Source organism: Dermacentor silvarum, chromosome 7, assembly GCF_013339745.2.
Source record: "Dermacentor silvarum isolate Dsil-2018 chromosome 7, BIME_Dsil_1.4, whole genome shotgun sequence".
NCBI classification, from domain to species: domain Eukaryota; kingdom Metazoa; phylum Arthropoda; class Arachnida; order Ixodida; family Ixodidae; genus Dermacentor; species Dermacentor silvarum.
In genome coordinates this window covers 171,635,565-171,923,922 of record NC_051160.1, presented here as the reverse complement: position 1 = coordinate 171,923,922, position 288,358 = coordinate 171,635,565, and the positions used below count along the sequence as shown (strand labels likewise).

Genomic DNA, 288,358 nt, shown 5'->3' with positions numbered 1-288,358 from the left:
TCAGCAACCTAATTCCTTTTAGCATATTAAGTGTGGCATGTGCGTAACGTTCTGTCCGGGCGTAATTTGGCTTTTGTTATGTGTGGTTTGCGTTTGCATCACGAGTCCCACTCCTTTTCCTGCGTCCTTTTTCCTCATCGCGGGACACGGCAAACAAGTGTGACGAACGTCCTTCGTAATTATTACTTTACAGTACTCTACATCCGTTATTAACGCACGTAATAGTCACGGTCACTGAGAGCATCGTTGACTTCACGGATGTACTATCAGACTCGCTCTCACTTTGCGGTCAAAACTGTTGCGTGTGACTCACCCCCCAAAAAAAAAATAATCGAACAGAACGCTACACGTCTATGCATACCACACCAAAATCCTCCACCTTAACTGCAGATTGACCCTAAATATTTGATAATGAAAATGTCATATATTCGTACTCTGCATCCGTTATTAACGCACGTAATAGTGCCGTGCGTCATTGACTTCACGGATGTACTATCAGGCTCGCTGGCACTTTGCGGTCACAACTCTTGCGTGCGCCTCACGCATTAAACAAACAAAAACAAAAAACTTGCCCAAATTACGCGTTCAAGACTACGACAAGATTCGCGCTTATTTATAAGTACTTCCACCCACTAATTGAAACTGAAATGCTGCTGTCTTTTAAATACACGTGCGAGACACGCACAGCCTTAGACATACCCTTACATAATAAGTCGAAGAAAAAAGAAATCTGTAGAGTATGCCATTATTAAAAGCCACCCGCGCAGCCCGTTTCTAAGGCGCGGTACTCTCTACGTGCGTGCGGGAACAGCCATCCGGCGATTTCTAAAATCAGCTGAAGTATACTGCAGAATAACCACTATCTAAATTGATACAGCGTTATTTTCAGAACTCGCGAAATCCGAAAATAATGTCTTAGTTTAACGGAAACTCACGCGAACTATCTACATATCTCTGCGGAAAAAAAAAAACCGCTGACGCTATCCTTTCTCGAGCGTTCAACTATCACGTTTTCCTGAAAGCAAACATCAAATTAACTCGAAAATTTATCTGCCTCTACCACGATCAGAAGAGGCCAACACTGCCCTCTGCCGAACAGAAAGTTCCTAATGCTCAAAGTTGTTCCAAAGTATCCTTAGAGATATGAATAATAATGAATGCAACTTACCAATCGTGCCTCGAAAGAAAAGCACTACTGTCAAACAAAACACGACTTGTCACGGACGCGCGCAGAAGCGTCACTCATCAACTGGCGCAACTTGCCCGTGACCTTCCAATATAGTTGCCAGAAATTAACTTAGTTGCTGGTTGGTGGTTGCTTGTAACCTACCTGTGTCCGTCGACCTTTGTACGCACTGCAATTTAGCATGATTAGTAGAAAAAACCTGTGTGAGAACACAAGACTCGGAACAAGTAACCATTTATTCGTCGGGGCAACTAAGCTGATGTTTCGGCCATGATGTCGAGCTTCTTCTTCTTCTCGTTCTGCGGACGCGAAGCACACTGTCCACTACATGGCTCCCCCCCTAGCGATGAAGGCATTGCCGTCGAGCGGTTTATCTGCTTCAGATGGTGTTGCCAGCGTCTATGTGAGCTGGCTTCAAACGGTCTACAGATATCGTCTCTTCGCGTCCGTTAACAAGGAGAGTGAAGTACTTAGGATCGCGCTTCAGGACTTTAAAAGGACCGTCGTAAGGTGCTTGTAGTGGAGTGCGAGTGGCATCGTGGCGGATGAAGACATGGCTAGTGTGAAGTAATGCAGGGCTTATATACACGGTCTTTCGATCCTGACGAAGCGGTGGTGGTACGACAGTAGCCATAGTAGTTCGCAGGCGGTCGGCGTAAGAGTGTAGCTCAGCTGATATCGGTTCCGAGGCAAAGAACTCGCCGGGTACGCGAAGTGTCGTGCCGAAAACCAGCTCTGCGGATGAACACTGTGTGTCTTCTTTCACCGCGGTGCGAAGACCTAGTAGAACCAGAGGCAGGCGCTCTGTCCATGGAATTGTTGAGTCCTGCGCACGCAGTGATGCCTTCAGTTGACGGTGGAAGCGTTCCACCATGCCGTTTGAACTGGGGTGGTAAGCCGTAGTTCGTATGTGTGTTACGCCTAGAAGGCGGGAGAGAGTCCGAAAGAGGGACGATTCGAATTGTCTCCCTCGGTCTGTCGTTATGGTGTGTGGGACGCCATTACGAGCAATCCAGGTGTGCACAAGAGCCTGTGCAACAGATTCTGCAGCGATGTTGCTTAGCGGCGTTGCTTCCGGCCAGCGGGTAAATCTGTCGATACAAGTGAGTATGTAACGTTGGTTCGCGGACGGTGGTAGCGGACCCACAATGTCGACGTGAACATGGCCAAAACGAACGTCTGGTGGTGGAAAATGACCCGGCGCGCTTATGGTGTGTCTGTTTACCTTGGCACGCTGGCATTGGATACACGACCGCGCCCAGCAACGGACATCAGCATTCATACGGGGCCAAACCTAGCGGGAGGTGACAAGACGTTGCGTAGCTCGCACTCCTGGGTGCGATAAGGAGTGTAGAGCGTCGAAGACCTGTCGTCGGAATTCTTGTGGGACATACGGTCGTGGCCTACTTGTAGACACGTCGCAAATGACGGTATAGTCGCAGCCAGGTAGCAAGACCTCTTCGAAGCGCAGGGAGTTGTTCGCAGTTTGGAGTGTCGGAAGTTCGTGGTCGGTGCGCTGAGAAGTAGCTAGGCGCATGAAGTCGATGCCGGAACGAGCGACTTGAGTTGCGTTGATGTGAATCCGTGACAGGGCGTCAGCAACGGGATTGTTCGTACCACTGATATGTCGAATGTCGGTAGTGAACTCCGCAATATAGGCAAGCTGGCGAATTTCACGTGGCGTGTGTGAGGAACTGTTGGAAGTAATAGCATAAATCAGTGGCTTGTGGTCGGTGAGAATAAAGAACCGGCGACCTTCGAGGTTATGACGGAAGTGGCGGACTGAGAGGTAGATTGCCAGGAGTTCGCGGCCGAAAGTGCTGTAGCGAGTTTCTTGCACTGTTAGCTTCCTCGAGAAGAAATGTATGGGTTGCCAAGCATTGTCAACCAGCTGTTGAAGAACAGCGCCAACAGCTATGTCGGAGGCGTCCACCATAACTGAAATTGGCGCATCTGGCTTCGGGTGTGCTAGAAGAGTGGCGGAAGCGAGAGCATTTTTGGCGGTGGCAAAAGCACTTTCGGCAGCACTCGTCCATAGTAGAGGCGTGTTTGCTTGGGGCTGTCGGGTGGGGGAGTGAGCAAAGCGTCGCGGATCAAAGCTGTGGTGGTCGGGCTGAGCGCACTCACGACATAGTCGTACTTGGCCGTCTGCGATGCGATGCGGTGACGGCGGAACTGCGCTTCGATATGGAGAAACCAGCGCTCACTATCTGCGGGCCAGAACTCGGGAAGCTTGATTGCAGCGATGGAAGGTGTGGCATTGTCTTGGTAGTTCGATTCCATGGCGTCGAAGAGAAGCGGCGGACGAATAGTTGCGATGCGGGATCACGTCCGAGGTCACCAACTTGTGGGAACACAAGACTCGGAACAAGTAACCATTTATTCGTCGGGGCAACTAAGCTGATGTTTCGGCCATGATGTCGAGCTTCTTCTTCTTCTTCTCGTTCTGCGGACGCGAAGCACACTGTCCACGACACCTGCAACAAAAACAATACGGATTTTGAAATGGCCTACCCACTGTTCCTCAACTATTGGAGACGATACTCTGTTGCGCTGGCAATAGGCGATCAACAGATTGACATGATCTTCGTCAATATATCCTCCCGAGACCCGAATACAGCTATGGGACATAATCGCTCGTCAAGGTGTTTTTTATTGTCTGCTGTTATGTTACGAACGTAAAACAAATTTTTTCAAATTTAAATACCACGGTTAGATGGCAAAAGTTGCGTCTGCACGTAGGTGAAGGAAATAACTATCTCAAGTTTGCTATGGTAAAAACTGCAGTTCATTGCTTAAATACAGAGATGAAGATGGAACTATACGCGTAGTACATTGCCATGTTGGTGCCGCGTCCGTTATTTTCACGCAATCTCAATGATTTCAAGACGCACCTTAACGTTCCTTTCGGCCGTCTGGGACGACACAGAGGTGTAGATCAATTTAGTGTCAAATTTCTCCAAGGCGGATGAGAAGAATATGAGTAAACCACTTTTTTGCAGTTACACATGCACCGTACTTCTTACCCAGAATGAATATATCCCATAATCACTTCCGAGTGAATTCGAAAAAGTGTTGAAGGCAATGTGCAATGTACTGTACAACGGATCTTAGGAGGATGTGAAATGCTTTTTACCGTGTTGCTCATAATAAACTCCACAACACATTAAAAATTATTATTCTTTGATAAATAACTGGCTGACTGAATTAATGATTGTTGCGCTGATTTTCAATAGATCGTTTACGTGCACCGGCACACTGTTACAATATGCTTCAATCATATAAGTTCTTGCTTGGGCAGGAAGAGGTCCTGCGCTATGTGCAAATAAAATAAATTATGCAGATCGAAAGTACCGGTTGGAATATGTGTGAGCAAAGCTTTAGTAAAGTGTGAAATAAATGTTTTAAAACTAACGTCGATGCGTGTTATTTTGTTTACTTTTATCCTTTACGATGAGTATTGAATGTTATTGTTTATCCACTGCACCACTTTATTGTCATAAAATATTTACGTTTACGACTGCGTCGTTTCCAAGATATGCCGAATCACGGAAACTCCAATTCAGTGTATCAGCAGCCAAGAGAGAAGGCGATGCTTGTCAAGGGTGGTGATAGATACCACGGTTAGATGGCAAAAGTTGCGTCTGCACGTAGGTGAAGGAAATAACTATCTCAAGTTTGCTATGGTAAAAACTGCAGTTCATTGCTTAAATACAGAGATGAAGATGGAACTATACGCGTAGTACATTGCCATGTTGGTGCCGCGTCCGTTATTTTCACGCAATCTCAATGATTTCAAGACGCACCTTAACGTTCCTTTCGGCCGTCTGGGACGACACAGAGGTGTAGATCAATTTAGTGTCAAATTTCTCCAAGGCGGATGAGAAGAATATGAGTAAACCACTTTTTTTGCAGTTACACATGCACCGTACTTCTTACCCAGAATGAATATATCCCATAATCACTTCCGAGTGAATTCGAAAAAGTGTTGAAGGCAATGTGCAATGTACTGTACAACGGATCTTAGGAGGATGTGAAATGCTTTTTACCGTGTTGCTCATAATAAACTCCACAACACATTAAAAATTATTATTCTTTGATAAATAACTGGCTGACTGAATTAATGATTGTTGCGCTGATTTTCAATAGATCGTTTACGTGCACCGGCACACTGTTACAATATGCTTCAATCATATAGTTCTTGCTTGGGCAGGAAGAGGTCCTGCGGTATGTGCAAATAAAATAATTATGCAGATCGAAAGTACCGGTTGGAATATGTGTGAAGCAAAGCTTTAGTAAAGTGGTGAAATAAATGTTTTAAAACTAACGTCGATGCGTGCTATTTTGTTATCAGGTCACTCCTATTTTGTTATCAGGTCACTCCTGTGTCGCGTGCCCATTCTGTAAGAGTGGCCACGAAAGCGCACATTCCCTGCAACACATAGCGAATGGCTTAAGAAAAAACTCGTGGACATATTTACCGATTCTATTGAGACGTGTACTTATTTATCGTTTTCTGGGGGACTGTATTTAACCCACGAAAAACTTGTCGCTCAGCGCAAGACGCGCCTGCATGATCATTAGCTTTATAAGTGATAAGGAGCAATTGAACGAGAAAACAAAATTTGGTCACAGAGAATACCCTTTATAGGGACCGAGGTTAGCTCCACTATAACAATGCGTGAGTCGGCGAGCGAAAGAACAAGGACAGGATGACGGCGGGAGAAGAGAAGATGATGATGATGAACCTCTGTCATGGCTCATACCCACTAATGGGGATCAGCAGTCGGGCGGCAGTGGGCATGCTAAAGAAAATTCATATTTCAAAACAAGAAACGCAAGGTAAAAGACAAAAAGCAGATGTTGCAATAACTAGATTACCATGCGAGCGAGCACTCAGACCAACTGAAAAGGTGAAAGTTAAAAGCTGTTACAACCAAGAGGAGGTAATATTAACAAAACAATTTGGAGAAACCAATTTAGGTGATATGAATGCATCTGATGTGTAGAATACAAATACAATAATTATCAGGGTAATCGTTTTGTTTCAGGTAAAAAAGGAAATACTGAGCAATACACGTCTCTGTGACTGTAGCCTAGTGCTGAGGCCCCAAATGATAACAATACTGGTATGTTTAAACCTAATCCAATTTTGTAGAGTGGAGCTTCCACTAATAACCTTCTCTGGTGTTAATATTGTCTGCATGATAAAAAGTAGTGTTCCATTGATTATATTGTTACGCCAACAAAAGGCGTTTATTAATAAGCCAAGTAGAGTGAGTCGCGACGGCCTGGATCGGCTGAGTGCCGATTGAGATTCCGCTAGCTAGCGCACGTCGTCTTCTTTGTTCACCACTGTTGGATGCCCAAAATCCTTTTTAGGTGTAAACCCAGAACGCACGTAAGAGTGTCACATTGCCCTCCGCGCAGACGAAGCCCGCCGGGCAAATCAAACAGGTTGTCTATAGATAAAGGGCTTTAAACGGGCGACATGCGAAAGTTCAGTCTTAGCTGACCGACGGCCATTTGATGTGAGGCGTGCTATGCGGTAGGTCAATTCACTGATACGATCAGTAATAACATAGGGTCCAACATATTGGGCCAGCAGTTTTTCACATAAACCACGTTTTCTTGTTGGTTTCCACAGCCACACTAAGTCACCGGGGTCATATATCACGTGTCGGCGTCGGCGGTCGTAGCGTTCCTTCGAGCGTTCTTGGAAACAAGAGTGCGTAAAGAAGCAAGTCGTCGGGCCTCTTCAGCAAGAGAGACAGTCTCGGATATACAAAGATTATCGTGACTTGAAAACGGAAAGATAGTGTCTAGCGTGTAACGAGGCGGACGAGCATATAGAAGAAAGAAGGGACTGTAGCCCGTAGTTTCATGCTGTGAGGTATTAAATGCGTAAGTAATGAAAGGGAGCACGCTGTCCCAGTTCTTATGATCTGACGCAATATACATGGACAGCATGTTAGTAAGCGTTCTGTTGGTGCGTTCCGTCAGGCCATTTGTTTGGGGATGATACGGTGTGGGATGTCGAAAATCTGAGGCACATAGACGAAGCATCTCTTCGACCACGTCTGCAGTGAACTGCCGTCCACGATCGCTGATGATGACTCTGGGAGGTCCGTGTCGGAGAATGACGAAACGCAGCAGAAAAATGCACACTTCGGTTGCAGTAGCCGATGGTATAGCAGCTGTCTCACAGTATCGCGTCAAGTGATCGGTACACACGACAATCCAGCGATTCCCATCAGATGACCGCGGGAAAGGACCGAGAAGGTCGATGCCGACTTGCTCGAATGGAGTGCTTGGGGGTGGCACTGGATGTAGTCGGCCAGGAGGAGCGCTCGTCGGACGCTTGTGACGTTGACACTCGTTGCAGCTGGATGCGTACTGATCGGTCGTCTGACGCATTTTAGGCCAGTAGAACCTTTCTTGGACTCGGTAGAGCATTCGCGCAGATCCCAAATGACCAGACGTAGGGTCGTCATGCATAGCGCAAAAGATGGATACACGGAGGCTTTCCGGGACCACCAGGAGATATCGTGGGCCTGTAGTAGAATAGTTCTTTTTATACAGAACCCCATCACAAACACAGAAACGAGAGTATGGTGCTGACTTCCTTGCGGTAATGAGCAGTGGCTCTAAAGTTCTGTCCTTTCGCTGCTCGATCTTGAAGGTGTTAATATCAGGAAATCCTGGCTCCAACGATGCGATATAGCGATCGAAGTTGTCCTCGTCGCAGTCCGTTGTCGGAAGCGGCAGACGCGAGAGGCAGTCAGCGCCGGCGTGCCGTCGGCCGCTTTTATAAGAAACGGTAAAATCATACTCCTGTAAGCGAATTGTCCAACGCGCAAGCCGGCCTGATGGATCACGGAGGTTAACTAGCCAGCATAGAGAATGATGGTCTGTCACCACAGTGAAGGGGCGCCCGTACAGGTAAGACCGGAAGCGTTGTACCGCGAAAATCACTGCAAGACATTCTTGCTCTGTGACTGTGTAGTTGCGCTCAGACTTGCTTAAGGAGCGACTCGCATAGGCGACGACGTGTTCTTTGGTGTCGACGCGTTGACCAAGGACTGCGCCGATGCCAATACCGCTAGCGTCCGTATGAACTTCCGTGGGAGCCGCATGATCGAAGTGTCGGAGAATGGGATGGGACGTCAGAAGAAACTTCAGCTCACGAAAACTGGCTTCACATTCAGGGGTCCATTCGAAGGGACCGCCCTTCTGGAGGAGGCATGTCAATGGATACGCGATGTTGGCAAACCCTCGAATAAACCGGCGGAAGTAGGAGCAAAGGCCCGGGAAACTGCGTAGCTCTTTTACAGAGCGAGGTGGTTTGAAGGCTTCGACAGCAGCAGTCTTCGCGGGATCGGGTCGTATGCCGTCCTTGTCCACTAGATGGCCCAGAACCAGCGTTTAGCGCTCTCCAAAATGGCATTTCTTCGAGTTGAGCACCAAGCCTGCTTTTTCCAAGCAGTCTAACACAAGGTCGAGACGTGCGTTGTGCTGACTGAACGTGCGCCCGAAAATCACTACATCGTCGATAGCACATGCACACTTCCCACTTCAGAGCACGCAGGATGTTGTGCATGAAGCGCTCGAAAGTCGCAGGCGCATTACACAGCCCGAACGGCATCACATTAAATTCAAAAAGTCCGTCCGGTGTTACAAATGCCGTTTTCTCCTTGTCTGCCTCGTGCATAGGAATCTGCCAGTGCCCCGACCTCAAGTCGACAGACGAAAAGTAAGATGCTGATGAAAGGCAGTAGATGTCATCATTGATGCGTGGAAGTGGATACACGTCCTTTTTGGTGATGGTGTTTAGGCGACGGTAGTCAACACAAAATCGCCATGTACCATCTTTCTTTTTAACCAGGATCACTGGCGCTGCCCACGGGCTACATGATTCTTGGATAACATTCTTATTTAGCATTTCGCGGACTTGATCGTTGATCACCTTGCGTTCCGATGGTGAGACTCTGTACGGCTTCTGTCGCAATGGTTGGGCAGATCCAGTATCTATGCGATGGTGTATTTGAGAAAGGGGAAATGATGGTGGCCCCTGTTGCTGTGAAAAGTCAAACAGTCCGGCATGTTTTACCAGAATATTCGCCACTTCCTGACGCTGGTTAGTGCTGAGTGACTTGTTCACCATAGTTAGAGTGGAGGAGTCCGCTAGAGGGCATGCATTAACGAAGTGGCGTTCATCAGAAGAATCAGGGGCTTCTGTAAGAATGGCTAGTGACTGCACTTGATCTTCATGGTAGGCGGCAAGTTTCAGACCCTGTGGTAGTATTGCAGGTTCACTGGAACAGTTTGCGGTCCATAAGCCTGTGCGTCCGTAAACAACTGAGAGCGTGCAATACGGTATCAGCACATTCCTCTTGATGCAGCTCAGATGAATGGGCTCCACGATAGCGTCAAACGTTACGTCGGTGGTAGGGAAACAGGTGACCGAAACACATGCAGCACACAACGGAGGCACTACTGTATCACTGGATACACAAAGCACACTTTCGTGATTTTGTGGGCCTTCCGTAAACGCGGCCGAAAAGCTCGTATCTACACTAATTTCTCTTGTTCTGCAGTCGACAGTGGCACCACACAGTTTCAAAAAATCAAGGCCCAGGATTATGTCATGCGTAGAATGAGACAGAACTAAGAACTCCGCGTTAAATATTTGACCGCCCAAGATAACGTGCCCATTGCAAACCCCGACAGGATGTGACAACTCCCCAGTCACTCCACGAAACGTATCAGCCCGGTCCCAGCGAAACATCACTTTTCGTCCTAGGAGGCTTTTAAATGCAACACTCATCACTGAAACTGTTGCTCCCGTGTCCACTAAGGCGATTGTTGAAACTCCGTCAATCAGTACAGACACCTTATTCTTAAGCATACAAATAGGTGGAGGTATCTGTCGACATCGAAGATTGTTCAGCGACCTCACCTCCAACGGCCGCGCTGACTAGTTTTCCGGAGGTGGTGACGGGTAGCGACGCCGCAGAGACGGCGACCGGCTTACGCGAGGAGCGCGTGGTGGTGTCAGGCTGCGATCGGATGCTGGAGAACGGTTCCGCAGCGTCTCCGGGTGCTGGCGAGGGTTGCTTCCTGGATCTGTGTACGCGAGTGAGTACGTTTCATCAAGTGGATCGCGGTACCGCCTTGACATCGTAGATCGGTTTAACCTCGGTGGTTGGCGGCGATTTCAGTACCTGGCAATGTGGCCCAAGTCGCCGCAGCTGTAGCACACAGGTAAACGACGATCGATGAACGGCTCCTCGAAGCGCTCAGCCGTGGGGGGTCGTGTGACCGAGTGAAGTGGCTGAACCTGCTGAACAGGAGGAACAGTCGGGTCTGCTTGGAAACCTGCCGGGGCGAGGGTGTTCTCGTCGTTGTTCGGGCGTAAATGTGCCTTCACGAGGCCATGGAGCTCCTCTGTGAGTGGTGTCCGTGACACACACCGACGGTTGCCACGGAGCGCACGATGCTGCAGGCGCCGTGTGTTGCGGGGAATAGGCAGCAGGTTGTTGCATGACGCTGCACGCAAGTACCTCGTGTCGCCGCAGTTCTTCACACACGATCTGCCGTATAGTGGATGAAAGATCGGAGGACGGGCTCTCATCGACGCTGGCAGCGGTTGTCACATTCGCCAGTCGTCCAAATTTTGGCGCAATGCGACGAGTCTTCAATGTCTCAAACGTACGGCAGTGACGTACGACATCTGAGACGGAATCAACGTGTTCCCTGCCTATAAGGAAATTGTAGACATCTTCAGCAATTCCTTTAAGGAGATGTCCGACTCGGTCTTCCTCCGACATCTGTGAATTCACTATTTTGCACAGCTTGAGGATCTCTTCGATGTACGTAGTGCACGTTTCTCCAGGAGTCTGAGCTCTTTGAGCTAGGGTTCGCTCCGCGCGTTTCTGTTTGGCGTAGGAGTCTCCAAAACACTTCTTAATTTCTTCAACCAAGCGCTCCCACGTTGTCAGGGAGTCTTCGTGATTTTCAAACCGCATCAGCGCTGTTTCACTCAGAAACAGTACGACATACTCAAGCTGAGTGGCAGAGTCCCAACGGTTGTGGCGGCTCACCTGTGCGTAGTGTGTCAGCCACTCGTCGACATCTTCGCCCGCTTTTCCCGCGAACGAGCGTGGTTCCATGTAGTGCTGCAACGGTCGAACTGGCGTTGACCTTTGAGCTGATACACCTGGCGCTGGCGTTTGTCCACTTCCGTCCTGAGACATGATGAACGTCGTTGGCGAGAGACCGGCAAGACGGCGGCTCCGGCGAAGTTCCAGATGTTGCGGCTCCGTGGTACGTAGTGTCATACCCAACACACTCCACCACTCTGTTACGCCAACAAAAGGCGTTTATTAATAAGCCAAGTAGAGTGAGTCGCGACGGCCTGGATCAGCTGAGTGCCGATTGAGATTCCGCTAGCTAGCGCACGTCGTCTTCTTTCTTCACCACTTTTGGATGCCACAGATCCTTTTTAGGTGTAAACCCAGAACGCACGTAAGAGTGTCACAATATATTATTATTTTCTTCTTGTGACCTCGTAGCACGTAGCACGAGGAACGAGGCACATGCACCTGAGCGCGCCATAAGTAAAAGGCGGCCGATGACGATGGCCGCTAGACCCTTATTGTCACGTGGTAGTGACGGTCAAGAACACAGAAGCAAAACTGTCAACTTTTATTTGGCGAACATGTGCCCAGAAAAACAGGCTACACTCAAAGCACAACAATAGCGGCGAACACAGTCGGCGATCGTCAAAAATGTGATCTGCCGGTCAAGCACGTCGGCTTTTATACATGAGTCATCGAATGTTCTGGAGTAATCGCTGGTGCCCGGGTGTCTTCCAGAAATTATACTACACAATTCGCGTCGTGCATACCATCAGATAATATAAGCGTCGGTGACCACAGACAACGGATAGAGCCGTCGATAACATTCGAGACAGTTCCAATCTTACAGGCACGTCTTGCGCTGAGCGATAAGTCTTTAGTGGGTGAAATGGCGTCCCCGAGAAAAGGATAAGTACACGTGTCACTATTATGTGTGCTGTGAACCGAGCAAAAACGTTCATGTTTTAAGTAGCAATCGTAATGGAACATGCGTATTCTGTAGGATTTGCCAAGAACGGGCATACGCACATAATTAGTGGCTAAATCAAAGACAGTAAAGTAAAACCAAGAACGCATTAAAAAATAATTCACTATTCAATTAACGTAACGGCGTGCTTTAGAGGTGCCTTTAAGCCGACATTATATGTTCAGGTTTTATAAAGCAAGTTAACACAATAATGAATATAATTATTTTCGGCATACTCGGTCCGGATTTATGATGACGATGATGTGTGGAGTTTAATGGCGCAAGGGCCAGTGATGTCCACAGAGCGCCAAGAAATGGTGTGATGTGTTCGATGATGCGGTCAATCAAAAACGGTATTTGGGACATGGCTGTATAGTGACCTAAGAATATACGTTGTAAATAGTGCAGAATATGCTATTTCTGTATTAAAACTATGACGATGACACAGGAGGTGTGCTAGGAGTATAAAAGGTAAGCTATCAAGGCAGATAGATTAAAGAATGAGCGCCAGTAGCAATTCTGCCTACCCACAGCTCTTAAACGCAAGGGCATTGAACCACGTGCTATACTGTAATTTGTATAGACTAAAGGGAAGTGATTTTTACGTTGATGTTCCGTCTCCTGACATTCTATAAAAACATGGAGGACAGTCAGCCTCTCACCACAACTGCCACGTGTTGGAGGATCACCACTAGTAAGCATAAAATTGTGTGCCATAGGTATGCCCTATCCTGAGTCGACAAAATAGAACATCGGGGACAAAATGCTAACTGTGGGTTGACAACGTGGAGTTTATGAAGAGTTTCATTGTTCTACAAATGTTGCCAATAACCTCCCATTTTCTTGCGTATTAAAGGCTTCAAATCTACGGCAGGAAGAGCTATTAAAGAATTGCTTGCTTTTGTGTTTATTGATGTGGCGATATAGTCAGCAAGCATATTACCTTCGATGCCTCTATAGCAAGGCACCCAGAATGTTATGATGTGCTGATGACATGCATATATAGTGCACAAAAGTGAATAAAGATCAGTAAATACAGGATTTTCGTTCATTTGTAGATACATTAAAGCTTTGACGACGCTAATGTGTGGGTTAATATAGCTGTATTTCGTAGTTCTAATATTTTGGTGTGTTTTGGAGCCGTCAACAAAGCCGTGAATAGGCTTGTTTCTGGGTGCAGAACGTCGGATTCCGAGATGGATGGACCGACTGCAGCATAAGAAATGCCAACGTGTGACTTTGATGCATGAGTATAAAATTCTGGACATGGGTAGTTCGCTTGAAGTTCCCGGACATGCATGCGGAGTGTAGCTCAGGAGCACGCTTTGTGGCTTCTACAAAGGATGTGCCACATTCTACAAGTTGCCATTGTCATGGTGGTAGCAGCTTCTCTGGCCCCATTAGATAATGTTGGAAGATTGGGACACCCATTTCTTCAGAAAATTTTGTGAGCCGCATTGAAAACGGCTCTGTCACTGAGAGACGATTATAGAATAGATCAGCAGGGCTGGTATTTTATAGCGATGCCTTTCCGGTAGTAATGCCTTTTCGCGCTTATCGCGCTTTGTCAGTGGTCGGAGCGACGGTCCGCTCGCGTTATCAATGGGATCAGCCGGCAGTGAGCGGTGGATGATAAGACTAGTACAGAATAAGTCATAAGGCATTGCTACAAAATCGCGGCCCAGATGTTATACTGACATGTGTACTTATCTTTCTTGGGTTACCGCTTTCCGGCGTCTAATAAATGTTAGACGTTATCGCTGACCGCAGGACGCGCCTGCATGTATCGGAAGTTTCTCGAGTGTTATCGATCCTTCTATCTGTTGTCTGTCACCGAGCCTTGTGTAATTTGACTGTTTGACACGAATTGTGTAGTACTTTCTGGAAGACACGCGGGCACCGGCGAGTACGCTGGAATCTTCAACGAGTCATACAAATGCGATGCGCGTGACCCACTGATCATATTTAGACGATCGACGAGTGTGCTCGCCACTGTCATTGTGCTTGAGTGTTAATTGCATTCCTGGGGAGAAGTTTGCCCAATAAGAGTTAAATTTGTAACTTTCAGTTTTTACACGGCGTCGTTTTTCACCGTCCCTGCAATGTGGCAATATCGTTAACGGATGTGTAACAAGGATTTCGAGGGATAGACTGTACCTTGAGGAAATATGTGAAACTGCTGTATGTTCTTTGTAAGGGAAGGCACCATGGTGCCTTCCCTTACAAAGGGAGTCTATATTGAGAGTCTATACATAGAACCGAAAGAGTGCACTCGTTCGGTTCTATGTATCCACTCTCAATAGGGCCAGTTCTGAAAGCACCTTTGGCCAGACGGATAGCCAAATGGTGGACGGGACCCAGCATCTTTAACGCGCTCGGTGCGGCAGAGTGATTTATCACGGCACCATAATCCAAACTTAACTGAACAAGGCTGTTGTAGCTGTTGAATAAGCACTTCCTGTCACTTCCCTATGCTGTATGAGACATAATTTTCAATAAGTTCATTGTTTTATTTCATTTCGTCTTCAGATGTTTGATGTGTGGAATTAAGGTCAGTTTTGCGTCATGCACGAGGCCTAGAAACAAGTGCTCCGTGTTCACACGTGTTCGTTGCCCGTTCAGTTCGATACTGGGATTCAGAACCAGCCCCCTTTATCTTCAGAAAAGAAAACAGCAAATTTTTTCGGAGTTAAATTTGAATTTATTTTCTTCTGTTCAATTTAGATAGTTTGTGCAGGACATGTTGTATTTGTCGCTCGCACCACTGCGAGGTTACAAACTTCAAAAGCCAATTGCACATCGTCTACGAAGAGAGAATAGAGAATTGTTAGAGGTAGCAATGCACGAAGCGAGGTCATATTAACAGTGAAGAGCCTACAGCTGAGCACGCCTCCTTGGGGTATACCAGTTTACTGTGCCCCCGCAGGGACGTCTGCGTAACGAGGCGTTTGGTGTGTTGCGGCATCACAGAGCCGAGCACATGCGAGTTGGACCCTCCTGCGTGTAACCGTGTGCTGCTTAGGCGTGCCCGGGGATAAGGGGCCCTGGGGGGTTGAGCCGATTACCTCTTCTTTGTACTCCGTTAAACGAAAATTTAAAAACAAAATTGTTAGAAGAGCTGCTTTCTGGGATCTTTCTCTTTTTTTTTTTTTCCGCTTCCTTTTTTTTTGTAGGCGCATGTGTTTTCTAGTATTTTTGTAGCAGTTTCTACTATGTATAAGTTGCTTCACTCGTATTGTTTATATTGATTTTAAGCAAATACATTTGTGTTGTACTCTTTTAAGTTCTTGATAAACGATCTTGATAATCTGTCTTTATGCCTCTGTTAGCTTATCATAAGTAAACTTTTTATGAGCACAGTTCTTTATTTTATTGTTTTGTCTTGTTATTTTGTATTTATATAACATTCTGCTGTGTGTAATCACTTGTTGGATTTATCCTGCAGCTGTTCATACCACTATTTTGTCTGCATTGTGAAACAGGAGATGCCCCCGACAGTTATACTTTTGGACCTCCTAATGTATGGCTGGTGGTGAAGGTGTAATGGTGATGAAGTTAGGAAATTTGCAGGCGCAAGTTGGAATCAGCTAGCGCACGACAGGGGTATTTGGAGATCGGAGGGAGAGGCCTTCTCCTGCAGTGGACATAAATATGGGCTGATGATGATGATGAATGTACTGCTGAAGATGTGTGCTTGTTTTCTCTTGCGCTGCAAATAACCTTCAACTTGAACTCCAGTGCTTGGCCATCGCCGCGGCATTTGGTACCGAAGAAGGATCCGAATGACTGGCGTCCGTGTAGTCTCACTGTGGTCTGAATGCTCAAACCAATTGCATGACATCTACCCACTTTTCCATGACCAAGAGTGCACATCAAATCTGGATGGGTGTAAGGTCTTCAGCAAAGTCGATCTAGTGAAGACGTACCACCAGATACCAGTTGCGCCAAATGGCATTCCAAAAACTGACATCACGACGCCCTGCAGTTTAATCGAGTTTGTGCACTGCCTTTGGATTGTGCAGCGCCGGACAAACATTCCAGCGCTTAATCACTGAGGTGACACGAGGTTTTTCTGCAGTCTTCGCGTACATACACGATATTCTTACGGGGAGAAAAGACGCGCATACATACAACGGGCAGGAGATAGGCATACAACATGAATACCGTGCGTGCGACTATCGGCGATCGTCCTCTTCGTCAGTCCTGTCATCATCGTTCGCTACTGCAACGCCTCGTAACATGACCCCCGGTGGCGAAGGCGCTACGCCGGCGGCGTATATCCAAAATCTGGAAGCCACAGCCCCTTAGCAACCGCGGTTGAACGCGATTGGTTAAAACGCCGCTGGCGATGCTCTGACGTCATGCCGTGAGGATTATTGCCTTTGCGTGTCGCCCACGATAGGTTTGGTTAGGTTAAGTTAGCGTAAAAGGCGTTAGGTGGCACGGCGTAATGTCACAGCGGTTCCAAAGGGCGTCGAGCGTCGCCGGCGCCGTTTCAGCCAATCGCGTTCTATTGCGGTTGCTAAGGCCTTCTAGATTTTCAATATACGCGTACCGGCGCTTGGTAGGTTCGAGTGATATTGCTTCGGTCGAGCGATGTGAACGATATCAGAGGAGGATTCCGGTGTGGAGGTATGGAGAGGTTGTATCTCGTAGGTCACGTCTGTCACTTGACGCAAGACACAGTACGGGCCTGATTAGAGCGAAAGCAGCTTCTCACAAAGAACAACTCGCCGTGCTGGTTTCCAAAGAAGCACGATGTCGCCAGCGTTAAAGTGGGCATCGCGGTGACAAGCGTCATATATGCAAGACCGTAGAGGTTTGGGTTAGTCGGTACATACTCGAAAGGGAAAACAGCACGAAAAAACACGACAAGAAGACAAGAAGGGGGACACACACCAGCGCTGACTGACGACTGAATTCTTTATTCAGAAATGAACACATATATACCAAAAAAGAAAAAAAGCAAGGAAAAACAAGAAAAAGAAAAAAAGAAGAAAAAGGAAAAAGGAAGAAAAGAAGGTTATATCACTGCGCATGGGCAAAAAATAGACACTGATTAGATTTGGATTTCCCGCGAATTAGGACGGTTCCGGAGATATGTTAGTTCTGCCTCAGACAAGGCCACAGACGGAGTGCTGACGCAAGACGCACCATTCCTTGCAATGGCAGCAGCCTCAAAGATTTCTCGGGCACACGCGTCATGGTAGCGTCTGCGGATCATGCACTGCGAAAAGTCAAGTCCAGCATTACGGCACAGATCACAAACACTGTAGTGCAAGGCCAAGTTGCTGCCAGTACCGGAGCGAAAACTAGGCATGCTCTCTTAAGCGATCGTTTAGGCAACGACCAGTATGTCCAATCTAGAAGCGACCACAGGGGAGAGGCACCTCGTACACCACCCCTGCTTTGCACTGGACGAATGGTGTGGCATGGTTCTTTTTACACGCAGGTTGTCTGGGTTTCTCCTCGTTGACCTGGCGGCAAAGTCGACCTAGCTTGTTAGGCGCGGACAAAACTACACGAACACCTGCCCGCTGGGCCATTCGCTTTATGCTGTGGGAGACACCATGAATGTAGGGTATGATGGCATACCTGCTTCTGCCGCCGTCTGGCTGCTTCACAGGCGACAGTTTTGCACACTTTTCAAGAAGTTTTTCCGCAACGCCGGTGAGGAGTGGACACGGGTATCCTGCACTGAGCAGCCTCTCCACTTGGGAACAGAAGCTGGTGTGCACCTGGTGATAGCAGGAGCGCTGGAGAGCATTTCCCAGCGCGGCTGAGGCAACACCTCTCTTGATCAGCTTGCTGTGGGCCGAGCTGAACGGGAGAAGGCCCATATTTGAGCGAGGAGCATACTTCCAACAAACGTGATCCTGCTTCCACGTTAGCTTGAGGTCTAGGAAACGAAGGCTGTCATTCTCAGGATACTCCTTAGTCAGCGTGAAAACATTAAGGACTTCACATAACTTGGCGTAAACTTCCTGGAATTGAGTAGGGGCGTCGTTGTCATATGTAAGAGGCCGCCGGTTCCTGCGACCTTCCTGGCCGGCTCCGGGCCAGGAAGGTCGCATCTGCAGCTACGCTCTGGCGACGGGAGACTTGGGGGTTCTGTCTGAGTCCGTGACGTTGGCCGTCCAAGGTGTGGCCGTCGACCTCGACAAGTTCGAGCGAGGCTCCTGGACTGGCTGCAGCCTCTCGCGGCAGGACCGGGCACCCCAAAGAGGATCCCCCTTCTGCGGCAGACCGGCACGCTCGATTCTCCTCGGGACGCCACGTCGTCACTCACGAAGAGGTTGCGACGCATCCCGACGCTACGCCTATCCAGGTGGGCCTAAGCAACGACGAGCGCCATCGCTGACGAGCTGACGAGCTCATCACCGACGAGCCGACGACCTCTCCACCGACAAGAGACAACACGAGGCGTCGGCACCTACGGCATCCTCAACGCTTCGGACGAGCCCGACCCGGACGCGACAAGAACTTCAAGACGACGATCTGTAAGAGACGATCCCGTTTCCGCTTTACGACGCAGTTAGGCCGGGACCAAGGTGGCCAGACTTTGGCGAGCACAGGCTAGGACTGACCTAGAGACTTATAAGGCGGAGCTAGGCTCCGGAAATGAGATAGTTGTTTTCTAGTAGTGTTGTATTTAGTTAGAAATTTGGATTTTCTATTAGGTAAGCTTTTTCGTTGAGTTATGTCTAGTTTCGCGTGCCTTTAGGTTTGACTTTCGGTTTTAGTGTTGTGTGCCGCGTGCGTTCATCGTCCCTGTACATATTAAATCCTCGTTTGCTGTGCCGCCGGTCGTGTCTCTCCTCCATCGAGAGTAGCGCATGCACGCAACTCTCCACACTCCCAAGTGAAGGTGACAAAATATTGGCGAGCCTGCCAGGATTCATACGGCCCAGTCACCGATACTCGGGAGTTGTAAAGATGGAGTGGGAACGTTTGGCGGCGGTAGCGAAGGATTTAAATATGTCGAAGGAGGAGACGATGGCGTTTTTTGAATACACGCAGCAAGAAAAAGAACACGAACGAGAGCGCGAGAAGCACGAACGAGCACGCGTGGAGCAGGAACAACAGCACAAAAGTGAAAAGGAAATTTTGGAATTGAAGCTAAGGTTGGCGGAGATGAACGCCAGGTCTCGCGAGGGGTCGATTTCCCCCAGGTCGTCGTCATCCGACTTTACTTCGCCCAGACCAAAGCTGATTTGCCCCAGGAAGTTAATGGCTCCATTTGATGAGGGTAGAGACGATTTAGATGCGTATTTGCATCGCTTTGAGAGAATAGCGGTCGGGCAAGGCTGGACAAGGAACGAGTGGGCTAGCGCCTTAAGCCTGTGTCTAGTTGGTGAGGCTTTAAGTGTGTTTCGACGGATGCCCGCCGAAGAGAGTTTAGACTATGACAAGGTGAAAAACACTTTATTGCAAAGATTCCGGCTAACTGCTGAGGGTTTCCGCGAAAAGTTCAGGTCATGCAAGTCGGAAGACGCGGAAACTGGAAAACAGTTTGCATATAGATTGACAAACTACTTTGAGAGATGGATGGAGTTGTCAGAGGCCAACAAGACATATGAAGGGGTGCGAGGCAAGGTCGTAAGAGAGCAATTTCTCGCCAGGTGCAGCGACAGTCTGGCGATATTCCTCAAAGAGAGGAAATTAAAAACAGCAGAGGAAATGGCAGCGCATTCAGATCAGTTCGTAGAGGCGCAGGGACTAAGGAATTTAGGAAAGAGTGGCAAGGACGCGCCGATGGCAGCAGTAGGGGAGACGAGGAATCGGGGTCCGATGAACAGGCAACGGACGCCCCAAAGATGTTTTCTTTGTAACCGGCTGGGACATGTAGCAATGAACTGTCGGGTGAAGGATAGTCGACGTGGTCCACCAGTGGTTTGCCAGCTATGTCAAAAGAGAGGTCCTGGGGCGCACGAATGCAGATCAGGACACGTGGAAAAAGCTGCATGTATGATGAAAGGTAAAGAAGATGGGCCGAGAGAAAAGAACATGCCCGTGGTGGAGGGAGAAGTTCAAGGACGCAGGGCCACTGTACTGAGAGACACGGGAGTGAACACAGTCTTAGTAAGGGAGAGACTAGTACCATCCGAGAACATGACCGGCTATTTCAAACCAGTCATTTTGGCGCACAGGTCTGTCAAGTATTTGCCAGAGGCGCAAATTCAAGTTTCGACACCTTTTTTTGCGGGAATGGTCACAGCTAGGTGTGTAGAAGATCCTCTGTTTGACTTGATTTTGGGGAATGTATCAGGGGTGAGAAGGGCGGATGACCCAGACCCTAACTGGAAGAGGACGGATGATTTAGAGAAGAGGGAAAAGCCAGAAGCGCTAGAAGAGGAGACACCTGAAGTAGAGGTAGCAGCGGCAGTACAAACGCGAGCCAGGAGTAAGAGTACTAAACCCTTAAAACCATTACCGGTCACGAACATTAAGGGGTTGAGCATAACGGCCGCTGAATTCAAGGAATTACAGGAGAAAGACGAGTCGTTGCAGAAGTGCGTACAGAAGATAGGAGAAATAGTACGAAGGAAAAGAAGTCGAAACGTGGCGGAGTTTTTCAAGAAGAACGACATATTATACCAGAGGTGTGTGTTCAATTCGGGTAGAGAGGTTCAGCAGTTGATGGTCCCAAAGGAGCTGAGAGAGACAGTAATGAAGATAGGACATGACAGTGTGATGGCAGGACATCCAGGGTAGAGAGCACGTTGGCGAGAATTACAGAGGAGTTCTTCTGGATTGGGGTACAGAGCGATGTGAAGAGATACGTCAGGTCCTGTGATATATGTCAAAAGACGGTGGCGAAGGGTCGTGTAGGAAAGGCACCGCTAGGAAAGATGCCCATTGTTGAGCTACCATTCCACCGTGTAGCGATTGATATCGTAGGACCCATTAGTCCCACGTCCGGGAAAGGTAGCAGATATGTGCTCACGTTAGTGGATGTTGCCACTAGGTATCCTGACGCGGTACGACTTAAGACCGTAGACACGATTCAGGTGGCCGAAGCATTATTAGAGATGTTTTCCCGGTACGGCGTTCCAAAGGAGATTTTAAATGACAGGGGCTCTAACTTTACATCGGAAGTTATGAAGGAGATAAACTGGCTGCTATCCATAGATCAAAAGCTAACTACCCCATATTATCCAATGACCAATGGGTTAGTGGAAAGTTTTAACGGGACATTGAAAACAATGATCAGGAGGATGTGCCAGGAGAGGCCAAAAGACTGGGATAGATTCTTGCCAGCACTCTTGTTCGCGTACCGAGAGGTACCACAAGCCAGCATAGGGTTTTCTCCATTCGAGATGATTTATGGCAGAGCAGTCAGAGGGCCGACAACTATTCTTAAGGAGTTGTGGACTAAAGAAGAACTGGGTAGTGAGGAAAAGACAACCTACACCTATGTATTGGGGCTGAGGAACAGGTTGGAGGAGATATTTAAGTTGGCCCATGAGAAGTTAGCACAGGCTAAACAAATTCAGAAGAACTATTATCACCGCAAAGCAGTGTCTAGGAGATTAGAAGTATTATAAGATGTTAGTGCTGCTCCCCACAGACCATAATAAAATTTTGATGCAGTGGAAGGGACCTTTCATGGTGACGCAGAAGAAGAATGAGTTGGATTATGAAATTGAGGTGCAGGGTCATAGAAAGGTGTTTCATATTAACATGCTGACGAAATATGAAGATAGAGAAGAAACTGGAAAAGGGGAGAATGACGCAGGGGCTAGAGTTGGTAAGGTAATCGCAGAGGAGAATGACCATGGCGAGGTACAAACGTATGTTGATAAGAAGACTATGGGTGTGGAGAGCGTCAAGTTAAATCCAGCCCTAACAAACAAACAAACAAACAAACAAAAGAGCTGAAAGCACTAATACACAACGTTGAAGCAGTGTTTTCAGATTTACCGGGGCGGACGAATGTAGTACAGTGTGGGCTACAGTGTTCCACAGAAGAGCCAGTACATGTAAAGCAATACCCTCTACCGCTGGCAACGCAGGAAACTATAGAGAGGGAGGTTGAAGAGATGCTGAAACAAGGCATCATTGAAAGGGCAAATTCTCCCTATAACGCGCCTCTAGTGTTGGTCAAAAAAGCAGATGGCTCCAACAGAGTATGCGTGGATTTCAGGCGCCTGAATAACGTGCTAGAAACTGACGCGGAACCAATACCCAGAATAGATGTAGTGTTGGCAAGGGTAGCGAAGAAGAAATATTTCTCAAAGCTCGACCTGGCAAAAGGGTATTGGCAAATACCGATGGAAGAAACGTCCAAAAGGAAAACATCATTCTCGTGTTCGAAGGGATTATTCCAATTTAGATATATGCCGTTCGGATTGAAAACTGCAGCAGCTGTGTTTACGAGGTTGATGAGACAAGTGTTGAATAGTGTGCCGCATGTCGAGCATTACATTGACGACATTCTAGTTGCCACAGACACGTGGAAAGAGCATTTACTAGCCCTAGAACAGTTATTAATAAGAATAAAGAATGCAGGATTGACAATCAAACCCATCAAATGTGAGTTAGGTTATGCTGCTGTAGAATTCTTAGGGCACAAGTTAAGAATAGGCATGGTCGAACCTAGGGAGGATACGCTGGAGAAGATCCAAGCGGTGTGTAGACCCCGGACTAAGAAACAGGTGCAATCGTTTCTAGGATTGACAGGGTTCTATAGAGAGTTCATCCCACATTACGCTGAAGTGGCAGGCCCTCTGATAAAATTAAGAAAGAAGGGAGCGAGCAACATAGTAGAATGGGAAGGTAGACATCAGAAGGCCTTTGAGATGTTAAAGAACAGTTTGGCACATCCGCCTGTTCTTCTAGCACCGGATACACAGAAAGAGTTCGTGCTTCGCACAGACGCATCAGACAAGGCGTTAAGAGCAGTAGTCTTGCAAAAAAAAGAAGAAAAGCTCCATCCCGTGTTTTTTGCTTGTAGGCGACTAAATAAGGCTGAACGAAATTATTCTACAGTAGAAAAGGAATGCCTAGCTCTTGTTTGGGCTGTGAAAAAGTTTCACATATATCTATTCGGCAAACAATTTCGGGTGCAAACAGATCACCAACCCCTACAGTTTTTGAGCAAAGCTAAACTGACAAATGGTAGGTTAATGTGATGGAGCCTCACCTTACAAGAGTATTGCTTCCATATACAATATATCAAAGGCAGACAGAACGTGGGAGCGGACTTCATGAGTAGGGCGATTGAGAATTCAGACTGTGAAACATAACGCGGACGGGACTAAGGTGAATACATAGGTGAAATGTGCATAAAGTGAACTCTTAAACGTGGTGAACAGTGCAGCTGGTGAATTGTGCGTCACAGTGTGGTGTTGTGTAGTGCATCAAGTCTTCACACGAACCGGCACCAATGTCACTACGAGGAGTCACAGTCATCACCTGAACGTCACCCCCCTCCCCCCACAAATCGGGAGTAAGCAGTTTTTTTGAAAAAAAAAACTCTCAAAAAGGGGACCCATGTCATATGTAAGAGGCCGCCGGTGGCGCGAAAAAGAAGAGGAGCACGCGATGCCCGGTGTTTGGAACGGCACGAGCTCTCGAGACGCGTGAGCCGAGGCATAATCGAGGGATGAACGGCGCTGTCCGTTGATTATCGACGTCGCTCCGGGCCAGGAAGGTCGCATCTCCAGCTACGCTCTGGCGACGGGAGACTTGGGGATCTGGCTGAGTCCGTGACGTTGGCCGTCCAAGGTGTGGCCGTCGACCTCGGCAAGTTCGAGCGAGGCTCCTGGACTGGCTGCGGCCTCTCACGGCAGGACCAGGCACCCCAGAGAGGATCCCCCTTCTGCGGCAGACCGGCACGCTCGATTCTCCTCGGGACGCCACTTCGGCACTCACGAAGAGGTTGCGACGCATCCCGAGGCTAGGCCTATCCAGGTGGGCCTAAGCAACGCCGAGCGCCATCGCTGACGAGCTGACGAGCTCATCACCGACGAGCTGACGAGCTCACCGCCGACAAAAGAGACAACACGAAGCATCGGCACCTACGGCATCCTAAACGCTTCGGACGAGCCCGACACGGACGCGACAAGAACTTCAAGACGACGATCTGTAAGAGACGATCCCGTTTCCGCTTTACGACGCAGTTAGGCCGGGGCCAAGGTGGCCAGACTTTGGCGAGCACAGGCTAAGACTGACCTAGAGACTTATAAGGCGGAGCTAGGCTCCGGAAATGAGATAGTTTTCTAGTAGTGTATTTAGTTAGAGATTTGGATTTTCTATTAACTAAGCTTTTTCGTTGAGTTATGTCTAGTTTCGCGTGCCTTTAGGTTTGACTTTCGGTTTTAGTGTTGTGTGCCGCGTGCGTTCACCGTCCCTGTACATATTAAATCCTCGTTTGCTGTGCCGCCGGTCGTGTCTCTCCTCCATCGAGAGTAGCGCATGCACGCAACTCTCCACACTCCCAAGTAAAGGTGACAGTCGTGATGGCCTTGTTCAAGAACAATTAGAAAATCGTCCACATAACGAAAAACCTTCTGAACAGGCACCTGCAGAGACGATAGCGATGCGTGCAAATGCCGGTCAAGATTAGCCAAGACCAGATCACTGATTAAGGGCGCCTATGCAAACTCCCTTTTTCTGAATGTGCGGTTCGTCCCAAAGTTGATCACCGTCGAACATAAGTATAGTTTCAGGGCTTCGAGGAAGTCAGTTGAAGAAATGGCACATTCGTTTTGAAATCTCAGGACACCAAACGTGTCGATGGCGTCTTCAACGACCTGGCAGATCATGTCCTGGGGCAAAGAAAAATAGAGGTCCTTGATGTCGATCGAGAAGAAATTCAATGAACCAGCGTGCTGCTTAGCCAAGTAATCAGAGACGGTCAATGAGTGCCTTATCAGAAAAGGATCATCAACAGGAAGTACACCTAGGTGCTTCTGTAGAAAGTTTCCCAGCAACCGCTGCCAGGTGCCTCGCTCGGAGACGATAGCGCGAAAAGGGCAACCTTCTTTGTGAGTTTTTGCAGAAAAAAAAAGATGTTCAAGGTGAGGCGTTCGCTTTTCTTCAAAGGAGCTGCGAGCTTAGTCAACCCCACCCTGCTGCACAACGCTACACCTTCTGCAGAGTACGCGGTTGCAGAGTACGCGGTTGTTTTGAACCGAGTACTGATACGCTCATTGCCGGAGGACCTGGCGATCATGTACGGAAGCGCACGAAGTCCGACGCAGGCGTGGACTCTGCAGATCAATGAACAGAAGAAAAAGTGAAAGCAATCATGCGGTTCCTTCAAGTTGAAGTGGAGAGCCGAGAATAAGGTCGTCTGTCACGCGAGAAGGGCCCTTCTGCGAGGACGTCAGTAAACCACAAAGTAACGGACGTCACGACACCGCCTCATCTACCGTTCACCTCAGATCTAGCAGCAGCGTCTTCAGTACCAGGTGCCACTTCAATACCTGGACCGACTACGTCTCCCCTATGCGGTCTCCAAGGACATGTGAGGCGTGATTGTCGGGCTACACTATCTGCGGAAGAAAAGTGCCAGTGGATTTCCAGCCAGCGATGCTGCTTAAAGTGCGGAAAGCAGGGGCACGGTGGTCGCAGTTGCGTAACTGCAGCATGGCTCAAGTGTGACCGATGCTCAGGATGCCACCTTCCTACACTGTGTGAGAGTTAGAGCCGACATGTCACCCGCAGTCCGCAATCCACTGCTCCTGTCGGAGCTGAAAAGCGAGAGGCGTCCACGCGAGAAAGGCAGGTAACAACAGCTCCTGCGAGCAGCACGCGATGGTCGTCCGTGTTGCTCCAGACAGCCATAGTTTGAGCGTCCGGGAACCGGAACCGCCTGCCAGTACGGCTGATGCTTGACACCGGCAGCCAACGCACGTTTATAAGTAAAGACCTGTCGCAGCAGCTATCTCTTCCTTGCATCGGAAATGAAGAGTTATACCCGTGCCACATGGGCAAAGTAAAGTGCACTTTGAGCAAGTGCACTTCGCGGCTAGTGTCATTCGCAGGCTGCCACAAGGGAACGTTTAGTGACACTCACTGCAGAACGCACTCGGAGTGTTCGGTGAACTCACTTCGCGGCGGCGAAGGTGGACGCGCCCCGAAACGCGGTCAACGGACGCAATTCTCATCGTCTACGCCGATTTCTTGGCTTCACCCTGGACAGTGAGATCCTAGCGTACACTTATCAATGTCGCCGGCTTTCTAACGACGAGAGGAATCTAGAGACACCAACCAGAAGTACGTACGACGACGAATGACCTTTTTAAGGCCAACTTTTTCCGGCGACGACGCCGGACGCTTCGCTAGGCCTACCGCTTCGCGCCGAAGAGTACGGAGCTCCGCGTCGCAGCAGTGCGTTCTCCAGCTGCACCGCGTCGTCGACCGAGCCCGCACGCCGTAGTTCAGCATGAAGGTCGCCGTAGAGGGCATCCCAATTTCTCGGGAGTAATTAGCAGCCAGTGATTGGTTGACTAAAGTTAACAAGCTCCGGGTAGCACAAACAACACCAGGGCCAGCCGAACCCGATTTCTCCGGAGACAAAGCGGGACAGGATCAACCGCCCCAAAACAACAAAGGCCAGGCCTCGGGTGCACCTGCGAGGAAGAAGGCAGCTGAACCAACGCCTCGGCAGCGAGGACGCTTACTAGCCAAAAATTATGTAGCTTCGAACCAGCCTCGCTTACCCAGCAACGCCCTCAAGCTGATTGTGCGCCCACGCGGCGGACTCTACTCTCCAAGATCTCGACCTACCAACTACTGGAAGCGATCAGCATGGCTGCTCACTTCACCAGGGTCGCCGTGCGTCACCAAGACATAATACAAGCTAACCTGATTTCAGAACACGTTCGCGTACTGCACCCCAGATGTACAAAGTGCTGAACAGGTTCTACGACTCAAAGCGATCACCATCGACAACAAGGAGTATGAGGCCTCCGTCTACTGTGATGAGCAGGTTCTTTTGTGTTATATTTTCTGGCGGTTCTCTGAGGCGAAGCCTCCCAGAACCCAATCGAGGACAAAGCCGTTTGTTGAAAAACACACAAACTTTTAATAAAACTAAAAGGAAAAGAAAACCATAAACCAAACACACAACGATAACATGAAAACACGTAGCTGGAACGCTAATGATATGAGGCAAGTTCGGGCAGGCTGCGGGTGTGCGTATGCACTACAGTCTCGACGCGGCGAAGCGGAGACGAGACGACGAGAGAAGTGTTGTTGATCTCACCAAAAAACGTTGTGTCGGAACGTCGTACAGGCTGTCAGAGCGTGGCAGCTCTGGCTCGGAGGGAGAAGACAGGCGGCTCGGCAGCACGGACCGACGGTGGTGGCGTTCTAGTCGGGCAGCTGATCGTGGCACTCGGGCTCGTAGCCCGTCAGCTCACGTTCTGCCCACGGACGCAGACGCTCACCGGCCTCGGGCAGCAGCAGTTGATTATCGGGCAGGGTGGCGATGCCCGAGAAGGCAGGCGGCTTGGCAGCAGGGGTTGACGGCGGCGGCGTTCCGGCCGGGCAGCTGGTCGTAGAGCTCGGGCCCGTAGCCCGACAGCTCTCGTTCTGCCCACGGGCGCAGACGCTTGCCGGCCTCGGGCAGCAGTTCTCGAACGGATGGAGTGGCGGCGCCCAGGAATGGGTTGGCAGGAGGCCCCGGCCGCGTGAAGTCCTGGTGGCTCGGGTCCGGAACCCGACGGCCGTCTTCAACTCCCGATCCGGTGGCCGACCTTGTCCTGGTGCCGCTTCTGGAACTCCTCCCCCTACTGCCAGCGCGGGTCCTTCTTCTGCTGCTCTGGTCGATTCGTCGATTTCTCATTGGCTGCTCGAGGCTCCGTGTTCCTTTGTGATTGGATGCGCTTTCTTTTGGTGTTTTTCTTGTGCCGCGTGTTCACGCGCCGGACGGTCTTCGGCGTCGTCGTTTTCGGCGCGGCGCGGTAGAGCGGTGCGTGCTCTCCTTGTCGTCTGCTTCTTGTTTGAATGTACCGCACCTTGTCGCACACCACAAATATAACCGTCGCGCACGACACATCACATCTACTGTGCTCCAGACGATAGCTCGGGCCGCGGTGTAATTCGTGGCGTCGATCTTCGACTGGACCGAGATACAATTCAAGCAGAATTGCAAGATTACCGCAATCCAGCCATAGTGAAATTTCGGCGGCTCGGGAACACCAGCGCAGTACTCATCACGTTCGCTCAGCCCCAAGTGCCGACCTGGGTCTACTTTTGCAACAGTCGACACAGATGTAACTTATTCAAGAAAAATTACGATGTGTGCTATCACTGTGGCGAGCTCGGTCATCGAGCCGACGTCTGCGCTAGCCCCACGACCAAATGCAGAGGCTGCGGGCTATCAAATCCGCCAAACGACCACACGTGCAAACCAACATGTCGCCTGTGTGGCGAGGAACATTTCACGGGCGATAGTCACTGCAAGGAAATCTACGGGATCCCCTACACGGTTAAGCGCCGGCAGTGTAAGAATTACCGACAAGCCGAGGCGAATATACTGAAGGCCCAAGAGCCCGCCAAGCAGGTCACGCTTCAGCACCTAGCCTATGGGACCGTCATCGCTCCGGCAGCCGGCAGCTGCAGCCCCGGGACCGATCGAGCTCCTTTCCATCGCTCGAGTCTACCACTAACAGGGGCCGGTCTAGGACTCCCTCCCAGAGCCGACACCGGCCACCTGCAGTCATCCACCAGCCCCGAGCCTCTTCTCCTCCTCCACGGCGGAGATGGGCCACCGCCATCTCCGCCCGTCCAACAAGAACATCAACTACCGGTGAGTACGCAGGAATGGACTCCCAGTATCTCCAGACACACACAAAGCGATTGTAGAACTGACAGCAATCAACCAACAACTCATATTAGAGCATTTCGCGGGCCGATTTTTTAAGCCCGGGCCTGGCTTTTACGTTGGGCTGCACGCCCGAGCCCGAGCAAAAGTTTTATGGGGAGACCCGGGCCCGACCCGGGCCCGGAAATAATCTACACTACCCGCCCGGCTCAGCCCGCCACCCCTTTACCTTAGGCCCGAGCCCGGCCCGAGCCCGGCTCGAAACCGGCCCGAACCCCGCCCGAGACCGAAAACGACACGTTTTTCAAAGTCGAGACGCGTGAGAATAAGTCGCTGCACGTTACATGCACACCACCAGAAAGCCCGAGCCTGGCCCGGGCCCGGGTCAAAAAGCACATGTCCTGCCTGAGCCCGGCCTGAGGCCGTGAAAGAATTGCTCTACCCGGCCCGGCCCGGCCCGTGGGCTGGGCCGGGCCGGGCCGGGCCCAGCCCACGGGCTGAGTCTGTCGGGCTGAGTGCTCGGCTGGGCCGGGGCGAGTCTGTCGGGCCGAGTGCTCGAGTCTGTGGAGGCGTGCGTGCCAATCCTCAGAGGCACGTCCTCGACAGACTCGATTAAAAATACCAACTCAGTCACACTCACATCAGAGCTCTAGAGCACACATTGAACTCCACACAATCGGCTCACAGATCGCCCAACAAATTGAGACCCTGAGTAAAACTATAGAATCCCAGCGAAAACACGTAGCGGTAGCTGAACTCGCGGCCTCTGCGCCGGCACTCCCTCCAACCCCAGAACTTTCCTAGGCCAATCATGGCAGTCAGCTCGGGTAACACCACCGCCTGGCAGCGGAAATGTCGCGGGTTCGCACGTAAGCGTCCGGTCCTCCAACAGTTCCTCACCGCGAGTGATCGCCCCGAACTGATAACCCTTCAAGAAGGTGGCAAGAACACGTAACTTGCCGGTTTCAGTACATACCTATCGGAACGAGTAAAGCCTCAAGTAGTCGCTCTCGTCAAACGTAATCTCACTGTCCTCCAACACAATTTGGATCCTACTTTCCCCGAACACGTATTCTTAGAAATATTACCTTGACCTCCGCGCAAACGTCGCACTAGTCTGTTTGTGCGTAATGTTTACAGCCTTCCCCGGGCCCATAAAGACGTTTTCGGGCCCCATTTCCTCAAAGCCCAGCAGCTAGCACAAGGGTGGCCACTCCTCATCAGCGGTGACTTCAACGCGCATCACAGCGCTTGGGGCTGCCACTACGACTCGGCTAAAGGCAGACGCCTCTGGAATGACTGGCATACGCACCAACTCACCCTCATCACAGACGTCTCCTACCCCACTTGACTCGGTTCGGGCCTGCATCGAGATACAATGCCGGATCTCTTTACGTGCTCCGGAGTCAAAGCTACTTGTTGTCATACTCACGAAAATTTTGGAAGTGATCACTTCATGCTCGAGATCATGATACAAGAGCCCACGAGGCAACGTACGCGGCCGACTGAGGTGATTGACTCCTCCCGCCATTACCGACACCAAAGCATGGATAGCCGAAATCGTCAAACAAGTGGCTGACGCCACGCAAACCGTCGAGGTTGAGGACACAGTCCCACACTGCGACCGTTACTACGCCCATCTCTGGGAGCGCAAGAAGTCGCTCGAAGTTCTTCTCGCCACTCGAAAATTGGACCACAATATGTGCCGTCGGCTCGCGCGCGCCGACACGAACATTGACAACTATGCAATAGAACTCACCCGCCAGAGCTGGCACAACATTTGTGACCAGATGAACAAGACTCCTAACGCTCGTGACACGTGGAACCTTCTCCGACATCTAATGAACCCGACCGGAGGTCCTCTCCGAGCACGCCAACAGCTTGAGCGAATCTTCCATCAGTATCCTGGCACGCCAGATGAGCCCATATAAGAGCTTATTGACACCTACATCCGCCCCGAACCGTCAACCAGCCTCCCCCCCCCCCTATCAGGGCTCGGCCAACCCTGGCCTAGACGGCCCAATCGCTTTAGCGGAGGTCCGTGCAGAACTCAATCGCCTCAAGACCCAATTCGGCGGCCGGCCCCGACCGCATTTCTCACACGATGCTTAGGAATCTAGATGACGCCTCTATTCACGCCCACACCGACTACCTTCAAGAGTGTTGGGCCAGTGGTACCATCCCGTAGGAATGGAAATGCGCCAAGCTAGACTTCATCCCCAAGCCGGGAAAACCACCCACCTTGGCCAATCTTCGTCCCAGCCCTATTACATCCTGCGTTGGCAAGTTAATCTAACACGGTATTCAGTCCAGACTTCTTCGCTACCTCGAAGACAACCACCTCCTACCACACACGATGTTCGGTTTCCGTCCTCACTTAGTAGCCCCGGACATAATGCTTCTTCCTCATCACCAGGTAGTCATGCGTCGCACACTAGACACGAAAGTCATCGCCGGCCTCAATGTTGCCAAGGCCTTTGACAGTACCCTCCATGAAGCGATTCTTCAACAACTCCAGATTCTCGGCGTCGGACATCGCACGTATGCATACGTCCGAGGCTTCCTGACCTACCGCAAGAAACAACTCAGCGTCGGTACGGGACATTCCTCCACCATCTCTCCTGGCAACCGCGGCACGCCACAAGGCTCTGTGCTCTCGCCGCTGCTTTTCAACGTTGCACTGATAGGCCTGTCCAAGCTTCTGACTGACTTTCCCCACCTACACCACAGCCTTTATGCCGACGATCTTACTCTGTGGATCACACACGGCAGTGACGGCCACATCAAAGAGACTCTCCAGACCGCTATCGATCGGATCGGAGACTATCTGGATACAGTTGGCCTCAGCTGCTCGGCGACTAAGTCAGAGTATATAATCATCCCGTCCCCAGGACGACGCCCACCAAAGATACTTCCCGAGATCAACCTCCAGGTGCAATGCAACCCCATCCCTCGTACTGATCACATCAAGGTGCTGGGCCTATACCGAGCGAACTGATCGAGGCAAACGGCAGCAACAATATATCGCGCCAACGCATCGACCAGTCGGTGGTGCAGATCGGACGTCTTCTGAAGCGAGTCTCCAACAAGCACCGAGGTATGCGAGAGCACAACCTCCTGCGCCTCGTCCAAGCCTTCATCTGCTCCCGCATTACCTACTCCGCACCTTACGTCTCATCCACGCCGAAAGCGAACGGCTAGAGGCGTCACTTCGAAGACGGCCCTGGGTCTTCCCATGTCCACAGCTGCTCACAAGCTTAAGCTCTCGGCATCTCCAACACCGTGAGCGAACTGATCGAAGCTACCCTCACCGCCCAATACGAGCAGTTGTCACTCACACACGCTGGCCGCGCGGTACTGCAGCAAGTTGGGATCAAAATATTGTCAAAATATCCACATCCCTCCCATTCCCAAACGGATGCATCCGGAACACCACGCCGAGAGACGGGCCGATCATGCACGTCAATTCGAGAAATGCTTCAGCGGACGTCCGGATCTCACGTATACGGACGCCTCTTACCACCCCTCGAAACCGGCGATGATGGCGGCAGCCCTCGCCCCGCACCGTAGGTGGTACACAGCATGCAGCATTCACAACGCAGAAACAGTCACCGCAGCAGAGGAGGTTGCCATTGCGCTTGCGCTACCTGATCCTATTACCACAGTCGTCATAAGTGATTCTCAACAGGCGATCCGCAACTATGATGCCAGCCGTATCTCTCGCCCAGCATCACACATTCTACTTTCTACTCCCCCCTCCTTCACATCCCGCTTACTCTTGTGGGCTCCAGCCCACGAGTTGCTCAGCGGAAACGTCCAGGTGCATACACTTCCTCGAGGTCTTAGCTGCTGAGCCGAGTGTAGGATCCACCGCCCCGATTCCCCTGACACCACTATCTCACACTAGAGCACTGCACGGGCCGATTTTTGCGGCCCGTGCCCGTTTTTACATTGGGCGGCCCGCCCGAGCCCGATCAAAACTTTTATGGCGAGACCCGGGCCCGGCCTGGGCCCGGAAATAATATACGTTACCCGCCCGGCCCGGCCCGCCACCCCTTTACCTTAAGCCCGAGCCCGGCCCGAGCCCGGCTCGAAACCATCCCGAACCCGGCCCGAGACCGAAAAATACATGTTTTTCAGAGTTGAGAAGCCCGAGAATAACTCGCAGAAAGCCCGAGCCCGGCCCGGGCCCGCGTCAAAAAACCCGAGCCCGGCCCGGCCCCGGGTCAAAAAGCACACGCCGTGCCCGAGCCCGGCCCGAGCCCGTGAAAAAACTGCTCTACCCGGCCCGGCCCGGCCCACGGGCCGGGCCGGGCCCGGGCTTTCGGGTAAGCCCGAGCCCGTGCAGTGCTCTATCTCACACCACTTACACGGACATCCTCCAGTACTACCGACTCGAAAGATGCATATATCCTCCCGCACACCGTAATCTAACAAGGCGCGAGGCCGTCCAATGGCGCAAACTACAAACAGGCAGCTTCCCACGTCCCCTCTTATACAGTAAAATCTTTGCGCAACAAATAACGCCTAGGTGCAAACACTGCTCAGCTCCGGCCACTCTCATACACATGGCGGGGATATGCACGCATTACAACACACACAACGCAAACACCCCAGAGTCGTGGGAGTCCCTCCTACGTACCTCCGAGCCAGCAGACCAACGCCGGCTCATCCAGCGTGCGGTGGAGGCCGCGGAATCCCAAGGGATCCCCGCCGACCTCCTCTAAGCCAGCGCAACCGGTCCTTGGAATGGTCCCCTCTTTTTGGGCCAAATTAAAAATTCACCACCATCACCGGCGGCGAAGTGTGTAGCCTCGTTAGAAATGAGTAAGAAATAAGTAAAGTATGCTTGAAAGAAGAGTCAGGAGTAATTTTAATAACATTATTTTAAATTGCCAACGTTACAGGACGATAAAATGTGCCACACCGCAAGAAAACAAGAACAGCAAAAAACTACTCTCGCTCTCGGGCTGTTCACGACCACACCGGGTAATGGCTGCGCAGTTGTTTGGCGGGTCGAGTCGCTTTGACTATTGCTGGTCAAGCTGCCGTCGTTGCCGGCTCTTGTAAAGTAGGATTGTAAATGTTGTTTCTAACAGTAATAAACTGTGTTCGTGCACACGTTTTTATATTAACAAATATATGCTTTCCCATCTGACTCCCGATCACCATGGCCATCAATTTGAAAGAACACTTTTCTTTCTCGTGTAGCAGCGCGCCACCAAAGTTGCACTCAGTGTGCTGAAGTGTACTCGCTCAAAGTGCACTTTACTTTGCCCCTGTGGCACGGGTATTAGACGTGTGCACATTTGGCGGCTAGAGATACCAGGGGCGTAGCCAGAAATTTATTTCGGGGGGGGGGGGGGGGGGTTCACCGGCCCGACCAGGGGGGGGGGGGGGCAAGCTACTGCTTTCCTCTACGTCACGTGATCGATAATAAATATCGGTAGTTTAAGCAGACTCTAGACAAGTATATCAAAGACATGGGACCTCCCCCCCCCCCTCGCGTGTGCGTGTGCTTGTGAAGAAATTAAGTAAAAAGTAAAGTAAGCTCAATAAATACAGTAAGTACGACAGGTACAGTGGGCGTTTGGAGCAAGGGTCTCTCATCGCGCCACTGAATGGACCAGTCTTCGAAAACGCATCATTGAGACGACCCGTGCGATCGGAGAAGACATCATTATTTGTTAATTTCCGTTAAGCAGGGGCAGTGTGCTCACTGCCGTATCCCTGCGCCGCGTCGCCGCGGCGCACTCAGTGTCGACTGCTCCGGCGCCCGCCAGAGGCGCTGCCGCCAGTTTCTCCTGAAAACTTCCCTCGCTTGGTATGGAGTACGTTCTGTTGGATCGCGACGTTCACCGTTCTCCCTCAAGGGCTGCAGAAGATAGCGCCAATCTTTCCTTTATGAAAACTAACCACTTAATATCGACGTTGTCGGCTCTCGACTGCAAGTCCCGCCGGCGTTTTCAGCAGTATCCTCTCTGCTTGCTCTGTGCTTGACGCTTTACTCAATGTGCACTCTTAGTGAGTGAGAATGGCTAGCCGCCGTCGAAAATACTGCTTAGCACCCGAGTGCAGAACTGGCTACAGTCGTGTGAAAGATGCACCAAAGGCGTCTTTGCTCAGCGTTCCACGCGATGAAGAACGGCCAAAGGAATGGGAGAGGAACCTCAACCGTGCAGATAAGACACTGCAGGAATCTTGCGGGTACACTTCGAACCGCGATTCATAATTAGGGACATGTGCACCTTATAGAATGCAAAGAGGTGTGAATTCCTCGTGACAATTGCCACTGCTATCAGAAAACGCTGCTCCCACGATTCTTCCGAATTTACCACAGTACGTGACGAAGACGACACCGAAGCCCAGGCACAAAAGGAAAAGGTGTGAAAGGGACGAAGCACCCGCGAAAAAAAGCCGAAGCGCACTAGACAGTAGCTATTCGGAGTTTTCACCGGCTGCTCCCGTCGCTTCCGGGATCATTCTTTATTTCGTTGTAAATAAACATTGTTATTTCATAAATGTACACCCATGAGCAAAAGTATACGGACTAGGGATTGCGCGATAAAGCAGATTTTTTTTCAACTGCCTGCGAATGCAACTTGAAATTGAGGACTGCAGTCGAATCTTGGCATTGCGAGCTTTAAAGTGTACTCGTTAATTTCAGTTTATGCATGTTAATTACGCAGAAATTGAGTTTTTTTGGGTGACCCTGTTGTCTGTATACTTTTGCTCACGGGTGTACCTGGTATTTTCATCCTTTCGATTTCATGTCGCATTAACGTTACGAAAGATGTAATACATAAATAACCAGCTAACCAGCGTAAATTGTGCAGCAGTGATACCTAAATATTTAATTTCGTGAATAGATGGGGCAACGTGAAAATGTCTAAGGCGCTGCACGCCTTACCTGCGAAAAAAAAAAACGAAGTGGTGGTTAAATTCGGCGCGGTGGTGCTGGAAACGCGGATGCGCGGTCGTTGTGGCGAAACCACACTGACCATTTCATCGATCAGCTGCAGAAAAAATTCCAGTGCCTCTTGCTACCGTGACTGCAGCGGCCGTATCAAGCCTTTAACAGAACAGCATGAATAGCAAGGCTAGTTCATCCGTGCCTCCGGCTCAAAACATCGCCAACCCTCTGTAGATCAACCGCAACAATAGTAATTTATTTCACTGCACACTGCGAAGGTGCACCAAAAGAACTTTCGTGCGCTGCACGTCGTGCATTTTACTTTTATACGGTGAAAACAGCAACACGCGATAGCTGTTTTACCGCGACGCGTAGGAAAGTTTCAGGTGACGCTGCGAACCGCGCCACCTCTCGGCGGCGACACGAAGTGCGTCAAGCTCTGCCGCGGTGTGAGCCTACTACAACTCTTCTAGTACACTATAGTTAAGCGTAGATGGCGTCGTCCTCGTCGGGGCGAAGTGCGTTTCACAAGTCAAGGACGGCTATACGCGTGGAAACGCACGTGTTACCAGGCTATACCTACTCCCATAGCAATGGCTTGTTCGCTGCGTCTTTGCACTAGAAAACTTAAATACGCGCAAAAACGCGTAAGGCTTTTTTTTTTTTTTTGAAGCTTTCGTCGCCCTCCTCCCTCATACGAGAGGGTTGCATTTCGTGTGGCAAGTGCATGGGCCGCTGTGTCTTCTGCTGTGTGCGAGCGTGCAGCCGTCTTTTGCCTTTACGTCAACAGATTCAGAATTGTACAGAATATTTCACCGCACAGCATAGACATGGCATGTGTACGCTTTTTAAGTAGTGCGTGCAACTCATTTCTGCTTCACTTACGCCAGTGCAAACAGGAAGCGGCCTTGTACCTCACAGAATCTCGACTGATTGGTGTACTAGTGATGCAGGAATGAACTCCGGTCTTGTTCAGTGCATAGTGCACATAATAAATTTTTCAGGATGCGTGAACTCCGATGAGAACCGTCAGCGCCTGCAACAAGACTTTACTTACGCTGTACTGCGCACAGCAGTAATTCGTGCATGCTTGTCAGCTGTCTGTTTCGTGCATTGTGTTGCGAGTCGGTGGAATTTCACTGCTGTCATCTACCCCTTCGTGTGTACATTGCTGGTTTGGGATTCCACAACAAAACAGCAACTACCAGCCTTCCGTAATTGCTGGTTTGGGATTAAACAACACAACAGTAATTACCAGCCTTCCGTAGGGGCGCAATCGCAAACAAGAAACGTTTCTCGCGCAGACTACGTTCGCACTTGGGAAGCGGCAAGCGGGCGGAAAGGCCAAAGCGGGCGGAAAGGCCAAAGCGGTAGGAAAATTTTTTTTTTCCGCGCTTGTCCAAGTTGTTCACATTTGTTTTGCTACCGCCGCGGCCGCCGCTGCCGTTTTCGTCCAGATCCATCTCGTCTGCGTACGTTTGTCGGCGTGGTGGCGTTCATTATCGCATTATTTCGAGCGGTATTTTCATTCTTTGACCCACATACCGTCATCAAAAGTGATCATTTTACGCAACTTCACGTGTCAACTGGGACCTTCGGTAAATTCCTCGTTGGCGTTCCATAATTCTCCTCACACGGGCGCGGTATATATCTATAGCGCTGAGTCACAGGTTGGTGCCTAGGCGTGATAATATTTCTTTAAGAGCTTTTATTTACAAGTTGTAATAACATTTCGTCATTTCGTATTGTCGGCGCCTCCAGGACACCAAGGGGGCAACGGGAACACCACAGCTAAAACCTGGGCTGGCCCTTGTGTTGGGGCTCACCAAAGCCTGCGCCTCCTACGTGAGACCTACGCTTCCAATCTATCGTCACGACGAGAAAAGCACCCACGACTTCTGCAACATACCGTACACGTGCGAGGAGAATTATGGAGCGCCAACGAGAAATCTGCCTAACTATTGTCTGCCTTGGAAGTGGAAGAAGAAATGGCTTTTATACTTCTACCTACTTGTTTTCTAGAAATGGACAATGAATAAACGGAAGACGTGGACACCTCGAAAACGGCGGTGGTGGGTTCGCCAGGCTTTGCAAAAGTGCGAGAAGTTGGGTCACGCCAAGGCTTCGTTGCCGCACCTCCGGTCGCGCGACGTTGAATACTATCGCGAGTATTGCTGACAGTACGTTTTAGTGCCACTCTTGGCGTAGAGCAAGGGCTGGTTCTTGATAGCGTCGATCAGCATTACAGCCTACACTTTTGGTGCCATGTTCAATTTTACGAGCGGTTGTTTACATGCTAGTGTAGCTTCCAGTGAAAAAAAAAAAAAAAAAAAACATAACGACTTTCCGCCGCGTTTCCGCTTCGCCATGGCGAAAAAATCGGCCCGAGACGGATTTGTCTCGCTGCCCGTTTTTCTGCCTGTTTTGCCGCCTAGGCGGGCGGATTTTTGCAAGATTTTGCCGCTTCCGACAGCTTCGAGACCAAGTGTGAACGTAGCCTAAGATCCTGCGCGAGCGCGGCCTAACCGGCGCCTGAAGGGAAGCGGCAGAAATGTATACCGGATATTTCGACCACCTGGGGTCTTTAACGTGCACCTAAATTTAAGTAAACGGGCCTCGAGCGTTTTCGCCATCATCTAAAATGCGGCTGCATGCCGCATTTGTTGCTTCATTTCTTGCGCATTTGTTGCTTTAGAATGCGGCCGCCACATTCTCGCCCAAAACTTCACAGAGTTTCAAAGCCTTGACAAACACCGTGACAGGTTTTTCCATACGCATACATGATTCGCTGTAAAGTACCAACCCAAACGGAAGCGCCGAGGAATGAAATTGTGATAGTAGCACCGGTTCCATGAATTATGTCAGCGCTAAGCGACGAGAACTAAGGGTGGGTAAGTGGGGGGGGGGGGGTGCGGAAAAATTTCGGGGGGGGGGGTTCGAACCCCCCAACCCCCCCCCCCTGGCTACGCCCCTGAGAGATACACACGGCATTACCCATGTCGAAGGGTGAACGTCACGCTGTGCGGCCGCACAGAGTCCATTGAATTCAATGTAGACGTTCTGGAGGTTCCGGAGGTCTGTACCATAAAGAGTCCGGCCATAGATCGCACCGTTATCGACATGATTCGCGACCGCAATTTAGCCTTCGCGGATGAAGCTCCAGCGGACCAGCTTCGAGACTCGACGATCGGGTCAGACAACTATTGGAGAGCAGTGACCGGACCCTTCGAACGTTTCACCAACAACCTATGCGCAGTAAATACTATATTTGGCTGGGCTATTTAAAGAATGTAGGCTAGCACCTACCACCTGCTGTCACCGCGAAACACCAGTGCAACTGCCCTGTTTCTGACTTGCTCCGACTCCTGGCACACTGACACCATACCAGGAGAACAATCAGAGATGTGGCGTTTGGATGCCATTGGTATTACCGACATACAGGATGATCACGACGTCAGCAAGCACCCAGCGCTCATCCACTTTCGGAGCGCAGTGCACAAGAGCGCAGGACGCTATGTAGTGCTGTTGATGACCGAGACGCCATGTCTGACGTCATGCATGAACCGGACGGTAGCTGAAGGTAGGCTCAATCGTCAGCTTCAGCGGTTTCAGAATCAGCCAGAACTTCTACGGGAATACGATTCCGTCACCAGCGAGTACTTTAAGGAAGGCCATGCGGAGAGGCTAGTGCCGTCTGAACCGCTCGGACACTGTCCATTACTTACCTCATCATGCTGTAGTACGACGTGAAGCCGTGACTACAAAAGTGCGCGTCGTGTTCGACGCCTCATCTCATGAATACGGTGAACCATCTTTGAACGACATGCTCGATAAAGGCGTCAAGCTTGGTCCCGAACTACTGCAGCTGCTCTTGCAGTTTGGGCGAAACAAATTTGTTCTCACCGCTGACATCAAGAAGGCATTCCTCCAGATATATATCCCCTCGGAAGATAGAGATGCTCCCCGTTTTCTGTGGATTGACCGACTACCGACATGTGATCACCCCGTACCGACAATAGTCGCCTGGCGCATGACCCGGGTCCCCTTCGGAGCGTCTTCTAGCCTGATCTTGCTGTCAGCAACCCTGCAGCACTGCCTCGAAACATGGAAGACGAAACACCCGGACATTGCAGCTCGCCTACAGCGGTCATTCTACGTGGACGATTTAGCAATCGGCGCGTCTTCCGAAGAGGAGGATCTGGAGATATACCGGAAAGCGAATGCCATTATTACCAACGCAGGAATAGAACTCAGAAAATGGCGCTTGAAAAAAAAGTTCTTGAACGACGAACCAAGTCCAAGGTGCTTGGTCTGCTTTGGGACCGCTCATCCGACGACATCATACTGCATCACGCAAGCCGTCTTTTCGTACCTTTCAACTCAGCCATCAACGAAGCAGACCATTTTACATGCCTTCGCCAGGCTATACGACCCATTGGGCTACGTTGCTCCATTTCACGTGAGAGCTCGACTCCTATTTCAACAACTATGGCGGCACGGCATCGATGGGGACGAGCCTCTGCTACCGGACGTTGAGGATTTGTGGAAGAACTGGGTATCGGAACTGCCTGCCCTGTCTACCTTTCGCATTCAACGCTGCATCTCACTGGCATCGCTAAACCAAGGAAGCACGACAATACATTTCTTCGCTGACGCCAGCCCTCATGCATATGGAGTCGCAGTGTTTGTTCGTCAATGACTAGCCGACGGCGGGTTTACAGTCAGACTCCTTATTAGCAAGTCTCGCCTTGCACCACTGAAGACGATTTCTATACCTCGTTTAGAGCTGCTTGTTTTTCTTTTGGCGGCGGGATTATGGCGTTACATCCAGAAAATGCCACAGGTTTCGTCATGTATTGCTTCCTTCTGGAATGATAAAACGATAGCGTTGCATTGAATTTCTGGCAACGCCAACCGCTTGGAGACCTTCGTAAGGAACCATATTCACGAGATTCAGACTATGGCCCAAGAAGGTTACACTTGGCGCAATTGCGTGAGCGCAGACAACCCGGTAGACCTTTTGACGCGCGGAGTATCAGCAGCGCTTCAAACACGAGAGACAAAGTGGTGGACCAGGCCTCTGTGGTTATCCGAACCAGACAGTAACCTGTCCTTTGAACACTTGCACTATGCTGAAGGTGCAGAACCTGAACAGAGAACTTGCGTTTGTGTGCCCAGCCGCAGCATCAACGCAAGCCATACACGAACTGACACCACTCCGGGGCCTCGAAAATTACAGCTCACTCTCCAGAGTTCTCCGAGTAAGCGCCTGGAATTTGAGGTTTGTTTGCAACGCTTCCAGGAACCAGCCTTCCTTCTCTGGACCGCTGACATCAATGGAAATGAAGCACGCGGAGCAGTACTGGCTCAAGTTGGTTCAGAAAACTGCCTTCTCAGCGGAGGACGCCACCCGTCACGTTGGCTAGCCGTTGCCATCAGGTTCCAGTGTTCTGACCCTAGGACCGGATATCGGCCAGGACGGTTTCCTTAGAGTTGAAGGACATTTACAGGAACATTATGGGCCAGAGGAGCTCAAAACAACCGTCGTGCATAAGGAAGCTGCACTACGCTGCACACGCTAGCACAACGCGAAAGACGAAGCACGTAACTGACACACTAATACAACGCGCAAGACAAAGCACGTAACTGAATCGTCACCGAGTCAAATCAGCTCGTACAGCGCGTCGTAATTGCAGCCTCCGCGATCAACTTCAGAAACATTTTCAGAGCTAATTGCGGAGGCCACGCTCCGCTGTGCTGAGTACGGTGAACGCCACCTAGGTGGCGTCGGTAGCAGTTCTTGATGCCAGCGTCCCTTCGAATGCTGGCATCGAGGCGTCGTAGTGCTGAGACCACTGAAGCGTTCACTGTCGGTGCGCGTTAGTGTCATAATGCAGTACTTCTCTTTTATTGCGATAGCAATTATATGGACACTCAAAAGCAGATTTCTGCCGTCGGCGTCGCCGTCGCCGTGAGGTTCCGTATGACGTCATTTGGAGAAGAAATCGTCGCCGCGCGCCGAACGCTGTATGTGCGAGTGAAAGGGCGCGAGGGGCGCGTCTTTCACGGGGAGTGAACGCACGGCGGAGAACAAACGCGCGTTCTGCGCCGTGCTCGCTTAAGGGCTGCAGAAGTAGGCGTCTCTGTTCTCCTTCACAATCACCATGTATGTAGAGCAAACGCGCCTTCTTCCGACGACCGAGAGGCCGTGGGGGAGGGGGAGGGAATGGAGGCGACCTTTAGCTGCGGCACGCAGTGCCTGTTTATATCAGAGGCTCCGGCAACAGTCACCAACGCCGCACGAATTTTGAGCGAACGCGGGCAAAACGCCGATGGCGTCGACAACAGTTCTGCGTGTTGCCGATGCTGCTGCATGTCGAAGTTTATACAGCTGATAAAGCTAATATCATTACTCCGTATAGCTCTCTACAAGTTTGCTATCGCAATTGATGCTTCGCCTTTCAGGTGAAACTGCGACAACTTTTCTGCTCGTAGGCGGCGGCACCGCCCCGAGCAAGAGCGCGGGTACACGGAGGAGTGTTAGATATATAAGGCGCGTCAAAAACCCGATCCTATTACCAAGTGACCACTTGTTTACGCGGCTCTTGGTATCTGCCACACATGTCCGTCTTCTACATACCGGTGTTCAAACTACGCTTCTGGACTTCCGGTCAAGATTTTTGTTCCTAAAGGAAAGATGAACCGTTAAGAAGATCATTCAGTCATGCTTGCTGTGTCGTCGTCCACATTTAACTCCAGCGCGGCTTCCGGTGGCACCATTACTAAAGGACCGCATAGCAGAGACGCCACCAGTTGGGCGGTAGCGCGGCTCGTGAGCACGCAATAAAAAACATGCAGCAGCACTGGCAACACGCAGAACTGTTGTCGACGCCGTCGGCGTTTTGCCCGCGTTCGCTCAAAATGAGTGCGGCGTTGGTGACTGTTGCCGGAGCCTCTGATATAAATAGTCACTTGGTGCCGCAGCTAAACGTCGCCTCCCTTCCCTCCCCCTCCCCCCCTCCCCCACGGTCTCTCGCGCGTCGGAAGAAGGCGCGTTTGCTCTACATATATGGTGATTGTAAAGGAGGAAACAGACGCCTACTTCTGCAGCCCTTAAGGGAGCACGGCGCAGAACGCGCGTTTGTTCTCCGCCGTGCGTTCACTCCCCGTGAAAGCGCGCGCCCCTCGCGCCCTTTCACGCGCACATACAGGGTTCGGCGCGCGGCGACGATTTCATCTCCATTGACATCATACGGAACCTCACGGCGACGGCGACGGCGACGCCGACGGCAGAAATCTGCTTTTGAGTGTCCATATAATTGCTATCGCAATAAAATTACACCATCTTCCCGTAGGGGAACCCTGAGTAGTATGCGAAGCAGCCATGGATGGGGTCGACCACGGCGCTGACGCTGGCGCTGTCCGTGGCACTCATCGCGGCGTTGCGTACCAGCAAGGCGCAGAACTGTTGTCGACGCCGTCGGCGTTTTGCGCCCGTTCACACCGAACGCGCGCGGCGTTGGTGACTGTTGCCGGTGCCTCTGGGGCGCCTACCGTCGCGCCTCTAACCTAAGCTGCTTTGCATTATCGCGCGCGGAGCCGCAGGTGTTGCCATTCGTTGCGCAATTCGGAGAGGAGAAGAGCGTCGGAGAGGAGAGGAGGAATGCCGAGAGGAGAGGAGATGAGACAAGGAGAGGAGAGGAGGGGGAGGAGGATGCGCATGAATGCTGAGAGAAGGGGAGATGAGACAAGGAGAGGAGAGGAGGGGGAGGTGGATGCGCATGCGCAGTAGAGGTGTGGACGCACGGCGGTTGGATGGATGGAGGGAGGTAGGGAGGGACAGACAGACAGACAGACAGACAGACAAAGAACTTTATTGGTGGTCCTGAGGAACCGCTTTAGGGTACCCTCCCTTTTCAGGAAGTCCCCGTAGCCGTCGCGGGCCGCACCCACGTCGGGGTCGGAAGATCGTGGTCCTCCGCCCTGTCGCAGGCCCCCTGGACAGCCCGTAGTTGCTCTGAGAGGTCGCCGCTCTTAAGGGCTGCCTCCCAGTCCGTCAGTGGTAAGCGATGAGCTGCGTAACGCAGGGCATTGCCAGAGCACGGCCGCTGGATAAAAAAAAAGGTGCGGCGTGCCGCGTCGGGCGCGTTGCAATGGGAGCGAATATGACAGCCGTAGTTGCATTGTGGGCCGCTTGGCTGGGCCGAACGGCACTAGTCATGGGCGATGGAATGCGCCGTCGGCTGGCACGCGCGACGGCGTTCCAAGCGCGTTCCTGACGCATTTGCTATGCCGATGCCAGACGACAGCCCCCGACGTGTGGCGCCGCGGCGAATCACACCGTTTTCGATGCACGCGGCAGGCCGGACTTTTTTAGATGCGAAGCATCTTATGCTCGGGGCTATGTCACTCCCTCCCTCCCTCCGCCATGCGGCGTCCACACCCCTACTGCGCATGCGCCTCCTCCTCCCCCTCCTCTCCTCTCCGACGCTCCTCTCCTCTCCGGATTGCGCAATGAATGGCAACACCTGCGACTCCGCGCGCGATAATGCGAAGCAGCTTAGGTTAGAGACGCGACGGTAGGCGCCCCAGAGGCACCGGCAACAGTCACCAACGCCGCGCGCGTTCGGTGCCAACGCGGGCAAAACGCCGACGGCGTCGACAACAGTTATGCGCGTTGCTGGTGCTGCTGCATGTCCAAGTTTATACAGCTGATAAAACTACCTTGAGTCCACCCCATGGCTGCTTCACATACTACTCAGGGTTCCACTACGGGAAGATGGTGTAATTTTTTTTTATGCAGCGGCCGTGGCCAGAGCATATGAGAGAAAGAGTTTCGTCAACGAAACATGCAAGATTCGGAGTGGCCACAGCCACTTTTAATAGGGAACGAGCCCGGGCTACCCGGCGCCCTGCATTGTATTGAGGGTGGACGTTGCGTGGCAGGGGATATACCTTGAACGTATCTCGGACCATGGGTGATAGGGTCGCATTGCGCTCCGTGATTTCCTGGTGACCGCATCCAACGTATTCTAGAATGCGTCTCCCCGCTTGCGATGATGAGAGTCGTATTATTTGGGCCACTCGTTGGGCCTCGATCACCTCTGACAGGGTGTTGTGCATGTCTAGTTGCATGAGACGCTCGGTGCTGGTAGTGAGTGGTAAACCCAGCACGCGCTTGATGCTTTTGCGCATGATGGCGTCGATTTTGGCCTCTTCCCGTTTAGACCAGCGCAACGCGGAAGCTACATAGTTAACGTGGCTCATAAGAAACGCGTGGTAGAGTCTGAGGAGATTGCTTTCACTTAAACCCCCCGGCGGTTCGAGGCCCTGAGGATAAGCCTAAGCATGTTCTCCGTCTTGGTGGTGATGCGGGCTATAGTCTGTGAGTTGCCCCCGAACGATTCCAGCAAGAGTCCGAGGGCGCGGATGGTATCCACTCTGGGGATTTGTTCTCCGTCCCTCGTATAGAGGGCTATGGGAACTTGATCTAAGGAAGTGGAGCACCTAACCCCCCGTCGGGTGGGCCTATACAGTAGAAGCTCGGACTTGGTTGGTGACAGACTCAGGCTCGTGTCTAGTAGGAAGTGTTCTGTGATGTCGAGCCCCTCTTGCAGCGCACGCTCAACTGCAGCGTCAGACCCTCCCATGCACCACACGGTAATATCATCCGCGTAGAGGGTGTGACCAGTTCCTCTTACTGTGGCCAGTCTTTCCGAGAGACCCTTCATGGCGATGTTAAACAGTAGGGGAGAGATGACCGCCCCTTGCGTAGTGCCTCTCGCTCCCAATGTAAATTCCTTGGATTTGACCTGCCCTATTTTGACAGTGGCCTTGCGATCCCTGAGGAAGGAGCTAACATATGCATGGAATCGTGGCCCCAGGCCCAGTTCCGAGATCGCGTCTAGCACGAACTGGTGCGAGATGTTATCAAAAGCCTTGGACACGTCTAGAGCCAAGATGGCCCTAGTGTCTCTAGTGGAATCATCAAGGATTTGCCTCTTTATAAGTAGCATGGCGTCCTGTGTGGAGAGTGCCGGCCGAAAGCCGACCATGTTGTGAGGGAATAACTTATTATTTTCTATGTGCTTAGATATACGGTTGTGAATGGCATGTTCGGCCACCTTGCGTACGCAGGACGTGAGTGAGATGGGCCGCATGTTCTCTGGCGCAAGAGGTTTGCACCACTGAGGCTGTCTTCCAGGAGTCGGGGACGAGGCACGTTTCCCAGATTTTATTGACTTCCTCGGTGAGCAACGCTACTGAATGTCCGTCCAACTTTCGGAGGAGCTTATTGGAGATTCCATCCGGGCCCGGTGCAAAGCGACCGTTGAGCGTTTGGAGCACCTCCCAGATTTCGGATTCTGTGAAGGAGGCGTCGAGCTCCCCCACTGCGCCCCCCCCCCCCCCGGTAGCGAGGATAATCCGCGTCAGCGGAGCGGCCCAGCGGGAGATACTTTTCGGCCAATTCTTGCAGGAGGATGTGTTCAAATACGCCCGCCGCCTTTTGATTGTGAACTATGCGATCAATGGCTAGTCTTTGATTGCTTTTGCTCTGCGAATCGTCGAGTAAGTGTTTGAGGAGGTTCCATTTTCTCCCCGTTCTCATCTGCCCATCAACCGAGGAACACACTTCGTTCCATTGTTGTTTGGACAATTCGATGGAATGGGTTTCGATTGCACGATTGAGCTCCGCAGTTTCCTTGCGAAGTCGGCGATGCAGTCTGTGCGTTCTCCAGCGGCCCAGGATGGAGTTTTTGGCTTCTAGGAGGTGCGCAAGGCGCGCGTCCATCCGATCAACTTTTAGGTCGGTCTTAACCACCTTGGTCGCAGCTTGTACGTCCTTCTGTAGTCTTGTGAACAGACTATCGAGATTATCGTAGTTGGTCTGGTCCGCCTCCCGCAATTTCCGGAAGGCATCCCAGTCCGTCACTTTAAATTCCCTGGTAGGGGCTGCGCTAATTGTTAGGGTAAAATCCACAATGAAGTGGTCGCTACCCAGATTTTCTTGCAAGTTTTGCCATCGAACGCCAGGTCCGGAGTGGTGTCTCGGACTACCGACGTGCCGATTCGCGTCGAGTATTGAGGATCCGTAATCAGTTCCAGTGAGCAGTCAGAAACTGCCTGGACAAGGAGATTGCCCTTGGTGGAGTTGCGGGGGTATCCCCAGGAATCGTGGGGTGCATTGAAGTCACCCGCTATCACTATGGGGCCCCCCTTGGTCAGGGCCACCGCCTTTGTCATGATCGTGGCGAATGCCTGCCGTTGATCCGACGGCGAGCTGTATATGTTTAAAAGAAAGACACTGCTCTTAAGCCAATTGTTAGGGATAACTTCGATCATAATGATCTCCACCCTGGTTTTGCCAAGTGGTAATTTGTGTACTTGGAAGGAGCAGTTCCGTGCGACCAAGGTTGGTAAGCCCCGCTTTCCCTCCTCCCGTATCGATACGACCCGGTATCCCGGGAAAGTAGGCGTGTCATCGAGAGTTTCTTGTAAAAGAATGACGTGTGGTTTGACCACCTGTGCCAAAACGAATTGCTGCAGCGGAGCTTTGCGCCTTTGGAAACTAGCGCAGTTCCACTGCCATACAACCAGCTTATTGGAATTGACCGCCATGGTGATTGCCTTGGATTGACAATTCGACCGTATTGCTCACGGGGGAGGCGCTTGCGGGTAAAGGTGCCCGACTGGGCTCTCTCGAAGGCTGCCTAGCCGTAGCTAACGCGGCCTGTCCACTTTCCAGGGACGCCATCCTTTTAAGGAGGGCAGTCACGCTTTCAGTGAGCTGCTGGATTGCCCGCTGCATGCTTTCTAAGCCTTTGTTATTCGACTCGGTTTCCATAAAGTCAGCGTCCCCCTCTGGGGCCGTGGCCCTACGGTTACTCGAGCGCGCCTGTGGCTCCCCTGATGGGGGCACCTGTTGCTTCTCGGCTAGCGAGGGGTAAGAATTACGGAGCGACTCAAAGTCGGCCCTCATCTGCTGCATTTCTGCTTTGAGTCTAGCGTTCTAGCACTACCCTGTGGCTGGCGCATCATAGCCATAGTCGCTTTTGCGCCATAAAACCCTACCTAACTAACTAACTATCTTGCATGAGTTAAGCGACTCTGGGATCTACTTTAAGCTCCAGCAGTGCTACCTGCGTTACCTTTGGAGACGGCGTCGTCTGCTTCGGCTTGACACGATCGGCCCAGGTGGGCGTTTCCCGGACCCGCACCCGAGAGGCAACACTCCATTTGCTAGTAGATACAGCGTTCGACCGCTGGCGCCACGCTGCGCCGCTCGCGCATACCGCGTTTCTAGGTGGTTTCTTTCGCCGAGGGCGCTCGAACGCAATCATATTGTTCGCATGAATGCACCCCTTGGAAGCGTGGCTGTATGGCTGAGTGGTTACGGCGCTCGCTTCGGGATCATGCGTACGCGGGTGCGAATCCCGCCCTGGCTACAATTTTTTTCTTAATATCACGCTTTTCCTTTTTTTCCCTCTCTGTTTGTCAGCGCGGTCGGTTGAACCCCGCACCCGGGAGGTAGAGCGCCCTCGTAGGGTCTCTTGTTTTTTTTTTTCCTCACTTTCTTTTTTCGCTACTGGTTATTTGGGACTGAAGAACGCAGTGCTTCTTCTGGGGAGAGCGGCTATTGTGTACGTGGCAAGCGAAGCATTGTGATTTTCTCTATTCTCAGCAGATATCTTGCGGATCTCAGGTTGTTACGTTATATTGTTGCGACGGACTATACCACGCGTTATGCCATAACGCGGGCCCTCCCTACAAGCTGCGCAACTGATGTGGCTGATTTTCTCCTCCATGAAGTCATCCTACATCATGGTGCCCCACGTCAGCTACTCACCGATAGAGGCCCCTGTTTTCTTTCTAAGGTTGTCGACGACCTTATTCGTTCTTGCTCAACGTCCCACAAGTTCACGACGGCTTACCACCCACAGACAAACGGACTTACCGAGCGTCTCAACCGTACACTTACGTACATGCTCTCCATGTACGTGAGTGATGATCACCGGGATTGGGACTGCACCTTACCTTTCGTGACGTTTGCATACAATTCGTCGCGTCACGATATTACTGGTTATTCCCCGTTCTATCTACTATATGGCCGTCACCCTCTCCTGCCTCTTGACTCACTGCTCCATTCTGACGCCACCACTACCACGTTCTATGCTCACGACGCCATTGTTCGCGCGGCCGCAGCACGTCGTATTGCCCGTAACCGTCTTCTGGCATCTCAGACTATCCAGAAGCACCGTTACGACAGTCATCGTCGGGACGCTCATTTCAGCCCTGGGTCCCTTGTTCTGCTTTGGGTACCCTCCCGTCGCGTCGGCCTTTGCGAAAAACTGCTGCCACGATACGTCGGGCCACACCGAGTTCTTTGCCAAGTCACCAGCCTCACATATGAGATCTCACCTGTGAATTCAAAGTCTTCTACCACCCCAGGAACTGATATCGTGCACGTTTCGCGACTAAAGCCCTATAACTCGCACGCTGATTCGACACCCTAAGAAGCATCGAGACGATGCTTATTTTTTAGACTATTATATTTGTAGCATGGTGCTCGTAAGCCGATGGTCATTCGTGCTCATTCCCGATCGTAGTGGGTACTGTGACGGTCTTTAAATGCCTGTGCATGGTATGCCCAGGTGTAGTAGAGTTAAGGGGAATCATGGGACCAAAATGTTTCGGCGCTTTCTGGCATGGTGTCTGTTGTAGCCTGTGCATTTCTTCGAAACGTGTGAAGCGAGGTAATACAGCATTACTTCTGCGAAAATTTATTTTTAAGCACTGTAATGGGTTCTCTGTATTTACAAGGTAACTTTTCATATCAATAATCACTTTTGTTGTTTTACTTGTACTTAGAAACACTTTGAAGAGGACCAGTACGAGGGAAATCGACAGGATGGGCGCCGTCTGTTAAAGTCAACAGCCCTACATCATCATGGACTATATTTCTACTCTGCCAACAACCGCGCTCGTCGCTCACCCACACCGTCTCTTATCTCCACACGGCTCTGACCTTTATGCGCTGTGCATTCGCCGCCCAGTTTCCGTTGATCACTGATAGACCGCACGTACCTTCGCCCGCTGCGGCGTATGCGCTTGCTGCCAGCGTTTTGACAGTCGTTGTCTGCAGTCATTCAGTGTGATCTATTCATGTTTGTTTGTGCGCGCTCACACCACGCTTGTTCATTCAGTTAGTAATAGTCGGGCCACATTTTCCAACGCACGCTACACATGCAATGCTGCCCGGATCGGCAGTGCAGCGCTACAGGTGTGTCCCTTCGCACGCGCTGCCCACGGGAAGCGGTTCTCATCGACACCACCGTTTCACACGCGCCTTCTCGTGGTCATCGAGTCTCTCTTCATGTCGGTCTACTTACGCAGCAGCACACCTGCTTACTGAATCAGCTTACTACAATTTTTACTACAATTTTTACTACTACAGCAGTTTACTACAATTCATATTGCTACCAAAGCCGCTCACCTTTCTTCGTATGACATTGCTGTGTTGCTATCGCATTCATTGCTTCGCCCTTAGGGCGAAACTGTGACATTTTTTATCTCGTCTTTCAACATAATTTTCAGGCGCCACACAGTACATATAATTTTTCATGTACATATCTCTTTCATGATTGACTGTACTAGACATTACTAAGTAAATGTATTTTGTGCATCGTTTACTTTCTTGTGGGTACTACGCAAGATTGACACAGACAAGTTACGTTACATGTTTCTCTGCAGCACTAACTAAACCTTATTTTAACATCGCAGTTATTTTTACACCAGCTTAATCCTGTCGGCACACAGTTTTGTGGGCACAAAAAGCAAAATTGCGCCTAGATATCGTCAAACAATTGCAACGAACGCGAAGAGCACGCGCAACGCAAGGGAAACTAACCGCCGTGCGTGAGTGGCTGGCTACGGTAAAGGAGGCGTGACGTGTAAACCAAAATACAACAGCGAAAAAGAAAAACTTTCACACACAGGGGGTCGCAAACCTTATATACCAAGCATCGAAGCGCATAAAATAGTGCGTATTTCAAACATACACACGGCATATTAAATGTGATTGAATTAGGCAACTTGGGGCATGTTCCCGGCGCCATACATTTACGTCTTGGACCTTCGACGAGTTAACGGCTATTGGTTATAAAGATGTGCAGATCCGATACCGATAAAAAAAATCCTCATCAAGGCAAAGCACTTGCAAGTGCGCCGCGAGTAACACTATTTATGAACGCAAGCGTAGCTGAGTCTGTGCTCGTGTGATTCAATATGGCGGCGCCAGCAGGGTCGCCTCCACCCTGAACGGTGGCGCTGGGCATCGAGGCACCCTACGCGATGATGATGATGATGATGATGATGATTTATTGGCATCCCCTTTGAAACGGGGTGGCGACAAATAGTCACCTAGCCTGCTTGATTTAATCAGGTATACTACACATGTTCTTTATCTCGCATTTTTGTATACCTTTTTCAAAAATTTAGCTTGTACCGCTGCCTATGATTTTAAGAGATCAGGTCGTATCCATCTTTTCCCTGCTTTTTTTCCACCAGTACTCTAATCGTCTCTTGCTGATCTCTACGGCTGATCTGTTTATGTTTCCTTCCACTTTAAACCCAAGCGCTTCTGGGACTTGCACGTTACCTACGGTTCTCGCTGGTTGGATCCCGTCGCATTCCATTAGGATGTGCTGAGTGGTCTCTGGATCTTTACTGCAGCATACACATGTCTCATCTAGTTCCGAATATTTGTTCCGATATGTTTTCGTCCTTAGGCAACCGGCTCGAGCCTCAAATAGCAAGGCACTGCCCTTTGTGTTATCGTACAGATTTTCCCTTCTAATTTCTTTCTTCTCATTCTTGTAAATCTCCATTGTCCTTTTCGTTTCCATTCTTTGCATCCAATTCACGGTCTCTATTTCTCTCACTTTCTTTCTGATGACCCCTGGTTGTCTATTTACAGTTTCGATTATCCTGTACTTGGTTGCCAACTTCCTTGACCTCTTCCTCCATTCTGTGTCCACGCTTTTCATGTAGAGATACTTGTGCACTTTAGCCGCCCATTTATTTTCATCCATGTTCCTGAGCCTTTCTTCAAAACTAATTTTGCTTTGTGCTTCTCTGACTTCAAAAGAGGCCCAACCCATGTCTCCATGCACTGCCTCATTTGTCGTATTACCGTGTGCTCCCAAAGCCAACCGGCCTACTGATCTTTGGTTAACTTCTAAACCCGCCAATATATCCGATTTTAAGCATATAATGGCATTTGCGAATGTTAGCGCTGGCACCATTACTCCTTTCCAGATTCCACGCACCACCTCATACTTATTGTGGCCCCACAGTGCTCTGTGTTTCATTAATGCTGCATTCCGCTTCCCCTTTATTTTCAGATTATCTTGGTGGTTGCTTGAGTAATTCTTTCCTTCGTTTATGTGTACGCCGAGGTACTTATATTGCTTCACTATGGGTATTACTTGCTGTTGAATTGACACCACGAAGTTACTCGTGTGTTCATTAAAGATCATAATCCCTGATTTCTCTGTGCTAAACTTAAGGCCTAGATTTGTCGCTGCGTTCCCACAGATATTCGCAAGTATCTGTAAATCTTTTTATTGTCCGCTAGTAGCACAATGTCGTCTGCGTACATCAATCCAGGGACCTTCTGTTGCACCATTTGTCCATTACGCATGTAGGATAAATCAAAACCTAATTCGCTGTTTTCCAGTCGTCTTTCTATGCCCTTGACGTAAAGCGTGAACAACAATGGTGACAGAGGGCATTCTTGCTTCAATCCTTGGTGAATTCCCACCATTTCATTTCCTTTTCGACCTTCCCATGCCACTTGTACTTGGTTGTCTCGATATATCTCCCTCAGCAGCTCCACGAAATCGTCATCTATGCCTTCGTATTGAAGAATATCCCACAACAATTCCCTGTCTACGTTGTCATAAGCTCCTTTAATATCTAGAAATGCTACCCATAAAGGTCTTTTCTGAGCTACTGAAATCTCTATGCACTGAGTTAGTACAAACATATTGTCTTCTAAGAGTCTGCCTGGCCTGAAACCATTCTGTAGTTCCCCCAATACACCGTTTTCCTCCACCCACTTCGACAGTTCTAATTTTATGGCTTGCATTGCCATTCTATATATCACCGACGTTACTGTAACTGGCCTGTACGAGCTCGTCTTATCCTTATCTCCTTTGCCTTTGTACATGAGATTCATCTTGCTTTCACGCCATCCAACGGGAATATTCTTTGTTCTAATCACTTGCTCTATGGCATTAGTCAGCAGTGCCTTGCTTTTTGGACCGAGGTTTTTGATTAGCTGTATTGGGATTCCATCGGGTCCTGCTGCCGTGTTGTTAGGGACATTTTCTGCTGCCTTTTTCCAATAGAAGCTTTCTATGCTGAATTTTGATCTCTCAAGCCTCTCTGTTGTTGCTGGATCTGTTGTCTGAACTACACTTTTTCTCGTACCGAAGTTATGCCTGATAACGTCTGTGATGTACCGCAGCGCATCATCGCCTTCATAGATGTTACCGTCTTCATCCCTTATAGCCGTTTGCGAGTTTCTAGTTGGAGCTCCGAGGGCTTTTATATGGTTCCAGAATCTTTTTGGGGCGCCTTTGTCTCTTTTGTGAATGTTATGCACCCAACGTTCACTTGCGCATTTAAATTTTCTCTTGCACGAGCTCACTCGCAACCCTTTTCTTTTCTCTGTATGTATTCCATCTAAGGAGCACCTCTTCTTCTTGTAATCCCAACTTTTTGGCTTCTCGATGAACCCTAGATGCCTCTTTACGCTCTTCTATAGCTTGTTTAATTTCCTTGTTCCACCACTTACGTGGTTTCCTCTTTCCAATCCAACAATTGTATTGCCGTGTCCGCCTTATTTCATGCTGCATAACCTCCACCAGTTCCTTATATTCCCAGACTGCTGTAGGAAAAGCCTCAATTTTCTTCTCTATGTTGTTTGCGATCTCTGTTATTTGCTCGTCATTCATTTTTAAAAACTCTGAGGCTATTGGTTCATGTTCTGCGCTGGTATCTCTCCCAAACTTTAATGCTAAACGTCTATGATCGCTTCCCAGGCTATTTTTTCCATTTTCGTCTGTTATCATTTCTTCCAGTTGTTCGTAGACCATTTCTGAGACTAAGGCGTAGTCGATACATGACTGCCTGTTTCCGCATTGCCACGTTACCTGTCCATGACACTTATTTTCCCTGTTAACTACTATAAGGTTCTGTTCATCACACAAATCCAGCACTAGAGAGCCGTTGTAATCAGTATATCCGTCTAAATCGTCCATGTGCGCGTTCATATCTCCCACTAATATCACCTGGCCCGAGTTACTGAACTCATTAATATCGCTTCTAATGCAATCGACCAATTCCTTATTTTTTTCCTTGCTATCACTACCTGTCCATAGGTAAGCTACTCCCAGCCACGTCTTTTTACCTTGCCATGTACCACTAATCCATAAATGCTCTTTACATGTCTCGTTTACCCTTCGCCACTTCAGACCTCGCCTAATTAGTACGCCTACGCCTCCGCCTTTCCTTGACCCGGTCATTCTGTTGCACCCTTCCCATACAAAGTTGTCAATAACAGGCGGCTGCTCCAAATCTCGTAGATGCGTTTCGGTCAAGGCGTACACGCTTATCGCTTCATCATTCAGTTGCGTTTGAATTTCCAGCCATTTTTCCTGCTTACGGCCACCCTGCATGTTAATGTAGCAAATTTTACCTTCTCTATTCTTATCCTTTCTGCGTCTTTTCCTGACTCCTGCTCGCCTAATTCTGCCCTTTACTGGTGTTTCGCTATGTTCAATACTCAATCCTGCTTCCTGATTGCCTGGGGCCCACCTAAAAAAGCTACAGCTCGTGCCGCGAATCGACTTCCGACCGGTGTTGCTACACTTTCAGTAAAATGTATCCCGTCACGCACAAAAGCGCCTTCGCGGCCTGCTCGGTGCCCTTCTCGGTTGATGTCAATGACCGTAAAATTCATTGCTTTAGCTAGAGTCCAAATTTCCCTGTTTGCTGCAAGAACTGCCCTTTCAATTTTATAACCCTGCCTTTCAACCTCTGGCACCGTGCACACCGCGATTTGTACTTCTTTTGAAACATTCCGCAGGTCGGTGACCCCTTTGGCTATTTGCTTTGTGATTCCTGCTCCTCGTCCGTTCAGTACGTCAATCACTCCGCCCATTATCACCACTAGGTGTCTCTCCTCCATTGTGTCCCACATGCGTTCCTTGGCCTTCGCTATCACCTCTCTAATCGGCTTTCCGGGAAGCGCGCTAACCTGGACTCGTTCGTCTGCCCCTACCCTCTCTGCTATCGCCGGTTCTACTTTACGCATGTTGGAATCCCCAACAAAGACAACTCGACGCTTTCCTTCCCCCTCACCGCCGAAAGCTGCCCCCGAAGTCACAATGCCCTCCCCTCCTTTCTTATCCTTGCCCTTGGCTTTGTTTTCTTGCCCGGCCGCGTCAGTGGTATCCCCTTCGTGATTATCACTGACGTTTCCGCCACTGCTTCCCGGCGTGGCGGGTTCGGCTGTCTCTGCACTCGCATCGGAGCCAGCTCCGTTCGCGGTGCTCGCCTCGATGCGTTCATCATTGCTTTGCAGAATGGTGGCGCTCAGCTGGATTTCTGCGTTAGCTAGCTTTTCTTCTGCCTCCTTCCTCCGCTTCTGCTCGATTTCAAGTTCCTTTTCTAGCTTTCCAACCCGCTTAGCTAACTTATCTTTGTCTTGCTCTAGGCGGTCTAGCCGCGACCCTAGCACACACATCCTACAGATAAAATCTGCACCATTCGCTTCGCGTGCTGACTTAAACCGCGTTTCTTCCAGCGCGTAGGAACGCTCGCACTCAGAACAACGCACGCGTGGGTTCCCCCTAGTACCAACCATCATCTCGTACTAACAAGGCGTAGATGTGGGAAAAAAAAATTCCTACTTTTATCTAAGCGAGAAGACCAAGAAAGCGAGAAAGCCTTAAAATAATTTATAAAGATTGCTTGGCTAAGCTAATCCTCCAAAAAAAACGCTTTCGGGAACGAGAGCGCCCTCTGGAGAGGCTGCGTTGTCTACCAGTTTGCGTGACGGAGCGTTCCCTCCTGGGTCCTCCCGCCGCGCTGGAGTCACGTGGCCGGTTCCGCTTGCCCAGCTGTTGCTGCTGGGGCTAGGGAGCCTACATGCAACGCGTTGCATGTAGGATCCCTAGCTGGGGCATGTTCTTTTCGCGCTTGCGGCGCCGCCGGCGTCTTCGTACAATGTATGGGGCTTGAAAACGCTGCTTACACGTTTTGTCCGCCGTAAGATGCGGGCCCCCGCAGAGGGCGCACTCCGGCGAACACTGGTGGTCATCGTGTGGGGAGGCTAGTCCGCAGCCTCGGCAATCCTTATTGGTGGGATTGGGACAGACGTCCGCACGATGTCCCAAACCGCGTGCAGCGCAGAAGGCTGACGCCGCACATGACATAGTTAAGCACTTTCATGCCGTCGAAGAGGACGACCACTGTTGTGGTGTTCTTGATGCGCTTGATTTCCAGAGCCTTCGGGTTACGGTGGTTGACGATCATGCGCTGGAGTTGGGTCTTGCTGATGTCTGCGTCGACCTCTCGTATGATCCCTTTGCAGGTGTTGTCTGGGGCCGCGATGTATGCGGCCACCTTGTATAGTCCTTCGCTTATGCGGATTTGCTGGATCCCTGCATAAACGGAGGCGTTCTTCTTCTCCGGGGTGGAGACGACGCGAACGTTTCGCGTAAAATTAGGGCAAACTATATCGCCCTCGGTTTCTGTGGGGGCTAGTGCAGCCGCCATGGCCAAGGTTTGAGCCAGCCTGATTTGGCTTATTTTCTTGACGTTCAACTCGTCCCTTGGGCGGACAATAATTCTTATGTGCTCCCTCGGTAGCCTAGGGAGCCTCGACGAGGCTGCGAGGCGTTGCAGCACGCCTTGCGGGGCAGCCGTGCGGCAGCCGCCCTTCGAGCCACGTAGGATTTCTTGCTCGTTGACACTGGTGTTTCTTGCCGAGCTTTCTTATTCTTGCCCAACGCTGTCGTCCAGCCTGGGCTCTTGGCTTCTTCGGAGGAGATATCCTCTCCTACAACCATTTCTACTTCGGGCATAATGCCCCTCTTCGTCGGGTTAGGCCTAAGCCTACCCGCGCCTAGCTTCGAAGCGGAGTGATCAAACAAAAACTTCAACAATTTCCGCACAAGGGCCTCTCACCGAAGGAAGTCCTCAGAAGAAACCCTGACGAATGGCGTGCATGTCAGCGATAGGCGACACCAAAAACAGATCGAAAACATTAACGAAAGCGGGAGCCGATCTTTCCACGTGCGCACTAGTCGGCGCCTTCTTCTTCCGGGAGGGAGGGAGCGACATAGCCCCGAGCATAAGATGCTTCGCGTCTAAAAAAAAAGTGTTCGAGTAGGGAACCGCGTGTGTCGGTCTCTTCTCTGGCGCTAAAGAGCCCATAAGGTGTAATAAGCGTTGTCTTTTCACGATCCATGTCGTCAACTGCAATCTGTCAATAACGGAACGAAGGTGTACCAAGAAAACGCTTCGAACCACTGGGACAGTCAAGGGCATCATCCATCCGAGGTAAGGGGTACACGTCCTTTTTTGTTACTTGGTTAAGAATCTGGTAGTCGATACAGGCGCCAGCTGTTGTATTTCCTTCTAACGAGCACGACAGGAGATGCCCATGGGCACGAAGAAGGTTCGATGATATCACGGGCAAGCATTTTGTCAACTTCCTTCTGTATAACTTGGCGCTCAGCGGAGGAGACGGTGAATGGGTTTGGCATCGCCGGTGTTAATCCGATGCTTGACAACTGTTGTTTGGCCCAGTGGTCGGTGATTGAGATCAAAAATGACCTCGTAAGACATGAGCAGGCAACGAAGCGCGTCCACGTGTTCGACCGGAAGGTCGGCGGCGATCGTCTTCGTTATGTCGCCGCGTCGGCTTGTCTGAAAAGCTGATGCCGCGCTACACCGGGCCCTACACGATATTGCGTCAGCTTGACGATGTCACTTACGAGGTCGCCCCGCTGGACTCACCTGTACCGCTGCCGTTGTGCATGTGTGTCGAATGAAGCCTTACTTTCCCGCAAGTTCACTTGCCTTATAGTTAGCGCCTTTACAGGCGGCAGTTATGTTACGGCGCAACCGAGTGGCGCCAGTCAGAAGACGATTTGACGTGTGGCAGTGGAATCGCTATCGACAGCGATCTTGTTGTTTATCGTTGCCGATCTTGCACATATTGTAAATACATATTTATCTATGACATCCGCATCGTAAAAATATTTTGAAATCTTGGTGCGACTTCTGGACAGCTTCTACACACACACACACGCGCGCGCACACACGCGCACACAAACACACACACACACTAGAGCACTGCACGGGCTCGGGCTTACCCGAAAGCCCGGGACTGGCCCGGCCCGTGGGCCGGGCCGGGCCGGGTAGAGGAGTTTTTTCACGGGCTCGGGCCGGGCTCGGGCACGGCGTGTGCTTTTTGACTCGGGCCCAGGCCGGGCTCGGGTTGTTTGACGCGGGCCCGGGCCGGGCTCGGGCTTTCTGCGAGTTATTCTCGGGCTTTTCAACTCTGAAAAACAGTCCAGTACTGTCTGGTAAATAAACTGAATGAATGAATGAATGAATGTATTTTTTGGTCTCGGGCCGGGTTCGGACAGGTTTCGAGTCGGGCTCGGGCCGGGCTCGGGCTTAAGGTAAAGGGGTGGCGGTCCGGGCCGGGCGGGTAACGTAGATTATTTCCGGGCCCGGGCCGGGCCCGGGTCTCGCCATAAAAGTTTTGATCGGGCTCGGGCGGGCCGCCCAATGTAAAAACGGGCCCGGGCCCGGGCCGCAAAATCGGCCCGTGCAGTGCTCTAACACACACACACACACACACACACACACACACACACACACACACACACATATATATATATATATATATATATATATATATATATATATGTATATACACATACACACACGTGTGAGGTTCGGAAAGCTGGTCGGACCCCAGTTCACCCCCCTCCCGGAAAAATGAAAACTTTCCGCCTATGCTGCCCTGGGAGAACTGTGAACGCCACCGAGACCCAATTTAGTGAATATCGCAATGGGGGAGGGGGAGGGAGGGGTACATATGGTCAATGTTCTGGCGAAGTAAAACGTGTGTGTGGATGAATTACTGCCTTTGTACAAATTCCATAACAAGTGCTGTGAGGAGTGATGGCGGGCAAGGTTTCAAAAGCAGCAGTTTTATACGGGCAACGTTTTCAAGTATGACATAATTACAGGCAGCTGAAACTTTTATTGCCACTGCTCCAAATAAAAAGCTTCGCTGGGAATTGGGTTGTGACTCTACAAGGTCGCACAAGGGGATTATTAGTTTTGACAGAATTCTCAACTTTCTCCGGTTTGCTTTTAAATTCACACATAGGTAAAATTTTGCGTATTTCGTTCTGGCAACAGTAGATAGGATTCACATTTCACATCTCATCAACGTGGTGCAGCGATTGCCTGATGAGAGCTTTTATGCGTTTCTGATCTATTTGAGCGGGGGTAATCTCAGTCCGCTGATACCTAACCAGGCCCGTAGCCAGGCTTTTTTTTTCGGGGGGGGGGGGGGGGGCACTTGCTGAAAGCCTTGACTATGTAAGGAAAGCACCTATTTTTCTGTAATTATTTTCGGTAAAAATCGCCATGCGACTGAGTAATTATGTGCCAATGTGTGTCATTATGTGATTCTTTAAATACTATTTTCATGATTGTTTTACATTTCTAGTTTTGAGAGAAATATTCCCTAGTATAATATTTTTATACGAACGATTCGTCTCCATATATTTCGGAAATAAAACCAAGTTCATTATCACCTGCCTATATTTATTTCCACTGCAGGACGAAAGCCTCTCCCTGTGATCTCCAATAGATGCGACCCGTCTTGCGCTAGCTGATTACATCTTGCGCCTGTAAATTTCCTAACTTCATCACCCCACCTAGTTTTCTGGCGTCCTCGATTGTGCTTCCCTTCTCTTGGTATCCATTCTGTACGTCTAATGGTCCACCGGTTATCCATCCTACGCATTACATGGCCTGTCCAGCTCCATTTTTTCCGTTTAATGTCAACTAGAATATCGGTTATCCCCGTTTGTTCTCTGATCCACACCGCTCTCTTCCTGTTTCTTAATGTTAGGACTAACATTTTTCGTTCCATCGCTATTTGTGCGGTCCTTAACTTGTTCTCGAGCTTCTTTGTTAACCTCCGAGTTTCTGCCCCATATGTTAGTACCGGTAGAATGCAATGATTGTACTTTGTTTTTCAACGACAGTGGTAAACTCCCAGTCAAGATTTGGCAATGCTTGCCGTATGCACTTCAAGCCAATTTTATTATTCTGTAAATTTCTTTCTCGTGATCAGGATGCACTGTGAGTTTTTCACCTTGATAAACGTACTCCATTACAGACTCTAGAGGCTGACTGGCGAGCCTGAATTCTTGTACTCTTGCCCGACTATTTAGCATTTTCTTTGTCTTCTGCGTGTTAATCTTCAACCCCAATCTTACACTTTCTCGGTTAAGGTCCTCAATCATTAGCTGTAATTCGTCCCCATTGTTGCTGAATAGGACAATGTCATCTGCACACCGAAGGTTTTTGAGATATTCGCCATTGATTCTGACTGCTAAGTCTTCCCAGTCAAAGAGGTTGAATACTTTTTCTAAGCATGCAGTGAATAGCATTGGAGAGATTGTGTCTCCTTGCCTGACCCCTTTCTTGATAGGTATCGTTCTACTTTTTGTGTGGAGAACCAAGGTTGCTGTACAATCCTTGTAGAGATTTGCCAAGATATTCATGGACGCCTCCTGTACTTGATTTCGTAGTACCTCTATGACTACTGGTATATCTACTGAATCAAATGCTTTTTTCATAATCTATGAAAGCCATATAGAGAGGCTGATTGAATTCTGCAGAGTTCTCTATTACCTTAATGATGACATGAATATGATCCATCGTAGAATATCCCTTCCTGAAGCCAGCCGTTTCTCTTAGTTGGCTGAAGTCAAGTATTGCCCTGATTCTATTCGGAATTTTCTTGGTGAATATTTTATACAATACTGGAAGCAAGCTACTGGGTCTATAATTCTTCAATTCTTTAATGTCTCTATTCTTATGGATGAGTATAATGTTCGCGTTCTTCCAGCTTTCTGGTACACTTTAAGTCTTGAGGCATTGCGTATAAAGGGCCGCAAGCTTTTCAAGGATGATATCTCCTCCATCTTTGATTTAATCAACTGTTAATGCATCTTCTCCGGCAGCTTTTCCCCTGGTCATGTTCTTCAAGACCCTTCTAACTTCATCGCTAGTTATGGAAGGAGCCTCTGTATCCTGTTCATCACTACGTCGAATAAAAATAGCTTGGCTGCTCTGGTAACCGTACAGGTCACTATAGAATTCATCCGCTGCTTTTACTGTTAGTATGTCATCGAAATTGCTGATGATATTACCCTGCTTATCTTTCAGTGTACACATTTCGCCTTGCCCTATGCCAAGTTTTCTTCTCACTGATTTCATGCTGGGTCCATATTTTACTGCTTCCTCAATCTTCTCCACGTTATAATTTCGGATACCCCTTACTTTCTTCTTGTTGATCAGTTTCGACAGTTCAGCGAATTCTATCTGATCTCTCAAGTTTGACACTTTCTTGTTTTACCGCTTCTTTATTAGGTCCTTTGTTACTTGGGAGAGCTTATCTACTGGTTGCTTTGGTGCCTTACCTCCCACTTCAATTGCTGCTTCTGAGATCAGCCTAGTTACGGATTCATTCATTACCTCTGTGTTGTCTTCATCTTCCATTTCTAAAGCTGCATATTTGTTTGCGAGCACCAGCCTGAATTACTCTGATTTTACCCTTACTGCCTCTAGGTTGGCCCGTTTCTTCTTCACTAATTTGATTCTTTTTCTCTTCCAATAGATCGAAATCCTAGATCTTACTAACCTATGGTCACTGCACTTTACCTTACCTAACACTTCTACATCCTGGACTATGCTGGGATCGGCATAGAGTATGAAACCTATTTCATTCCTTGACTCTCCATTAGGGCTTTTCCAGGTCCACTTCCTATTGCTGCGCTTCCTGAAGAAGGTATTCATTGTCTGAGCCTATTCCTTTGCGCGATTTCTACCAACATCTCTCCTCTAGTGTTCCTAGAATCGATACCATAGTTGCCAATTGCTTGCTCACCAGCCTTCTTTTCCCCAACTTTTGCATTGAAGCCGCCCATTACTACAGTATACTGAGTTTGCACCTTCCTCATTGCTAATTCAACATCTTCATAAAACTGTTCTATTTCTTCATCATCGTGACTGGAGGTTAAGGCGTAGGCTTGTACTACCTTCGTTCTATACCTCGTAATAACCTTTATTACGACGACTGCTACCCTCTCATTTATGCTGTAGAATTCATCAATGTTTCCCGCTATGTTATTATGGACTAGAACTCCTACTCCGAATTCTCTCTTATCTGGCAGACTTCTGTAGCAGATGACGTGGCCGTTAGTCGGTACTGTATAAGACTCACCAGCTTTTCTAACCTCACTAAGGCCAATAGTATCCCAGGCCATACCTGATAATTCTTCAAATGGCTGCCCGGCTAAACTCTCCTCACTCGATAGGGTGCGAGTGTTGAACGTTGACAGGTTCAGTTGCCAGTGGCGGCCTGTCCGGACCCAGAGATTCTTAGCACCCTCTGCCACGTCGCAGGTCTGACCACCGCCATGGTCAGGTGCTCAGCAGCCGCTGGGGACTGAGGGCCATTGGTAAATTGTAGGAGTCATGAGGGAGGTAGTGGCCGAATACTGCACCAGGGAGGCCAATTCCTGTTCTGGTGAGGGAGTGACTTTGTTGAAGCTTAGTAGGCCTTCCTAATTCGGTTGCACCTTCACGATCCTGAATTCAAGATATTCAGAGGCAAAAATAAAAAGACGAAGAGTGGAACTATTTGTTTTATTCAGGCGCACTCAAGCAGAGCTTCACCCGGCGTCTGGCGTGGCACAGTGGGCACTGATCTCGTCAGGTCACGTGTGGCGTTCTCTGCTCTTTTGTGATGCTGTGGGTCGCTTATGCGGCGACCCGTTCGGCCGATGTACTCAGCGCCGTCGGGCATGGGCACAGAAAGATCAAAATTTCGGGGGGGGGGGGGGGGCATAGGCCTGGACCTAACACTTTTCTTGAGTCTTTAGAAGCCGCTGAACTGTATACGCCATGCACTGCATCATTTAGCTTCGAAACACGCCAAGGCGTCATAACAGATGCCTTTTGCCTCGTCAACGAGGGTAAAAATGGTGAAATGAAGTGCATTGTATTTTTAAATAATATATGCCGCCATTACACCTCCGTAATACGTATTTTTGCAAGAAAGTAAAAAGACAACAACCACTAAGCATAACACATATTAATAAAACAAGAACTGTTCAACCTATATAGGTGAATACACTGTCATATTTCCCACAAATTGGGCCAACGTTTTCCCCGTTCTTCCTTCGACCGAAATAATAATTGGCGGTGTTTTCATACATGCACGCATCAATTCTGTTACTGCAAACGGTAGATTCCTGCGTTGTCAATTAACAGGAATTTGTGATACGAATTTTTTGTGTGTTTCAGGTTCGAGCGCCCGTCTTCACACTCAACAGCGCAGGTAGGGCGCGTATTCTTTTTTTTTTGTATCCCTGTATTTTTATACTATCAACATTCGGTTATCTTTCATAGAAATTTATCTTATGGTCATATCTACACTATTTATTGTTGTCATGCTAATATTAATATTTATTTAAGCACAGAATGCTTATGTTCTGGTGTCTCAAGCAGGAGGACCGACATGAAATTGTTAGAGGGCCCCTCACAATGACCCTCCGGAAAGTTTGGCTATAGACGGTAACTTGTAAATTCCCGTCTAGGGGCTGTATTACCACCGCAATTTTCGAATTTGTTCATTATCGGAGAACTGCGATCGGGCTAGTTCATAAGGGTCCATAACTTCGGATAGTGCCAGAAGCTTGAATATTGCACAAAGCCTCATATATGAGTCACCGACAAGCTCAAACCAAGATTCTGCAAAAGAGACAAAGGGCGAAGCACGGCCAAAACTCAGTGGAACGGTTGCTGCACTTCACATTTGCTTGTCGTCGTTCACGCAACAATTAAAGCATATTAAGGTATGCTTTCATCGGTTCACCTAGCTCATGTCGGTCTACACACGGCTCCTTTATGTGTTGGTGTAATGCTAGCATTCATTGTTCGCATTCGTTTCTCGCTGCTTGTGGATTCGTGATAGAGAAATAGTCCACAAGAAATTTTTGGTTGCCACAAATGTGCAGTGACAAATGGTTCACATTTCATTCTCGTAATAAAGTACTTTTCTTCTTCTAGACTGTGGCGGGCACGTGAAATTCAGTGCAACAAAAAGCGGCTCTCCTGTGGCAAGAAGGTATCTGCCATGGATGGTAAGCGTTCAGAACGTCTGTGCACACTCGTGCTTTTTCATTGTTTATGTCGTGAATTGGGAAACACTACTCGCTCTGCCAAAAGAGAACTGAACGTGCTTGCTTCCCCTATGAATTTGTCCGTATACCTGGACGCTCCTCAAATTTATGACTTCAGTTGAGCTTGTTGAATGGACGTCTAACGGGCGAGGAGGACCCGTTGATATGTGGACAAAGGACAAAACGACTCGTAAGAACTGGAGCGCAAGCACTGTGCAACGGCCGCTCTGACAATGTCTTCCCTAGGACGTGCTCCAACTTGTATAACTGTAACTAAAAGAACTAACGGCAGTATAGGCGTACACGCCGAACAGAAAGTGTATATTGCCTTCCCAACAATCATAGCCTGCATGAGCAACAGTAAGTACAACAAAGTTACGTTTTTGCAAACACACATACTCACAGGCTCTCGCGCGCACAAACTCTGTAAAATAAATCGCAAGAGATGTAACCTTGTGGCTAAGTCTGCTACACATTTAAGGGGCCGTTATGTATAAATGACGGGGTCTCGACAACTCTGAGTTTGAAATTGCAATATATAATTGCAACTGTGTAGCTATCTACAATAAACATATTGCCGCAAGACCCTTCCAAGTGATGCCGGAACTGCAATGTTGCACGCAAGGACCATTGATGTAAGCACGGAGCATAGTGTAGTCGGGAAGATTGGAAAGTAATTTCACTGTGGTTTTATCCCGTCCCGATGCCGTTCCTCGCTTCATTTTTGCTAGGGCCGCCTTCAGGTCGTCTAGCTGGAACGGTTGATCCAGCTCCGCGTTCTCGATACCTGCATACGAGTACGCGGGCCCTCAGGGGTCCTGCTTTGTGCATAGGTATTGATGTCGGAGTTTATATGCGAATTTCGCCGTGTCTCCATCGAAACTGTGAATCGTTCGTTGGAGATGCTTTTGTGTCTCTGTTCGAGTTTGGGTCGGATCGATCAAGGCGCGGAAGAGGTGCCAGGTACTCCGGCAGGACATTTGTCGCGCGGCCGTGTTGCATCGGTCTACCCAGTTAGAGTCGGCGAGCTGGGCCGCGTACTCTGCCACTCGCTGGGTGAGCTCGGCGATGCGAATTTTGAGCTTCCGATTGTGTTTTTGCCGACGCCATCGGCGGACGAGGCTGTGCCGGGGCGCCCAGAGGTGGAGGAGTGGTTATCTACCTCCGGAGTCGCCTCCGAGAGTTGAATGTCGGTTTCTTTGAAGTGAAGTATGGAAATCAGTTGCTGGGACCAATCGTGGTACCCTTGCTCCTCAATGGGGGTCAAATTGGCGTATGTGTTTCCAAATTTAGTCCAACCGGGTAATTTTTCCTGCGCGTAGGGTCTTGCCATGTTTGGGTGCGAATGGTGGTGTCGAGTATGCAGTGGTCGCTGCTGAGGTTATCCTCGGTGTTGACCCAACCTGCATACTGGATGGTTTTGGTGAGGGTAAGGTCCGGACACGTCTCCCGGGTCACGGAGTTACCCACGCGAGTTGGGTAGGTACGGTCGGTGTGAAGAGTTAGGCCCAGCGTGGCCATAAGTTCCGCCAGCTTACGAGCACGTTTCTCTTCACGCGCATACCCCCAAAGTGTGCTGGGAGCGTTAAAATCACCCATGATCACCAGGGGGTCTGTGATGTGTGGTGCGCGACGGTGATATTTGTGGTGTGCGACAAGGTGCGGTGCATTCAAACAAGAAGCAGGCGACAAGGAGAGCGCGCACCAAGGCGAATTCCATTATGATGGAAAACGACAACGTCGAAGAGCGTCCGGCGCGTGGACACGCGGCGCAAGAAACAAAACAAATAAAAAGGCATCCAATCGCAAAAGACCACGGAGCTTCAAGCAGCCAATGAACAAATGACAAATCGGCCAGAGCGGCAGAAACGCGAGCCGCGCTGGCAGTAGGGGGGAAGAGTTCCAGAAGCGGCACCAGGAGAAGGTCGGCCACCGGATCGGGGGTTGAAGATGGCCGTCGGGTTCCGGACCCGAGCCACCAGGACTTCAGCCGGCCGGGGCCTCCTGCCAACCTATTCCTGGGCGTCGCTACTCCATCCGTTTGGGAACTGCTTCCCGAGGCCGGTGAGCGTCTGCGCCCGTGGGCAGAACGAGAGCTGTCGGGCTACGGACCCGAATTCCACGACCAGCTGCCGGGCCAGAACGCCGCCGCCGTCAACCCGTGCTGCCAAGCCGCCTGCTTTCCTGGGCATCGCCCTCTGCCCGATAGTCAACTGCTGCTGCCCGAGGCCGGTGAGCGTCTGCACCCGAGGGCAGAACGTGAGCTGTCGGGCTACGAGCCCGTGTGCCACGACCAGCTGCCCGGCCAGAACGCCACCGCCGTCTGCCCGTGCTGCCGAGCAACCTGTCTTCTCCCTCCGAGCCAGAGCTGCCACGCTCTGGCAGCCTGTACGACGGTCCGATACAACGACCTTTTGGTGAGACCAACACCGCTTCTCTCGTCGTCTCATCTCCTCTGCTCCTCGTCGAGACTAGTACGCACACATACCCGCTTCCTGTCCGAACTTACAGCCCGAACGTTTCGTGCCGTTGTAGTCTTATTGAGTGTTTGTTTTATGGGTTAATTTTCGCCTCAATTTTATTAAAAGTTTGTGTGTTTTTCAAGAAACGGCTTTGTCCTCGATTGGGTTCTGGGAGGCTTCGCCTCAGAGAACCATCAGAAAATATTAGACAAAAGAACCTGTCATCACAGGGTCTCTGCCTACAACCTTTAAGGCGTAGCTAAAAGGGTCTGCGAATGTTATGTTGGCTAGTCTCGGTGAGCAATAGATGTTTAGCACGTGTAGTGGCGAGTCCTGTTCGCGTAGCGGAAGGAGTGTCACCATCACGCACGAGAATTATGGCTTAAGGTCGAGGTCAACTAGGCTGGCCGTATAATTTTTGTGCACACAGATTTAGAATAAGGGATCCTGCTGAAACATAGTATAGTTTGCGAGTATGGCACCGCTCCCTGGCTCCTGGAGGGCAGCAAGAAGGTTTTCAAATGTTGCGAGAAAAAGTCAGAGGTCGGCCCGCTTGGTGCGGGCCTTAAAGCCCCGACAATTCCACTGGGTGATTTGGATGCGAGTGGCTGAATTGGATCGCGGGTATTTCCGAATTTCTTTCTTTATTGATACTGTTAACCCTCGCTTGAGGGTTGTTACAGGGAGGGAAAATAGCAGAACACAAGAAAATTTGACATTTCATAGCAACAGGTTGGGTGCCCACGATACAAAATACCAATCAAGCATTCAAATTTGTGCACATCTGTCTGATCTACAACAACATCAGGTAAGGCATTCCACATTTCAATTACATCCGGAAAAAAAGAGTAACGAAAAACATCAACGCGTGTGTTATAAGGCTTGACGGCTCTGCTGTAGTTTATTCTCTCGCTACGATTTGCAGGGAAGTGGGCGTATTTTTCCATTTTTATTGCGATAGTCATTATATTGACAATTCAACCAGATTTCTGCCGTCGGCGTCGCCGTCGCCGTCATCGTCGCCGTCATCGTCGCCGTGAGGTTCCGTATAGATAAAATCTTCGCCGCGCGCCGTATGCCCAAGCGGAAGCGTACGGGGATGCGCGCTATCACGGAGAGCGAACGCACTCAATCTCCCAAGCGCAAGCAAGGAAGCGGAAAGCCAGCGCCGGAGGGAGCGGGAGGGGGGGGGGGCGCAATTCTACTCTGCCAACAACCGCGCTCGTCGCTCACCCGTACCGTCTCTTATCTCCACATGGCTCTGACCTTTCTATGCGCTGTGCATTCGCCGCTCAGTTTCCGTTGAAGCGATAGACCGCACGTACCTTCGCGCGCTGCGGTGTATGCGCTTGCTGCCAGCGTTTTGACAGTCGTTGTCTGCAGTCATTCAGTGTGATCTATTCATGTTTGCTTGTGCGCGCTCACACCACGCTTGTTCATTCAGTTAGTAATAGTCGGGCCACATTTTCCAACGCACGTTACACATGCAATGCTGCCCGGATCGGCAGTGCAGCGCTACAGGTGTGTCCCTTCGCACGCGCTGCCCACGGGAAGCGCTTCTCATCAACACCACCGTTTCACACGCGCCTTCTCGTGGTCATCGAGTCTCTCTTCATGTCGGTCTACTTACGCCGCAGCACACCTGCTTACTTAATCAGCTCATGTTTACTACAATTCATATTGCTACCAAAGCCGCTCACCTTACTTCGTATGACATTGCTTTGTTGCTATCGCATTCATTGCTTCGCCCTTAGGGCGAAACTGTGACATTTTTTTTTCTTCGATAGCCTTTGAAGTATCTGAAAAAAAATCTTTCTGGCTTTTTTCCTTCGGGTTTCCAGCAACTCAAGCCCACACGAACGCAGAATTGTTGCTACCGAATCCACCCTTCGGTACCTTGAACCAATAAAACTAGCAGCCAATCTCGGAATTCTTTCTAGTTTGTCTATTAAAAATTTTTGGTGGGGGCTCCAGACAACACACGCGTATTATAAAACTCTCATTCGGTACCATTCGTTGCATGTTCCAGCTTTTTCTTCAGTGAATACAGTTTTCGCGACGCCATCGAGCATTTCCATGTCCCATTTCTCGCACCAAAGGTGAAGGGAATGAAGGACCCGGTTTATTCTAATTTGGTCGTCAATGTGTGTTACCGTAGAATAAATTAAACAATCGTCAGCAAAGAGCTTCAATTCCACATGAAACTCGACAATCTCTGTAAGTCATTAATATAAACCAAGAACAGCAACGGGGCCAAAACGGACCCCTGTGGGACACCAGAAAGCACTTCTAATGGAGAGGACAAGCACTCGTCCACACGCACAACCTGCCTACGATTGTGTAGGTAGGCTTCAATCCATTTTCGAATATTATCATTTATTCCTGCCTTATGTAACTTGAAAAGTAATTTATTGCGTGAAACTTTGTCGAAGGCTTTCGCAAAGTCTACGCAGATGACGTCAATTTGCTTTTGGGCGTCTATAGCTGAAGTAAAATCATGAGTAGTTTCTATGAGCTGGGTTACTGTAGACAGTCCCTTTCGGAAAACATGTTGGTGCTGATAAAAAAGTCGTTATTTTCATGAAAAACGAGAATATGCTTACTTATGAAATACTCTAATACTTTACAACAGACGCTAGTCAGGGAAACTGGGCAGTAGTTTATTAGCAATCGGTTACCGCTTTTAAAAGCAGGAGTTATGACTGCGCAACGCCAGTATTCTGGCAACGAGTGAGTTTGCAATGACTTCACCAATATTATATTTAGAAAAAATGACACCCATTCCGCGTATCGCTTTAGAAATTGGGTTGGTATTCGATCCGGCCCGCTAGCCTTCTTGGAACCTAAAAGTAGTAAGTAGTTGGTTAAACACGCCTGCTTGAGTGACGACAAGATCTTCCATCCCACATGAAAAGGATGACGGCAGACGGGCGTCTGCGCAATTGCTGCTAGGCGCTGCAAAACAGACTGGAAGAAATTATTAAAATGACTCACAATATTTGCTTTTTGCGTCACTGTTTCATTGTTAACTTCGATCTTGTTTATTTGTTCGTTTTTGTCATTCAGATGAAGCCAAATTTTTTGAGGTGATGTTTTCATAAAGGTATTGAGTGTTTGGCTAAAGAACCGCTCTTTCGATTCCTTCAGAGCCGTTTTCAATGCCCTCCGCAATTTCGACACCTCAGTGGAAATACCTTGCCTTTTGCGTAAGCGCTTAATTTTGCGCTTAATATGAATTATATGTCGATTAATCTAAGGGTTCCGTCGTTTTATATTTTTTTATTCGAGTGGGGATGAAACTGTCAACGCAATGTTTTATGATTTTCTTGAGGCGCTGCCATAGTTCGTCAACCGATTCACAATCGCAGACAAGTTCAAACTGGTCAAATGACAATTCTAAAAAATTCTAAAAAAAGATGTGTCGTCTGCGCGACTATAGTCCTTAACTTGAACAGGTATAAATGGCTGGGAACGAGTGCTTGCGCTAGTCACTATGTGCTCAAGAACCATCTTATGATCTGATAGACCATCTTCCACAGACACTATATAGTCACCTATTTTATTCCAAAGAAACACCATGTCTAACAATGACCGAGATTCAGGCGTTACCCTCGTGCTTTCTTTCACGATTTGCTTTAGATTGTGCGAGATCATTATTTGAAGCAGCTTTTCGCTACTAGAAATTTCTACGTGCCCAGGTAGTAAACTGTCCCAGTTAATATTAGGTAGATTAAAGTCCCCTTTCATTATTAGTCTGGTGTTACGATCTAAACGATTGCATAGGAAATCATTCAGCTTATCCAAAAACTCGGGTGCAGTGGCAGGTGGCCTATATACTGCGCCAACAAGATATACAGTGTTCGCGTAAGTAATTTCGCACCACAGTGTCTCAGGGATAGTACACTCAATCATTATAACATCAATGTGCTGTTTAACAATAATCGCAACGCCTCCACCGCGAGTGTGTCTATCCCATCTAAACATGCGGTAGTTTGGTGGCACTATACAGTGACTAGGTAAATTGCTGTTCAGCCATGTTTCGCTTACCACTAGCACATGAGGGTTCTCCGTCAGCAACACGTATTCCAACTCAGTTACCTTATTAACAATACCGCGTGCATTCAGCGACAAGATTCGGAGCTATGAAAGGGTTGAAGTACTCGGAGAATCGCTGAGACTGCCGGAAAAACCAGAATCATCACGCGTGTCATCTGTCCTTTGTGCGCGGTGCTTGTTCTTATCTGAGTGGTTTAGAAGGAGATGGCGTTCTTTTCGTGGTCCCATACGTAAAGCTTATCGTTTACCTTGAGCTTGTCGTCGATAAAAAATACCTTCGCGCCCTTCGCCCCTTCAGCAGAAGCGCTCGCCCACAACTTCCGTCACACATCTACTGTTTCCTTTGCATAATCATTGCTGATACTGACTGATTTTCCTTTTTTGCAGTTTTTTTGCAGTACTTCAATACCTGCTCCTTTTCTCTGGTATCATAAAACTTCATAATAACTGGTCTCGGTCGTTCTCTGTTTTTTTTTTCTTTTTGCCAATGCAAGGAATTCTTTCTACAGCTTTAACTTAAACGCCCAGTTTTTCATGAAACAGTTCATCAACGACAGCTGCCCTCAAGTTCACCTCTGAGTCACCGCATTCCTCCAAGATTCCAAAAACCAACAAATTGTTACGTCGGCTGCGGTTTTCATACTCGATCAATCTTTCAGCCTGGTGCCGACAGACTGGTGCCGACAGACTTCTTTCTCAAGATTTTCTTGTTCATTTCTTGTATCATGACAAGAAATTCAGTCAGTCGATCTGTTTTTGCGTTTAACTGCGCGACGTTCTCGCTTATTGAGGATAGTCGACGATAAGTCACCGCCTGACTCTCTAAAGGTGTTTGCAGCACCTCAACCGATTTAGGCCCGGGATTCTCTTCTATGTCTCCTGACACCAATAGCAACATCATGGACCAACAGTCCACGCAACAAAAACTGCGAGGGCACGGCACGATAACCAAAAATCCGTTGTCACTTCGGTAGGAACAATCAGTGCACTGAGGACCAACCTGCACAAAAAGCAGAAGCGGGTGAGCGATGCTGCCCGCAGGCCAGGTGCCATGCCCTCTGATACGGTCGTAGTCGCAAGGTAAATACACCTGGTAGCGAAGCTTCCATAGAAGCCCATACGTTCAAAACATGGCGGCTTATCGGCGGTTCATGGGGCTTAGCGCCATCTGTGTGAGGAGGGAGCACTTTCGGCGGAAGAAAATAATTTGACGTCGTATTCGTTAAAAACAGAAGTGACGTCACTTTGTTCTCATAGGCGCGAAATTTGTTTTTGGAGGCCTGCCATTAGAGCTGTATATTCAAATGTCCCGCCATTCAACTTGATGGGCGTTCCGAGCTTTCAGCGCAGAAAGCGATGCAGGAAAAGATCAGCCGTACGGGTGTCGAAATCGCATCGCTGCACAGAACATACTTTCTTTGGAGGCCGACGAACGCTTTGGGCGTAGATTGCGTAGAGTGCTCGTCCTTTCGTCGGACGCCAAGCTCCTCGGCCAACGCTGTCGCAAGAAAACAACTAAAGTAAACAAGTATCTGACGGTCGCAACCACGGTGTAAGATATATATACTGTTTAGGTGGGGACACTTCTCGGCTTGCTTGCTAGACGCGATCGACCAGATAAAGTAGCAAGGGTGCGCGTCTATCGGGGCGGTGACGGCAGCGGATACCTATCGGCGGAACGACGCAACTTTAGTTAGAACGCAGGCGAGAGCGTGCGCCGACAAGGCACGTGCGCTTGCCCTCTCCCCGGTGACCTACTTTCGTGCGTCACTCAATGATTTCGGATTTCCCGCGAACCGCCGGTTGCTATAACAACCGGAGATTAAACGAATAAAAAGCTTTCTGTGTTGAAGTTGCGCCGTACTGCCGATAGGTATCCGTTGCCGTCACCAGGCCGATCGGCGCGCGCCTTTGTAAACTTTATCTGGTCGATCGAGTCTGGTGAGTGTCCTCACCTAAAGAGTACATATCTTACACCGTGGTCGCAACTCACTACTTTTGATTGCACAGGTTAACAAACAATAAAACTACCCGCATCACCTAATTTAGAAAAAGCGTCGACATGTAAAACAACACGACATGTGAAGGGGGTGTATTGTAACAGGTGAACTTTGCGAGCGTGCCTTTCCACGCACTCCAAGAGCTCCACTGCATTGCAAGAGATAGCGGCGTCAACGCCCGCCGCTATCGATGGGTGCTCTCATGGTAGGCGCTGAAGAAAGGTATTTATTGATAATGATCAAGTAAAATAGAGTCGTATCTTCTTTTCTCGCCATGCGTATATAAAATTATCTAGGAATTTTATTTTAGTTGAATGAATACAACTGCGTCTCGCTTTAATTAAAAAGAAAACACCGCATATCCACGAAGTGAATGATGATGAGTGGGCGAAGCACCGGCCGGGAGATCATTCGGGCAAAACGCCGGAAGCATTCTCCGGATGCCGGACCGTGGCGTACATATACTATACATATACATATATATATAAGTACACATACATATATATATATACTTCGTACGCTCTGGTCTCGATTGCCAGCGCCGGAAATCTTCACCCCGCCTCTCGCCAGCTGGGCTGCAACCTTTACCTTGCCCCACCCGGCCCTTTGGGCGCGTTGGTATAGATTTGCACGGGCCTCTCCCCATGACCTCGGTTGGAAACCGCTGGGCTATTGTGGCAGTTGACCACCTTACGCGATACGCTGAAACTGCGGCGCTTCCGGCAGCCACTGCGCGCGACGTTGCCTCCTTCCTGCTTCGTCGGTTCATTCTGCGTCATGGTCCACCCCAGGAGCTGCTCAGTGACCGCGGACGTGTCTTCCTCTCGGAAGTAGTTGAAGCTGTTCTCAAAGAGTGCCACGTTGTTCATCGCACAACAACTGCGTACCATTCTCAAATGAATGGACTCACGGAACGCTTCAACTATACGCTCGGCGACATGCTCTCAATGTACGTCTCCTCCGACCACACGAACTGGGATGCCATTCTGCCCTTCGTCACCTACGCGTACAATACCGCTACGCACAGCACTACTGGTTTTTCGCCATATTTCTTATTGTACGGCCTGCACCCATCGCACACCATCGACACAATGCTACCATACCGGCCCGACACATCTGAATGTGCGCCCATTTCTGATACGGTGAGACATGCCGAAGAGTGCCGCGACCTCGCCCGGGCCTTTACCTCCAATCACCAAGAGCGCCAGAAGAACACTCGCGGTGACACCACCTCTGCGCCCACCTTTCTCCTTGGAGCGGCCTGCCGACTCTTCCTCCACGGAAGAATCCCTAGGATCGCCCTTAACATCTTGGGCGATCGACTAAGACAAGAACATCACATTGTATGGTGTCCGGGGCATGTTGGTGTCACTGGTAACACAGGGGCAGACGCTCTTGCTCGCGAGACTTCAATCCGAGCAAGGAATGACACCCCAATCGGAAATAACAATCAAATACTAGCATGCGATGTCTTAGAACATCAACGTCTTTCTCGCCAAGAACTCGCCGCGCCAAACCCGCAATTAACAGTAGAGGAGGTTCGGCTATACAGAAAAATCCAGACAAACACCTACCCACATCTGGGGCGATGGCATGCCATCTGGCCAACCAGATATGCCAGTCAATGCCCCTGGTGTGGGGGGAGGCCATCCTTGCCCCATGTGACATGGGAGTGCCAATCACGACCCCAAAATTCAATTTCACCCCGTTTAGCACAAAATTCCTTTAGTGAGCCTTGGGCAGCCATCCTCGCCCGGGCTGACCTGGAGACTCAATTGAGCCTCCTCGACCAGGCACGGCGTGTGGCGGTGGCCACTGGAGTCCTGGACTAAGGACCCACCCTCCGGCCCCCTTAACCCTATTTTTCCTAAATAAAGTTATTTCTCTCTCTCTCTCTCTCTCTCTCCTGGAGCGCTCGTCTGGCTCTCAGTTCCTTCCGCTGCACCTGTTCTGTCTTCCAAGTTAATGCCCAAGTATGAAGGTCCCTACCGCATCGTCAAGCGTGCATCACCGGTCAACTATGTGATTGAGCCCGTCGAACCATCTTCGGACATGTGCCGTCGCGGACGCGACATTGTCAACGTCGAGCGCCACAAGCCGTTTTATGATCCCCTAATAGTGACGAACTGTTAGGTCGCCGGACGGCTCCCTTTCTCGTCCCAGGGGTAATTGTAGTAAAGAAGAGGGACGATGCAGTGGGGCATCCTTACTAGTGCTGTCTAGTGGGGCAGTCTCTCCAGCACATCGCTCGCACTACGTCGCTCGCGCTTGCGGTTCCCTGAACTGATCGGACAGTCAGCCTTACGCTTGCGTGCAATAAACGCCTTTACAATATATATATATATATATATATATATATATATATATATATACATTTAGTGTGAGCATTATTCACACGCTTCATATTCTCATCTGTACATACTCATCATCACCATTCCGGGCCTGGTGGTGGGGCTCTCGCTTGAGAGAATAAAGAAGAGAGTGAACGCTTAAACGTTGTCTCGCAAGTGGTAGAGTGTGCTGTCCGGTTCCTCGGTCCTCTCGCCCCCGGTCTCGCTTCAGCTTCACCTACGCTACATCTCTGGAGCTCCGCTCGGGTCGCCGCCTCTTCCAACTGCACTCGACCATGTCCCAAGACCAGCAGGCCAATACCGCGACATCCGCGACATATATATATATATATATATATATATATATACTGTACATGTGTACAGTATATACAGCGATACCGCAGCGCCCCTAGCTACGGACGAGAGAGAGAGAGCGCGTGTCGGGAACGAAAGAGAAAGAGAGCACAGCTGCGTCTCTAGCGGGAGTGGCGAGTACTAGAGTCGCTACGACGGCGCGACAAGGGACAAGGCTCGACCCTAAGGAGTTTCGCACCTAAAACGCTTTTTTTCTTTCCCAGTATTTATTCCCTCCAAACATAGTCGCGCTCCAATCGCAGCTACCATAACCCCCTTGCTGATGTCGGTGATGATTGGTTCTGAACCACTTTTCGCCCGCAGCTTCGCGACCTATGTGGATCGACCTTGGTAGTCGCGTCGCTCCTTTAGTAGGTCTGTTGCTGCTGACGTCACGCCTTGCAGTGCGTATCCCATGAATGAACAGTTCGTTGTCACGTGCTCAGAGTGAGGCACCAAAAAAGGCATCATTCCAGCGCTAGTCGTCGTTATCTTGGCTGGCGCTTCATGCAAGATCCACGGCAGAAAAGAGAAGGGAGGAAGGCCCAAAGATTGGAAGAAGCCAATCTCCGAAAGCAGCATCAGTCTTCATACTTGTGACGGAGGGGTGATACCCCAGGTCGACGTCGTTCGGCTACTTGGCATGTTTGTCGAATTCAACGGCGGGAACGGAACGGCTCTCCGCAAGATCGTCGCAAAGATGGACAACGCTTTCCGCCTCGTTCGCAGAATCGTAAACAGACACAGAGGCATGAAGGAAGCCAATCTCCTCAGCCTGATCAACGCCTTCGTATTATGCCACTTCACGTACACGATTTCTATGCACAACTGGCTCAGAGCTAAGCGAGACAAGCTCAATGCTCTCATCCGCAAAGTAGTCAAAAGGCCTCTCGGGCTACCCATTAGGACCCATACCGAAGATCTCCTCAAGCTGGGGGTACATACACCGCCGAGGAGATTGCTGAAGCTCAAGAACGCGCGCAACTCGCTCGCCTGACCACCACAGCGGCAGGTAAACGCATCCTCGAAGAGCTGGGTTACCCTCCTGTGGTATCTTTGAGGGTCAGTACCCCGATCCCTAGGTGCATTCGAGAGAACTTCGAAGTGGCCCCCCTGCCTCGAAACTTCCATCCCGTCCACAACGAGGGCAGACGCAAGGCGAGAGCAGTAGCAATTCTCAAACAGATCAAGCAACAAGGCACCAGAGCACGCTTCGTCGACGCCGCGGAGTACAGCGATGGAAAGACCTTTGCCGTCGTCGTGGACGACTCCAGCGGCAAGCTTTCCAATAGCTCTTCAATTCGCACTTCAGACCCCGAAGTCGCCGAGGAAGCCACCATCGCCCTCGCCCTGGTAGACGGTCGTGGGCCTGAGATTTATAGCGATTCCAAAACGGCAGTTAGGGCTTTTCAGAAGGGTCGCATCGCCGAGCAAGCTGCTCGTCTTCTTAGCGTCTCCAATCCGGATGCTCTCACGCGTCTGTCGACTCACTGGTTTCTCGCTCACGTAGCGTCAGTCGAGGGTGCTCCCCCGAACCTCAATGAGTCTGCTCATGAGGCTGCGCGCGACCTCACCGACCGTGCTTCCTCTGTAAGGAGAGCCGATCACCCCTCCCCCCTACGGCCACAGGGATGCTCCCGTTACTCACAACGAGGTTACAAAATTCTTCTACATCTCTAGAAGGGTCTTTTCACCTCCTCACCCCAAATTGAATAGGGCGCAAGCCGGCACTTATCCGTGTCTGGCCGTTCTGCACGAAGTTGACCCAGGCGTATATCGCGACGACGCCTGCCCGTCCTGCGGGCAGACCTCCACTCTAGCACACATGCTCTGGGTATGCGGGTCGAGATACCCCAAGTTCAGCAAGGATGAGCGGGACTCGCTTCTGCGTAGCCCAGCTCTAGACAAGCAAATCCTGGCTGTCCGGAGTGCCCGCGACCGGGCGTGGGCTAGACCTGCCGTTCCCGACGTGGGAGTAGCCGGGTGCGCGACGAGTTCGCGTCCTCGCCAGACATCTAATAAAAGTTATTTCATTCACTCTATCAAGATCCACAGCAGTACCGGCACAAACAGCAGAAGCCGGTGAGCCATGCTATCCGCAGGCCAGGTGCCGTGCCGTCCGGTCGTAGTCGCGTCGCTCCTTTAGTAGGTCTGTTGCTGGTGACGTCACGCGTTGCAGTTCGTATCCCACGAATGAACAGTTCGTTGTCACGTGGTCAGAGTGGGACACCAAAAGCATCATTCCAGCGCTAGTCTTCGTTATCGTGGCTGGCGTTTCATGCAAGATCCATGGCAGTACCTGCACAAACAGCAGAAGCGGGTGAGCCATGCTGTCCGCAGGCCAGGTGCCGTACCCTCTAGGGGTGCCCGCCATGGTCGGTGAAGTTAACGAGTGATTGTGGTGACGGCGCTCCCGAGCTATCACTGGCGGGAAGGGGGGTGTCCTCAACTCCGAGGAGGGAGCAGCTGTCATCATCCTCAAAATCGATCTGTCGTCGAGACGTTTTACGGTGCCGACCGGACACGTCCTTAATTGGGCCGGCTCGTACGGTGGAACGCGTGACATGTTGGGCTATGAGGGTGGGGATGACCTTTGTCATTTTTGCGATCGCGGCGTTTACAGCCGCTGAGATATGGGTTTCAAGTACAGTTATCCGACTGTCGATACGGACCTCAAGGGCGTTCATACGAGCCTCGAGGGCGGCTGTAGTGTCCGTCGCCGCCGCCTCGGTCTCACTCTCCATTACCTCTACTGCGGGAAGAGGGGGAGGGGCGACTGGTTGAGTCTGTTTTGCCTCGGCTGCTGCTAGTCCTTTTTGCAGCGCTTCATTTTGTACCTGGAGGTTGGCAATCATATTTTGCTCGGCGCTGTGCGCCGCAAGAGTTGGATAAGGGGGGTCGAGGAGGCAGCCCCGCCCGTACCACTCACCTGGTTTCAGTTTTTGACAGAGTTGGGCCCAGGCCCGGGCCCCACCGCATGGTAGCGCTATCGGTACTTGGGTTGTCCGTAACGCGGAGGTGTATTGGGTGCATACAATATAAGCAGCGTAGAGTATAAACGAGAATTTGGTTCACAATCTTCGCTCTTAAAAGGCTCAGAGAAGGTAACCAAGAAGAAATGTGATAGTTTACTTAAAGTGAATTCGCCAAAATGAGTGGGCCAAAAGCCTTTGCACCAATGCCACTGTGCGAAATACATGCTGTGTTTGCGAACAGCCAACATAGAACTTTACACACGCGCCTGTATTCCGTCACTATGAAACGACGAGAAATTACATTCCATCACCTCTGGGAGTAACCTAAGTCTCTCTCTCAAAAAAAAAAGGCTGATTGCTTACGCGGAAACTGCTAAGACTGGCACTTGATAATTAACTTACAGACTTCAAGATGTCAAGTTTATGAGAATTGAGGGAGATTATCACAAGCGCGTGGCTTGTACTTAATGAGCATGCGCGAATAATACATAATACATAATACCACTTATCTACCTATATATTGCGGTTCATGCCTTCGCAAAATAAAGTACATAAAGAAAAAAAATGCTCGCAGTATTGAAACTTTGCAAAGATACAATAAGCACGCAATAAGAGTAAAATAGTTCCTTGGCTTCAGAAGTATCAGGCGCAAGGATCACACGCGCGCGCACACGCGCGCACACACACATACACGCACACACATACACGCACACACGCACGCACATACACAAACACGCACACACACACGCACACAACTACAAAATATTAGTTACAGGCATTAGCTCACAAATTACATACATTTGAAAACTAACGCACGCGCGAAAACACAAAAAGCTTTGTCACGGCTCGAAGAGTCAACGAAAATTTCAGCCGACTCACTTTAACAACGAAGTATGTGCTAAGTTATCGGTGCTCTGTATTAAACTGAACGAAGAGTCCGGCTATGCGAAGAGCATTAAAATCTCCATGCAACTTCATCCACAAATATGAGGAAAGCTGCAACATTCACCTCGCAAAGAACGGCGTGCTTAGAAGGGGCGAAATCCCTTCTCCCGATGTTATGGAGCCACTGCTTCCGACGCACGACATTCCGTTCACCTCGGGGGATATAAAATAAGGCTTGCCCTTTCTCTGGCCTGCTGCTGCATTGAAACGCGCGGCAGCAAGGCATTTTCACGGAGAAAGAATCTCAGATTCCTACGAAAGGATGGAAAAACTTCGGAAACACACGTTCGGAGCGGCAGGGCGACCACCACTTGGACTGCTCATGGCGAGCGGGAGAAACTAAAGGCGCGCGAAAGCAAGTTTCGCGCCGTTTTCGTGACGTCAGGGTCACCTGATGGGGTAGTCTCGAGCGCCGCAGCCATTCAGCGTGGCCGATGCGCTGCCTCCGCGAAAGAGGGCGAGAAAAAGAGGAGGTTGACCGCGCCGGCGAGGGTGTTGCGGCGTAGATCAAAGCGTGTCGCTACTTTCTAACATCAAGGGGCTTTACTTCCCGGTACCGCCGTGCGGTGCCGGGGGGGTCAACGGCTGCTTGCCGACTCCTCCGGTAGGGGGAGCTGGCTTGTCTTTCTTGGCGACATCCCGGCGCGGTGGCCCACCGGGAGGCTGAAGTTGGCGGCGTTTCTTGGCCGCCCCTATGGGCAGCTCCCTTAGATTTACGGTACTTGGCCGTACATGCACGTGAGTTTGTGACGTGTGCTCCGCCCCACACAGAACACACGGGTACACATTCATGAGGGGCCCGCACCCCCTCCTCCACAAGAGGAACCTGCTGTCCACACAGACCACACGTATCAGGTCTCGGGCTGGGACAAGCGTCCATCCGAAGGCCGACGACACCGCCCTTGCTGCAGGCCGGGATCGTGTGGTAGTAGGATTGGACTGGGATCAACATTGTGTTCTTGTGAACAAAGCTCTCCTTGCTGGCAAAGGTTAGACACGCCTTGTTCGATGTTCCAAATTTACGCACCTCGACAATGGTGCCTGATCTCCAGCCTACGCTGTCTCGGAGCGTCTCCGTCGTAGCTGTGTTGCGGACTACGATGACTCCGTGGCAAACATTGCCGCCATCTTGTCGCAGGTATCCGTGTAGCAGGACCTGCCCGCGCTCGATGTTTGCCGCGAAGTCCCCGATGACTTTGTCCGCCATATCGGGGTCCGGCGTGTGAATGACGATCAGATTTTGCTCTCTCGAGGGAAGAACTGTCAAAGACTTAGCAAAATCGGGCCCGAGGTACGCCTTTAACGTGTTCCCGTACCAGTTCTCTGAGAAAGCTTCATGCAATGAGATGCACTGACGTGGCTTTACGACTATTACATAGTCGTCCGGATTCGGTTTTGGGAACAGGCGAGGTTTCCATTTGGTCAGAACCTTGCGTTTGCTTCCCGCAGCGCGCAAGGCGGGAGGCTGCGTCTTGTCGGCCGGCTTTCCGGACGCCGGGGCGGCGGCCGTCTTCTTGACGTTGGCTTGCGAGCGGCATTCAACCGCGTCGTTGAGAGCTTGGTTCCGAAACCTCGGTGAAGAAGCAGATTTTGGTGTTTCGGAAGGCGTAACCGTCGACCACACCATTGCATGTGGCTCATATCCACGCTGGGTGAGCGTAGAGGCGCCCATATTGCCTCGGAAAGCCGGTTCCACGCCGCCGCGCGTTGGCGTTGCCGTTTGGCTTAACGGCGTCGCCCACGCATTCGGATGATAATCGGCGGTAAAGTTGTTAAACATTGGCCCACCTGGATGATACTGGTATCCACGTATTGCCTGTGAGTTGCCGAATCGATTGATGCCGGCCCTGATGGGGTACAGTGAACTTGCCCGCGTTTCCAGCCGAAAGTCGGCGGAGCCGAAGCGCAGCACGTCCTACTCCGTCGCGCGCTCGCAGCGCCCCCCTTATCATTACTGACGATATGAGCGTCTTCGGCATGTTCGTCAAAGACCTAGGACAGCGGCCTCTTGTTTTTGCCCGGCGCGATGGCCAAGCAGTGCGTTTGCTTGCCCAGGCCAGCTTGCCGCAACGACTGATTTAGGGAGCCCAGCTTATCGGTGAAAAATGGAACAGGTTTGCACTTGCCCTTCATGGTGCTTCGTGCGGCTGCGTGCCGCAGTTTGGGGAAACGCGTCTACTAGTTAAGAGCCGGGGATCGCTGACACATGAATTGTTTGAAGCGTTTTACATTAAAAAATAAAACGGCGACGTTTGTGCCAGCGTCCCGTCGGTCTCATTGCACAATAACGAGTACCAATTTTTATATTCACTGTGGAGATTAAAAAAAATTTTTCTGTCTGGATGGCATGTCTTTTTGGTTTGCACGAAGATAACTTTGCATTTCTTTTACACGTGCAGGGCACTTTATGGTTCTCCGCATGTCAATCCTGTTTGTACAAGATATGGGTGTTTCTGTGTAATAAATTCAGTTGCAAGCTGGCGCTTTCTGTCCCTTCTTTGCACTTAGTTTTGCTGCGCCAGAACCACATTTCAGAGAGACAAGTGGCGTTTCGGTTGTACCTCCTGGGCAATGAAGCAAGCTACCAGCGGCCGGAAATATCGTGCGATGTTCCGACGACTACTTGCACGAACTGAAAGACGTTTATCGGTTAGAGCTCACCGCAAAATACAAGCTGCATGTGTACTAGAAGCGGAACGAGCCGGCAGCTGTTATTCGGCCAGCCTACTCATCTGAAAATAATAGGTGGCAATATCTCTTCATATATACATAGTATTCGCTATAGGCACCAACTACGGGGAGGCTCCCCCCACCCCCTGGCGATCCGTAGCCTACTCTCTCACCCCCCCCGCCCCTAAAGTGTCATTACCGGAGTTGTGTTAACCACATAATTTCAGGATTTTTTTGCGTTGCCTCTATCTTTTCACTTTTGTTGTAGCTAAAAGCTTACGGCATCGTTGTTGGCGCGGACGTGCACGGGTTTTCATTTATACTTTCGTTTTATTTCGGCAAATTCTGACAATAGGACGACAAGCGCATCAGAACCACCAGCGGCGGCTACCTCATCCGTGTTTTCACACCTCAACCTTTTTTTAAGTTTCCGCTGATAACACCATGCACAAACACAATATATTTAAATATATTGGAACAACTATATTGCCGCGGGTATGATCCTGTTGGGATGAGGTCGAAGTAGCGCGGGCTTTTTAAGCGTGGAGAGGAAGAAGACGTTGTTGGTTTTGTTGACGACTGATAATTTACTATCATTAGGGGCCTCTACCCTTGGGCACAGCGACATGAAGGTTGTCGATGCCATCCAGAATTACATTACAGGGTCAGAAAGATTTAGACGACAAAATCAGGGCTTAGGGTTCCGAAATACTTTTACAAATTTGATGATTAGCTGTCTACTTCTTTTGTTAGTCATCATTTATTCCGTTATTCTATTCAAGTCATTTGATATATTCTAATTATTCATTCTCAGATGCGTATATATTCCCACATTTATGTTTGCATTATTTTACACATCTCCTTTCTCATTGTTATTTCAAACTACCCGGTTCTTGGCCAATCCCCCGGAGTGGGTATGTGCCAGTAACTACAAGGCTCTACCTCTACCTCTAGGTGTCCTTGTTGGTGCTGCTCCGCGTCCTCGTCGATCCCACATCGTTACACTGGTGGAGGTGCTGGGTAGTCTCCATCCTTCATGCTTGGCACCACTTCGCGGAGCCAACGATCGAGCCCGTAATCGCCAATGTGCATCGAAACACCGGTCTACCGGTTCAGTCGCCGCCTACTAGGCCTAGCGCCCGAGTCCGGTCCCCTGCAAGAAACCTCAAGAAATCGTTTGCCTCCTGCAACTACCATGGCCACCGCGGCTCCAACGCAAGTAACCCTGCAGAACCCCATGGTTCCGGAGAGCTTTCATGGTGATGCCTATGAAGAACTCCAAGATTGGCTAGACCAGTTCGAGCGCGTCTCCAAGTACAACCACATGACCAGCTCGGCGGACAAGCTCTCGAGCGTCTATTTCTATCTGAAGGACAATGCTCGTACGTGGTACGTCAACCGGGAGAGAAGCTTTGCCACCTGGGACGACATCTGCACACAGCTGCTGGATACTTTTACAAGCATCGACAGGAGGGAAAATGCGCAGCGTGTCCTTGAAATCCACATTCAAAAACCCAATGAGAGCGTTGCTATGTTCTCCGAAGATATGGCCCGTCTTTTCCGTAGAGTAGACCCTGACATGCCAGAGGAGCGAAAGCTGCGGTATCTCTTGCGGGGAGTGAAAGAACAACTGTTTTCCGGCCTTGTGAGAAATCCTCCGACAACAGTGATGGAGCTCACAAAAGAGGCCACAGCCATTGAATGGGCCCTGCAGCAACGATACCGCCAGCATGACATGAGTAACTCGGCGGCGAACACTTCCGTACTGGCTGCGAGTAACGAGAAGCCTCTGCGTGAAGTTATCCGAGAGGTTGTGCGAGAAGAGCTTCGGCAGCTCGGATTTGTTAGTACGGGTACGGAACCGGCACCAGCGGTATCTTTTGTAGTTGATGTGGTCCGGGAAGAAGTCCGGCAAGCTTTCTCATCGCCGGACTGTGGTAACGCGCCGCGGCGCCTTACTTATGCGGAGGATGTTCGCCGTCCAGTCAACGGAACTTCGCCGCCGTTGACACCCACAACTAGACCATCACCTACGCTACAAACAGAGTCGATATCGTCACCCCATCGACTCTACCAACCTCGCCGATAACGCCACCACAAACAATGCCGTATCTTCGACACACGCACGCCAATCCTTGGTTCCATGGAGAGTTGCCACCGAAATATCAGCGCCGGAAAACCGATTTGTGGCGCACCGTCGACCGCCGACCAGTGTGCTACCATTGTGGCGAAGCTGGACACGTCTATTGGTCGTTTCACATGGCGCGATTGGGGCGAAAAAAATCGTTCTGTCGTGCACGTCGCAGAGCGATTTTCGCTGGCAGATTTCACATGCGTCTTTGACCGCGCGATTTCCGTCGCAGCGACGCCCAAGGTTGCTCCCTGCTCACAAAGTATACATGCCTGCATCGTTAAGTAAAAACAACATGGAAACTAGCCAAATATTACAATGTCATATTATTTTTTTGAAAATAGAATAGTGCATCATTTTTCAGCCTTTAAACGCGTTGAGACTTTGCGATCGCTTAATCCGCAGCTGCGGCGAGTGAAAATGCTGCACAAACCGCATAAGCGTGCGGCGTGGTGGGGTGGTTTTGATTTGCACACTCTAGTTGTGTTGTTGCGGTACGATGGAAGCCACAACTCTTCTCCTGGAGGAGTATTTGCTTCTCCAAAAGAAGCTACTATTAAGTGTGCAAGTGCCTGCCACAATTTGTAGCAATGAAGACGTTGACGACGGTGACGATCATGAGGGTATGTGCCGTATGTTGAAGGCGGCGTCAGCTCCCGACCTGGATAGCATGCAGCTTCTCCTTTTAAATGAATTGTACCAGCTGGAGAAAACAAAAATTGTTGATGAAGCTCCTGAGCCACAGGCGCTGGTGTGTACGCTCTGTTAAAACATCATTGAAACTGGTGCGCGACATTGCTCCGTTGAGCTTCGAACATGCGGTAAAAAAGAAAAGCGCCTATTTCAACGGAGCTTGCTGTTACGTCACGTTGCGCCGCCCACATCACGCCGATCGCTGCGACTCAGCGACGGAAATTCCAACATGTGGGACTCCCGTCGCCGAGAGCCCGCGACGTCGCGGCGGTCGCTGAGCGACGGAATTCGCTGTGTCGCTGTGTGAAAATCGCGCCATGTGAAACGGCCTTATCGAGTTTGCCACGTCACTAGGAGCAGGTCCCCTAGCCCGCGACGGGGAAACTAGACGCAGCGACCTCCGGGGGTGAGGTTGCGAGTACTCGAAGTTCTCCATATCCCCAATTATCGACGTACGACGATGTAAAGACTCCGACGAATGCAACGACGAATAGGACGGACTCAACCACGAAAGACGTAACTGACGTCGTTAGCGCCGACCTCATCGTTCGCATTGACGGCCACCAAGTAGCCGCTCTTGTTGACACTGGCTCCCATTTTTCAATCATAAGCTTACAGTTCGCCAACAAACTAAGGAAGGTGAAGACGCCACGGCACGGACCCAACATAAGAACCGCCGGAGGTCAGTTGATGACACCTTTCGGGAAATGCACAACCCGACTCTTGATCGCCGGTTCAACCTTCGTCGCCACCCTCGTCATTCTTTTTGAGTGTTGGAAGGAACTTGTATTGGGAATGGATTTCCTGCGTGAGTACGGTGCCGTGATTAACATCCGCGACAGAAGCGTCACGTTTGCCACGAACTCGGATAATGTCACCCATGAGGAGCATCCACAACGTCGCTTCCGCATAGCTGCAGACGACGTGATACTTTTGCCGCGGAGTTGCTCTCTCGTATCCGTGCACTGTGACAGCCTGCACAATGGGACTGGAGTCGCTGAGCACATCAAGACGCTAGCACTGAATTGCGGCATCTCCATTGCCAGAGCACTTATCAATGTAATCGACGGAAGTGCCGAACTCTTGCTGACGAATTTTAGTAAGGAGCGTCGACACATCGTGAGAGGCACTGCTGTCGCTTATTTCGACGAAGTAATACCGATAGAAGACTGCCACTTAGCGCAGGAGACGACATCTACGATCCCCACAGCTGCGCCTATTGTAGACGTTAGTTCGACGTTAAAGGCCGTTGAGCGAGACCGTCTTCTTGACCTCATCAATCAGTACCAGGGCTGTTGTCTCATCTGCGTCAAAAGTTGGTCAAACGCCACTTACCAAACATCGCATGATTACTGATGTCGACGCCCGACCTATTCGACAAAACCCTTATCGCGTGGCCCCAAAGGAATGCGAGGCAATCCAAAGACAAGTGAAGACGATGCTGGAAGATGGCGTTATTCGATCATCTAATAGTCCTTAGGCGTCACCTGTATGTAGTTTTAGTGAAAAAGAAGGACGGTAGCCTGCGCTTCTGCGTCTACTATCGGAAGCTCAATCAGGTCACAAAGAAGGACGTTTATCCACTGCCACGTATTGATGATTCCTTGGACAGGTTGCAAAACGCGTGCTACTTTTCCTCAATGGACTTCAAAAGCGGTTATTGGCAGATCGAAGTGGATGAGAGAGACCGTGAGAAAACCGCCTTTGTGACGCCTGCCGGACTTTATGAATTTCAGGTCCTTCCCTTCGGTTCTAAGAGTACTGCTAAGTACTAGTGGGCACGGTGGCACGGCCAGGAGCAGTATGCTTCAATTCCCCCGCTTCTGCCTTTTACAGGCTTACCTGGCTTCTTTTCTGCCGCTGCAAGCGTCGTCGGTGCAAGCCTCGCCATGTTCCGCACGTGCATGGTCGTTCGCGCCCCGCAACTGCAGTTACTAACTGCCTGACTTTCAGCCGCACGGGAAATCAGGCCCAGATGGAAGCGCTATCGTCCCATCCTTCTGCGCATGGTCTCCTTGCACGATGACGTCACAGCCAGGAACGGACTTAAATGGATGGCGGTGCAACGGTCTCTTCAGTGGGCACGGAGGCACGGCCAGGAGCAGTATGCTTCAGTTCCCACGCTTCTGCCTTTTACAGGCTTACCTGGCTTCTTTTCTGCCGCTGCAAGCGTCGTCGGTGCAAGCCTCGCCATGTTCCGCACGTGCATGGTCGTTCCCGCCCCGCAACTGCAGTTACCAACTGCCTGACTTTCAGCCGCACGGGAGATCAGGCCCAGATGGAAGCGCTATCGTCCCATCCTTCTGCGCATGGTCTCCTTGCACGATGACGTCACAGCCAGGAACGGACTTAAATGGATGGCGGTGCAACGGTCTCTTCAGTGGGCACGGAGGCACGGCCAGGAGCAGTATGCTTCAGTTCCCACGCTTCTGCCTTTTACAGGCTTACCTGGCTTCTTTTCTGCCGCTGCAAGCGTCGTCGGTGCAAGCCTCGCCATGTTCCGCACGTGCATGGTCGTTCCCGCCCCGCAACTGCAGTTACCAACTGCCTGACTTTCAGCCGCACGGCCCAGATGGAAGCGCTATCGTCCCATCCTTCTGCGCATGGTCTCCTTGCACGATGACGTCACAGCCAGGAACGGACTTAAATGGATGGCGGTGCAACGGTCTCTTCAGTGGGCACGGAGGCACGGCCAGGAGCAGTATGCTTCAGTTCCCACGCTTCTGCCTTTTACAGGCTTACCTGGCTTCTTTTCTGCCGCTGCAAGCGTCGTCGGTGCAAGCCTCGCCATGTTCCGCACGTGCATGGTCGTTCCCGCCCCGCAACTGCAGTTACCAACTGCCTGACTTTCAGCCGCACGGGAGATCAGGCCCAGATGGAAGCGCTATCGTCCCATCCTTCTGCGCATGGTCTCCTTGCACGATGACGTCACAGCCAGGAACGGACTTAAATGGATGGCGGTGCAACGGTCTCTTCAGTGGGCACGGAGGCACGGCCAGGAGCAGTATGCTTCAGTTCCCACGCTTCTGCCTTTTACAGGTGTGTAAGCCATACTCCTTGTACGCTAAAAAAATGATAATCGTTGTTTGGTCCTGCTTCCGTGCCCGGAAGTGCTTGCTGACATTGCCTGTGATTGCTTTTCGATGCTTTTTTTGTTACTTCGTTCTGGTGATGTGGAAGCTAATCCGGGCCCTGACAGGCGTACTAAAGCCCTGCTCGATATGGATTCATTGCCTGATGATCCCTCCGAAAAGATGACAGCCATATTTACCCTCATTAAAGACCTTCATACGCGCTCAACTCATTCCGCAAAGGTCCAGAGCGAGTTGGCAACTGATGTTAAAGATATAAGGACAAGCCAAAAGAAAATCGAAGCTCAAATTACGTCAATCCAGAAGAGGCTTGATGAACTTGAAACAAAAACGAAATTGATTGAGCTCCTAGAACGTGCTGTTGATCACGTAGAGGACTCAGTCAAGTCGGTTGACACCCATCTTGGCCATTTAGAATCCCGTCTGAACGAGCAAGAGGACCGTTCCCGGCGCAACAACCTAATTCTTCGAGGCATTCCAGATTCTCAAGAATCGTGGGAACAATCCGAGTCCAAGATAAGGGCCATCTTAACAGGTGCGCTTGACGCCCTGTCAGACAACGGGATCGAACGCGCGCATCGCTTAGGATCATATTCGCAAAACAAATGCCGCCCTATGATTGTCAAATTTTCTGATCTCAAATCAAAAGAAAAAGTGCTTTCTGCAAGAGCAATACTGAAAGAGAAAAATATAAGCGTTAGCGAAGACGTTTGTGTAGCCACACGTGAAGTGAGGCGAAAACTATTCCAGTTTGCTAAAGATCAACCTGGCGCACCCGCCTACCAAGTGCGTTACAAAAAGTTAATTATAAATAAGAAGCAATATGTCTACGACCCGATACGTCAATGTGTCAAAGAAAACGAGTCGTCACAAACACGCAGAGCTGCAGGCAATACAGAGCATGCGCCTGGGCGCACACCTGTTACCGGGCAGTCGACGTCCACTGCTCGCTCTGTGAGATAGGAACGCGACAGGGTCAGCAAGCGCAACCTATCAAATACCTCCTTTCTTTTTACTAACATCCGAAGCATTGTCAACAAAGGCGTTGCACTGGAATCGGCCATTGACACATGCGGACCTGACATTATCGCGTTAACCGAAACATGGCTTCATCCACAAATCGGGAATCATGAATTATTCACTAACTCGTGCGATCTTTCTGTTTACCGCTGTGACCGCGATACACGCCAAGGTGGCGGTGTACTGCTGGCGATAAATAAAAGGTTATCTTCAGATCGCATTAAAATTACATCCAGTTTGGATATTGTATGGGCAGTCGTAAAACTAGCATACCAAAAAAATAATTTTGCGTGTCTTCTATCGCCCCCCAAATTTCACTGCAACATTTGTGAGCGATTTGCACGATGCCATTCATAGTGTTTGCTCTCGTCACACCACAGTGCCAATTTTCTTGCTTGGTGATTTTAATATGCCGAATATTATGAGGGAAAATGATCCCCCCACAGTGTATCCTAACTCCTCTATGGCACAAGATTTCTTGGAATTGTGCAATACCTTTTCACTGACCCAGATCGTTAAAGAACCAACAAGAATAACCACGTCTGTTTCCAATACACTTGACCTTGTTTTTAACACCCGACCCGATCTTATTTCCGACATAACATGCTTGCCAGGTATCAGTGATCATTGCCTACTTTCATTTAAAGTTTGCCTCGAGCAACCTAAACCGATTAAAAATATCAAGACATTAAGAAATTATAAGAAGGCTGACTTTCTCTCAATTAATAATGAACTCGCAGTATTCCTTGATGAATACTTGCGTGCATTTGAATGCCGTAATGTTCAGTCAAACTGGTGTATCTTTGTTAATAAAGTGACTGAATTAATAGATAGGCATATCCCTATTTACACAATCACCTCTAATCCAAAAAAACCATGGTATAATCGTCACCTAAAACGCTTGTCTAATAAAAAAAAGCGCCTGTTTAAATCAGCTAAACTAAGCCGTACCAATGCTCGTTGGTCAGCCTACAAACAGAGCGCCGATGAGTACGCGCAGGCCCTAAAAGACGCCAAAGATAACTTCCTAAGCAGCACATTACCTTCTATGCTTAAAACTAACCCTAAACAATTTTGGCGCATGGTTAATATTAAAGACGATAATGTAATAGCGCTCAGTGACCTTAATGGTGATGCTATACCGGCCAACCAGTGTCCCGGAGTACTAAATGAAGTCTTCGCAAAACATTTTTCGTTACCCAGCAATTCCACCCCGCCACACCTACGACCATATGACCATGACATAATGTTCCCTCTCATTATCAGCTATGATGGTGTCGCAAGCATTATTAGGTCCCTAAAACCGTCCTCTGCGCCGGGTTGTGATCAGATTAATGTGAAGTTCCTACAAAGCACAGTTTGCTACACATCAATCATCATAACTAAAATTTCCCAGCAATCATTGCACGATGGTATTCTTCCATCCGAGTGGAAGGTCGGGAAGGTAATTCCAATCCATAAATCAGGCAATAAACATTGCCCTCTAAATTACAGACCAATTTCGCTCACAAGTATACCTTGCAAGATACTAGAGCATATCTTGGCTTCTCACCTAGCTACGTTCTTCGAATCACATTCATTTTTCGCACCATCTCAGCATGGATTTCGCAAATCATACTCGCGTGAAACTCAATTAACACTTTTTGTACACAAACTAAACACCATTCTTGACAATAGGTCCTTGGCTGACTGCATTTTTTTTTTACTTTTCGAAAGCCTTTGACAAAGTGTGTCACAAACTGCTCATTTATAAATTACGACTGCTTAACCTCGACCCCTGCATTTTAATCTGGATTGAAAGTTTTCTTGCTAACCGTTCTCAGTTTGTTTCAGCTAACGGCGCCAATTCTGAAGAATGCACAGTCCATTCTGGTGTACCGCAGGGCTCAGTCCTCGGCCCTCTTCTTTTCCTCATTTATATTAACGATTTACCATCTTGCATTTCCTCATCCGTTCATTTGTTTGCCGATGACTGCGTAATTTTCCGAGAAATAACAGGTCCAAATGACGCCGCTATTCTTCAAGCTGACATTAACGCCGTCTTTGAGTGGTGTAACACCTGGGTTATGGAACTAAACACTAAAAAATGCAAATTCATGAGAGTGTCTAGAAAGATTACTAGTTTACCTATTTATCACCTAAATAATGTACTACTCGACAGCGTATCTTCATATAAGTACCTCGCAGTTCACATCAGTAGCAATCTAACATGGGATACTCCCATCTCTCATGTTGTCTGCAACGCTAATCGCATGCTCGGATATCTTCGTCGTAACTTTGCAAAGTCGCCTTCGTCTCTCAAACTGATGCTATATAAAACACTCATTCGTCCTAAGTTAGAATATGCCGCTTCGGTTTGGGATCCGCATCATAATAATTTGATACATTCGCTAGAAATGGTGCAAAATAATTCGGTCCGTTTTATACTCTCTAATTACAATCGAATCTCGAGCATCACGGTAATGAAAGCTAACCTTAAACTACCTACGCTTGCTTCTCGGCGTGCGATGCTTCGCTTAAGCCTTTTTCACAAACTGTATCATCATCCTTACCTGCGCGATTTACTAATACTTCCTCCCCATTACGTTTCGCACCGTCTGGATCATGCTCATAAAGTTGGTATTCCGCTGTGTAAAACAGAATCATTCCTACAGTCATACATACCACGCACATCAAATGATTGGAATTGCCTTCCCAAATTGTTAGTAACAATCTCAGATCATGAAAAATTTATGACTTCATTAACGAATGCATTGTAACATCTTGTTGTATCTTGCCTCTTCATAGCAATTATTGTATAATTAGAAACACTGGACTGCTTCTTTGTATTTATTGTATTTATAGTATTTTTGTAACATGTATTCTGCCTCTTCATAACCATTATCGTATAACTAGAAACATTGTGCTGCTTCTTGTAGTTGAAATTTTGTTGTTCTTTATTCTATACCACCCCCCTCTGTAATGTCTGTTGACCCTGAGGGTATCATAAACAAATAAATAAATAAACGCGTTCGTACTTTCCACAAAACGTAAGAACTTCACTTTATTACGCATTTATTCATTGTCACTTGCAATACTGCATCTCAGTTTGGGGAAACACGTATTGCTCGCACATAATACATCTACAACATTTAAAAAATTAAGCCTTGCGGATCATCAATTTCTCCAGTTACATGTCACATGCAGTACTAATCTTCAGTTCCCTAAAAATACTACCATTACGTTACATGCTCCAACTCAAATTGGTTTCACTAATAAACCGCACACTAAATAATGAAATCACTTTAGATACATTTAATAGGTCTGCTCTTACCAACACTAACAATACGAGATTTTCCGCTAACAACAATTTTTTACTCCCTCGAATAAACAGTAATTATGGAATGTTTACTGCTCTTTTTACGGCCATTAAATACTGGAACAAACTACCACCCCATTTTAAAGCCTGCCGCACAACATTAACATTCAAGAGAGATAGGAAGAAGTATTTACTAAAGACACTACTGGCTACAGACTCATTACTATGAGTCTACATTGTGTACAGAATTATATTCCAGTTTCCAATGTTTCTGTATTTATCTAATGTATTGATAGCTTTTATTTATTTTTTATTCTGTATCTCTCTTTGTCTTCTTTTTTTCTCCTTCTTTTTAGACGTCTTAAATTTTTTGTCGCAAAGTCTATATAACACTTGTACTTTGCGTATTGTGAGCATATATTTGTTTCAAATTATCTGTTACATTAACCTCGTGTTCTTTGATATGTGTCATTCGTATGTTTCCATAACGTGTCAATTACTACATATTTATTTATTCATACGCTGTATGTATTTCATTTGCTTGTATTTTGAACTTCAATTATTGTAAGCACCTTTCTTGTATTTGATTATTTGCTTCACTAGCTTCGTGTATTCTGATGTCTCTTGCTGTTATGTTGCCATAATGTATTAATTTCTGCATTGTTAAATTACTAATAGGAGGTCCCCCTGACAATTCTTCTAACTCCGGGACCTCCTTCTGTACTAATGATGAATGATGAAATAAAAAAAAATTGTACGGTTGGTCTTTCACGGTTATTAGCGAACACCATTCGCTCTGCTGGCTCATTAATTTGAAAGATCCTTCCGGCCGGCTCGCACGCTGGAGTCTTCGACTCCAAGAGTTCGACTTTACTGTCGCATACAAGTCAGGAAAACGGCACGCAGACGCCGACTGCCTTTCTCGGTCTCCTGTTGAGACGGCAGCACAAGACGATGACGAAACAGTCTTTCTGGACTCGTGGACCCGCTCCAGCCTCTGTCAGGATGATGCTGCCCGAAACGCGTACACTCGTAAGCCAAAGTTTTACGGTAAAATTATTTCCGCGCGCTCAGCGCAGCATGCCAATGGAAAGCCTGCAACAAGGCATTCGAGCTCTATCTGCAAGAAGGAATGCCAGCTGACTGAAGAAGCAACCAAGATTTTTTTTTTTTTTGCGCGAATCCGCAGCCCGCAAACTTTTGTTTATGACTTGCATTTCCCCAGCTTGACCAATTGACTGTCAAAATACGCCTTGGAAAGCGAGAGATATGACTCGGTGCTTTTAAATGGAGAGCTGAAGTCGCGGCAGTCTTGCATCTGTGTTAAATAAGCGAACTCATCGCGCGTCTTCCTGCACGAAGTATCAAGCTGCTTACCTGAGTCGAAAGCCACGGACAGACATTTTTCAGCAATTTTCTGAGCCATCAGTAAATAATTGAATGCCATGTTTGTATTCATGGCGAAATTACCAGCATAACACATTCACAATACCTACAATTTATTTGCGATAGCAAACACACAGCGCTTGAGCAATCGCAGTACTCCTTCAAACGCGGAGAACTTTTCGGCTCAGTGGCTTACTCATTAGTTTTTTGCGGTAAGCCGCTGTGTCCGTAACGACTGCGCCAATATTTAAGAGTAGGGGCTTTATAAATTTGCTTGCAATTCATGAAGAAATCGCTGATGCATGCTTTTCGTTTGCCTGGCAAGCAAAAAGAGGGCAGCTCTCTAAGTGAGGACAAATTAAAGCTCCACTGCTCCAGTTTCCTCCACTGGAAATGCGTGAAAACTTAGACCAAGCTTTTTCTTGGTGCTCGACGTGCAGCACGGCACGCAGCAGTACGGCATGTTTTTGAAAAATACAGTAAATTACACGCAGAATTTCAGGCGAGATTATAAAAACAAATCACTTGCCTCAATTCAATGTGGTACAACAATGTGAAATGCATATGAAAGCATATATGCTAGTTACACAGGGCCTTCAGCAGCAACATTTCCAAGTAACATATAGTAGTTCGAGGCTTGAAGGAAAAGCCGCTTCAGCACCACTGATGTATAGTGGGAACTTCACAATGTAAATGCGACGCGCATGCAAGGGCCCCGAATAATTAATTCGGCCGATACATCAGGCTGGAGAAAATGTACTGCAAAGTTATTATTACCGCCGTGATTTCTGTATATGAAGACTTCTGTGAACACAGCGCTCGACCCAAGAACGTAGCCATACAGTGACCACGATGATGAAATACGTTTCTTTTTGAAGGGAACAGCGAGCGCAAGAAAAGAATGACGAGCGTGGTCAGGGGAAGCACTTCGGCACAGTAGCAACTTACTCGCCAGAATACGTCTCAAGGCGCATGCAATGCGCCACACAAAGTCGCGTAAACAACCTGCCTATGCGTTAGCTGCATCTCTATCGTATTATGCTACAAAGAAAGACCCTCGCTGTGTAAAGCCGGCTTAAGAATCTATCACCCCGTGCCTTCATTCTCGTGGAGTTTCTTGCTGGACTCGTGGACACCGCCGATCTTTCACGCCAGGAACGGGATGACATTGAATTGCTGCCGCTGACTCATTACCTGGAAGGACGAACCAACAGCGTGCCGAGGGTATTTTCAAGAGGGCTGGCGTCATACTGCTTGCGCCGCAACGTACTCTACAAGACGAACTTCTCCCATAGCGGCAGCAACTACTTACTCGTGTTTCCCTCATCGCTACGACGTCAAATCTTAAATGCCTGCCACAACGAGCCGACCGCTGGGCACTTGGGCTACACTCGCACATTGGCACGGATTCGGCAGAATTACTACTGGCCGAGACTTGCTGCGGTCGTTAAACATTATGCTCAGACATGTCTGGATTGCCAGCGCCGCAAACCACCTTCCGCCAAGCCAGCCGGCCTTCTGCACCCTGTTTGCCGGCCTTCTGCCGCACCATTTGCACAAGTAGGCGTGGATTTTTTGAGCCCCTTCCCAACGTCTACTGCCGGCAATAGGTGGATGATTGTCGCCACGGATTATCTCACTAGATATGCCGAGACAGGTTCTCTGCGACGGGGAACAGCAGATGAAGCGGCGCAAATTTTTCTTGAATCCATCGTTTTAAGACATGGCGCTACCGCAGTAGTACACGGACAGAGGTACTGCGTTCATGGCCAAGTTTTTGGACATCGTTCTCCGTTTAAGTGGTACCGCCCACCGGAAGACTACGGCCTATCACCTTCAAACAAACGGGCTGACGGAACGACTCAACAGGACACTGGCTGACATGATAAGCATGTACGTCGATGTAGAGCACAAGAACTGGGACGAGATTTCACCCTATGTCACCTTCGCGTACAATACGGCTCGTCAAGAGACCACTCGCAAGACACCCTTCAGCCTCGTGTACAGCCGTGAGGTTACGACAACATTAGACGCAATGCTCCCTTATGAATTTGATGACAACGAGACGGGTGCTGAAGAGATCACACAGCGAGCAGAAGCAGCTAGGCAGCTTGCGCGTTGGCGAATCTACGAACAGGACTGTGACGCCAGACGCTACAATCTTCGGCACAGACCCCTAACATACAACATCGGCGACAAAGTGTGGGTCTGGACACCTATTCGTCGGCGTGGGCTCTCTGAAAAGCTCCTGCGCAGATACTTCGTGCCCTAGATAGTTCTTCGACGCATCAGTGACGTCACCTACGAAGTCGTTCAAAGCGCCAATGGCGCCAATGGCATTTACTTTCATTTACTGTTCAAAGCGCCAATGGCATTTACCCGAGGTCGTTCACGTGCTATATTACATTGCCGCGGGTATGAGCCAGTTGGGACGAGGTCGAAGTAGCGCGGGCTTTTAGGTTAAGCGTGGAGACGAAGAAGACGTTGTCGGTTTTGTTGATGACTGATAAGGTGTCCTTGTTGGTGCTGCTCCGCGTCCTCGTCGATCCCACGTCGTTACAATATATACACAGGACAAAGTTTGTTATATTTTTAAAGAGAAGGAGGTAGCCAGCTAAATGTATAGTCTATGCCTAGAGAATGAATATCTTGATGTATGTTCACCTCACTTCTAATTACTTTGCGTGCTTTTTTGACCCTAAAAAATCTGCAGATTTCAGTGACCCTCATATTGGCTAAGCCTATAGCGCAATTAAAAAAAGACAGGGACGTGACACAGACAAAGGACTGCGCTAACTTTCAACTGGCGTTTATTGAAACACAGAGGCAAATATATTGCGAAGTAGGTATGAAGGATACCAAAAAAAAACAAAAGATAAATCACACTCTACGCATGCGCACGTCAATGCCGTCCAGGAACACGATTTCTTTGTCAGAAAGGACATATGAAATACAAGGTAATATGAGGAAACCGCCCAAGAATCAGCCTTGTTGAACTTCAGTGACCCCTTCGTCAGAGTCTTCTATCAATGGCGTGTGAAAAGCACGTGAGTGATATGGGTCTCAATATTGATTCTCTTTCCAGTAGGCAATGCTAGCGACTGGCGACAAAAAAAGAAAAAAAGTAAGCTCTTCCAATTATTTAAAACATTTACGCATTAATGACGGAAACATCGCCTCTTGCATGCAGATGTCATAAGTACGGAGTGTTTCAGCAAACACTTTCAAAAAATATTTAAAGGTTGCCGGTGGCAGATCGCACAATTCTACTTCATGAGCTGGTCTACTCAAAGAGGCGGACATTACAGGCACAAAAAATTGAAATGCATGATTGACTATTTCACAAAAATTCACCAATTAGTTTTTAACATATTAACTTTTGGACCATGTTGCGACTTACAAATTCTAGCAGAGGAGTTCGCAGTATGGCACCAGTTTCGTGATATGAATTCCCAAACATTGCGGAGAAATGCATTGGCGTTCCAGTTACTTTTGTGGTTACCCGCCGTGGTTGCTCAGTGGCTATGGTGTTGGACTGCTTAGCATGAGGTCGCAGGATCAAATGACGGCCACGGCGGCTGCATTTCGATGGGGGCGAAATGCTGGAACACCTGTATACTTAGATTTAGGTGCACTTTAAAGAACCCCAGGTGGTCTAAATTATTCCAGAGTCCTCCACTACGGCGTGCCTCATAATCAAATTGCGGTTTTGGCACGTGAAACCCCATAATTTATATATCTATTCATACTTTTGTGCTTCGATGCTCAAAACGACGTTTTGTTAAGAAAGTGACTGGCACGCCAATGCATTTCTCCGCACAGTTAGAGAATTATTATCTCGACACTAGTGTCAGGATGAGAATGAGTTGTTCTAAGTGGATCCGAACTCTACGGCTAGAATTTGTAAATTGAAACATGGGTCATAAGGTAATTAGCTAAAAACTTCAATGGTTAATGTTGTTAATTAGTCGATTATGCATTTCAATTTTTTGTGGAAGTAATGTCTGCCTCTTCGAGCAGACAAGCTCATGAACTAGCATTGTGCTATCTGCCACAGGCAACCTATAAGAATTTTTGAAAGTGTTCGCTGAAAAACCTTGTAAATAGAATTCACTCAGTAACCAAAATGATGCCAAGCTTTATTCACTCGAAATCAGAATAAATAGAAGTCTAGAAGTCATGCGCAGCAGCACATTTATTGGAACTCAAATTCGGCGAAGCAGGGAAGGCGAAGCAGTATTAGTGATAGCAAAGTAGAAGACAATTACACGATGAAACATTCTTACCGTGTAAATTCGTGTAAGAATAGCACCCGTGTCACGGCCGCAAACCCAACTTGACAGCCAATATTTAAAAAAAGACACTGACATCCAACCGAGAAGCAATCGCGTTCCATGCGCTGATTCTGATCGGGCTCAACAGCGAATTGTCGCGCGCAGCGTACTTACGCGCGTCGCTACTGGATGTCGAGAGGAGGCGATCGCGGAGGTTAACAGCGGATTTCATACTCGTAGTTGGAAAAATGAAGCCGAATGGCCCGGCCCCATGAAAGGCCCGTCAAAATTGCGACAGAAAAGTGCGGCCCTTACAAAACTCTATACGTTAGTTATAGTGGCCATATAAACTGTAGTAAACATTCACCAAAAATTAAAATAGGAAGCATAGTGTAGTGCACGGACCATGTAAATCTGTAAGTACCTCACTGGACGACGTCGAGCACTCGGTTTCACAACGCAGGTATTATGAAGAACGCCGGCAGCGTCGGTGAATTGTTCGCACAGCCGCGTGATAAACCGCAACTCCGAAAATTAGATTCATCATCGTTATCTGCCTATTTTGATGTACATTACAGACGGCCTCTGTCAGTGATCTGCAATGACTTCTGTCTCTTAACTCTGCAACACTAGGGGCGCGGAAAGACAGCCCGGCAAGGAAGACAGCGTGCATGAAGTTAGCAGTCATCCCTGCTCGCCCTTTATGATTGCACCCACCAATGATCACCAACAATTAGATATGGCACGCGGGCCGCGTAAGCGTCAGCCGCGCACAGTCATTCACAGCTACGGCAGGGCTAGAGGAGAAGACGCGTGCTCTCCTTCCCATACGCGTTTGATTACGTGACCGACAACTAACCCGAACATTGAGCGCGTGCGAAGATAATGCCCATCAAGCCGCCATCCTTTATGGCTCACTGTTGCGTGCTTTCTCCCGCACCCACAGTGTATGAGTCGCTAATTATTATGGCGTTTGGATTTAATAGGGAGCATCACAGCGATGAAAACAGCGAAAATTTGCCGGGAGTGTCGACATAATTGACTGCGCCATAAAGCGAGAAATAGAATATTGTTAGCAAAGGGTCTTATATATATATATATATATATATATATATATATATATATATATACATGGGTAGGTTTTGGTACGCTGGTCTGGCCCCAGCCCCCATTCCCCCCCCCCCCCCCAGAAAAATGCAAGTTTTACACCTATGGCATGCGTTCAACGAACTTGCAACTTTGACCACCGGTTCCGGCATAACGACATCCAGCACCCGTATAGGCTATTGAGCGTGGTCGCCTATGGTTACTACCGCACTTGATCAAGGCCCCTTAAATATAAACGCCACTTTAGCCCGACTTCTGCCAGCACATTCATTGGAAGAGTGAAGTAAATTATGGAAATCCAACGCGTATCTATATGAAGCTAAGTTTCGTGAAAGGGGTAATCAAATGCTATAAATTTGCCTATTTTATTCTAGCGTGTGAGAGAAACTGGCCCGAGCGCATGCGCTCGCGTGCAACTGTGCTATGCAGCCTGACACACTCGGCGATCATTTGCATTGATATTTACCCGCCGTGGTTGCTCAGTGACTATGGTGTTGGGCTGCTGAGCACGAGGTCGCGGGATCGAATCCCGGCCACGGCGGCTGCATTTCGATGGGGGCGAAATGCGAAAACACCCGTGTACTTAGATTTAGGTGCACGTTAAAGAACCCCAGGTGGTCCAAATTTCCGGAGTCCCCCACTACGGCGTGCCTCATAATCAGAACTGGTTTTGGCACGTAAAACCCCATAATTTAATCTAATTTTTGAATTGATAGTTGGCGTTCGCATGATAGAAGTGCGATTGTGTCCTAATTATTAGAAAATCGGGCTGCTGTGCTTGGGTACTGCGGTTCACATCGCGCCATCGGGCTTGTAATTCAATTATTCAAGTATGATCCATTCGGCAAGACAGCATCAGGCCCCAGAAGTCGTGGACTGCAATTTCTAGGAGTGTTCGCAAAGAAAACACCGCTTTGAAGCTTTGCTGATTCCATCAATATTAGGAGTTACATTCGAAAATCTTATTTTACATATCTTTAAAGGTGCTGCTCGTCACCAGGACACTGTCGGGCGTTTACCGCTACTGCAGTGGAACAATTATCACCCGGAGGCACGTCTTGACGGCAGGCCACTGCACCTTTTACACGTAAGTCTCGACTGATTTCCACCAACACCTAGTGCCTGAAAAAGAAACAAAACATTTCGCTCCTATGTGGAGGCGGTACGCTGAGCAGACTTCACATGCCAGTACCTAATCTCAGCAAACTTTTTCCAGGTGGAGCAGGAATGGTCGTTTTTGTACGAGCAAGCATAAACATATTGCCGCGTTTTACCGATATCATAAAGGAAAATGGAAGCGAGCAACCGCCCAGCTAGCACAAAAGCGATAGAAAACTGCTTCCATACCGATTCGCCAAGACTAAATGAACGTCTGCCGTTTAGAAGGTGATAAACGGTCGTATATCGTTGCTAATGTCGGGCGGATATGACTATTGCAAGAAGTTCTAGAATCCTGCTTAAAGTAGTTTCGAAAAATCCTGTCCTGAAATGGGATTTTGTAAGACCATTAGAAGCATTTAAAAAATACAGATTGAATCCTGCTACAATCAGGATTTTGACATCCGTATTCTTTCACCCCCCCCCCCCCCTCTAGCGCCCCCCTCGTCTCCCTTTCCGTCCCTCTCCCCATGCCCCTGCGGCGTTTCGCCGGCCGGCGGCATGCAGGTTTGCGCTTGTGCAATACACGAAACACATACAGCAATAACATTTTTTATTGCAAAAAGTAAACACAACTAGACAAGCTAGCAATAAACATTAAATATGAGTGCCTCCGAGTAACGTCCATTACAGGTATCGACCGTGTTAAACCTGGTTTCGAACAGGCTGCTGGGCTGTAGCTCCTTAATTCAGCAGGTCTTCTTACTGCAAAAACATTAGGCATCTGTAAAACGTATGTTAATTGAATCACACTTTTCTTAGTGAACGTATAGCTTTTCAATGCATTGGCAATAAGCACTGCAATATATCTTGGCAATGGGCAGCACTACAATATATTGGTCCAAGCACAGTTTTCGAGCATTCCACCTTTATTATCATGGTTCTAACATTAACCGATCACAGGTGAAATTCCCTTCTGTTGCCTTGAAGACATACTTTACATCTAACTGAAGGTGTTGCATGTACAATCGCCAACCATTGTAAGTGTCGGCTATTTTGCTGGCTTTCAGGAGGCTGTTGTCTTGAGTTGGCGACTGGTAGATGACAGCAGCCTCCTAAACATGTGCGAAGTAGGTGCCAATTAGCTTTCAAAGAAAGGAATAGATAATGCATTTCTGATAATGTTGTACGAGAAAAGAGGTAAGTGCGGCTCTGCAAAGGCACAGCTTCAGTGTGACAGCATTATTACACCACCCCAATTTTATTTGCCACAGATCACATAGTTAATTCAGAAATGGCGCAGGCTTGAGCATATACCTAAACACCAGTCTATCAAACACATCGCATACTTCAAATTGAGCAAATATGTTGCGATTCCTTAAAAAATAAAAGACAGCAGACGAGTGCAACCTTGAGTAACAGCGACTATTTCACGGCTGCTTCAAGCATATCCAGTAAGAACTTCAGTTGCTTGTAATTAAACCATTAAAATGTTGCACGCCTATGACTTGCCTGTTTAAAAGCTCCACACAAGAACATTGCCAAGCACTTGTAAAGAATTTTTTTTTACAAAGACAGTGAGTCATCCACACACAAGGTGGGAACATAAGCCGTAATTTTCCACCCAGTTTCACTAACTTTGACCTTGGTGACATTTATAGTTACGCAATGGGTTAAAGGTTAAGGTCGTGCAGTTTATAAATCAATTATGATCTAGAGTGCTTGCATATGCAATTTATTGCTTACACCGAAATGAGCCCACACACTAAAACCCACACATGGCACGCGGCGACGATTTCATCGCCGTTGCACTTTATACGGAATATCACGGCGACGACGACCACGGCAAGAATGCGCTTGGAGTGCCCATATAATTTCTATCGCAATAAAAGTAAAAGAATCGCGGCGTAAATTTCTCTCTCTCGAATGGCAAGGTCGCCGTTACGTCGTCGCGCCGTAACACGCGTGTTCGAGTCGATGTCTCAACGCTGAGGCTGCGACGCAGAGGGAAGCAACGACGGAGGCCCAGTCCGGCCAACGAAACTGCTCACAACCGGCCAACGCTCGCTTCAGCGGCAGGAAAAGAAAGGGAGAGGGTTAAGCTGGCGCCGGGCCGGCGGCGGGCGCGCACGGAGACAGTCGAAGGTGGGGGAGCTACGACTCGAGGGAGTTGAGAGGGAGAGTGAGGGGAGCCACCGAAGCGACGGGGTCACCTCTGCTGAAGCCAAATCCGCTTCCCTGACGCCCTCCTCCCTCACCTTCGACGTGTCCGCGCGCGCCCGGCGCCGCCGTGCTGGCGCCGCCCACTCCCTACAGCATCGTTTTCTGCGAGCGTTGGCCGACGTGGGCAGTCTCGTGGCCCCGACTCGCCATCTGCTTGCGCGTCGTGATATATAACGACTCCGTTCGTACGTCGTGCTGTGGTGCACGAATACTTCAGAAATAAGTCCTTCCTTTAATTCGAACAAACTTTCGGGCTCCTTCGAGTTCGAATTATCAAGATACGACTGTATATGTGTCACGCTGAAAACTTAATTCGTACGACTTCAATCTGAAATAACAGTTACCTGGGTTCTTGGAGTTCAGGAGTTTCCTGGTGGCCCTTTGGGCGGCGGCGTTTTCGTCTGCCCCTTTCGGCACCTGTAGAGGGTACATGATCGGTGTCTTCACCCACACGCGCCTTCTCTCTTGCACGCAGGTATGTGCCTGCATAGTAAGTTACAAAAAAAACTCTTTATTGTTATGCTGATAAACTCGGAGTATCTATGTTTATAATGTAACAGCAGTGCCTACTACAACTGTATATTGGAATTTTTCTTTTTTTAACAGAATTTTGTTACTGCACAGACTTGCAAAAAGAAAACGCCAGTGCGACCTCAAAATTTATTTGTTCCATGACTGAAGCCAAAAATGTTAGGTATCCTAAAAAAAAGATTATGTAAATAGCTACACTGTCGGATTATGTTACAAAAAACAAGGCAACAGTGCGCTACATACAGGGTGTTTCATTTAACTTTAGCCAAACCTTAAAAATATGCAAGTGCCACGTACCAGGACAGAACCAAGGTAATGTTGGAGATACTCAGATTATTTTTTGCATTCTGCCTAGTTAGATAATTAGTTCTAATTAATTAATTAACTTCTGAATTACTATAGTTAGATGAAAAGTGTCAATGAGAAGATTGTAAAGCAACATGAGAAACCCCTGATACCGCTTTCTGTTTCTCAATATGAGCTACATAAAGTGTTTTTCCAAGTGTGAAAGATGCCTGCCAATACACGCAAACTGCCTCGAGCGGCCAGTCGTTCGGCAGTTTTGCGTGTATTCGCGGGCATCTTTCACGCTCGGAAAAACACACGAGTGATCTCGCACAAGAGCGTTGACGGAAGAATGCTGTGGCTACGCGAAGATCGTAGCACGTCTCATCATTCTGCGCCAAACGGGAATGTCATCGTCATCCTAACGATCAATGGTCAACGAAACGTCACAGCGGTAATTTTAGGCAGCTTTGGCAAACCTGAATACACACACAATAAAAGAAACGTACCCAGACGTAAACATGCCTCGTAAAAAATATTAGAGATTCCAGTTAAAATCAAGGCGCTTTCATTGCAAAACTTCATTACCGCCGAAAACTTCCATCTAACCCCCCCCCCCCCCTGAAAACCGTAAATAATTAAACACGACAGGTGTCAAAGTGGCAGTGACTACTTACGTGAGCAAAGAAGATGTGGAAGGCAGTCTGGCGCTTCCGCAGTTCATGAACGAATACGCGTCAGGAACTTAACGGCTGGTCCTGACAAAAATAACGGTGAATGTAACAGCGGGTTCAAAAGTTACGCAATCTGGAGGGAAGCTGCGCGGGGGTCTCAGTCTGCTCGGCTGCTCAGACTGCGTCGGCGCAAGCGATGACGCCTATGAGCCGTCGCGCCACTCCTCGCTTTGTCAGGTAGCCGCTATGGTACGTCGCGGCGCTGCATCCTCTTGCGACACACGCTGCTGCAATGCAGAAAAATACTCAGTGTGGCTTCGTACTCCTTACCTGAAGCACAGAAATGCTAGCTAATTTAACTAAGAGAATACAAAATGCGGCTGCTACCATAATGCTAGCTGCCACCTTACAAAGACAATTTGAAATAACAAAAGTCGAACTTTTTAATGCCTCATTCTTGGCACTTTTCGGTAGGTAGGTAGATTCCTAACTCGCTTTATAATACAAAAAAGTGATGTGCAACCTATAATGGAATTGAACCTCTGCCGTGGGGCACAGCAGCCGATTCTCTAGCAACTAGACTACGGTGTCTTTTTTTTTTCCTTTCGGTCAAAGTAAACCAGGTTAACCAAACAGACAAAACGAAAGCTGCGACAAACATTATCAAAACATTTTACAGTTTGAACCGTCAGTCCAACTTGGCTGACATTGTCATTTAAAATTCTCTCAGCGTTGTCAAGGGATCTACCCTCGACAGCCACTCAGGAACACAGCAATCATGCGTTCTAAATTTTCCTTCAAAGAAAAATGGCAATATTCGCCAGGAGGAACAGATCGCGTTGAAGTGTATCGATGACTGTTCAACAATGTCCTCGCGTAGATGACAAAATCAACGTCGAAAGTGGTGCTTAGTTTCCGGAAAAGTTCAGAAACTGCGACAAGCGGAATTCGGTGACTTGTAACCCATGATGCAAGCCATCCTTGAAATTCCACACATTTACGTGGACAAAGACTTGCCTGATTTTCTGCAGATGATGATGCATAGTCCGAAGAACCTCCATTTTCGATGCCCGCGCTCATAGGAGGGTCGTTTTGTGGAATAAAATATTCTCTAGAAATGTCTTGCGTATGTGCTTCTACATTTTCTTCTTTCAAGGCTAGGTCACTTTCGTGAAAACTGTCCTTGGATTGAGCATCCTCATGTGGCGAGGATACTTCACTAGAAGCATGGTTACTACTTTCATTAACCTACCATGATACTTATTGGACTGTACTCGTGGCAACAGGACTGGCAGATATCAGTTCGTCATTAACTCTACGCCTCTTCTGACGGTCTGAAAGGTCAGCGTAACTTTTCTTCTTTATTGTGGACTTTATTATGAGCATAAAGAGCAAGCGGCTGCCCCTTCAGTGCTCACTCACCACAATGCAAACACCCGCGCCTGGGTTGATTGCACTCTCTTCTAACAGGGCGAAGCAAAAACAAAAACCAACGTCCGTTTTTCCCGCCAAAAAGCAGAACAAAGAAAACAACAACAAAAAAATCAATAATCGCTAGAACAAGCGATTTTAAGCGTCTTCTAAAATCCGCCTTATAGCAAGATTTTTCCATCCCAATTGAATCCTTCTCGATGTTGACTTCTTCAATCTAGATTTTTGACGGTCAAAGCGAAATATCCATGAATAAGAATGATTATATCTCTTTTGTGCTAGCTGGGTTAGCTGGAACCACTAACCATTAGCCTAGGAGTGAAGACAAAGCTGGAACGTCGACTCCATGAACCTAGTGTCGGTCGTTGTAGCACCGTGATACTGACTACTATCTTATTATGTTGTGAGAATATCTTCCTCAATTTTATATAAATCCCAGTAGCTTTGAAAATCTCTGGATGCGTCAAGCTGTAGTAGGCGCTAGCTATATGAATTTATTACCTATATCAATCTATAGTTCCCACACACACACACAAAAAACACGAAAAACACGGAATGAAAGTTACGATTCTTATTTTATATTTGGTGCGACCGTACATCACGTTATACCAAGCAGATGAGGAACAAACTGAACTTCCAAAATCGGCAACGTCATCGAGCGCGTTCCTTGTAATTGCAAGCAAGGCAAAAGGCCCCGAGCTCAATCTTGACGACCGAGGTATTTTGAAGATCAATATGAAAAATGGGACTTCGAAAAGTGTTTTAGACATGTCGCAACTAACAATTCCATTGCAAATCACACGATCAAAAGCATAATTGGGCTTATGAAGTGGGTGTTGCAAGTTCAGTCGTCACAAACCAAGCAACAGGGCAAATTATTATCTTGGTGTGCTAACAGAGACTGCGGGCTACCGCTAGTCACAAGATTGACTTAATCAAACCAAACACATTCAATAGGGCGTCCTTTTTAGCAACAACTGGCGACAAAAACTGGATGACGTCGCATGACATGGTTCTGAATTCGTGGCGAGTTCTGCTGGTTGGTCTCGCGGAGTGCGCACGCACATCACATGGGCTCCGCATCTTTTCGAAAATTTCACCCCAACCGGGCCACCTATCACCATCAAACTTGCTGAAGAGCTCCGCTAACTCATCCATCATCCGATTTTAACAGTGGAACACAACTGCAAGCCACAACTTTTCGGCAGTAAGCCCTGTTATCCTGTGCGAGCCGGGACGCCACGCAGGCAACGTGCGCGTCACGACTCCAGCAGGGCCGCGTTGGTGGCGCGTGCCTGCCTCGCCGAGCGCAGCCATGGTGTACACCATAGAAGGCGAAGAAATTGACCCAGCCGAGCTGGCCGACGGGACTTAGAAGACGGACCTGGACATGCAGCAGAGCTATCGACGCCGAACCGGAGCCGCATCGAGGCCCGCCAACGGAGAGACCTCGCCGAAGGGTGAGACATCACCGACGCCGCAACGACGGGCGCGCCCGCCTCCGATCGTGCGCCGTCGACCCATGCCACGCTCACCAGAGGACGATTACAAGGTGGTCTTTCGACCGAAAGGCGCCGTCAACCTGACCGAAGTTGGGCCAGCTGTACTTGCGGACATGATATGCACCGCCGCCAACCCCGACGTTCGCCGAGCCCTCCCTGTTGACTAGGTGAGGATCCACCCCAGCAACAACACGATCACGCAGCGGCAGCACGCGCAGCATAAGCTTGATACGCCTGTGACAGCGTACATCCCGGCGCCCAAGAACTTGGTGCGAGGCGTGGCGCACAGGGCGTACAGCTACGAAACGGACCAAACGATCTACGCCGAGCTTTGCATCAGAAATCCCGACTTGCCTATTGTGAACGTACGGAGAACGGGCACGACTCGCCAATTCGTGATTACCTTCGCCGGAGTCAAGCTCCCAAAATTTGATCTGAAGTGAAGGCGCGAAAACGACGACGGACGAAGAGAGAGCACACACACACACACAGGGCGCCACTTCCAACAATGTTTAATTAGAAAAAACGTCCTAACTTCCCAAAATGTGTTCGTTGCCTGGCTTTCAGGCTTGAAGCCTTCCCGTTCCGAGAACGGCCGGAGGCCTGCTTCAACTGTAGGAAGCTGGAACATCGAGCAGACGTATGCCGTCAACCCCGAGGGAACGAACCGAGATGCCGGCGGTGTGGCGAGGAACATCCTCCGCCACCCAACGGTGAAAAAACCTACCTGCACTCCGTCCTGCGTCGTATGCGGCTGAGGCCACCCGACCGGCAGCAGGAGCTGCAAGTGTCGGTTTATCCAAAAAAATCACAGAATATGCACGGGGTGAATGATGATGAGTGGGGCGAAGCTCGGGAGGGAATCATCGCTAAACCGTGAAACTCTTCCGTGAAATTCGCCCAGTGCATCATATAAAGAGTGTGAAACACCGTGTATATATAAACATCACACTTTTATTGTACTGTTGGTTTACGTGGTCCCGCTGCCGTGCCGCTTCGGCCTCCTGTTCTAGCACTGCGGGGTTTTCCCGGCGTCGCCGAGCAGCCTGACGACACGCTTCGGCCTCTCGTTCTCGCACGGCCGGATTCTGTCTGCGAGCGCGCGCTGCCGCCGCCTTGCGCGCTCGTCGCTCCGCCGCCTTGTCTTCCATCCGGCGACTCCGAGCGAAAGAGAAAGCGCGCCAAGAGCGAGCGCCTTTTCTTATTATTAGTGATAATATTTCCAAGATGATGATGATGATGATTTATTGGCATCCCCTTTGAAAAGGGGTGGCGACAAATAGTCACCTAGCCTGCTTGATTTAATCAGGTATACTACACATGTTCTTTATCTAGCATTTTTGTATACCTTTTTCAAAAATTTATCTTGTACCGCTGCCTATGATTTTAAGAGATCAGGTTGTATCCATCTTTTCCCTGCTTTTTTTCCACCAGTACTCTAATCGTCTCTTGCTGATATCTACGGCTGATCTGTTTATGTTTCCTTCCACTTTAAACCCAAGCGCTTCTGGGAGTTGCACGTTACCTACGGTTCTCGCTGGGTAGATCCCGTCGCATTCCATTAGGATGTGCTGAGTGGTCTCTGGATCTTTACTGCAGCATACTCATGTCTCATCTAGTTCCGAATATTTGTTCCGATATGTTTTCGTCCTTAGGCAACCGGCTCGAGCCTCAAATAGCAAGGCACTGCCCTTTGTGTTATCGTACAGATTTTCCCTTCTAATTTCTTTCTTCTCATTCTTGTAAATCTCCATTGTCCTTTTCGTTTCCATTCTTTGCATCCAATTCACGGTCTCTATTTCTCTCACTTTCTTTCTGATGACCCCTGGTTGTCTATTTACAGTTTCGATTATCCTGTACTTGGTTGCCAACTTCCTTGACCTCTTCCTCCACATTCTGTGTCCACGCTTTTCATGTAGAGATACTTGTGCACTTTAGCCGCCCATTTATTTTCATCCATGTTCCTGAGCCTTTCTTCAAAACTAATTTTGCTTTGTGCTTCTCTGACTTCAAAAGAGGCCCAACCCATGTCTCCATGCACTGCCTCATTTGTCGTATTACCGTGTGCTCCCAAAGCCAACCGGCCTACTGATCTTTGGTTAACTTCCAAACCCGCCAATATATCCGATTTTAAGCATATAATGGCATTTGCGAATGTTAGCGCTGGCACCATTACTCCTTTCCAGATTCCACGCACCACCTCATACTTATTGTGGCCCCACAGTGCTCTGTGTTTCATTAATGCTGCATTCCGCTTCCCCTTTATTTTCAGATTATCTTGGTGGTTGCTTGAGTAATTCTTTCCTTCGTTTATGTGTACGCCGAGGAACTTATATTGCTTCACTATGGGTATTACTTGCTGTTGAATTGACACCACGAAGTTACTCGTGTGTTCATTAAAGATCATAATCCCTGATTTCTCTGTGCTAAACTTAAGGCCTACATTTGTCGCTGCGTTCCCACAGATATTCGCAAGTATCTGTAAATCTTTTTTATTGTCCGCTAGTAGCACAATGTCGTCTGCGTGCATCAGTCCAGGGACCTTCTGTTGCACCATTTGTATACATATACACCCAACGCCATCTATTGAGCAAGTCATAAACTAGAGGTAGCAGCCTGACGACACGCTTCGGCGTCTCTTTCACGTACGGACACACAACGCCATTTATTGAGCACTTCATAAACTAGAGGTGGCTACATGTCCACTCACTACTACTACAGAGGAGGGAACGACCCACACGCTAAGGAGCTTCGCCCCTAAAAAAAGCAGCCCGCCAAGCCGTCCAACGCCAACACTACGCCGTCGCCACGTGGAGGAGCAGAAAACGACAAGGAGGCGTCGACGAGAATGTCGAGACCAAAGGAGCGGGATCGAGTGAGCAGCCAGAGCCAATCTGAATCCTTTCCGCCTATGCACGGCAGGAGCGCGAGCGGGAAGGACCGGTCGGCGTCCCGGCCGCGTGGAGACTGCTCGAGCTCCAAGAGCACACAAGTCGCCTGGGGACCAGCCAAGCCTCAGCCGAAACCCCGGAGCAAGCTGCCCCAAAACCCACAGGTATGGGAGCTGGCGGAGCAGATTAAATTACTCCAACAACAATTAGCTGCGGCTAATGACAAAATTGGACAATTATAAAGTAGAGATATGTCTACTATCGCCCCCAGCACAAAAAACGCGAGTGAGATTGCCGCTTGTGTTAGGTGTGGAGCGGAGGCAGAAAATGACATGGGAGTAGATCGCACGAGCCGCACTAAGCAGAAGGTGGAAGGTCCCGCCGCAGCGCCAGCGGAGAGCACCGCCGAGCCTCACCCTAGAATTTCAATATTCGAACGCATGATCGAGACCATGGTTGCTGAGCAAGCCACCGAAAACAAACAACTGGTAGAGAGCGTTGCCGCTCTTAGCTTCGCGATGACCGTGGTTATGTCCCACATCGGATTAACCACCAACCATTTCAACTTCGTCCTCAACTTAAGTCTCAGGTGGTGACACCACCTACACCAACGCCACAACCGAACATTCTGCACAACTCGGTAGCTCAACGCGTAGCCGGACGGCCCACAATAACTCCTAGCGCGGGTTCACCGCGCAAGGAATCACACAAAAAAAGTGATGGCCAACGCACCAATCGTAATCTGGCAGTGGAATTGCAGAGGTTTCAGCCGTAAAGGCCGGTCTCTGGAATACACGCTTCAAGATCACCAAATCAATCCTGATATAATTGCCCTTCAGGAAACTGGGATAAAGGCAAAATTATCAGGTTTTGCTGCTTTTAACGAAATCACCTCTCTGACACTTTGCGGCGATCATGGTGAACAAAAACCTCACGGCGATCATGGTGAACAGAAACCTGACCGCCAACCAATTAGACCTAGAATTCACGGCGGTGTCATACACCTTCCATGAAATCATGCCAAAACGACGATCCTACCAAACGCTCTACATTCTGAACGTATATATTCCCCCTAGGGATAAAAGCCTAGCAGTATCTACACTCCTAGGCAAGGCATATAAAACTACAAAGCTTGCACAACTCGTGGTGCGTGGAGATTTTAATGCGCATCACTCTGCCTGGGGCTATCGAAAATGTGAAATGAAGGGCACTAAACTAAGGGAGGCCGCTCAAGGCTTCGGTTTTACCCTCCTAGTTGACCCTGAGAGACCAAACCGCATAGACAATAGCGTGAGTCAAAACACCTCGCCTGATTTAACCTTCACCAGGAACATAGACAATGCCATCTGGGAGAATAAGGAACTTAGCGTTAGGAGTGATCATTACATTCTCTTCATCACGATACCCTCCAGAGGCTACAAAGGGAGAAAGCTAAAAAATTAAGCACACTAAATGGGACGTTTTCCGGTATGTTCTGAATAGACGTGAACCAGCACCCATGACGAACCTTGAAGAGTGGCTATCCACTCTTCTGAAAGACGCAGCTAACTCAACCACGGATGTAGAGCAGTAGGAGGATGGCTCAGCTCCTGATGCTAAATTCGTCCACCTGTGGTTTGCGCAGCAGAGCTTGCAGAAACGCTGGCTCGAGCAGAAACACAACCGTGGCCTACGCAAACGCCTCGCGCAACTCGAAAGGGATATCGAGAAATACTCACGACAGCTCAGTCAGGAACAATGGCTATGTGACCGCCTTAATTGCCAGCTAGGATGCAAGAACACCTGGCTCCTTGTTAAACACCTTCTTCACCCCACTCAGAATAGAACAGCATCCCAAAAGAACCTTTAAAGGATCATACACTCCTTCCCGGGAGATAATGATGCCCTCTTTGAAGCTCTAAAAAACCGCTACTTTAATACAAGCACCGATGTTCCCCTGCCCGTAGCTTACACCCGAAAAGAAAACAGGGAATTGGACTGTGACATTGTGGAATCTGAATTACGTGCTGTCCTAAACAGCATCAAAACTACAGCGGCGGCTGGTGAGGGCCGTATCACTAATAAAATGCCACGTAACCTGGACGATCAGTCGGTTACCGAAATCACCAACCTTTTCAACCTCCACTGGAAAGAGGTACCTATACCGACCAGCTGGAAACATGCAAACGTGACCTTCATACCCAGACCAGGCAAGAGGCTGGAGCAGGAAAATCTCCGCCCCATCTCCCTAACCTCTTGCATTGGGAAGGTTATGGAGCACGTCATTCTTAACTGACTGAATGAGTACACTGAAACAAGAGGCTACTGCCCCATACGATGATTGGCTTCAGGCCAAATCTGTCCACCCAAGACATTATGTGACAGGTTCAGCAAGTTGTCTTATACCCGGGCCCTGTAAGAACCAGCCGTACCATTGTAGGGCTAGATGTGAGTAAAGCATTTGACAATGTGTCACACGCATCAATACTAACAAATCTATTCCAAATGAATGTCGCGGAGCGCACTTATATCTACATTACAAACTTCCTCAAGGGTCACACTGCGGAATCACACCTTGGGACATTAAAAGCGGACAATTTCAATTAGGAACAAGGGGCACCCCACAAGGTGCAGTCTTCTCCCCCTTCCTTTTCAACGTGACCATGCGAAACCTGCCCCCATTACTGGAAAGGATCCCGCATATCAAGCACTCCATATACGTTGATGATATCACCATCTGGACCAACAGCGGTTCGGATGGTGAAATCATGGACGCACTACAAGCTAGTGGGGCCACCGCACACAATTTTGTGCGACAAAAGGGTCTTGCGTGCTCCCCGACAAAATCCGTGCTTCTCGTCATCCGGGAAAAATCTACGAAACCCGCCATCGAAAGGGACGCCACTTCCCCTATCCGAGACAATATTGAAGACGGCCCAGTTCCGCCCCTATTGACAATAAGAGTCCTGGGCATGCTAATTCAGCATATTACTCACAATTCCGAGGCTATTTCACGATTAGATGACAGCCCGCCAAATCTCTGGCCTGCTCAGACTGATGAGCAGGCCACAGTGGCTGAGCAGCCTGCTGTGGCCTGCTCAGCCACACGACACCGCGGTATGAAGGAGGCCGATCTCTGTCGTCTGACGCAGGCTTTCCTAGTCAGTCGCATAATGTACTCCTTACCGTACTACCAGCTGCGCCTTTCCGACAAGGAAAAGATCATCAGTGTCATCCGTACAGCTCATACAGCAGCCATCGGGCTCCCTAGGTATGCGAACACTGAGCGATTACTTGAACTAGGGGTATACAACGCGCTAGACGAACTCACAGAAGCCCATAAAACGGCCCAACGTGAACGACTATCCAGCACCGCAACTGGCAGAGTCATTCTGGGTAAACTTGGGCTGAATCCCGTTATGAATTCAACATGACGAACCACACTACCCGGTGGGTCAAACGGCAGTTGGTTATCAAACCGTTACCCAAGAACATGCTTCCTGGGAAACACGACAAGAGGTGGTCTGCCAGAGCCAAGGCCTTTCAACAAAGGTACCAAAACAACCAGCACACTGCGTATGTCGATGCAGGAAATCAAAATCACCAAACTTACGTAGTGAGCGTCGTGACCGGAGAGGGACGTATCCTCAACGCCGCGACTATAAGAACGCCGTAAACCGTAGAAGCGGAAGAGACTGCCATTGCTTTGGCCATCGGCGAATCCCTCCGTGCAAACCGTGATATGCGACCCCAAAAAGGCAATTGCTAACTTTTCGAGAGGCAGCATAGGCGTCTGCGCGGCGCGAGTGTTGAGGGATTTCACAAGCGAAAAGGCTATTGAGCTCGTATGGGTCCCTGCCCATTTGGGGAACCAAGGGAATGACGAGGCGCACTGGGTAGCCCGAGGTCTAATCATTCGGGAGGTGTGCCCCTCGGACTGGGATCCTTTGGATGAGGCACCGACCACATACCACGAAATAACAAACTACTACAAGGAGAGCAGGTGAATCTATCCGCCTCCAAACGCAAGCCTCACGCGAGCACAAGCCTCGATCCTGCGTCGAATCTAAACTAATTCTTTCCCCAGCCCACATCCGCTGGCCATAATTACCAACGGGCAATGTAACCCAATATGTCAAAACTGCACAATCCAAACATTGGCTACCCAAAATCACATTCTTTGGAGCTGTGAGGGTTTACCCTCTCCCAAGTCGCTTCTGGCAGCTCCCTCACAACAGAAGTGGGAGGAGCTGCTGAGAACGTCAGATGAAAGACGACAGCAAGCCTTCGTCGCCTGGGTCGAAATGGTCGCTCCTCGAGAGGGGACATCCTAGAACTCGGGCCTGCCAGACCTTACCTGAACAGAATTTTAATAAAGTTACCACCCACCTGAATTTGTGGCTGTTGCTTACGCATAATTCCAAAAATAGTATAGGCTCTGGATACTGCACCACCAAGATGATGCGTGCGTTAAGCAGATTATTATTAGCCGAGGAGAGCATTAACAACGGAGGAGTTCGGCATACTGGACCATCAAGATGATGCGTGCGTTCAGCGGAAGATTTAAGCGAACCCAGTCGACCGATGGGACAGAGCTATTTTTGGGCAGCACTCTTGTTCGTTCATTTATGACTTTCAGGAGAAGATACGGCTTCTGCACTCAGCAGATCCTGCGTTTTCTAAATCATCTATTGGACCCTTAGTCATCCATGATATGACGAAGTGCCCTGTTCAGGTACCAAAAAATTGGGGCAGAAATCAACTGCGATGACTATCCAAGCATGCGAACAGCCGAAACACGCTGTTTTTGAGGCTTGCAATGCAGCCGAGCTCCTCTCATGCTTAAGGTCCCTGTATGTTCTAAAGGTAGCGCAAACCATTGTTCAAACAGGAAGGGAGAAATTCCTCCCCGCGTTGTACCCCTCTCCTGACTTCTTCGCTGTTTTCCGCTCTCCCATTGGACGAGGCTTGACTCGTGACGAATAACCCGCGCGGCTTTCGTTATCGCGGGAAAACGGCGCCATTAGTGAGCGTAGAAACACCAGGGGCGGTATTCTGTAAGAGTCTACCTAGTGGACTGTCCATTTCGCCATTTCGGCGACCGTTGATTCGCTGCTGCTTGACGTGGAAGAAGGTGCCAGCCTGTCTCCTTCCTGCACGTCAAGCGGCAGTGAATCAACGGTCGTCGAAATGGACAGTCCACGAGGTAGACTCTAGACTCTTACAAAATACCGCCCCAGGACACACGTGCGCTGTGCGTGAGCGTCAGCTTTTTACATTTTATTGCGATAGCAATTATATGGACACTCCAAAGCAGATTTCTGCCGTCGGCGTCGCCGTCATCGTCGCCGTCGCCGTTGCCGTGAGGTTCCGTATGATGTCAGTGGAGATGAAATCGTCGCCGCGCGCCGAACGCTGTATGTGCGAGTGAAAGGGCGCGAGGGACGCGCGCTTTCACGGGGAGTGAACGCACGGCGAAGAAAAAACGCGCGTTCTGCGCCGTGCTCCCTTAAGGGCTGCAGAAGTAGGCGTCTCTTTCCTCCTTTAGAATCACCATATATGTAGAACAAACGCGCCTTCTTCCGACGCGCGAAAGGCCTTGGGGGGGGGGGGGGGGTAGGAGGGGGAAGGGAGGCGACGTTTAGCTGCGGCATCAAGTGCCTATTTATATCAGAGGCTCCGGCAACAGTCACTAACGCCGTACGCATTTTGTGCGAACGCGGGCAAAACGCCGACGGCGTCGACAACAGTTCTGCGTGTTGCCGGTGCTGCTGCATGTCCAAGGTTATACACCTGATAAAGCTACTATCAATACTCCGTATAGCTCTCTACAAATTTGCTACCGCAAATGATGTTTCGCCTTTCAGGTGAAACTGCGACAGCTTTTTTTGAAGACGCGCTCAGCTGCAGCACGATGCCGACTTGCTGTGCTGTTGGATGTTGGAATAGCATTGCCAGGTGGGGGAGCAAGCTTTTTGCGGTTCCTCGTGGCAAACGAAACCTCAAACGGCGAGCGATATGGCTCCACCGTAACGGAAGAAAGAAATTTGACTGCCACCGAGGGAGGTCATTACCGAGGGAGGTTCTGATCGCTGTTCTCACGCGGGAACGCGGGAAGGTGATGAACGCGGGTAGGTGGGTGCGTTCGCGTGTTCACCATCAGCCAACGACTGAATAAAAAAAAAGTCCCGGTTTATGCTCTGCGGCAAACAAAAGGGCGCAGTTTGGCAATATGAATATGAGCATGACTTCTCATAATATGAGCATTAATGGAAGAGTCGCCAATTAAAGAGCAAAACGCAGAAAGCGCACGCACACACGGAAACCAAGGCATATAACTGAGGGGAAAAAAAGCACGCGGATTCATTTTGGAATAAAAAAAAACATGTTGAGGTTATTTAGCACATAAATGTTTCCACCGTGTTGTGTGTGCATAGCTTGATGAAGCTCTTTGTTTTCGTGAATGCGTCAGGTAAACAGAACAGCATTCGATTACTGAGAAACAATCAGCAGTAGTAAAGACTGCTTATGATTGCGTTTAACTTGTTCCACCTTTCGTTTGCCTCACCTGAGTGACGCAGATTGTATACTGATAATTGAAGGTACTACATATCTTACGTAGATATCTTACGTACGAACAGCCTTGTGAAAATGCGCCCAGAACAGTCGCGTTTCAAGCAAGCACTTCAACGCGCCGCATGCGATACGAAATGAGCCGGGTGGTAGCGGCAGGGATACAGGGACCTTGCTCGTGCTAGACATGCTGCGCCTTCTAGCGGCGCTGCCATGAAGCTGGTGTAGGGCCACATACCGAGCGTAAAAGAAGTTCATTGAAGAGTGGGGCATAACCCTGTGGGACCAGCGCGAACTGCTCACATATTATTGGCTTCGGTACTGGAGAACATTTTAAGGCTGCACCACCTTCAGGATTGGCTCACATTTTTAGTGGAATATCTAGAAAGCTACATAGGCGGAAATAAATCTATTCTGACAGTACCAAGAATACTATTCTCAATAACAGTTAGTCTAAGGCGGTAGAAAACCTGCACCTGAATGCCTGAAGAACGCTTACAAGGAAGCATTTTTGCGCACGCCAGAGTACAATAGAACATTCAACGAGAGCTCCTTCAGGATGCATGGAGACAGCCACGACAGAAGCCACACGAAGTGTATCTTTAGAGTGCTGGCCAAGCAACTAAGACATGAAGGAGCCAAAACTGAATGCACGTGGGTGAAAGGCACCACCTATGTAACCCAAATGTGGCGGTTTACCTGGTTCAGACAAACGCTCTACAGGCTTCATTGTTTATTACTGACAGATAAGTTATTATTTTAATAACGCACGGACTTAAGTAAGCCTAATTATTGTGATTATGATAACTAAGGCCTAGGTGCGGCAAGACAGAATAGTAATGCTTAATAAATAAGACTGGTCATCTCGAACACGGCGCACCTGGCCAAGAATGCTTAAGCACTTGACTGCTCAGGACTTTTAATACAAGCATACAAGCTCTGATTATGTCAAGTTTCAGGCAGTATTTTTAACACCTACATGAAAATGATGATGGTGCACGTTTTCGCGCAGAATGAGGTCACTTTGTGTCTCATTGTTTAAAGGGTCGAGACACCCCCGCAACCGAGGACAGCCAGATGCGCTAATTAGGTATGGACAATTGTTCCATAGCATGTGTTCCTTATACCACCGGCTACTTGAGTCCCTGAGCTGCAATTTGTATTTACTAACATAACTATTGTGTGAAAGACAGCGTCCAGGATATGCTATGAAACAAAATATTGAAAGAAACAGCAGTAGTGGCGACAGGATTTTTTTACTGAAGGGGGGGGGGGGGGTGAGGCGGGGAACATATGCGTTGTGGTTTGCCTATGTTTAACTCCCCCTTCCACGTTCTTCTCTTATTTCAAGAATGTCCACATTAATCGATCCGAAGCCCGAGATCATGAATGAAGGAAGACATAGGAGGGAGCATACCGCAACGCGATTGTCGCCGACTGTGGTGGCCCAACACGTGATGAAAACGTCACAGCACGGAGGGAACGTCAGAGCGCGCGGTAGGTTTTAGTACTCCCGGCTGTTTCTTTTTTTTTTTCGATACGCATTCGAAACCATTAGAAACGCTTGAAATAAACAAAAACAAAACCAAGGAAAAAAAACAACGTAAAAATCTCGTCGCTTCCTGCATATGTGCAGCTGCCGGCCGAGCGCGCACCGAATAACAACTACCAGTAACCAAACATCTCGGCAAATCTCGGATTCTCCGTCATCTCGACGCAAGAGGTCACGTGTTGGGCCACCACTGCTGGCGACACGAAGCGTTCGCTTGCCAAGGCTGGCTGCGTGACGTAATGCTCCCTCCTATATTTTTCTTCCTCCATGGCTGAGATAAATCTTATTACATGGCACCTACGCTTCAGTCGCTCAAGACTCCAATAAACATGCACGGTGTTCTGTTTAGGTAAGTGCAACGTAATAGATATCGAGGCTGCGCATGTTCAATAGATGTCAATCACTGCTCAACCCAACGCTCCTGTACATTACAATTTATCCCACTATTTGTGAACTTGTTTCTTGCGGTAGCTTATTGCGGCAGTTCGCGCTGTATCTCAGACATTGGACGCGCTATGCGCTCATAACTAATGTTTCGGGTGAGCTTAGAGAAAGTGAAAGCTCATTTCAATAGTTACTGGGGATCGGTGCGAGTGAGAACGTAGCCATCGCATCAAGTTCGACGCTTTGTGCACTCGCGATAGTGGCTTCTAAAGACTAAACTACACGTACGCGTGCCGGAGCGCGATCGCTCGTGCCCGCGCGCCTCACGCATGTGTAGACAGTGCAGAACATAGGTACGCGTAGATGCGCGGCTCGAGCACAGATTTGTAATGTTTACGCACGCTAAGAAATGGCGTTTTCCAGCATGGCGGCACCCATGGCTCCCGCTTCAGCGTGGAGGAATTCCAAATTCTCACTTAGTCGCCACTTATTGCCGACTTTCTGTCCACAAAAATTATCAATCGTAGAACACACTGTCAAGAGTTTAATGGCATTCCGTTGGGCCGTGGTCATCAACACATGGCAGGATCAGCTACTTACAACTTCTGCATAGCTGATCGTCCTATTTACGCGAGCAGTAAACACAAACACGCCAGACGGAGGATCTAGTTTCCGAGAGCTCCCTCATTGTTTAAAACCGGTGCTAACAGCTGTTGCTGTGAGTACTGAACAGCCACCCATAACATCACTGGAAATACTAAATATCTGTATATCAATGTAGTTTCAAACATGTCAACAAGCCACTCACTCAAAATATCAAAGATAAACGCTTAGGAACAAGAATGGCATGCGAATTAAGAAAAAGTAGTCAAGGTGGTGAGTTTCTGGCTGCTTCACAGGTCCGCTTGAATCCTTGGAGACACCTCTGAATCAAGCTTGTGGAGCCATGCACATATGCTTGAGTGTACACCTGCAACCGGTTCACAATTATATCACAATATAGTGCGGCTGTTTTCGATGCAGAGAACACTGCGAGTCAAATTGATGGCGGTTGGAAAATCTTACTGCCCTCGTACATTGAGCACAATCCACATTCCAGAGGTGAAAGAAATCCACTAGACCATGATTATATTGTGTGGTGACGGTAGCAGTTTTCGGCAGAAGTGATTGCGGCCGAATGACATGCCTGCCGGAATCAGTTGAGGAGAGGCGCTGAAGTTTAAAGTGGGAATGGAGACGCGATTGCCGGTTACAGTAACGAGCGTGTTAGGCACGGCGACGTTCTTGGCGAGCAGAACGTCTGTGATTATATTTTGAAGTCAGCGCTTTTATTTGTTCACATTACCAAAACGTACTGAAAAACCTGATTTACAGCTTTTAATGTCCTCCTCACCGAGGATTTAAGAATTTCCATAGCGTTACATTGATTTATTCGGTGTTCTCGCCTCCACAACTTGGACTGAACGCACCCAGTTTCAATTACATGGTCTACAATAGTTACAACACGCACAACTTTGAGAGATAGAGAGAGAAATGAACGTTTATTTCTGAACTAGCGAGAGAGAAAAAGATCTCTCCAAGACTTGAGAAAAATTAGAACGAAACACGCAAAGAAGCACTGATAATGGCGCTATTTCAAATTTTGTTAAACAAGCCCGCTTGTAAACGAAATGCGACAGGCATTACTCACTCTTTATAATTTCATGGAACAAGGAGAAGAGCTTGACGAGCTAAATATCTTTCAGAGCATTTGTGTTGCTAAATTACCTTCCCCGTAACACACTGGTGTTTAAAAATTACATCTTTTATGTGGGACTTTCTACAGATTAAAACACAACACAAGTGTGCTTACCGCTGTGAATGCCATGTTCCACTCCTTCCAAGCTGATCCAGCAATATAGTTGGTGGATGCCAGCGCGCGACTGTAAGGCGTACATATTTTGCGGCACTTTTCTAATTCTATAATTTTGTCTATCGCAGGGGAAAATGTCGTGAATATTTTGCCGCAGCGTTTTCAGTAGCACTGAGCACCGGCGAAGAGAGAAATGCAAGTAAGCGCTTCGTTTCAAAGCAGCGCTGATAGTCGGATACGATCTGCAGTGAAGCGCCGCCCACGCCATCATAACCGCGAGCCACTGCGCGAGGCTGCGAATAGTTCGTGCTTCAAACTTTCTCTGTTACCTAAAGGCGGTAGGCATAAAAATAAAATTATAAGCGCGTAATTTTATACGTTTTGACTCGTCTGTTATAGTGGAACGTACAAGCACGACAAGTACAGTGGTATCAAGTACGATGCCATTTTGAAAAAATCGCATGACGACGGATTCATTCATTCATTCATTCATTTCCGTTTTGCTTGCTTCGGTGATTGGCTGGCGGAGTAACACAACTCCGCGCGGTCCATGTGCCTTTGTTACCAACTGCTGTTTTTGAAATTTGTATCCTACTATAGCTTGAAAACTATCGAAAATGCAAAATGACTGTAGGCGGTGGAAGAAGAAGCAGGAGTCATCCCCTCTCCTCCGCAGCCGAGGTCCCTTCACATGCTCCTCGAAGAGAAGCGGAAAGTGAAAAGTGGCAGAAAGGAAAGCGCATCGGGCGCCCATCGTGTTCTTTGCAGAATGTGGCGCCTGGTCTTGCTTTTCATTTTGCTTTTTTCTTTGGCAAGGCGTTTTTGGTGCTCCCGTCTGCAATTGACACTGCGGATCAAAGCGCGCCGCCTTCTGTCCTCGCACCCACTCTCTGCCTGTTTCCCGCACCACGCGGACATCTTTACCTCGTGTGTCGGCCACGCGCATGTGGCAGCAATTATCTCCCGTAGAACCACTTCTGCCTTTTTCAAGCAAGATCACGCGGTCGATCACGCAGACTTTCATCCAGTTTTTCCGATGTTCCTCACAGCGAGACGGCTTTTTAACAAATGATGACATTTTCTCGGTACCCGCGTAAATAATCTAGCAGATATATTTCAGCGTTCTATGTGGCCGTTATTTCAATTGAAAAAGAACGCGTACAACCGGAATACGTACACACAAGAGTATGCCACGCTCATCCAATGCGGCATGTTTCTTTAGCGCTATAAATCAATGTATCCGTAGCATGAGTTGCCTGTGCTATAACGGATGCAACTGGGAAGGACCACAACAAATTGTGTGCAGGTATTGTTTCTTGTATTGAGGGGATGGGAACACATGAAAAAATGTAGTTCTGAATGTAAGGAAGTATCAAGTTCCTCAAGCGGCTTAGTCTGGAGACAAAACTTTATCAAATGATAACTTGCACACGCAGATCACTTATACGCGTTGTTCTGGTCAATGGCATGCTGAGACAGTGCTTAAAAATAAAGCACGTGCTAGAGAATTGGCATATCGATTGATAGCCGTTTACCATTGCGGTTTTCGGTTACAGCAATGAATGGCTGCTCGATTGCTCTTGAAAACGCCGATAACTGATTTGGCACGAAGATGCAACGATACCTTATTGTGCGGACATATATTACTAGCAGTTTGCGTACGAAATCGAAGTTGCCGCGAAGGTCACAAAATAAATTACTTCTGCTCAGCATTCGATGAGCGACGCTCGACGTGTCCCAGACAATCTTCCGCGTATACTGTGACAGGGTGAAAAGGAGCCCTAGCAGGATGTAATGAATGGAAAGAATGTAACCGTCCACTGTGCGAACTTGTGTCCGAAAACGAAAGTGACGTGCGAGTTAAAACGATATTATCACACAGGGTGTCGACGGTCATCGAAACATGAACGTCATACGGTGCCTGTAGATACGCGTACGTGTCATATATTTTGTAAGACGACGCCCGAGACGAAGGCAAAGCTCTGGGCGAAGAAGACGAAGTGATAGGAGAACAACGCTTTGCCTTCTGTGCTCCTGCAAATCTGTATTAGCCACCCATGTAAACTTCTTACGGCTTCGAGGACATCATCGGCTGCGATCACTAATACCGGTGAGCGGCGCGACGACACCAAGCGCTGATGTTCGACTGCCACCGTGGCGGAGGGCAGCAACGGAGATGTGCAAGCGTGGCAAGGGCCGCCATTGCCGCAGCATGGTTCCGGAACCGACGAGCCAGCCTGGAGCCTCTCCTACATTCGACCACCGACACTCGTCTTGGATGCGACGAGGAAAGCTGAGAGCATGTCGGACGAAGCAAGCAGTGCGAAAAAGTCAAAGATCAGAGCGAGTACATGAATGGGAAAACATCGACGTACTCCCTTCGCGACGAGTAGGAAGAAGATATTGAGATTGAATGTGATGAGGAGGCAGATCCGTTCACTCCTGTGACATATAAGAACAGAAGGTTCGAGGGTATACCTTTGGTATTTCAACCAATTGAAGAAACGAAAACGTTCTGGAAAGTAAACCCAAATGTTGTCGCCTCAGAAATCGTTACGCTAGCAAAGGAGAAAGTAAGTTCTTTCCGACTGAATCAAGACGGAAGTTTCTCAGTGACTGTGAGTTCTCTCGCCTCAGCGAAGAGTTTGTTGTCATGTGTGCAAGTAGCTGGCTTACTAGTGAAGCCGTTTATTCCGGAGTACACAGAAGAGCAATTAATAGAATATTTAAGAGAGGCAGTAGTGACGTCAGCTAGACGCCAGACCCGTTATATACGCCAAGAAGATGGCACTGTGGAATCGCGCCTAGTGAGAAGTGTGATTTTGCAATTCCGCAATGACCGACCAATTCCAGAGCGAGTGTATCTTGGCTTTACTAGTCATCCAGTCGAGGAATATCTGGGGCCAGCCAGGCGCTGCTATAACTGCCAGAGATTTGGTCACTTAGCGAAAAACTGCCGAGGAACAAGGCGCTGCAAAATATCTGCAGAAGACCACGATCACAAAGACTGCAAGTCTATAAGACAGCCTAAGTGTGCGAATTGCAACGGACCCCACACTGCATCAGTTTCTGGATGCCCGCAGAATAAAGCAGCATCTCTTCAACATCAACATGGCATTATCTATGGTCGCACCCAACAGCGTGGTGCACCGGAACCAAACAAGAATACGATGAAGCCAGCGCAACCACCGCGGCCGCAAGTGCCTAAGCATCAGGACACCTCTATGACATACGCGAAAGTCGCAAGGGGACCACAAAACAGCGGACAAAGTTTTGGGACATCACCAAGCCAACATCAAGCTCGACAAGAACCTCAGGAAGGATCTCGTCAGAAGACGACAGAATACAACAGAATACGAGCACACCGCAACCAGTAAGTGTAACAAAACAGGGGACCCCTTCAGCGTCTATTGCTGAACTTGTCATTCCAATGTTGTTTTCTGCTTTAAAAGCCATACTTGTCGCGCTTCCACACGCTAATAACCTACCGGAGATCAAGGCCGTATTGTCGATGGAAGAAGTGATATTACAAAACGCTACGTCAGCCACTGTGCAGACGTGGCATGAATAATTGTTATCAAAATGTCGCCATATTCCAGTGGAATTCGAATAGTCTTCGCTCTAAGTGTGTGGATTTTAGAAAACTGGTAGCTCAGTTCTCCTTTCCAGTGTTATGTATTACAGAGGCCGGTGTAGACAACGCTTTTCGGCTAGCTAACTACGTTGCTTATACATCCTCTCGACCTTCAGAATTGAGCAGAGCGATGATCTATGTTTGAAGAGACCTGCCGTCAGCGCTATTAAGTGCTACAGCGTCAGACATCCCAGAATACGTAGCATGCGAAGTTCGGTTTGGCCAAGTAAATATCACTATTCTCAGCGTTTACCTACAGCCTTCTACAAATATTTCACTTTCCACATTGATGGGCCTCTTTCAGAAATACACAAAAAATATAATATTTTGCAGAGATTTCAATGCACTCCATGTCATATGCGGAAGCGCCTACTGCGACCGTCGTGGAAATGAGCTAGAAAAGGCAATTCAGAAGAGTGGTCTGTGTTTGTTGAATGACGGCTCAGTGACCTTCCTACGGGATTTTAATTACTCCAGCTGCCTCGACCTCATGCTCTGCTCAAACGATATAGCATGTGGAGCAATATGGAGAACAGACATTGAAACAAGGGGTAGTGATCACTTTCCTATCCTAATACATGCAGCATCCTAGACTACGATTTTTGACTTATCGGCGCTCTGCAAAAATAACAAATTGGCAGGCATTTCGATATCACGTTACAACTGAAGCGGATTCTGTCAGTGATAACAGACAGTCTATTATTACTTATAGAAGAAAAATTAAACCTTTGTTCAAAATTTGTTAAGATTCCTGATGGTTACGCTGGTGTAGACTCTGAATACGAGAGGCTCAGAGCTATACGCCGCAGAGCTGAGCGAAAATATCGACGCACGGGCCTTCTTGAAGATTACCGAGAATGCCGAAAGGTGTATGATCGTATGGGTCTCGGCAGCTGGAGCGACTAGGTACAAAGCGCTGGCAGGAATTCTGCACTTCACTCACTCCCTTTACACTTGAATCAAAATTATGGAATGTTCTGAGCTCTTTAAGTGGACCAGTAACGCACCAACAGCCATTCAGAGTTCTAGCTTTAGTCCATAAAGTATCGGAAACAACTGTTGCAAACGAGTTTTGTCAGCTTATTACACGCCCAAGTGCAGCAGCAAACACATCTGAATACAGTAATTCTGTCGAAGAAGTCAAAGCATCAATTTTTCTATCAGAAGCGATCATCATGACCTAGATCAACCGTTTTCAATAAAATAATTAAAGAACGCACTTGTATCGTGCCGCCAGAGGACAGCAGCTGGACCTGACGGGGTCACATATGCTGCCCTGAAAAACCCGGGTCCTGTAGCCACAAACACTTTATTAAAATTGCTGAATGATGCGTGGATATCGGAATGTCTTTCTCCTTCTTGGAAAATTGCGCGAGTGGTTCTGATACTAAAACCGGGTAAAACTCCTTTATCGTTAGATTCTTTCCGCCCTGTAAGCCTAACAAGCTGCGTTTGTAAACTTATGGAAAACATGATTGATGCTAGGCTTCAGTGGTGGACAGAATGCACCAACGCACTGCCCGAAAATATGGCAGGCTTCCGCGGGCGCCGGTGTACGATGGATGCTATTTTAGATCTTGTTACATACGTAGATCATGAGAGGAGCTGTGGAAGAATCACCATTGCAGTGTTTCTAGACATAAAGCGTGCATTTGACACAGCCAGCCACACTGACGTACTGCATGGGTTAATTCAGTTGGGCATAGTTGGCCGAACACTGAGATGGATTGCGGAATTCTTAAGAGACAGGAAAATCTATATTGAAAGTGCTGATGGCAAACGCACATAGCAAAACATGAATCAAGTCGTTCCGCAAGGTAGTGTACTCAGTCCATTTTTATTTAACTGTGTCATGGCTGAATTACCCCATATCTTGCCTGCTACCTTGAATTATTCACTATATGCAGACGCCTTGTGCATATGGGCATCTGACACGAGTACTCAAGCCGTTCAGCAAAAGTTGCAAGCTGGCTTAACAGTGATTAACCATTTTTTGAAAAGTAGACGTATGATTATTTCCCTTGAGAAAACTGCTGTACTTCCTTTTGCAAGGAAATGCCTCAAGAGATTCCAGCTCGTGCTGGGCTCTCAACGTTTGCAACTTGTGCGACAACACAAGTTCTTGAGTATTATTATAGACAGACGACTGTCATGGGCTCCTCAAATAAAAACATTAGAGGAGAAAGTCAACTCCCAGTCAAATCAAATCAACATTCTTCGTCGATTTGTTGGAGTGAGATGGGGTAGTTCTACCTCTTCTTTATTAGGCATTCACTCGGCGATCATTAGACAAAGAATAGCATACTCTGCCCCTGTACTACATGGAATATTGCGTAATCTAGAGGAAACAATTCAAAGAATAATGGCCAGCAGCCTTCGCATATTAATTGGCGTTCCCCGTGCACCTGCCAGTGCTTTGGTAATTGCTGAGTCCCGCCAGCCAACTTTTCATGCACTAAGATTTACGGAAACTTGTCGTCACTTTTTTCGTTTGGCAACACACCATGCTAATTATCCACTATGCCAAGACCTTCAAGGTAGAACCACTGCACGCATACATGATGAAATACGGCGGTGCAAAAACTTACTACCTGCTTACGAATACTGGCCTGCATGCGCAGCTCATACACCATGGCGACTTGCAATTCTAGAAATAGTCACTTCAATTCCTGGAGTAGGTCGTAAATGTGATATGCCCGTAGTTGCGATAAAGCAATCAACTTTATCACATCTTTACACTAACTACGTAGATCAAATTCACGTATATACCAATGGATCATGCTGGAAACAAAGCTCTACATCAGCGTTTTATACACCTGCATACCAAGAGAAAAGAGCTTATAAGCTTTGCCACTTTACAACGTCCACAACGGCACAACTTTACGCAATACTTTCTGCTTTACGTTACATATGTGAGCATTCAGGAACTCTTCGCTGGGTAGTTCTGAGTGATTCGCAAGCCTCATTGCTGAGCCTAAATGAAATCAGCTTAAGAAAAACAAACAGCACCTTGACATACGAAATACAGAAGACATACGCCATAGCGAAAGATCTACAACACGACATAATTTTCCAGTGGATTCCAAGTCACTGTGAAATCATAGCAAATGTAACGGCTGACCACATTGCACATGCAGCTCATCAAAAGAATGAATTATCACCAGTGGTTTAGTGAACAAACTATGCGGTAAATTGTCCAAAGAAACTTGGTTCATAAATGATGCGCAGAACTCTCAATTATATAATATTGATCCTGGAATAGAGTTCAATATTCCGTTTAAAATTAACCGATCGGTTGAAACAACAGTACATAGGCTTCGGCTAGGCACTGCCTATACTAAAAGCTTCCTGTATAGGATAAGAAAAACTAATAGTGCTACATGCTCATGTGGAGAGGCTGAAGAAGACATAGAACACCTTCTTCTACGCTGTAAAAAACATGATGCTCCCCGTAAGAAGCTTTCAGAAAAACTACATAGCTTGGATAGACGACCACTATCCATAGGAAAAATATTGGGTCCATAGCCGACCGAAAAACTACAAAACACCGCTGCGCGCGCCTGAGTACAATTTTTGGAGGACTCAAAAATATCACAAAATTACTAAGTCAGATATCAGTTATTGCTAGCATTGTTATTATTAACAGGCACTCTTGATTACATGTTTATTTTGTCTTCGTGTTCATGTAGCATTTGTCTCTGCGCAAAAGACTGTTGTATTTAGAGCGCGGCATTCAAGAGGGACCTAATTTGCAAGCGCCCAACATCTTCTGTGTGAACATCTTGGTTTTGTGAACATTTATGCTTTGTGAACTCACGTGTTGCTTGTGGACACTTCCGTTTTGTGAGTATTTATGTTATGTGAACTCTTCTGTTGCGCGAACATTTATTTATATTTCAGTTAAGACTTAAAGCTAAACATTTCGACAGAAGTGCCTGTGTGGTTTGGAAAATTGATTAAAACTTAGAGATTGACACCAACCAAATAAGGAAATTTACTAGCCCGACGTTTCGGAACCAATTCGGCTCCTTCTTCAGGGGGTATTCTTCGGAGGTGGCGGTGTGCCGCTTTTAAAAGGTCCATCGTAAGAAAGGAGAGGAAGGGGGAGAGAGCGTAAGGTGCGGAGGCACTTGACAGGGCCGCTGTTCTAGACAGACAAAAGAGGTGGTGGGGGGGGGGGGGGGGGGGTTATAGACGACGCCTTGAGCTTTTTCTTTTGGTGGACGGTCTTTTGGTTTAGGAATGAGGATATTCAAAGTGTTCATCGGTTTATGCGCGACTTTGAGGCCTTCTTTTTTCAAGATTCGGCTGCGAGCTTCGCTGGTACCTTTGACGTATGGGATGGACACTCGTTTCTGTGGTCGAGGGGGAGTCAACTGTTGGAGGTCTCGTAGTTTGTTTTTTCTTTTTTGTTGTCGGGTTGTTTTTCGAATGAATTCCGTTGTATAGCGGTTCCTTTTGAGTTCGTTGAGAACCGTTCTCCTTTGTTTATTTTGATCTGATTCCAATGTGCAATGAGTTTCAACTCTTTTCAATAAAGAATTTACGACCGATGCCTTGTGGTTTGCCGGATGGTTGGATGCGAAGTGTAGGTAGCGGCCTGTGGGGGCTGGTTTTCGGTAGACTGAGAATTTTAGATTGCCGTTGGTTCGTGTAACTTTTACATCTAGGAATGGTAACGATCCGTTTTGTTCGCGCTCCGACGCTAACTGTATATCCGGGTCTATGGAATTTAAATGGCTCTGCAGGTTTTCGACTTGCGACTCCTTCACGATACAGAAGCAATCATCCATGTACCTGAGGAAAACTTTTGGCTTCGGGGAAAAAGTACTCAGAGCTCTGTCTTCGATATTTTCCATAGTTAGGTTAGCCATGGTGACGGAAATTGAGGCGCCCATGGGGGTTCCTTTCACCTGCTTGTAGTAGCTGCCTCGGAAGGTGAAGTAGGTATTTGATAGGCATAGCTCGAGAAGGCGGCAGATCTCGTCTACACTGAAGGGGGTTGTCTCGTCGAATGTGTCGTCGCGTTCCAGGGCATCCCTTGTTGCGGATATAGCTAACTGAATGGGTACTCTGGTAAACAAAGAGATCACATCAAAAGAGACCAGGCATTCATCATCTTCGAGGCGTACATTTGATATGAGCTTGATGAAATTTTCGGGGTTGCGCACGTGGGATGCTGTCCTTCCGGTGAAGGGTGATATAATCTGGTGCAAGTATGTGGATAGTGATCGAAGTGGGGAGCACGAAAAGTCTACGATTGGTCGTAAGGGGATTCCGGGTTTATGTAGTTTTGGCAAACCGTAAAAGGCTGGTCCGGACCCGTTCCTGCACATTCATTTTAGATAAAGATTTTGAGAATTTGGGTGGTTTCGGAAAATTTCGACCAGCGTCTTATTCAGTACTGATTGGGTCCTTGTGGTGAGGTCCTTTTTTTATTTTTCGTAGTCTTGGCTGTTAAGGAGAGTGAACGCCTTTTCCTCGTAGCCCTTCATGTTCAACACAACGGTTGAGTTGCCCTTGTCCGCTGGTAGAATTACAATGTCCTTATCTTCTTTCAGTAATCGCAGCGCTCTTATTTCGTCAGACGACAAGTTTCTTTCTCTTCGGCGGTTGTTATTGCACCTTATTATGCCTATTACTTTTATTCTGAGCGGTTCCCGCACTTTAGGGTCCACCTGCTGGATGCCGCTCTCGAGGGCGGCGACAATCTTGGGCAATCTTCCTCTCCTTTCTTACGATGGACCTTTTAAAAGCGGCACACCGACACCTCCGAAGAATACTCCCTGAAGAAGGAGCCGAATTGGTTCCGAAACGTCGGGCTAGTAAATTTCCTTATTTGGTTGGAGTCAATCTCTAAGTCTTAGTTAAGACTTAGTACGTGAATGTTCGCACTAGTGGTTATTAGTCCAGTTGTGTGATTTTTGACAACTTTCTGTGGACAACTATCATGTAAGAGAAGAGGAGTAGCCGGCGCCACATATAGGCACCAAGCTATCCTTAAATACATTGATTAAAGAAAAAGACAGAGCTCTGGTATTTTAACACAGCGCGAGACAGCCAACGAGCACCAACCCGACAAAATGATGATTATGAGGATGGGTATATACAGACAAAGACGATGATGAACTGCACAGTTAGCGCTCACACTAAGCCCCCCCCCTCACGAAAGCGGTCGGCAAAGCAGCAAGTCAGAAACGGTAAGAACGCCGAACATGCTGCTTCAGGAGAGAGACGTGAACGATTTCAGTGCTGCGGCAACGGCGGTCAGTAATCTCGGTAAGAGGAGCCACGCGATAGTTCACGGTAGATGTTCTTTCAAGCACAGTATATGTGCCGCGACACCTATGAAGAAATTTTTCACAGAGCCCCGGCACTCGAACAGGAGAACTTCGTCGCTTGGACGGAACAGAATGACACGGTGGGTCGCATCACAACGGACTTTCCTCTTGTGCTGAATGGTTGCAGTGTTAGCGCGCGCAATTTCGCGGCAGTGGGCGATGCGGGCGGTGAACTCCTCTGGTAGAGATGCGGATGGAACAGAAGGCGTAGAGAGAAAGGTGGTGTCCAAAACAAAAGACGGTGCACGGCCGTACACGAGGAAAAAGTGGCTGTAGTTTGCTGTGCGTTGAACGGCAGTATTATAAGCAAACGTGACGAAAGGAAGTATAGTGTCCCAGTTTGTGTGGTAGGGTTTAACATACATGGAAATCATGTCGGCAGAGTTGGATGGAAACGCTCGGTAAGACCATTGGTTTGGGGATGATACGGCGGCGACAATCCAGCGGTGACTCGTGGGTGTAAGCGCAAGGGTCCGTGTAAGTCAATGCCCACAAATTCGAAGGGAACTGACGGGCACGGCAATGGTTCTAAAGGGCCGGCGGGAAGAGAGGTCGAACGTTTTCGATGTTGGCATGACGCACACGAACTGACGTACTTGGAAACATTAGTAGATAGGCCTGGTCAAAAACAGCGAGTCTTAATGCGGTCGTAGGCTTTGTGAAATCCTAAGTGACCAGCTGTTGCGTCGTCGTGAAACGCCTGTAAAAGTTGCAGTCGAAGTGAGCGAGGGACGACTGGGACCCATCGGTGACCGGTAGGGTGGCAAGCATGCCGAAATAATGCTCCATCATGAAGTTGAAACGGTGCAAGTTGTGGTCTTAAGCGGCTGTTGGGAGGTCGGGGACAAGCCAGTGATCCGGTCGATATTTGTACGGCAGTATGCATCTGCATGTTGGAGGGAGGCGATGTCTCCTGATGACAGAATGTCTACCGAGGTCACAAACCGTACCGGGGTCATCGTTGTGGTCGGTTGGCTGCGCGGTGCCGAACGGGTGGAAGGTGAAACATGAGCATTTGGCGACAACGGGCAGCGAGATGAAGCGTCAGCATCTTGGTGTTGCCTGCCAGACCTATATGTGAGAGTGTAGTCGTACTCCTGCAAACGCAGCACCCAATGGCCGAGGCGTCCGGACAAATTCTTCAGGGAGGAAAACCAACACAGACCATGATGGCCAGTCATAATTGTGATTTGGTGGCCATATAAATAGGGCGAAGCTTTTGTATGGACCATACGATAGCAAGGCATTCTTGTTCAGTGATAGAATAGTGTCGCTCAGCAGGAGAAAAAGTACGACTCGCGTAGGCCACCACTTGCTCTTCAGACTTGCTCTTCTGAAAGGCGGCTTCAGATTCATCCGTCCAGGTAAAGGGTGAGGTCGTGGTCAGGAGTTTATGAAGAGGAGCTGCGATTAGAGCACTGCACGGGCCGATTTTTTTCATCCCGGGCCTTGCCCGGGCTCGTTATTGCGTTGGGCTGCCTGCCCGAGCCCGACCAAAAGTTTTATGGCGAGACCCGAGCCCGGCCCGGGCCCGGAAATAATTTACGTTACCCGCCCGGCCCGGCCCGCCTCCCCCTTAGCTTAGGCCCGAGCCCGGCCCGAGACCGAGAAAGATCACCGAGTGCTATTAAAAAAAATAAAATAAAGAAGAGAATAAAAGGAATTTATTTTTAAAGCATAAATACATGTCATATGCAATTATGAACACCATTTGAGCCGTCTGAACGCAAATACCAGCGCGCGAAGAAGTACGAATGACCGTGCCGAGCAGTATCGCCGTTTCCAACGGCGCGACCATAATGCGGCCCAGTACAATTCTATCGCAGCGCCACCACAGTATTTTGCCACGTCGGGAGCCTGACTGCAAAGCATGCGCCGCCCTAGCCGCCCGTCCCACTCAACCGTATTCTAGTACACTAGCCGAAGCGACGCCACGACCGGTCGTGAGCGCAGCGCATGATTGGAGTAAATGGAGAACGAAAGCTTCTCGTTCCTCCATGGTGCAGCGTAATGCGCTGCTGCTAGGCGGCTGGTTGAGAACATGCGTGCAATCATGGATGAACGCTGTGTCATATTTCAGCCGCGTGACGAATTATCTTATCTTGCCAGTCACCGTTTTACGAATTCGCCTTTGAAGAATCAGGAAGTCGCGAACGCGCTTATACCGTGCTGAAAGCATTAATTACATTGATTTAGGTAAAAAATGCAATGGCATCCTTTGGTCTGAGGCGACTTCGGTCTCTCTGGACTTTTACATTCTGTTCAAAGAGCGCAAAATACGACGGAAGAAGAAAAGGGAAGTACACAGGAGTAGCACTGCTAGCTTCCAGCTGCGCCGGGGCAACAGGTTTTTCAGAGTCGAGACGCGCGAGGATAACGCACTGCACGTTACGTACACACCACCAGAAAGTCCGAGCCCGGCCCGAGCCCGCGTCAAAGTACCCGAGCCCCGCCCGGGCCCGGGTCAAAAAGCACATGCCGTGCCCGAGCCCGGCCCGAGCCCGTGAAAGAACTGTCCTACCCGGCTTTCGGGTAAACCCGAGCTCGTGCAGTGCTCTAGCTGCGATAGTCAAGAAGCCACTGACAAAGCGGCGGAAGTACGACGCTAATCCGAAAAGGCTGCGAAGGTCTTTAGGTGTGGTTGGTGTTGGGAAATGCTGTACAGCAGCGACCTTCTCGGGACCTGGCTCAATGCCGTGCTTGCTGGCCACGTAACCTAATACTTTGATGCTGTGGCTCGCAAATCGACACTTCTTGGTATTGAACTGGAGACCGGCCTTAGCTAGACACGTGAGAACGTCGTGTAAATGTTCTAGGTGCTGGGAGAAGCTGGACGAAAAGATGGCAATGTCGTCCAGGTAACACAGGCAGGTTTTTCCATTTGAGGCCGCGCAGTACGGTATCGATCATTCGTTCAAATGCGGCTGGCGCATTGCACAGACCAAAAGGTATTACATTGAATTCTAAAAGGCCACCAGGTGTTACAAACGCCGTCTTCACTTTGTCGGGCTCATGCATCGGGATCGGCAATATCCAGAACGCAAGTCGAGGCTCGAAAAGTATTCGGCACCTTGTAGGGTAACCAAAGCATCGTCAATACGAGGCATAGGATAGACATCCTTACCGGTAATTTTGTTTGGTGCCATAAAATTGACGCAAAAGTGTACCGAACCGTCCTTTTTTAACCAGGACAACGGGAGACGATCAAGGGCTTGCTGAAGGCCTTATAACGTTCCGCGCTAGCATGTCGTTGACTTGGTCTTCGATAACCTTGCGTTCAGCAGACGATATACGGTAAGGGTGGCATGAATGACGCGGGATCCGTCCGTATCGATGCGATGAGCGGCCATGATTGTTTGACCCAAGCCATCCGAACAAACTTCAAAGCAAGTTTGGTGTTTCCTTAAGATGGTCAGCAAGGCATCAGTCTGGGTTGGGGTGAGATCTGAACTCACAGTCGCCTTGAGAGCACTGGGTGAGCCGTCCGTGGGCGTACACTGTGCGAAGGACGAAACAGGTGAACCAGTGACGACTCATACTGGTGCTGCGTGAATAAGAATGGCAACAGTGGAACCTTCCTGCAGCAGAAGTGGCTCTGGTGTCGTGATGTAGGCTGTCGGACTGGAGCAGCCGCGTGAGAATCGCACTAGACAAGAGGGGATGGCGATTCCCCGAAAAATGCAGCGCTGAGAAGGGGAGACCACTGCGTCTCCGTCGATATTTTCGCTTGATCTAATGGTAAGAATGCGGGCCTGGTCGGGTGGAAGGACAAAATCTGCCGCTGCGGCCCGGTGGGGTGGCGAGGAATTGGCAGCGTCAGAGAGCTCGGTGTCCGTAATTGGATAAGTGGTCGTCCGCACGAAATGACAGCAGATGCAGCTGTCAAGAAATCCCAGCCTAAGATGATCGGAAGAACGCACGACGAAAGCATGGTAAGGTGTATATCATGGCGAATTCCGTCGATGAGGACACGAGCGGAACACTGTCCGGTAGGATAAATCGGACCGTCATTGGCGCCACATAGGACCGGGCCAACATACGGAGTTCGCACTTTTCGTAGACAGAAGCATAGTTCGCGATGAATAACAGAGATGGCGGCGCGAGTGTCTATACGAGCGTCGACGGAAACATCTTCCACACAAACAGCGAGTAAATTTGTCGAGTGAGCAGGAGGAATCGGGACAGTTCGCGAACGAGCAGTTTCTCCTCTAAAAACTGCAGCGCGCAGTTTTCCGAATGGTTGTCGAAAGAATTGAAGGCAGGACGCAAGGGCAATGAAGTACGGCGGAACGGTGGCGGGCAACGACGACGGGGTGAGCGAGAAGACCGGGACATGCCTTGGGACAACGAAGGTGAGGGCGAGCGACGTGACGAGGATATATAGGGTCCCGGAACGTAGGCGTCAGATTTGGGCACATAGTCTCTCTCATGGGCGGAATAGCCACGTCGTTCATCGTGCTAGCGCTGGCGGCAGAAACGAGCGATATCACCACGTATGCCACTGTAGAAACATACTGGGCGCGAAGGGCGCCAGGTAGAGTCGTCTGGTTGCACGGGGACCTTCGCTGCCATCGAGGCCAGGTGGTCGCAGACAACGGCAGCAGGTGCAGATGGAACTGGTACTGCAGGCCCGAAGCAATTTTGCCGGAAGAAGGTGCACAAACAGGCGCAGGGGACCGGGCATGTGTGACACTTCTCATGGACGCCAGTTCATCTTTAATGATGTCGCACAAATTGGGAGGAGCATCGCGCAGCATGGCCGTGAAGCTCCTCTCGCACAATGATGCGGATGAGCGCTCATAATTCGTCGTTGTCGGTAAGGTGAGCGTTGCAGGAGGCGCGTGGAATACGAAAGGAGCATATCGTGGCAAGTCGTTGGCAAGTCGTGATGATGTCACTAACGGAAGTGGGGTTCTGAATAACAAGGGCGTTAAAGGCAACCGAGTTGATGCCTTTAAGGATATTGCGGATACCACTTCGGACATGTCACTCTGAGCGCGACGGCAGAGAGCCAGAACGTCTTCAATGTAAGAGGTATAAGATTCATCGGCTCCCTGTATGCGGGTAGCGAGCTTCTGTTTCGCTACTTCGGAGCGCCCAGCGGATGTGCCGAATATCCGACGCAGCTGCGCAGTAAATGCTGACAAATCAGGGAAGTGGCATTCATGGTTGAAAAACCAAGTTTGGACGACCTCCCTCAGGTAGAACGCAACATTGCGGAGCTTGTGTGCCTCGTCCCAATGGTTGCAAGCGCTCACCCTGTCGTAATGGTCGAGCCAGTCTTTCACGTCTTCGCCGCGAAGGCCAGAAAAAACCTGAGGGTCGCGTTGTGGTGCCGTGACGGACCAAATAGGCCCAGCTGGCGGAGCCGTGGTGGTGGCAGCAGTGAATGCGTTGGTTTGTGCCATGACTGCTGTTGGGGAGCAAAACCGTCGACCAGAGCGGTTGACACTATAGCGCGTGTTGACTGCGCACTCCTCACACTGATCTAGGTAATGCTTGAACCAAGCAACAACATAAAACTTGACGCTTAGTTGTACAGTGTATACGCATTTACTCAGGCTCTTTTGTAGTTAAACCATGTAGTGGCAGCCGAGCTCCACTCAGAAACGCCCTGCTTAAGAGCAGGCTTCAATTTCAGCTATCGAGATCAACTCTGATTTCCCTATTCATGCAAACTACATCTGTAACACGCGGAAATGCTTTGACGGGGCAAATGCTGGGCTTATTTGTATAAAATTTACTGCTTTTGAAAGAGAACGTTAAATACTAGCAACTTAAGGACGCGAAATTTTTATATAGGAGAGTTCACACTTTTGACAAAAATTGCCGAAAATCTTCAAGCTTAGAAAAATTGAAGCACGATGTTTACAAATACGTAACTCTGCACCAGAAACAGATATCTCTGTTCTGGAAATTGTTTCGTTAGAACACCTAAAGCAAAAAAGAATATGTGAGTTTACTACTTTCGTGTAATAGGTACAAAGTCTACAAGGTGTTTGCAAGAGCCCTACTCAATATTACTGCATGTTTTAGAACGTCGTACCATACATTAACTTAGCCCAATTTAAATATTTTAACAGGTGCCACTGATATCACTGTGATATGGATACTTTTCACTGTTTTACAGAACTGAAAACATAATACTCGAGGTTTTTTTTCAGTTTTGCAAAGTAGACCAATTTCTCTAAAAAAATGATGGACTGAATAAAAGGTCGTCTTTTGAAGTAACAGAATGGAAACTCGTTTTTAAATGCAGCAAATGTAATCAATTTTGGGGGATCTGGATGCTGAGGAAAGCGATTTGCCCATCGCCATGTATTTCTGTAGGAACTCCCGAGCTATAAATTCCATTTATGGTTGTCAAAAGCTGAAAACCCATTTGTGCCGATATATCCAGTGTACGAAGCAATGGCGCGGCGTTATTTGTGACTGGACAATATTTTCGCGCATATAACGTCGGCTGCCCGACATTGGAGAGCAGGTGATACTCACTGGGCGATACTGTCGGGCATATAACGTCGACTGCTCGACATTGGAGATGAGGGGATATTGAGTGGACAACATTGTCAGGCATATAACGTCGGCTGCCCGACATTGGAGAGCAGATTATACTTACTGGGCGATACTGTCGGGCATATAACGTCGACTGCCCGACATTGGAGATCAGGTTAATTGAGTGGACAACATTGTCGGGCATATAACGTCGGCTGCCAGACATTGGAGAGCACGTGAAAATGACTGGGCAATATATACTACTTGCCGTTCTCAGACTAACGTTGTCAATGCAATGAATAGGATGGCCCTTACTGCCGGCTGCGTTGTCTGGCAGTGCCATTTATGTAATTTGAATGGTAACAGCGGGCCATTGTAGGAGTCCTCATAGAACAGCACCCACAATGTTGTTATAGAGTTGGCACCACTGGTAAATTCTAGAGCCGTTGTTCGTCACCGCAAAAATATTGGCCCGGCATTCTGTGCTGCCTGGGCTGTTCTTTTTTTCCATTATCTTCGCGCTTTTCCAGTCGATGCCATAGCCCGTGGACACTGCGTGTTCATCCAGCGCGACTCTGTTGCCACGTGCTTGTTGAGTTCATAGTTAAGCTGTTTTAATCTTTTTATGAAATCGGCCATTTCACCGAGGTACACCTGTCCACAACAAGCGCAAGGAATCCTATACGCGACAACCGGGAACTTCTCCTTTGCATCCTTGTCATCCACCGTCACCATTGCGTGTCTGAGCTTGCGCGTAGGGACATGTGCGACATCGACATCGTACGACCGAAAGATTCGGGAAAGGATTCCACTTACGCCGGGGACGTATGGTATCGGAATCCTTTTGTTTTAGATGCGGAGCATCTTATAGCGGCGGCCTGTCCCGCGGCGTCGTTGGCGTCGGCGTCCGTCCGCACCTCTCCTCATTCTCTCCACGCCAGCTGTGCGATAACGCCTCTCTCCCCCTCTCCACGCCATCTGTTCGATAACGCGCTTTTCCCTCCGTGTCTTCATCCGCCACCTGTGCGATAGCGCGCGCATGCACGCCTCTCTCTCTCCTCCATGCGCCGCTGCCTCAGTTGCTGCTTCGGTTTAGTCACGCTGCGCCGTCCGATGCGCTGAATGGACGCCAACGAATCTGTCAACGAACTGTCTGGCACATCTTCAAACAGCAGCAGCTAGTTCATTAACAGAACCGCGAGCACCTCTGAAGACAAGGCTGCGCAGAGAAGAGCTCGTGACGCAGAACGTAAACGTCGGCGACGCGCAGCGGATCCAGATTCAGTTCGCCAACGCGAAGCCGCTTCGAAACGTCAGCGTCGAGCAGCGGATTCCACACTTCGAGAACGCGAAGCCGCTTCGAAACGTCAACGTTGAGCGGCGGAACCCGACCTTCGGCAACGTGAAGCAGTGTCGGTTCGAGAACGTCGAGCAGCAGAACCTGAGGTTCGGGACCGTGAAGTTCAACGTAAACGTACGAAGCGAGCGGCGGAACCCGAAGTTCGAGAACGGGAAGCCGCGTGTAAACGTCAACAACGAGAGGCTGCTCCCGATACACGCATCACACGACGACCGCAAACAACAGCCAACTACCATTCACGGAACATGCATCGATCACGTCTTCAGCAATTTCAAGATACAACCACTGCTACGAGATCCATTCACAGTTCATTTCACCGGCCACAAAGCCATCATACTCAAAGCAAGTGCACACCTCAAATAGACGCTGCTCCATAAAGACATTCGTTAACCATTTCACCTTCGTCTACGCAATTTCATTACTCTTCTTCAAATAAAATTACACATCTTCCCGAGGGGAACCATGGGCTGAAGCGGAGCATCGCGGTCGTTATAACGTCGTTCACGCGATGTGATGGTGACCAACGCAAGTTAACACGTAATAAAAACGCAATAACACCAAGTTAACAACGTTATTAACACCGTAATAACAACGTAATTAACGCCGTTATAACGACCGCGATGCTCCGCATCAGCCCATGGTTCCCCTCGGGAAGATAGTGTAATTTTTTTCTCTTCTATGTGGGGCTGTTGTGGCACTCGATGAGCTAAGTGATTTTCGATAGTTTGAATAAACGAACTGGGGTAGCCCGAAGACGACACGTCACGGCGTGTGGTAGCCAGATCAGCTGCTCGGTCCTCCGGGGTGGAGCAGAGTTTTTGTGCACGGCCTACAAGTGAGCCAACCACCGACTTCTTGTGACAGGTGGAGTGCATAGATCCAATGTTGAGGTACATGCCGGTGTTAGTGTCCTTTCTGAATACGCTGAACGAATTCTATTAGCGTCGCGTTTTACTAGGGGGTCTCGGAAAGGCAGAATGCCGTCGGCTTCTTCCTCGATCTTGAACTGTATGACCTGTTCTATGCTATTCCGAGGCAAAAGAAATGCGCTTAAAGGCGTTTTCTTAATCACGGGGAAGCAATCATCCACGTACCGCAGGAAGATCATTGGATGTGGTGTGAAGCTGGAGAGAGTGCGAGGCTCTTAGTGACTCCATTGTGAAGTTCGCTGCGGTGACTGAAATCGAAGCTCCCATTGCCGTTGGACCTGCTTAAGAATGTTGTTCTGAAACGTGAAATAGGTATTGCCCAGATAGAACTGCAGAAGTCCGCTGAGGTCTGGAACGTCGATCGGTGTTCTTTCCGGTTGAGTTGGGTATGACTCGAGCGCATCTGTGCCAACCTTGGCGTCGAGGTCTGTTGGCACGCTTGTGAAAAGGGATTGCGCATCGAAGGATGCCAGGATGACGTCGTCATCGAGAAACATGTCGCCAGCTTTTTCAATGAAGTCGTACGAGTTCTGTACGTGCCATCCACTTTTGCCGACCAAAGAGGAGATGGCGCGGTGAAGGTAATTCTACAGATTGTGCAGAGGCCAGCGGGTGAAGTCGACGATTGGGCGCCTCGGGACGCCTGCTTTGTGGATCTTGAGTAACCCATACAGAGCGGGCGCGGAACCATTGTTGCACAGAAGGCAAATGTAAAGGGACTTCATCTTTGGAGGAACAACACGGAACACATCAGCCAGTTTCTGAAAGTCTCTTTGTAGCTTTCAAGTGGGATCACCTTCCCTCATCCTAGAACATACTTCACATCGTGTTTTCATAGTCCCGTTTGTCCAAGACAACCGTGGCATTTCCCTTGTCCGTTAGGAGTATTAACGCCACGGTCGTCTCTCCATGTCATTTCATTGTTACCAGCCTAATAAGCCAGCGTGTTGAACGCTGCTCTATGACGGTGAAGCTTGTGAAAACTTTAGTCGAAAAGGCACCCGTTAGAAATAATGGTAAACAGCCATGCGCCTGTTGCTTAGCGAGTGCAAGTTGTGCGGTACCATAGCGTGAATGTTGATGTTACACTTTCGTTGTTAGTGCGTTTTGTGCGGTGGTGCGGCTCCGAGCTCCTTCAGGAGCTGTGACAAAGCTCTTCGTTTGCTGCTCATCATCCCACGAGGTAAGTGTGCGCAAATTTAAAAGAGAAGCTTGCGAACGTCTGTTTGGGCCGCCTGTTGTTCGTGGAAGTTGTGTGAGTGCCATTGTGCGTGTGAGCCCTTAGTTCTAAATCACGAATCAGTACTGCGTGTGTTGCGAGACCGGAATAATATACGCGCATTACAAAAACAGTAATATGGACACCCTTGATACGATCTGATCGCGCCAGGGCTCATTTATTCACGAGTGTGAAATAAATGGTTAGTCTCGTTTTTCGCGCTTGTGTTTTATTCCTCAACCATAGCGGCCTTCAAACGTAGATCATGATGATTCTTACGTCGTACCTGTTTGGCATTTCGTTTCGATTTGTAACAGCATTGCTTTATGTTTAATGACAGGCTCCAAGGAGCAAGTTTCTGACGGTTATTCGTCATCGACCAACGTCGGTCGGTTCTCGTGCTTTGCTAGAGACTTCAAGCGTTAGCTCTGTGATCTGGCGTTGGCAGACTGGCGATACTAGATACCACACGTCACCAGGCTGCTTGCGGATAAATTTGGTTCAAGTCCTTGCTACAGTGTCACACTTTGTTGAGAGTTGTCACTGCACATATAGTACCAGGCCCAGGCGGGGGTAGCGGTATCCAAGAGGTGACATACGCCGGTCTGTAAACATACGAATGCGACCTCGCAGTACGACGCAAACTGCGGCTCAAGAGCAACAGTGCGTCAAAATTTCAAACGAATTTTGCATGTTGTAAACGTCATTAGCCTATTTATATGTCCACTGCAGGGCAAAGCTCTCTCAGCTCTCCACTCTCTTAGTAATCACCTACGCTAGCCTGACCTACGCTAGCTGATTCCAAATTGTATGTGCAAATTTCGTAATTTCGTCAACCCACCTAATTTTCTGCTGTCCTCGACAGCACTTCCTTTTCCTTAGCAGCCACTTGTAACCATATTGCATCACCGATTATCGGCCTTACCAATATGGTGGCCTGCCGAGCTCCACTTTTTCCTCTTAATGTCAACTAGAATATCAGCTACCCCCTTTGCTCTCTGATCCACCCAGCTCTCGGCCCATCTATTAACGTTTCGCCTAACATTATTCCTTCCATGGCTCGTTGTGCGGTCCTTAACGTGTTCTCAAGTTTGTTAAGCTCCAAGTTTCTATACCCCATATGTTAGCACAGGTAGAATGCAATGATTGTAAACTTTTATATTCACCAACAGTGGTAAGCTCCCTGTCATGATTTAGTAATACCTGCCGTATGTACTCTGACCCAGGAATTTTTATGATCGGGCACCCTGTAAGTAATTGACCTAGATAAACGTACTCTTACGCAGATTCTAGAGGCAGACTGCTGAGCATTATTTCTTGTTTGCTTGACAGACTATTCAAGATTACCTTTGTCATCTTTAACCCTATTCCTACAGTTTCGCGGTTTCGCGGTAACCTTATTCCTACAGTCGCGCACACTGATGTACGCGACGCTCAGTCCTACACCACCGTTCGGCGCGTCAAGAGTTCCGAAAAACCATCTCACGGTTTAGGTCGTGACAATCGACTCGCTTGTCGTTGCCGCGGTACGGTCGCCGAGTCGAGCCGAGGCAGAGGTGGCACGGTTGCTGCTGCTGGAACCGTCTCCGGCACACGGCTTCGCTACCGTGTGCGGCGCCTGGCTATGTTGAGGACAACACCGCGATGTCCGGCCACAACTCACGAGGACCGCGACCCAGGGTCGGCCCACGCGGACAGCACCTGCGTAGGCCTCGACCAAGAACAGCCCTCAGCAACTGCGCCCGGGCAGGAGCCGCTCAGCAGGCCTCGTCCTTGGTCCCGGAACAGGCCTCCGCATCTGGCCTGGGTAGGCACGCCTTGGTCACTCGGCCGCAGCAGGAACCACGGCCCGAGCTTTTCTTCCCGAGCGTCGCACCCGATCTGCTGCCACCGTGGCTTCGCCGCTCGAGCTCCTCCGCACGTTCGCCACGTAGCGCTTCTTTTCCTTCGTTTTTTCTTTTATTGCGATAGCAATTATATGGACACTTCAACCGGATTTCTGCCGTCGGCGTGCCGTCGCCGTCGTCGTCGCCGTTGCCGTGAGGTTCCGTATAGATAAAATCTTCGCCGCGCGCCGTATGCCCGAGCGGAAGCGTGCGGGGACGCGCGCTATCACGGAGAGCGAACGCACTCAATCTCCCACGCGCAACCAAAGAAGCGGGAAGCCAGCGCCGGAGGGAGCGGGGGGGAGGGGGGGCACTTCTACTCTGCCAACAACCGCGCTCGTCGCTCGCCCGCACCGTCTCTTATCTCTCCCACGCGCAAGCAAGTAAGCGGGAAGCCAGCGCCGGAGGGAGCGGGGGGGGGGGGCACTTCTACTCTGCTAACAACCGCGCTCGTCACTCGCCCGCACCGTCTCTCCTCTCCACACGGCTCTGACCTTTATGCACTGTGCATTCGCCGCTCAGTTTCTGTTGAAGCGATAGACCGCACGTACCTTCGCCCGCTGCAGCCTATGCGCTTGCTGCCAGTGTTTTGACAGTCGTTGTCTGCAGTCATTCAGTGTGATCTATTCATGTCTGTTTGTGCGCGCTCACACCACGCTTGTTCATTCAGTTAGTAATAGTCGGGCCACATTTTCCAACGCACGCTACACATTTAATGCTGCCCGGATCGGCAGTGCAGCGCTACAGGTGTGTCCCTTCGCATGCGCTGCCCACGGGAAGCGCTTCTCATCAACACCACCGTTTCACACGCGCCTTCTCGTGGTCATCGAGTCTCTCTTCATGTCGGTCTACTTACGCCACAGCTCACCTGCTTACTTAATCAGCTCATATTTACTACAATTCATATTGCTACCAAAGCCGCTCACCTTACTTCGTATGAAATTGCTGTGTTGCTATCGCATTCATTGCTTTGCCCTTAGGGCGAAACTGTGACATTTTTTTCTTCCAGCTCCCGTGCCACCTGCCCTCAGCTCGCCTTCTTCACTTCGGTATGCACTTCTACTGAGTCCACAAGTCGCGGCGTACCCGAAAAAAATTATATAAAAAATATTGTGTCCTTTCCCCACAGTCTTCAATGATTTCTTTCAATGTGCCTCCAGCGCTGCTGAGCAGGACAATGTCATCTTCAAGCTAAAGGTCGTTGGATATTCACCGTTGACGCTCACTCCTCACCCTTCCCAGTCTATTAACTTGAAAACGCCTTTTAAGCATGCAGTGTAGAAATTCTGTCTCCTTGCCTGAAACCCTTTTGGATAAGTATGTTTACATATTTCCTTTTGTAGAATTAAAACACGTGAAGCCGGAACTATCACTGAGGCAGAGTCAAAGCGAGTCTGAGGAGTTACGGATACGTGCGCTGTGGATGAACCTAAATATGACAGTTCCATACAAATGAAGCAATTTTTCAGTTGTCACTTCCCATCTGGTTAACCTCCCTGCATTTCCCCTTTCTTCTGTCTCTCTCTCTTGAGTTGTCAAGCACCCCGGCCTTGATGTGAAGTTCGTTTAACCCTTCAGTACAACCCATACGTAATGGCCGTACACCGTCAACTACACAAAAATGTCGTAGCTTTCTCCTAGCGCACTCAATTAAGTGATCGAACTGTGTTCCGCCGGAAAAGCACAAAAGACAACGTAGTTTGAGTGACGCAAGTGCTGATACTGCTGACACGGCCCGTTTTAGTGACCAAGTTCAGCGTCATCCACGTTAACATCGCTCACATCGCGATACCAGGCCACTGTAGAAGCCTTTTGAACGCCGTCATCTTGACTTGACTTGAGCGCAGCAGACGTGGAACACCATAAGACGGTCGCTGGCTGGAATAAAAATCATGCGCCGAATTCACAAACGTCTAAGAAGGTTTTCTTAAATAAGAAGATAGAAAGAACATCGGACTAAGCGACTGAAAGATCGTGACTGACGCCATTTTGCCCAGAACTTACGTTAGTCTGTGGTTTAGAATTAACATGTCCAGCCAATCATAAGACAACGATGGCTGTCGTCTGCTGTCGCTTTTTTTTATGGTTTTCCTGTGGTCTGTTGCCTGTTACTCACTGGCTTTGCACATGCAAAACTAAAAACTAGTGCCCTTTTTATGAGTGGTAGGCTGCCTACTTTTCTCAGTAAAAACGATCTCTCCAAAGACACGCGTCACTGTTGTTATTTATACAAATGCGTTTGGTTTATGTGTGCGCATGAGTGCGCCTGCGTGTGTGCGTCTGTGTGCGTGTGTGTGTGTTTGTACATTTTCCTCTAGCCTATGGCTTCGACAGAACCGAAGCCTCAGTAAATTGATGGGACGTATATGTACATTCATTCCGTACGTGATAATGATAATAATTTTTATTTGCACAAAGACATGAACCCACGGTGACGTGCGAGGCGACACAGAAAGGATAGACCCTGACACTCGTGTGCCTGCTAGCCCACCACCGAAGGGTAAGAGATAGTCACAGAGAGAGAAGAGGAAGCAAGTGAGGCACAAAAACACATGGGGGAGAAGCGGAAGTGGAGTGGATATCGGCGAGGGGCTTTCACGGGTCATTGGATGTAGCTATATGACGACTGTACAGAGAGAAGAGGTGTTTCGAGTCTTCGCGAGTTTGTGCAGCGGTGCAGGAATACTCAGTGGAAGTGAGACGAATTCACGCACAGCGGCTGGGATGGCGGAGGACCCATGACATTTAGTCCGTAAATGGAGAAACTCAGGCTGGCCTGTTCGCTTATTCACACGTACTTCCGACGATAAGGGGTGCCAGACAGACTGCCATCGAGTAGGCGACAGAATAGCCGCATCCAGGCGAGCTCTCGACGCTGGCGGAGGGAACACCACTTGGCCATCTTCCGACCGGTTGCGTAGACCATCGTTGAGGGCCCTACGGGGCGACCATGAAGCTTGAGCGAGTCTCTTTTTTGTACGCTTTCCATGCGGGTGATTAGGCGTTGCAAAGTGGGAGACCACACAGCACAGCCGTATAACAAAACAGCGTTAAAGGGCCCCTAAACCACCCAGAGGTCGAAATTTAGTTGTGGTGTTGCAGTTGTGCACGAGTCTACAACGAACACGTAGCCGCGAGAATTTTTCGAAATGGTGCCGTAATAGCGGAGTTACACGGGTTTGATGATCGAAAAACAGCCCTCGCTCGTTTCGCTCTTTCCTTCGCTACGGCTGGTCTCTCCTCCTCGCCGATTGCTGCTCCAAATGTCACGTTACATACGTCATCGCCAACGCGCTTCTCAAAACACTCCCTACTTCCGGTTAAGGCACGTCCACGCTAGCCATGCTAGCGGCACATATGCGGACGACGATATAGCCTCCAGTCTGCCGCGCGAGAGGTGTCCGAAGTAGACGACAGTTCGGCCGGCGCTCCGCCCGCTGCACGATCAACGGGCCAATCGATGACCGCGAAGCTGCGCGCCTCTGCCACCGGCAACGAAAACATCGGCTGCAGCTGAGTGCACTGCTACCGACGGGAGACGACCGGCTCGGCTGTGCTCGCATCGTAGCCGACGGCGCCGCTAATATCAGCGTATTTTTCTTCTTTGTGTACAATTATTGCGAAGAGCGATAACAACGATAATAAAATATTACGGCTTGTGAGCGTCGGTAATTCATTTCGAAGCGCCGTCCGCTTTAGCTTTGAAGGGAACCGGAAAAGGCCTAGCGACGATATCTACGCCGTCGAGCGATCAGCGGCGGTGAGGCTGCCGCACAAATGAGTCCCGGTCTCATCCTCTCTACGTACGGCCAGGAAATCTCGTCGCGCCGCTGTCGAACGGCGGCCCGCGAATGGCAAACGGCGTGCGGCGGGTTAGCGTGCCGGTAACGTGGACGTGAACTCGGCGCTTCTCGGCTACCCGCTGTTGCTGCTGTGCCGGCGCGTGTTATTCGAAGCGTGCCGCTATAGACCCTGTGTTGCGCGCACGTCTGGAAAGGCCAACTCTGTCGCACTCTGTTCGCCCAGCTAATGAGACCGCTAAGCATGACTGTGTTGGAACACGAGCGATTTGGCACTTGCGTTGCCGGCTCTAATTACCTATGCGCAAGCGCGCACAAGCGACCAACACAGCGAAGACGAGCAGGGAACGCGCGTACCTGCTAGCAGACCAACCGGAAGTCGTAGGTTCTTGTTCGACCAATGGACATCGTTTCCGCCGTTGACATCACCAGATTCCCCCTGCTGACATCATGAGAGAGAGAGAGATTATAGTTGCAAATGGTGAAAAATTGGGTTAAAGTGCAGCGCGATAACTGTCTCTCAATAGAGGACACCTCAACCGCGCTGCACAGGGGGATGGGGACTGAAAGATAAGAGAAGGGAAAGAGGTCGCAGGCGCAGGAGCGGCCGCTGGGGTTACCGGAAAGGCGAGGAGAGGAGGACGGCATTGTTTTTTTTTTTTTTTTTTTGGCGCGCCCGCGGCGTGTAGCGCTGCAGCGTTTGGCATCGTTGGTCGTGACGGCATTCTGAACTCGATGCGCCTGTTTACTTGCAATGTTCAAAAAATATCTGAGGTGGTTTAACCACAACCTACAGGCATGGTGGAGTCAGATTGTAATTTGAATATACGAGAAAACATAATTCTCTTACGACGAAACTCAAACAGAAACCCCTTTTGCAGCATTTCTACCATACCAACAGTGGCGCGCTCGGGTAGGTAACTTGCGAAAATGATATCCAGACGGAGCTCGCAACCTCGGCAGGTTACTTAGCCTGCCTAATGCGTTTTGGACACGCGCGCGCTTCGGGGCAATAGCAAACAATTAATGAAATAATAACAAAGGTCTTGGACCTTCACATTTCAATATAAGACGACTTATATTGCCCCTGGAAAAACGTCTTCCCAGCAATGCATTCCTGTTTAAAGGTGAAGCCGACTTTAGGGAGCTCGGTGTAAGCTTGGTCTTTGTACGCTGGCTTTCCCGCGTTCGGTGTTGCAGTGAAGCCTACTTCTCATAAAGAAAAATGCGATCCGACTGGGGCTCGATGACGCTTACGCGTTTCACTCTTAAAGGCGAAGTTTAAGCGTCCTTTAATTTTTTTTTCATGTATAGGCAGGACAAGTGACTTGTACAGGAGGGAAAATGTTGCGGGGCCACGTGGTTTTGAGACCCAGAAGACAAAACCGAACACGCGACGATCCTTGGCGACGAGACTTGAAATCTGAAGGTCTAGAGCTCTTGCTTGTGAACGTGACTCCCAAACTTTTCAGTGACTCCTGCACATGGAGGGGGACGCCGCGCATAGAGTAGGAGGGCTTGGCTGGCATGTGGGCGCTCGACAATTTCAATACGCTGCTTTTAGCAGGGGTCAACTTCAGGTGGTTTGAAACCATCCAAGAGTCGATAACCGCGAGGTAATCCTAGAGATCGTGGGCTGTGTTACGACAGACAAGGGGGGCGAGCATGGACGTGTCGTCTGCGTACTGCATAATGGGGAGACGGTCATCCCGGGGCATGTCATTGACGTAGATCAGGAACAGGGTTGGCCCGAGGACAGAACCCTGAGGCACTCTTGACGGCACAGGTATACTCTTAGAGTGGGCACCGCACAAACAACACGTTGGCTGCGCCCGATCAGTAAGTTGGCCAGCCGCCTAAGCAGGCAGCCTCGAATTCCTGATGCTTTCGCTTTGTCCAGCAGGAGAGAAATGTTGAGGGTGTCGAAAGCATTGCTTAAGTCAAGCTGAATGAGGTCGGTTTCAGTGCGGTTGTCAAGATTACTACTCACGAGGTGGTTCAAGGTGGCCAGGGCTGTGTCACAGCTGTGGCCACGGCGGAAGCCGTGCTGTGAGTCAGAAAGAAACTTAGTGCGCTCGAGAAAATCGAAGAGTTGGCTGTTTAGAACGTGTCCAAACGTGCGGCATGTGACCGACGTTATGCAGATGGGGCGATAGTGCTGGCGGTCGTCAGAGTTTGGAACACAGTGCACAGGGATGCAAGCACGTGAGGCGCATGCTGCCGAAAGAAAGTAGGCGCCATGCCGTCGGCGCTGGGAGAGGGGTTGATAGCCGAAGACAGTGCGTCTGGTGAAAGCGTAACTGAGAGAAGGCACGAGACGCCGCGCGTGCCGTCAGGAGGCTGAGTGGGCTGCTCGCCTTCATCACGTGGCGAGCACTTTTCTAGTAGCCATCAGCGGAAGCTTGGAAGTACATGGAAGCAAATTGTTGAGTGAAGAGCGCGGCGACTTCCGCAAGGCAGTGAACCTGCTTTCCCTGGAAGTTGAAGCAGGGGTGGTGACATGATGATCGAAGACGACTCATGTAAAGCCAGAACACCTTGGGGCTCTCCTTAGCTTTCTCAACTAAGCCTGGCGGTATATCGCTGATGCGTTATGTAAATAGCTGCCGTAAGGGATCGCTGGTTGTCCATCGCCGGTTGGAAAGTGATCGGGCACCGTGTCCGGGAGGCTTTCCGACACAGCATCCGCTTTTGTCTCGCTGCGTTCATTATTTCTGGGGTTATCCACGGGCAGTTCTTACACTTGGACGATCGAGTGCAGGATGGCACACATTCGCGTTGAATTGCTAATGCCATGTCCCAGCAAAGTTCATAGCGATGCAGTCATCACCAGATGAGGTCATGTACCAAGAGGCAAGGTGCCCTAGGCGTGCTAAGTAACACTGGTCAGTTTGGTCAAATTTCCAGAGCTGAAAGGCGTGCTGCCCGCTTCCAGGTAACACTGCAGCGTAGCTGACTTCAATAGCTCGGTGATCGCTGTTAGACAGGCCCTCACTTGAAGTTGTTGTACAAGAGATGATGCGGGTTGGGTCTGCCACAAACACAAGGTCAAGAGAGGAGGGAGTTTCGTCAAGCGAAGAGTATGTGGTTTCAAAGCATGCTTGGACGAGATTAGCAGATGTCATGAAGTCGAAGAGTCGGTCGTCAGAACGGTCGAGGGGGATGGGGTGTGCGTGTAAAGTCTAGTCAATATGGGCATTGAAGTCACCGAAAACTAGGACGTTGGCGTACTGCTTGCACAAGGCAAGTGAGAGGGACGAGTCGAGGAGCTTAGACGACTCTTCCTTGAGTGAAGGCCGGCAGTATGCACAGCAAACTAGCAAGATACTGTGAAGTCAGATAACCTCGACGAAAAGGGCCTCACGATCTTGGTGTTCCAGGTATAGCCGGCGGTTCACTTTTGTAGACGACGGGAAAGCTATGAAGACGCCCCGGCCACACCTGTCCTATCGGATCACTCTATGTGTGCTTGTGTCGAAAAGTTCGCCGTCGGTCGCGCTTGCGTCAAGCCAAGTCTGTGTAACCAGCACGACGCGGCGCCTGGCGGGATCGAAGAAAGGTGGGCATGTAAGTCCACAGTTGTACCAGAACGAGGAAAGCTTCTTCGCGCTAGGCGGAGAGCTGTATGCAGATGGGGCGTACGTCGAATGGCTCGAACGCCAAGCCGCCGGGGAGGGAGGCCGACCGGGCGTTGAGGCGGGAGACGACGGGGCGATATGAAAGATGCCATCGAGGAACGGGGCAAAGAACACTGGAAGCATACCCTGCAAATGTCATCGCCACCGAGGTGACGGTATTGTCACGTAGTAGTGACGCTGAAGAAAACAGTCGTAAAACTGTGTACGACAAAACTGGTTGTTTATTGGGCGAACCTGTGCCCACAAAAGCAAGGTACACTCAAAGCACAACGATAGCGGCGAACACAGTCGGCGATCGTCGAAAATCTGATCAGCGGCGAAACGCGTCGGCTTTTATACCTGAGTCATCGAAGGTTCTAGATTAATCCCTGATGCCCGCGTGTCTTCCAGAAAGTTCTAGAGAATTCGCGTCAGTCATGCAATCAGATAACATAAGCGTCGGTGAAAACAGGCAATGGAAAGAAGCATCGATAACGTTCTAGAAACTTCCCATACAGGCGCGTCCTGCGCCGAGCGATAACGTTTAACATTTGTTAGCCGGTGGAAAGCGGCCACCGGTGAAAGATAAACATCTATACGTGTCAATACCCTCCCCTTAAAAAGCATCGTCCCGATGCTACAAACAAATGTGAAAGCGAAAACAAAACCACACGTAATAAAGAAAAAAATAAAGTAACAAAGTACCTAAGTTCGTCAGCGGGCGTAGAAAGGCTTAAGACGCACCACATGGACGACTTCGGGTCGTGCGCGGCGCCGCTGTGATTGCGAAATGCCGTCTGGCACGACCTCATAGTCCAGTGCGCCAATACGTCGGATGATCTTATATGGTCCGAAATAGCGACGTAAGAGTTTTTCGCTAAGTCCTCGTCGGCGTATCGGAGTCCAGACCCAAACACGGTCTCCGGGCTGGTACTCGACGTAGCGTCGTCGAAGATTGTAGTGTCGGCTGTCGGTCCTCTGCTGGTTCTTGATGCGCAGGCGGGCGAGCTGTCGACCTTCTTCGGCGCGCTGCAAATAGGTGGCAACGTCTAGATTTTCCTCATCGGTGACGTCCGGTAGCATGGCGTCAAGCGTCGTTGCCGGGTTCCTTCCGTAGACCAGGTTGAACGGCGCCATGTGCGTCGTTTCTTGCACGGCCGTGTTGTATGCGAAGGTCACGTACGGAAGGATGGCATCCCACGTCTTGTGTTCGACGTCAACGTACATTGCCAACATGTCGGCGATGGTCTTATTTAGGCGCTCGGTGAGGCCATTCGTCTGCGGGTGGTAGGCGGTGGTCCGGCGATGGCTTGTCTGGCTGTATCGCAGGATGGCTTGAGTTAGTTCTGCCGTAAAGGCCGTGCCTCTGTCGGTGATGAGGACTTCTGGAGCACCGTGACGCAGGAGAATGTTCTCAACGAAGAATCGGGCTACCTCGGCGGCACTGCCTTTGGGCAAGGCTTTTGTTTCGGCGTAGCGGGTGAGGTAGTCCGTAGCTACGACGATCCATTTATTCCCGGACGTCGACGTCGGAAAAGGCCCGAGTAAGTCCATCCCGATCTGCTGGAATGGTCGGCGAGGTGGTTCGATCGGCTGTAGAAGTCCGGCTGGTCTTGTCGGCGGTGTTTTGCGTCGCTGACAGTCTCGACATGTCCTTACGTAATGGGCGACGTCGGCAGAGAGGCGAGGCCAGTAGTATTTTTCTTGTATCCTCGCGAGCGTGCGGGAAAAACCGAGATGTCCAGCCGTTGGGTCGTCATGGAGAGCTTGCAGAACCTCTGGACGCAACGCTGAGGGCACCACGAGGAGGTAGTTGGCTCGGAGAGGCGAAAAGTTCTTCTTTAGGAGAATATCGTTTTGCAAGAAAAACGACGCCAATCCTCGCCTGAACACCTTCGGCACAGTGACGGTCTTGCCTTCTAGGTAGTCTACAAGACTCCTTAGTTCCGGGTCGGCTCGCTGTTGTTCAGCGAATTCGTCGGCACTGATGGGTCCCAAGAAAGTGTCGTCATCCTGGTCGTCCTGTGGCAGCGGTTCGACGGGGGCGCGAGACAAGCAGTCGGCGTCAGAATGCTTTCGGCCGGACTTGTAGACGACGGTGATGTCGAATGCTTGAAGTCTCAGACTCCATCGTGCGAGGCGACCTGAAGGATCCTTCAAGTTAGCTAGCCAACACAAGGCGTGGTGGTCGCTTACAACTTTGAAGGGCCTGCCATAGAGGTAGGGGCGAAACTTTGATGTAGCCCAGATGATGGCGAGGCACTCCTTTTCTGTTGTGGAATAATTTGATTCCGCCTTCGATAGCGACCGGCTAGCGTAACTTACAACCCTTTCTATTCCGTCAGTCCTCTGCACAAGCACGGCGCCGAGTCCTACGCTGCTTGCGTCGGTGTGGACTTCGGTATCGGCGTTTTCGTCGAAATGCGCAAGTATTGGCGGCGATTGCAGGCGTCGCTTCAGTTCTTCGAATGCTTCGACTTGCGGAGTCTCCCACTTGAACTCGACGTCGGCCTTCGTAAGGTATGTCAGTGGCTCGGCGATCCGTGAAAAGTCCTTGACGAAGCGCCTGTAATAGGCGCACAGGCCAAGAAATCTACGCACTGCCTTCTTGTCGGCGGGCGGAGGAAAGTCAGTGATGGCCGCCGTTTTCTGTGGGTCAGGGCACACTCCAGACTTGTTGATGACATGGCCCAAAAACAAGAGCTCCCCGTATGCGAAGCGGCACTTTTCTGGCTTCAACGTGAGTCCGGAGGTCTTGATAGCTTGAAGAACTGTTTCAAGGCGCCGGAGGTGTTCCTCGAAGCTTGAGGCAAACACAACGACGTCGTCCAAATAGACGAGGCAAGTCTGCCACTTCAAGCCTGCCAGTACTGTATCCATGACCCGTTGGAAAGTCGCAGGTGCCGAACAAAGACCAAACGGCATGACCTTGAACTCGAAGAGTCCGTCTGGTGTTATAAAGGCAGTCTTCTCCCGGTCTCTCTCGTCGACTTCGATTTGCCAGTAGCCGGTTTTGAGGTCCATCGACGAAAAATACTTTGCGTTGTAGAGTCGATCCAAGGCGTCGTCAATCCGTGGGAGAGGGTATACGTCCTTCTTCGTGATCTTGTTGAGGCGACGATAATCGACGCAGAAACGTAGGGTTCCATCCTTCTTCTTCACTAACACCACGGGGGACGCCCACGGACTCTTGGACGGCTGGACGATGTCGTCGCGTAGCATTTCGTCGACTTGTTGCCTTATGGCCTCGCGTTCGCGCGCCGAAACTCGGTACGGGCTCTGACGGAGTGGGCGGACATATTCGTCGGTTATGATGCGGTGCTTGGCGACCGGGGTTTGTCGAACTTTTGACGACGACGAGAAGCAGTCCTTGTATTGCAGGAGCAGAGCTTTTAGCTGTTCTTTCTTATGCCAAGGAAGGTTCTGATTGACGTCGAAAGTTGGTTCAAGTACTACAGTCTTCGTTGCAGGTGCACTAGAATCCGTGAAGGCAAAAGCACTGCCGGCTTGTACTATTTCGTCGATGTAGGCGACCGTTGTGCCTTTGTTAATGTGCTTGTATTCGTCGCTGAAGTTCGTGAGCATCACTCTTGCTTTCCCTTCACGTAGCTTAGCTATGCCTCTAGCGACGCAAATTTCACGATCGAGCAGTAAGTGATGATCGCCCTCGATGACGCCCTCCATATCTGCAGGCACTTCGGCACCGACGAAAATCATTACACTGGAGCGAGGCGGAACGGTGACTTGTTCTTCTAGCACATTCAAGGCATGGTAACTGATGTCTGTATCCGGTGGTATCGCGTTGTCCGTTGAAAGCGTTATTGACTTGGACCTTAAATCGATGACTGCACCATGTTGGTTTAGAAAGTCCATGCCTAGGATGACGTCCCTGGAGCAGTGCTGCATGATTACGAAGCTCGCCGGGTAAGTGCGATTGTTAACCGTGACTCGCGCTGTGCAGATTCCAGCCGGCGTTATTAGGTGGCCTCCCGCTGTCCGGATATCAGGTCCTTGCCAGGCCGTCCTCACCTTCTTCAACTTGGCGGCGAACGGGCCACTGAAGACGGAATAGTCAGCTCCAGTGTCGACGAGAGCGGTGACGCTATGACCATCGATTACCACGTCTAAGTCGGTAGACCGTCGTCTGGCGTTGCGGTTAAGTCGTGGCGTCGGATCACGGCTACGTCGGCTTGCTTCGCTGCTGCTACGTCGCGTCGGTAGGTCTTCTTTCGGCGGCGAAGTGTTGTCGTCAAGGCTCTTGCTAGGCGGTGTGCTGGTACCTCGTTGTGATGATGCGTGAGTTGTCGTCGTCGGTGGCGGCGGAGGATCTTCGGTATTGCGTCGTACAGCAACCGCACCTCCATCGGTTGCTGCCTTTAGTTTCCCGGATAGGGGCTCACGGACCGGCCCCGCGCTGGGCCAGTGTATGGTCGGCGCTGCGGCGACAGGAAACGTCCAGGTGACGGCGAGCGTGAGGGTCGTCGTGGTTGGAACTGGGCTCCGGTGAGGTAGTCAGCGATGTCGCGTGGTCGCTCGCCAAGCTGTGGACGTGGCACGTTGACGGCGAACCCTCGTAGGCCCATCTCGCGGTATGGGCATCGGCGGTAGACATGGCCGGCTTCCCCGCAGTGATAGCAGAGCGGGCGGTGGTCGGGGGCGCGCCAAATGTCCGTCTTCCGCTGGTAGCTGCGCTGGGCGACGGGCGGGCGTGCTGGCGGCGGCGGCGGTGGACGACGGAACTGCGGCGTTACGGTGCCCTGGCGCGAGCGCGGAGGGGGGCCTTCACGACGGGCGACGGCGGCGTAGGTCATTGCTTGCGGCTGTGGTTGAGGCGATGCCGGAACTTCTGGCACTTCCAGTGATCGCTGAACCTCTTCTTTAACTATGTCAGCGATTGAAGCCACCTGAGGCTGCGATCTTGGGAATAATTTCTGTAGCTCTTCCCGTACAACCGCTCTGATCGCCTCGTGCAGGTCGTTGGCGCCTAGAGCTTGAGCTTCGGCGTAGTTTGTCAGCGCACGGCGGTTGTATTGCCTGGCTCGCATTTCAAGCGTCTTCTCGATCGTTGTCGCCTCCGAAACAAATTCTGCCACAGTCTTGGGCGGGTTGCGCATCAATCCGGTGAATAGATGCTCCTTGACGCCCCGCATCAAGAACCTAACTTTCTTTTCTTCAGACATGTCGGGGTCGGCGTGGCGGAAGAGGCGAGTCATCTCCTCCGTGAAGATCGCGATGCTCTCGTTCGGCAATTGAACTCTGGTTTCCAGGAGAACTTCAGCCCTTTCTTTTCGTACGACACTCGTGAAGGTCCTCACGAAGTTCTCGCGAAATAGGTCCCAAGTCACCAGGGTGGTCCCTCTGTTCTCAAACCATGTCCGAGCAGCGTCATCCAACGAAAAATAGACATGGCGCAGCTTGTCTTCGTCGCTCCATTTGTTGAATGTCGCGGTCCTCTCGTACGTCTCCAGCCATGTTTCAGGGTCTTCAGCTGATGATCCACGGAAGGTAGGTGGCTCCCGAGGTTGCTGCAGCAGGATGGGGGACGCTGGGGCTGCCATTGTGGTCGTTGACTTGGCCTTGATCGCTGTGGTCTTCTCGGGAAGAAGTCCGTATTCTGGCAAAAGTCCTTGCTGCCTACGGCTAGCTCGCTGGTCCTTGGCGACGTTGGTCTCGTCGTCCGGTTTCGGGCTTGGGTCGCGGCTTTGCGGGGGCGTTCGCTGCATGAACGCACTAGCACCTCCACCAGATGTCACGTAGTAGTGACGCTGAAGAAAACAGTCGTAAAACTGTGTACGACAAAACTGGTTGTTTATTGGGCGAACCTGTGCCCACAAAAGCAAGGTACACTCAAAGCACAACGATAGCGGCGAACACAGTCGGCGATCGTCGAAAATCTGATCAGCGGCGAAACGCGTCGGCTTTTATACCTGAGTCATCGAAGGTTCTAGATTAATCCCTGATGCCCGCGTGTCTTCCAGAAAGTTCTAGAGAATTCGCGTCAGTCATGCAATCAGATAACATAAGCGTCGGTGAAAACAGGCAATGGAAAGAAGCATCGATAACGTTCTAGAAACTTCCCATACAGGCGCGTCCTGCGCCGAGCGATAACGTTTAACATTTGTTAGCCGGTGGAAAGCGGCCACCGGTGAAAGATAAACATCTATACGTGTCAGTATTCTTGAAGCGACATGTAGATGCACTGGCACCATCGGTCACGGTTATCACAGCGATCGTTATCACATGAGGCAATCGCGTTGTCAGTGCGGTGTTTTCACTGAACGGCCGATCGCACGTGGTGCGCCCGAAAGACTACCGGCAGACTGGTTTTCTTGCCGTCATCGACATCAAATCTTGTCACGCGCGACTACTCACGGTCGTCTATCGCAGGTGACCTTTCGTGCAATCGTTTGTGCAATGCAAGTATTCCCATTTCTTCAATAAATATTTTCCTCTGCCACCAAAGTAAAGCCTATATGCTCTAAGTACCACAGATTTGTCGTGATGCTAAACAGACCCGTGAGCGCGTTATTTATTACCAAGCAGTGCAAAGAAGCGGTGGCGGCATCATCGCGACCCTAAACGGCTATTGGAATGAGCCCATAACAGCTTACGCTGTAAAACAACAATCAGTCAGAGTGCAACGAAGCGGCGACCACAATCACCGATCGTCGAAATGTGATGAGCGGGTCACGCGCGTCGGCGATGCATACACATCTCGTCAGAGATTCCAGCGTAATTCTGTCTATATGGGTCTATATGTGGCAAGACGCATCTAAAGCCCGACGTCACCTGTCCGGTTTATGAAATTCCGCTCAGCTGCGGCCAGGTTTACATCGGCCAAACGGGCCGGTTAACGACAGAGCGAGAGAGCATGCACTTTCCTTTAAGAATAACCTCGCGACACATTTACTTGCACTGCAAATCCTGTAAATGTAAGGCAGGATTTAAGAAGATCAGAGTTCATGGTAGAAGCAACGAGGTTCTGGCACGAGAAATGTTGGAGGCATATTACATAAGAAGGAAAAAAGATATCTGCATTGGCGACACGTCAGTGGTGTTGCGCGGCGCTCAGTTGGAATTTTTTAGACGCTTTTTGAACTAGCAAATATTTGATATTGACTCATCTAGGGTGGTATGATGCGGGGAACCTTGCCGGGCATGTGTGGCTTGCTATAGACGATGTTATATTCGATTCATGGGCGCCACCATCTGGGACTCTTACACAAACAATTTCTAAGTTTTATGAGAAGTGAAGTCATGTAACATGGTCATAAAACAGTGAACGCATTTATACAACTATTTTCACGCTTGCAAATCGGCTGTAGTAACATACACTTCGTACAAGTGTTATCAATAGCCCAAGATGGCGGCACCTAAACGCTTCTGTGAAATCGTCTATACATGGCGATGTTCTCTCGGAATAAAGTTAGGTGCGAGTGATGCTCTTTCCTTTCGCCTGTCTTTTCCTTGGTGTGTTGCGTCTTTTCGTTGTATGAAGTAATTGCTGAAGCTCGCGTGCGTTCTAGAATGTACTGTTCGCGTCGCGCATGTAATACGATCGCACAAATTTCGGTGACGGCATAGACAACAGCTAACATCGGAGACAGCAGTCGAGAACGTTCCGATACATGGAGGCGCGTCTTGCGCCGAGCGATAACTTTAGCAGTTAGCAGGTGAAAAGTGGTTACGGCAAATAGCATAAAAAATGTACTTGCCTCAATATCTTGTACATATCTAAGTGTTGTTGGAACTGTATACACAAATTAATTGGTTGGGACTTTTGCCTGTAGTCCCAATTTCCTTGTGATTTGGCAGGCGTATTATATTGCAGATACGAAAATTGGGAATAATTTTTTTATTTCCCAAGGCAATTATTTTGCACTAACTTGCCTACGTTTTTGTCCTGGTACCTGAAGCTATTCATTCACTCAATCTATCTATCAATCAATTAATCAATCGGTTTTTAATCTTATGACATTTCAGGTTATGGCAGCGTGGAAAATATACACAAGAGGGTTCCAAAGTTTAATACTGCAACAAGGCCCTCGTAATTGTCGCTCTAGAGCTATATGTCATAAGTATACTGAACTATGCGTGCCGCTAAACGCAGGTTTCTTCTAACTTCCGGCAATGAAATAATTCAACATTAAAAATGCCCGCATACGTGAGACCCAACACACAATCCAGTCTCTGCTGCACTGGTATGGAAGCACCTCTGAAGTGTTTTCAGTGCATTGTCTACAGGTAGTACAAGCTTGTTGAATTGAGGGACAAACGGTAACAGTATCACTTGCGGGATTCACGCAGAACTCATGTTGTGACCGTATAGATCTCAATTTAATATTTTTAGAAAATATTAAAATATCATTCCTAAGAGGAGAGGTTTCTCCTAACGATGTTTGTACTGCAAAAAAAGGTAAAATAGCGTGAAAAACGTGGCACTAAAGTAGAACAGAACGAATCAAATGGACACATAACGCCTGTGTATCCCGTGTGATTCAATCAGTCCCTAGGGGTTGGCGCTGTTTGAACTCTTTAACGATTGACGAAATGTTACAAATATCTACCCTTTTTGCATTTCTGTAAGGTAGTGCTCATTGTTCTTTCACAGAAAGCAAGATCCAATTGCCAACGTGAAAGTCTACTACGGACATAAAGGCTTGCAAGGGCCCTATAGGCGAGTGGCCCGTTTCTTGAGACATCCCAAGTTCGACATGTCCACCCTCCACCACGACATTGCTATCCTAATGGTAACGTAGGCAAATGTTTGTTCCTTTATTAGACGGCGCTTGGGACGTCATAAAGGAGTATTATGCGTATGCCAAGTGAGGTAGACGAAATTACCAGCCTTGAATCAAAAGACGTGTGAGCCAAAGTTGACTACCAAGACGACAAGTCGACGTACATGGTATATGTGCAGAAATTGAGGCATTAAACATTATGCGTTGTTGCAAATTGCACATTTTTAGATTATATGTGCGCTATTGTTTTCATTCGATTGTCAGACCTTACATTTTATTGCCGGACCTTCTATTTTGTGTATTCATGTCGAGTTTTTAGATCCACTTTTTTGCGCACATGTACGTCTTCTTTCGCGTCGACTTTCGTTGACACGCCTTTATTTCTCGACACGCTACGACGCTCTGGTGGCGCGAAATATACATTTTTTAACAAGACGCCAAGTGGGCAGATCCCATTCAGTGCAGGCTAGGGTGAATAATGTGATTAATTTAACACTATAGTGGCACTACTTACGCCCGCACTGTTGCATACTGTGCGACTAATTATCGCTGTTTTTCTTGTTGAGACCTACATTTTGATGCCTTTTGAGACTCGTTACGACGCTCTGGAGGCGCGAAAGCGCTGCTTTTTTACCTGGAAGCCTGACACATACTGAGATCCTACGTCGCCAAACCCGCTAAATATGATAAATCTTCGTAAGAGGACGCTTTAGCTTGGCCGCTCCTTTCTTTAAATTCATGGGACAGGAAAAATTGGTTTTCTCGGCAGCCACTGCACCGAATTTGATCACGTTCGTTACTGATAAAATAAAATTTTAGATATCAGAGACTGTATGAAGCATATATTTTATTTAGACCGTTAGTGTGCTACAAAAATCGCTAAAAATTGCAAATGTAAAGAAGGAAATTATCACTCTAATTCTACGATGAAAAGCGATATCAAAATTTTGTGTACTGTGCCTAATACATCCAAAGGGGACAAGATTGATGAAATATAAATCACTCCTATGTTAACAATTGAATTGTAAGTAGGACTTTGCAAAACCTACGTAGGCATTGCGAACCTTTCATATAAGCTGCAAATACGTATACAAAATTTGTCGGCATTAGATCATCTAACGGCTGCATTTTACAGAACTGCGATATTTGGCGTTCGTGCTGAGGGGGCAATTTATGAACTTCATGATGCAATTTTCTGCTTTGTAAAAGCAGTAGTAAATTCAACAAAATTGATTAAAATTGACGCAGAAGTCTCATAAAATCATGTCTGTGTTTTACTAGAAACTATTTGAATAGCTGGCATCGAATTGGCCCCGAGCTAAAGCTTCCTCTTAAGCTCAAAGCTGTAGATCGCTAAGTTATTGAAAGCAGACAGACTCACTCGCGAAACAAATACTGCGTAGAGAACACTGGCGTATTCTGATTGAAGTCAGACACATGCTAACTTATCTACGTTCAAATTGACCTGGGATGGTATGTAGAAAGGTCCGAGTCTGGCGCCATTCGGAATCTCCCGGAGGAGACACGTGAATTAAATATAGTTATGGAAACACAGAGCTCAACCCTAGGCACGCCTCCAGTTCTATTGGGTTACGTGGATTCAGTCTGAGGTTATTATCACATGCGCTTTGCTTCATGCGCGGTTGACCAAGAAGCAGCCATGCGGTCAAACTGTCTTCTGAAGGCCTTAGGTGTAGCGCACCCGACATTGGACAAAGGAGCGACGCAGATCAACACAGATGATAAAAGGTTAGCAGTGATGCCTTACATTCATCGACTATCGCACCACCTGAGACAATGCCGCAACGTGGTAACCTTAGTGCCGTGTTCTCAGCACCAAACAAGTGAAGCTGTCTTTACAGGAAGACCAGACAAGGGCGCACTAAGGAAGCAAGCTGTGAGAAGAAACACAGAAAGCAGAAAGGCTTGCCCACTGTAAGACAGGTCGCGTTTACCACGTTTCAACGACATCTGGGGCTAGCTACAAGGGTCAAACTGGCACATGCACCTAATGGTAGACTACGTGAAGATAAATGCAAACTAAACAAGGCGCCACCCGAAAGGACATTTTTCACTTCACTGCAAGAAATGCACCCGCCAACCCCTCTCTAACGATACTGTGGTTCTCAGTATAAGCGCGAATGAGTTGACTACGCTAATCATGGAGGCACTACACATAGCCATCTAGGGTGACGCCTTGCATCAGCAAAGCATTTGGTATGAATGAAAGAGTGAGAATCCAGAATGTGACAATGACACACTTGTTGTGCACGTGCCCAGAACTTCATTTAAGTCGTCTTTGCCGCCTCCAGGCAACGGGCCTTCCGACCGTTAGATTCATGAGAGATTCCAGTGCTCACTTCCAGTGTTCGTGTACTTTTGACATGTCTTTGTTAAATCTTGAAGTTTCAGTTTATTCACACACAAAACACAAATACATAAATGCAATATACCGAAGAGAGTCCTAAAGTATTATTACTGAAAACGGTTAGAAAGTCCAAAAATTGTTTTATTGGTGACAGCGTACCAGAGGATCAAGTAATAATATATTAAATACAAGAAAAGCCAGCCAGAAGAACGAGACATGGGCTCAGGCGGAAAAGCAGGTCGCGTCGGTAAAGAAGCGTCCATTTAGGTGCATGAAATGCAACCGGTCGCACGAACGTAGTAGATGCCCGGCGTTCGGAAAGACGTGTTTTATATGTGGAGGCGCCAGTCATTTTGCAGCATGTTGCAAGAAAGGGTCTACAGTAGGCGAAGTGGTCAACGTGCAAGGACACCTTCGACAGTCTTGATGTAAAAACTTGCAGTGTGAGAAGCTCGACGGACTGGATCGTAAACGCTAAAGTGGCCGGCCAGGATGCCTTCTTGAAAGTGGACAGGCTCCCAAGCTAACTTGCTGCCTTACTCGGTCTATCGGAAGTTCAAGGGGATGCAAAGTTTCAAGTCCAGCAGTTCCAGTCAAGCAGACATTCAGGCTGAGCTCACTGGCGCTAAATATTTATCCCGCCTCAATGCGAATTCAGGTTTCCACTAAATTCCTTTGGATGACGCCACATAAAAAATCTACGCATTCGGCACGCCCTTTGGTCGCGACCGCTTTCAGAGGCTGCCATTCGGTATCGCCTCGGCTCCTGAAGTCTTTCAAAAAACTTTGAGCGAAATTTTTGACAGGGCTCTGGGGGTGCATGTAAATGTAGATGACGTCCTTGTCTAGGGCGTTACTAAAGAAGAACATCACACATTCCTGAGAAATGTATTGCAACTGGGAAAAACGCTCGCTTATCTTTTAACGCAAGCAAGTGCAAGTTCGGGCTTACTGAAGTTGACTTTTTGGGTGATGTCATCAGCCGAGACGGGATAAGGCCAAATGCCACACTGAGCATGTCCCTTAACGAAATATCGCAGCCAACAGACAAAGCTGCAGTGCACAAAATGTTAGGTGTTGCCAATCACGTTGGGAAATACATTCCGAATCCGGCAGAAAAGACCAAACTTTTGCGCAGTCTCATCCAAACGGACACCAAGTTTGAATGGTCGGCCAACCAAGCAAATGAATAGGCAGCCACCTGCACATGGCTCAGCAGCGCACCTGTGTAGGCCGTTTTCGATGCTGCCAGGAAAACTAAAATTTCTTCTGGCGCTTCTAAAAGTGAACTAGGCGCTGCACTTCTACAGCTTCACGGTGATAGCTGGCGGCCTGTTGCGTATGCATCACGCGTGATGAATGAGACTGAGCAACAATATTCGCAAATTGAAAAAGAGGCAATGGGCATAACGCTCGGGTGTTAAAAACTTCACCAAAGTATAATTGTCATAAAGACCGACCACCGACAACTGCTAGCCATTGCATGCGAAGGAATCGGTGACATGCCGCCGCGTCTTCAGCGTTTCATGCGCTTACTGAACAACGACTATGTGCTTGAATTTGTACCAGGGAAGCAACTGCTGCTGGCCGACATGCTCTGAAGGTTAACGCCATTCAACCGCCCAGGGGACACGAGTGGCTCGACAGAAGAAATAGAGGTTCACACAATTTGTGCGTTCTCGGACCTAGTAAGCAGAAAAACTCTTGACCGCGGAATTGTCGCAACTGCAAGTGACCCGGAGTTACAAAATGTTATGCGCTACATCAGCGGCAGCTGCAGTCTTGATGCCTGCATGAAATGTTTTGCTGCTGAGCTGTCACTAATAGAGGGAGTCGTGCTAAAAGGAACCAAAGTAGTTGTTCCAAAGTCGATGAGGGACGAAATGCTTCAACGTATACACGAAGGGCACTTGGGCATAAACAAATGCAAAGCACGAGCCCGACGATTGGTGCTTTGGCCCGGACTTAATGCAGGTATTGAAACTATGTTGAAAAGTTGCGCCGTCTGCCAAAAGTACGCATACAGTCAACCAAGCGAGCCTTTTATGCTCAGACCAACGCCGGATCACGCTTGGTACAGAGTCGGCGTTGATGTCTTTCAGCATGGGGGAAGTTCGTACTTGTGCGTGTTCGATGCGCAGTCAAACTTTCCGGAAGTGGAAAAACTGGGCGGCACCATGTCGAGCACGATCATTGCCAAATTGAGCTGCATTTTTGCGCTATATGGAATCCCAGTCGAGGTATGCAGTGACAACGGCCCCCAGTTTGCGTATGACGAGTTTGCCACCTTTGCGTCCAGGTACGACTTCAAGCATGTGACATCTAGCCCTGGCTTTCCACAGTCCAATATACTAGCGAAGAAAGGCGTCCAGATAGTAAAACAGATCATGAAAAAAAAACACAAGAAAATCACGACGACTTTTGCCTGGGCCTGCTCAGTTCCCGATCTACACCACTGGAGGACGGTCGTTCCCCGGGTGAGCAGTTGTTGCAAGGCAGGAGACTACGAACCAGGCTTCCAGACTTCAACTCGCAACCTAAAAATTTTGTGTTTAAGCATAGACAACTTGGCGCCCACAAAAAGGACCTACCAGTACTCCGAAAAGGGGAAAGGGTGAGGATCCGAGATAAAGCATGGACCTTAAAGCACTGGTCGTGGGATCGGCAGGACCGAGGTCCTATCGCATTGTTACTGAAGGTGACCAAGTGCTTCGTCAGAATCGGAAAGGCCTGATTCCAACGCGTTAGCCGTTTCGACACGATGACCTCGACAGCAATGAGCCAGAAAGCGATGACGACCAGCCGGTAACATCTCCAACTGGACTGCAGCAGAACTGATAGTTGGGCGAGTTGGTACGTATTAGTAGTGAAATAGCGCGCACAATAGACAAGGACATAGTGAAGGGCTCGTGTGCCCCCCTTCACTGTGTCCTTGTCTATTGTGCGCGCTAAATATTTCACTATGATCCCCAACTGGACTGAACGCAAACCCGACTCAACTTACAACACCGCTCCCAAGACGATCTAAGCGGATAACTCGTCAGCCAAGACGGCTGAGTACGACCACAATTTCCATCAAGTGCATCTTGTATTGCGGCTTTAACAAACTAATAAACAGAGGAAGATGCATCGTGCAGACTACGCATGCGTCGCACGTATCAGCTTGAACTGACTGACAGCACGAAGATTACAGCAAAACGTGCCCGTGAATGCCGACGACTATGTATACCCTGGGCGTTTCCTGAATAAAGGTTCTTTTAATTCTTCGATTCTGTCCAAAACGATACAGAGCTAAGTTAGGAGAGCTTCCAGAACGCAAACCGAACTGGAAGGATTTAATTATTTATATTATACCTGTTCTTTTACCGTCGGTGATGCAGGCACAAGTCGTAGGAGAAGAGGGGTGATTTAATGGAAGAATAAAATGTTACATGGCCACACAGGCTGACTTTGCCACACGGGCGAGCACTATAGCCACACAGGCAAACTCCCATAGTCGCACGTCTTCATCTTACACCGATCAGCCGACAACTGCTACGTGGAACGTGGGTCCCAAGCTTCAGTTAGGCCCACTGACGCACTACGTATGGAGCGCATCCCGAGGGAGGGCGCTAGTGATATGTTAACATGCCTAAGAGCGAGGGATCCAAATAAAAAAAGAGGGTAGAAGTTTTGCTTAAAGCATAAATGCTTATCACAAGGTAGTTCTCATACACGTCGCGATATGCGTTGTCAATATGCTCTGGACACGCGTTTAATTAGGCACCAAATGAACAGTATATGCATGCTTTGACTCCTCAAATTAACGCGTCGTTGAAACTAAGCGCTATGTATGTGTGCGTTACGTTTCTCTCTTTTATCCAATTTCGGGTGCATTACGCCTGAAGCATTCATTATGTCCGACCAGCAAGCACAACATGCAACCTTAGGCAAATTGTCGGTGCCGTTTTATTGCGACAGCATTTATATGGACACTCCAGACGCATTCCTTCCGTCGGCGTCGCCATTACCGTGAGGTTCCGCATGAAGTCTATGGGCGATAAAGTCGTCGCCACGCCCCCCCCCCCCCCCCCTTACCCCGAGAAAGCATTACCTGTGCAAGTAGTTCTGGAAAGCATGACACGCGCTTGACGTGGTCGAATATACTGGAGTGAAGACAAATAACATAGATATGTATTACCCCAGGAATTGTATTGTGTCTTACACAAATATATGTGTTACCCCAGATATGTATCACTCTTTCTTCTGAGTTGTGGGCAATTGACAAAAACTTGTTCTCCGAAATGTAGCTGGTCTCAGCATTCCATCTTGGCAATACTAATTTTTCGTTTTGCGACATTGAACAACATAATTCAATTTGGTAAAGAGATGCCTCCAAGGATGTGTCAGAGCGGTAGTAATTGATACGAAAATTACTTGTAGTAACCATGTGCGCCCTTCGATGTACACATGAGTAAAGAGTCTACTTGAAAGCCCACGGCCTATTTATCAGGGGCAGCAATCAAGGTGGAAAACAATCATTTCTGCCACAAACAACAACTATAAAGGGCTGCTATAAAGGGTTTCGATAAAGGCTACGTGGCCGGGGTTGCAGCTAAACTTATTGAAAACACTTTGACTATGAGAACTGAAATCCAGTGGTTCCCTGCGCCTATGGGAGAAGCGGACGAGACCCGGGTTGCAACACTCCAATTGCTAGTAGGTACAGCGTTTGACCGCTGGCGCCCCGCTGCGCCGCTCGCGCGTACTGCGTTTCTAGATGGTTTCTTTCGCCGAGGGCGCTCAAACGCAATCATATGGTTCGCATGAATGCAACTCTGGGAAGCGTGGCTGTATGGCTGAGTGGCTACGGCGCTCGCTTTGGGATCATGCGTACGCTGGTTCGAATCCCGCCCGGGCTAAAATTTTCTTTCTTAATATCGCGCTTTTCTTTTTTTTCCTCTCTGTTTGCCAACGTTGTCGTTTGAACCCCGGTGCCACGGCGGCAGCCGTGGTACCGGGCGCCGACGCGAAGCGGCGGTCGTTGGGGTGTTGCGCAGCGCAGCGTAGCAACACCCCACATAAAATATACTGCTCCAGTCAGGTAGACTGCTCCCTCCCTGATAGTGAAATTATATTTGGATCATCAAAACAGTGATGCGTTTATAATACCACCCGATCCCAACAGCAGGCTAGTCACCACCAGCCCAGCGTTTTCTCCGTCAACGCCTCCTCCGTTCAAACGGCGGCGGCTAGAAACATGGTACGCGCGAGCGGCGCAGCGTGGCGCCAGCGGTCAAACGCTGTACCTACTAGCAATTGGAAATACGCGGGTCACCCGGGTTAACCTCATTGAGGTTACTCATGGCTTGGCACGAGGACTTGCTAGTCGAGCCGTCCACCACCAGGCCGGGAAATTTATAGATAATTTATTAACGTAAAACGAGATTACTAAATACAACTACCTTGGACGCAGACAATTTCCATTGCCACATTCAAAGCTAAACAGGACTCAGGCAGTTTCACTGTGACTATTACAAACAGGGACTTATTCCACGCCATACCTACTTGATAAAATTTATCCAGAAACCGATATCAAGAAAGATGGTCATGTGTGCAATGGCATCATTGGGATCAGACACATGCTCGCGGGATGCCCTGCGACTCTGACCAACCCTGAAGAAGAATGGCTCCATGGGAAGAAGATGCTACAGAGTTCATCTTTTCAAGATCAGCTACGGGCTGTCCAGAGGGCGCACGATGTCGCTGAAGGGCTGGGCCTAACGGTGCCATCGTGGATGCTGCCCCCCGCGGCTTGAAAGAGTCGATCCTCAGGACTACTGTAAATAAAAAGTTTTGACACACACACACACACAAGCATCAACAGAAGGAGTCATTAAAAAAACATAATAAAAAGCATCGCGGTGCAAACAATGATAAAAATGATTATAAAGAATCAATTCGCGTTGGTGAACAATAATGACAAAAATATTTCCAACTGAAGAACAAAGACGGTGATGCGGTCACGAGCGAGAGCAGAGGACGCTGTGTGCGTGTCTCGCGGCGTGAAGAGGCGAACGACGAAGATCGGCGACCAGCTCGCGCACGCAAGGGCTGCTACAAAAATGAAAGGGCATTCCCTTTCTGGTTTCCGCGGTGTTCCCATGTGTCTCATGCCGCCCAGGAATCAGCAAATAACAGACGGGCATAACTGCACGTCACACTTGACGGCCGACGGATCGGGGTGAGCTCCGAAGGCGTGTACCCGTTTTTGGTGTGGGTACGTCGCTTTCTACGCACTCCTTTGACTGAGCCACCGACTTCAAGACAGCGTGTGCAGTGCACCCAAGATGGCGACCACCCAGTGTTCCATCAACACGTTCGAACAGATGCATAATGTGGCACGAGCGCAAGCCTTAAGGTCCACCCCATGTCCGAAGCTAGTGCCCTAAAGACCAACCTCGAGGACCTCCGTCGCGAATTGGAGGGATGAAAAACAAGGTTTTGTGTGGAACAGGATGCTGCTGAACAAATCGATGCTCCAAAACCAACTCTTGACCAGCAGCTAGAGACAAGCCAAATATTCTTTTGCAACCTACTCGCTCTAATCGTGGACGCATCGAGCGCTTCGAGTCAACGACGCGTGAAGACTCTGACACCGAGTCAGGCACGAGCAGATAGTCAAGCATCTCACCGTTGAGTCGTAAACGCAGTGCAGGAAACAAACACCGCCAGGCTAGCAACGAAACTATTCCATACGCGTTGAACGGCTCTCCTGAAGTCGCGCGCGAGCAACTTTCAAGTTTCGTGGCCCTTTCTTTATTGCATCTCGGAAAAGATGTCTCATCCTGGTGATACCAAGTTGACTTCTGGTTCGAGACCTTCCGGGTTCCAGAAGCAGTAGCTATACCCATCATTGTCTCCAGGTTACCAGACGAATATTTCATATGGATACTCTACTACACAAAGATAGCAAACATCACTACTTGGGTTGATGTTAAAACATCTCTAATGGGAATACAGGCCAAGAGAGCAGCAGGCAGTGTGTCTAAACCAGAGCAGGTCAGGCAATCTCTAACCCTCACCTCCCGGACTACTGGCGATGTGTCTGCAGCGCCGGGCATTCGTCTTCACTACAATCAACCCCCATCGGAAAAGGAGCCATCCTGGCGACTCATGGTGAACATAGAATCATGGGGTCGTAATACGGCTTCAGACATTGTACATGAACGGTTTCACGACCATGACAGCGTTGGTCCGTAGGTGGTGTGACAGGCTCGACAATATAGTTCACAGGCGATGTCTGCACTACAACATGGTAGGGTCCTTGATATTTCGAGACAAGCTTTAATGAGAGGCCAGCAGGAACGGCAGTAACCCAAAGCCACACAAGGGAGTCCGGAAGAAAGTGACAATGCGGGGGATCATCGTCACGTAGAGATTTTTGTTGCCATTGGTCGACGGCTGTAAAGGAATGGGCGGCAAGCTGACGGCATTCCTCTGCGCGGCTTGCAGCTTCAGAGATGGGCGTACATTCGGATGAGTCGGGTCTGTACGGAAGAATGGTGTCGAGGGTAGTCGAAGGTTCGCGGCCATACAAGGGGAAGAATGGGGAGAAGTTTGTGGTCGCCTGTGGTGCAGTGTTGTAGGCGAACGTGATGAATGGCAGAATGAGGTCCCAATCAGTGTGATCAGAGGCGCCGTATTCCGACAGCAAGTCGTCAAGGGTGCGGTTAAATCTTTCTGTCAGACCATTGGTTTGAGGATGGTAGGCGGTGGTGGTGCGATGAACGATGCGACATTCAGCAAGGAGCGCGTTTGCGACTTCGGAGAGGAAGACAAGTACTTCCTCTATCACTCAAAAGTTCGCGAGGTGCACCGTGACAGAGAATAAAGTTTTTCAGGAGGAAGGATGCTATATCGCGAGCGGTGGCAGCAGGCAGAGCGGCTGTTTCTGCATATCGCGTCAAATGGTCGATGGCGACGACTATCCAGAGGTTTCCGGAAGCCGTGCCCTCAAGGGGTCCATACAGGTCAATGCCAATGCGATCGAAGGGCCTGGCAGGACACGGGATTGGCTGGAGTGGGCCAGAGACATGCTGAGCAGGAGCCTTGCGGCGTTGGCACTGAGGGCACGACCGAATGTACTTGAACACAAAGGCGTACATGCCACGCCAATAAAACTTGTAGCGAAGCCGGGTGTACCTCTTGAAGACACCCGCTTGTGCCCACTGCGGGTCAGTATGGAAGGCAGAACTATTTCATCACGAGGATGTCGAGGTATGACCAGCAACCACTTGCGAACGTCAGAGACGTAATTCCGGCGATAGAGACGTCCATCCCGAATTTCGAACTGGGATGCTTGATGGCGCAAAGCTCGAGAAGGTCGACGGGTTTGAAAGGAAGCGGATAAGAGCACTAATCCAGGCATCCTTGCGTTGCTCCGAAGACATGTCGCAGCCTGCTGGGAACGCATGTACCTGGTCAACGGCAGATAACCACATCATCTAAGTATCACAGGCACGTTTTCCACTTGAGACCACGCAAAAGGTTGTCCATCGTAGGCTCAAATGTTGCGGGGGCGTTGCAAAGCCCGAAAGGCATGACACGAAATTCATATAGGCCATCTGGTGTTACAAAGGCCGTTTTAGGTTGGTCTTCGGGTGCCATGGGGACTTGCCAATAGCCGCTGCGTAAGTCGATAGAAGAGAAGGACTCCACGCCTTGGAGACAGTCAAGGGCATCGTCAATTATCGGAAGAGGGTAAAATCTTTGAGTTATTTTGTTAAGACGACGGTAATCGGCACAGAATCGACTCGATCCGTCGTTCTTCTTAACAAGAACAACGGGAGATGCCCAGGGGCTATCCGAAGGCTCCATGACGCCGCGCTTTAGCATGTCAGCTGCTCGGTCGTCGATAACACGGCGCTCTGTCGCGGATACACGATATGGTTTTTGTCGCAGTGGCGCACTGGTACCCGTGTCGACGTGCGGCCCAAGGGAACATGCTGGCAGTCGAAAGACGAACGGAACTTGTCGAGAAGGCGTAGAAGCTTGGCGCGTTGGGAAACAGTCAACGTGTCGGTGATGGAGCTATGTAAAACATCGGGCGAAGTCGGCTCCTGCGCGGGGTTACAGGTCACTCCGGCGACCTCATGAGTGGCGATGGAACCAGTTGGCATCTCAATGATGGCAGCAGTGTCGACACAGTGGGCATGGCCAACGCACTCCCCACAAAGCAAAGTGAGAGGACAGGACAATCGGCTAGCGACGAGCAGTCTGCTGACGCCGGCATGAACGTCCAAAAGGGCGAAAGGCAGCGGGGAACATTTGCGATGAGCGAAAATTGCAGATAGCGTAAAAAGTGCGCTAGCATCAGCAACAATGTTGCATGACACTGTGGCAAGGGCAGATGAGTGCGGTGGAATTGTAACGTCTTCGGCAACAAATACTTTACCTTCAGCGTCACGAGCGTCAAGGAGTGGGGCATCACACAGCGTTTGAAATTCCACTTCAGCACGAGAACAGTCGATGACGGCCTTATTAGCGGAAAGGAAGTCCCAGCCCAAAATAACATCGTGGGAAGATGAACACAGCACCAAAAATTCGACGACGTAGAGGAGGCCGTTGCTCACAACGCGAGCAGTACACGCAGCTGCAGGCGTGATGCGGTCTGCGCTGACAGTACGAAGGGATACGTTTGACAGTGGCGTCGTAACTTTTCTGAGGGAACGGCAAAGTTTGGCACTAATAACTGAAACTGCGGCACCAGTGTCAACGAGGGCGAGTGCAGCGACGCCGTCAACATATACATCAATAACATTAGTCGGAGAAAGAAGAGGCCTTGGTCTGTTCGTGGGTGACGCAGTTCTTGCCTCTGGAACTGCGGCGATTAGTTTTCCCGTTCTGGCGTAGAAGGACGACGACGCATCGGCGAAAGCAAGGGGCGTCGAGGCGATGGCGAACGGCGGTCAACAAGAGGGCGGTGGTCCGAGTAGGATGACATCTGTCCAGGGTTCTGAGACGCGGAGGACGACCGGGACGGTGAAACGTATGAATCGTTGTCGAAGCTGCGGCGGTAGGATGTTGCGTGGCGACGGCAAATTCGTGCAACGTGGCCAGGTAGACCACACGCAAAACATATCGGCCGGTTGTCAGGAGTGCCCCATTGTCCATTGCTTTGTGGGTACCGCGGCTGAACGAAGTGAGGGGCTGGATGCACTGGCACGACTGACGGGAATGGCGCAAAGGTCTGAGGTGGTGGCCACGCGAGAGCCTCGGCATAGCTGAGAGGTGCCGTCACCTCGGGAAAAGCAACGAAACAATGCGGAACAGAGGCAGCTCCAAACACTCTCGAGTGGCCGACAAAGAATACGATGTTGGCGGGTGGTGGCAAGATTTGTACGAGGGAGAAACATAGTCAACCAATCAGGGGTTTGCACGAAAACAGGGGTACGAAAAATGGCGCAGTTTCACCCGAAAGGCGAAGCATCAATTGCGATAGCAACTTAGTAGAGAGCTATACGGCGTAAGGTTAGCAGTTTTATCAGCTGTATAAACTTGTACATGCAGCCGCACCAGCAACGTGCAAAACTGTTGTCGACGCCGTCGCCGTTTTGCCCGCGTTCGCACCGAACGCGCGCGGCGTTGGTGACTGTTGCCAGGGCCTCTAGGGGCGGCTCGGAGGCTTTCGACGAGATTAGAACGGGGAACTCGTCGAGCAGTGTCGGAAGTCTTTACCACCTTCTCGCCTCGCAACTTTTTTATATAAATACCCATTTGGTGCCGCAGCTAAACGTCGTCTCCCCTCCCTCCCTCCCTGCCTCCTGTCCCCCCACGGGCTTTTGCGCGACAGAAGAAGTCGCGTTTGCTCTGTATATATGGTGATTGTAAAGGAGGAAAGAGACGTTTAATTCTGCATTCCTTCAGGGAGCAAGGCGCAGAACGCGCGTTTGTTCGCCGCCGTGCGTTCGCTCCCCGTGAAAGCTCGCGTCCCTCGCGCCCTTTCAGTCGCACATACAGCGTCCGGCACGCGGCGACGATTTCATCGCCGCTGACGTCATACGGAACCTCACGGCGACGATGACGCCGACGTCAGAAGTCCTCGAACGGAAAGAGAGGAGATTGCTCGAGACAGGGGACTAGAATAGCCGGTGTCGAGGTTGGTGTCATCGGGGTCCAGACCCGAACCCGACAGCCTCGACAGAACCAGAACCCCGGCTGTCCCTGGAGAGATCCGCCGAGCGTAGGAATCAGCTCTTCCTGCGGCACCTGCTGTTGTTGGGGGGTTTCTGCTCCTGGTGCTGATCCTGAGCCGCCGTATGGAAAACAGAGGTCACCTGGTCGATCAGAGGCCTGGAGTGACACTGGTGAGAGACGCTCCGGTAAAACCGCGAGCCGCTCAGCTGTAGTAGTCGCACTTGGACGGCCTTGGACTCCAAGAACCTTGGACTTGGACCTTGCACTCAGACGTCCAGAGTTGACTGTACCGTGCGTTTGCGTCCCTCATGTGCCACTGCCCGCCACGCCGCTACCACCCTCCACGCAAGTGCCATTGCTTGCAGTCAACGCACCGCCACCCGAGTACCTAAGACTTCCAATGACTGAGTTTTTAAGACGAAAGCATTATATGCCCCATCAATCAGTCGACCTTGACCGAAAACGCGTCGACCACACGAAATGTACAAAAAGGCTAGGAACCCTTGACCTTTCGTGGGAGTCCAACCCACGACCTTTCCACCACCTTTGGTGCTAATTAGGGCCAAGGTAATTAAGGCACAGTTACTTAAGATAGAGTTCATTAAGACAACGAACCTACGACTTTGGGTGGGAGTCCACCTCTCGCCCTTGGGAATTAATAGGGGATGACTATGCGAATCAAAAGGGATGGATGGATGGATGGAAAAACTTTATTTTTGTCCATTGGGTCGCGCTAGTTTCCAAGCCCGAAGCGGGCCGCTCCCACGTTGGGACCGAAAGCCCTAGCCTATCGGCCGCTTCGCGGGCTCGTTGGACTGCCCATAGCTGTTCATCTAATGTGAGACTGCGTAGAGCTGCGTCCCACCGCTCTTCAGTGTTGTCCTTGTCGCTGCGTAACGCGGCGCAACGCCAGAGCATATGACTTAGATCTATGGTGCCGTTACATTTATCGCATGTTGTATGAGTAGAGATCTCCGGATAGATCTTGCTGATTATTAAAGGGTTCGGGTAAGTTCTTGCTTGTAAGAGCCTTAGCGTAATGGCCTGAGCTCTAGTTTACTGTGTGGAGGGGGGAAGACCCTGCGTTGTATGTAGAAGTGCTTACTAAGTGAATTAAGAGGATGATAAGCGAATTGAGAGGGATGACTAAGCGAATTAAGGGGAAATGTACGTCACGTGTCCGCCTTTATAGCAATGGCACTACGGCTTTCACCTTCATGTCGTCTTAGGGCTAACATAAGAGACCTTGTGAATTTTGTTTCTAGTTTTTGACCGAGAGTAATTCGAACTTCTCTCGTGGACTAATGCAGCTAGCTGTATTTTTATTTCTTCTGGACTTTCTTTGTTCTGTTTGGTATTCTCTTGCGTTTTTTCTGGTAATGAATATTCAGTTTGTTTGGGGGAAAAACATGCCTTCGTTTTTCCTGAACTGAGGCTCTGCCTCAGTTTAATAGACAGTTCTACAATAGCGTATAGCAGCAAACGCAAAGCGACAGCGTTAGCGTTGCATGCTGCACACTGCGCGTGCGCTGTGCGTAAACGGTGCTGGAGCTCTTACGTAGGTATGCTATTTTCGGGATTTAGCGTTCAACGCTAACGCACACAAAGTACCGGCGCTAAGAAATAGCGTTGTCGAAAATGGCGGCATCCATGGCTCCCGCTTCACCGTGAATTCTCATGATGGTTACGCTTTCACTCTAGTTGATAGTCAGAAACTATTTAAATGAGCTTTCGCTTCGTCTAAACTCACCTGAAACGCTAATTATGAGCGCATAGCGCGTCCCATTTCTGAGATCGTTCAGCAATTCCGGCGTCCCTAAGCTATAGTGCCTAGAATATACTTACCTAAGCCTCACGAGACGCGTCCGCATAGCAACAACAGAATGGTTGCTAATGGATACGTTTGTCACGAGGCACCAGACGGCGCAGTGTCTTTGAACTTCTTCCTTAAGTTTGCGTTCCCGTAAGTTTAACTGAAAGTTTTGAAGGGACGCACACCATAGCGTCCCGCAAAGCATGCGGAGGACGCTAACGCAGGCATTTTATGCTATACTAAAACTGTCAGTGACTCGCAATCGAGGAACCTGTCATCACAAAATTGGTGTCCACGACTAGACTAGACATTGCCATTTGTTCCAGTTTGCCGTACCATATAGTCATCGAGATGAGTTTGTCGGAGCTTACGGCATTGGACGAGCGTAAGGGTGCGCAGGGTGCGGAAATGGGTAGATGAGATGAAGTCGAGAGTATGACGGAAGCCCGTCTGGTCGGGAGGATACATACTGAAAAGGAAGAGATCAAGACACCGACGCAAAAAAAGGTTTAAATATATTTAAAAATACATTAACGTTTTCGCTCCCCCACGGGAGCCTTGTTGACAATGAAACATGTGGCGGAGCTTGCGCCCTTTTTATGTGTGACTCAAGACAAGACCAAGGCATTTGGCATACAGGGATGGCAGCTTTCCTTCGTTGCGATTAAGAGTGTGCGCCATGATTTGGATGGTTAAGGATTCAAGATAAAGACGCGCAGAATGATTTCGTTCCCTGGCGACCACGCGAGATTTGTCCCAGTTAATCGTGTGTGATGAGTTGCGCAGTGTTCGGCTAGGGCATTCGACGCAACGTGTCGCTTTTGGACGTCATTCCTGTGCTGTTGAAGTCTTTTCTTGAAGTTGCCGGTTTCTCCGACGTAGACATAGCGACAGTCCGCACACGGAATGACGTAGATCACACCTGGTAACTTGTCCTTTTCCAAAGGGTGTTTTACACGTACGAGCTCGTGCCTGAGTTTCCGGGAGGGAACGTGCGCAGCCTGCACGTCATATGAGCGCAGAACTCGTGCAAGGATCTCTCTTACGCCTGGGACGTATGGTATCGCATTCGTTTTCTGGGGGTCCAGGGTGCGTGCGTACTGCACGAGCCAGCTTGCGCCCTACTGAGTCAATGAAGTGCTCAGGGTAACCGCACAAGTGCATTGTCCGCCATGCAGTCTTCCGCTGCAGTGCACACATTGTTCGCCTGACATAGAAGAGAGCTGACAACAGACCTCTTTTGCGAAGCAGGACGCACCGATGTGTAGATGAGGTAGCGACCAGTGTGGGTCTGCTTCCTAAACACTTTGAACAATAGATTTTGTCCTGCGCGCTGCACAAGGGTGTCCAAGAATGGCTGTTGGCCTTCAGATTCCACTTCTACGGTGAGCTTAATTGCTGTTTTCATGCTATTCAGGTGAGCCGCGAAACGGTCAAGGTTCCGTCGTTGCAAAACATTGAAACAGTCGTCGACATACCTGAAAAAGACCTTCGGTGTCGGTGTAAACGAGGACGGCATCCTAGCTTCGATAGCCTCCATTGTTAAGTTAGCGACTCTGACCGAAATCGACGCCACCACTGCCGCTCCGCGGACCCGCCGATAAAATGTTTTTTGGAACAAAAACAGTTTCCAAAAAAAAACATTTTATTTTGGAACAAAAAACTGTTCCAAAAGAACATTTTATCGGCAAGTTCTCTGAAATCACGGGCCACCACGCGCTCTGCTAGCTTTCCTCACTCAAGGATCCTACCGGCCGGCTTAGCCGGGCTCTGCGGCTGCAAGAATATTCCTATGCAGTAGTGTACAAGTCAGACCGCCTGCATCAAGACACAGACTGTTCATCACGCTATCCAGTAGACGAACCACCAGCCGACCCTGAGACCGATGCCGACGCTTGCGTTTTCTCCGTTTTTCAGCTGCTACACGTCGCCGACGAGCAACGCCGTGATGCCACCTTGCACGCCATCATTGATCGCTGGGAATATTCGCCTTCTGATTCGTCCTTTCACTTGTTCGTTCTCTGGGATGGTGTATTATACCGCCAGAACGTATGCCCCGACAGTCCTGCCCTACTCCACGCCATTCCTAAGCACCTCTGGTCAGCTGTTCTCCAAGAACTTCACGACTTACCAACGGCAGGTCACCTTGGCGTCTCCCGCACCTACGACTGGATTCCCCCACGCTTCTTTTGGCCAGGACTTGCCCGCTCTGTCCGGAAATACGTTGGGGCGTGTGAGAAATGCCAGCGCCGCAAAGCACCATCGACTCTCTCTTCCGGGTGCTGTTACGCCTCGGGGTTGAGTTTTATCCCGCCGCTGCTACCAGTTTGTTGAGACTCGGGTAGCAGTTTAGGCCGGTGATCCTTCAGCCAGAGGGATGAGTACGTCCGGGAATAAGAGCGAGAGAAAAAAGGGTTTATTCTACATATTTACAGTGGCTCCAAATATGGAAGCCCACTCCATGGGGGGAGCACTTTGAAAGTCTCAGCTCACTACATGTTTGAGCACATATCAGAACGGGTCAGGACACCCAACTGCACGTAAGGTGTCTCCTTATAAAACATCGGTCTTCCCTAGTTGACCCGGCTAGGGAATCAGATGACCTTGATGCGACCAATCAGAGGGGTCGTATTGTTCACCGAACTCCGCCTCTAATGTTGCACCTTCGAAGCAAGGACGAGGCAATCCGGAAACAGGGGGTTGACACTCCTTCCACGAAAGTCGGTGACCTGTTTCTTGCCCTCCGACGGTCATCTTGCCAGGGTCGGGAGAATGGCGTTCGCACTAATCCCCGCGTCTAACAAGGGGTGGCATCGGGTAAAGCACCCAAAGAATGGGCACTGCCGAGTTGGGGCGCCTGTTTGCCCGTCTCGTCGGTGTCTGGCATAGGGATGGTAATATCGATGAACGATTAATCGATTAATCGACTAAAAGTACGCCGCAAAACGATTAATCGTCATCGATGTGTACCTTTAATTTAATCGGTTTAATCGATTAAAGCAGTTCGATTAATCGTTTTCCAGACAGTGACTAAAGTGGCGTGAAAATTTTGAAATCGTACTGTAGAATGCGGAGTACGAGCAATGACCACGCGGCTGCGAAGACCGAGAGCGACTGTCGACTGTTTTCCCGAGTCATGTCGAGCTGGCCAAGCGCTTCCCCGCTTTACGCGCACGTCACACAGGCTGCCTTGGGCCCGGAGAGAGGCCGCCCCCGTGGAGGAAGAAATAAACTAGGCGAGAGCATTACGTGAGGCAGCTAGTCTTGGCAAGCGAACTCACCGTCAAGCGATTTCCTTCGCTTTTTACTTCGCAGTAGGGTCAACACGTGACCCTGAGTGACAACGTATTGGCCGATAATGTTTGGTTCGCAGCAGTTTCAAATCAGTGCGCACCCGTTCAGCTGCGCTGCTGCCCTGCACCCGGCAGCATTAAACCTACCGCGCGCTCTGATGTGGCGATCACGTGTTGCGCCATTACTTCTTGATGTCAGTCGTGCTGCGATGTTCTCTTCTAGTTATTCCTTCCTCCATGCCCACCCTCCTCAGCAAGCGCCATTTTTAACATACAGGGTGTTCATTTTTAAGTTTTACGGAATTTTAGAAATCGCCTGTGGCAGGTAGCATAATTTTATCATTGAGCTGGGTTATTCGATGAGGCGCAAATTCGCACGAGAAATCGAAACACATATTCAACTAATTAACAAAAAATCACTGATTAACTTCTTAGTTAATTACTTTACGACACATATAACAATTTACGAATTGTAGCCGGTGATCTTGTCAGGCGTATCCACTTGCAATGAATTTCCAGAATGACACCAGTTTGGAGATATGCGCCATCATACTCGCCGTAAAAATGCACTGTTCCACTTAATTTTTTACCAAAATGCATTGAAGCACAAAAGTAACTGTAACGTCCATGTATTTCGTCCCACACTTTGAGAAATAGTATCTCGAAACTGATGTCATCCTGGAAATTCATTTCAAGTAGATGCGTCTTGCAAACTCACCGGCTACAATTCGTAAATTGCGATATGTGTCATAAAGTAATCAACCAAGAAGTTCATTAGTCAATTTTTGTTAATTGGTTGAATATGTCTTTCGATTGCTCGTGCTACTAATGTCCACCGCTCAACGATAAGAATTACGCTACCTGCCACAGGCGATTTTTAAAAATTCCGTAGTAGTTGTCACGTAGTAGTTACGATGAAGAAAACAGTCGCAAAACTGTGAATGACGAAACGAACTTTTTATTGGGCGAGCCTGTGCCCACAAAAGCAAATTTCACTCGAAGCACAACGATAGCCGCGAACAAAATCGGCGATCGTCGAAATCTGATCAGCGGCGAAGCGCGTCGGCTTTTATACATGAGTCATCGAAGGTTCCAGAGTAATCTCTGGTACGCGCGTGTCTTCCAGAAGGTACTAGACAATTGGCGTCGCTCATGCAATCAGATTACATGCATAAGCGTCGGTGACAACTGACAACGGATAGAAGCATCGATAACGTTCGAGAAAATTCCGATACTACATGGAGGCACTTCCTGCGCCGAGCGATAACGTTTAAGGTGGCGGTCCGGCAGCACCAGCCCCCCGTTTTGAGTACCTTTGGAGCAACCGCGGTGGCTCTTCTACTTAAGATATAAAGTCGTGGTATATACCATAAAAAAGCTTAATTCTTGTATATTCTAACTATAGATAATATTAAGAAATTGATTAATGTGATTTAGAAATAAATCTTCAAGAACAAGCATGAGATGCATGGTTTTTGCGAACTTTGTCTCAGTTGTGACCATATTTAGAAGAAATTACCGCATTTACTGCATTGCGGCTTGCTCTGTAGCTTTAGGACATATTTATTTCCTAGACGCAGCAAAACAATGTTAAATTTTTACTTTTTGGATAATTTGCTTTTGAAGTTTGCCAAAATATCGCAACTTCTGTTGTAAACAGCCCGGCAACTACACGCTCAAGGAAGCTAAATTTTGGACAAATTAGAGATCAAGCAATTTCCAATTGGGATGCAAAATTTCATTTATGTACCTTTCTTGGCTTTCCTAATAATGCGACCTAAATTAAGCAATATTTAGAATTCTGGTCCTACTTTTGCCCATTTTTGCGGGAAAGTACTAAAGCTACGAAGGTGCGGTGTAAAACTAATAAAGGTACATGAATGAAATTTAGCGTCCTACATAGAAATTCCTTGAACTCTAATTGTCCAAAATTTAGCTTTCTAGAGCATGTAGTGGCCGGGCTGTTTACAACAGAAGTTGCGATACTTGGCAATCTTCAAAAGCAAATTATCTAAAAAGTAAAAATTCAACATTATTTTGCTGCGTCTAGGAAATAGATAAATATGTCCTAAAGCTACAGAGCAAGCCGCAATGCAGTAAATGCGGTAGTTTCTTCTAAATATGGTCACAACTGAGACACATTTCGCAAAAGCCATGTATATCATGCTTGATCTTGAACATTTATTTCTAAATCACATTATTCAATTTCTTTATAATATAAATAGTTGGAATCTACAAGAATTAGGCTTTTTTATGGCATATACGACAACTTTATATCCTAAGTAGAAGAGCCACCACGGTTGCTCCAAAAGTACTCGAAACGGGGGGCTGGTGGCACCGGACCACCACCTTAACATTTGTTAGCCGGTGAAAAGCGGTCACCGGGGAAAGATAAACAAGTACACGTGTCAATATGAACACTCTGTATATTGCTTATTCCTTCACTAGTCACTAGTGGCAATTATAGTTGACCTCTAACAAATTAAACATTACTCTTTATCAAAATTTACACGCTTCTATGTCTTATCCTGGTTCCACCTTTCAAGCGTTAAAATAGGTACTTACGTGAATAGATAACAGTGTTTCAGCCTTTTTAAAGCGCCCGAAAAAAAAGTCGATTAATCGATTAATCGACGAAAAACCCCGCATCGAAATCGATTAATCGATGATACGCTAAAGCGACGAACGATTAATCGTTAATCGATTAAAACATTTAATCGACCATCCCTAGTCTGGCACTGTCGCCGTCTGAGCGACGCTCATGAAAGGGCCTGCCTCGATGGGAAACAATCAAAGAATGCGCCCGGCCAATTCGGGACGCAACAGACTCCTCCCCCGCCGGAAGATCCGACCTGAGGGTGACCAGCTGTCAGGTTGCCCGAAGCGTCGGTGGTCGGCCGAGAGCTCGGGGTTTCTTCTTGAAATGATGGCCGATGACACACTCGAGCATGAGGTCCCAGCATTAACCTCGTTGTGGCCTTCTCCCTGGGAGTACACAAGCACACACACGACCACAGGGCACAGGAAAGCGCCGTGCTCGCACCGAGAGCCATCGGGTCTAGCGAACAAATCAACGCACCTGCCCTTATCTAATAATAGCACCAAAGCAGCCATCAAACCACTAAACCTTCGCTGAAGCCCACAATTTTGAGATTAGGCCAGGATTCACAACTTTCTCGCAACCTCCGACACTTAAGAGTCAGTCCCAGTGACAAAGCACACCACGGTGCGCAAGCGCCCGGAAACTTTTTTAATCCACCAGGCATCGCTTAGCCCAATAATTTGGACCTAAAATTTTGCGCCGCCAAAGCGAGCTCACATGTACCTCTGTGTTCAACAAAACCAGATCGCTGTGCTGCAGAGAGAAAATGTAGAATACTTGAAAATGCTCTAAATAAATGATAAATGCAATATCATACGCAGCGCAAACGCCATGAACAGTCTTGCATCCGCTAGTATCGCACGTACTAGTGCCATTGAGAGACCCCTTTGCATCATGGATGAACTGTCAGAGTCGCTTTAACCTTGCGGACAAAATTCACATGTAAAACGTGCGACTCACGCACTAACAATTTCTTTCTACTGTCCACAAAGGACAAACACTAAAGAAACAACAAAGAATACTGCGTAAAGTACGCGCTAACACTACCGAAAAGTAAACTGATAATTAAGCGTGCCACTACAGGCTCAAACAAATAGCCTGGACCTGACACTGCAAGCGTATCTCACATACAAAAATAAAGAAGACCATCTGCTTAAAAAAAAAAAGAGCGACACGTCGAAAAAAAGCTTCAAAAATTTAAACGCGCGCGAACCATCTCTTGCAGGGTATCGATGAGCTTATAAGACAAACAACTTAAAGCGCGAAACGTGCAAATCGAAATGATCTCTAGTTTCGGAGATCTCAAAACATTTAGCCAAACACATATTAAAGAAAGAAAGAAACAAAATGATGTTTCGACAAACCCTGTATCGCCGCTTTTGGTTCCGAATAGCCTACGGTGCCGGAAAAAATTTAAGCCGTACTCGAGGCGAGCGCGGTCTGAGGGCTCTTCGTGTTAACGAGAGAATACAAAGGGCACATTGGTCATTTTGCACGCTGGCAAACGCCCACACTTTACAAATAGATAACATGCCTTCTGGGCGCCGCGCGACGACTTCGCTGCCGCGCGTGACCGATTCACGTCGCCTGCTCGGCTCGCCCCCCAGTGTCATGTCTAACACACCTCGAAAAGAACCCAAAGAGGGGGAACATAATTGCCCCCTCCGCGCCGCCTTCGCTTTTGTCAACTTTCGCGCCGAACGGCCCTTTCCCTTCTTCGTCCTTCGGCGGTTCGGACGCGATCTCTCTGCAAACATTGCAAGGAACAAACGCGCCGTTCGAACTCTTTGACTGCGCTCCCCACTCGGTCTAGCGCCTTTATTCGGCCGCGTTGCCCTGTCTGCCGCATTCCTGAGTTTACGACGCCGCTTCATCCTAGCACGCTTTGTAGTGCTCATTTTCAGGCCTTCCGCTTGAATCTCGTGCTGACCGGCACTTATTTCATCGGTCATTATTTCCATCTCAACCGCACAGTCTGAATGATTTGCGGGTAAATCATTCTTTTCGATGCTACCTCGACTGGCGGAGAGCTTCAAACACTCAGGGACAATGCAACTATTTCCCTTATCGCAACTTAGCTCGCATACTTGGGAGCTGTCCACAACTGCACTGCCCTGCCTACATTGTGCTTTAGCGCACTTTCCTGACCGATTGGACTCTGCACAGGTGCTCTTGTCTGACGACTGGGGGCCACTTCGGGCTTCTGCAAGAGCTACCTTCGCGACGTACTCCCTGGATAACTGTGCCAAATCGTCCACAGCTGGCCTGGCTGCTTCTCTAGTATTCCATTGGCACAGTATCTCGTCGCGCTCAATACGGTCCCCATTAAAGGGCTTCTCAAGAACTGCGTCACGGTCTACGGATCTGGCCTCACCTGTGAACGTACCATTAGGCTCACGGGGATCCGCCTCTTTTTTCTACCATCGGTAGAACCGTGCGTGCTACTTGTTTGCCCTTTCCGTGCTCTACTTCTACGGGTGCCTGACATTTCTGTTCCTCCACTTCAAAACCCTGTTCCAATCTTTCAACCTCTTGTCTTTGAGCTTCGATCTCTTCGTCTTGTTGCTTAATCCATTCCTGTCTCTTCAATTCCTGCTCATGCTCAATTGCTTCCTGTTCCTGTTCTTTTAGAATTGAGTTGCTGAAGTATTCAAAGTATTTCTGATCCCTGTTGCTTTCTAAAATTGCTCTAATTTCGGCTTCTGATTTATCATCCTCTATTTCTACGTCGAGCTCTTCACACAACCGCAACAAGCTAGCTCTCGTCAAACTCATGAGGTCCATGGTCACTACTTTAGGCTTTGGCTCAGCTATTCCACAATATATACTTGCTGCAAAACCCGCACAAATCACAATGCAAGTAAAAAAAACTACCAGTGGTTCAATTCTGTTTTCCCAAGAGAATTTGAAGCCTGGATAGCAGAAACCAAACGCCTACACACAGAAGTAGCACCAAGTCCCCAAGTACTGCTCCACCGCATCGAATCAATTCAAAGAAGACAAAAATCCTGGGCCGCCTTTAAATGGTAAGAATTACGGTAGTTCTCCACTTCCCAATTACTCCCACACAAGAATGAGGTCTGGCTTTAGTAGCTGGTTCAGATCTATGCTGAAAGCTGCTTTCTGCTTGGATGCGCAACAACCACAGTATCAAATGGGCAGTTGTACACGCTTCAACGGTTTTTAGAAAGTCTAAGCTAAAAGATCCGATGACTCAAGCGCAAAGCCAGGCACTCACCCTGTACCGTGCAGTCATGCTGCGCTGCATTCATCCAGCCGCTCGCGAACCAGTTGGCGATTGGCGTTGGCTGCAGGTTCCATCTTACCGCTGTCATCCAGTCGCTCGTGAATCAGTTGCCGGCGACTAGCGTTGGCTGCAGGGTCCATCTCACTGCGGCCATCCAGTTGGTCGCGAACGAGATGCCGGCGACTGGCGTTGGCTGAAGGGCCGATCTCACCATAGCCATCCAGTTGCTCGCGACTCGGGGCTAGGATTCATCCCATAGCTGCCATCCATTTGTTACGCCTCGGGGTTGAGTTTTATCCCGCCGCTGCTACCAGTTTGTTGAGACTCGGGTAGCGTTTAGGCCGGTGATCCTTCAGCCAGAGGGATGAGTACGTCCGGGAATAAGAGCGAGAGAAAAAAGGGTTTATTCTACATATTTACAGTGGCTCCAAATATGGAAGCCCACTCCATGGGGGGAGCACTTTGAAAGTCTCAGCTCACTACATGTTTGAGCACATATCAGAACGGGTCAGGACACCCCACTGCACGTAAGGTGTCTCCTTATAAAACATCGGTCTTCCTTAGTTGACCCGGCTAGGGAATCAGATGACCTTGATGCGACCAATCAGAGGGGTCGTATTGTTCACCGAACTCCGCCTCTAATGTTGCACTTTCGAAGCAAGGACGAGGCAATCCGGAAACAGGGGGTTGACACTCCTTCCACGAAAGTCGGTGACCTGTTTCTTGCCCTCCGATGGTCATCTTGCCAGGGTCGGGAGAATGGCGTTCGCACTAATCCCCGCGTCTAACAAGGGGTGGCATCGGGTAAAGCACCCAAAGAATGGGCACTGCCGAGTTGGGGCGCCTGTTTGCCCGTCTCGTCGGTGTCTGGCACTGTCGCCGTCTGAGCGACGCTCATGAAAGGGCCTGCCTCGATGGGAAACAATCAAAGAATGCTCCCGGCCGATTCGGGACGCAACAGTGCCTTCAGCCGCTCGGCATTCCTTCGGAGCGGTTCTTTCGTGTTGACTTCGACTTACTCGTCCCTTTCCCTCTATCAACGTCTGGCAACAAGTGGGTCGCTGTGGTGACAGATTACGCCACGCGCTATGCCATCACCAGAGCGCTTCCAACAAGCTGCGCCACAGATGTCGCCGATTTTCTTTTACGCGACGTGATTCTGGAGCATGGAGCTCCACACCAACTGCTCACTGACCGTGATCCGACATTCCTTTCTAAAGTCATCGCCTACATCCTGCAGTCTTGCTCGACCAGGCACACGCTGGTTACGTCATACCATCCACAGACTAGTGGTTTCACGGAGCGTCTGAATCGAACCCTGACAGACACGCTGAGCTACTATACGGCCGACATGTCCGAGGGCCTCTGGCGATCCTCAAGGAAGTATGGACCAACCAAGAGCTGGGCGAGGATCTAAAGACAACCTACGAATACGTATTGGACTTCCGAAACCGACTGGAAGTCATGTAACACCTGGCGCACGAGTAACTTGAAAAAGTGGGAGCACGCTACGAGAAACACTACAGTCAGAAAAGCAAGGACAGGAGATTCGAGCCAGGCGATAAACATAGTGCTTTCAGCCGACAACAACAAGCTCCTACTTCATTGGAATGAGCCATTTGAAGTCCAGGCAACAATCCGGGAGTTCGACTACACCGTGAAGACACCGAGCAGCCCAGATATCTTCCCCGCTAACTTACTAAAGAAATCCACAGAGCGGGAAGTAACCCGAGACACGCCGAATCAGTGTCAGGCCATCGTAGGGGTAAGCGACACTGGCGAAGAGCAAAAAATCCCCGTCCCGGAATACGTAAAGACAGTCAGCTAAAAGAGGAACTGGAGGAAGCAATGTCAACGTATTTCAGCATCTTTTCCAATGTCCCGGGCAAGACTGACCGGATAAAATGCCACTTGGAGCTAACAACAGCTGCCCAAATTAACGTCAAACAGTACCCTTTACCATTTGCTACTTCTAAGGACATCGAAGCCAAGTTACAGCAGATGAAGGTTCTCTACATAATTGAAGTCTCGAGGTCGCCCTGTAATTTCCCAATACTACTCGTGGATAAGCCCGACAAAACCAAACGCTTTGTGATCAATTTCCGCCGTCTGAATGGCATACTAATTGCGGATGCAGAACCCATGCCCAGAGCAGACGCGGTTTTCCCCAGTGTCGCGAACAAGAAATAATTCTCTAAGTTAGACTTCGTGAAGGGGTACTGGCAAATCCCACTTTCCTAACAGTCAAAATTTAAAACGACTTCTTCGACGAAATCTGGCCTATACCAGTTCCGTTATATGCCCTTCGACATAAAAACAGCACCAGCCGTATTCGCCAGGTTGATGTGACAGATTACCCAGCTATCGCCGTGTCAGTCACGCGCTGGAACGTTGCAGGCGCCGAGCACAGTCCGAATGGCCTGACCTTGAACTCATAGAGGCCGTCTAGTGTGATGAAGGTGGTCTTCTCGCGATCCCTCTCGGCGAATTCTATTTGCCAGTAGCCAGTCTTGAGATCCATCGACAACAAATATTTAGCGTTGCATAGCCGGTCTAATGCTTCGTCTATCCGTAGGAGGGGGTATACGTCCTTCTTCGTTATTTTGTTCATGCGGCGATAATCGGCGCAGAAGCGCAGATTTCCATCATTCTCCACTAAAACCACAGGAGACGCCCACGGGCTTTCAAACGGCTGGATAGTGTCATCGCACAGCACTTCGTCGACTTCTTGCCTTATAGCTTCGCGTTCTCGTGTAGACACTCGGTAAGGGCTCTGGCGGAGTGGTCGAGCGGATTATTCGGTTATTATGCGGTGCTTCGCAACTGGTGCTTGCTGAATCATTGATGTCGAAAAGCCGTCTTTGTATCGTCGGAGATGATTTTCCAGCTGTTGTTGCTTACTCATGTGGAGGCTTGGACTTATGTCGAAGAGTGGTTCGAGAACTATGGTCGTCGAGGTATTTGCTGCAGAATCTGAGAAGACAAACGCCTTGGTGGTGTAGCAGCACAAGCAACGCGCAGAACTGCTGTCGACGCCGTCCGCGTTTTCCCCGCGTTCTAACGCGCCCGACGTCCGTGACTGTTCCCGGTTCCTCTGGCGGCGGCGCGGAGGTTTTCGACCAGCAGATCAGCACTGGACACTCGTTGAGCAGCGTCGGAAGCCTTTGCCACCTTCTCGCCTCGCAACGTTTTTGTAGCGTTAGCTACACTGGCCTAGCCAAGCCCGTTTCGCGCGGCACATCAAGAGCCGTGCTGCGCATGCGCAAGGGTCAGTGATGTCACACGGCATGCGCACCGGAGCCACCGGAGCCGGCACCTCTCGCGCACTCCGCCGCCGCCGCGCGCGGATCACCGGCGCCGGTCTGCGCATTCCAGAGGAGTGACGTCGTAGCCGTGGTAGACGCACTGGCGCCGGCGCGCGCTCGCTGTGCAGTCGCCGTCTGACACTGCGCTAGAGCCGCTGCGCTTCTGACTGGCGTTTGCCAGTGTGGTATAGCCATGGAGAAGGAGAGCGCAAATGCTGCTCAACAGCGCAGAAGAACGAAGCTTGACTCATAAGAATAATCTTATCTTAAGAATACTCTTAAGAATAAGCTAAGAATAATCAGCTGAACCTTTGCTAACGCTCCGTATATCCTGGAATAGCCGAGCTAAGCCACTGCAACTTTTTATATAAATAAGTTTCTGTTTGTAGATGTGTGCTTACTCGTGCTTAAGCAACTTCTTCACATGCAACACATGCACGCTGCATCTACAATAGTGGTGACCACGGACTTCGGAAACTTTACGACTTTGTGCTGACTACGATGAGAATGTAATCCACCGGCGCCTCTTACCCAGCAGCGTCCCAGACAGTCTCGGCTTTCTCGTTCCGCCTTCCGAACTTCTCGCCAGCTGATCCCTCCCTCTGGCTAGCGCAAGTCAACGGCCAGTTCGTGACGGCTCGGATAACATCGCACACTTCAAAATTTCACCACGTTGTGTCTGCGCTTCCTCCGGAGATTGCCGCGGAATTCCGAGACATCATTCTTAAGTACTCCGCCCGAGATAAACCCTTATGACGTTTTTTCGGCTGGGCTCCTCAAGCGTACTACATCGTCGGAAAGGCAACGACTCCAGCAGATACTTTTAACTGAACAACTAGGCGACCGCAAGCCTTCGCAGCTTTTGCGCCGTCTTCAGCAGCTCCTCAGGGATAAGGCTGCCTCTTTCGATCAAGACCTACTAGGAGAACTGTACTTGCAGCGCCTGCCTTCCACTTTCCGCATGGTGCTTGCCGCTGCAACTGGTTTCTCTCTGGCGAATCTCGCGCAACTTGCCGACTCCGTGATGGACGTCGCCTCCCCACCCATTTCTTCGGTCGCGACGACGTCCGCAACAAATGACGCCTCTCGTTTCTCGGCACCTGATCTGCAGGCACTGCGCGAAGACTTTCGCAGCCAGATAGACCATCTACCCGCGCATATTTGCCACCCTATGAGCACGCTCTCGATCCGTGTCACGCCGCCTGCTCCTCGTCACGCCAGCGTTCCTCACCTCGATCACCGAGTCCCGGCAAGTGCTGGTATCACCGAACCTTCGGCGCAGCCACCCCAAAGTGCGCGACTCCCTGCACTTACTCGGGAACCTCTCCGGCTCACCACTAGAAGCGGCGACTGGGGGCGGTCCAGCAAGCAGCCACTTCGTTCTCTACAAGGTATCTGGGCTCCGTTTCCTAGTGGACACGGGAGCCGAAGTCAGCGTTGTTCCACCCTCGCCTGCATTTCTGAAGAATCGGTGATCTGCAGTTACGCTCCAAGTCGCCAACAAGACCAACATCGTGACTCACGGTGAACGCGCCCTCACATTGAACATTGGGCTCCGGCGTTTGTTCCGATGGGTTTTTCTCGTAGCGGACATGGCTTACCTGATTCTTGGTGCAGACTTTCTTCGTCGGTTTGACCTGCTTGTGGACATGGCCTGTAAGCGTCTTGTCGATGCTCGACACACCTCACAATGCAAGGTATGGCGTCCACAGGCGGCGGCAGCACTGTAACCAAAAAGATACCTTCATCGGTCTATGAACAATTATTCGACGAATTTCCAAACTTGCTTCGCCCGTCTAATTTCATGCGTCCTGTCAAGAACGATGTCACCCACCATATTATCACCACAGGAACACCTGTTCACAGTTGTTCACGACGCATCGCACCCGATCGACTCAACATCACCAGAGCCAAATTTAAACACAATGCCAAGCTCGCGCTTGGCATTGTGCTACCATCATCAAGTCCTTGGGCGTCTCCTCTGCACATGGTGTCCAAGAAGTGCCCAGGTGACTGGCGGCCCTGTTGTGACTACCACGCCTTGAACAACGCCACTATTCCCCCTGCCTAACAACGCGGATTTCACAGTACCACTGCATGCAGCAGCTATCTTTTCAAGGATAGACCTCGGCAAGGCGTATCATCAGATACCTGTCGAACCCTCGTATATTCCCATGACTGCTGTCATGGGAATATCCTTTTGGCCTCTTTGAATATCTGCGGATGCCCTTTGGTCTCCGCAACGCCGTTCAAACTTTCCAGCGTTTCGTGAACACAGTCAACCGAGGTCTTCCGTTCTGTTTTGCCTACATCGATAACCTTCTCATCTTTAGCCGCGATGCAGACGACCATCTTTCACGCCTTCAACAGCTTTTCCAACGCCTTGACGAGTACGGCCTAATTTTCAACAAAGTCAAGTGTACGCTCGACGTCCCTAATGTTGACTTTATTGGACACCACGTTGATCGTCACGGCTTCCGGCCGCTTCCTAACACCGTTCAAGTCATTCGCGATTTTCCTCAGCCCAATTCCATACGTAAACTACGCGAGTTCCTGGGAATGATTATTTCTATCGGCGTTTCATCCCCTGCTGTGCTCATCTGATTCGTCCACTTACAGATCTACTCCAGGGAAACAAAAAGAACTCTACTCCTATTACATGGACTGAAAATGCATCCAGCTCTTTCGAGGCTGTTAAGACCCAGCTCGCACACGTCACCCTTCTTGTTCACTCAATACATGATGCTCCGCTCTGTCTCATGACAGATGCGTCAGATGTGGGAGTTGGAGCCGCATTACAACAGTGCGTTGACAGATCGTGGCAACCGCTAGCGCGCTAGCGTTCTTTTCACGCAAGCCTTCCTCCACCGATAGCAATTACAAGACTTTCGGCTGTGAACTCCTCGCTGCTTACATGGCTGTGCATCACTTCAGGCATTTACTCGCAGCTCGAAGCTTCTTCATCGCCACGGACCACAAGCCGTTGACGTTTGCCATCAAATCTGCCAGTAGAAAGTTTTCACCTCGTGAAAGTCGTCACCTCGCTTGTATCTCGGAATTCACGACTGATATCTGGCGCGTGCAAGGGTCTGCGAACGCTGCCGCCGATGCGCTCTCTCTACTAACACTACCCGCATCCTGCCCCGCATCGCCAACAACTGTAGATTTCAGCGCCCTCGCTGCAGCGCAAGCTCAAGACGCAGAAATCGCTAAGCTTCGCATGGTCTCTGGAACGGTCAAGGTTCGCCAAGTTATCCTTCTGTCCTCCACTGTTCCCATTTTCTGCGACATGTTGACTGGCAACCCCAGACCTCTTGTTTCCAGTGATTTCCGTTGCGCTGTCTTTGATTCCCTGCACGGCCTCTCGCATCCTCGTGTACGCGCCACGCAACACCTTATCACCCGGTGTTTTGTCTGCCGGGCATCAACAAGGACATTCGTGGGTGGGCTCGCAGTTGTCTGAATTGCCAGCAATCCAAGGTCCATCGTCATACCTTGTCTCCGTATGGTTGCTTCCCACCACCTTCGGACCGTTTCGACAAGCTTCATGTTCACATCCTAGGACCATGGCCTCCATCAGATGGAAACATCTACCTGCTGACGTGCATTGACCGTTTTACTCGGTGGTCAGAAGCATTTCCCATTCTCGACATCAAAAGTGAAACCATCGCTAAAGCTTTCCTTTCGGGATTGGTGTCACGTTTCGGCGTTCTATCTACCATCACCACCGATCGAGGTAGACAGTTCCAGTCATCCATTTACAAAAAGCCCATGGCCTTGCTAGGAAGTTCGCAGATTCGCACCACAGCATACCACCCCCTCGCAAGTGCCAAGGTCGAACGTTTCCACCGGACACTGAAGGCATCTTTGAGGGCACAACCCAACACTGGACAGTTTCTGTGCCTCTTGTTTTGCTTAGCTTTAGTGCAACGTTAAAGCAGGACATCAAGTGTACACCTGCTGATCTAGTCTATGGTTGGTCGGCCCGTCTTTCCGGAGAACTCTTCGACCATACATCACCCTCGCCTTGTCCCGACCCATCCGAGTATGTGGTGCAGTTGCGCTCCACTCTGCGCAATCTTTGTGTCCCGCATCCTCACCCACGACACGGTGAATCGCCCTACATCCCTCCTGACTTGGAGACGGCAACACGTGTGTTTTTCTGTCGCGACGCAGTCCGCAAGCCGTTGCAGCGCCCTTACGATGGCCTTTATCGCATCATCAAGCACAATGGCAAATTGTATACGCGTGATTTGCACGGGCGCCACGACACCGTCTCTATTGACCGCCTAAAAGCAGCCATCGTTGAAGACCAACTGCCCCATACAATACCAGACCTTACCTCCCCTCTCATACCCGTCGCCACTACTTCGTTGCATCCGCTGACCCCTTCCACGGCTACAACCAGCAAGCGCTGTTCCGCATCGTTCAGACTCCCGACGTTCACCGCGCCCATTCACTGTAGCAGCCCATGTAGCAGCACCAGCAACGCGCAGAACTGTTGTCGACGCCATACGCGTTTTCCCCGCGTTAACGCGCACGGCGTCCGTCACTATTGCCGGTGCCTCTGGCGGTGGCTCGGAGGTTTTCCACCAGATCAGCACTGGACATTCGTCGAGCAGCGTCGGAAGTCTTTGCCACCTTCTCGCCTAGCAACGTTTCTATATAAATAAGTTTTATTGCGATAGCAATTATATGGACACTCTAAAGCAGATTTCTGCCGTCGGCGTCGCCGTCGCCGTCGCCGTGAGGTTCCGTATGACGTCAATGGAGATGAAATCGTCGCCTGCGCGCCGAACGCTGTATGTGCGAGTGACCGGGTGCGAGGGGCGCGCGCTTTAACGGGGAGTGAACGCACGGCGGAGAACCAACGCGCGTTCTGCGCCGTGCTCGCTTAAGGGCTGCAGAATTAGGCGTCTCTTTCCTCCATTACAATCACCATATATGTAGAGCAAACGCGCCTTCTTCCGACGCGCGAGAGGCCGTGGGGGAGGGGGGGGGGAGGCGACGTTTAGCTGCGGCACCAAGTGCCTATTTATATCAGAGGCTCCGGCAACAGTCACCAACGCCGCACGCATTTTGAGCGAACGCGGGCAAAACGCCGACGGCGTGGACAACAGTTCTGCGTGTTGCCGGTGCTGCTGCATGTCCAAGTTTATACAGCTGATAAAGCTAGTATCATTACTCCGTATAGCTCTCTACAAATTTGCTATCGCAATTGATGCTTCGCCTTTCAGGTGAAACTGCGACAACTTTTAGGGGCGAAGCTCCTTATGGCGGCACCCGTTCCGTCCCCGTCGAAGTAGTAGTGTGTAACCAGCCTGAGAAAAATGAGAAAAAAATTCCGAAGTTGTGTCCGTAGCGCGGAATCGAACCAGGGACCCCTCGCTTCCGAGCGCGCGGCGTTAGCCCACTACGCCACGAAGCGGACATGGACAAACGCACCACGATGGCTATAAATACCCAACATTAACGAAAGGCCGCGTTTCTAGCGCGTTTCTAACGCGTTTGTGCTAGCGCGTTACGGCCCGTGTAAGAAGCTGGTGTAAGACGCTGTGGCCACTCCACCTTACCTTCAACGCGTTTCGAACGCGCTGCCCAAAGCGGTGGCAAGTCAAGTTCAAGTCGAGGAGCGTTTATGAATACGGGGGGTATACTCTCTCAGCAGTCATGTGATGGCGTCGGCAAACGCGGTGCACGTTCCGGCATGTGTAAGTGGCTGCGTAAGACGCTGTGGCCGCTCCCCCTTACTAGAGAGTACTGCACGTTTCTAACGCGTTTGTGCTAGCGTCCCCTTAAGCGGGAGATCCGATGATTCCATCCGGAGCTTCGCCCACTCATCATCATTCACCTCGTGGATCTGCTGTCATTTTTTTTTGTTTGTAGATGTGTGCTTACTCGTGCTTAAGCAACTTCTTCTCATGCAACACATGCGCGCTACATCTACACTGGTTTCGCCAATTTCCTCCAGGTGAGCGATAGTCGTGCCCTTGTTGACTGCTTGAAGTCCTGGCTGAAGTTGGTCAACATCGCTTTCGCCTTTCCTCCGTGCAGTCGAGCGATCCCTCTTGCGATGCAAGTTTCGCGGTCGTGGAGTAGATGTTGATTGCCCTCGAGGACGCCTTCTACGTCTGCGGGTGTTTCGGTGCCGACGGAAATGCCAATGCTGCAGCGAGGCGGGATGCTCCCTTGATTATCGAGCACACTCAAGGCGTGGTGACTACGAGAGCTCTCCGGAGTTATCGCGGTATCTTCGGATAACGTTATCAACTTCGACTTCAGGTCGATTATTGCGCCGTGTTGGTTCAGGAAGTCCATGCCGAGAATGACGTCTATAGTGAACACTGTTGGAGGATAACGAACGTCGCAGCGTAGCTCCGGTCATGAACTGTAATTCTTGCCGTGCATATTCCAGTCGGCGTTATGAGGTGTCCTCCAGCTGTCCCGATTTGAGGGCCTATCCATGTAGTCTTGACTTTCTTTAACTCGGCACATCGCGTCGTCAGGTCTTTTTTCTGCGTAGTCCTTGCTTCCAGGCGTCGTCAAGAGGGCGACGTCTCGTGGGTATATGCTGTCGGGATAATTGTTTCGGCGCCTTCGTCGGTGGCGGAGGATCTTCGACAGTTCGACAAACAGCAACCGCACCTCCATCGGTTGCTGCTTTTAGTTTTCCGGATATGGGCTGAAGGACCGGCCCCGAGCTAGGCCAGTGTATGGTCGGCGCTGTGGCGACAGGTAGCGGCCTGTTGACGGCGAACGGGACGTCGAGTGTTCCACTGAGTGGCGACGAGGTAGTCTGTGATATCTCGTGGCCATTCAACCAGCTGTGGGTGCGGTGCAATGACGGCGTATACCCTCGCAGTCCCAAGTCGCAGTATCGGTATCGGTGGTACACATGGCCGGCTTCTCCGCAATGGTAGCAGAGCGTGCGGCGTTCGGGAGCACGACAAATGTCTGTCTTCCTCGGGGCGTTTCGCTGGCCGACGTGTGAGCGGTTTGGCGATGGCGGCGTCTGACGACGGAATCGTGGCGTCGTGGGGCCCTTGCGCCAGCGTGGACGGATAATCTGGCCGCGGGCGACGGTGGCGTATGTCATCGCACTGACAAGCATACATACACCTCCACCGCGACCGACAACATGGTTTACATTGAAAGCTGAAAACAGTTGTAGCTGAAAACAATCAATACTCAGCCATGACTCTGATATCATGATGACGTCAAATGAAAAGCCAAAGCTTTGTAGTAACTGTTCAAATTCCTCGCGTTTGTTATTTAGAGACCCCGCACTTATGTGAAAGCACTTCAAGGGACTATGATTGATCCACTCAGATGGTACCATTTTGCGCATGTCACGAGGTAATGTGTAGGTAGATGAATCCATAACAAACACTGACAAATTTTATACACCGAATACATCAACCCGAGACAAACTGTGGCAGTTCGCTAGTATCGACAATTACGTGCGCTCTGTCACCTTCTTGTTTTCGAATGAACACTTTGCCATTGGCATGCCAGACAAACCGGTGCTCACTCCTTCGTAGTTGCGAGCAGTTATCGGGCTTTGCGGGTTAGGTTCTCAGAAATATAAAAATTATTCCGATGTTCCTTGAGCGCTTTCTTTTTCCTGAGCCATTCAGCTCTCTGACTTTGCCTTTTAAATCGAACAATGATTGCTTGAGGAATGATTCCCTTAGCCGGAAGCCTGTGACATGTTTCAATATCCCAGTTACAAATCTCAGGTACTTGAATTCATCTAGCTACATCATTAACCTTACTCAACAGTTCTTCGTGCTCTTGTAAGGAAGACCATGAAGCTCTAAACTTTTTTTTTCTGCTTCGTACTTCAAGTTCGTTTAGATCGGCGTTGAGTTGTTTCAGGTTATCTTCATCGTGCACGCATTCCACTCTATGAACTCTTTTGCGTAGGTCACCAAGTTCTTTGTCCTGACTGTCAAGGCACTTCATAATGCTATCAAAGTGATCCGACATGGTTTGTACCGACTGCTCAATGTGGTTCTCCTGCTGCCTCAGCGGCATCAGAGAGTCAAGTTTTCTGCTCAGCTCGGCAAATGCAGCAGCAACATTTAGATCTTCAAGGCTGGAGGCTGCGCTCGGCGGGCCACTGCGCATAGCACGAATTTTGCATGTAGGGCGGACGAATCCTTTGCGGAATGCAGCAGTGTTTGTTTTTGCTTCTAGAATGGTCTATTATACCGGAGCATACCTCAAAGTGATAGGAATAGTTGCAATCTTTGCATTTTAACATGCTATCAGTGGGACCAATCGGCTTGCTACAACAGAAACAAATGTCTGACTTGCGGCCACCCATTACGACAAATGCTGTATATAGGCAGCAAAACGACGGACTTGGCAGTAGCAGTGCCGCCATAATGAAGTGGGTGTAGGTAAAGAAATAAAAGTACACAAATAAATTCACATGCTTAAAAGGTGCGTCCGGTGCCTGTCGCAGCTGCTGCCAGACTGCCGTGCTGGAGAGCGACGCATCTTCGTTGTGCTCACGTGAGGCACACGGTTGATGGCACAGCAAGGCTTCGGCAGGTAAATCCTGTACAGGTGAATAAAACTTGAGAAGCACTTGAGAAGCATTCCGAGCGGGAAAGGGGCGTGAACGAATGCGTCAGCGGGACAGGAACCAACGTGATGCACACGGTTGATAGCACAGGAAGGCTTCGGTAGATAAATCCTGGGAAAATAAATTCACCTAAAAGGTGCATCCGGTGCCTGTCACTGCTGCTGCCCACGCTCGCGGTCCCATAGCTCATGATGAATTATTCTGCTGAAGGTACTCCACTCCTCGGGGTTTCCCGGACACTCTGGCCTATAATTACTCACAGTCGGTTCCGGCTTTGCTGGGAACCGACTGCGCTAGCGTTTCTAATGGCCCTAGCTATGGAAGACGGCGAATCAGTACGTTGTCAGCTGTGCAATTTGCAAACGCCATAGGCAGTCAGCGATGCCTTGCAGCCAGTTAAGCCGCCGACCTTGTCCTTTGAAAAAGTTGGTGTCGACTCGCTAGGCCCCTTCCCCAAGTCTACTACCGGGAGTCGCTGGATTATTGTGTGCGTGGACTATTTGGCCCGGTATACTGAGACGGCGTCGCTAGCTTCGGCTACAGCAGCTGATGTTGCATCTTACTTGATGTACTCCGACATTCGCTGTCATGGTGCTCCCCGCGTTCTGAATACTGATAGTGGACGACAGCTTACGGCGGACGCTGTTCAAGAACTACTATACGTCGTTTTGGATCTGATTAGCGACTCTCTACGCCTTACCACTCGCAGACAAACGGCCTCCTTGAGCTCACTAATTATACTATGACCAACATGATTCACATGTATGCCTCGACAGATCACAAAAATTGGGATTCTATTTTACCATTGCGTACGTACGCTTACTATATACTGGCACGCACGAAATCACCGGCTATGCGCCTTCTTTCCCCTCTGCGCTCGCCGTCCCCATAGCTTTATCGATACCATCCTCCTTTGGTCCCCACATGATGACTATTCAATAGGCCAGACTTTATGTCGTGGTAAAGTGGCGCGTCGACTCGGCACTCTTTCCTCTCAGGATCGTGTCAAGGCTCGTTATGACGCTCGACATACGCTCATCATATTTGCTCCTGCGGACTTTGCTTGGCTTTCGACACCAGCACAGAAAATGGGGCTGTAGGCGAAATTTCTGTCAAGACAGACCGGCCCATGCACAGGCCATACTGACAAGTTGCGTGACGTGACATACGTCATTGCAAGGGTAACTTCGCATAACCGGCGGTCACGTAAAACGTAAGCCCGTTCACGTACCCCGACAGAAACTGTACCATTGCAAATCACCCGGAGAGCTTCGTCTGCCCCCGGAGAAGTTGCCACGCTGCACGGCAGAGCCGAGGGACGAGGGAATGAAAGCAGTGCGCAAGGTGCAGGCCACCGCCTGTTCGCCTTGGAAGACCATCCTGCACCTGCGCTATGCTAACCATCTATGATCGTGTAAATAAACCCATCCCATTCCTTAGGATATGCGTGTGTGTTTGTGAAGGAAGTATTTCTTCGGATCCGGTGTTTAATAAACTTAAAAGAAGTCCAGGCGCACGTAGACGAGCAAGAAGATTTAATTTCGACGTTTCGGCCGGGGTCCGGCCTTCATCAAGAGTGTGATTGCAAGCACACAGAGCTCCATTTATACAGTTTCTCTGTAACGAAAAAAAAAAAACGAAAACCAAGCACACGGTACCTGGTCTATGACCGCAAACACGTGGTCATTTAGTGACGTCATGCATGCCAACACGTACATTGACTCATGTCAAACTCAACGGAAATAGGAGAGAGAGAGAGAGATAAATCAACGTGACTACAAACTTCGGGCGCACATACAGTGGCGCTATAACGTGACTACAAACGTGCGCGTGCATACAATGGCGAGAGAAAAAAAAAGAAAAAAAAGAAACGTGGTACTTGGTTTATGACCACAAGCACGTGTACATCTAGTGACGTTATGCGTACCAACACGCACGTCGAGTCATGTCGAACTCAAAGAAAATAGGAGAGAGAGAAATCAACGTGACTGCAAACATGCGCGTGCATATAATGGCGTAAAAAAAGGAGAATAGCTAGGTAATTTGTGAGTAACCCACACATGAACAGGTGTAATCATTCATATCCACAAGGGAGGAACCACACAGTCAATGGAATGTAGGGGAAAGGCGTCACGTGGTAACAAAGGGTATGCGAGGGGCGGCAGCTGCGAGGAGAATGTTTATTTTGTTTATTGTTTGAGGTTGCTGCAACTTTTGTATGACCACGCAGACGGCGGCCAGTGCACCCCCATTGGCTATGGGACACCTGTACTTTGACCTCCACTGACCTCTGAATTCCATGATCTGTATTCTATTGCATTATTTGCACAAGTGGCATTCTTTGTATTCGTGGACAAGCTGTTTTTTAGACAAAATATATGTGTGTATCAAAAGTACAATAAAAGATAAATGAAAAATTATATGACAAGGCGAAGTAATAAGCATCAACATAACAGAAGGGCAAGAAGAATTTGTACTTAATGATGCAGAAATGTACATATCACTTTATAAACATGCCATATCATATATGCATATATAATCGCTAGGAAATGCATAGGCAACAAGGAAAAATGTTCATTGGAACACCAAACAAGTGGTAATCATTGTGTTTGCGGGTAAACTGTCTTTATACAAAGTCTATGCGTGTATGAAAAATGAAGTAAAAGATAAATGAAAAGTATGTGACAAGGTGAAGTAATAAACATCAACAAACCAGAAGGGTGAGGATAATTTCTAATAAATGAGGTGGGAATATATACATCACTTAATAAATATGCCACATTACACATGTCGTATATAAATCGATTATATACGACATGTGTAAGCGCTTTAAGACTGGGCTGTCGTCGACTGCGCCATTGTAATGCGAGAAGCAGACCGCCGGCCGTCCGCGAGTACGTCTGTTTTAATCTGCCTCGTCGTGTTCTGTGTCTGTCCGCGCCCGCAGTCCGAGCCTCAGTGCGTCTTTCTCATCATTACAGCATATATATATTATAGTGAAGAAGAGGGACGATGCAGTGGGGCATCCTTACCAGCCCTGTCTAGTGGGTCAGTCTATCCAGCGCATCGCTCGGCCGCTCACGCTCGCGGTTCCTTGAACTGATCCAACGGTTGGCCCTAACGCCTGTGTGCAATAAACGTCTTTACAAGTAGTGAAGGTGTGGGGTATAGTCAGGGGCGAAAACGACAATGTCGTCAAGATAACACAAACATGTGTGCCACTTTAAGCCTCGAAGAACTGTGTACATCATGCGCTCGAATGTCGCGGGCGCATTAGAGTCCAAAAGGCATGACGTTGAACTCGTACAAGCCGTCGGGCGTGATAAAGGCTGTTTTCGGCCGATCGACTTCTTCCATAGGCACTTGCAAATACCCGGAGCGCAAATCCAGAGATGAAAAGAACTCGGCTCCTTGCAGGCAGTCAATTGCTTCGTCTATGCGTGGCAGAGGATAGACGTCCTTGCGAGTGATCTTGTTAAGCCGGCGATAATCGACGCAAAACCTGACAGAGCCGTCCTTCTTTGTAATAAGGACGACAGGCGAGGCCCACGGACTTTTCGAGGGTCGAATTACTTCGCACTTAAGCATGTCGTCGACTTGCTCGTTAATCACATGACGTTCGCTGGCAGAAACGCGATGCGGGCGTTGTCGCAATGGTGGGTGAGAGCCAGTGTCGATGTGATGCGTGACAGTTGAAGTCCGACCCAGGGAAGCTTGTCCCACGTTGAAAGACGAACGAAATTCTTCCAAGAGGGACAGCAGCTGGGAACGCTGGGCCGCTGTAAGGGTTCCAGTGATGGAGGAACCAAATACATCTCTTGGCAATGCGTCTGATGCAGAAACAGCACTGAGCGTGCGGTAGGTTGTGCAATTCGGGTGGTCGGGCTCGTCGATAACTTGCACGTCGTCGATGGCTTCCACGGTACCAACGCATTCTCCTCGGAGCAGCATGACAGGGTATGGGCACGGGTTGCAAACGAAAATTGCGCTAGTGCCCTTGGTGATGTCCACGGTCGCAAAAGGTAGCAACAGGCCCTTCGTTGCGAGTAAACAGCCAGATGGCGAAAGTAATGCAATGGCGTCCGAGAGGCCACTGCAATGCATGGACACGATCATTGAGGCGTTGGGAGCAACCTGAGCGTCGGCTTCGACGATCAGTTTCCTGGAAAGCGACGGAGCGTCAGTGGGCGTCAAATCTAGCAGCGGCGATAGTTCTATTTCGGCCCGTTCGCAATTGATAACGGCATTGCGGCGCGAGAGAAAATCCCAGCCGAGGATGACATCGTGAGAGCAGGAGGAAATGATGAAGAATGTTATGTCGTAAACAACATCCTCAATTTCTACACGAACAGTTCAAGACACCAAGGTTCGAATATGTTGAGCACTGGCAATTCGAAAGGATAGTCCGGTCAGGGGTGTCGTGACTTTCCGAAGTAAGCGGCAAAGTGTAGCGCCCATAACACATACGGCTGCTCCAGTGTCCAGCAGTGCAGACGGGCGGACACCGTCGACAAACACGTCTATCACATTGGATGGGCGGCAATGAGGACTTGTGCACTTCGACGTTGTCGCAGCCCTTGCCTCTTGGACTGCGACTGTTAGTTTTCCTCATCCCGAGGGGCGGCACGAGGCCGCATCGGCGATAACGAGCGCCGGCGTGGAGATGGGGAACGGCGGGTAGAACCATGGGCAGGAGTTTCACGGCGCCGAAAGGGTTCACGAACCGGTTCGTCTATTTCTCCTTGCTGTTTAGTGCAAACGTTTATTTCTCCGATTTGTAAGTGAACCAGAACGATATCGGAGCGCGTTAAACCCGAACCCGAACCAAACTCGTGTTCGGTTCTCGGTTCGGCACTCTGGTTTGCAGATTTAGATACTGTGGGGGAGTGATCAGGAAGGACAGGCCCCCCTCTTCTTCCGCCGCCCTCTACCCATGTGCCGACAGGGCACCGCTACCCATCTACTGGTTAGCGGCTCTGTTCATTGTAAGGCTGCGCAATGAAACAACGAAAGCTACCGAAATAAAATAACTACAACAAAGGTATGCCCTGAAGCACACAATTTCTAAAGAAAAGTGAATAGCTGTGATGAAGCGATTAGCTATTTGCTTAAATCGGCAATAATCGTCGATGGTTTCCGCACAATTTCTTTAACAGACGCTTTCTTTGCCACCTCCTCAGATTGTCCCATTGCTGCAGCTGCTGGTTGTTGTCTTGGTGAGCACGTGTGTCACACTGAAGGTATTGCGCCGTTGTTCTCATGCCTACTTGCTCCTGGCTACTGTCTTGGACGATGGCCCGGTGCCAGTCATAATGCAAATAAATACCGGATATAATGCGATTTTGAAGCAGCCCGCGGCGGCAGGTGATGCGTGTAAGCGCGGACGTGAGCTCCAACACCAACAAGCAGTAGTTGTCCTTCCCTCGTCGTAATTCCATCGCCATCAGTCCATCGGCGTCATGCCATCATGGTCCCTCCATTGTCATTTCGTCGTTGTGATTTGACTGCTGTTTCCGCTGATTCCACTGATTCCACTTATTCCACTGATTCAACTTACGTATTCCACTTATTACACTTATTCCGCTGATTCCACTTATTCCACATACGCTCTAGCCTACCAAAACTTGAATCGCACAAAAACTAAGATGGCGGATCAGGTCATACGGGGCGCTTACCAAGCGGTACTAGGCTTACCGGTGAACACCTCAAGGGAAAGACTACTTGACACAGGAGTTTACAACACCTTTGAAGAGCTCAAGGCAGCATTTCTGATAAATCAGACGGAACGCCTATGTCTCACAGAAGCAGGACAACAACTACTGACTGAACTAAAGTACCCGATGAGATCGCAATACTGCAGTGACCGAATCCACCAGATCCCAAGCCACATCAGGAAGCAAATACAAGCCACACCGATACTAAAGAACATGAATCCCGAATACCACAAAGGCAGAAGACAATCCTGAGCCAAGCAATTTATCAAAAGCTTTGGGAATAATCAAGAAGTGCAATTCACGGACGCCGCTCGGACCATCAGAGGACACGTCATAGCAGCAGTTCGCAACACGCAGTGAAAAAGAGCCGATATAACGGCCTCATAAACACAACATGCAGAGCCACTGCCGAAGCCTCAGCAATAGCTACGGCAATCAAACAGAGCGACAGCGCTGGGCACTCGACACTGGTTATCTCCGACTCTCAAACAGCATGTAGAATGTACGTATATGCAAGGTAGATTGCCACGGATCGTGTTAAGAATCGTAGGCGACGCACTCCAAGAAGAACATGCAATCATATGGTGTCTAGGACACGAGGGCATCCCAGGCAGTGAGAGGGCACACTCCCTAGCTCGAGAACTCACAAACCTAGCAGGGGACCACAGCCCTTGCCATGATAGTCCACTTACGGCGCGAGACATCCTCGAGCACCAACGTCGCACAAGAGAGCGCCTTGATCCCCCCGCAACGCATTGGCAACGGGGCGTACAAGAAGCCCGCGCATACAAAGAATACTAACACACACACTATCCCCCCTTAGGAAGAGCACACCACATGAATTCCACACTACATGCCGGCGCTTGTCGATGGTGTGGTGCGTGGCCGTCACTACTTCATGTAACGTGGGAATGCACGAATAGACCACAGGAAGCAACCTCGCGTCAGATACTTACCTATAGTAGGGAGCCGTGCGAGATCCTCCTCGCCCGGCCGGAGGTCCAAAGGGACCAGGCGCAGAGGGTAGCCAGGATCACTGGTGTCCTGGAATAAGGACCCACCCATGCACCCGCGCCCTTTCGCCCAACCCCTTCCCTTATTCCCCTTCTCCCCTCCCTCGATAAATAATAGAGTTCTAACAGCGAAGCTGTTTAAGCCAACCGTAAAACGTGCGCATTTCAAGAAAAGCCAGCCGCGCCGTAACCATGGCAACCAGCTACGCCGCAGCTGCCTACCAGTGCGTTGCCTAGCAACCACCTCGCGGAGTGTTGCGCGCTATGCTCGGGAGAGAGAAAGAGAAAATGAGAGCGAGAGAAAGAGAGAGAGAAACAAATTGTAGCAGCATCAACGAGGCAACGCGCAGGGGTGCTGCCGACGCCAAGGGCTCTTGTCCGATGGCCGTTTCCCCGCATTAGCGCCGAACGCCCGCGGTGTCCATGACTGCAGCAGGCGCCTCTGGCGGCGGCTCGGCCGAGCAGCCACCCGCTGCGCGCTACTGCGCATACGCCGCGACGTCATCCTGGTGTTTTGTCTGCTGCGTGCCGCCCGTACACTGTGCATAGCTTTCGCCCCACTTCCCCCACGCCGCAGCTTGTCTGACGTCACGCTTTCCACCTTGCAGTAGCCGAGTTCTGCCGTGCCGCAGCTGGCGATAAGCCACGCTCAATCAACTAGGTTCCGCCTTGGCTATGCCTGAGTTGAGCTTGGTTATGCCAGGTATCTCTTAGGTTATTTATTTATTTATTTATTTATTTATTTATTTATTTATTTATTTGTACATACTGCAGCCCTATAGCAGAGCTATTGCAGGAGTGGGTGAATACAAGGGTGAACAAAAAATAAGTGAAACTGAACAAAGAATCTTACAACATTAGCAAATTCAAATATTAGTACAACAGGTAAAGCACTGGAAAATCATTTTCTTCAATAGAGAAAGCAGCGAAACACTGAAATACATACGCAAAGCATAAATCAAACGTAACTCAAGCAGTTACACACGCCGGTTTTCATAAAGAGCACTTTCGAATTCGCTTATTGAGAGTGAACGAAGACAGCCGGGTAAGGAATTCCATACCTCTATAGTGCGGGGAAAGAAGCTGTACTTGAAAGTACATGTACGGACATAGAAAGGGAAAAGATTCAGCTCGTGGAAATTACGTGTAGAAGAAGGCTAGGCGAAAGATAAGCAAACTGTGTTCGAAGTACGACAGAACGTGTTAATGATGTTGCGCAAAAATTTTAAAGATTCCACGTCACGACGCACGGAAAGTAATGTTAGGTTCACTGAAGGGAGGGCTGACGATGGCGAAAACTAGTGGTCATACCAGCGAAAAATGAAGCGGACGGCTTTTTTTTAACTGCTTCTAGTTTGATTATGTTGTTTTGGTTATGGGGTGGCCACACTGTGGCGGCATAATCGATAATGTGGCGAACAAGTGTTTTATACATTAATAGTTCAGTATCCTTTGGAGCCTTCTGCATAGCACGATGCAGGTATCCAAGTTGTTTTAATGCCTTAGAACATGTTTGATCAATGTGTGCAGACCATGAGGAATTGTGAGTAAATGTTACGCCAAGGTATTTATATTGTCGAACTATATTTAAAGATGATCCATTCAAGGAATATGTCGCAATTACTGGCGCGGCTCTTTTTGTGAAGGTCAAAACAACGGTTTTTTTTAATTAATGTTCATTTTCCATTTTTCGCACCAACACCGCAGGAGGCAAAGGAATCGTTCAGTCGCTTATGATTAGTCGCAAAATCAATCACATCGTATAAGACGCAGTCGTCGTCATAAAGACGAATGCTGGAAGAAACATTTTTGGTAGGCCGTTGCCATAAATTAAAAACAATAAAGGACCCAGGACTGACCCTTGAGGAACCCCAGAACCTACCTCAAGAATTGATGACCTTGCGGAACTGAAGTCGACGTATTGGGACCGGTCAGAAAGGAAACTAGCAATCCGGTTATCCAGACGGGAATTCTTTTGTACGGCATTTAATTTTTGCAAGAGGTGAGAATGAAGTACTGAATCGAACGCTTTAGAAAAATCAATAAAAATAGCATCAATCTGTTTACCGAGATCTAATTGGTAAGCAATGTCATGGGTGAATTCGGTTAATTGCGTGATAGTGCTGAAACCACGTCTAAAGCCATGCTGAACATTAGTTAGAGTATTATTCGACTCAAGGAAATCGATGATGTGTTTGTAAACAATATGTTCCAGCTTTTTGCACGAGTGAGAAGTTAAAGAAATTGGTCTATAATTTGATAGGTCTGTCTTGTCACCGGTTTTATATAAGGTTATTACTCTTGCAAGCTTCCAGGATGAAGGAACGATTCCGGTTTCAAGAGACTTATTGAATATAATTTCAAGATAGCGTGATGTCCATTGCGAATAACGATTTAAACACGAGTTCGGAATACCATCAGAGCCATCAGATTTTTTTATGTCTAACTTTAAAATCAAATTGGGGATGCCATTAACATTAGCTGAAATGTCGGGAATGGAATAAACTGAATGATTATCGAAAGCCGGGCTGATGGGAGCATCGTTTGCGTAGACAGAATAGAAATGTGCATTGAATGCATTGGACATGCGCACAGGATCATTTACACTTTCATCATTAATAGTAAAGGAAGATGAAGAATCTGTAACAGGCATGGCGGAACGCCAGAATTTCCGAGGATTATTTCTTAGCAATCCTGGCAGCTCGACATGAAAGAAAAAATCTTTGTCTAAATTCATTTTCAGATTTAGTTCCTCTTTGGCAGATGTGAATCTAGTAATGGCATCGGGGTCGTTACTGCGTTTTGATCGTCTCAGCCGTCTAACGCGGCGTGATAATTGCAAAAGTTCTCTCGTCATCCAAGGGTTGGCACGATTCTTTTTCTTACTTTTTAACGGAACAAATCGGTTAATGCAGAGCTTTGTAATGCTTTCAAATTCTAGAACTAGTGTATTCACGTCACAATCTTTACTGAGTATGCAAAATGATTCGAAGCCTTCTGATAAAACTTCAAGAATAGAAGTATCATCAGAGCGATTAAAGTCGAAAAAAGGTTTGAATTTCGGTACGCGGTTTACACATTGTGCAACTGAGCGATATAAACACGGCCTTGTGATCTGAAATTCCGTCAATAATTTCACATTCGGACAATTTATCAACAAGGTCTGAGCTAATAAACACTAGGTCAAGGAGTGCGTTCTGTCTTGTTGCGCCATCAACCACTTGTGTGAGCCCAAATGATAAAGAAAAGTTAATCAGTTCGCTACCTGTAACAGACCGGACTATCTGCTGTCTGCATTCGTCCTCGGCGATATCGCCTTGTCCTCCTCTCCCCCCTTCCGTCTGCTTTACCTTCCTCCTGGCTTTCGTTCGCCCTTCCCCGCTGGGAACACGGCTACTTAACCGCGGCAAATAAACGGCTGGGGGTCTTTTCGTCTTGGCAAGGCCCAGCCAAATGTTGATCGTCGTTTCGCCTGTCAGTCAAACGTTACATGATGTCAGAAGTGGGATCTGACGTACTAGATGGACGTCGTAAAGCCCCCGGAACCGCTGCACCTGTCCGGCAACATCAGGAAAAACTGGCTGGTGTTCAAGCAGAAGCTGCAGCTGTTCATCACCGCTACGGAACCGGAGAAGCCCCGCCCATCGGCCGTAAAAGCAGCGATTCTTCTGAGCACCGCGGGGGACGAGGCGCTCGATGTCTACAACAACTTCTCGTTTGCCGCAGGTGAGAACCGAGAAGATTATGACACGTTAGTGCGGAAGTTTGAAGAATACTGTGTCGACCAGGGTAATGAAGTCTACGAAAGGCACATTTTTCGACTGCGAACACAGGAAGAGGCCGAGCCTTTTGAGCGGTTCCTACGGGACTTAAAAAAGCAGGCAAAGCTGTGCAACTTCGGTTCACTTGAAGAATCTATGATCAGGGATCAAGTGGTTTTTGGCACAAATAATGCAAAACTTCGAGAAAAGTTGCTAAGTGACAGACTTAAACTTGCAGAAAGCAGAAGAAATTTGCAAAGCCGCTGAGCTTTCTGCCCTTCAGAGCGCAGCATGGTCAAAGGAAAGCCTGCACGTTGACTTCACAAATCGCACAAACCGCACGAAGTTTGCGAATGCAACTCGTTGTCGAAATTGTAACAAGGTACATGCCCCCGAGCGGTGCCCGGCATATGGGAAAACTTGTTATGCATGCAAGAAACGAAATCACTTCGCCGCATGCTGCAACAATGCTCGCAGGATAAACGAGGTGCACAAATTGGAAGAAGGCGACGAAAACTTTGACATCTTGGGCATCAGCATTTGCGGCGTCACCGGAGCCATAGGAGCGGATTGGGTGGTTCGCGGCAAAATAGCCGGTCTGGAGATACAATTCAAAGTAGATACCGGGTCTCAGGCAAATTTGCTGCCCCTATCCCTGTTCAACCGAATTGCCAACGCAAGCACTCCGCGTAAGAGCGCGGCCGTCCTCACAGCATACAACGGCAGCGCAATCAAGCACGTTGGCGTGGCAACCGAAGATCTCGAGATAAGCGAAACGCAGCATTCCGTCTCGTTCTTTATCGTGAAAAAGGGGCGCCAAGCTATCCTTGGCTTAAAGGCATGCCAACAGTTTGGTCTGATACCGGCGACTTCGGACGCTGTGAATTTAGGCTATACGCGAACGGAATTCCAGCTTGCCTTTCCTGACCTCTTCAGCGGCACCGGCTGCGTCAAGTGACCCTACAAAATGGTGCTACGAGAGGATGCCGTTCCAGTCGTCCAACCTGCCCGCAGAGTACCCATAGCATTGAAAGGACGCCTGCGACAAGAACTCCAAAGAATGAAAAAGGCCTCAATCATCGTCAAGGTGGATGAAACAACCGATTGGGTAAGCCCCCTGGTTGTTGTGCACAAGAAGGATGGTACGCTTCGCATTTGCATGGACCCGAGAGCAGTGAACAGGAGCATTAAGCGGGAGCACTATCCTATGCCTTCACGAGAGGACATAGAGAGCGAACTGGCAGGAGCAAAATACTTCTCCCGGCTCGACGCCAATGCCGGCTTTCATCAGATTCCTTTAGACGAGGCCACGTCACGAATATGCACTTTTGCGACACCATTTGGGCGGTACCGTTTTTTACGTCTTCCTTTCGGAATTTCATCGGCGAGCGAGGTGTTCCAAAAGACGTTAACAGAGATGTTCGAAGGGCTGCCGGGAGTGCGCGTCTACGTAGACGACGTTTTAATATGGGGCGACTCTAAGGAAGAACACCACGAACGCGTCACTGCTGTGCTGAGACGGGCACGGGAGGAAGGGCTAACATTTAATCCAGCTAAGTGTGTGTTGTGTACCACACAGGTTGCATTCCTTGGCGATGTTATAGGACGAGACGGAATTCGTCCTAGTCCCGATTTAATCGAAAGCGTCCGTGCCATGCCAGCTCCAAAAGATAAACAGGGTGTGCGTAGACTGCTCAGTGTCGTGAACTACTTTCGAAAATACCTGGCAGCATTGAGCGACAAAACAGCATTGCTTCGAAGCCTCGTTAAAGAGTCCTCGGTGTTTGAGTGGACAACAGCCCATGAGCACGAATGGGACCAGATCTGCGCAGCGCTTACAAATCCCCCGTTGTTGGCTCTTTTTGATGAAAAAAGGAACACAAAGATAACGGCGGACGCCTCGGGAACGGGTATCGGTGCTGCATTATTGCAAAGACACGGGGATGACTGGCGCCCAGTGACCTACGCGTCAAGGGCGCTGACGCCGAGTGAAGAAGGATACGCCCACATAGAAAAGGAAACACTTGCAATCGTTTTCGCTTGTGAAAAATTTCATCAGTTCGTATATGGACGAAAGATTACGGTTGAAACTGATCACCGGCCATTAATTGCGATTGCCCAAAAGAACATTGGAGATATGCCACCCAGACTGCAACGGTTTTTCATCCGTCTGATGAAATTTGATTTTGTATTGCAGTTTGTACCTGGGAAGGACCTGTTACTCGCAGACATGCTGTCCCGGGCCGCACTACCAACTGGCGGAAGTGACCAAGTCGAGGACGTGGACGTGCACACAACGCAAGTAGTCTCCAGAATCATAAGCAAAGCGACTATGGTGCGACTACAAAAGAATACCCTTGAAGATCCGCTTCTCAGCCGCACTATGAAACAAATGGAAGATGGCATGGCAATAGACGGCGTACTGAAGCCGTATGCGGAAGAGCTATCCGTGGTCAATGGAGTGATTCTCAAGGGTTGCAAAGTGGTTGTGCCTAAATCAATGCGTCCGGAAATTCTTGAGCGTATTCACGAAGGCCACTTGGGTATGAACAAGTGTAAGGCTAGAGCTCGTAGATTGGTTTTCTGGCCGGGAATGAGCAGTGACATTGAACAACGAGCGCGAACTTGTAGCGTATGTCGAAAGTACGCCTACAGCCAACCGAGTGAACCCCTCCTGCTACAGCCAACGCCCGACCGACCGTGGCGTCGCGTAGGAATAGACCTATTTACATTCGCTGGAGATCACTACGTTGTTGTGTTTGATGCCCATTCTAACTTTCCAGATGTCGAGAAACTGAGAGGTACCACGGCGGTGGAAGTAATCGACAAGATATCTGCTATCTTCTCTCGATACGGCATTCCCAGTCAAGTTTGCACCGACAACGGGCCTCAATTTGCATCGCGAGAGTTCGCGTTGTTCGTACACCGGTATGACTTCGAGCATATCACGTCAAGTCCCGAGTTCCCACGGTCAAATGGATTAGCCGAAAAGGGTGTGCAGATCGTGAAGCGTATTCTAATGAAAACCCACGAGTCCCGGGGTGATGTATGGCTCGGTCTGTTGGCGTATCGATCTTCTCCTCTTGACAGCGGTCAATCACCCGGAGAACTACTGCAAGGTCGCCGCCTGCACGCAACACTTCCTGAATACAATGTCGACGGAGGGATCCCCGTATTGAAACAGCGTCAGTCTTCCCGAGGCAGGCCACTACCACCCTTGGAAGCCGGAAACGTGGTCCGGATCAAACACAGAAGCTGGTCACGCCGAGCGAAAGTGGTAAAAGAGACTGCACCACGATCGTACGTGGTAAAAACAGAAGACCATGGCCTCCTGAGACGCAACCGACAGCACTTGCTGCAAACGGACGAAAACTTCGACGGTGAGGTTAGCGACGTGGGTAACGGTAACCCGCACCCCGACGCGAGGCACCCTGACGCACCCCGACGCGAGACGGAGTGCAGTGATAGACATCGAGGCAACATCACGCAGGGCAACCCATTAGGCAGTCACCAGGCAGAACCAGCTCATCCAGGTGAGGACTCCAACGCCACTCCAACGCCAGCGCAGCGAACCGAAGCGCCTTCACTACGGGCCATCCTTCCATCAAGTTAACGAGTGCAAATCAAATAAGTGTTTTGAAAATGTGTGAAGAGAAGATGTAACAGACCGGACTATCTGCTGTCTGCATTCGTCCTCGGCGATATCGCATTGTCCTCCTCTCCCCCCTTCCGTCTGCTTTACCTTCCTCCTGGCTTTCGTTCGCCCTTCCCCGCTGGGAACACGGCTACTTAACCGCGGCAAATAAACGGCCGGGGGTCTTTTCGTCTTGGCAAGGCCCAGCCAAATGTTGATCGTCGTTTCGTCTGTCAGTCAAACGTTACACTACCTAAAGAACTTCTATGCGAAAGTGAGGGCCAATGAATATCCGGTGTATTAAAGTCTCCCATTAGAATTAAACTATGTGCATGAAAATTGTGCGTGTTGATATAATCAGTTAGAAGAAAAAAGGTTATCGAGGGAGGAAGCAGGTGGATGATAGAAAACAGACTATGATTGGTTTTTTTTTTTTTTTTGCCCAGGAACAATTTACACCAGACAGATTCGAGATTTACTGGAGGAGAGATAACTGAAAACTTCAGGTCAGACTTGAAAAAAAGGGCGACTCCATCTCCCTTGCCAGTTTTGGCGTCTGATGGGACAGCTACATAGCCGGGTGCAGTGATTTCAGAGTCATACATGTGATCGTGACGCCAAGTTTCAGTGACGCCATTGAAATGAGGGGAATAGGATGTTACCAGAGAAAGAAACAATGGGAATTTATTCGCTAGACTTCTTGCATTCTAATTCAAGAAAGTGAAGTTGTAAGAATCGCGGGTCTGTCAATGTGAAGACGACGTAGCTGGGGGAGTGTTTGACAAGCCTGCAGAGAGACTGGAATTGTTCACTGGGGTGTTTGCAGCGAGACCTGAATCGTCGACTATGGCATTTTCTGTGTCATTCCACCAATAGCGGACATTATTTATGAAAACGCGGTCATAGCGTAACCTCACCACGGAACCACGGTTACGAAAAGAAGAGGTTGGTGTCCATAGCTTCTTGAGAATGGCACGCACGTTAGCTGAGAAATGCTCAGTAACATAAGATTTTGTTCCTTTAAGCTTTGAGACAATTTTCATTATCTCTGTCTTATTCCTGAAGTCTAGGACTCCTAATATAACGGGGCGCGATCTACCTTCACGTTTGGTGCCAATTCTATGACAGCGTTCAATTGGCGGGCATTCAATGTTAAGTTTCTCTGTGAAAGATTGGCGTACATTAGAAAAAAGCATGCTGTTGTTTCCACAATCATTTTCGTCAAGTCCATGCAAAATTATATTGTTGCGTCTGGAACGATTTTCAAGGTCATCGTTCTTTTTCATTAATTCCGAAACGGCCCGAGATAAAGAGCGTACATCGGAACCACACTGATCGAACGAGGTACTAGGATCGGCGGTGTTCTTTTCAAGGGCGGCCACACAGGGATTCCAGCGCGTCAAAACGCTTGTTGACAGTTTGCTGAAAAAGCTTGATGTCAGCGATATCACGAGCCATCAGTTTCTGCCCATTTCGGTCAGCATTCCCGAAATATTGTTCGAGTCATTATCGGTCTTATCAGTTTCAGATGAGCATGAAGTATCATCTGAGTTACTGGTATTACGAGTCCCCTTTCTCATAGGGCCAGGATTTAATTCTACATCACCGCTAAGTGCCAGCCTATTGACGCACTACAGTGCATGTATAAAACAAGACAGAAAGCTCTGTGGGCAAGAGAGCAGCAGCAAACAACGATCATCTGATCTAAAACAATGGGCGTGTTCAAAGTAACGTACCTGCACGACAAATCAGACGCGATTAAGCATCGTGTCGGCGCTGCTGCTGTCTGGCCCACTGACGAGCGATGCCGGGTCCAGGCCTTTTTAGCGTTGTGTCGATGACGTGATTGTCCAAGAGCATGCTTTGATTGGGCCATCCGATGACTTCACATATAAGTTGGAAGCAAGTGGCGCGAGGATAGGACTACTATCGCACTTGCGAAAGCTGTCACACGGGGAGGTGACAGGGCATTTCGGATGCAGACCATCCTACGCGGGCACAGGCTGTAGCTTCAAATGCAGCGCATGGTCAACGGACGGTTCCATTTCGCAGCATCTCGAGGAAAATACAGCGTTCAAGATTCCAGGTAAACAGCAAAGAAACTGTACGACAAATAAGACGCGATTAAGCATCGTGCCGGCGCTGCTGCCGTCTTGCCCACTCGATCGGCTAGCTTCGCTGTGTCTAGAACTTTGCGTGGATTAGTGCAAGCTTTGCCGTTTTTTTTTTCATCCATCCACTAATTATCACCATGCCTGTGTCGTCACGCCGTCGTCGTCATTTGGTCGTCGACATTCCACCTTCGTCAGCCCACTGTCGTCATGCGATCGTGTTATTCCAGCATCGTCATACCAATGTACTTATTTTAGCATCGTCATCATATTGTCGTCATTAGGTAGAGCTCCATAATCCTCTTGGTCACACCGTCGTCTTCATACAATTGGTAGATTGTAGCAACCGCACCACGTTGTCGTCACGCTGTCGTCTTCATACTGTTGTCGTCACTTCAGCGTTGCCACCCCATGGACGTCATGCCGTCGTCGTCACATCATGTTTTCTTTTTAGAGTGCAGCTCCTAAGCGCCCGTTCCTGCGGCGAGCGTCGGCGTTGTCATTCGTAACCGAGCCAACGAGCACAACAAAACATGAGAGCGAACGCGGCGCGCAGCGGGGGATGAAAAAAGCGGCGAGAGTCTAGAGGCGCGAGGAGGAAAGTGGAGAGGAGGGTGCAGCGGAACCGTGAGGTGGAAAGCGGAAGAGGATATGGCGAAAGCGAGAGAAAAAAAGTGTAGTGTGGCGACGGACGGCTACGAGATGACGTCAGTGTAGCGCGCGTCGTCGGGGTGGTGTGTCGTCGGCGGCTGCTGTGAATCGCGCCCACGCGCTGGTTCTCGCGATCTCCAGATTAGCGAGGCAGTCACGCCATACTTCGCTCCATTTACAACGTGCCGCAAGAGACAGATTGTCCACGCCACCAATATATCTCGAAATGAAAACACGTACAGAGCTGCGCTTTAGCGCATTAGCATTAGCGCATTTCGCATTGGCGAGTATCATAACCGTCGGTGAATTTTGATTGTCTTCATTTTTCCGCAGTGATTCTAGTGCCGTCATGCCATCGTCGCCATTTCACCGTTACCGTTGCTTCGTCGCTATACAGTCATCGTTATGTCGTCGTTGTCGTTTCGTCTCGCATGCGTGGCATATGCGTAATCGAGCACAAATCCTCTATGTTGAGCGAGGCGTTTCCCAGTGAAAATGTGTCCAACTTGGTAGTGTGGTCTCTACTTGGAAATGAACGCTAAGTATTAACAACGTTGTTCAGAAACACTAATAATACTTCCCTTAAACCGCTTCTCACAGCGCGTGGTATCCGCAAATTTTTTTCTTACAAATGTTACCAGGTTTCTGTGTCGCCAAACAATGTGGTCATGAATATACCTGTTTTTCTTAATTTTCTGACAGATGGACAAATGCTTTGAATTTGACCAGAATACGGGGAGCGTTTGCCTTCCTGTCGCTCCAGCGGATCCTGTGCGGAACCCGTCCTTAGAAGCCTACTGGAAAGTTCAAGAAAATGGTGAGAAAACAATGGCTTGCGTGACAGTATTGACGCGTGTACTTATTTATCCTTTTCGCGCGAACTACGTTTCACCCACTGACAAGTTAAGGTTATTGCTCAACGCAAGAGGCACCTGCATGATTTCGAATTTACTCGAGTGTCATCGTTGATTCTATTTGATGTATATGTTTTCGCCAAACCTTCTGTACTGAGATTGTATGCGCGAAACGATTACTGTTGTATTTTATGGAAGGTATGGGAGCACCAGCGATTACGCTGAAACCTTCTACGATTCATGTTTAAAAGCCGACGCGCAGCACCCGCCGATGAAATTTGGACTATCGACGAGTGTACTCGCCGAGTGTTACTTGTTTTGGTGGGTACAGGTTCGCCCAATAAACAGTTATTGACTTACGTTGCGTCAGTGTGGTTGCTCACCGTCTCTGCAACGTGTAACTTGGCAAAGGTGCTTTACCGTTCATGTGTCAAATACTACCATCAATCCATGATACCAGCCCGCAACGTGAAGACATCACCCCGGAGCATAGAGCTAGCCGCAGGCTACAAAACCTGCACCCGCAGCACTGATATCTGCCCGAGAGCACCAGAAAGGTCAAGTTCACGACAACTGCCGCGATGACAGCTCCACTAACTCTTGCAGCCATCGTCCTGCAAGCAGCCGAGGGAGACACCTGTTTTCTGCGGATCTTCGTCCGATGACCTGGCTCGAGACGTTCGAAAAGATCTCGACCTTCAACAACTGCAACGCCGAGGAGCAGCTGCGCCATGTATACTTCTACTTGGATGACGCCGCGAGCACCTAGTTCGAGAATCGGGAACCTACTTTAGCAACATAGGACATTTTCTGAAGAAAACTTCCCGGACGTCATAGGAAGAGATAGGGCCGAAGCACTTCTTGACGCCTGAGGTGTAACTCCCAAATGACAGCATCAGGATATTCACAGAGGAATGAGGAAATGACCGGTCTATTTCGCCGAGCCAACGCGGACATGACGAAAGAATAGAAAGTCCGCTTTTTTTTATTGCATTTCGATGGGGGCGAAATGCAAAAACACCCGTGTACTTAGATTTAGGTGCACGTTAAAGAACCCCAGGTGGTCCAAATTTCCGGAGTCCCCCACTACGGCGTGCCTCATAATCAGAACTGGTTTTGGCACGTAAAACCCCATAATTTACACTTTTTATTGCAATGTGTCAGTGGCTGGAATGGTACCGGACCCACCGAACACCCTCGAGGAGTTTCGTTCTAAATCCACCAACATCGAAAAGGCGCCCAGAAACACGGAACACGCAATTGAACCTCCGCACGCTCACGACAAGCCACGCCCAAGTTAAAACACTAGGCACCGACAATGTGCGCGAAACCAACAGAGCGGTCTTGCGGGAAGAGCTTCAGAAGCTGTTCCCTTTTTCGCATGATCGAGTTACTTCAATTGCTGATATTGTCCATGAAGACTTCCAGCAGTCACTAGGAGTCCCTGAGCTGCCGCAGCCTCAGCCAGAAGTGATGATCTACGCCGCTGTCCCCAAAGTGACATGCCCCTCCGTGCCCGCGTCGAGCCCCGCCGCAGTTACGTCGCCAGCCGCCGCCGCCAGCACCCCGCCCTGCCTATCCGCCTGGGAATGCGAGGGCCTTCCCCCACCCAGAGAGGTACTGCCAGCTCCCTCTGAAACGACATAGGAGACCTTAATACGGTCTCCAGAAGAAAAGCGACAAAACGGAATCATTGCCTGGGCAGAAGAGGTCGCCGCAGACAAGCGACCATCTACAACGCCATGTAATTTATCTTAATAAAGTTGTTTCCTCCATCGGCCCGCAATCGCCGCATGGAAGACAGACGTATGGCGCACTCCGAACCAACGCTCCCTATGCTATCATTGCGGAGAAGCCGGTCACGTCTACCGCCGTTAGCCATGCCAGAATTTGGGACTACGAGGCCTTGCCATCAATGCGCCGTGTCCACCGCTAGGCGAATGACCTCGAAATATCGCCGACTACCTGGCAGCAACTGTGTAAAGACCGAGACGATCTTCCCGTTCACCATTGCCTGGCAGCTACCTGTGGCCCAGCCCGTCGCTGGCCATTTGCCCATATCTTGAAAACTAAAAGGAGCAATCGATAGAGGTGTAGTTGCTGTTCGTAGAAATGCCGAACATGCTACGCCGCTGACAACGACGCTTTGAGATCCAACTCGATGGCGAAGCAATGACCAGCCGCCATCTAGACGAAGCCTCGAAGCCAAGCCCAGATAATGCCGACCCATCTTGCTTGCTCGAGCAGTCAAGACGTCTGCACTTTAGCTTGACAAGACATACGTGCAGACTGGACAAGCTATAGATATCAGGTAGTCAGCCAACCCAGCCTCCAATTCTATTTTAGTGACGTCTTGAAAACCCAACTACAAGCTGTACCATAGGCATTTCTAATTTATAGTTATTTTAGGTATGCATAAGCTTCCTTCAGTTGAACTTGGTCTTCTTACTCTCATGCAGATAATCCCTGTTGTTTAACTGCGGCAAAGGCGTATCCAATCTGAAAATATATGCTGCCGTGGGCCACTAACTTGCAAACAGCATGCGCACATGTTCAACTTAAATTTACATGCTTGGAACACGGCCGATTTTGCAAAGGCCAGATGACCTAGCTATAGCAACAAAATTTCATTTATCACCAGCTTTAAGTTCACCTCAACAGGCTCGACAGTCAAGATTTATCCGCAACATGAAAAAATATGTAGGCACTCTAATGGCTGCAATTGAGTGCAAACGCTAGCACGACTTCGTAGAGGAAATAGGCTTGAAAGGCAACAAATTTATTACACAGATGATCGCGAATACAGGAGAAGGGCTTCTCACTGCCTGAGATTGAGGACAAAGTTGCTTGACAAGAAAAGTTTGCTTACAGGACAGTTTACTTAAAAGACATTTAGACACAAACACAGCAACAGTTTGTGATGCTGCTAAACTGGCTAATGCATTTTATGAAGGAAGCGGAAGCTGGACATGACCAGCAGCAGTCTTTACATGGGAATATATCCATTACAATGCATACAAAATAAGACATGTGTTACCAGCAGCTTACCAGCAGACTTTATAAGCTGCTGCATGCATTATGTACGTAAAGTCGACGTAAAGATGCGTGCCAACAGCTGGTATCTTGGAACTATTTCCCTTCATATAAAATATTTTAAACATAGTCCCAGCGTTGTAGCGTGACATTCTTGAAGTTATGAAAAATGTGATCACGCAAAATTTACATGATAGCACAGGATGTTTCGTTTTCGATGTGATGGATGCTTGCTATATTTATAATAAATCAACGACTTTGAGAAAAACAAAAACATAACTAAATGCAGACGTCGGGTTATTTGAAAATGTGACGTCATACTATAATTCCGGAGCTTTTAAAATGAAAACAGGGCAAGATGTAGGCTGGTTTTGAAATATTTTACTTCGAACAATTATGACATGGCGACCGAAAATTGTTTCTCGGAGCACATGCATATCATTACTCTTCACATATGCATAGTCATGAGGAGATTTAGGCATTTGTGTGTTCGAAACATCTTGAAAAACATCATAAGGTGTCATTACAGATATTCGAAGACCCATACACTCGGAGGAAGTATATAAGTGACAAATGCATACGCATATTTCATACGCATGCCTTCGCTTACACATACATAAGCATATTGTAAAAATTGATTGATGCGTCCGCCTGTCAATTGCAAAACCAAGTAAAAATCTCATTATCTGTCTGGTTACATGCTAGTAAACGTGAGGAGCTTTAATAGGCATGTGTTTTGATGGCCCTTTTTCAAGCCGCCACACTGTAACTTTTCAAGTCAAATCGATTCAAGTCCAGCCTTCCTAGTTTACATTCCCTTTATTATTATAGCATTGGAGGTATTTGTTATGTAATGACAAACATAAATATAGCATACAGGCTGTCAGACAACACCAGGTCAGTAGACTATGTCCAACAGCACAATTCAAGAAGGGCTTTTGCAGAGCCTGGCATGGTCATAACTTGAACTGTGTGCAAATAACACCCCCCCCCCCCCCTTCCCCCTACCATAGCTGATTTCACTAAGAAGTCAGTATATCATTATCTGTATAAACCACAGCTTAAAGAGCCGGATACCCAGCTCTTATCACATCACAGAACCAATGTGCTGAGCACGCTCGGAGCACGACACGGTATTTTCAGTATGCAAAATTTATTCACGGGTTAGGCTGGTATTAGGTATTATGAACAGGCATTATAAAAATACCGAGAATTTTTCACCAACAGTAGCTAAATGCTGCCTGTGTAGATAGCAGCGCTGGCATGCAAATATATTTTAGTCCAGATATGTGCATGCAGTGATGTGTATTATTGAACACAAATTGTTCAGCACAATCAGCAATACTTTCTATAGTACACACATAAGTCTCATTAAACGCAAAACTATTGTACACACAACTTTCTATTATAGACATATTATAAGAGAGCATTGAACTTCTGCTTCATTAAAGATAAAAGAAATAAGGAAGAATAAATATCGAGTAATATAAAGAAAATACCGACAACATGTGATCAAAAAGTGTCAAGGAGAATAAAAAACAATGGGTCTCCGAATAACTGGCAAAAAATTTAAAGCAACTCGCGTCATTTTGTGGGGATTACGCTCTGCGTGTGGCTAGGGCTTCAGGCAAGCTCCGGATCTAGCCACAGAGTTGTTTCGTCACATTCCCCAACCCGTATAGCGTGTAATCGCAGCTACGTAGGGTTTGGGCGAAAAAGGAAACCAGGGGTGTGAAGTGTGGCAAAATTAAGCAAGTGTTACACGTTTGTAAAACGTTAAACCGAAAGTCTGATTGCACACTTCGCACACTTTTTGTCACGATTGAGATCCGTTTATGAAGAATTGTGGCAACTGTCCATCGGAGCGCACGACAGAACTCACCGAAATCGCCGCACCTACTGGTAGTGGGCCTTTGCCGTCAACGCCACAGAACACCTATATAAACTTAGGAAAGGGAAACTGTACATTCCACAGTACATCAGAAATATGAATAGCGGTGGCGTTGTGAACTAAAGTATGTGACCGAGAGATGGCGCTGGCAAAACCAAAACTAATATCGTCATCATTACGTAGTGAGCAATATGGCCGCTACGGTAGTGGTTGGTGGGACCCGTCGCGATGCACCCTCACTGGTTTTGGGGATTTTGTTACCGCTTTCTGGGTGGTATTCGTGTGTGCAGTACTATAACATTACTACAGATATCTTTATTATGTCGCCAGGTGACCGAGAGGCCTCAACTGGCAATAAAACACTTCAAACAAATAAGCTTACATTGTTTATTTTCAATGGTGAAGGAAGCAGTACATGCTCACATTTTTGTACAGGCCCAGTTGACTTAATCTTGTCAGTAACTGAGTTTACAACCTCTAGAAACAAGAATAGTAATGTATTTAATGGAATCCAAAGCTGAAATCGAGCGAAGCTTTCTCATCGTGTTCGGCGTGCCACTAAAGCAGAGAGAACGAAGCTTCAGACAGTGCTATTTATGCTTGGCTACCCTCGTACTAAGTTAGGTTTAACCATACCATACGCTCGTACTTGTATTGCGTACAGTGCTGCTTGACGTGTTTCATACTATGCGTCTATCGTCTGTTTTCGACGATTTCAGCTAGATTAAAGCAAGAAACAAAAACATTGCTGGGCAATAATGTAATGTCCGCAAGATAAGCTTGAGCTGCAATGTCCCATTGTTTTCATAGCACATTGGCCTGAGGCACGCAGTGTAAGTGTGTGTGTGGGGGGGGGGGGGGGGACGTTATGGAAAATTGGACATCCCATTTTGTCTGCACTTGATATTTCTGCTGCAGATTTAGTGTTCAGGTGCGGCATTCCAGGCTTTGACAAAAGTGGAGCGCTCGTTTGTCAAGTGTGCAATAGGCCAGTTGTGTGAGCTTGCGTTTTCTAGCTATCTCTTACGGTGCAGGGCTAGCCTAGTTATTGATTTCATGCAAACTGTACATGAGCCTTTAGTAGTTAGCAAATGTAAAATAATGCGCGTATCCAGATCCATTTCTAATCCCAGCACTTACCAGCTAGGTTAACAGCGTTCCCTTAGATTTTGTGATGTAATATAAATATCATGGTGTAAACACTACAACTAACTTAAATTGGGCCATTAATATAGGCTACGTCATTAAAAATGCTAATCACATGCTCGGATACTTACGGCACAACTTTTCGAAAGCACCATCTACTTTAAAACTACAGCTTTAAAAGACTCTAATACGCTCGAAATTTTAATATGCATCGCCAAAATAGGATCCCAGTCACGTTAATCTTATTACTTCACTTAAACTAGTACAATATAACTCTACTCGTATCATTTTTTCTATTTATGACCGTACCGCGAGGATAACCTCAATGAAAACTTACATAGCACTTGTTCCACTATAGCTAATCGCCACAATGTCACCCGTCTTTTGCTATTTCATAAAATTTTCCATCACACGACAACTTCATACTCCGGCCACAGCACATTTCAAGCTGCATCGATCATCCCAGTAAGATAGGAATTGATTTATGTAACACGAAGTCTTTCTTTAAATCTTTCATCCCCCGTACATCTCATCAATGGAACCACCAAGTATCGTTGCCATGACAGATAAACTTTTTTGCAAAACATTAGCTAACAATGTCTAATCAGGAGAATCATTATGTTACCAGAACTCATTGCACTTGTTTGTTTTACTCCACTACTTTGTAACCACTCCCCTCTTTAATGTCATGCGGCCCTGAGGGTACTTTAAATAAAAATATTTCATAATAAAATGAAGAGTGACTGCCACAGTTTCAGTCAACATGAAGTATCGTTTCCTTAAAATTGCATTGAGTGCTTTCGATCGTTTTAAATAAATTTCTTAGCATTTTTATGTAACAAATTATCGTCGTGAGGGAGCATGTGAAACGTGGGGGTAGTACCCGTCAAGTTAATTTGTAAAGAGCAGATGACAAAGTTTGTGCATTAGCAAGTAGGAGCTTGCTACAGTGTTTCTGTTCTGGTCGTCATGGCCATAATGACTAGAAAAGAAACAAATTCGGACTCAACACGTTACTTATCCGATTGTCATAAAACGTCCTTAAAAGCAAGCAACCTTGTATGTGAAATTTTAGCATTCCTTCGGCAAAATACACAACTACAGACAGCTGCTTTTCTGATAGGGCTGACACCCACCTATCTGGTAAAGTTGCGATATTTCATGGTGAGGTACGAAGTTCAAGAGGACATTTGTCATTATGGTCACCGTTGAGCTTCTTATGGCTTGTGCGTGGGCAGCTTGCAGACCAGTCTCTCTTTTGTCCGTCTTCCTGAAAAGAGAAATGATGAAGCCATGAAAAACATGCACGCAAAAATGGTGAAACAAAATTTAGTCCAATAAATGAACAAATCTGGTTCTAGTTCAAGTGTTCAGAAACATACCTTTGAGGATTCTGGCCCTTGATGTTACTTCGAGAGGTGGTACATTCACTGTTGACTTGTACGTCCAGAGACAATAGAGTCCAAAGGCGTGAACAAATATGAGCAGCGTCTTGGAGGCTGGAGTCGAACGAAAAAAGAGCCTCAATTACGTGGGTGAGCTTGTGACTCATGTATGACAGAACAGTGCACGAAACGCTCCATGACAGAAAAGCACACACACACACACAACACTGTTTGGAGTGTGTATTTCTTTCAATGGTGTACTTGTGTGGGCTGTGCTTAGTCAAGCCTCGATTAGATGACAATTGTTTCTGGCAGATACTAGTAATAAACACAGTCACATATCAATGAATCCAATCAATCAATCAATATTTATTTTGACGACAAAATCAAATACAGGGTGAGTGTAAGTACACATTCGGAGGTCCCGAAGTAACAACTGTCGGAGCCCCCGCAGGGGCGTCTGCGTAAGCAGGCGTTTGGTGTGTTGCGACACCACGGACCCGAGCACATGAGGGTTGGACCCTCCCGCGTGTAGCCGTGCGCGGCTTAGCCGTGTCTGGGGAAAGGGGGATCCTGGGGGCTGAGCCGATGCTGGGTGTTCGGACCTTTATGGCCCCCCGGCGGAGGCAACACACCTCTTCGGCCTCTGCTTCACATAAACGGCACCCCCGGACTGACCCACCCGGGGGAAATCGGCAGTCGCCTTTTCCTGTCTTCCTCTCCAATCTTCGTCTTTTTCTCCCGCTTTTCATCTTTCCTGTCTTCTCATCTTTTCTATTCACTTCGACTTTTCCTGGCGGCAAGGGTTAACCTGGTGTGGCTGTCCTACCTTGGGTATACCATATTGGGTTATAGTAACGGCATACTGCTGGCGCTGTGCAGACTTGTTTATATGTTCTGCCACGTCCCCTTGTTGGGCTCCGTGGTGGGTGCCAGACGCCGTTGCCGAACAAATCACTTGTTTCCATGGGATCCTCAAACCCCTTTTCTACCGATCGTGCCTCGAAAAGGGTACGCACCGACGCAACCTCGCTATTCTGGCCCAAAAACAAAGAAACTTTCCCGAAATTCCACGTCCTTCACTGTTAGCAGTGATCTACGAAAGCTAGAGCAATTTCCCCATTTCTTGTGGCCAAGTGCCTAAAAGAAACCATTGGAGCTGGTTATAAGGTAACAAAGATGTCAAGTGGAGATTTGCTCCTCGAACTAAAAGACAAGGAACAACACAACAAACTCGGACACCTCGTAGCTTTTGGTAACATACCTGTTTCTGTGAGCGCACATCGAACTATGAACACAGTGAAAGGCGTGGTATCATATGAAGACTTAATGACATTGAATGAAGAAGAACTCCTGGATGGATGGATGGAAGGACCAAGGCGTAATCCACGTGCAGCGCATCAAAATCAGGCGGAATGACATCGAAATCCCAACAAAGCCTTTAATACTCACTTTCAACTCAACTACCTTACCTGAGACTCTCGAAACCGGCTATGTAAAACTTCATGTTCGAGCTTATATTCCAAACCCGCGACGTTGCTTCAAATGTCAGAGATTTGGTCACGCATCCCCGAGCTGCAGAGGGCAGCTTATTTGCGCAAAGTTTGGCACAACCGCTCACTCTGCTGACGACTGCAATAATGATGAGCTACATTGTGCGAACTGCGACGGCAGTCACCCTGCATACTCCAGAGCTTGTCCAGCCTGGAAGAAAGAAAAGGAGATAATTACAGTAAAGGTTAAAGAGAATATAACATTCCGTGAAGCTCGACAACGGATCTCATCATTATTCTCACTGAAAACATCGTTCGCCGAAGTGGTGCAACGGGGGGCGGCACCACAACAGCCGCTGGCGGGAGCCCGGACCACGCCTAGCGTGCCGAAGCTAACGCCACCCGCCCCTAAGGTGGGAGCAGCCAACGCTGCCCTGCCATCTCTCAAAGTGTCCACACCAGTGGCCTCTACAAGCTCCGGCAGCAGCCAGGCCACCGCAGAGGCCACAGTGGTCCTGTCGACCTTCGGTACGGTGGGGACGAAGACTTCGTCGCTCGAGACGAAGTCTACGCGACGCACACATCGCTCTCTGGAGCGGGTGTCCAGTGCCTCGCAAGAGGCTATGGACATCAGTCCAAGCCAAACGGCGCAGGTAGCGTCGAAGGAGCGGCGAGGTTCTCTCGACCGCTCCAAAAAAGACAAAACACCAATTACAGGGCCTGACAAAGGCCTTGTAAAGTAAAGTCACTCTCCTCCCTTTTGAGACACACAGCGCCTTTTATTTTCCTCCAACATGAACACAATAATGCACTGGAATGTTAGAGGACTAATCCACGACCTAGACGACATCCAAGAACTTATCAATAAATTTAATCCAAAGGTGCTGTGTGTTCAAGAAACACACCTAAACTCCAGAATCACCAACTTCCTACGTCAGAATATTGTTTTCCGAAGAGACCGCGAGGATTCTGCCGCATCATCTGGTGGTGTAGCCATCATACTCGACAGAAGTGTAGCCTGTCAGCAACTTCCACTCAATACGGCACTTGAGGCGGTAGCCGTTCGTGCTGTCCTTCTGGGTAAGCTGATAACTATTTGCTCGCTCTACATACCCCCACATTACCCTTTACACAAGCATGAATTTCAGTCATTTATAGATTAATTACCAGAACTTTACCTCATTCTTGGCGATTTCAATGCACACAGCAGCTTGTGGGGCGACACGCGTATCGATGTGCGAGGACGCCTAATCGAACAATTTCTTTTCTCGTCTGGTGCGTGTCTCCTGAATAAGAAGGAACCTACCTACTACAATCTCGCAAACAAAACGTTTTCTTCCATTGATCTCAGTGTAGCCTCCCCGTCTATATTTGCTGAACTTAAATGGGAGGTTATAAAAAATCCGTACGGGAGTGACCACTTCCCGATACTGCTGAGATCGCCATTACAAAACGAACCTCCACCACAGGCACCTCGCTGGCAGCTGGATATGGCAGATTGGGAGAAATTCCAAAGTCTTACAAGTAGTATCTCGTGGTCTGACATATCTTCGCTGGGAATTGATGCTGCCGTCGAGTATCTTACATCTTTTATAATTGATGCCGCTTCTGAATGTATACCTGAAATAAGTGGTGCGACTTGCAAACGCCGTGTCCCATGGTGGAACGACGAATGTCGGAACGCTCGTAGGAAGCAGAACAAGGCGTGGGGGTTGCTACGCGACTCCCCAACTGCGGAGAATCTTGTCAATTTTAAGAAAATTAAATCGGAGGGCCGAAGAACGCGCCGACAGGCCAGGAGAGAGAGTTGGGAGAAGTTTTTATCAGGCATCAACTCACATACAGACGAGGGCAGAGTCTGGAAGAAAGTTACTAAGATAAACGGGCTACAAACTTATTCACACCCGTTGGTAAACACACAAGGCGACAGTCTGGAAGACCAAGCTAACTGCCTGGGAGCACATTTTGAACATGTGGCAAGCTCATCCCATTATTCGCCAACATTTAAAAAACAGAAGGCTACAATAGAAAAACAGAAAATAGAAAGAAAATGCACCGGAGACGAGGCATACAACCAGCCATTTTGCATCGCTGAGCTATATGCATCGCTTAGTTGTTGCAACAAGTCTGCCCCAGGCTCTGACCGCATAGTTTATCAAATGCTAAAACACCTTCCCCATGAAGCAAAGAAAACTCTCCTCTGCCTTTACAATGCTATATGGTACTCCGGCAAGATCCCCGCCGCCTGAAAAGAGGCGATTGTCGTCCCTATACTGAAGCAGGGCAAGGACCCATCGTCTGTTCCGAGTTACCGGCCTATCACTAACAAGCTGTCTGTGCAAACTGTTCGAAAAATTGATAAACCGCCGACTAATCCATTTCCTCGAATCAAACAAACTGCTTGACCCGTACCAATGCGGGTTTCGAGAGGGTCGATCCACCACCGACCATTTGATACGCATTGAAACGCAAATTCGTGAAGCTTTTGTCCATAAGCAGTTCTTTCTGTGTGTATTCCTTGATATGGAAAAAGCCTACGATGCCACGTGGCGGTTTGGAATACTTAGAGACCTCTCACACGTTGGTATACGTGGTCACATGTTAAATGTCATAGAAAGTTATTTATCTAATCGCACATTCCGTGTTCGTGTGGGAAATGCTGTATCAAGACCATTTGTGCAGGAAACTGGAGTGCCACAGGGCGGGGTGCTCAGTTGCACTCTCTTTATCGTAAAAATGAGTTCTTTGCGTCTGTATATCCCAAGAAAGATGTTTTATTCTGCATACGTCGATGATGTACAGATAGGTTTTGCCTCGTGCAATCTCGCAGTCTGTGAGCGGCAGATTCAGCTTTGTCTGAACAAGGTGTCTAAGTGGGCAGACGGGAATGGATTTAGCCTTAACCCACACAAGACCACCTGCGTCCTGTTCTCCAGAAAGAGGGGTCTGCACCCCGATCCTGACATTGAGTTGCAGGGACAACGTGTGGCCGTAAAAACCGAACATAATTTTTTAGGTGTGATTTTAGATACGAAGCTTACGTTTGTGGCACACATACGGTATCTAAGAAACAAGTGCATGAAAACAATAAATATTCTAAAAGTGTTGTCACGCACCGCTTGGGGTAGTGACACACGGTGTCTTTTGAATTTGTACAAGAGCATCATACTCACAAGATTAGATTACGGCGCCATAGTGTACCATTCCGCTACGCCAAGCGCCCTAAGGATGCTGGATCCTGTACACCATCTGGGCATCCGCCTAGCCACTGGTGCCTTCAGGACAAGTCCTGTGGCAAGCCTGTATGTAGAGGCGGACATGTGGTCGCTTGATATACAACGTTTATCCTTAAGCCTCACCTATTTCCTGAAAGTAAATTCGAACCCGGAACATCCGTCCTTCTCAACCGTAAATGATATGACCAGTTCCACACTCTTCAATAACCGGCCGACAGCAAGAGAACCCTTTTCACTACGTGTAAGAAAAATTATATGAAGAAATGGACATCCCACTACTTCAAAATACCCTGATGGCCCCAGCAAAGCCAGTGCCACCGTGGCAGTGGCAACTCATAGAGTGTGATACTTCGTTTGTAGAAGTCACAAAAGATGCTCCAGAAGCACATACCCGGATGCATTTTCTAGAAATCCAGTTTAAGTACTCGTCCTGCACTCAGTTTTACACTGACGCTTCCAAGTCACATGCAGGGGTATCTTATGCAGTAGTCGGCCCATCGTTCTCCGAGTCCGATGTACTGCACCCGGAAACAAGCATTTTTACGGCTGAGGCCTATGCACTTTTATCGGCTGTGAAGAGTATAGGCAAATCCAAACTCAAAAGATCAATAATATTGTAAGCACATTTCACGTACTTCATCGTTCTCATTTGTATATAGCCATCATCATCCCTGTTTCTCTTCTTCTTCGTGTTTGAGCCTCGGCCGTGCCGGTGGAATAAACGGGTCTGCCAGTGCTGCCTGTCCTGGTCGTCTTCCGTCTTTCAAAGTGGTGGAGGCGCGTCAAGATCCCGACGTCCTCCTACGTTCCTGCCCTACCTGGAGCTACGTTCCGGTCGCCGCCTGCGCCCGGCCACCCCCACAGCTATGACCACCCCTGCGTCGGCCGCCGGCACTATCGCTACCCCTGACGCTCCTGCTCCTACGACATCGGCTGCACTGACATCGTGCACCATTACCACCCCTCATCGTGATCCACCAGTCTTTGCGGGTCTCCGCGGGGAAGACGTCGACGACTGGCTCGACAACTACAACCGCGTGAGTTCGGCCAATGGGTGGACCGATAGACAGAAGTTGACTACCGTCGCGTTCTATCTGACCCACGTTGCGAAGACGTGGTATTTTAACCACGAAACTGACTTCACCGACTGGTCAGCGTTTACTACCAGCTTGCGGCAAATTTTCGCGTCTTCATCCGGCCGTTCAGAAGTCGCCAAACAGAAGCTCGCTGCGCGTGTTCAACTTCCGCAAGAGTCATATACATCGTACATCGAAGATGTCCTGGCTCTATGCCGCCGCGCCAACGTTGGAATGACGGAAGCCGAACGCATTCGCCATATTCTTAAAGGCATTGGTTCCATCGCATTCAACGCCTTAGCTGTCCAAAATCCTACCTCGGTTCAAGATATTACATCGACGTGCCAGCGCTTGGACGAGCTTCAGGCCCTCCGTCTTCACCGTGACAGCGACCTTCCAATGCCACCTCATTCTGATTTACGTGCTCTTATCCGCTCTATTATTCGCGAAGAACTTCAGGAGCAGCAACAACGGCGATCCACTGTTGTTCCCGCCCCATCGCCAACGTTCGACTTGCGCAACCTTGTGAAGGAGGAGTTGGCAGCCATGACGACACCGACAACGTCTGTTGCCCCAGCAGCGTTCCCGATGCCCACATACGCGGAAGTCGCTGCAATGCCACCTGCTACTGTCCCTTCTGGGCCTCCTGACCTCACCTGCGGCCATTTGGCCTCTATGGGCGCCCGAGCACCTGCTGCACCTTCGTATACTTCGTGGCGTCCACCTCGTCCGGTCTGCTTTTACTGCGGTATACGGGGCCACATATCGCGTTACTGCCGTCGCCGCCAGCTGGATGTAAGCCGAGGCTATGCCGATTTCGAGCGAGACGAGAACCGCCGACACGACGCTTACTACCCAGGCCCGTCCGCTTTTACGCAGCGTCGTTCTCCATCTCCTCCAGCGTCTCCACGTCTGCCTCAGGGCTCCCGTTCGGCTAGACGAGGTTCTCCTTCTCCCTACCGCCGCTCTGCATCACCGCTTCGCCCCATCTCCCGCCTTGCTGACCAACACTCGGAAAACTAAGGATTGCAGTTTTTGGAGGGAAAACTGCGTCCTGTCGAACTTCGGAAATACCTCCTTGTCGCCCGGCCAATATGCTATCTGTAACTCTCGAAGGTGTTCCTGTGCAAGCTCTCGTCGATACTGGTGCCGCTGTTTCCGTTCTGCATAGTGATTTGTGCTCACGGCTCCGTAAAGTCAGAACGCCTTATCTTGGACCCGTTTTACGCGGCGCTAATAACGTACCCATTCACCCCGACGGACAATGTGCGGCTCGTGTTTTGATCGACGGCATTCGTCACCACATTGAGATGATTGTGCTACCCGCGTGCATCCATGAACTTTCTCGGTTGGGACTTCCTGCATTCTGCCTCCGCTGTTATATCATGTAGGGAGAAAGTCGTCCACATCACAGATACCACGGATGCACCTATTTTGGAGTCGTCACCCTCCATCTTGAACTTGGCTGTCGCTGCAGATTACGTCCTGCACCCTGGTCACGAACACATTGTAGCTGTCACATCCGGCCAGCTAACCGATGGAGACGCACTGGTTACCCCCTCTTCACGCTGCACTTCACGAGGAATTCAAGTCACCCCTTGTCTCGTCCGGGTTTCATGTGGCCGAGCTCTCCTGTACGCCTGCAACACAACCCCAGATCCTGCGCTGTTGCCCAAAGGGATGACCGTGGCAACCTTCACCGACGCGCCGCTGATCTGTGTCGCAGCGCTTTCCCCTTCTTCGTCACCAGTGCCAACCTCAGGTTTGGATTCTTCTTCTCTCCGAGCCCTAATTGGTTCTGACCTAACCGCTGCCCAGTCGGATGCGTTACTCGCCCTTTTGGCTAAGCACAAATCCTGCTTTGATAGCTGTGCCACCGCATTGGGCCAGACTTCCGTAGCTGCACACCGCATCGAAACCGACGGTTCTGCAATTATACGCCGTCGCCCATATCGTGTTTCGCAGTCGGAACGGAAGATCATTGAAGAACAAGTTGATGACATGCTAGCACGAAATATTATACGACCTTCATCCAGTTCCTGGGCGTCTCCTGTCGTTCTGGTGAAGAAAAAGGATGGTTCCGTTCGCTTTTGCGTTGATTATCGAGCGCTCAATAAGATTACACGCAAGGATGTGTATCCCATGCCTCGAATTGACGACGCCTTAGATACACTACAAGGAGCGGAATATTTTTCCAGCCTTGATCTGCGATCGGGATATTGGCAAATTCCCATGAACGAGGCTGACAAAGAGAAAACCGCTTTCACCACGCCGGACGGACTTTATGAATTTAATGTAATGCCATCCATCCATCCATCCATCCATCATCCATCCATCATCCATTAGTGTAAGCACATTTCACGTACTTCATCGTTCTCATTTGTATATAGCCATCATCATCCCTGTTTCTCTTCTTCTTCGTGTTTGAGCCTCGGCCGTGCCGGTGGAATAAACGGGTCTGCCAGTGCTGCCTGTCCTGGTCGTCTTCCGTCTTTCAATATTTACAGACTCCCTAAGCGTCGTAAAAGCCGTCATGACTCTACATAGACACAAAAAAAATGTCACAGTTTCGCCCTAAGGGCGAAACGATGAATGCGATAGCAACACAGCAATGACATACGAAGTAAGGTGAGCGGCTTTGGTAGCAATATGAATTGTAGTAAACATGAGCTGATTAAGTAAGCAGGTGTGCTGCGGCGTAAGTAGACCGACATGAAGAGAGCATCGATGACCACGAGAAGGCGCGTGTGAAACGGTGGTGTTAAAGCCCCTATATTTATAAAAGTAGCGCCATTCTTAGATCTTGCCGCCACCGCGCTCACCCCGGCGGTTACTCCTCGCCCTCTCTTAGCCGCCTCCTGTCGCCCCAGCCTCCTCCGCTCCCCCATTGGCCAATCCGTGTCACGTGGAAGTTCGCGTCGCGCTTTTGTATATTTTTTTCTTTCCAGCCCGCTCCGACTGCCATTCTCGGGCCTGTGCGACGAAAGTGCTGTACGCACAAACGGATCAAACGTGTTATGGACAAAAACTTCGTTGTGATGGCATGCTGCTGCGCCTTAAGTTGCCCCAACCGACAAGGCGAGGGCAAAAGGCTTTTTTTGTTTACCATCCGGCGTGCACAAACGCTTGCTGCAGACTTGATATTTGCGCCGTCTCGCATCGTCGCGTTGCTACTTCCAAAACGGCATTATTAAGACCAGTTACTGACTGACGAAGCAAAATCGCGCCTCAAAAACGTCTCCGGAGGGCGCGATCGAAGTTTTCCTCGGATTTCCTCTGGTAGCGTGTTAGCTGTCGTCTGCCACGGCAGGCCCGACGCAGGCGGCGCCACTGTCGATATCGCGCCTCAATCGCGCTGGTCGCGCCGAGCGCGATAGTAGACCGGAGGAGGAGGGAAGTGGATGGCGCTACTTTTATAAATATAGGGGCTTTAGGTGGTGTTGATGAGAAGCGCTTCCCGTGGGCAGCGCGTGCGAAGGGACACACCTGTAGCGCTGCACTGCCGACCCGGGCAGCATTGCATGTGTAGCGTGCGTTGGAAAATGTGGCCCGACTATTACTAACTGATTGAAGAAGCGTGGTGTGAGCGCGCACAAACAAACATGAATAGGTCACACTGAATGACTGCAGACAACGACCGTCAAAACGCTGGCAGCGAGCGGATATATACGCCGCAGCAGCGGGCGAAGGTACGTGCGGTCTATCGCTTCAACGGAAACTGAGCGGCGAATGCGCATAAAGGTCAGAGCCGTGTGGAGATAAGAGACGGTGCGGTCGAACGAACGACGAGCGCGGTTGTTGGCAGCGTAGAAGTGCGCCCCCCCCCCCCCCCCCCCCGCTCCTTCCGGCGCTGGCTTCCCGCTTCCTTGCTTGCGCGCGGGAGAGATAAGAGACTGTGCGGACGAGCGACGAGCGCGGTTGTTGGCAGGGAAGTGCCCCCCCCCCCCCCCCCTGCTCCCTCCGGCGCTGGCTTTCCGCTTCCTTGCTTGCGCGTGGGAGATTGAGTGCGTTCGCTCTCCGTGATAGCGCGCGTCCCCGCACGCTGCCTCTGGGGCATACGGCGCGCGGCGAAGATTTTATCTATACGGAACCTCACGGCGACGGCGACGCCGACGGCAGAAATCCGGTTGAAGTGTCCATATAATTGCTATCGCAATAAAACCCTGTACTTATTGAATTGTATTCTGCTCTGTGCAAGGCATACCTGTCTAACCACCATATTATTTTGTGCTGGGTGCCTGGCCATCGAGGCATCGAGGGCAATGTTCTGGCTGATCAAATGGCCACATCAACTACATCGCGAGCCCTTAACCCTACCGCTTTTATCCCTGCCACAGATCTCAAGCCCTACTTGAGAAGGAAAATTCGAAGCCACTGGCAGCGCTAGTGGGATGCCGAAACGAACAACAAGCTCCACTTAGTTAAGCCACAGATAGGTCCCTGGCGTCCCGTTACGAAAATTCGAAGAACTAATGTCCTATTCTCTCGTCTGAGAATAGGACATACATTCGGCACCCACAATTTTCTTTTGACTGGAAATGGCCCGCCAACCTGTGGTAGATGTGGAGAGAGGCTTACTGTTCTGCACGTGCTCGTGGAGTGCAGGGAAGCCGAAAGAGAGAGAAAAAGACACTTTCCTCTAGCGTACCAGTACCGTCTCCCTCTCCACCCCGCTATGTTTCTTGGTGACGAACCTCTCTTTAACACCAAAGCTGTTTTGGATTTTCTGAGCGATGTTGTACTAAAAAAAATTAAATTATGGGGTTTTACGTGCCAAAACCACGATCTGATTATGAGGCACGCCGTAGTGGGGGACTCCGGAAATTTGGACCACCTGGGGTTCTTTAACGTGCACCTAAATCTAAGTACACGGGTGTTTTCGCATTTCGCCCCCATCGAAATGCGGCCTCCGTGGCCGGGATTCGATCCCGCGACCTCGCGCTCAGCAACCCAACACCATAGCCACTGAGCAACCACGGCGGGTTGTACTGCATGTTATTTGCCCAACAGTCTCGTAGCGCATCCTCTCCTCAAAGGATGTCGCCGCGATAGTAGTTTTGCATAGCACGCGCCTCCAGGCCCTTACGTGTTCAAAAGGTCTGTCAAGGCACTACTGCTTTTCAAATAAAAAACTGTGATATATTTTTGTTTATCGTCATTACCTTGCAATTTGTTATTTCATGATCATAGTGCACCTCATTAGCCATTGCCATAATTTTATTACATATATTTTTACGCATTTTACAGCGATTTGTTTTTAGGCCCTTTTACAGCCACGACACACCTTTCGCAATTCATTGGTCCATTGTCAGTTCATAACCACTGGCCTGGCGCTCTTTGGCCATACCTGGCCCTTGCGCTATTAAACACCATTAATCATCAACTGTCGGAGGGACCGCCTAACAAGACATGAAAAGGGACATGTAGGATCGTGGCAAACAGTGAGTCATGTCATATGTTAAACAATTAGATTATTTGCCTCAAATGCAAATAATCTAACTGTATCACCGGACGTACATTTGCCACTAATGTGCAGTGAATTTATCGCGGTGCATCATTTATGCAGCAACAGCCAAAACTGTTTATTATTTATGCTGTGCTCCATGTTAAGAACTTTAGCAACGTGGCACAATAGCCAGAGCTTCGTTTGAATTGGTTTTGAAGAGCAATAACTTTGTGATTAATATTATTACTTCATAATTATTACTATTTTCCACTTTTAACGAATGATTACAGGCATCTGTTTTATCCGAAGAAAGTTGAAAGAATTTCAAAGTTGAAAATGTGAAGCCCTGCTTTCTTGCTCACCGGCGCACACGCCCAGGGGTTGCAACGTTAATCCGCGTTCGTGGGTAGTCTTCAGGCAGGGCAGGTATATTGTAGCGATGCCTTTCCGATGCTAATGCCTTTTCGCGCTTTTCTCGCTTGGTCAGTGGCCAGAGCGACGGTCCGCTCACGTTATCAACGGGACAGCCGGCCGTGAGCGGTGGATGATAAGAGTAGTATAGAATAAAGCATAACGCATTGCTACAAAATACCGGCCCAGACTGTGCTCGGTTCCAGCGATAAATTATCGCGCTGGCTAGCACTTTTTTTTCACGCAACACGTCATTACGCGGTCAGACGCGGCAGAACATTAACGGCGAAAGCCGTGCATGCAGCCGTTATGCCAATGAAACGCCGCAGCTGATAAAGTTCACCATCTGAAAACACGTTCGCTTGGTGGCAGCTATCAAATGTTGGATGCATACACTGGCTGAGATATTACTGATATCTAATTAAAGTGATGCAGCTCAATGAAAACTACGACCCCATTCACATATAATCCCGCCGTACAATTTGAATCGATAAACGGCACGGACTGCAATCGGTACCAGTGGGCTGCTGCTTATCACACGTCAGTGAGGTCTCAAAACCTTTATTCAAGTAATAAAGCAGGAACTTTAATAACAGAAGTCCAATAAAATCAATAGACTGCTTGTCAACGTTTTTATTGACAGGGTACGCAAGGAGTGAGAGGTCGAACTCGGTGCGGCAGTTATAACCCTGGGAATAGTCAGAACCGCCACCGTGCGTAAAGCGCTGGTGATGCGCCTGACTGACTGGCACTTCTTCGTTCAATTTCATACGCTGGAGACGCGCCGGGCTAACCGGCGCTTCTTCTTCGTTATATGCTTATTTTGTAGAAAAATGACCCGTTAAATATGTTTCTCGGTTATTATATGTACATTTATAGATTCTAATATTTAGCCGCGTTGAGTGCCCCTACCAGCCAATAATACAAATTAAAGTATTAGACCAAATCACAGTAGCTGTACTAGCGCGCTTCATGCTGGAAAGCGGATGGATGGATGGATGGATGGATGGATGGATGGATGGATGGATGGATGGATGGATGGATGGATGGACGGACGGACGGACGGACGGACGGACGGACGGACGGACGGACGGACGGACGGACGGACGGGTGGGTGGGTGGGTGGGTGGGTGGGTGGATGGATGGATGGATGGATGGATGGATGGATGGATGGATGGATGGATGGATGGATGGATGGATGGATGGATGGATGGATGGGGGCTGAACCCTTTAAATCGGCCGGTGGCACACGCCACCTGGATGGATGGACGCTATGACCGTCCCCTTTGAAAGGGGTGGTGGGTTGCGCCACCAAGCTCTTGTGATTATTTTGCCTAATGCCCTACCTTTATTTTTGAGAAACACAAATACAAAGAATTCCAGGCATCAACCTTTTTTATCCATTACTGGGAACTCTGTTTTTGTAGGTCTCCGTTGCTTGTGGTCTCCCTACTTTTCTGCCACCAAACCTCCAACCACCTCTTACTAATCTCTACAGCTGACATGTTTACTTTGCCCGCGCTACCCCTGAACCAAGGATTTCAAGGAGGTCAGAGGAGTCTAGACTTGCAGCTGGGTAGATTTCTTCACATTCCAATAAAACATGTTCCACCGTTTCTCTAGCTTTACCACAGCAAGCACATGCGGCACCGTCCTTGGTGTACTGCGCTTTATAACTGCGCGTTCTAAGGCATCCTGATCTCGCTTCGAAAAGTAAGGAGCTTCCCTTTGAGTTATCATAAATTGTTTCTTTCTTGATTTCCCTTTTTCCGTTGAGGTAGTTAGTCATAGCAGGTTTTTTTTCCGTTGTCGCCACCCATAGCCTTGTCTCAGCCTCTCTCACTTTGCGTTTGACATTCTTTATTGCCATGTTGCTGGCCATACCGGTCGCGTATTTGCTGGTAAGCTTCCTAGTTCTTTTCCTCCACTGTGAGTCAACGTTTTGCCTGTACAAATACATGAATACTCTTGCACCCCATCTACTTTCTTCCATTTTCCTCAGTCGTTCCTCAAAATCAATTTTACTCTGAGCCTCCCTTGCTTCAAAATTAGTCCAGCCCATATCACCCTGCACAGCTTCATTAGTAGTCTTCCCGTGGGCGTCCAACGCAAGGCGTCCCACTGACCTTTGGTTGCCATCGAGTCCTGATTGCACTCCTGACTTCAAGCAAACAACCGCATTTCCAAATGTAAGCCCTGGAACCATTACACCTTTCCACATACCCCGGAACACCTCGTACCTATTGTATCCCCATAGCGCCCTGTGTTTCATTATGGCCGCATTTCTCTTCCCTTTTGCTGTTGTTGTTTTCTCCTGTGTCTCCAGATTTCTATCGCCTTCGTTTATCCATATACCAACGTATTTCTATTCTTTTACCCGAGGTATTTCCTGGCCCTGAATCAACACTGTCTGTTCACTGTTTTCATTGAATACCATAAAACCTGATTTTTTTGCGCTAAATTTTAATCCTAACTTCTCACATTCTTCTCCACAGATATCAGTCAGACGTTGCATATCACTTTGCTTGTTAGCAAGCAACACAATGTCGTCCGCATAAAATAAACCTGGAAGCTGCTGCTCAACTGTTGTGCCGGCTTGTTTGTATGAGAGGTTAAACCCGATATTGATTCCATCTGGCGCTCTTTCCATCCCTACCACGTACATCATAAACAGCAGCGGGGATAAAGGGCAGCCCTGTCTCAGTCCCTTGTTGATATCAACTTTATCCTCGCTCGTCATCCCTTCCCATTCAACGCAAACAGCATTTTCTCGGTAAATCTCCCTCAATAGCTGTATACAGTAGTTGCCTATATATCTCCCTTCTAGAATAGTCCACAAAATGCTGCGATCTACGTTGTCATACGCTCCGGTAATGTCTAGAAAAGTCACATATAGTGGTCTCCTTTGTTCTCTGGATATTTCAATACACTGAGTAAGGACAAGTAAGTTATCGTCGAGCCGCCTGCCGATTCTGAAACCATTCTGAAGTTCACCCAATATGCCATTATTCTCTGCCCATGCTTGCAGCTTCAATTTAATCGCCTGCATTGCTAACCTGTATATCACCGATGTAATGGTCAGCGTTCGATAAGAGTGAATCTTATCTTTTTCCCCCTTATCTTTATAAATTAATTTCAACCTACTTTGTTTCCAATTATCTGGTATTCGCCTATGTTGTAAGCATTTTGCTACGGCTTTCAACAGAGCTTCCTTACTTTTTGGTCCTAGCTTATTAATCAGTCTAGCGGGAACCTCGTCTAAACCTGTGGCTGTGCGTTTAGGGATTTTCTCTTCAGCTTTCTTCCAGTTGAAATTACTCAGCACCAACTCCTTTTCCGTCTAGTTTTCGTTCATTCTCTCTTTTTCCTAAGAAACAACTTCGCCATTGCCCTGAAATGATTCGGCTGTTATTTTTCGAACATACTTTAATGCCGCGTCCCCTTCCAGTTTATTTCCATCTTCGTCAAGGATGTGTGGCTGTACTGTTCCCAACTTACTGCCTAATACTTTAATGTGGTTCCAAAGTATTCTAGGTGCGGCCTTTTTTTCGCACGTATTAACACGAAAGTGTTTTATGCCGGGGTCCACCAAGACTTCACTGACGTATTTCCGTCACGGATGTGACGTTCTTACAATGTACACGAACATAATACAAAGAAAGAAACCAGAAGAAAAAGTTCCACAAACATGCAAAATTTGGGAATCGAACCCACGACCTCTCGGTCCGCAACGATAGATAGCCGAGCGTTTAACCCATTGCGCCACAAACGCATTTGCAGAGAGCTACACAGACGCGCCTTATATATCTAACACTCCTCCGTGTACCCGCGCTCTTGCTCGGGGCGGTGCCGCCGCCTACGAGCAGAAAAGAGAAGTACTGCATTATGACACTAACGCGCACCGACAGTGAACGCTTCGGTGGTCTCAGCACTACGACGCCTCGATGCCAGCATTCGAAGGGACGCTGGCATCAAGAAGCACTACCAACGCCACCTAGGTGGCGTTCACCGTACTCAGCACAGCGGAGCGTGGCCTCCGCAATTAGCTCTGAAAATGTTTCTGAAGTTGATCGCGGAGGCTGCAATTACGACGCGCTGTACGCGCTGATTTGACTCGGTGACGATTCAGTTACGTGCTTTGTCTTGCGCGTTGTATTAGTGTGTCAGTTACGTGCTTCGTCTTTCGCGTTGTGCTAGCGTGTGCAGCGTAGTGCAGCTTCCATATGCACGACGGTTGCTCATGGTCATCGACGTTGGTAGTCGTGATGGAGGAGACGTGCCACCAGGCGTCAGCGTGGGTGCATCAACGCCTAAGGGCGCTTTAGCCACAAAACACCAATAGACATTATATATCAATGTGCAATAAACATTACACTACTTCTGTGAAGACACGTTTCACTTTCGTGTTCTATACCGATTCCTATATAAGAGGGATCAACCACATTTTTTTCTGACAACCAACGTTCACTTTCACCTTTAATCGTTGCTTGAACTAATATTTGAACCATGTTTTTTTTTCGCGGTATATTTCCCATTTTCTGTCTATTCATCCTGCGGCAACAGTGTATTTTTTGCCTCTCTGTGTTCTCGTGATGCTTTCTTTTGTTCGTCGATCGCCTCCCGTATCTCCCCGTTCCACCAGCTTTTCGGCTTCCTTTTTCCTTTCCAACAAGCATGTTGCTTCTCTTTCCTGATTTCTTTCATCATTACACTCACAAGCTCACCATAATTCCACTCCTTGCTTGGCCATTTCTCAAGTTCTTTCTCGACTCTTGGGGCTATATTTGCTCATCGTTCAAATTTGGACTGGTCATTCTTCCTTCCTTGCTCTTTCCGAACTACATATCCCATTTTCAAAATGATGCGTTTATGGTCACTCCCTATGCTGCTATCCCCTTCCTCGTCAATGACTATTTCTTTCAACTTATCATAATTTCCTTCTGTCATCAGGCAGTAACTGATAGCCGATTGTCTATTTCCGCCTTCCCATGTGATCTGGCCATCACATTTTGGCCCCGTGTTCACGACAATGAATGCATGTTGCTCACAGAGATCTAGCATTAACCTCCCGTTGTTATCGGTATAACCATCTAGATCCTGTATGTTGGCATTCATGCCACCCGTCAAGATAATTTCGCCCTCCATTCCGAAACTCTTAATATCCGCACTTAGGCATTTCACTAACTCTTCATTCTTTTCTTTTAAATTTTTCCCTGTCCATAAATACGTCACTCCCAGCCAAGTTTTCTTTCCACTGGCTGTGCCCGATAGCCAAATGTGATCTTGACACTTTGAATTTACTCTTTTCCACTTGGCCCCCTGATGTATGAGCATTCCAACTCCCCCTCCATTTCTTTCCAATTTGGTTCGGTTGCACCCTTCCCAAACGTAATTTTCAATCATTGGAGGCTCTTCTAAGTCTCTAAGGTGTGTTTCTGTAAACGCGTACACACCTATTTGTTCTCTATTTAACTACTCCTCAATCTCTAACCACTTTTCTTTCCTTCTACCACCCTGCATGTTTATGTAACCTATTGTACAGCGAGCTCTTTTCTTTCTCGTTTTTCTCTTACTACCGGTGCTGTTAGTCAGAGGTTCCCGTAAGCGACCTTCTTCATTACTACTTATCCTGGCCTCCTTAGCGCCCCTAGGCCCCCCAAAAAAGCAATTGCACGACCAGCGAATCGCCAGCCCACTTCACGTCCAAGCCTGTGATCGAAGTGGATTCCGTCTCTTTAAAAGCCACCATACCTTCTCACTTCCCTGTTGACTTCCACCACCTCGAAACCTTTCTCTCGGCTCATTTGCCAAATCGCCTCATTAGTGGCCGCAACTGCTCTTTGTACGTTAATGTCACGTACAGGTACCTCCGGCACAGTGCATACCACAATCTGCACCCGAGGAGACACCTCGCGTAAGTCGTCTACACCTTTTGCCAAACGCTGGGCAATTCCCGCCCCTTTCCTGCTCATCAATACTTCTTTTTGGGCGAGTTGGTACATCTTGATGTGTGTCCGTGTCTCCCTTCTTGTGGTCGTCTGTTTGCGCTGTTACCCAAAGTTTCCTGCTCAGCACGTCATTTAGGCCGCCCGCTACTATGACAAGGTTGCGTGCCTGCGCATTCTCCGCGAGCTTCTCTTTAGCTCGCTCCATGACATCGGCCAATGTCCTCCCGGGAAACGTCCCTACCGCCACTCTTTTGTCGCCTTTCACCCGCTCCCCGATTGCCGCTGAGCACCTCGACAGATTTGAGTCACCGGTGATTATGACCTTTTCACTCTCCCCTTTCGACGAGGTTTCACCCCGCTTTCCTTTGTCCTCCTTGTCCGCGTGATTCGGATTTGACGCAGGGCATTGACCCCTGCGTTTCTGCTCTCCCTTAGCTGCAGCGTCACTGTCGGTGGCCATCCTTCCAGCATGTTTCACGCATTCTATGTGCTGTGTGGGCACTTCCGGTCCTGTCTCGCTGGGGGACGGTGTTTCATCGTCACTACCATTTTCGTTCGTAATGGCGGCCCTGTTCAATTTTTCCTCGGCTGCTTGCAGTCTGCCTTCCACTGCCTTCCGTGCATCACGTTCCATATTGAGTTCATTTCGCAGCTCTGCGATCCGATTCGCAAGCTCAATCTGGAAAGCCTCCATTTTCTTTAGCCTAGCATCGACATCACAGGGTGTGTCGATTGGCTCAGTTTCCACGCTATTCTCATCAGTCCCCTCGTCTACCTCGAGAGACCCCCCGCACCCTGCTCGCCTTCCCGCCCTTTTTGCCATATGTTGCACTTGGCGTTCTCAAATGCTATCACCGAACCTTCTGAAGTACAGTCAACCACAAAAGTTTGCGGACCACGCGAGCGCGTGCCAGACTAGAGTTACTGTATACAGTAACTCTATGCCAGACTGCCTATCCGCGCCACCTAGCGGTACGCCACCTAGCGGCGACAGGGGCGCTCTCCCGGATATGAGCCCTCTTGGTACTCGCCTGCCTGTTAATTTTTTATTCCCGTGCATGACATTGTTAGTTCGTTGTGTTGACGCAGAGCGCTGTCTGCGATAAGACCGCCACATATCTGGCTTGATAGCAGTATCGGAGCAATCACTGCAACCTTTGTCGACTGGTGTGCCAGTGGGTAGATAAGTTTCACGAAGCGCTGCGACGATTTTTTTACGCGACGTTCACTGGCGCACTTTGGTTGGCAGCATCTTGGTCCAATGAGTGTTGCTGCTTCTGCGTCTTGAGAGAAAGGGTAGGGAGGTGTTTCACTGTCATCAAAAATAAAGAAAAAGCGGATGCATAGAAAATTTTCTTTCACACATAGGCGCATCTTCGCATCAGTCGCTGAAAACGTAGTAGACTTGCTTCAGGCCACGTGGTGATTGCCTATTTGGAAAGATGCCGCTGCGTGTTCCACTTGACGAAAAAAGTCACATTGTGCGTTTATTTATAGAGGGAATACCTCAGCGCGAAATCTGCCGCCGAACCAACAGGAGCCGGACTGCCGTGAATAGGATTATTCAAGCTTTCCGCGACGATGACAGATTCACAGATATGGAGCGCAGTGGGCGTCCAAGGGCCACGACTGAGGAAGAGGACCGCCTGATTACGGCCGCCATCGTGGCTGATCCTTTTCAAAGTGCAGAGGATATCCGAGAAGCGCTCTCGCTCACGGTATCATCTGAGACTGTAAGAAGGCTGAGTGAGCTTGGCCTGCAGTCTTTCGTAGCAGCACAGAAGCCCTGCCTCTCAGACAGCCAGCTACAAGAACGACTCATGTTCGCTACAGCAATGAAAGATTGGACAACAGAGAAATGGGGCGATGTCATCTTTGGCGACGAGTCAATTCCACGCGCTGGGACCAACGGAAGCGGGTTTGGCGTCCACTAAACTGCAGGTGTGTTACGGTTATCCATCCTACGCATTACATGGCCTGCCCAGCTCCATTTCTTCCGCTTAATGTCAACTAGAATATCGTCTACCCCCGTTTGTTCTCTGATCCACACCGCTCTCTTCCTGTCTCTTAACGTTACTCCTAAGATTTTTCGTTCCATTGCTCTTTGTGCGGTCCTTAACTTGTTCTCGAGCTTCTTTGTTAACCTCCAAGTTTCTGCCCCGTATGTTAGCACCGGTAGAATGCAATGATTGTACACTTTTCTTTTCAACGACAGTGGTAAGCTCCCAGTCAGGATTTGGCAATGCCTGCCGTATGCACTCCAACCTAATTTTATTCTTCTGTAAATTTCTTTCTCATGATCAGGGTCCCCTGTGAGTAATTGACCTAGATAAACATATTCCTTTACAGATTCTAGAGGCTGACTGGCGATCCTGAATTCTTGTTCGCTTGCCAGGCTATTGAACATTATCTTTGTCTTCTGCATATTCATCTTCAACCCAATTCTTGCACTTTCTCGATGAAGGTCCTAAATCATTTGTTGTAATTCCTCTCCATTGTTGCTCAATAGGACAATGTCATCTGCAAACCGAAGGTTGTTGAGATATTCGCCATCGATCCTCACTCCTAATTCTTCCCAGTCTAAGAGCTTGAATACTTCTTCTAAGCATGCAGTGAATAGCATTGGAGAGATTGTGTCTCCTTGCCTGACCCCTTTCTTGATAGGTATCTTTCTACTTTTCTTGTGGAGAACCAAGGTAGCTGTGGAATCCTTGTAGATATTTGCCAAGATATTCACGTATGCCTCCTCCCCTCCTTGATTACGCAATGCCTCTATGACTGCTGATATCTCTACTGAATCGAATGCCTTTTCATAATCTATGAAAGCCATATAGAGAGGTTGATTGTACTCCGCAGATTTCTCGATTACCTGATTGATGGCATGGATATGGTCCATCGTAGAATATCCCTTCCTGAAGCCAGCCTGTTCTCTTGGTTGACTGAAGTCAAGTGTTGTCCTGATTCTATTGGATACAGTGTATTGGCAGTTAATTCACGAAGCTAATTCTGCATCACAACATGTTTCACGTAAAATGAGCTTTTGGACATTACGAGATTTTTCTGTAGTGGTATTATGTTGAAAACATTAACGATTGTTTCATAGTACTACTTACTCTGAAGCTAATTAAAAGCTGCCAGTGGGTCTTTCAGTACTATCTAATGATGTTTGCACGTTTTCTATTGCAACTCTATAACAGCATTATAAAGTTCATACGCAAGAGGAATCACAACATTTTTAGACGCGCCGCTGGAACCCAATTGTATGCTATTTCTTGCAGATATCTGCCTAATTACACACAGAGTGTTCTATCCAGTGGACGGTGTTCCGTGAGCGTGTGGGGAGCAATCAGCAAAGATGGCCTTGGTCCCCTTGTGCGTCTGGAAGGGCCCTTCACTGCGTCACGGTACTGCGACGTCATCACTAGACACCTCGTTCCGTATGCGCTGGACGGTCCCTTCAGCGACGGCTGCTATTTTTTTTCAACACGACCGCAGCCCGATCCATAAAGCACGTATCGTCCAGTCATTGCTAGAAGAAGATGCTGTTTGCCAGCTTGAGTGGCCTCCATGTGGCGCCGACTTGAATCCCATAGAAAATGTCTGGGGCATGTTGAAGAAACGGCTGTCCACACGAGCCAACCGCGGCCGCACGGCCGATACGCTGTGGCAAGCGATCGCACAAGAATGGGAAAGCCTGCGCGGTCGACCGGAAATTACTGAATCTTTGTACGAGTCGATGCCCACACGCATCAATAAGGTGCTAGAAAACGGCGGACATTTCACTTCCTACTAGATCATTGAGAGACCTATGTTTCATGACACTTCTGTAAATGTCTTGTGAATAAATTCATCCCCTTCAGACACGAATTATGATGCACTGTCTGCAAATGCGTCAAATGCGCATGGCATCATTTCAAGACGCTCACTATTACATTCCAAGAAAGAAGACGAAGCAATGCGCTGTTTTGTGCGAGTTTCAGTAAAAAAAATTAATTAGCGTATAACTCATTATCTAATTATTCTGAAATCCGTCAGCTTCAATGCTTGCATAAAAAGAATGAACTATTAGGCCTGAAACGCATGCACACTTGCTTTTTCGGTTGTATTCGTGTCGACCGGAGAAAAAAATACTCTTGACGTTGGTCTTGGAACGCGGCACGTCGAACGATTGTCTAACATGGTAGTGTCTCCAGCAAAGTGATCATCTGCAGCAATACGCAGGACAATGAAGTTAACTGACCGCTAGTTGTCCCATCAGGAAGTGGACACGAATGTGCACACTGAGTTTTAGGTCATTTGAAGAAACACGTGGCCTGGGACGCGCCTCCGAAGTTCGAGTCCCCAAACGAGGACGCCGTGTCGCAAAGGGTTATAAAAAGAGTCATCGCACCCGATTATTTCTTATTTTTCTAAATGTAACCACTATAGCAGCGCGGTGGTTCGGGCTTTGCGCAGCAAAACCTGAGCGCAGGCGATCAAATCCCGGCCGCTACTGTCACTTAGCGATGGGGGAGGAACGGAAAAATTCTGCCTACTGACTAAGCATCTGTGTCCCATGGCTGCCTCACCGCTCACTCACGCACTCACGAAAAAAAAAAAACAGCGTGGCTACGCGAAAATAGAACTGATAACAGCCGAAGAATACGCTGTCTGATTACTTGTACTGATATTCTGCTCTCAAAATATAAGCAAGTAGCCCTGGCTAACAAAGAGCGCGTCACGTTGAAAGAGATAGGTAGAAAATATTTGCGCACAGTGCGAAAATAGACAGGCCATAGATTTAAGGAGGGATGCGTCTTCAACGTAGCGCTGCTGTCGATCGCTGGTGACGTAGCGGAAGTGTCGCGAAGAGGCTCTTGGCCACGCGCTCGCGTGGTCCGCAAACTTTTGTGGTTGACTGTACGTACCTACAAAAGGCCGATACGCACAGAACCTAAAAGTATCAGCACAAAATGTCGAGCAAACTTAATTCATGACACGTGCGCACGTGTTCGGAAACGTGGCCACACTCTGATTGTCCTACAAAAGCAATATTCGCGATACAAATACACACACGCTAAAAACACTAATGACTAATATCCCTGACACTTCCAACCTACTATTTCGTGACTAAAGGACTTCACGTACCACACGGTTGCACGTGTTGAAACACGTGTCAGGGAACGACGTTGTGACTGTCCTAAACAACGAAATACACCCGATACACACACGAAGAAGGAAAAAAAAAACAATATGTGATAGCCCTGCCACTTAAAACCTATTTAAAGGCTAAAAAAAAAGCTGCAAGTCTAACAACAGAAGCAAGCTCATAGCATGCACAAAAACAAAAACTTATGTTTTCGTCGCCGCCACCGAGCTCCGGGAAAACACGTCCGTCCACCACGACTTTCCCTAGCCGTTGATTTGCGGCCTGTTTTCGTCCTTAGGCAACCGGCTCGAGCCTCAAATAGCAAGGCACTGCTCTTTGTGTTATCGTACAGATTTTCCCTTCTAATTTCTTTCTTCTCATTCTTGTAAATCTCCATTGTCCTTTTCGTTTCCATTCTTTGCATCCAATTCACGGTCTCTATTTCTCTCACTTTCTTTCTGATGACCCCTGGTTGTCTATTTACAGTTTCGATTATCCTGTACTTGGTTGCCAACTTCCTTGACCTCTTCCTCCATTCTGTGTCCACGCTTTTCATGTAGAGATACTTGTGCACTTTAGCCGCCCATTTATTTTCATCCATGTTCCTGAGCCTTTCTTCAAAACTAATTTTGCTTTGTGCTTCTCTGACTTCAAAAGAGGCCCAACCCATGTCTCCATGCACTGCCTCATTTGTCGTATTACCGTGTGCTCCCAAAGCCAACCGGCCTACTGATCTTTGGTTAACTTCCAAACCCGCCAATATATCCGATTTTAAGCATATAATGGCATTTGGTTGATTTTGCGCCCTCTGTGGCGATCGCTGGAACTTCAGAGTGTGCGGGGCCTGTCAGCGCCTTCGCAGAGGAAGGGGCAGTATGGGAACGCTCGCATGATGAGCGGCATCACAGCCAGCGGTGGAGAAAGATGACGAAGAACGCGCGAGCGTGTCTCTGTGATCACGTGACGTGTGCAATCAGGCACGCACTAGGCACACCCTTAGCAAGCCATAACCACGTAGCAGCCGCTGCGTCAGGGAAGCGTGCTCGTCTCGCAGCCCGGAGGACTGGGTTCGATTCCCACCCAAAACGAAATGTACCAAATTTTCTTTTCAAATCCACTAATTCACTTTGTGTACAGGGCCGGTATTTTGCAGCGATGCCTTAGCGATGCTAATGCCTTTTGCCGTAACATTTAGCTCAAATCTCTCATGGGATTCGCATGTTGACAACTTATGCAAAAAACTTTCAATGACCACAGGAGCTCTATCTCGTTGCCGTGCAATTCTCCCAGTGGAAGCAAAAAAACAGATTTATTATGCGCTGTTCGCTTCTCATATTAACTACTGTAGTCTCGTATGGTTGACCACTACACAAAGAAATATTACAAGGATTTGTTTATTACAAAAGAAAGTTGTTCGCAATATCGCAAATATCGATTATTTAGCTTCCACAGTATATTATTTTAAGTTGTACAACATTATGAAAATACAACATATGTATGAATTTAGTGTTCTGCGTTCATTCTATCTGTCTTCACCTACTTTTAAAAATTTTATTACCACAATAGCACTGCTTCAGCAATATACCAATGTTCGTACACGTTGTCCTGACTTTTGGCTTATACCACGTTTCCGTACTTTTTACAAGCTTCAGTCTTTGAAATATAATCTTCCGGTAATCCTCAATAAATACGAACATATAGCGAAGCCCACACTAGCATTACTACATCAGCTCTTTTCTTAGATCATACCTACCACTATTGTTGTGAAGCTACATACATTAGTAATTCTCTTTTTTAACAGAAACTAAATCATCCTGTGTCTGCTTGTATTTGACGCTGTGGTGTTTTAGATTGCAATATCTTTTCCTGATGTATTATATGTGTATGTGTGTATGCATATGTGAAATCACACGTATATGTGTATATATATGTGTGTGTGTATATATATATATGTATGTGTTATTTTCCCCTTTCATTATATTCGACCTTTTATATATTTTTTTTCTTCGTATATAAACCATTTTTTTATTTTATAGTAATATATCTAGTATTGTGTATTCTTACTCCTATAGTGTATTCTTATTCTGATGAACCAGTATTTTCTGTTTTGTATGTTTTTGTTTAACGGCTCGACATGCACGTCGAGGTCAAGCCCTGCCTTGAATATGGTGTCCGGGCCTCTGTCAAGCTGCAGACCGCAGCTTTTAGCCCTGTCAACCACCAAATTTGTTTTGGAAATAAAGAAATTTGAATTTGAATTTTGAATTTTTCGAGCTTGGTCAGAGCGACGATCCGCTCACGTTATCAACGGGATCAGCCGGCCGTGAGCGGTGGATGATAAGACTAGTATAGAATTAAGCATCACGCATCGCTACAAAATACCGTCCCAGGAACCTCCCTGAGAAATGTGATGTCAATACGAGCACTTGTTGACGTCAATTTTCTCTTTGAGGAGTCGGCCATTTTTCGTCATGGCGCAGTTTCGCAAAGGGCACCTACCTAAGGCTTTCGTCGTAATATATATATATATATATATATATATATATATATATATATATATATATACATTGCTGCGAGCAATAAGGCACACTGGCAGAGGAAAATCCACTCTGCAATAAGTAATAAATAGGCTTGCCTCGTTGCGTGTGATAGGCAAACGAGGTAACTTACAGGTGGCTGCAGGTATATCCTTACCGGCAGGTTAGAGGTCGGGCTCGAGAGAGAGAGACGGTCTCCCCCAGTGGCGCTCTTTTACACCTTTTTACCTTTTGCGAGGAGAATGTCCTCCTCCCCATCGGATACGTTTCCTTTTCCCGCGAGCCGGGAGTGGGGGGGGGGGGGGGGGGAGGTACGCGCGTCGGGAAGGCGAGAGGAACCTTGAGAGGACACAGTGTCCAATATTGTTTGCCTCGCGTGTCCACGCCTGCTTCCGATGCGTCCGCGACGTGCGAGCGAGACGACGTGAGTAGGCGGGGGAAGATGGGCGTGTGTGCTCCCCGTGTCCCTCCCACGGAGGAAGGAAAAAACTGAGGCTCTATCCCCTCCGCGCGCTAGGAGAAAAGTGTGGAGGAAGTTACGTGGACATGGTCACGTAGTCATGGTATTTTTCTTTACTTTTTTCATGATTTTTGCGCTGTAGCGTGTGCCGACTGTTGTCGTGGCAAAATGGCGGCATTGTTATTTTGTGTGCGCTCACACGTGTTGCGCCGTAGTTTTCGTACCGTGGCAAAGGTATCGTTTGGGCAGGTTTGCGTTAGTCTCTATGTTTTTTTCCGGTGTTTTATCTGGATCGTGCTCTCCCGCAAGCTGCTGTGGCCAGGTGGGACTGACGGAAGTCAAACGCGTGAGATGAATGCGCATGCAGCGCTGTACGCAATGTACCGCGCCACGGCAATGGCCGCGGACTAAGGAATATCCGCGGGAAATTTTGCCCTCTTCAGCAGAATCATGCACACGTGCCCTTGTAGACCGAAACCACTGTGTTTCAGAACCTGTACAATGAGCGCCTTGCAGGTCAGTGACAGTCGTACAGTATTCTTGCTTTTGACAGCGGGTGATAATAAGTAACGATGATAACGTAGAACGTTATTCAAGAATGCCCCCGGCTTTAGAACTTTGCGTTCAGTAAGAACTTTCTTTTGTACATATTAAAACACATGTTGCGACTCGCATGACTTGCAGCCTACTTGTCCTACATGTACCAGACAGTGGCCGTTGGCCATACAACTTCTAAATCTGCCGCTGCGCAATCGGGAATCCCCCAGGGCTCTGTACTAGGGCCTTTAGAGTTCTCGTCTTTTATGAATGATTTGGTTAAGGATCTTCCTGTTGTAGCACGGCTTTTCCCTGATGTTTTCTAGGTATACTTGACTGTGGCGCGAAATACATTTCATGAAAAGGGGACAGAAGAGAAGAGACAGTGAAGCGCCAAACTACCAACGGTTTAATGACAGCGTCAGAACATACAGAAAAAAAGGTAAATTTCCGCGCGTGCGCAGAGAATCAAGGTATGACATGGAACTACGTGGTCATGATAACATTTTTTCAAGAAAGCACATTTCTGCAGAATACAATGTTATAGATGTGTCGATAACACAATCAGACCCTTTCTTTTTAATAAAGGAAGCTTCCAACAACTCCCTAGAAGTTTTGTCCCCACTTTTGCCCAGAATCGATATGTGCTTAAAGCGTGGCTCACAAGGACAGGCCTAGCAGTGCGCAGGAAGATGCGCATTGTCACACTTACCAATACTATTAGCGTGCTCCCTCAGTCTGTCATTAATGCAACGTCCCGTTTGTCCAATGTAATACCTACCGCAGTCTAGGGGTGTCTCATAGACCACCCCTTCAATACAGCGCCTGACAGAGTTGGTGTGCTGCTTCTGGCAGCCCCGGCGACCCATCCCGTGTGATACGAGGGCACAATTGAGCCAACTTGTTGGGAGCTGAAAAAACAACGGGAATGCCGTATCTGGTAGCCACATTCTTGAGGTTATGGCTCAAACGGTGAACATATGGGACTACCTCTGGCTTAACATGCTCCCCTTCCTTCGAGTGCGCTTTCACATTCGCAGTGTTCGACGTTGACGAACATTGCCAGCATGTCGGCGATGGTATTATTTAGGCGCTCGGTGAGGCCATTCGTCTGCGGGTGGTAGGCGGTGGTCCGGCGACGGCTTGTCTGGCTGTATCGCAGGATGGCTTGAGTTAGTTCTGCCGTAAAGGCCGTGCCTCTGTCGGTGATGAGGACTTCTGGAGCACCGTGACGCAGGAGAATGTTCTCAACGAAGAATCGGGCTACCTCGGGGGCACTGCCTTTGGGCAAGGCTTTTGTTTCGGCGTAGCGGGTGAGGTAGTCCGTAGCTACGACGATCCATTTATTCCCGGATGTCGACGTCGGAAAAGGCCCAAGTAAGTCCATCCCGATCTGCTGGAATGTTCGACGAGGTGGTTCGATCGGCTGTAGAAGTCCGGCTGGCCTTGTCGGCGGTGTTTTGCGTCGCTGACAGTCTCGGCATGTCCTTACGTAATGGGCGACGTCGGCAGAGAGGCGAGGCCAGTGGTATTTTTCTTGTATCCTCGCGAGCGTGCGGGAAAAACCGAGGTGTCCAGCCGTTGGGTCATCATGGAGAGCTTGCAGAACCTCTGGACGCAATGCTGAGGGTACCACGAGGAGGTAGTTGACTCGGAGAGGCGAAAAGTTCTTCTTTAGGAGAATGTCGTTTTGCAAGAAAAACGACGCCAATCCTCGCCTGAACACCTTCGGCACAGTGACGGTCTTGCCTTCCAGGTAGTCTACAAGGCTCCTTAGTTCCGGGTCGGCTCGCTGTTGTTCGGCGAATTCGTCGGCACTGATGGGTCCCAAGAAAGTGTCGTCGTCCTGTGGCGGCGGTTCGACGGGGGCGCGAGACAAGCAGTCGGCGTCAGAGTGCTTTCGGCCGGACTTGTAGACGACGGTGATGTCGAATGCTTGAAGTCTCAGACTCCATCGTGCGAGGCGACCTGAAGGATCCTTCAAGTTAGCTAGCCAACACAAGGCGTGGTGGTCGCTCACAACATTAAAGGGCCTGCCATGGAGGTAGGGGCGAAACTTTGATGTAGCCCAGATGATGGCGAGGCACTCCTTTTCTGTTGTGGAATAATTGGATTCCGCCTTCGATAGTGACCGGCTAGCGTAACTTACAACCCTTTCTAGTCCGTCAGTCCTCTGCACAAGCACGGCGCCGAGTCCTACGCTGCTTGCGTCGGTGTGGACTTCGGTATCGGTGTTTTTGTCGAAATGCGCAAGTAGTGGCGGCGACTGCGGGCGTCGCTTCAGTTCTTCAAGTGCTTCCACTTGCGGCATCTCCCACTTGAACTCGACGTCGGCCTTCGTGAGGTACGTCAGTGGCTCGGCGATCCGTGAAAAATCCTTGACGAAGCGCCTGTAATAGGCGCACAGGCCAAGAAATCTACGCACTGCCTTCTTGTCGGCGGGACGAGGAAAGTCAGTGATGGCCGCCGTTTTCTGTGGGTCAGGGCACACTCCAGACGTGTTGATGACATGGCCCAAAAACAAGAGCTCCTCGTATGTGAAGCGGCACTTTTCTGGCTTCAACGTGAGTCCGGAGGTCTTGATAGCTTGAAGAACTGTTTCAAGGCGCCGGAGGTGTTCCTCGAAGCTTGAGGCAAACACAACGACGTTGTCCAAATAGATGAGGCAAGTCTGCCACTTCAAGCCTGCCAGTACTGTATCCATGACCCGTTGGAAAGTCGCAGGTGCCGAGCAAAGACCAAACGGCATGACCTTGAACTCGAACAGTCCGTCTGGTGTTATAAAGGCAGTCTTCTCCCGGTCTCTCTCGCCGACTTCGATTTGCCAGTAGCCGGTTTTGAGGTCCATCGACGAAAAATACTTTGCGTTGTAGAGTCGATCCAAGGCGTCGTCAATCCGTTGGAGAGGGTATACGTCCTTCTTCGTGATTTTGTTGAGGCGACGATAATTGACGCAGAAACGTACGTAGGGTTCCATCCTTCTTCTTCACTAACACCACGGGGGACGCCCACGGACTCTTGGACGGCTGGACGATGTCGTCGCGTAGCATTTCGTCGACTTGTTGCCTTATGGCCTCGCGTTCGCGCGCCGAAACTCGGTACGGGCTCTGACGGAGTGGGCGGACATATTCGTCGGTTATGATGCGGTGCTTGGCGACCGGAGTTTGTCGAACTTTTGACGACGACGAGAAGCAGTCCTTGTATTGCAGGAGCAGAGCTTTCAGCTGTTCTTTCTTATGCCAGGGAAGGTTCTGATTGACGTCTAAAGTTGGTTCAAGTACTACAGTCTTCGTTGCAGGTGCACTAGAATCCGTGAAGGCAAAAGCACTGCTGGCTTGTACTATTTCGTCGATGTAGGCGACCGTTGTGCCTTTGTTAATGTGCTTGTATTTGTCGCTGAAGTTCGTGAGCATCACTCTTGCTTTCCCTTCACGTAGCTCAGCTATGCCTCTAGCGACGCAAATTTCACGATCGAGCAGTAAGTGATGATCGCCCTCGATGACGCCCTCCATATCTGCAGGCACTTCGGCACCGACGGAAATCATTACGCTGGAGCGAGGCGGAACGGTGACTTGTTCTTCTAGCACATTCAAGGCATGGTAACTGATGTTTCTATCCGGTGGCATCGCGTTGTACGTTGAAAGCGTTCTCGAATTAGACCGTAAGTCGATGACTGCACCGTGTTGGTTTAGAAAGTCCATGCCTAGGATGACATCCCTGGAGCAGTGCTGCAGGATTACGAAGCTCGCCGGGTAAGTGCGGTTGTTGACCGTGACTCGCGCTGTGCAGATTCCAGCCGGCGTTATTAGGTGGCCTCCCGCTGTCCGGATATCAGGTCCTTGCCAGACCGTCTTCACCTTCTTCAACTTGGCGGCGAACGCGCCACTGAAGACGGAATAATCGGCGCCAGTGTCGACGAGAGCGGTGACGTTATGACCATCGATTCGCACGTCTAGATCGGTAGACCGGCGTCTGGAGTTGCGGGTAATTCGTGGCGTCGGATCACGGCTGCGTCGGCTTGCTCTGCTGCTGCTACGTTGCGTCGGAAGGTCTTCTTTCGGCGGCGAAGTGTTGTCGAGGTTGTCTCTAGACGGCGTGCTGATATCTCGTCGGGATGATTCGCGAATCGTCGTCGTTGGTGGCGGCGGAGGATCTTCGTCATTGCGTCGTACAGCAACCGCACCTCCATTGGTTGCTGCTTTTAGTTTGCCTGGTAAGGGCTTTGAGATCGGCCCCGAGTAGGACCAGTGTACTGACGGCGATGGGGCGAGATGTAGCGGCCTGGTGACGGCGAGCGTGAGGGTCGTCGTGGTTGCCACTGAGCTCCGGTGAGGTAGTCGGCGATGTCACGTGGTCGCTCGCCAAGCTGTGGGCGTGGTGCGTTGACGGCGAACCCTCGTAGGCCCATCTCGCGGTATGGGCATCGGCGGTAGACATGGCCGGCTTCCCCGCAGTGATAGCAGAGCGGGCGGTGGTCGGGGGCGCGCCAAATGTCCGTCTTTCTCGGGTAGCTGCGCTGGGCGACGGGCGGGCGGGCTGGCGGCGGCGGCGGTGGGCGATGGGACTGCGGCGTTACGGGGCCCTGGCGCGAGCGCGGAGGGGGGGCCTTGACGACGGGCGACGGTGGCGTCGGTCATCGCTTCCGGCTGGGGTTGCGGCAATTCGGGAAGTCCGAGCGATTGCTGGATTTCCTCCCGCACGATATCGGCGATGGAAGCAACTTGAGGCTGCGACGACGGTAGCAACTTCTGCAGCTCTTCGCGTACTATCGCCCTGATGGTGTCTCGTAGGTCGTGGGAGAGTCCTTGGACTTCGGCGTACTGTGGCGTCGAACGGCGATTGTATTGCCGGTTGCGCATGTCCAGTGCTTTCTCGATCGTCGTAGCCTCCGAGAGAAAGTCTTGGACTGTCGTTGGTGGATTCCGCACCAGTCCGGCGAATAGCTCCTGCTTAACTCCCCTTGTGAGCAAGCGAAGGTGTGAACACCTTCGGCACAGTGACGGTCTTGCCTTCCAGGTAGTCTACAAGGCTCCTTAGTTCCGGGTCGGCTCGCTGTTGTTCGGCGAATTCGTCGGCACTGATGGGTCCCAAGAAAGTGTCGTCATCCTGGTCGTCCTGTGGCGAATTGGGAGCTTAAAGTTCTTCTGGCATAGCGGGGTCGGCGTGCCGGAATAATCGAGTCGTTTCTTCAGTGTACATACCGATGCTCTCATTCGGGAGCTGTACATGGTTTTCCAGCAAGGCTGCAGCTCTTTCTTTGCGGACGACGCTCGTGAAGGTGTCCAGGAATTCGGCTCGGAAGAGGTCCCAGGTTGTTAGTGCACGCTCCCTATTCTCGAACCAGGTTCTGGCGCCGTCTTCAAGCGAGAAGTAAACATGACGCAGCTTGTCGTCGCAGTCCCACTTGTTGAACGTAGCGACCCGGTCGTATGCCTCCAGCCAGCTTTCGGGGTCTTCACATGGCGAACCGCGGAAAGTCGGCGGCTCCCTGGGTTGTTGCATTACGATTGCAGATGTCGGCGTAGAGGCTGTCATGGTAGCTGCTGCCGAGGTCGTGACTTTGGTCCTCTTGTTCCTGTCGGGTAGGGGTTCGTACTCCGGTGGCAGGTTCAATAGCCTACGGCTAGCTCGCTGGTCGGGCTAGGCGTCGACGTCTTCTGGACGGTTTGGGCTTGGCTCACGGCTGGATGGGGGAGTCCGGTACAAGGACATAAAAGCACCTCCACCAGATGTCACGTAGTAGTGACGCTGAAGCAAACAGTCGTAAAACTGTGTATGACAAAACTTATTCTTTATTGGGCGAACCTGTGCACACAAAAGCAAGCTGCGCTCGAAGCACAACGAAAGCGGCGAACACAGTCGGCGGTCGTCGAAATCTGATCAGCGGCGAAACGCGTTGGCTTTTATACATGAGTCATCGAACGTTCCAGGTTATTCCCTGGTGCCCGCGTGTCTTCCAGAAAGTTCTAGACAATTCGCGTCGGTCATACAATCTGATAACATGAGCGTCGCTGAATACAGACAACGGAAAGAAGCATCGATAACGTTCGAGAAACTTCCGATACATGCAGGCGCGTCCTGCGCCGTGCGATAACGGCTAACATTTGTGAGCCGGTGAAGAGCTGTCACCGGTGAAAGATAAACAAGTACACGTGGCAATATAAATACAAGAACGGAAGCAATGATTGAAAGGAAAGGGAGGTTAGAATATTATTTACAACCCTATAACAAAAAAATAACTAAGCAGCTCAATGAAAAATAACTAAGTGCTGTTGCCAATAGCTTGAAGTTTAGCATAGCGAATAGATTCTAAAGCTCCCTTTGAATGTTCGTGCCTATTGGCGGCAATGTATGGAACTTATGGATACGGTATGATTCTCTATATTTTTGTCTCGCGCAGAACGGAAATTTGACTGTAGTGTGTATAGTTTAAGTTCATCACATTTGTGACCTGGTTGGTTGAGATGCTCGGCGACGGCTTTGGGAAGCTTTTTAGCTGTATCCGCGCGATGTCACTTTAACCTGACGTTCATTGATTGCCGCAGCAATCATTGCCGCAGCACCACAGCACATCGCACATTTCATCATTCACTGCGGGACTAATGACCTTAACCACGACACAGGTGACAGCACAACTGAGGCCATGGAAATGGTCATAAACAACTTGCACTCCAATAGACCAAGCGGAAAAATCTCCTTGGCAACAGTACTTCCGAGGATCGCAAACAAGCACAGGCCACTTATTCAATAATCAGAGACACTCCTCGCTCATGCACTAGGGACATGTAAGCTCAATGATTTTCTTCTAGACATTGGACACCAACACGAAAATGTCGATGCCATCCACCACGCTGAAGTACACCAGGACCAAGACATTTTGCTCGTCCGGGACGGACTACACCTCAATTTTTATGGCGTCAAGGTAATTGCTAATAACATCAAGTACAGGCTGAGGAACTCATTTAAACCAACGCAGCTAACAACACCAGTAAAACCTCCGTCCCAGTTAGCTACAACACAGAAACACACTCCTGAAATTGTCAACACCAGCTCGCACGCACGCTCCACCGAAGCTAGAACCCAAGAAGCATCTACACAAACGGTGGACACGGAACCAACACCACTTGAACAACACCCGCTCATACGGAAGCCCACCCGCGAAGCCTTCACGCAAACAGGTATACATACACTAATAAGCAGACAGATGCACAGACAGACACCGGTGCAGGCCTCGACAAACCAACAAAGCGTAAAAATAAACAACCTAAAGATGTTTCGCCCCAGAGGTCTGCCCGAGCCAAACAGAAATCGATACTACGCACTGCGGATAGCACACGCAACAAGAAATCTTGCTGCTTCCCCCAATCCCGCAAACTCCCTGCCAAGCAAACAAATTACAGATTTCACCTAAAAACTTACACTAGCTGCATAAAACACAGGAAAATCCAAAAAAGCCTTAAAATTAAGGTCGGATGTGCCCTCGGCTCTTTACCCTCCAGGCTGTTATTGAAGTGGAATGCTGTCCTAGATATTATTACAGTAAATGTAGCCGCATTAGTAGAAGAGGAGGAATGTTAGCGGAGAGGACGAAGAAGAGAACTCTTCTTGCTCGTCGGAGGCTCGCCCTGAGGCCTGTTCAATAAACACCGTTTGTCGCGCATCGTAACAGTTTTTGGTGGAAGGTGCTGGGTACTTCAAGTAACGACGGACCCGGAGCCATTTATTCTTCGCCGGAGTCGTCGCCTCGCCGGACTACCTCCTGCACCTGTTAACATGACCAACGAAGGAGACGCTCGGGGACCGATACCTGTCGCTCCGGGATCAATGCCTGCTGGTACGTGGCGCTACTACCGAGAACCTCGGGTTTTCGCCGGGAGAGCAGGTGAAGATGTAGAAGAATGGCTCAGACATTACCAACGGGTAAGCAAGTCCAACGGCTGGAACACCACCGACCAACTAACCAACGTTATCTTCGCTCTCAGTGACACTGCTCTGATGTGGTTTGAGAACCACGAAGAATTATTAACAACGTGGGAACGTTTCGTTCATGACCTAAAGGAATGCTTTGGCGACTCGGACGCAAAAAAGAAACGCGCAGAGCATACCCTGGCACAGAGAGCACAGCTACCAGGGGAGACTTGCACTGCCTACATCGAAGAGATCTTGAAATTGTGCAAGCAAGCCAACGCAAGAATGTCCGAGGACGACAAGGTCGGGCACCTGCTCAAGGGCATAGCAGAGGATGTCTACAATTTCCTGATCGGCAAGGACAGTCTCGCTTCAGTGTCTGATGTCATGAAGCACTGCCGTACGTTCGAGGCGCTGAAGATGCGCCGAATAACGCCAAAGTTTGGCCGATTGGCCAATGTTACCACTGTGGCCAGCATCGATATGAGCTCTTCATTTGACTTGGCGTCGACCATACGACAGATCGTCCGCGAAGAGCTAGACAGGCACACCGAGACGACACGTCGCCTGCCTGATGTCTCTGATGCCTCCTTTTCGCAAGCCCCGGCGACTTCACCACCTTTGAATGGATGGCAACCGTCTGTCAGCGTCGCGAATGTGTCAGAGTACCGACACGCACCGGCATCGAGAGGCCACTACTCTTCGGATACCCGATTTGAACCTCACCCTCGCTACGCACGTTCCTCGGGACGCCCCACCACTGGCAATGCTCCGCGTTACGACCCAGTCATTCGTCCTAGGCGTGCAGACGTGTCTGACAGCTCTGAAGACTACCGCAGAAGCCGTCCGCTTCCGACATGCTTCGTCTGCGGCGTCCTTGGCCATATATCCCGTTTTTGTCCTCAACGCCAAAGGTATCCGTACGATCAACTTGCTGCCCCAGCCCCCAACGCCCAATGGCCTTCTATGGCGCAATCGCCTTCTAGCAGCAACTTTTGCCAAGGAAGCTTACGGAACCGCTCACCTGCCTCCGATCGTAGCGTGACGCCACCTCCTGTTCCTCGATTGCACCGGTCTCCTTCACCACGGCGTCGTGCAAGATCACCACCGCCGGAAAACTAGAGAGCGCGGCCAATGGAGGTGAGGTCGCTGGAGATTCGCTGCTGAAAGATATGCCTCCACCTGTGTTTATGTTGAAGAACAAAGTGAAAGTCCTCGTTGATGGTGTGTCTACATTGGCGTTAGTGGACACCGGTGCTGTTGTCTCTGTGATGAGTCTCGCTTTCCAAAGGTTATTAGGACGCAAAGTGGTATTTCAATGGAACCAAGTGGCAACATTTTATGGCGTGAGCGGGGATTCGTTGCGGCCTGTTGGTTTTTGCACTGCACAAGTGTCATTGGGTGGTAGAGTTTTCACGACTGAATTCACAATCCCCCCGTTCCTCACATGATGTTATATTAGGTATTGATTTTCTGCAGATGTGCGGTGCCACCGTTGATTGCCGAACAGGGGAGATGTTTGTGAGTGGTGACATTTCTTACGAGCTCATGCAGGATGCTCCAAACGAGGATGGCGCATTTCATGCCTGTGAGGACACTCTCGTGCCTGCTTTGTCAGCTGTGTGTGTGCCGGTGGGCTGCGCTACTACCACTCATCGGGCCTTCGACGCCACAGTAGAGCCGGCGTATTTACCGTGCACGAAGAAGAACATTTTTCTGCCACATTGTCTTGTGTCTGTTGCTCAGCGGCGCTCCAAATTATGGGTTGTCAACCCTTCAGGCGAAAACGCAGTGGTACCTGCTGGCATGAAGCTTGCTTCCTTCAAAGAGCACAGATCGACGCCCGTCGCCGTACTCACAGATGCTCCACATACACGAGTTGACATCTGTTCGGAGGACTCGAAGATTCTGCCAATGATCAGCAAGTCGACCAGCATGGACGAGCGCCGTACATTAGTGAACGTCCTGACTAAACACTTAAGCATCTTCGACTTCGCCCAGGGCGATAACGCGCCGTCCATTCCTGCGTCTCGAACCAAGTACAGAATTAACACGGGGTCGGCGAAGCCTGTTCGACAGAAACCCTATAGAGTGTCACCGTCAGAGCGCCAGATTATCGACGAACAGGTTCACGAAATGCTACAGAAAGGAGTAATTCAGGAGTCATCTAGTCCGTGGGCTGCTCCAGTTATACTGGTGAAAAAGAAAGACGATACTTGGAGATTTTGTGTGGACTACCGCCGTCTCAATTCCATTACCAAGAAAGACGTTTACCCTCTTCCAAGGATTGATGACGCATTGGATTGCCTTCATTCAGCATCCTACTTTTCTTCTGTAGATTTGCGATCGGGTTACTGGCAAATCCCAATGCACCCGGCGGATAAAGAAAAAACGGCCTTTATAACCCCGGATGGCCTTTTTGAGTTCAACGTCATGCCGTTTGGGCTTTGCAATGCACCCGCGACTTTCGAAAGATTTATGGACACAATTCTTCGAGGCCTCAAATGGCATATTTGCATGTGCTACCTAGACGACGTTGTCATCTTTGGAAGCACTTTTGAAGAGCACAACAGGCGCCTGGAAGTCGTCTTAGACTGCATCGAAAACGCCGGCCTAGTACTCAATTCTAAGAAATGTCACTTCGGTGAGCGGCAGACATTGGTGCTTGGCCATCTTGTAGACAAGGATGGTATCAGGCCTGATCCACAAAAGACAGCAGCTGTTGAAGCGTTTAAGCCTCCTCGGTCTGTTAAAGAGCTTCGTAGTTTCCTAGGCCTCTGCTCTTATTTCCGCCGATTTATACCTGCTTTTGCCGATGTCGCCTATCCCCTGACTTGTCTTCTGCATAAGGACGCCGTTTTTGAGTGGACTCACGAGTGTGACGCATCTTTTCGTCAACTGAAGTTCTTACTGACGACGGGTCCCATCCTTCGGCATTTCGACCCAGCTGCACCAACAGAGATCCACACCGATGCGAGTGGCGTGGGGGTCGGGGGAGTCCTCGTTCAGCGATGCGGCCGGAACGAGCATGTCATTGCTTATGCGAGTCGTACGTTAAGTAAGCCTGAACGCAATTACACCGTTACGGAGCAGGAATGCCTAGCGGTCATTTTTGCTGTGCAACGTTTTCGCTCGTACGTGTATGGACGCCCATTCACAATCGTCACAGATCATCATTCGTTGTGTTGGCTTGTCAATCTTCGTGATCCCTCTGGTCGACTCGCGCGCTGGGCTCTACGTCTTCAGGAGTACAACTTCACAGTTTCATATAAGAGTGGTCGCCGACACGCTGATGCTGACTGCCTTTCGCGAATGCCGCTAAACACCACTCTTTGTGATGCCGATAACTTTGATCACTTGATTGCTTCTTTGGCACCTGCATTCCCTGATAAAGAGACCTTCGAGAAGGAGCAGCGAGAAGACTTCAGCTTAGAGCCACTTTTCAACGCGCATGACTCCACAACAAGCCGTGGATTTTGTGTTCGTGATGGCCTCCTCTACAAGAGGAATTTCGCAACCACTGGTGCCCGTTTCCTTCTTGTAGTTCCGGAAAAGCTACGCTCCTCTATTCTGCAGGTTATGCACGACGATCCTACCTCCGGACATCTCGGAGCAGCGCGTACATTTCATCGTGCCCAAGAACGGTTTTACTGGCCCCGAATGCGTCGGTCGACTGAAATCTATGTGGCCAGTTGCGCTCAGTGTCAGGCCCACAAACACCTAACTACGACGCCAGCCGGCCTCCTACAACCAGTGACGCCTCCGAGCTCCCCTTTCGAGCAAGTTGGAATTGATCTCATGGGTCCCTTTCCCCGCTCATCGAAAGGGAACCGTTGGATCATCGTATGTGCCGACCATCTGACCCGGTACTGCGAGACAGCTGCTTTGCCATCTGCCACCGCCAGCCAAGTTTCCTTTTTCCTCCTGCATTCGATCATTCTCCGTCACGGCCCTCCTCGAGTAATCATCAGTGACCGCGGCCGCCAGTTTACTGCAGATGTCGTGGAAGAGCTTCTTCGATTATGCGCTTCCAGCTTTCGCCACTCGCCACCGTATCACCCGCAAACAAATGGGCTGACCGAGCGTACCAACCGCACACTGGTGAACATGTTGTCCATGTACGTCGCATCGGACCATAAAAACTGGGACGACATTTTGCCATTCATTACATACGCTTTTAACACAGCAAAGCACGAGACTACTGGCTACAGCCCGTTTTTCCTACTCTACGCTCGTCCGCCGCGTCACACACTGGACACCATATTTTCTTTCTCCACCCACGACGATCTCACCATCGCCGAGACTCTGTGTCTCGCTGAAGAAGCTCGACGCTTGGCCCGCGTACGTACTCTGGCTTCGCAAGAGCGGTCAAAAGCACGGTACGACAGGCACCATCGGGATGTCACCTATTCTCCAGGGGATCTAGTCTGGCTATGGTGTCCGGTGCGCAAACGTGGCCTGTGTCAGAAACTTCTTGCCAACTATACTGGCCCGTACGTTATTTTTGACCAACTCAGTGAAGTGAATTATCGACTGGCGCGTCTCACCGCAACTGGACGGCGCTCCGCCAAGACTGAGGTTGTGCATGTCGCTCGTCTCAAGCCATTCACACCGAGAACTTAGCTGACTTGCCCGGCGGGCTTCGTCTAGGAGGGGAGGAATATTACAGTAAATGTAGCCGCATTAGTAGAAGAGGAGGAGTGTTAGCGGAGAGGACGAAGAATAGAACTCTTCTTGCTCGTCGGAGGCTCGCCCTGAGGCCTGTTCAATAAACACCGTTTGTCGCGCATCGTAACAATATAGCGTCACTCTCATTAATTGATATTCTCGAAGACCACTGCCGGGTACAAGTTACGATAATTACTAATCAGCTCGAGAGCACAAATTTATCTCAACCGGAAAGAAGAGAACTTGAACAATTCGTCGAAACTAGGGAAGAAAACCTACTAGATAACTACCAACATAAAGGTATTGGAGCCGCAGATCCACCTAAGAATACTATGACCCCTACTGTACACAGTTCCACCGATAGTGCTACGAGCGAGCATCCAGAGCACTGCAGGAACGTAGTAGACAAATCACAGAGCTTAAATCCCGATGAAGTTTATCTACTCAAACGTGGCTTAACGTTTTGTCTCACGAACAACGCAGTAAATGAGTATGAACTCCACGAAGATATAACAGAGTTTTCAAGACGCATGCGCATCAAGGAATTCTTTTTCGATAGGCCAGAAGTAGGAAAACAGGATAAAGACTCTCTCAGACCACCTAGCACGTGGACACTGAAAGCCTAACAGTGTCCAGAGCTTGATTTATACATAAAATTTATCTCAAACGAAATTCTAGAGTCAACGCGGCATTGCCGCAAGCGCAAAAATTTGTCCCCCGCTCAGCGCGAAAGCTTCAATCTTAAATTTTTTTTATTCGGGCATAACAGGTACAAGGTTTTCCCGCGAGGTAAGGCAACAGGAGTGCTTAAACCTCCTGACAAGGGTAGTCATACCCACTTAAAGCGAACAGACAATGAAGCCAAGGAAAGCATCGCGGAGATTAAGTGTGGTTGAAATTGGAATGTAGAAAATTATGAAGAAAAGGGAAATAAAGGTGGACGAAGAGGTAACTTGCCGTCGGTGGGAGCCGAACCCGCAACCTCCGCATTGCGCGTGCGTTGCAGTATACCAATTGTGCAACGGCGACGGCCATTAATTCGTCCACTAACTTGGGTATTTATGTTTTACTAGATCTAGCCATAGGTGTGTTAGCCAGCGCCACTAAGAACCATGGTGGGCGGATGTGGAACATCCTTTTTAGCCCGATGGCGTCACATAACACGTGATCTTGGAAGGGCAGGCACGTCGCTAATGTACCCTCGCATGCTACCTAATGACATCAAGGCTGCCAGATTCGAGACCCTCGCAATATATAAATGAAATAACAATTAAGGCTTGGTTTTGTTAATCATAACCACATAAAGCCAAGGAAAGCATCGGGGACATTAAGTGTGGTTGAAATTGGAATGTAGAAAATAATGAAGAAAAGGGAAATGGAAAGTGGACGAAAAGATAACTTGTCGCCGGCGGGAGCTGAACCCGCAACCTCCGCGTTAGGCGTGCGTTGCACTACCAATTGTGCTACGGCGACGGCCATCAGTTCGTCCACTAACTTCGGTATATATGTTTGCTAGATCTAGGTGTGTTAGCCAGCGCCACTAAGAACCATGGTGGGCGGATGGAATAATATTTTTGCAGCGTAAGCTGTTATGGGCTTATTCCAATAGCCGTTTCGGTTCGCGATGGTGTCAACCGCCGCCGTAACCGCTATCGCTGGAAATGCGAAAAAAGTACCTGATTCCCTCCGGGATCGAACCCGCGCCCGCTGCGTGGGAGACAGATACTCTACCACTGAGCCACGCAGCGCTTGCTACCGGGAAGAGGAAAATACCCTATAAACACTCCCTAGGAACACGCGCAGGCTAGACGACCCGAGCCTCCGCCAGTATGGTGGCGCCATCTAGGCAAGGCGCCTGCAAACGCAGCGTGCGCAGGCGCAGAGGACGAGATGCGATTGAAATGAGGTGTGCAATAAAAAAAAACGCAATCCCCAGCCTCCGCCAGTATGATGGCGCTATCTAGTTAAGGTTCCTGCAAACGCAGCGTGCCCGACATGTAAGTTGCAGTTGCAAGGCTTGATCGGGCTCAGCAGACTGCTGTGCAAAGAGCATTACAAGGCGCAGCTCGCCGTTGACGCCGGACGGACAGTTCAGATCGTTCTCGTCAAAACGACGCGAAGACCCTGTTGTGCGTGGTGTCCAAATTGGAGCTATTCTTGAGCCGCTCTACCAGCTTACGCTGTGACTGCTGCGTGTGCCGCGCAGGCCTGTGATAAACTTTTTAGAGCGCAAACAAGAGACAGGGCACAAAAGGGAAGTCAAACACAGGACAGCCGCGACAGGATGGCGTGTGGCGCCAATTTTATGCGGCATTTTTTTATCCCAGGTCGACCGCACACTTGACCATGCTTTAAAGAAGGCGGGAAGGTTTTACATGTTTTTAGATTTGTAGATGATTTTTTAGTTTTGCTAAAGCCACAGGCGGAGGGGAGGGCCTTTACGGGCATCAATTTGAAGTGATTTTCGACCTTTTTAAACGGCATGGGAAGGGACTGACCTTCACCCATGAACTTCCCACGCTGAACTGCCTTCAGTTTTTAGACATTAATTTTAGTTTTTCTAACGAACATGTGTGCTGGTCTTATAGACCTCGTGCTAGAAAGGGGATCCTACCTTTTGACTCCTCTCACTCTAAGATAGTGAAAAGCTTCTCTTGGCCTCGAGTCCTCGCTTAGGAAATCGGGCCACCACACGATGCAAGACAGCTTCCAAGCGCAGGTGAAAAAACTGCTGGTGGCAGTCTCTGCGATTGCTGAGGGTCTGTTGCAGAAGTTTAAGAAAGGAAAAAAGGACAAAGATTTCGGCGGGAAGAAACGTGCGCTTGAGGTTGTTCCGTAGATACACAAAGTTTCGCAAAACCTCAAAAAGGTGGCCAATAGGCATGAAGTTGGAGTGGTTTCTTCTGCCCCCAACAAACTCGACCGACTGTGCCCCCACATAGCCACAGCAGGCGAAACGGCGAGGTTGCCGTAAGAACCACCTTTCGCCCTATCTCAGCTGCATCTGCGGAGTTGTCTATGAAATTCATTTGCTTGTGGCGAAAGCTATATCGATCAAACAGTAAGGTGTGTTAACGACCGATTTAGAGAACACGCCTTGAATATTAAAAAGAAGGAGCGAACACATTTGGCGGATCACGTGAACTCTTGTGGATGTATGGCATTATTTTTTGACGCGAGGATTCTTGGTAGGAGACACAATAAGCACGCCCGCTTGTTACTGGAAGCTTATCACATAAAAAAGAGGGGGGAAGGTTGCATCAGTGAACCTTCTTTAAGTCTCTACGCAAAGGAGTTGTGAAATATACAGTTGACAGCAGCACCTGTCCTGTGCTTGACCTCCCTTTTGTGCCTTGGTTCCTGTTTGCGCTCTAAAAAGTTTATCAAGTATGCACCAACTAGGCCCACAGAAAGTTCTTCCAGGCCTGTGACTTTTTAGCCCGATAGAGTCACGTAACGCGTAATCTTGGGAGAGCAGGCACGTGGCTAATAAACCCTCGCATGCTGCCTAATGACATCAAGGCTGCCAGATTCGAGACCCTCGCAATGAATACACGAAATCAGAAGGGGGACTGAGTGGTTCGATTTTGTTAATCACAAGCACATAAAGCCAGACAATAAAGCCAAGGAAAGCATCGGGGAAATTATGTGTGGTTAAAATTGGAATATAGAAAATATTTGAAGAAAAGGGAAATGAAAGTGGACGAAAAGATAACTTGTCGCCGGCGGGAGCCGAACCCGGTTCGGGAGACGAACCGCCGGCGGAATCATCATCACAAGCGGGGTTACATATCAAGAAGATGCGGTAGCGTACAAAACTTTGGCTAAATTTTATCACGCATATTGCTCGGGTACATATCGAACATCGTGTAAGAAAATGTGTAGTTCAAAGTATGAAAGAAAAAAAAAACAATACTAACAATACGCAGATAAACAGAAATAACAGTTCAGGGTAGTGTACAAAATACCGGATAAATTTTACCAAGCACAATGTTCGCGCACATAATTAAAAACCGCGTGAGAAAAGTTTAGTTTAACGCCTCAAAGGGAAACAAAAGTCAACATGACGTTACATCGAAATACAGAACATGGCATAAAGAGTGACGCATTTTTAGGACAGAAACTGCAAGTTCAGGAGTTTCCTAAATTGATCTCTGTCCGTTTGCATGACAGTTCTGTCAGGGAGAGAGTTCCACAAGCGGATGGCTCGTGGCAAAGCCGACGAATTAAATGCATCCGTGTTACCGTCCCCATTGTCATATTCAGCAACAATTGGGACGAAATACAACAAATGATTGAGGACCTTAACCGAGCAAGTGCAAGAGTGGGGTTAAAGATTAATATGCAGAAGACAAAGGCAAATGCTGTCTCCGTCCTGTCCTTGTCCGCTGGCGATAAATATGCTTTCAGTTTACCAACACGCCCAATATATGGCAATGCTCAATGCTCAATAGCCTGGCAAAGGAACAAGAATTCACGATCGCCAGTCAGCCTGTAGAGCCTGTAAAGGAATACGTTTACCTATGTCATTTACTCACAGGGGAGCCTGAGCATGCGAAGGAAATTCACAGAAGAATAAAACTGGTTCGTAGTGCATACGTCAGACATTGTCAAATTCTCACTGGGAGCTTACCACTGTGGTTGAAAAGAATAGTGCACAATCATCGCATTCCACCGGTGCTAACATATGGGGCGGAAACTTGGACGTTAACAAAGAAGCTTGAGAACAAGTTAAGGACCGCGCAAAGAGCGATGGAACGAAAAATGTTAGGCCTAACGTTAAAGGAAGACAGCGATGTTAATAAGAGAGAAAACGGGGATAGCCGATATTCTAATTGACATTAAGACAAAAAATGAGCTGGGCAGGCCATGCAATGCATAGGATGGATAACTGGTGGACCATTAGAGTTACGAATGGGTGCCAAGAGAAGGGAAGTTCAGTCGAGGACGGCAGAAAACTAGGTGGAGTGATGGAGTTAGGAAACTTGCAGGCGCAAGTTGGAATCAGCGAGCGCAAGAGAGGGGTAATTGGAGATTGAAGGGAGATGCCGTCGTCCTGCAGTGCACATGAATATAGGCTGATGATGATGATGATGAATTTGTACTCTCAGCCAGTACAGCGACGGCAAACTCGGTCTTTGCACTCGGTGAAAGTCAGTGAATATATGCCCAAAAGGAATGCTTTCAAAAACTCGTTATACCCGCGTACAATCCGTAACTGGAATGACGTCCTGCCTGCTGTGGTGGTCGAAAGTCGAAATATTTTGTCTTTCGTGTTTGCCATGATGTGTTTCAGTACGTGCCTTATATTTGTCATGCATATTTGTCATGCCTTCTCGTTTATGTGTTTTTTTTTCGTTCTCTTGCTTTTGATAATTTAGCTGCGTTATTGAATGCTCACTTTGTTATGCGCAGTGCCGAATGCTGTCATGCGCAGCGTTAAGATGCTGTTCATACGGAATTTTTTTGTATGCTTGTATTGTTTCACTTATTCTTGTATTGTTTTATACCCACTCCAGCCCAAGGCCTGACCTAAGACTGGCAGTATCCACACCCAGCGACAAAAGTTTACGGACTACAGGATCTCAGAAAACGTTCAATTCCCGAGCAGCCTGTAACAGTAGGCAGTAAAATTGTATGCGACAATGTTGCTAGCATAGTCTAGGCCCGAATTGCAAATACCAGGCTGCGTTGTGAGGCTGCGCAGATATTCATCTTTTTCTCAGATTTCATGGTCCGTAATATTTTGTCGCCCGCTCTACCAAATAAAATAAGTAAAAAAACATGGGCCTATAATTTGATATCATGCCTTTTTCTACAGACTTTTCTATTGGTATGATTGCCGCTATTTTCCTGTGTGACGATAATTTAGCTAATTGGAAAGATTTAATGGAAATTAAGCCGAGATATTGACTGCACCATTCTGCCTACCCTTTAAGGAAGTAGTTTGGCATGCCATCGGGGCCACTAGGTTTCTTAGAATCGATGTTCAAATCAGGTGCAAGATACCGGCATCTAACGTTTAGGACATTGATGCTCATGGTAACGCATGAATCAACCGAGGATGTACTGTCATTTTGTACTGTAAATACTGACTGGAAGAAATCGCTAAATGAATCAGCCTTCATTTTGGTTTTCTTCGGCGGATAGTTGTGGCTCTACTAGTTTCTACTTAATTGCTTCCAGACCCTATGAGGATTATTTGTAAAGAAATTCGGAACAGTTACGTTAAAATATTAGTCGTTTGCTGTCTTGGTTTTATTTCTGAGGTCTGCTATAGCGTACAGGAGCTTTTGGCTGGCTTTGATTACTTTTTGCTGTTTTACGAAGCCGAATAAATCGGCGCTTCGACTGAATAACCTCTCGTGTGATCCATGAATTTGACCTTTGCTGTTACTTTATTTCTTTCGAAGCATACTTACCAGTGCAAAAGAAAAGGAATAGATGCGTCAGACACCAGCTGTGAAAAGCTGTGAAACTCGTGGTCTAGGTCCGTTAGCACATCTGTCCTGTGAAAGTTGATCATTACAGAAACTTCGGCGTGATTTGTTATTGTGCTGGTGGTCTGAGATGCCTTGAATTTTATCAGTTCTCATTGCAGCGATTTCTATTGGCATTCTATCGAGGATGAGGCGTTGTCTTTAGGTTGATAGTTAATGTGTTGTTACCTTTCACTAACTGTGAAATGTGACAACGCTCGATCGAAGAGACCTAGAGAATTAAGGTGCTCTCAACAATCTCTCTTTATATACATTATAAGGGCGGACATGCGGGATAATATCTTTATATTCATGGCATTGAAGTACAGACAGACATATACTAACACATTTTGACACACACAATTGCCTGTGTCTCGATGTGTCGTGTTTGCGCTTCAGTGCAACAGAATACGATACAACAGCATTTTGTTTATTTTTATTTATTTCATACTGCTAGCCTGAGGGACAGGCCTTAAGCAGGAGTGGACATACATAATTTTTGACGGCAAAATAGTTGGAACATTTAATATATCAAAAAGACATGGTGAGAAAATAGAAAAATAACACAACACAGAGAAAAACATTGGATCGTCTACAATTAAATGCATCATTATACACCCAATACAACAAAAAAATCCGGATCGGTTCCTGAGTGCATTTATAACTAAATCTACTGTTTCACATTCTACAGCATCACCTGGTAGACAATCCCATTCATGGGTTGTTGCTGGCAAAAAATGCATTTTTGAACGTGTCAGTGCAATTGATAAAATCTATAACTTTCTGAGGGACAAAAGCAAACTGCACATACATATGCTGGTTTTATATACAATGTCTCATCAATTCAAATTTTTTCATGAAAAATAAATAAAAGAATTTCAGCCCTTCCGTTCTTCTTTGTAGCCCATCAAGCTCTCCTTTCTGTAGGAGGAGTAAGGGTGACGTCTGCCGACTATAACAATTAAAGTCAAATTTTCTTTGAACCCTTTCTATCTTTTTTATGCTAGACACAATAAAGGGATCCCACACTACAGCCGCGTGTTCTAACGACTGTCTCATACTTTTGTACTTATCATAAAAACATTACCGATGCTGTGAGTAAACGCTACCAGCTTGAGAGAAGGCCGCCCCTTGCTCAGTACAATACAGTGGGTGATAGCAGCATGCGCGAGATACTCCAGCAAATATCGAAAAACGCATATCACCTGCTCGAGAAACCACACCTAACGCCGAAGATTTACAAAAAAAGAATCGCCGCGTATCGAAGATAAAAAAATAACGTCGGACTTTGTTACCACTCATATGTAAATTATTTCTTTACATTGAAAAAAATTACGACAGAACCCATGTAACGATGACAGTTGGCAACAGTGTGATTATCAATCAAGCAACATGTACGTGGACGTTGTGAAGAAGAAGTTACAGGGTGTCTTAACGGAGACGACGAAGTGACGAGGCGTTCGGAATAAAGAAGATGGCTGCTGACACCATGGCCTAGCCCTACTGCGTATTATTACAAAGTGGCGCAGTCGCATTTTTTCTGTGTGGAAATTGAAGTCGAGATGTGGGTGGACTTCATCATTGGAGCAAATCAACGCGGTGGCATCCGAATCTTGGCTGCAACGCCTCAAGATGAAGAGGGACAAGCACTTCCGGAAGCAGTGAGCAGTGACGCATTTGTCTCCTATATAACCGCTACAACGAAGCTCACTTGCGATGATTTAATTGCGGAAGAAAAAGTGAAGCTGAATATGAAACTTCAAGATTATGAGAAGTTTGTGCTGACTCCAATTCGAAACTGCACGAAGCCTGCTACCGTTGCTTCGTCTGACAGTGGCGTCATCCTGATCACTAAGCTTCTTGAAGTGGAACAGGAACAGAACAGACAGCAAAATGAATAATGCGTTTGCTTGTAAACGTGACTGAAAGAGGAATGAGCAGGCCGAGTCTCGAATACGTGAAGCCAGAAATGTTTGATGGAAATTCCAGTAGTCCCGAGTCCTGGCTAACATTTTATGAATATGCATGCAATGAAAACTACTGGCTCAATGATGAAGATAAAGTGAAAAACATGCGACTATTCCTATCAGGAATAGCCAATAGTTGGTACGAATTGCGTGTCAGCGCTCACAGCAACAAGCCATGGGCGGAGTGGAAGGAGAATTTTCTCAGCTCTTTTGGAGAGAACAAGGTATTATTCTGGGATAAAGCTATCACATTCAAGTACAGGTCTGGGTCAGCACTCAGCTATCTTTATGAGAAGAGGAGGCTACTTCTGGCTGACTCAGCCTTGCCCGAGACGTCTGTGGTTCCGCTTATCATTCATGGTTTGAGACCGGACCTTCAGAAGAAAATACAAGTGAGAGGACCCAAAACGGTTGAAGAACTTCTGCAGGGAATGCAAAACCTCTACCTACAAGACTCGGGACCCCAGCGGCAACCCATGATGCCGGGCGCAAGGTGCCCAACTGGTACACGAGCTGATGAAAGACGCCCGCTTGCAAGCTGGAAGTCTACCGCTTCTCCTGTGTCCTTTCTGACTGACCAAGGAGGCTCAAGACAACACGAAGAGTTAGATGCCGGGACAAAAAAAAACTAAATAAAGAGGGCTTAATTCGGCTTCCGCCTGAAGACACCAAGAGAAGCTGTTTATTTGTCGCATGCAAGCCTCTTGAATATATCTGTTTTCCTTGATGGAAAGGAAAGGAGCGCGTTAGTTGACAGCGGAGCAAGCATCACAATTATAAATGCCAGTATTGTGGAGACTAAGAAAGTGCAACAGGGACGGGCTGTGGAAGTACATGGATACTACGGAAGGCGAGATATCCATGGTAAATGGACATGTTTAACCATATCCTGTCTCGGCAACAGTGTTGCTACGCAGGCGCTAGTACTCGACGGAGTACCCTATGAATTACTCCTATCCTAGCCTAACGTATAACCTTAACGTCCCAGAGCCTACAGGAAAAATCGCGCGGTGGGTGAGTGAAGTTGTTTTGCGACGTTGCGCGCCCTGCGATCCTGCAGGAAATGGCATGGCTGAAAGAATGATACAAGACTTGAAACAGTTTATTTCCATGTATCCCAGTATCAAAGGTGGACGGCAGTGCTACTTGGAGGCCGCTGTAGCTCATCACAATCGGTCACACACTGCGAGCATTGGCTGTAGTCCCTATTTCGCAGCATTTGGAAAGACAACGGTGCTCCCTGCTGATCAACAGCTTGGTATTGCTGACCGCCGGCAATTGTGTGAGAAGCGGAAAACTGCGAAAGCATACCAGCGATACCACGAAGATATGAAGCGGCATTTTGACCGCCGCCACAGCACGCGGATACCCCGTATACAGCTGAACGATTTAGTACTCGTCAGAAAAGGTCTTACGGGTACGAAGCAGGTGTACAATCGGCGTCAAATGAAAGCCGAACAGCGGAGCGCGTGCCACAAGCATTAGAAACAGCATAGTGCGCGCCGTCCAGTCATCAGCGCAGACAGGCCCACACATCCGGTTTGGTAGTACAGCGCCACCCCACTGAAGTGCGATTTTTTTTTTTTTGCCCGTGTTCCCGCTCGGATTTTTGAAAGGAAGAAAAAAAAAGAAAACAGAAGCGAAAATTCAGCAACACTCAGAAGCTCAGGTTTCGCTTCTGTTTTCTTTTTTCTTCTTCCTTTCAAAAATCCGAGTGGGAACGCAGGCAAAAAAAAAAATCGCACTTCAGTGCGGTGGCGCTGTGCTACCAAACCGGATGTGTGGGCCTGTCTGCGGCGCGCACTATCCTGTTTGCGGCGCGCACTGGACGGCGCGCACTATCCTGTTTCTGATGCTTGTGGCACGCGCTCCGCTGTTCGGCTTTCATTTGACGCCGATTGTACATGGGCCCGTATCGCGTGGGCAAAAAGGTGTTCTCAAGAGGGTTGGTTACGTCAACGATGACGGCGTGCTCGAGTTTGCAACCATTGGGAACGTATTTATGTATCATCCCAGGAGGGATGAGTCTTCAAAGAAGGGGAGTGTACGTGGACGTTGTGAAGAAGAAGTTACAGGGCATCTTAACGAAGTCGACGAAGTGACGAGGAGTTCGGAATAAAGAAGATGGCTGACACCATAACCTAGCCCCCTACTGTGTATTATTACACAACATAGTGACAAACCGTATAGCTGAAGTCACGTTTATTTAAAATTTGTAGTGCTCATTCTGAGACTCCCGCTGCTTCGATTATTAGCGACATACACTGTCTCCGGTTTCGGCCCATTTTGCTGTGGCATCTAATTGCTTGCCAAGGTCGCCCATGAGTGTCATGGCATGACGATGATTTTATGACGATGGCGCAACGAAAGCGATGGAATGACAAAGAACCACATCGATGAGACGACAACGGTAGTTTGACGATGAAGGCATGACTACAATGAGGTGTTCATTATGAAATGGTGAGGATGGTATAATGACAACAGTGTGACGACGGCGGCCCGAGAACAAGTGGATGACGATGAATGTATGCAGGTCACGCCAGTGACGACAATGCTACGACAACCATGTGACGAAGCTGGAGTGAAGACAGTGGCACGACAGAATGACGACGATGTCGGCAAGACGGCGACTGTGTGACGACGGCGCGATGACGGCGATAGCGTGAGCACATGGACATAATCACGATTGGATGACGACAGCAGGATTACGATAGAATGACGAAGAAGGAAATTACATCGATGGAATGGCGACAACCGCAGGCGATAATGGGATGACGTTTCTGAAGTGATGACGATGGTAAACGATCGCCTGACGACGACGGGATGAGGAGTGTCGGATGTCAGAATGATCATGAAGAAATTAGCACGAAGGCATCATGATGACCATATCACAATGAGTGTATAACAATGGCTGTATGCCGATGACGCAATGACGATGATGGCACGGCGACGGTATGAGGACTATTGGATGACGACAATGGCGTGAAGACGACTATATCACGAAGTCTGCATTGCGAACATGGCGTGACGACGACATGACGAGAGTCTGTTTACAAATCTGGAGTGCCGACGATAGAACGACCACGACGGCATCACAACGACGGTATGACTACGAATGCATGACAACTGTCTGACGACATCGATCTGAAAATGACGGCATGACGACAGCCGGATGACAAAGCTGGAGTGCCGACGATATAACGACCACGGCAGCCTGACGGAGACGTTATGACAACGAATGCATAACGATGGCCGTATGCCGACCACACACTTATGGCGATGGCCTGGCAATCGTACGAGGACAATCGGAATGACGACTGTATCACGAAGTCTGCAAGGCGACGATGGCGTTACCACAATGGGGTGAATACGACGGAAAGACGAGGGTGGTATGACAAAGCTAAAGTGCCGATGATAGAACGACTACGACGTCATCACAACGATGGTATGGCTATGAATTCAGGACGATTGTATGACGACGATGACGGCATGACGAGAGCCGGAGGATAAAGCTGGAATGCAATGACCACGACCACTGGATCGGCGTAAAAGGACGGACGGACGGACGGACGGACGGACGGGCAGGCTCAAAACGCCTAAAGTAGGCAAAGAGGGCTAATCGCACTAAACCGGAAATTATATAGTGACGGCCAGCCGGCAAAGGATCACCGCAAGACCGATTTAGTACGCGCACCCGCTGCGCTAGGGTAACCGGAGAGTGGTCCACCAAGCAATAGACCGAGAAGCCGCGGGAGCAGAGGTCCTTTGTAACCGACTTATTGCAGGCCTGTGAACATCTACCGCGGCGAAGATGCACTCAGATGAAGATAGCGCGGGTGAAGAGGCCTCCTGGGGTCCGCCACTGGGAGACCAACCAGTTTGCGTCACGTGACCTGTAGTCGCGCGGTGAGTCAACGCCGGCAGGGAAATGCACGACTTGCGCGGGAATGCATCTCCGGTGAACTAGCCGTGTCCGCCATTCTGCCACTGTGGCGGCGGTTCCCGGAGATTCAGCTTGGTAACACGCGGGAGCAGCATGCTCCGCGTAGCGCCTTCCTTTTATTTATTTAGACAGCTGCCATGTTACTATATTACGCTGTATATAGCTCAAACGCTTTCGTTGATTTTTTCACATTGCAGGTGCGGCCACCATGTTTGCCGACATCTTGAGCGTGCAGCGAGCATCATCTTGCCGACTCCGACTTGGTGACGCCAGTTTTGATAGCAGAGCTTCTTTCTGCGGTATGGGAGCAGCCACTTGCAAGGTGAACCATTTGGAACGTTCAACCTCAGTAGTACCGCTGAACAAAAATGACCGCTGTTCTAAACTTCACAGTTTTTTAATACTTATTGGTTGGTACCGAACACTTGTTAACCGTTTAAAGCTATTAACTTACATGTGCTTCTATAGATATACGCAACCTGTCTGCCCAACTGTTAAATAATAAGTTCTTGTGTGTCTGTAAAGGGGGACCGAGGCCCCGTCAGGCAGGGTTTACGTCAAAAATCTGTATCCCCTCCCCTTCCGGGAGGAGGGGTGCACGCGAAGCTTGTGCAACCCTATAGGGGAGGGGTTAGCTAGATTTTTTTTTCGTTAGAGACGTTCCTGGGCCCGCTGCCGCTGCCGTTCCTTCAACGCAGCCTGTTCTTCGGCAGAACGAATTAAACCAGGCCTCCTCATCTGACTTCCGGGCCTGAACTGTGGGGAAACGGCGGGCGCCAGGCGAGCTGACACGCGATCACACCCTTTCCCTCCTCCGGAGTGAGGGGACGCCTGTGATTGGCTGGGGGTATTGTATGATCGCGCGCGCCAGCTGCGCGCGCCGCGTCTACGTCTTCAGGCATAAAAAACCGCTTTAAAGGGCGCGTATGATGAAACGACAGTGCCTGAATCGGTTAGCGTGGTGGTCTCGCAACCCGAAGGTAGGGTGTTCGAATACGCAGCCCGACGAGCAATTTTTATTTTCGCTCGGCTTGGGTTTTTTCGTACACCAACATCAACACCATACGCCAACATCAACACCGACGTCGGCACGAGTGAGACAACACAAGCTTCGCTTGAAAAATGGCACTTCGTCACTGATATCGAAGACAGCAGACAGCGTGCCCAGGTCGTTCTCGCATACATACAGGAAGGGTGTCACACACCCCGTGAACGAGGCGCCAATGCCGGCCCAAATTCCAAAGCCGGCATATTAGCTTCCGAAAATAACTCCACGAAAGCAAGGACAATTAATAAAGGGGCCCTCTGGTGTGCCCGCGAACGCCGGTTGTGGTCCAAAGACCGAGTAAGAGCCCAGAGTTGTCAAAACGCAACAAAATATTATCTTCGAATAAGGCAGTTTCATCCACACATACACACTCCGGCTAGGCACAACACAATGCAATTCGGATGGGCGTTAACAAAACACAGGAAAATAATTACGACACGCACTAAGAGTACAGCACGTACCATAAAGAATGAAAAAGGAACACGAAATGTCCACTCGTATTCAACCGTGTTTGTCTTGAGCCGGACGATCTCGGCGTAGCTCGAGGCAAATCTCGAAGAAGGAACTTCTTCCGGAAATGCAGACGCTCGAGGAACTCGTCGACTAGCTTGCCGGGCCATCCCCTTCTTCTACAGACGGTGTCTTCACGTCGCATCTCTTCACCGGCGTGGTCTGAACCCCCTACTGATTCCCGCACGGCGCTTTTATCGCCTTCGCCGGCGTTTCTCGAGTCTTCTGACGGAGTCATGCTCCCATAGCATGAACCAAGCCTGGGAATCTTCTAGACATTTCTCGCGTTTTCGACCGCGGCCACGGAAACGTCTTCGAGGGGGTGGTGACTCGTCCGTTGGCGCACGCTCGGGCCCTCCCTTCCTTTCTCTCTCTCAATACCGTAACCTTCGATTATCTTGTCGAAGCTTGTAGTCTCCGTTGATCACGTCGGCTGTCTGTGGCGTATGCGCTCTGTCCCTTTGTCAAAGCTGCCATGGTGCCGACGGGCTCCTTCACTGGCTTGTGTGACATGCGGCGCGCGCTGTGATTATGCGCACTTTTGTGACACTGCCCCCCACTTTAAGAATATTATGCAATAATATTTCAAGGAAACACAAAAGTAGCGCATAGAAAAGTCCACTACGCAGGAGTTCGTAGGTCCATAAATCAGTCCACCACAAATCACACGTCACTTCACGGGTGATACATCGTATACAAACAGAAGTCACACAAGTACACTTGTACTACACAATAACACACCTCTCGCGTAACAAGGCGGAAATATGAAACAGAGCATGTACAACAAGTATACAAAACTGTGGCAGGGTAGTTACATAGCACAAATAAACCAACACCCTGTTCATGATGTATGAACAAACACACGGTTCACTCATCGAAACACTTTTCACCACACATAATCGTCAACACACTTACATTCGACTAAGGTAATTTTTTTTCTTGCCTACTTGCGACAGACATCTCTTTAAGGACTCGTCTTGTTTTTCTTTTTTGGCGTAGTTAAGACCCCCGGTCGGGTTCTCCTCAGACTCGGGCGTGGAAAGGGGCTGGAAGAGTCTTGCCTGAGCCTTTGCTTGAGCTTGGGTGACAGCTGTCGCGGTGTTCTCGTCAGCTGTTGATGGTTTTCCGTGAGGTTCTTCGATCGTTGATGGTTAGATCTTCGGTTCTTCTTCCAATGGCTTCGGATCGTCTGGGGCGCGAACTCCCTTGATGTTTCCTAGGATTAGGTCATACAGTGGGCTGTCTATACAAAAAGCAGTGACACTCCCACTGTAATAGGGGGTCTCGACCTCAATCTTGGCTTCGGGAAGCTTCTTAGCCGTACCATCGACAAGGTAAACTGAACTGGTTTCGCCCGTGAGCTTATCGTCGTTGAACAAGTCCCTTCGCACGATGACTGTGCTGCTGCTGGTATCTCAACACTGTGATTGGTTTTCCTGCCATTTTTTCGGCCAGTACAGAAATTCCTTTAACGAAACATTCAGGGCGTGGTGTCATCACAGCATTAACGACCGGAATTCTTTTTCCGTTTTGTAGTTCTACAAAGCCAGCGTTTATGTCTTCTACTTGGTGTTTTGGCGAGACATACACATATGATATGCTAAGCTCTCCCAAGTAACAAAGAACCTAATGAAGAAACGACAAAACGGGAGAGGGTCAAACTAGAGAGACCAGACAGAATTCGCTGAACTGTCAAAACTAATCAACAAGAAGAAAGTAAGGGATATTTGAAATTATAACGTGGAAAAGATTGAGGTAGCAGTAAAATATGGACGCAGCATGAAATCAGTGAGAAGAAAACTTGGCATAGGATAAAGCAAAATGTATGCACTGAGAAATAAGCAGGGTAATATCATCAGCAATTTCGATGACATAGTAAAAGCGGCGGAAGAATTCTACACTGACCTGTACAATTCCCAGAGCAGCCAAGCTACTTTCATTCAAAGTGGTAATGCACAGGGTACAGAGGCTCCTTCTATAAGTATAGCGATGAAGTAAGAAGGGCCTTGCAAGACATGACGAAAGGAAAAGCTGCTGGAGAAGATGGAATGTTAATCGATTTAATCAAAGATGGAGGAGATATCATGCTTGAAAAACTTGCGGCTTTTTATAGGCAATGGCTCACGACGTCAAGTGTACCAGAGAGCAGGTACCAAGTCATTAGCTTGCTTTCACTATTGTATAAAATATTCACCAAGATAATTTCCAATAGAATCAGGGCAACACTTGAATCAAGAGAACAGACTGGCTTCAGGAAGGGATATTCTACAGTGGATCATATCCATGTCATCAATCAGGTAATCGAGAAATCTGCAGTGTACAATCAACCTCTCTATGGCTTTCATAGATTATGAAAAGGCATTTGATTCAGCAGCCATACCACCACTCATAGAGGCATTGCGTAATCAAGGAGTACAGGAGGCATACGTGAATATATTGGCAAATATCTACAAGGATTCCACAGCTATCTTGGTTCTCCACAAGAAATGTAGAAAGTTACCTATCAAGAAAGGGGTCAGGCAAGGAGACGCAATCTCTCCAATTATCTTCACTGCATGCTTAGAAGTATTCAAGCTCGTAGACTGGGAAGGGTTAGGAGTGAGGATCAGCGGCGAATATTTCAGCAACCTTCGGTTTGCAGATGACAATGTCCTATTCAGCAGCAGTGGGGACGAATTACAACAAATGCTTGTGGACCTTAACCGAGAAAGTGTAAGAGTGGGGTTGAATATTAATATGCAGAAGACAAAGATAATGTTCAATAGCTTGGCAAGGGAACAAGAATTCAGGATCGCCATACAGCCTCTAGAGTCTGTAAAAGAGTTACTCACAGGGGACCCTGGTCAGGAGAAAGAAAATTACAGAAGAATAAAATTGGATTGGAGTGCATACGGCAGGCATTACCAAATTATGACTGGGAGCTTACCAATGTCGTTGAAAAGAAAAGTATGCAATCATTGCATTATACAAGTGCTAACATATAGGGCAGAAACTTGGAGGTTAACAAAGAAGCTCGAGAACAAGTTAAGCACCACGCAAGGAGCGATGGAACGAAAAATGTTAGGCCCGAGGTTAAGAGACAGGAAGATAGCGGTGTGGATCAGAGAGCACACGGGGATAGCCGATATTCTAGTTGACATTTAAGAGGGAAAATGGAGCTTGGCTGGCCATGTAATACGTACGATGGATAGCCGGTGGACAATTAGATTTACAGAATCGATACCAAGAGAAGGGAAGCGCAGTCGAGGACAGCAGAAAACTAGGTGGGGTGATGAAGTTAGGAAATTTGCAGGCGCAAGTTGGAATCACCTAGCGCAAGACATGGGTAATTGGAGATCGCAGGGAGAGGCCTTCGTACTGCAGTGTACATAAATATAAGGTGATGATGATGATGACATATATGATAGCCTGGGGAGCTTCTTTGCCTCCGTGCGATATGTATCGGCTTTGTGACCAGTTCGCCCACATTTAAAGTATTTGACATCATTGGGGAGCGTAACATTGCTCCGCCAATTGCTAGCATAATGACATAGTCGGTTACAGAGATAACACCTCGGAACAGGCTTCGTAGGATTTCTCCTTTCTTCAGATGCCGGTTTCTTTGCGTCCTCGGGCCCCTCTTTTTTTATCTTAGAAAGATTGGTGCCTCCCTGCGCTTCCAAAAATTGGTCTGCCCATTCCAGCATATCGTGAACTGACTTAGCTTTTTTTTTTCAGATAAAGTGACAGGCTCGGGTGGCACTGATGAGAAATTGCTTCTTGATCAGAAGCTCTCTAAGCGCACCGTATTCCTGCGCAGTCTCTGGAAGTTTGGTTCACCTATGAAAATAGTGGCTGAGCCGCGCGGCAAATTGCGTAGCATTCTCGCCATCGGCGGGCTTTCCGGTCCTAAACTTATCTTGGAAGCCTTCTACGGTGAACCTAAATCTTTTTAGTAGTGCGGCTTTCACCCTTCCATAATAAGAGGCATCCGTTGACGTCAGCCTATCGTAGAAACAAAACCCAGTTAGGTTCTTAACAAGACGTCGCTTTATGCATTGAAGCACAAAATTAACTGGAACACCAATGCATTTCTCCGCAAAGTTCGGGAATTAATATCTTGAAACTGGTGTCATCCCGAGAATTCGTTCCAAGTGGATCCGCCTTGCGAACTCCACAGCTACATTTTGTACATCACAATATGGGCCATCAGGTAATTAGTTAAAAACTTAATTAGTTGATTTTTGTTAATTAGCCGCTTATGCATTTCAATTTTTGTGCAAGTAATGTCCGCATCTTCGAGTAGACCTGCTCATTAACTAGAATTGGGCTATCTGCCACAGGCAACCTTAAATAAATTTTGGAAGTGTTCGCTGAAACACCCTGTATATAAGGCACGGCCCGTTCCGGCGATCCTTCTGGTCCAGTTTAGGTGCGGAAAAAAAATGAAAATCCAAAGCGAGTACGGCTCAACCACTTGCATGCGTCGGCACGCTTCGACAGGCGCCGACAAACCAACACGTCGGTTTGCGTCGGTTGGAGGAAAATGGCACGCAACCACTGGACACAAACTCTCACGGGCGCCGACGCTCTCTCCTCGGCTGCGGCGCACTGTTGCTTGACCATTTGGTCTTCAACCGTCTGAGTCCGGCCTAAAACAGCCTGCTGTACACTGAGCTTTAAACAATAAGTTAGTGACCTGTATGCTCTTTGTGATGAAGTTAGGAAATTTGCAGGTGCAAGTTGGAATCAGCTAGCGCAAGGCAGGGGTAAGTGGAGATCACAGGGAGAGGCCTTCGTCCTGCAGTGGACATAAATATAGGCTGATGTTCATGCTCTTTTAGATACAAAAAACAGTTTGATTAATGAATGTACGCCTGCCGCAAAAGTTTCTTTTTACCTTTGAAGTAACAATAGCGCAGAAGGTATCGACGTCAGCGCTTGCGCTCGCTGCCGGCGTCGTCTTGCTACAAGATCGCTTTGCTAACACCTGCACGGCCATGCCACATCATATCAAAAATGTCGTACGATTTAATTTTTGGTAGTTCATTGCACAGACAACTATGTAAAAATTAGGTCTGCAAAGTATCATTGAAAAACCTGTATTAGAAATATAATTTCGAGCGAATTGACCTTCGTGCTGCCGTTCGCATCAACGCTAACCAAGCCGCGAGAACAGCGCACGGCGGACTCTGTCCCCGCCGCAGATCGCTTTCAAGACACAGCGGCCCGGGCAGGCGCACGGTGCATAACGCCTCCCCCCCCCCCCATCCCCCCGGTACCTTGCGACCTCGGCGGGCACGCGCGGCCGCTCGGGCCGCCCGGAGTAGAACGCCCCCCCCCCCCCCCCCTCACTCTTTACCCTCTTCCCGGAGCGACGGAAGACGGCGCGCTTCCTTCCCGCTTCCCTCCCTTGCGTGCGCGAGATTGCGCCGCGATCACCGGCTCACCCTCGCACGCTTTCACTCGCACATAAGCATACGGCGCGCGGCATGATTTTCTCGCCCTTGAACTATATACGGAGCCCCACGGCGACGGCAGAAAATCGCCTAGACTGCCCATGTCATTTCTATCATAATAAAATTACTGCACACACCGTTATACACCAACAAAAATAACTGCGCACGGTATTATACATCCAACAGCAGAGCATGAAACGACACTTCACTTGGGCATTCAATAATTAGCTGTGGCAGTTGTTTCCATTCACTGATGGTGTGCGGGCAAAATGAGCCATGAAAGACATTCGTTCCAAAATTAATTTCCCTTATTTCCCATTGATGACCACGTCCTTGCGCTGTAAAATGAGGGGGCAAAATGTATGTTTCCCTGTCTACATTAATCCCGTCGCAAGAAATTTTGAAAAACATCTCTAATCGCATCATGCGATGATTGCATGAGGCTCCAGACTGGTCAGCGCGGCTTAGGACGAGGTGGCGTCGAGGCGTGATGTTGTAATTGGGGTCACACAGGCTCTCAGTATGAAACACAATCGCGCAGCGTTTTATGGAGAAGCCCCGCTCCCAGACGGAAGCACAGCAGAAGCTTTGTGGGGAAAAACATACAACCGCCAGCTGCAGGGGGGTCGGGCAGTCTCCGGGATGCCGTATCCAACCCGCGGGGTGCAGTTTCGTGACACTGCAGTAGACCATCGATCGAAGTTGGCATCATAAAGGATAGATACGGACAGACCTAATGCAAGCTCGGCCAAGCTACCAAAGAATTGTAGAATTATAAATGTCGCAGTTTCGCCCGAAAGGCGAAGCATCAGTTGCGATAGCAAATTAGTAGAGATCTATACGGAGTAGGAATAGTAGTTTTATCTTCTGCATAAACTTGGACACATTCGCTCAGTAACTGAATTCACAAGCATGGCGTCATCGCGCACAAGCAAACCTGAATAGATCACACTCGATGACCGCAGACAACCACTGTCAAAACGCTGGTGTGAGCAAGCGGCGTTGCCGCAGCGAGCGAACGTTCGTGCGGTCTTTCGCTTCAACGGAAACTGAGCGGCAAAAGCACAGCGCATACAAAGCTAAGAGCCATGTGGAGATCGCTTTCAAGATACGGTGCGCGTGACAGCCTGCAGCCGCGCAAAGTACAAGTACGCAGTGGCTGGCAGAGTAGAAGCCGCACCCCCTCCTTCCCGCGCTGCCTTTCCGCTTTCCTCCTTTAGGAAACGTGGGAGATTGAGTCGCCAGTTTCCCTTGCGCCTGTCGCAAGATACCCATTTGGTAGAAACGTCTCCTCCCTTACCTCCATGCCATTCCCCCACGGCCCTTCGCACGACGGAAGACATCGCGTTTCCTCTGCACCGTGTGTTAGCTCTCCGTGAAAGCGCGCGTCCCTCGCCTGCTTTCACTCACACATACAGCATACAGCGCGCGGCGATCATTTTATCGCCCTTGCACTTTATACGGAACCTCACGGCGACGACGACCGCAGAACTCCGCTTGGAGTGTCCATATCGCACGAAGAACTACCCTATTGTCGCGTACAACGCCGTCCACTATAGCTGAACAGTTCGCTATGCTGTCTGCAGTCACGTTTATAACATCGGCGCAAGATGCACACTATGGTTCATTTTCAGTGAGTCACGGGCAGCATTTGGGTCCCTTGGCGACGTAAGTGCAACATCGCTAAACATATAGCTAGTAGTATACGAAGCATTAAATGAAAATAATAAAGGTTCAGTTTCGTGGCTCGATTTAGGAGTACATTTTCCAGGCTGCTAGTAACTTTTGACGTAACTGATCAGCCAAAATATTTTTGTGATTCGCAGGACGACTCCGCCACTCCCGTCTTCAGTCGAGGCACGGATGGTCGAGGTTTGCTCGCGGGCATTCTGTCTTACTCGGCGGACTGCGCCTCCAGCTCAGCAGCAAAAGTGTTTACACGTGTGGACATCTACGTGCCGTGGATAAAGGAGAACTTAAGAAGATACGAGATATACGAGCCTCTTCTTTTGGCCGTCCTGTAAAAGTGGTTTCTAAATAAATACGAAGAAAATATAGACGCAAAGCCTGTTTTTTGATCTTGTTATTATCGATCATGTAATCCGTATCATACTGAAGACCTTTCCATTGAATTTCAATACATTGCGTGTGATGGCACTGTCTATCTAACAAGTTGTACTAAGATCGCTGAATTTCTCACTGGTCAAGGACAAGCTGACAAGTACAGCACGCTGAAACATATTTTGCTATAAGGCTATCCCGCGCCCAGGCATAAGGTAGAAGCAAAAATTCATGAGCCATTTCACTCTGTGTAGGTGGATGACCAGCAAAGCTGTTTAGCGCACGACACAGAGGTTACAGAATTTTGAACAAAGGTACGAGCATATTTATTCTCCTGATCGGTGGTCATCGTAGCGATAAATATGCACACACATTCGTGTATAACCTCTGTTATTAAATATGTCCGTCACCTAAGACAGTGAATGGCTCATACGCCCTTAATCAATGGCTCATCATCATCATCATCGACCTATATTTATGTCCACTGCAGGACAAAGGCCTCTCTCTGCGATCTCCAATTACCCCTTTCTTGCGCTAGCTGATTCCAACTTGCGCCTCCAAATGTCCTTACTTCACCACCTCACCTAGTTTTCTGCCATCCTCGACTGCGCTTCCCTTCTCTTGATATCCATTCTGTAACTCTAATGGTCCACCGGTTATCCATCATACGCATTACATGGTCTGCCCAGCTCCGTTTCTTCCGTTTAATGTCAACTAGAATATCGGCTATCCCCGTTTGTTCTCTGATCCACACCGCTCTCTTCTGTATCTTAACGTTAGTCCTAAGATTTTTCGTTCCATTGCTCTTTGTGGGGTCCTTAACTTGTTCTCGAGCTTCTTTGTTGACCTCGAAGTTTCTGCCCCATATGTTAGCATCGGTAAGAACGCAATGATTGTACACTTTTCTTTTCAACGACAGTGGTAAGCTCCCGGTCAGGATTTGGCATTGCCTGTCGCATGCACTCCAACCCAATTTTATACTTTTGTAAATTTCCTTCTCATGATCAGCGTCCCCTATGAGTAATTGAATTAGATAAATGTACTCCCTTACAGACTCGAGAGGCTGACTGGCCTTGCTGAATTCTTTTTCCTTTGCCAGGCTATTGAACATTATCTTTGTCTCCTGCGTATTAATGTTCAACTCTTACACTTTCTCGATTAAGGTCCTCAATCATTTGCTGTAATTCGTCTCCATTGTTGCTGAATACGACAATGTCATCTGCAAACCGAAGGTTGCTGAGATTTTCAGCGTTGATCCTCACTCCTAAGCCTTCCCAGTCTAAGAGCTTGAATACTTCTTCAAGCATGCAGTGAATAGCATTGGAGAGATTGTGCCTCCTTCCCTGACCCCTTTCTTAATCGGTAATTTTCTACTTTTTTGTGGAGAAACAAGGTAGCTGTGTAGATATTTGCCAAGACATTCACTATGACTCCTGTACTCCTTGATTAGGCAATGCCTCTATGACTGCTGGTACGTCAACTGAATCAAATGCCTTTTCATAATCTATGAAAGCCATAGTGATTGTACTCCGCATATTTCTCGATTACCTGATTGATGACATGGATATGATCCATTGTAGAATATCCCTTCCTGAAGCCAGTCTGTTCTCTTTATTGACTGAAGTCAAGTGTTTCCCTGATTCTATTGGAAATTATCTTGGTGAATATTTTATACAATAGTGAAAGCAAGCTAATGGCTTGGTACGGGCTCTCTGGTACACTTGAAGTCGTGAGCCGTTGCGTATAAAAGGCCGCAAGTTTTTCAAGCATGATATCTCCTCCATCTTTGATTAAATCGATTGTTATTCCATCTTCTCCAGCAGCTTTTCCCTTCGTCATGTCTTGCAAGGCCCTTCTAACTTCATCGCTATACTTATAGAAGGAGCGTCTGTATCCTGTGCATTACCACTTCGAATGAAAGTAGCTTGGCTGCTCTGGGAATTGTACAGGTTAGCATAGAATTCTTCCACTGCTTTTACTATGTCAACGAAATTGCTGAAATCACCCTGCTTATCTTTCAGTGCATACATCTTGCCTTGTCTTATGCCAAGTTTCCTTCTCACTGATTTCATGCTGCGTCCATATTTTACTGCCTCCTCAATCTTTTCCACGTGATAATTTCAAATATCCCTTACTTTCTTCTTCTTGATCAGTTTTGACAGTTCAGCGAATTCTGTCTGGTCTCTCGAGTTTACCCTCTCCCGTTTTGTCGTTTCTTCATTAGGTCCTTTGATACTTATGAGAGCTTACCTGCTGGATGTGGTGGCGTGGAGCAGAGGTAGAATACCTGGCTTCAAATCTGAAGGTCGTAAGTTCGAGTCCTGCTCCAGTCCACTACATTTTCAGGCATGGAGTGGTGCCTGACACCGGAAAGAAAAATATATATATTGCCGAGAGCCAGTGGGGCTATACTAGTTCAGGTGCAACCAAACTAGAAAGGCCCACTAAGCTTCATCAAAGTCACTCCCTCACCAGAACAGAAATTGGCCTCCCTGGTGCAGTATTCGGCCACTACCTCCCTCATGACTCCGATGAGGCTAGCTTAGCAGGACTATTTGAAGAATTATCAGGCATTGCCTGGGATATTATTGGCCTTAGTTAGGTTAGAAGAACTGGTGAGGCTTACACAGTGCTGACTAACGGCCACGTCCTCTGCTACAGAGGTCTTCCAGATAACAGAGAATCCAGGGTAGAACTTCTAGTCCATAAGAACATAGCGAGCAACATTGATGAATTCTACAGCATTAGTGAGAGGGTAGCAGTCGTCGTAATAAAGCTGAATAGGAGGTACAAAATGAAAGTAGTACTAGCCTACGCCCCAACCTATAGTCAATATGACGAAGAAATAGAACACTTTTATGAAGATGTTGAATTAGCAATGAGAAAGGTGCAAACTCAGTATACTGTAGTCATGGACAACTTCAATGCAAAAGTGGGGAAAAGGCAGATTGGTGAGCAGGCAATTGGCAACTACGGCATCGATTCTAGGAATGCACAAGGAGAGATGTTAGTAGAATTGGCGGAAAGGAACAGGCTCCGAATAATGAATACCTTATTCAGGAAGCGCAGCAACAGGAAGTGGACCTAGAAAAACCCTAATGGAGAAACAAGGAACGAAATAGATTTCATACTCTATGCTGATCCAAGCATAGTGCAGGATGTAGAAGTGTTAGGTAAGGTAAAGTGCAGGGACCATAGGTTAGTGAGGTCTAGGATTTCTCAATTTCAAGAGACACAGAGTGAAATTAGTCAATAGGAAACAGGCCAACCTAGAGGCAGTAAGGGCAAAAGCAGACCAATTCAGGTCAGACCCATTAGCTTGCTTTTAGTGTTGTATAAAATATTCACCAAGATAATTTCCAATAGAATCAGAGCAACACTTGACTTCAGCCAACCAAGAGAACAGGCTGGCTTCAGGAAGGAATATTCTACGATGGATCATATCCATGTCATCAATCAGGTAATCGAGAAATCTGCGGAGTACAATCAACCTCTCTATATGGCTTTCATAGATTATGAAAAGGCATTTGATTCAGCAGAGATACCAGCAGTCATAGAGGCATTGCGTAATCAAGGAGTACAGGAGGCATACGTGAATATCTTAGCAAACATCTACAAGGATTCCACAGCTACCTTCGTTCTCCACAAGAAAAGTAGAAAGATACCTATCAAGAACGGGGTCAGGCAAAAAGACACAATATCTCAAATGCTATTCACTGCATGCTTAGAAGAAGTATTGAAGCTCTTAGACTGGGAAGGCTTAGGAGTGAGGATCAACGGCGAATATTTCAGCAACCTTTGGTTTGCAGATGACATTGTCGTATTCAGCAACAATGGAGACGAATTACAGTAAATGATTGAGGACCTTAATCGAGAAAGTGTAAGAATTGGTTGAAGATGAATAAGCAGAAGACAAAGATAATGTTCAATAGCCTGGCAAGGGAACAAAAATTCAGGATCGCCAGTCAGCCTCTAGAGTCTGTAAAGGAGTACGTTTACCTAGGTCAATTACTCACAGGGGCGCCTGATCACGAGAAAGAAATTTACAGAAGAATAAAATTGGGTTGGAGTGCATACGGCATGGCATTGCCAAATCCGGACTGGGAGCTTACCACTGTCGTTGAAAAGTGTACAATCATTGCATTCTACCGGTGCTAACATATGGGGCAGAAACTTGGAGGTTAACAAAGAAGCTCGAGAACAAGTTAAGGGCCGCACAAAGAGCGATGGAACGAAAACTCTTAGGACTAACGTTAAGAGACAGGAGGAGAGCGGTGTGGATCCGAGAACAAACGGGGATAGCCGATATTCTAGTTCACATTAAGTGGAAGAAATGGAGCTGGGCAGGCCATGTAATGCGTAGGATGGATAACCGGTGGACCATTAGGGTTACAGAATGGATACCAAGAGAATGGAAGCGAAGTCGAGGTCGGCAGAAACCCAGATGGGATGATGAACTTGGGAAATTTGCAGGCGCAAGTTTGAATACGCTAGCGCAAGACAGGGGTAATTGGAGATCGCAGGGAGAGGCCTTCGTCCTGCAGTGGACATAAAATATACGCTGATGATGATGACCTGCTGGTTACTTTGGTGCCTTAACTCCCACTTCAATGGCTGCTTCCGAGATCAGCCTATAGATAGTTACGGTTTTATTCATTGTCTCTATGTTATCTTCACCTTTCTCTTCTAAAGCTGCATATTTGTTTGCGAGTAGCATCCTAAGTTTCTTCGCTTTAGCCCTCACTGCGTCTAGGTTAGCCTGTTTTGTCTTGACTAATTTTACTCTTTCTCTCTTCAAACTGATAGAAATCCTAGACCTATGTACCGAGGGAACCACCTCATACTTATTGTGGCCCCACAGCGCTCTGTGTTTGATTATTGCTGCATTCCGCTTCCTCTTTATTTTCAGATTATCTTGGTGGTTGCTTGATGATGATGATGATGATGATGATGATGATGATTTATTGGCATCCCCTTTGAAACGGGGTGGCGACAAATAGTCACCTAGCCTGCTTGATTTAATCAGGTATACTACACATGTTCTTTATCTCGCATTTTTGTATACCTTTTTCAAAAATTTAGCTTGTACCGCTGCCTATGATTTTAAGAGATCAGGTCGTATCCATCTTTTCCCTGCTTTTTTTCCACCAGTACTCTAATCGTCTCTTGCTGATCTCTACGGCTGATCTGTTTATGTTTCCTTCCACTTTAAACCCAAGCGCTTCTGGGAGTTGCACGTTACCTACGGTTCTCGCTGGGTGGATCCCGTCGCATTCCATTAGGATGTGCTGAGTGGTCTCTGGATCTTTACTGCAGCATACACATGTCTCATCTAGTTCCGAATATTTGTTCCGATATGTTTTCGTCCTTAGGCAACCGGCTCGAGCCTCAAATAGCAAGGCACTGCCCTTTGTGTTATCGTACAAATTTTCCCTTCTAATTTCTTTCTTCTCATTCTTGTAAATCTCCATTGTCCTTTTCGTTTCCATTCTTTGCATCCAATTCACGGTCTCTATTTCTCTCACTTTCTTTCTGATGACCCCTGGTTGTCTATTTACAGTTTCGATTATCCTGTACTTGGTTGCCAACTTCCTTGACCTCTTCCTCCATTCTGTGTTCACGCTTTTCATGTAGAGATACTTGTGCACTTTAGCCGCCCATTTATTTTCATCCATGTTCCTGAGCCTTTCTTCAAAACTAATTTTGCTTTGTGCTTCTCTGACTTCAAAAGAGGCCCAACCCATGTCTCCATGCACTGCCTCATTTGTCGTATTACCGTGTGCTCCCAAAGCCAACCGGCCTACTGATCTTTGGTTAACTTCTAAACCCGCCAATATATCCAATTTTAAGCATATAATGGCATTTGCGAATGTTAGCGCTGGCACCATTACTCCTTTCCAGATTCCACGCACCACCTCATACTTATTGTGGCCCCACAGTGCTCTGTGTTTCATTAATGCTGCATTCCGCTTCCCCTTTATTTTCAGATTATCTTGGTGGTTGCTTGAGTAATTCTTTCCTTCGTTTATGTGTACGCCGAGGTACTTATATCGCTTCACTATGGGTATTACTTGCTGTTGAATTGACACCACGAAGTTACTCGTGTGTTCATTAAAGATCATAATCCCTGATTTATCTGTGCTAAACTTAAGGCCTAGGTTTGTCGCTGCGTTCCCACAGATATTCGCAAGTATCTGTAAATCTTTTTTATTGCCCGCTAGTAGCACAATGTCGTCTGCGTACATCAATCCAGGGACCTTCTGTTGCACCATTTGTCCATTACGCATGTAGGATAAATCAAAACCTAATTCGCTGTTTTCCAGTCGTCTTTCTATGCCCTTGACGTAAAGCGTGAACAACAATGGTGACAGAGGGCATCCTTGCTTCAATCCTTGGTGAATTCCCACCATTTCATTTCCTTTTCGGCCTTCCCATGCCACTTGTACTTGGTTGTCTCGATATATCTCCCTCAGCAGCTCCACGAAATCGTCATCTATGCCTTCGTATTGAAGAATATCCCACAACAATTCCCTGTCTACGTTGTCATAAGCTCCTTTAATATCTAGAAATGCTACCCATAAAGGTCTTTTCTGAGCTACTGAAATCTCTATGCACTGAGTTAGTACAAACATATTGTCTTCTAAGCGTCTGCCTGGCCTGAACCCATTCTGTAGTTCCCCCAATACACCGTTTTCCTCCACCCACTTCGACAGTTCTAATTTTATGGCTTGCATTGCCATTCTATATATCACCGACGTTACTGTAACTGGCCTGTACGAGCTCGTCTTATCCTTATCTCCTTTGCCTTTGTAGATGAGATTCATCTTGCTTTCACAGGAGGAGAATTGATATCGCCGAACAGCGCCTCTAGCGGCCGCCTCTGAAAATATGTGCGTTTTCTATGGGAGAGCGTCGTTTTTCCCAAATAACGATCATAGAAGCCACCTTTCAAAATATTCCCGTGGAAATAGGCTCTAGGCGTTTAGCCCGACATCTCATGCAAGCGGTACCATTACTTACGGCAGAAAACTCATTCCAAATGGCGAGCGAAGTTCGAAGTATGGGAGTCTATGGAAAAGGCTAAATTTTGGAGGACTTTTTGGCCTGTAAAAAGCAATATACGATGAACCTATTGCATAGATTGACGTATTCCCGGGGACTTATCAACTTCAATGACTCAGCTTTCAGCTAGTTGCAGCAGCAGTTCTTGAAATGGCAAAAAGTCGTTCCAAAATCGCAGTTTTCATAACAAGGTCGCAGAATGTATTGTGGTAGATATATAAACCTCGTTTTTGCCTGCAGCAGCACGTCGAAGCGATAGCCGAGCGTTCTGAGGGACCAAATATCAAGATCACCGATATCACTGTCATGAGTTCGCAGGTTCGAAGCCAGCTGCGCCGCGCATATTCTGAAATGCAGGTCATTTAGTTACGGTTCTTGTTTCGTGTCTTTCTGCTGTACCAACGTCTTCCTAAAAAGTAGTTGGCTGGTTTCTTGAACATGCGAACGTGCTTCCAAACTTCTCTTGCACTTCAAGTGTAATGTATTTTAGACAATAAACCCAGATAACGTGTTTTGAAAGTTCGTTTCTTTCTTAAGGCGAATATTTATGAAGAGATTACTAAGAAATATTTTTTCCTCTTCAGCTATGTCATGGGAAAGGCGTGTTTGTGCGACTCTTGTGCAGGTTGAAACGTACCAAAAAATAGTGTTCAGTGTGTGCAATTAAAAGACACAGAAGTAGAAAAGTTGGCTGCAGCCCCAGACGTAGTATTCTTACAAAGGAATACCGTTGAAGCTATTTGACTTAGTATATGTGCAATATTGACACGTATACATGTTTATCTTTCGCCGATGGCCGCTTTCCACCGGCTAACAAATGTTAAACGTTATCGCTCGGCGCAGGACGCGCCTGTATCGGAAGTTTCTAGAACATTATCGATGCTTCTTTCCGTTGCCTGTTTTCACAGACGTTTATGTTATCTGATTGTATGAGCGACGCGAATTGTCTAGAACTTTCTGGAAGACACGCGCGTACCAGGGATTATTCTGGAAGCTTCGATGACTCAGGTATAAAAGCCGACGCGTTTTGCCGCTGATCAGATTTTCGACGATCG

General features: G+C 48.9%; 2 protein-coding genes across 3 annotated transcripts; both read left to right on the top strand.

Annotated features, from left to right (window-relative positions):
* Nucleotides 1-87,010: 87,010 nt before the first annotated feature.
* Nucleotides 87,011-89,288, top strand: LOC125946588 (uncharacterized). 2 transcript variants are annotated; one of them, XM_049670077.1, is made up of 2 exons: nt 87,011-87,295; nt 87,894-89,288. In XM_049670077.1, the coding sequence occupies exon 2, from the start codon at nt 88,325-88,327 to the stop codon at nt 89,234-89,236; it is 912 nt and encodes a 303-aa protein (XP_049526034.1). In that variant the 5' UTR covers nt 87,011-87,295; nt 87,894-88,324; the 3' UTR covers nt 89,237-89,288. The 2 variants fall into 2 exon arrangements, with proteins under 2 accessions (XP_049526034.1, XP_049526033.1); XM_049670076.1 differs by having other exon boundaries at nt 87,011-87,598.
* Nucleotides 89,289-100,346: 11,058 nt separating this feature from the next.
* LOC125947067 (serine proteinase stubble-like) lies at nt 100,347-280,218 on the top strand. The gene is made up of 5 exons (XM_049671375.1): nt 100,347-100,445; nt 158,226-158,364; nt 212,341-212,455; nt 271,382-271,506; nt 280,007-280,218. Exons 2-5 carry the CDS (start codon nt 158,329-158,331, stop codon nt 280,202-280,204), a joined length of 474 nt encoding a protein of 157 aa, XP_049527332.1. The 5' UTR covers nt 100,347-100,445; nt 158,226-158,328; the 3' UTR covers nt 280,205-280,218.
* Nucleotides 280,219-288,358: the final 8,140 nt, after the last annotated feature.

Excerpts from the sequence above, each read along its gene's own strand:
- LOC125946588 (XM_049670077.1), top strand. The coding sequence starts at position 88,325 with ATGCTTTTTTTGTTACTTCGTTCTGGTGATGTGGAAGCTAATCCGGGC.
- LOC125947067 (XM_049671375.1), top strand. The coding sequence starts at position 158,329 with ATGTCCACCCTCCACCACGACATTGCTATCCTAATG. Across the intron at positions 158,365-212,340 it reads ACGACATTGCTATCCTAATG|ATGGACAAATGCTTTGAATT; the intron begins GTAACGTAGGCA and ends ATTTTCTGACAG. Across the intron at positions 212,456-271,381 it reads CTGGAAAGTTCAAGAAAATG|GTGCGGCCACCATGTTTGCC; the intron begins GTGAGAAAACAA and ends TTCACATTGCAG.